The 260,200-nt window shown below is 35.7% G+C and overlaps 1 protein-coding gene and 1 long non-coding RNA gene across 6 annotated transcripts in view; both read right to left on the reverse strand.

Annotated features, from left to right (window-relative positions):
• Nucleotides 1-947: 947 nt before the first annotated feature.
• RAP1GDS1 (Rap1 GTPase-GDP dissociation stimulator 1) lies at nt 948-167,796 on the reverse strand. Of its 5 annotated transcripts, none has more exons than XM_042984150.1 (15): nt 167,620-167,796; nt 138,393-138,500; nt 104,987-105,109; nt 95,627-95,752; nt 59,997-60,143; nt 46,542-46,670; nt 34,209-34,334; nt 26,078-26,221; nt 25,514-25,645; nt 23,899-24,033; nt 22,798-22,923; nt 21,915-22,051; nt 15,780-15,906; nt 5,675-5,803; nt 948-1,629 (listed from the first exon to the last, which is right to left on the reverse strand). In XM_042984150.1, the coding sequence occupies exons 1-15, from the start codon at nt 167,621-167,623 to the stop codon at nt 1,502-1,504; spliced, it is 1,821 nt and encodes a 606-aa protein (XP_042840084.1). In that variant the 5' UTR covers nt 167,624-167,796; the 3' UTR covers nt 948-1,501. The 5 variants fall into 5 exon arrangements, with proteins under 5 accessions (XP_042840084.1, XP_042840083.1, XP_042840085.1 ...); XM_042984149.1 differs by having other exon boundaries at nt 21,915-22,054; XM_042984151.1 differs by lacking the exon at nt 59,997-60,143 and having other exon boundaries at nt 21,915-22,054.
• Nucleotides 167,797-241,710: 73,914 nt separating this feature from the next.
• LOC122237706 overlaps nt 241,711-260,200 on the reverse strand; it is a 30,330-nt gene continuing 11,840 nt past the window's right edge. Inside the window, exon 3 of the long non-coding RNA XR_006216316.1 lies at nt 241,711-241,852. This is a non-coding gene — a long non-coding RNA (uncharacterized LOC122237706). The remainder of the gene's footprint in view (nt 241,853-260,200) is intronic.

A 260,200-nucleotide genomic window follows, 5' to 3' on the forward strand; every position in this document is an offset into this window, starting at 1 on the left:
TATGTGCAGCATCTCCCATTGGACAGGAAAGAGCTTCTGTCACCCCGGGCAGCCCATTCTACTGTCCTGCAGTCCTTCCATATTGGAGCCCATCATCGTACCTTTCAGCCAGTATTTGTCAAACTTGTGCATGGGGACAAGACAGGTATGTCACAAGGATCTTTTGATTTACAAAGATTGTGTTTCAAAGTTCTAAAAACCCATTTGGTGGTAGTAGTGGCAGTGAAGAATACACTATATTTCGCCAAGAGGGTCTTCTCATCTCTTGGGTCTTGGCGTTGTCACCTTTTCTGATAGCTTTAAGATCTATTGCAGTTCTCTGTGGCAAATGGAGGTGGGACACTCTAACAGCTACTTGGTATGAGGCCATCTGCAGAATGAACTGGACTGGCTATTATGGCTTTTATAACCTGCTTCCTTTCTTTAGTATAGACAAACTTCTTTCTTAATCTTTTATTCTATGTACTGCTACTTCTATTTTCTTAATCATGTTTCCTATGTCCTGCTAGTTTTACTAGAAGGTTTAAAAGGATTATAACAGGGGAAATGTCTTACTTTCAAGCTGAATGATGAAAAACAGCCAAGAAAAACCAAAAAACCCCCCAAAAGAACTACCCTCCAATGAACTATACTCAATTTCCTTAGGTGAAAACAAATGCCAAGTGACTTTTAAAGACAAGTGTTGGACGACGCTGATTAATTGATAGAAGAAGTGCTGAGGTCAAACTATATCAGATTCTAAAATATAGAGAAAAAAAAAAGATGTACTTAGTGTAAAATAGATTCTTCAGCCCCTTAGTTTCATGCTGAAAACCACAAATGTTTTCAATATCAGGCTACTGATGATAGCCAATTAAATATGAAATTTAAAAACCTCAGGGAAGTCTTGCCAAGTTTGTGGCAATTTCAAGAGTCTACATAGTTAAGAAGAAGGAGAAACCATAGGGTAAAGAGTGAGAGCATTGGATTTTATTTAACTCTAGGTACCATGGTTTGACATTAGTAAGTAAGACTAATGAATGAGCAGCCATACAGTTTTTTGGTCACTGTGCTTCCCAAGCACCAAAAAATGGAGCTATTTTTACTATTCAATTCCATCTTTAATAAGCTAGACAGATCCTGCTGCATTCTTGTTTGTTTCTAATTTACCAGTACATTATTATGTAGTTTACCAAGTGTGAGGAGCAAGTCATTATGTAGTACCAAGTTTACATCATCATAGGACTACAACATGCACATTCTACTTAATGTAGCTCAAGCAACAGGAATACAAGAGAACAGTTATGGGGTGGAGACTTGTTTTTGACAAATTCATGTTCACACTAACTATGGGTTTAGAAATCTTATTGGGTAGGTACCTACAGCAGTTCTTCAATTGGTACGGGAACATTACACGCATGCACAAGTGATATGGAAGAAAATGAAGCAGAAGAGGCAGCTGGATGGGAGGACAAGGGAAATCAGAGGTGGGATGATGCTGTGTGTCAGGGAAGGGCAGTTCTCAGCTTTCCACAGTAAGTCTCTGCTCTGTGAGAGAGGCCTGTTGGGCAACACTTTTGTTCTCATGACTGCGAAGTTTGGATACAACATCTAGAAAGGCCAAATCCTGGACTTCCTTGTGTAGAGATTCTGGAAGACAAAAAAACAAGATAACAGAGATGCTTCTATTAAACTGTTCTAATCTTACTATACAGTCTATCCAATACATATACCCAAAATGTTTATTTAGATAATATTTTGAAAAAACTGTAGTAGCCTAGAAATGCTAAGACACTTTTAAAGACAAGTGGGCACAGCAGTAGCCTAAAAATGTCTTCTTTATAGATGTGTTATAAAAAAATCAAAGGAACTTTACTTGCCATATTTATACATAGATAAATGTCATGTTCTATAGTCTAAGTTTGATTAGGGTAATGAGTTATAATGAAACACAGCTCATTGTATGATCTCAAGTTTCAGTTATATACCCCTTGACTCTATCATCAGTTCAAATATGAAGTCGATGACTTAAAAAAAATCTCAGATCTGTTTCAAATTAATTTTGTGGCAAATGAATAGGTTGTACTTCACATCCCTTCAACAAATTTCTGTGTCAACAGGCTTCCCTTTTTTATTCCTGATCATCCTCTTTCTGGCTTTCTTGCTCTATTTAACCTCAATTACAGGAAAATACAAGGCTCTTCTTAAGACTTTGAGACTGCAAATGAGAAGACTGAGGTCTAGTAAGTTTAATGTAATCAGCATTCCTTAAATTGATATATTTACATTAAAAAGACTTGAAGTCTTATTGTAAATAATGTTTTTAATAGAAATAGAAAAACACATCCTAAAATACAGATGGAATTTCAAAGGACTCTCAATATCTAAAACAATCTCAAAAAAGAACAAAGTTGGAGGTCTCACACTTTCTAATTTAAAACCTGTTATAAATCTATAATAATCAAATCAGTGTGGTGCTGTCTTTATATCATATAGATAGGTTGCCATATACACACCCACACCCCAACAGAATAAAGCAGAGATCCCAGAAATAAACCCTCATATATGTAGACAAAATATTTTTGACAAAGATGTCAAGACCATTCAATGATGAAAGGACAGTTTTTTCAACAAATGGTGCTGGTAAAATTGGAGAGCTACAAGCCCTTATATACAAAAGTTAAATTTAAGAACTAAAACTGTTAAGACTTAAAATAGAAAGGGAAATGACATTGGACTTAGCAAGGATGACCTTGGATATGCATCAAAAAACATAGGCAACAAAAGGAAAAACAGATATACTGGACTTCATCAAAATTAGGAACTTCTGTGTACCAAAGTATACTACCAATAGAGTGAAAAGGCAACCCACAGAATGGAAGAAAACATTTGCAAATGATATATCCAATAAAAGATTAATATCCTAAACATACAAAGAACCTTTTCAACTCAACACAAAATGACCCTATTAAAAAATGGGCAAAGGACTTGAATAGACATGCCCCAAAGAAGAAAAACAAATGGGTAATGAACACATGAAAAGATCCCCAATGTCACTAATTGTTAAGGAAATGCAAATCAAAAGCACAATTTGATACCACCTCAGACTCCTCAGGATGGCTATTATAGAAAAAACAAAACAATAAATGGTAGAATGTAGAGAAATTGAAACCCATGTGCATTGCTTGTAGGAATGTAATATGGTGCAGCCCCTGTGGGTGATGGTTTCCCCCAAAATTAAACTTGGCATTACTGTATGATTTAGCAATTCCATTTCTGTGTATATACCCAAAATAACTAAAAGCAGGGCCTGAAAAAGATATTAGTGCACCAGCGTTTTCATAGTGGCATTATTTACAATAGCCCAAAGGTGTAAATAACCCAAATGTCCATTGATGGATGAATGAATAAACAAAATGTAATACATGTATACAATGGAAAATTATTCAGCCTTAAGAAGAATGAAATTCTGACACAGGTTACAACATGGGTGAGCTTGGAGACATTATGCTAAGTGAAATAAGCCAGACCAAAAAAAACAAAAACAAAACACTGCATGATTCCACTTATGTAAGGTACCTAGAGTAATAACATTCTCAGAGACAGAAGACAGAATGGTAGATGCCAAAAGCTGGGGGATGGGTGATTGGTGACATATTTTAACGAGTACTGGGTTTTAGTTTGGGAAAAACAATGGTGGTGATGGTTGTATAACAGTGTGAATGTACTACTCTGCCAATACACTGTACATTTAAAAATGGTTATAATGGTAAACTTTATGTATATAATAATCTCAATAACAGAGTCTCTGCAAGGGAACAAGACATAAAGAACTACCAAATGGGAATTATAGGACCCAAAACTATAGTACTTGAAATAAAAACTTACTGGATAATTTTGAATCAGAGTGGAGTAGAATGGAGGGGATAAAAGAAATCAGTGAACTTTAACAACAACAGAAATTACCCAATTTGAACAAGAGAGATAAAAATCTGGGAAAAATTTAATGAAATATTCAGGGGCTTGTGGGATATAACTAAAGATCTCACGTTCCTGCCACTAGAGACCTGGAAGGAAAGGAGAAATAGGGTAGGAATGAAAAAGTACCTGAAGAAATATGGTTAAAAAAACTTTACAAGTTTAGCAAAAGACATAAGCCTACCATGAAGGTGAGAAAACTTGAAACAGAATAAACCCCAAAAAAATCCATGCCAAAACACATCATGGTCAAACTTGAATATTAAAGACCCCTCCCCCCCCCAAAAAAAAACCCAACCCTTGAAATGACACCTTACCAACAAGGGAAAAAAATAACACGAAGGCTGAATTTTTCTTAAACTATGGAGGCCAGAAGAAAGTGGCACATTTTTCAAGTGTTGAGAGAAAAGAACTGTCAACCCAGAATTCTATACCCAGAGAAAATACTTTTCACAAAAAGGGGAAATGAAGACATTCTAAAATAACAGAAAACAAAGAAAATTTGTCACTAGTAGACCTAACCCAAAAGAATGGCTAAAGTAGTTTCTCTAAATAGAAGGAAAATGTTTTTTAAAAAAAGAAAAGGAACCTTGGAACATAAAGAAGGAAAACAACACATATAGCAAAGATGTAAATAAATAGAACAGACTTTCTTTCTCTTGAGTTTTCTGAATTATATTTGAAGGTTGAAAACAAAAGTTGTAACAATGTCTAAATGCTGTTGTAAATATATAAGAGGAATATCTTAGATAATTATAAATGAGAGAGGGTAATGAAACTAAATGTTCAAGCAATCAACAAGAAGCCATGAATGAGAAACAAACAGAAAATAAAAAAAATTAAACTGCAGACATAAGCCATAACATCAGTCATTACATAAATGTAAATGGACTAAATACACAATTAAAAGAGACTGACAGAGTAGATTAAAGCACATAACCTAACAATACACTGTACTTCAAATATAATGATAAAGCAGATGGAAACTAAAAGGGTGGGAAAATATCCCATGAATGTTATTCAAAAGAAAGTAGAAGTAGCTATATTAATATCAGATAAAGTAGACTTCAAAGCCAAAAAATTACCAGAGATGGAGAGGAACATTACATAACGATAGAAATGTCAATCCACCAGGAAGACACAGTAATCCTAAAGGTGTGTGTATCTACCAAAAGAGCTAAATAATATGGGAAGCAAAAATTGACAGAATTAAAAGGAGAAATAGATAAATCCACCATTATTTTTGGAGATTTCAACACCCCTATCTCAACAACAGACAGAACAATTAGAATATCAAAATAATATAGCAAACTCAATTCCACTACCATCAACCAAAAGGATCTGACATTTTAAAGAACACTCCACCCAATAAACAGGATATACATTCTTTTCAGTGTCCATGGAACATATACCAAGATATGCCAATGATTTCTTGACCAAATCCCTTAGCTAATATCATGATACACAAAATCAGAACTTGTTCTTTATATGAAATATTTGAGTTGATGAAACAGGTATTATTTTTTTAACACTGATTTTTGACTATTTGCTATATGATACTTTCCTTATAATCTTTTTGAAATATTTTCAAGTAATCCTATATCCTCCATAAACTAATTTCTAATGTTCTTAAAATCCAAAGCCACCATTTACGACTATTCTATATTTAATGTCAACCATATGTTGATAGATGTAAAATGATAGAAGAAATATTTACCAGATCCCATGAGAGCACAAATCAGGACCATGGAATTGTATTTGATTTCAGGAGCACTTCTCTCATCTGCTAGCAGTCTGTGTAAAATCTGTACAAGTTTAGCACTTTCTAGATCTTTCTCAGCAGTGCCTAGAATATGAAACAAAGTATCAGTTATGACCACTGTTTACGAGCCTGGTGCAATGTGGCTAAACATCGATTCCCTTTCTAGAAACTGACCACATAAAACCCTCCAAAAGGGACTGATTAAATTAAATAACAATGACTGAGAGATAGAATATTAAATTTAGACCTTATTTAAAAAAGAGTTAAGAATTCAGATATTTCAGGAGTTTAAGCTTAAAATTTAGCTTTACAATATTCCTTTTGAGGCAATTAAAAATCTTTATTTTGGAAAATGTTAAACACATACAAAAGTAGAAAAGAATACATAGTGATACATTACTATTATGTCCAAACATGTTCATCTAGCTCTAGATTCATTCACCTACTTTCACCGATCCCAAATTATTTTGGAGAAAATCCTAAAAATGACATGGCTTCTTTCATATGTATTTAGGTATGTATCTTTAAGAAATGAAGTCTCTTAGTGCAACTCCTATCAAAATACCAGCAGATTTTCTGTAGAAAATCGGTAAGTTTATACTAAAATTTATATGGAAAGCCACAGGCCCTAGAATCTTGATAAAGAAGTAATAAAGTGGGGGGAATTTTCTACCTGATATTAAGGCTCACTATATATAGCACAGTTATCAAAGCAATGTGGTCTTGGTGGAGAGACAGAGAATTTAACAGAGAACCCCAGAAATAGACCCAGAGTGATTTTTGACAAAGGTACAATATCAATTCAGGGAAGGCAAGATAGCCTCTGCAAGAAACATTGACCTAAACCACACACCCTGTACAGATATTAACTCAAAATGGATTACAGACGTAAGTAGAAAATGTAAAACTATAAAACTTTTGGAATATAGAAAAAATTTTCAACTCAATAGTTAAAAATTAGAAAATGAGCAAAGAGGGAGGTGTCATAATGGCAGAGGAGCATGGAAATTCTCTGCTTCTTTCATCCCTGAAATGCAGCTCAATCAGCACCAAACCATTTTGCACACCTAGAAAACTGAGCTGAGGACTAACACAACAATCTGCATAACTAGAGCCACAGAACTCAGCAGGTAAGCAGTGCAGAGAGGTGAACTGGGGGAGAGAGAAGTCATGGAGGGTAGGGAGCTGTTTTTGTTTGCAGAGACAGGGTGAAGACAGGGGGGAAAAGTACAGGAAAAGCACTCCCCCCAAAAGCCTCTAGAAAGAAAGAGAAAGAGTGGAAATACCCACAAAGAACTGAACAATAAAGGGAAAAAGGAGAGGGTTTCAATACCATTAAGACTCTATAAATAGGGGAGCACAGAGTTGGAACTCCACAGCTTGATACCTGGTGGGGCTCTGGTGGGAAGGATGAATCCCTAGGAGCAGACAGTGAGGTCTGAAGGGTCCTTGGGCCACACGGGGAGAAGCAGTTCCCCTGCCAGGAGGACATTTGGTAGAGGCTGTGAAACCTCCCCACAGGCAAAAGTCCCAGTGGACCCTAGATTATAGACAAGTTTGCTGGTGTTGGAAAAAGGATGCTAGGGTGCAGTGAAGCCTGGAGCCAGATATGTGTTATGATTTCCCTTAGTCCCTGGATCGCTGCTGTTACACCATCATGCAAAATTTTTCTGGGGTGGGCTGGCACCCGGACACAGTCTCTGAAGTGGTGTGCTTGTGGGAGCATTTCTGGCCTGCCGGCCGGCACCCAGCCATTGCTTGGTGACACCCTCCCCTAGAGGGTCAGAGTGGGTTCAAGCCGCAGGGCCATCAGAAGTAAGGGGTTTGGAAACACAGAAACATCTGAGATAAAATTTGGGAGGGAGGTGCTGCTTGGCAGGCTAATGGCTTGGTGGTGGACAGTGAAGAAGCGGAAGTGGATGGAAGCTGGAGACAAAGGAGGGATGCTTGATAGCCAGTTGGAAAGAGCACAGCTCTGATGCTAGAACCTGGCAAGCTGGGTGATTCCCCTGCACAAGTGTATACACGCATATGCACACCACACCAATCCACCCCAGTAAGCTAAGCAGCGCCACCTAGTGGAGAATGGAGCCGTTACACCAAGCCCCATCCAATTGTGCCAACCAAGCCCTAGAGGACGACCACAAATTTCTCCCCCTACTTAGTGTATGGACTATAAAATGCTTCACAGTTTGACTTCTAGGGGAAACTAGATGTAATTTCATTCTGTTGACTGGTCCATCTATTCATATTTTGTCTTTTCTTATTCATGGATAGAGAAAGAGAAAAAAATTATTTTTATTTTGTTTTATAAAAAAGATTTTTAAAAATGTTTGACGATATTTTTATTATTTTTTGTAGTCTACTTCATTCTGTCCTATGTTATTGTATACATTTTTAAATGTTTTCTTTTTTTCCTTTTCTTTAGTTTCCCTTCTCTATTTTACCAAGCTACTTTCAACAAACCACACCAAATACATCTAGGACCTAGCTTCCTTTACTTGATTTTTCTTCCTCCAAAATGATGAAACAAAGGAATTCACCCCAAAAGAAAGAACACGAAGAAATGACAGCCAGGGACTTAACACAGATACAAGCAAGATGTCTGAACCAGAATTTAGAATCAGGAATACTAGCTGGGGTTGAAAAAAGCATAGAATTGTTTCCTGTGGAGATAAAAGAAGTAAAATCTAGTCAGGACGAGATTAAAAATGCAGTAACTGAGATGCAATCTCGAATGGATGTCACAGTGGCAAGAATGGATGTAGCAGAGCAGCAAGCTAGCAATACAGAAGACAAACTTATGGAGAATAATGAAGCAGAAAAAAGAGGGAAATAAGGCAAAAAAGCACACTATAAGAATTAGAGAACTCAGTGATGGATTAAAAAGGAATAACATCCGAATCATAGGGGCCCTAGAAACTGAAGAGAGATAAAAATGCGTAGAAGGTTTATGTGAGCAAATCATCGCAGAAAACGTTCCTAACCTGGGGGAAAAAAAGACATCAAAATCTAGGAAGCACAGAGAACTCCCATTAGATTCAACAAAAACCAACCATCAACAAGGCAATCAGAGTCAAATTTATAAAATACACAGACAAGAAAAGAATGATGAAAGCAGCAAGGGGAAAAAACTCCTTAACCCTATATGGAGCAGACAGCTCAGGTTTGCAACAGACCTATCAACAGAAACTTGGCAGGTCATAAAGGAATGGCAGGATATATTCAACATGCTGAATCAGAAAATTATGCAGCCAAGAATTCTTTATCCAGCAAGACTGTCATTCAAAATAGAAGGAGAGAGAGTTTCCCAGACAAACAAAAACTAAAGGAGTTTGTGACCACTAAACCAGCCCTGCAAGAAATTTTAAGAGGGACTCTCTGAGGGGAGAAAAGATAAAATAAAACAAAAACGACCAAAAGCAACAAAGACTAGAAAGGACCAGAGAATACCACCAGAAACTCCAACTCTAGAGGCAATACAATGGTAATACGTTCATATCTTTCAGTACTCACCCTAAATGTAAAAGGACTAAACACTCCAATAAAAAGAGATAGGGTAATAGAATGGATAAGAAAATAAGATCCATCTATATGCTGTTTATGAGAGACCCATTTTAGACATAAGAACACCTTCAGATTGAAAGTAAGGGGATGGAGAACCATCTATCATGCTAACAGTCATCAAAAGAAAGCTGGAGTACCCATACTTATATCAGACAAATTAGGTTTTAAAATAGAGTGTAACTAGAGATGAAGAAGGGCATTATATCATAATTAAGGGATCTACTCACCACGAAGATCTAACAATTGTAAACATTTATGCCCCAACATAAATAAATGGCACCAAAATATATAAATCAACTAATCGGAAACATAAAGAAACTCACTGAAATAATACCATAATAGTAGAGGACTACAATACTTCACTTACAACAACGGACAGATCATCTAAGCAGAAAATCAATAAGGAAACAATGACACACTGGACCGGACTTATCCTGAAGCAGCAGAATACACATTCTTCTCTAGAGCACATGGAACATTCTCCAGAATAGATCACATACAGGGACACAAATCAGCCCTCAACAAGTACAAAAAGATCCAGATGATACCATGCATATTTTCAGACCAGAACACTGTGAAACTAGAAATCAATCACAAGAAAAATTTTGGAAAGACCATGAATACTTGGAAACTGAAGAACATCCTACTAAAGAATGAATGAGTTAGCCAAAAAGCTAAAGAGGAAACTAAAAAGTACATGGAAGCCAATGAAAATGATAACACCACAGCCCCAAACTGCAAAGGCAGTCATAAGAGGGAAGTATATGGTAATCCAGGCCTTCCTAAAGAAGGAAGAAAGGTCTCAGATACACAACTTAACCTTGCACCTTGAAGAGCTGGAGAAAGAACAGCAAATAAAACCCCAAGCCAGCAGAAGATGGGAAATAATAAAGATTAGAGCACAAATCAATGGTATCAAAATAAAAAAAAAAAATAGTAGGACAGATCAATGAAACCAAGAGCTGGTTCTTTGAAAGAATTAACAAAATTGATAACCCCCTAGCCAGTATGATCAAAAAGAAAAAGGAAAGAACCCAAATAAATAAAATCAAGAATGAAAGAGGGAAGATCACAACCAGCACTGCAGAAATACGAGTAATAGTAAGAGAGTATTATGAGAAATTATATGCCAATAAATTGGGCAATCTGGAAGAAATGGACAAATTCCTAGAAACATACAAACTACCAAAACTGAAAAAGGAAGAAATAGAAAATATGAACAGACCCATATCCACTACAGAAATTGAATTAGTAATCAAAAACCTCCCAAAAAACAAGAGTCCAGGGCCAGATGGCTATCCAGGGGAATTTTACTGAACACATAAAGAGGTGTTAACACCTATTCTTTTGAAGCTGTTCCAAAAAAACAGAAATAGCAGGAAAACTTCCAAACTCATTCTATGAGGCCAGCATTACTTTGATTCTAAAACCAAGTAAAGACCACTCTAGAAAAGAACTACAGATCAATTTCCTTGATGAACATGAATGCAACAATTCTCAACAAGATACTAGCCAATCAGATCCAACAATACATTAAAGGAATCACTCACCATGATCAAGTGGGATTTATACCTGGGATACAGGGCTGGTTCAATATCCACAAATCACTCAACATCATACATCACATTAATAAAATAAAGGACAAGAACCACCTGATTCTCTCAATAGATTCAGAGAAAGCATTTGACAAAATACAGCATTCTTTCTTGAGAAAAGCCCTCAAGAAAGTAGGGACAGAAGGATCATACCTCAAGACTACATAAGCCATATACAAAAGACCACTGCTAGTATCATCCTCAATGGCAAAAAATTGAACATTTCCCCCTAAGATTAGGAAGAAGGCAGGGATGTCCACGCTCACCACTGTTATTTAACATAGGAATCAGACAACACAAAGGAATAAAAGGCATCCAAATGAACAAGGAGGAAGTCAAACTTTCACTCTTTGTAGACGAAATGATACTCTATATGGAAAACCCAAAAGATTCCACCAAAAACTGCTAGGACTGATCTACGAATCCAGCAAAGTCACAAGATATAAAATCAATGCACAGAAATTCGTTGCTTTACTATACACCAATAATGAAGCAACAGAAAGAGAAATCAAGGAAACGATCCCATTTACAATTGCACCAAAACCCATAAAATACCTAGGAATGAACCTAAGAGGGGAATAATCTATACACTGAAAACTAGAGAAAGCTTATGAAAGAAATTGAAGATGACACACAAAAAAATGGAAAAACAAATATTACTTTTGTTCACGCTCACGGATTGGAAGAACAAATATTGTTTACATGTCGATACTACCCCAAAGCAATCTACATATTCAAGGCAATCCCTATCAAAATAACACCAGCATTCTTTACAGAGCTAGAACAAACAATCCTAAAACTTGTATGGAACCAGAAAAGACCCGAATTGCCAAAGCAATCCTGAAAAAGCAAACCAGAGCTGGAGGCATCACAATCCTGGACATCAAGATATATTACAAAGCTGTAATCATCAAGACAGTATGGTATTGGCGCAAAAACAGACATTTAGATCAATGGAAGAGAACAGAGAGCCCAGAAATGGACCCACAAACATATGGCCAACTAATCTTTGACAAAGCAGGAAAGAATATCCAATGGAATAAAGACAGTCTCTTCAGCAAGTGGTGCTGGGAAAACTGGACAGCAACATGCAGAAGTATGAACCTGGACCACTTTCTTACACCATACACAAAAATAAACTCAAAATGGATGAAAGACCTAAATGTAAGACAGGAAACCATCAAAATCCTAGAGGAGAAAGGAGACAGCAACCTCTCTGACCTCAGCCAAACTTCTTACTCAACATGTCTCCAAAGGCAAGGGAAACAAAAGCAAAAATGAACTATTAGGACCTCATCAAGACAAAAAGCATCAGCACAGTGAAGGAAACAATCAGCAAAACTAAAAACCAACCACAAATGGGAGAAGGTATTTGTAAATGACTTATCAGATAAAGGGTTAGTATCCAAAATCTATAAAGAACTTATCAAACTCAATACCAAAAAACAAATGATTCAGTGAAGAAATGGGCAAAAGACATGAATAGACACTTTTCCAAAGAAGACATCCAGATGGCCAACCGACACATGAAAAAATGCTCAACATCACTCATCACCAGGGAAAATACAAATCAAAATCACAATGAGATACCACCTTACACCTGTCAGAATGGCTAACATTAACAACTTGGGCAACAACAGATGTTGGTGAGGATGCAGAGAAAGAGGATCTCTTTTGCATGTGGGAATACAAACTGGTGCAGCTGCTCTGGAAAACAATATGGAGGTTCCTCAAAAAATTAAAAATAGAACTACCCTACGACCCAGCAATTGTACTAGTAGGTATTTATCCAAAGGATATAGGTGTGCCGTTTTGAAAGAACACATGCACCCCAATGTTTATAGCAGCACTATTGACAATAGTCAAAGTATGGAAAGAGCCCAAATGACCACCGAAAGATGAATGGATAAACAAGATGTGGTATATGTATACACAATGGAGTATTACATGGCAATCAAAAAGAATGAAATCTTGCCATTTGCAACAATGTGGATGGAACTAGAGGGTATTATGCTAAGCGAAATAAGTCAGAGTAAGACAAATATCATATAACTTCACTCATATGAGGAATTTAAGATACAAAACAGATGAACATGGGGAAGGGAAGCAAAAATAATATAAAAACAGGGAGGGGGACAAAACATAAGAGACTCTTAAATATAGAGAACAAAATGAGGGGTTGTGGGTGGGGTGATGGCTAAATGGGCAAGGGTCATTGAGGAAGACACTTGTTGGCATGAACACTAGGTGTTACACACAGGGGATGAATCACTGGATTCTATTCCTGAAATCATTATTGCACTATATGCTAATTAAATTGGATGTAAATTAAAAAATAAATTTAAAAAAAATGAGCAAAAAATATCCATAGGTATTTCACCAAAGAATGTATACAGATGGCAAATAATGAACATCTTTTCATATGCTTTACCATCAGAAAAATGGAAATTAAAACCATAATGAGATACTTTAACTACAGCTATCAGAGTGGTTAAAATAAAAAAGTGTCAACACCAAATATCTGGTGAGGATGTGGAGAGGACTAGATCACCTATATAGTGCTGGCAGGAATGTAGATGGTACAGTCATTCTGGAAAATAGTTTGACAGTTTCATAAAAAATTAAACCTGTAATTACCATATAACCCAGCAATTGCATTCCTAGACATATATACAAAGAAATGGATACAATGCTCACAAAAAAATTTACACATGAATATTTATAGTAGTTATTTATTTTTAAAAGCCCCAAACTGGAATCAGCCCAGATGTTTTTTGACAGGAATGGTTAAACAAATACTGGTATGTACCTACCATCGAACACTATTCAGCAATAAAAAAAATTATTGAGACTCAAACAAATTGGATGACTCTTTAGGAAATTATGGGAGACAATCCCAAATGGTCACATACTACATGATTCTATATATATAACATTTTAGAAATGAAGGGAAGATTAGTGGTTTCTAGGGATTAGAAGCAAGGTGAGGGGTAAGAGTAGGAGGTAGGTGGGTGTGGTTATAAGTGGAGGGATCCTTGTGGCATTAAGCCATTCAGTAGCTTGACTGTGGTGGTCGATACACAACCCTACACATCATAAAACTGTATAGAACTTAACAAGCGCACACAAACGACTGGGGAAATCTGTGTAGGACTGGTAAATTACATGAATAGTTAAAATATTGTTTATAGTTTTGCAAAATGTTACCATTGGGAGAAACTGGGCAAAGTATACAAGGGATCTCTGTAGTATTTTCTTTTAGTTTTACAAAACTGCATGTGAATTTATAATTAAATAAAAAGAAAAAAAAAGACTCTTAAAGGTTGCTTTAATACTATTATCATACAAAAGATTTGCAATTCCTTAATCATATCAAACACTTGTAAGGAAACAAGGCTAGAAAAATATGGTTTTCAAAGTGGGTTGTGTATTAAAAACTATTATCTTAAGCCCAAGGAGCCTAGAAAACATTAGGTAACAATAAAAAAAGTATGTACTGCCTTTTATATAATTCTACGGCAAGGGGACCAGATTCAGGCAAATGCTCTGCTATCAGGAAGCGATGCAATTACAGCTTGTTTGGAAGATACTGGCACAAAACCAGATTCATCCCAGGCTGGGTGGTCAAGCCTATTCTGAAATTGCCCCATCACTTTAAACCATTTAAAATCATGCCATGAACCCAGTTTGGTATTCAATGTCCTCAATGATTCCCACCTTCATTCATCATAGCTCCTCCAACCTAACCCTCCAAGATGGTTGGACTTCTAGGCTGATTCCACCCAAACCCTGTGTTAAGTCATGACTAATCCAGGACTCAAAATGACCTCCAAAGCATCTCTAACTATAGGCCAAGTCACTGAGAATAAGCATATGTTTTCTTGAAGTGTTTTATCTTTAAAATTAAGAAAAATTTTACATCCTATTTATACCTGTGATTTTTTAAAAACTTTTAAAATTCAAAACCCTTTTAGATGAAAAAATCCAAATCTCTCACATCTAAACTCTGAGTAAATGTGACACTAGAGGAAGATATATGATGTTTATGTTTTGGCCTCTCCCTTAGGATAGGGGTTGGTGGGTCCACTTGCTCTTGTGTAGAATTATGGATATAAGTCATCACTGGGAATTAAGAGGTGATCAGTTAACAGTGTTTATCTAAATGGCTTTGACAGGACAAACCTACTAAGTCTATAGTCCTCCTTTGTGGAAGGCAGCCTCAGGCCTTAACCACAGGCATGTGACTGATTGTCCCCAGCTAACTATATCAGAGATTGGTTCCTGGGACAAAGGTTACTATCCATAAGCTAGATGCCTATGAACTAGCTTCTCAAGAAGAATTCTGACCAAGAGGGATGCTGTATACTAGACAGAAATTAACTAATTTAAACTCTGCTTTTACAGTATTCTGAATGTAAAACACACAGAAGACTGACCCAGAAGGTGAAAATTTAGAATGAGGGCAATACTGTAAAGCAATAGAAACCATGGTGATAGAAGGAGATAAGAGAATCAGTAGTAGAGATGGAAGAGAAGGTCTGGGTCACTGGAAGAGTAGCAGACTCTAAACCCGCTGTTGTATTCTAAATAATGTTTCATTTCTCTGGGAGGCCTGCTGAAAATGTTTTCTGTATTCACTAAGTGCCTATAACTTGAAGTAACATTTAAGAGTCAAACTCTAAAAAAGAGTCAATGATTGGCCTAAAAATGTTACCGAAAGCAAAAGCTGTCGTGGCAATCTACAGAACATGATCTCCTATATTCTTAGCTCTAGGTTGCAGACACACACTAGCAAAAGGCTTCTAGTCAAGGTTTTGTCTGACTTCTATTCCACTCCTGTGCTTCATTTCATCCAAGATAAAAATAGGAGAAAATAAGTTTGACACTGGGGTACTTACCCAATTCTAAAGCTGCTATTAATGCCAAAGCAACAAGGGCTTCATTCTGCATTATTACATGTTCACTAGTTGCCATGGTAACTAGATGCTTGATGCCACCACTCTGTACAATGGTTTTAATTACATCCTACAATAAATAAATATCAAAGAATTATAAACTTTACTTTTAAACAGAAAGAAACTGCACTATAGTCAGTCAATTCATTGTTAAATTGAGTGGTTTCCTGACAGTGTCCTGTATGAATCATTACATTTAACCATATTTTTTTTCTTCACAGAAGAAAAGGAAAAAGCTTTTAGCTTTAAATAAATTCATCAAAAGATGACAACTTAAATTACCCAGGTGGAAAAGACCATTGCAGTTCATAGCGAGGAATAGGGAGTCCCAGAAGCTACCAAAGAAATAAAAGTGTGATTGCCCCAAATGTTGCCTTACCACAGGATTAACAAAAGAGAGTAAGACTTGGAATAACAACAACAAAAAAAGTCCTTCCTTTTAAATATTTATTAAAGCACCAGGCAGTTGTTCCCCAGGTGATCCAGGTAAAGTCTCTTGTTTTTTTAAGCTTTTATGTCTTTGTTGGATCTGACAAAACTGGATTACATGCAAAGGGACTTGAGGAGAACTTACATCAAAATTCTGTCTCCCTCGGGCACCTGGGTGGCTCAGTTGGTTGAACGTCCAACGTTGGCTCAGGTCATGATCTCAAGGTTCGTGGATTCAGGCCCTGCATCAGGTTCTATGCTGACAGCTCAGGGCCTGGAGCCTGCTTTGGATTCTGTGTCTCCCTCCCTCTGCTCCTCCCCCCTTCGTGCTCATGTGCATGCGCTCTCTCAAAAATAAACATTAAAAAAAAAAATTGTTTCCCTCATTTCTCATGGTACCTATAGCTCTGTCTTCTCCAATGGCAAAGGAAACCGTGTGCTCCAGATTGAAAAAAGCCCAGTGCCAACATTGACCAAGGAAATTACAGAACCTCTCTGCATCTTGGTGACTTTTTCTATAATGCTGGAATAATGTGTTATCATATGTTTGTGTGATAATTACACGGTTATTACATAAAAAGAACATATAAGAATATATGGCAAAAGTTAGATTCTTAAAAATGGTCACGTTTATTTACTTTTTTGTTTTCATCTCAAAGTTTTGTTGCCTGAAAACTCTTGGCTTAAATATGATTTAGTGCAAAGTCTCAATTAGAGAATTTTTAAAAGTAATTTTCTTGGTTCTTACTACTTTCAGTCATTTGAAGTGCCAGATATTAAATACCCCATCTGCATTACCTTCAAGAGTATAAAACTACTGTAATTAGAAATATTTTTAAAATTAATCTGCTAAAATATTTGAAAAAGGGTTATTTTTATTTTTTTACTGTTTATTTTTGAGAGAGAGTGTGTGAGTAGGCAAGGGGCAGAGAGAGAGGAAGACACAGAATCTGAAACAGGCTCCAGGCTCTGAGCTGTCAGCACAGAGCCTGATGTGGGGCTCGAACTCACAAACCGTGAGATCATGGCCTGAGCCAAAGTCAGACGCTTAACCGATTGAGCCACCCAGGCACCCTGAAAAAGGTTTTTTTTTTTTTTTTAATGGTTCCACCTTATATAAATTCTTAAGAAAACTATCTGTAATGTCTTTGCTTTGAGCCCAAACAACATTTAGAGATCAAACAATCTAAACTGATGGGGTCCTAGTACTGAGATTTTATGGTAGTTGTGTTCTAGCATCCAACAAGCTTTTTCTCATCAACCTCTTTTAGTAAGTGAAAAATGATCTTTTAAAATCTCTTCTAATGAAAAGAAAGCCTCTCAACACACTGCTTACTGGGTGGGCACTTTATTGAAACAGATATAAAATTCTTAAAATTAGTGAAGCATTTTATAAAAATCACAAAGGAATTTATTGAGTAAACACCACAAGAGATTCATAGACACACATGCAGTCACCTAATGAAGGTTCCTGGCCTATTATTTCATCCTTTATTTTGTGATTCACCCTGGAAAGTCTACTATAGTAGAAGGGGCAGGTCATGAATGAAGAAGGAAACTGTATATCAGAAGCAAATAGCTCCCCCATAAGTTCAAGCATAGGTCCTTTTCCATCTCAGTTTTTTGAACAGATACTGAAGTTTTTTTTTTTTTTTAAATTCCTTGCCCTCTCTCCTCCTACTTCAGTAAGTTTTACTGAGTAGGTCCGCTATGGAGTTACTGTGCCTGACAGAATGGGGGATAAAAGACAAATGAAGCATTGTACTTGTGTTATATGACAAAAGAGAATGATATTGATAGCTGCCCTCTATAGAGCAACCACTACACGCTGGACATTATACCGGGTAGCTTACAGATATTAGCATATTTTTATCCTCAAAGAAAATCCCATTAGCTAGTATTTTCTCCCGTTAATAGACGAAGAAACTGAAGCTCAGATTAAGTTATGAAAATTGTCAGTGATTAAGAGGTAAAAAGCCATGATTCAAATCCAGGCAGTTAGACCGTTTGTGGTCTAACCAAAAGTAAGTGTACTGAATTCATCATAGTGCCATGCACAGGCAGTCACTTAATGTGTTCTAAAGAGGCTCTATGGATGTATTTTAAAGTTACATTTTTAAACTTCAAGATATTAAAAAAAAAAAAAAAAGGGATATCAGCACTATTCCACAGAGCAAAGAGGTTCGTCTGGAGAATTACAAATAATTTCAATATCCACATCTAAAAATAATTTTAACTTTTCTAAAATCATTTCACTTATAATAAGTAAACTGTAGAAATAGTAAGATATTTTTCTGGGTAATCCTTCTAAACCCTAGATGTATCTGCAAAATCTCCAAAAATTTTGGACATACTTTAATGCTTTACAAAGTTTTAAATGATGTGTTATTTTGCAATCCTGTTTCTCAAGTTTTCTTATGTAAAGCTAAATTTTGGTACATACATAACCAAGGCAAATTATCTATGTAACAGTCTTGCATATTTAACTTTTACAGTCAATATGCCCTTAATAACTGAGATAAATTCCTGCTAAAAACTTTGTTGAAAACTGTATAATAATACTGATTATTACAATGTAATGTTCTGAAATAGGCCTGAGTTCAAGGTAATTTATAAGATTGCAGATTGGTGTAGGCACTGAATCACCTAACAAAAAATTTTCTTTCTCAACTTTGTAGCATCAAAAACTACTTCTCAGTATAGGATTTAAATGTTTGTCAGATGAATGAGCGAATGACTAAAAACATTTGTTTAGACAAGTTTTTAGCTTGATAATTGACGAAGAATGTTTTACTCTTAAAGGAAAGAAAAAAGTGACTTTGACAGGAGGTAATTTTTATGTTCCTAACGTAGAGGCAAAATATATTTTCTGTTTTTGATATCTAAATCAGAAGGTCCAGCTAGTTGCTCAAGAGTTCTAGTCCAGGGCACTCTTTTGAAGGAAGATGTGAATTTACCTATTGGCACAAGTGCAGAAATATACTGTATATGGCTGAGATGACTAAGCTAGTGTGAAACCCTGTGAGTCAGTGCAAACTTTCAGAGGGTTGGACTCTAAAGACAGAATTCAGGGTGACTTTAAAAGGAGTAGGATCTTCAAAGTTTAAAAATAACACAAGGACAGAGCTATAATTCACAATAGTTGGTTAAGGATCTACAGGAATGTAACAACAAAAAAAAAACAAACAAACAAAAAAACAGAAAAAAACCCTTGAACCTAGTGTTTAAAAGCTTATTCCAGAGCAGCATTTTCCAAAGTATGTTCAGTGGAATGTATTTAATAGATGCAACGTGCAAAAAAGACCCACTGTGCGACAGTAAAGGATGTGTTTTTTTTTGTTTTTTTTTTTAGAGTAGTGCTAATGTGTGCTGTGAATTTCAAAGGCAGGGAAAAGAAATGAACTATTTCTCTAATCTGATCGTACAACCGTTTCTCTTTGTGGAATATTCTTTACGGTTATTATTCAATAGAACATGTTCTGAAACTGCTCAAAAGGAATCCCAGATTCCACTTCAATGCTTGTGAAATTTGAAAATAATTCTAATCTGGAGCTCCACAAGGAACACACCTGTGTTCTGATCATTAAGGTATGTCAATCAAGGTTCCTATTGCTGCTTAGCAGCAATATACACTCAACTGTAGGAAAGATATGCAAAAAAAGCCCCCAAACAAAACCCAGTCTATTTGGTACTGAATTATAAACATAAAGTTATAATGTGCCCATAAAGTTATAATCTTGTATCATGGCTATTGTATGTAAGTGATGAATCACTAAATTCTACACCTAAAACTAATTTTACCATATAGGTTAACTAACTAGAATTTGAAAAAAAAAATTGAAAAGAAAAAAAAATAAGGGAATATTCAAGGGGGGAACTGTTTTCTTTAAAAAAATTTTTTTTTACATTTATTTAATTTTGAGAGAAAGAGTGCACAAGTGAGGGAGAGGCAGAAAGAGGGAGAGAGAGAATCCCAAGCAAGCTGTGCACTGTCAGTGCAGAACCCGATGTGGGGCTTGAACCCACGAACCCTGAGATTATGACCTGAGCTGAAATCAACAGTCAGATGCTTAACCGACTGAGCCACCCAGGCGTCCCTTTTGTTACACTAACTAGAATTTAAATAAAAACTTGAAATAAAAAAAAAAAGATTCTATGGGGGAAATTGTTTTTGTTACACACACACACACACACACACACACACACACCCCTAGAAAGGTACAATGTAATGTTGCTCTTGTCTTTTTAAAGCACCTACATGTGATGGATGCTTAATGGGTACCGGAAAGCTTTTTTGCTGGGGGAGGGGAGAGTAGGGGTTTAGATGAGGGAAAGGGAACCCTGTGATAAATATTAGCAGAAAAGCCTCAAATCTCAATTTAGTCTAACAGTTTAATGAATTTAGTTCCAAGATTAGGTTAAGAAGTTGTGATGCATTTTCCCATGGACATAAGTGAAATGGTCAAAAGGCTCACTCTGGATAACAGGCTTAAAAAAAATAAAAGGTATATAATACAGATACTAAATCAGCTGGCCTAACTTCCCACCATTATGATCTTTAAAATAATTCATTTAGTCATTCACTGAACAAACACAGGTTATCAACCACATGTCAGACACATACTAGACTGGACACTGCTATAAGAATGGATTTCATCCAACTTTGTGAGTTCAGGGCACCATATACTATCTAGATATCATTTAATTTTTAATATCATTAGCTAGCTTGGTCAGTGCTTGGTACACAGAAGATATTTTACACTGAGGATAGTGGTAAAAATAATAACATCAACATTTATGGTGATTCCATTTACTGAGTGCTTACTTTGTCCTACATTCCAGTTGAGTACTTCATATAGGTGATCTCACTGAATCATTCTCACAACACTTTCGGGTGGGTATCACCCCAGGTTTAATACACTGAGATGTGAAAGACACTTGACCAAGTAAATAGTGGGGATACTACGTGAACTTCTCTGATTCCAAAGCCTTACTCTTAACTATCATGGACTAGAACTAATTAAAAGCCTCAATTTTCAGTTCTTTTTTCAGAATTCTGGATCACAGGCATCCCTCATTTCATTGCACTTCATTTTATTATTGTGTTTCACAGATACTGTGTTTTTTTACAAACTGAAGGTTTGTAGCAGCCCTGTGTTAAGCAAGTCTGTCAGCCATTTTTCCAACAGCATTTGCTCACTTTATGCCTGCACCACCTTTTGGTAATTCTCACAAAATTTCAAACCTTTTCATTATTATTATGTTTGTTATGGTGATGTACGATCAGTGATTGACAACTCACTGAAAGCTCAGATGACGGTTAGCATTTTTAGGCATAAAGAGTTTTTTTAATGAAGGCATAAAAATGATTTTTTAAAACATGTTATTGCACACTTAAGAGACTACAATATAGTGTAAACACAACTTTATATACATTGGGAAACCAAAATGTTCATTTGACTTGCTTTGCTGCATTTTCACTTTATTGCAGTGTTCTGGAACTGAACCTATATGATATTTCTGAGGTACACCTGTAATGTATTTATATATAAATAGTGAAATGCAAGCTTATTTATAGGATCTATGATATTGAGTTTCCAAAGGGGCCACTTGCAGGTTTTCCAGCAAATGGTTTCCTCTGGAACTTACTTTTGATTTACTGTGTCGTATGAGGGCAGACAGCAGTCTGTTTGACTCCCCCATCACACCAGCATGATCTTTGGCTTCACACCATTCCACCAAACGCTCCACTAATTTAACATTCTTTCCCAGTTGTTCAGCAGCTTCTGCTATAGGAAAGAAGGCAAACCACAAAAGAAACAATCACTGATAGGCAACCAACTGAAGTACCTGGCACAGACTGTAAGAGTGCAAAAGGAAACTATACATCTAAAACCACAGCACAATGATTTTATTAAGTATCTGATGGACTGTTTAGCTTTTTCTATAAAGTTGTGGACTTTCATACAAAATACAAAAATACAATTTTATACTCTTGTGGTTCAGCCTGGTAGTCTGTTAGTACTCTGGCAAAATACAACAAAGAGTATCAGAAGGACTCTGAGGAATCAATACAGACAAAGGTTTAGAATTTAGAAATAAGTAAATAAACGTAACTCATTCCAAGCAGTGGTTTTCATGGTTGTTTCTGTAAACAGAAAAATGATCTCCCTGTTTGCCAAACAAATTTAAAAAAATTTCGACTGTCAGTATATTGAGACATGATTCTTAAGACAAAGTAAAAATGGGTATGAAATACTAAAACATAAAAACCCTTCAGAACTGCTAATGAATCAGTGATAAACCAGGATTATATGTACAATAAAGAGATGCAATATAATTTCCATTTAAAGTCAATTATAACCAAGCATGGGGATTAATGAATGGAGCTCTAAAACCAATCTCTTTTTGCCTTTTATTTGCCATTTATCTTTATGATTACATAATTCTCAAAGCTAAAAACAAGTCCTTTTCAACTAAGGCACACTGACTGTCATACCAAAAATGTACCTTGGGAAAGCATTTCTTTTACCTTGTGCATCTATTAACATTCTCAACGTTCCCAGAAGTTTGAACTGAACTGGGGGCATTTCGGACTTAAGGAATTTCAAAACTGCCTCGGTGACTCCAGCTGATAACATCTTTGCTTTATTTACAACTAGAGAGAGAGAGAGAGAGAGAGAGGGAGAGGAAAAAGAATATAGTTAAAATGGTGCTAGCATTCTTGATGATAGTCATTCAGTTCAATATACATTTATTGTCTTACTATTTTTAAGGCCCCACGTTACATTTTTCTACTTAAAGGTCATGTTGCTTTTCTGTGTATTTTAAGAATGGGACTGGGGGTGAGGGTAATTATCTTGTTTGTCTATAGGAGCATAACATACAAAATCATACATACTGGCTTTTTAAACCTAATCTCAAAACACTTAAACAATTTGAAAAGGAACTCTGACAATGTTGTCTTCTTATTTACAAAAAGCACAATTCCTCAGGTTTAATGTTTCTTTTTACCTGTGTTCTTGATCCAATTGTGTTACTATAGATGTTATAGACATTAATAAGCAATATTAATCTGTTATATGAAGCAAATTGATATCTTATAGATTGTATCATCATACAGTTATACTATTTTACCTAATCAGAAATTTATTTTTAGAAAGTAGAATAATAGCTTTATCTCCTGTACTATTTACCATGATAATGTGATTTCATGGCTCAAAGTGTCTTTAATCCAAAGACACATTAAGGCTATTTTTAAAAATTATGTCTGCTTATATAGAAGGGGAAAACCCCCCTAAAAGTCATTCTTATAGGGACTCTCTTAAATGATGCTATTATCCTACCTCAACTGAAGATGCTTAAAAAAGCTTAACCATACAATATGATGAAAATCTAGGAGTTTACAAAAGGTAACAGAATATTTGAATGATCTGAACAAATACAACAATTATACCTGTACAATCTTAGAAAACTTATTTGATATATCTCCATTTACTAGTGAGAAAAATATAAATAATTTGAAGATTTTTTTTCTTGGTCAGGGCAGGTCCACAAATCACATGAAATAAACACCTTCCCAAAACAATAGATCTTATTTCTTACATAGTTGTTCACCATTCTTACGTCTTACCTGGAATGGCCAGATTTCTGAGGGCACTTAATGCTGCATGCTGCACAGTTACATTTCCATCTTCTACATGTCTGTCCAGTAAATCCATAAGTTTTTCTACAATTCCATTGTCTACCATATGGATACAATTTCCATCTGAACAAAACAAAAGCATTTTTTCCTTTCCTCTTTACAAATACCTATAAATATTTTATAATAGTGATGCCTATCAATTGTCCATTATACATTAGGGAAAATGGAACTACATGAAAATAAGATGAATTCCAATACTTTCTCCCATCAGATTTATAGATTTTTTTCTTTATTGAGTGAGAAGTCATGACCAGAAAAATCTGTAGCATAGAGCCTGACAATATATTAGATGAGTAAATAGAAACCACATGCTTAAAATGTCTACCAATAATTTTCATTTATAGTCAAGTAGGCCTAAGTCCTGCCAATGTTACAGTGACAGTACTCTATATTTTGTTATCATGGTTGATGTTTATTTTTCAATGATAAAACTTTTGAAATATGTATGTATAAAGCAGAGAGAATATTATAATGAACCACTCACTACTCCACATTTACCTTCAACAATTACCAATATTTTACTATTCCTAATTACATCACTAAGGAGTGAATGATCATCCTCAGAAGGAAGTAAAAATCCATTATGATTTTTATCCATCCATAATCCATCCATTATGATATACAATTCACATTAGAATAAATTCAAGCTAAAAACAAGAAGAACCGATTTTCCTAGACACAGTATAAGTTTCTAGACTGAACAGAAGTTCCAGACTTCAGAAAGGAACATGAAGGTCTGGTGCCTTGGAAATGTTATTAAAGCAAATTAAATATTCTAGTCTAAACGAGAGGATTGATTACTCACACTTAAGTTCAGTAGGCATAAAAGGATAAATAAGGCACAATAACCCTACAAATAATACTCACATTATTAAATTAAAAAATCACCAGGCGGGGCGCCTAGGTGGTTCAGTTGGTTAAGCAACTGACTTCAGTCTGGGTCATGATCTCATGGTTCATGGGTTTGGGCCCCACATCAGGCACTCTGCTGTCAGCACAAAGCCCGCTTTGGATCCTCTGTTCCCCCCTCTCTTTTTGCCCCTCCCCTGTTCGTTCTCTATCTCTCAAAATAAATAAATAAAAACTTAAAAAAACAATCACCAGCCAAGAGAGCATATCCTCCCAGGTAAGAGGATATTAGAATGGGACTCAAATTTACTGATCTCTAAAGTACAGAGTACTCAAAGAAGGACTTTACAATCACTATTCATGATCTTTAAAATACCAGGACTTAGTTAAATTGCACAAAATATGTAATTTGCTAGAAACAGCACTAAGTAGGAGTTCCTGGCTGGCTCAGCTGGTATAACATGTGAATTTTGATCTTGGGGTAGTGAGCTCAAGCCCCATGTTGCTAAGCAGAGCTTACTTTAAAAAAACAAAAACAAAAACAAACACTAAGTATTTCGTATCTCTAAAAAATTAAGGTAGCAGTACACTTCATACTAACTTCTGAACTGTTCGTTTTAGTACATGTAACGGTGAACAAAAACAAAAACAAAATAGAACATCTGATTTAAAAAGGATAATATGAGATGCTTACCATTTCTGGCAAAATTTGCAATGGCCAGTGCTCCAGCAAGCTGTAGCTGGTGGTTATTTGATGGAATCCAGGACAGCACCCTTTGAAACACATTACCTTTTCCTCCTTCAAATAATTTCTGCATGGATTCATCTGGAAGTAAATGAAACAAATAGATAAAAGGAAAAGAATATAGAGCAACAAATCCATATTCCTAAATGAATATCCAACTGGATAACTATATACTTCAGAAATGATATTTCATGAAAGGACAAGTAATGACTCTTTTTATAAAAGAGTTTAGGATTTTTCTAGTCTAAGTCCCAAGTAGCCCTCTAGCTTTTAGTGCCACAGTTGTCCTATGACAGCTCTTTGAATATTGTAAGATAGTGAAAACTCCTCTTTTCCAGGTTCACTATCTCTAGTTCTCTTCATGATGTGTTTAAGGTTTCAAATCATCACACCAGGATTAAATGAGGCAGGAAAATGAGAAAATGCCTAATATATATAGTGTTCACAAAAGAGACAATACATTAAAAAAAATCTAATAATCATGTTCTTAGGTTGACTTAAATTATAACTCACCTCCAAGAAGTAATAAAACCATTAGATCTGAAGCAGTTTTGAGCTCAGCAATATCATCCTCTTTTTCACTATCCACTTTCTCCTGAACAATCTCTAGTAGACATTCTACCAGCCCTGCTTCCACCAGCTGTAGTTTAATAGCATCTAAAAAATAATGTGAACAAAATAACCAAAACTTGAGATGAAACAGAAGTTCTGGTATAAGCAACCTATTATGAAGACTTATAAGAAATCAAGAAAATGCATGATTACATAATACATGTTTGAAGATTTGAGTTTCAAAAGGAACTATCTGACAGTGCAGGTTATATACACAAAAGTTTTATTTCACTTTTCTTTTTTACTTGACATTAGGGCACTTTTTGCAATGTCTGCAGTACCTAAACAAATTGATTCTCAGCTTTGAAGGAAAGTAATAGCACTGCACTGTTATTGTAGATATTATGCTCATGTTTTAAAAAGGTAATACTATTAAATACACTGTTTAAACTAAAACAGATATGCTGTTATATAAAGTAAAAATATACTCACTAATGGCATGTGAATAGAAAGTTATTGAAAAGTAAAGAGCTATTAGTAAATTTCAAACTATACCATACGTATATATTTGGATTCATACTTGTATAGATATTTTTCTAATTTTTAAAATGTTTATTTATTTATTTTTTTTGAGAGAGACAGAGTGTGAGTGGGGGAGGGGAAGAGAGAGAGGGAGACATAGAACCTGAAGCAGGCTCCAGGCTCTGAGCTGTCAGCACAGAGCCCTACATGGAGCTCAAACCCACGAACCATGAGATCATGACCTGAGCTGAAGTCGGACGCTCTACAGACTGAGACACCTAGGTGCCCCTAGATGTTACTTTTCTAAGGCAGTTAATAAATCTGTAACTTTCTGAACTTTAAAAGCCGTGTTTTGAAAAAGGACTTCAGGTTTTCATTAATTTCAAGTTTGCTTGGGTGATGGATCTTTGGTGGTTCATTAGACTATATTCTCACTACATCTGAATAGGTTTTAAAATTTCCATAATAAAAGTTGAAAGAAAAAAATAACTTTTGAGCTTTCTGATAACCAACAGTGTAGTGTGAAGGTATTTTAACAGAAAAATTTACATCCCAATTATATTGTTAACAATTCTCTTCATAGTAAGTTCTACTCTTATCAAATTGTTTGCACCCCTAATAACTTTTTTTTATTATAGAACTTACTTAATTGCAGGTTTTATATTCATATCCATATCTGTCTCCCTCATTAGAGTAGACATACCTCTTTCATCTTTGTATTTTGACCTAAACTGGTCTACCTACATGCTCTGGGTATATTTATACAGCTTACAATAAATGTAGATGAACTGACCTTAGAAACTTGTTACATAGAAATTTTTAAACTTAAATTTTATTTTTTAGTTGGATTTTATTTTAGCCATTGGTTTCCCTAAGCTGTATATGTGCACATATACAGCAATGGCAGCTTCAGGTTATTATTATTTGGGAGAAACAAAGACCTTTTTTATACTTGACATTTTCTTTTGGGCAATTTTAAGATATAAAATTTAGGTTTCATTTCCCCCTAACACCAGGATCACTGATAATCTTTAGAATATTATCTCCAGAATACACAGAATATTCAAACTGGAATATTTTTCTAAAAGGTACACTTGTACTGTGCTATGCTGAAAGTAGGGCGTTTCCTTGGTTACAGAATGCTAGGGCTAGAAATGTGTGGTGACTAGAATCAAAGCCATGTTAAAAAAAAAAAAAAACCTTAAAATTCCTAAAAACCTTGAATTATACAAATCCCAATTTAAATGTCTCCTTTGCACATAAGGAAAACCAAGGGTGATATACTAACGATAGTCCAGAAACAAGTTTTCAAAGGTATCATTCAATTTGCTGCACGATTATAAGATAGAAGTGAAGATAGTAAAGGAGAAAACATATAAGAAAAACTGTTATTTTGACATATTACAAGAAAGGTTACAGGTAATTCTATGGCATAAAATTGACTGAAGGTCACCATAAAAATTTCATTTGGCCAAACCACCAAATGAGATGAAAAACAACTTTCTGCCTAAAGAATAAGATCTAAGGCATTTAGAAAATTTTAAATCTGTCAAGATTAAAATTTATAGATCTCTCCTCTCACAGTTTGACTTTAATCATATACATATATATGTGGGAGGCTTCAATAGCCTTATTAAGGAAGATCAGCAAGGCAGTCTGCCAAAGCAGACAGCCCAGCACCATTTATTAACACCATTCTGCCTAAGGACCATCTATCTTTATAACTACTATTTGCATATGTATGTATGTATATAATATGTATCTATGTGTGTGTGTGTGTATATATATATATACATATATATATATATATATGTATATATATATATATATAAATCTTTTCTAAATGGTGAAAAAAGCCACAAATGCAGAAAAGTGCATAATATACATATTAGCTTAATTATTATTAAGCAAATTACCATGCAGCTACTACCTAGATCAAGAAATTCATTGCCAACATCCCAGGAAGCCCCTCTGTGCATTCCCTTTTCCTATCACATATTCTTCCCTCCAGCCCTCTAAATACTTGATTTTTATGGTAATCATAGTCATACTTTTCCTTATTTTTTATCAAATGGGCATTCCTAAAAACCAGTTTAATTTTACATTTTTTTGAACTTTATATAAGTGGAATCTTACAATACATATTTTTCAGTGTTGGCTTTTCCCTTTCAATGTTTATAAGATTCATCTATACTACTGGTTATAGCTGTCTTCATTCCTTTTTGTAAGTATATATTTTTCCATTATATGAATATACCATTATTTATTCTACTGTTAATGGATAGGAGTTGTTTCTAATTTTTCATTATTATAAATAGTGCTAAGAACATTCCTGTAATGGCTTCTGGTGCACATGTGCATGTTTCTGGGTACACTTTAAGAGCAAAATTGTTGGATCACACAGAATACAATCTCCATCTCAACAGATATGGTTTTCCAAATTGTACCAATGTACACACTCACCAGCATGTAACGAGTTTCCACTACTCCACAACCGCATCAACATTTGATATTATTATACTTTCCAGTAGATACATGGTAGTATTTTATTGTGATTTTATTTTGTATCTCAGTTATTAATGAGTTAAGCATATTTTCATGTTTATTAGCCATTTGGATTGTATCTTTTGTCTAGTGCCTATTTAAATTTTTTATGCATTTTCCCACTGGAATTTCTACATTTTTCTTAATGATTTGTGGGAGTTTTTATATATTTACACACTCTTTTGATTATGTGTGTTATAAATATCTTCTCTCACACACTGTCTTGCTTTTTACTCTTAATGGTGTTTTTTTGGTGTCTTTCATTTTCATTATTAGAAAGTTTTAGCCAAATTTATCAATCTTTTCCTTTATGCTTGAGATTGTTGTGACCTAATAAAACTATACTCCAAGGCCATGATGATATTCTTCTATCTTCTATTTTTTAAGGTATGCTTTCTGGTTTTAACTTTTCCATTTCGCTTAATAATCTATCTGAATACCTTTTTTTAGTACAGTATGAAATGGGAGTTTATATATGTGTCTTCAATTGATTTTTCCCCCCATATTCCCAGCATTGTTTATTGAAAAGACTTCTTTCCACACTGTTTTGCAGTGACAACTTTTCTTCCTCCTAATAAAATAAGCACCTATTAATGCATCCATTTGTTTCTGGGGTATCCTGTTCTACTGGTCTTCTCATTCAGCCTAGCACCAATACCACACTGCCTTTTAATTATTATAGTTTTATCAGAATAAAGTTTTATTATTGTTATGCAGTAAAACCAGTTTTGCTACTTTGTTCTCTTTCAGTGTCTTGGCTATACCTGGTCTTCTGAGATTTGGTTAGAATTCCACTGAGTCTACAGATCAATATGGGGAGATATAATACTTTTACAACATATCATCTCTTGATGTTTTTCTACAGTTTTCTACAAGAGACCCTGCACATCTTTTATTAGTCCATTCTTAAAGTATTTTGTTTTTTATGCTTTATAAATAATATATTCCTTAAAAATGCATTTTGTAACTATTTTTTGGCTGATTTATAGGAATAAAATGTTTTTGAGTTTTTGTTTGCTTATGTTTTGCTTTGGCTAGCAACATAACTCATTCTAAATATTTTTTTTAATGTTTGTTTATTTTTGACAGAGAGAGCATGAGTTGGGGAGGGGCAGAGAGAGAGGGAGACACAGAATCTGAAGCAGGCTCCAGGCTCTGAACTGTCAGCACAGAGCCCCATCCAGGGCTCGAACTCATGGACCACGAGATCATGACCTGAGCCGAAGTTGGCCGCTCAACCAACTTAGCCACCCAGGCACCCCAACATAACTCATTCTAATTAAAAAACTCTTCTTTTAATTCAAAATATTCTTTTGAATTTTTGACATATATAACCATATCATCTATGAATAAGGAGGTATATGTTATTTATTTGTTTGATGTCTTTCCTGTATCTTTTCTCTACTGCACTGGTTAGTTCCCATAAGACAATAATAAACAGAAGCAGGAATGATTTTTCTTATTCATGAACTCAAGGGAAATACTTTTTGTTTCACCATTGAGTATGATACTTTCTGTAGGCTTCTGATATATATCCTTCTCACTCTCTTTTAGTGCTGGCTTGCAAAGAGTTTTTTAAAATCATGAATGGATAGTTAATCTTACCAGATGCTTTCTTTTCTGAAGATCATTTGATTTCTCTTTTAACAAGTTTTAATACAAATTATATTCATTGCATTTTGAATATTAAACTGCTTTGTATTTTCAGAATAAATCCATTTTGCTATAATGATTAATTTTGAATATATTATTAGATTTGGCTTGCTAAAATTTGAAGGGGAATTTTAGATCTATGTTCTTGGTGAGACTGGCCTTTATTCTTATAAATGGTGTCTGTTGGTATTTGATATAAGATCTGTATAGTGAGATCTCCTTTTTCATTCTTGATTTTGGTTATCTATGCCTTTTCTTGCTCTCTCTCCTTTTTCTTTTTTTTTTCCTTGATTAATCCTAGCAGGGATTTACCAGTTTTATTTAGTCTTTCAGACTGAATTTTAGTGATTATACACCGATATCGCATTATGAATTTTCTATTTTATTAATTTCAGCTCTTCAGATTTCTTTCCAAGTATGACTTTACCTACATAAGATTTAAAATATAGCATTGCTTTCATTATTAGAAAATTTTCTAATTTCCAACATGATTCTTCTTTGACCTCTGAGGTATTCGAAGTATATTGTTAAATACGTAAGTATAAATGGATTTCCTAGTTATCTTTTTATTATTAGACAATTCACTTAAGTCAGAGAATATACTCCATAAGGTTGCAATCCTTTGAAATTTGTTAAAACTTTTTCATAACTATGCATGTTTTATATATCTCATGTGTATTTGAAAAGAAAGGGCCCTGCAGCTGGGTGCAGTACTCTAAAATACATCCATTAAATCAATTTTCTTAATCATGTTGTTCACATTTTCTATATCCTTGTTGTTTTTCTTAATCTGCTTGTAGTATAAATTACTCAGAGGCATTAAAAGCTCCCATGATATTTATGAATTTTTCTATTTCTCTTCATAGTTCTGAGTATTTTGCCTTCATATGTTTTGGGGTAATGTATATTTATTATAGCTCACAGTTGAATTAAACTTTCATCACCATAAGTCACCTTATTTCTATTGAGTCTTTTAATCTTAAATTCTATTTAATATTAAATATTACTATCTCAGCCTTCTTTAAGTTTGAATGATTTTTTAAATCCTTTTATTCTAAATCTTTTAAATCTCCTTATATTTAACAAATGGGTTGTTTGTTTTAAAAAGTATAGTTAATTTTTAAAAAAATTTTTTTTAATTAAAAAAAAGTTTTATTTATTTATTTGAGAGAGAGAAAGAGCAAGTAGGGGAGAGGCAGAGAGAGAAGGAAATAAAGAGAATCCCAAACAGGCTCCGTGCTGCCAGCGCAGAACCCGACACAAGCTCGAACCTGCAAACCGTTAGATCATAACTTGAGCTGAAATCAAGAGTTGGATGCTCCACCGACTGAACCACCAAGGCATCCCAAAAGTATAGTTGATTGTTAAAATTCAGCTGACAACTGGTCTTTTCATTAAAGCATTTAGGTCAAGTACATTTAATGTAATTACTGTAATACTGTGTCTTAAATCTAATATATTTTTTATGCTGTATTTGTAACCCCTGTTCTATGTTCCTTTTTCTCTCCTCTTTTCTGTTATTGAAGGTGTATTGATTGAAGGTGTATTTAAAGAAACAATCTTTCCAGGGCGCCTGGGTGATTCAGTCAATTACACATCTGGCTTTGGCTCAGGTCATGATCTCACAGCTCCTGAGTTCAAGCCCCCAGTCAGGCTCTGTGCTGACAGCTCAGAGCATTGAGCCTGCTTCAGGTACTGTGTCTCCCTCTTTCTCTGTCCTTCCCCCACTCGTGCTCTGTCTCTCTCTCAAAAATAAATAAACATAGGGGCGCCTGGGTGGCTTAGTGGTTAGGCGTCTGACTTCGGCTCAGGTCATCATCTCACGGTTCGGGAGTTCAAGCCCTGCGTAGGGCTCTGTGCTGACAGCTCAGAGCCTGGAGCCTGCTTCAGATTCTGTGTCTCCCTCCCCTCAGCTCCTCCCCTGCTCACACTGTCTCTCTCTCAAAAAATAAATAAAGATTAAAAAAAAATTTTTTTTAATAAAGATAAAAAAAATCTTCCCATAAATCCTTCCATTAGTTTGGCAGTTACATGTTGTTTTTAAAAATTATTTTAGTAATCACCTTAAAAGTCAGTGGTGAACTTTCTCAGTTTTTACTCTGAAAATATCTTTATTTTGTCTTTAGTTTTGAAGGATGCTTTCATTGGGTTTAGAATTCTAGGTTGGCATTTATTTATTTATTTTTTCATCACATAGAAGATGTTTCATTGTCATCTGACTTTCATTGTTGTGCTGGAAGATTAACAATCAGTCAAACTATCACCTCTTTTAGGATAATCTATTATTTTCCTGGCTACTTTTAAGATTTTTGTCATTAGTTTCCTGTAGTTTCAGTATAAAAAAAAATGTAGATTTCTTTTTATCAGGTTTTAGATTCATTTGAGTTTTTGAATCTTTGTTATCTTTCACAATTTCTGGTAAATTCTATGCCAAAATTAAAAAAAAAAAAATATTGCCTCTGCTTCCCCCCCTGCACTTTCTGGAACTCCAAACAATGTATATGAGACCTTCTCACTGTATCCTCTGTACTTCTTATTCTCTTTTTTATGTATGCTGATTATTTTCTCTTTATACTTCATTGTGGATTTCCTTCCAGTCTATCTTCCAGTTCACTGGTTCTCTAAAACAACTATATTTAATCTGCTGTTAAACACATCCATTAGGTTCTTATTTGGGGCTGTATTGTTCCAATTCAGGAATTTCTAATTGTTTCTTTTTCAAGTCTGCTATGTTACATTTTATAGTTTTTAGTTTCCTTCTAAATGTTTCAAGCTTGCCTTTAACTCTCTGAACATAATAAGCATACCTGTGAATCACTGTCTAATAATTTCAATATCTGGAGATTTGCTGTGGTTGCCTGTTCTTTGTGCTGGTTCTTGCTTACAATATCTTGTCTCCTCATGTATCTGGTCCTCTCTGATTATGTGCTAGACACTGTATCTGAAAAATTATATGGGATGTTTTGTTTACTCTGGTTCACTCTTATTCCAATGGTGTATCCCTTAAGATTTTTTAATGCAAAGATGGGAATAGTTTACCAGTGTCTACACTGTCCCTTTGCCCTGCAAGGTTACATAAGTGGAGTTCAGCCTCTCTGGTGCCTTTTCCAGATGGGCACAAAAATGTGTAAGCTACAGAACGATGTTTGGCAAGACTTTAAAATCAAAGAAACTTGGTAAGTAGCTTTGGCCAATGTAGATCTAGTAATCGAGTAGATAATGTAGCTAAAGTTATGGACACCCAAAATAAAACTTAACACATCATTAATAAAGCAAAGAAGGGCTTTGAGTTAAATATCTGGCAATTCAATAATATCAGGAAGAATGGAAAGTATACATGATAAATAATCAAGAGGTGCATTTAATTGCTCACCATTTTCTGCCAATGGAGCAAGGACTTCAAAAATCATTTCCCTTTTATCATGTTCTATTTGTTTCTTGAAGAGTTTTACCAGTTCTTCAGCAATGTTTGTACTGGCAAACTGTTCTTTACTTGACTCTGCAAAAAAGGAGAGGGACATACAGAGTAAGCAAATAAAATTTAAACACAGTAACTGTATTCCATTACTTTCAATACATGCTCATTTTGTACCATTACTGATAAATGCAAATACTTTTCAAATACAGGAACTATCAGATACAGTTTAAATGCTCTTGAAAAGGAAAAATGGCATTAAAGAAAACGTTCTAACCCAGTTTTATTCAAGGCTGTAAAAAAAATGTTCACCAGCATAACATATAGGTGTAACCATAGCAACAATTAAATTACTAACTTATAAATTCATAGTTTCAAGGCTTTTAGCCAAAGAAGAAAAATTACTCTTATTAGGCTGCATTTTTACATGGCTGAAGTAAAGGTGACTTATTATTACCCTCAGATCATTAAAGTGGTATGCTCTTGCACTGGCATGATATGCCTACTATTAAAGGTCAATGCTTCACATGTGCTTGGGGTCTCAGTCCCGCTTGCCTCTTTAGCATCTTCAATCTCTCTTCACTCTATAGCCTCATCATCTGCAATTAAATCTGCTCTAATATTTCTTATACAAAAAAAGCAATATTAAAAACAACTTTCTTCTACTTCACTGTTCTTCAACTACCATCCAATCTCTGTTCACTTGCACAAACAAGTTCCTTGATAGCACTGTCTACATACACTGTCTCTACTTTCTCAACTCACATGCATTCTTAAACCCACTTCAAACTAGTTTTGGCCTACATCCACCCTCTGTAGTTTCAAACTTGCTCCTCCTTTTCCACCAGACTCTATAAATTCCATTTCCTTGGGACTTGATCCTTTTCTATCTTACCTTATTTTGGTTGTTACTCTCATCTCAGAAAATCTAATTCCCTTCCATAGCATCAAAACTGCTCCTCTATGTTGATAGTTATACAGTCACATCTCTAGCCCTCTTCTGTGCCTCAAGCTATCTATTTAACTGGTCACTTGACATCTCCATTTGAATACTCCCCCCTGTAGCATCCAAACTCCATGTCTAAAAAGGACTTCTGGTATTACCTGAAATCTGTCTTCTTCTAGACTTCCTTTACTTGGTAAATGAACAGTTTATCTATCCATCTATGCAGGCAGAAATCTAGGAGTCATTGCTCACTTGTTCTCATTTAATTCTACATCCAATGAATTACCAAAGTCTACCAATCTACCCCCAAAATACAACAGTAATCCATTCCATTTCTTTCCAATTATCTTCTTAATTTGCTTTGCTGCTTCAGAGTTCCCAATAATTTATCCAGAATTTTCAGAGAATTCTGACCAAATCCAATATAGATTTGCTTCTGTTTTGGGGGCACAGCTGATATCCTAGAATTTATTTTTTATCATTATCTTGATACTTTCTTCTCCTCTGTTACCTACATCCTTTTGCTTTCACTTGTTTTGATTTGATAGAAGCATCCTCTAGCAGCTTCCTAAGAGAACTATAATATATATAGGAGGTAAATATTTTGAAATCTTGACTGTCTGAAAATGCTTTATCCCACCCAGAGTTTATGCCTCTAATTTAAATTAGTCCCTCACCTTATTCCATTACTTTCTGATACAAGAAATTATGACAATTTATAATTATATGCTTGTTTGTAAATTTGTTTAAAAAACAAATTTCCATGGCTCCTGGGTGACTCAGTTGGTTAAACTTCTGACTTGATTTTGGCTGTCATGATCTCATGGTTCATGACATACTGATAGCATGGAGTCTGCTTGGAATTTTCTCTCTCCCCCTCTCTCTTTGCCACCCCCCGCCAAATAAATAAACTTTAAAAAATAAAAATAAATAAAAAATAAATTTCCATCTCACCCTTGAGTATAAGCTAAAGTATAATAATAAGCTCCTTGAGGGCAGGGACAGTGCAGATTAACAACCACAAACACCGTATACAGTATAATGCCCAGTACCTAAGAACACTTGATTGAATGAATGTGTGACTGAATGAACAGTTAAATAAATACAGGAGTGAGGTTCTACTCTCTAGTTTCAGGTAAATATCCATTGATACCAAATAAAAAAGTTTGCAAATTCAAACTTTAAAAGAAAGGAGAAAAACAAATCTTAATATGGCTTAACAGTTTTGATTTGTTCTCTTGTTACACTGCTTTTGACACCAGATCGATGCCAAAATGATGAAAATCCACTCCAAAACTTGAAAGATTCCTTAATGCCATAAAAAAGAAGTAGGAGTGGAGTATGGATTGTCTTTTCCAATAAGCTACCTAAGCCCTCAGAGATCATATTCCATAAATGTGAGCAGCCTTAGTCTAAAAAGTTACTTTGATATAAGTAGGGATGACTTAAGTCCTGAACACTGTTGGTTGCTCCTTTGCTTCAGACAATACTTCAAAGGAGAAGAATTTCAGAAACATAAAATCAGGGGTGAATCAGAAAGACATTAATATTTATCTGGTTATGTGCTCTCACTCTTTTTAAAAATGATAGTGTTAGTGTTCTTTTTTGCTATCCATATTCTATTCCTCCAAGTATTTCTCATAGTATTTTATTTTCCCTAGAATTACTTTTACTTCCCCTGGGATTATTTTTTTCATTTGCTTAGTTTTCTATGTAGTTATCATTAATTCAACTCCAAACTTTCCATCAGTTGTCTAGTACTTATCATTAATTAAACTCCAAATTCCCCATCAATTATCTGATCTTCTCTTACTAAGCTTATTTAAGTATGTAATCAATTTCATCTCCTCCAAGAATTACCCCAATCTTGAGTCTAGCCTTTTGACTTGTTCCAATCTGGACTGGTTGCTCTTTGAAAACAGGCCATTTAGGGCTCTCGTGTCACCACACTACTAGGAATTTTTGTTTTCTTGTTGGATCCCTTGTTTTCTGATTCCTATGTAGTCTTCTTTGTTAATTTAAATCCCTTCTTTTGGTGGAACACATTTTCAGTGGCTTCTAGAGGAAAAGTATGTAGGATACTGATTTTCTGAGATGTTCATGTTTGATAATGTCTTTATTATAACTTCACACTTGATTGACAGTTTGATTGGGTATAGAATTCTATATTGGAACTAATTTCCCCTCAAAATTTGAAGGCAGTACTCTATTTTCTTCTGACAGCCAGTGTTTTGAGATATCTGATGTCAACTGATTTACAGTCTTTTGTATGTAACTTTTTTCTAAGTTTGTAAGATATTCTTTGTCCCATTTTAAAGTTTATTTATCTTTGAGAGAAAGAGAGGGAGAGAGAGAGAGAGAGAATGAGAATCAATAGGGGAGAGGCAGAGAGGGATAGGATCCTAAGCGTGCTCTGTGTTGTCAGCATGAAGCCCAGCGTGAAGCTTGATCACGAATTGTGAAATCATGACCTGAATCGAAATCAAGAGTTGGCTGCTTAACCGACTGAGTCACCCAGGTGCCCCTGTCCCATTTTAAAATTTCACATTGATGGGCCATGATATGGGTCTATTTTTATCCATTAGGCTAGGCATTTGACAGACCCTTCTAATCATAGAAAATTATGTACATTAGTTCTGTGATATGTGAGTTATTTGGCGATTTCCTCCTGTTTATCTCTTTCTAAAACTCTTGGCCCAATTCTCTCTATATTTTTTTTGTATTTTCCATCTTCTTGTTTTTTGCTTTACTTCTGCAACTATTTCTCCAAACATCTGGCTTCATTTTAGCTATTGTGCTTTTAACATTCAGCCTTTTTCATTCTGTTCCTCTTTCTTAAAAATAGCATCCCATTATAGTTTCATGCTCACAGTATGTTTTTCTAACTTATCTGAAGATACTGGTTTTTTCCTTACCCTGTACAGTTTCTATTTTCTCTACAATGCTTTTTTTCTATTTATTTCATTATCTTTCATGTTAGAAGCTATCCTCACCTGTCTCATTGTCTGCATATTCATTAAAGATTAGGATTTAAGTTGGCTGGGAAGATGGTAGAATAGCAGGGCTCTAAGTTTGCCTTGTTCCATGGATACAACTAGATAACACCCATATCAGCATAAATAACCCAGGAAAATGACCTGAAGACTGGGAGAACAAACTCTACAACTAAAGACAGGGAAGAGGCCACATCAAAGAAGGTAGGAAGGGTGAAGATGCGAAGATGTGGTCTTGGAGGGAAACAAACCTGGGAGGGAAACAAATTGTGGCCATATATGGTGGGGAGGAAGCTGGTAGTACAGAGAAGGGCAGAAAACAAATCTTCCACAACAAACAGGGAGGATGGGTCTCTAATATTTACCTTTGAAAGTGAAAGCGGCCAAATTTCATGAGTTCTTGAAACCAGCATGACTTAAAGACTAGAACTTTAAAAATAAGGAGGCTCCACTCTGGGAGAACCCAGAAGGTATCAGGAAGCAGAGTTCCTGCCCTTAAAGAGACAGCATGACAGCTTGTGCAGATACAGTGTAGAACGAGCAGTTTGGAAAACCCCGGGGGCAAATAGGGGGTGGGAGGATGGGGGCAGGTGAGGAGAGAGTAATTTGCTCATCTCAGAGCACAGCTAGGAGAGACAAGGATTATGGAGAGACCCCTTTCAGGAATAAAGAAGCTGGCAGGTACCATTTCCTCTACAGCAAAAACAATAGCCACCTGTGGGAACCAGTGAGGCTTCCACACTCCTTACCTTACTTGCTTGCATCAAATCTCCCTCCCTAACACGTTGGTCAAGATCCACCCTTCTCAGTCATGCTCACCTCAGTCCCAGCGTTATCCACTCCCTACCCAGAAAACCAGTACAAACCCTCGCAATAACATATCTCCTGACCTGCTCATTTTGCAGGACCTCAGTCCCAGCAGGGGCAGGTGTTTCGTAAGCTGACCACCACACACCTTACTGCATACAATAGAGAGACTCTGTAGATAATTAGAATGAAGGAAAAAGAGGCCAAGACTCAACAGCAGAGCACATGCAACACACATAAGAGATTGTCCTTGAAGTGCAGGCCCTGGGGAACAGGGGACACTGAACTGCAGGGCACTACAGGACCACTTCTTCATAAGACTAATATCATTAAGAGAAAGAGAAGTAGCCGACTTTCCTAACACACAGAAACAGACACACAAAGTCAGACAAAATGAGGAGACAGAGAAACATCTCCCAAATGAAAGAACAGGATCAAGCCACAGCAAGAGACCAAAATGAAACAGATATCAAGTAATATGCCTGATAGAGAATTTAATGATCATAAAGATACTCACTGGACTGGAGAAAAGAGTGGAGAACATCAGTAAGACCATTAACACAGAGATTAAAAAGAACCAATCAGAGATCAAGAACACAGTAAATGAAATAAAAATAGACTTGATGGAATAAATACCAGGTTAGATGAAGCAGAGAAATGAATTAACGACCCAGAAGACAGTAATGGAAAGTAACCAAGCTGAGCAAAGGAAAGGAAATTCTACAAATTGAGAAGAGTCTTAGGGAACTCTGACTACATCAAGTGTGATAACAACCACATTATAGGGATCTCAAAAGAAAAAGAGAGAGATAAGGTGGCAGAAAATTTATCTGAAGAAATAATAGCTGTAAAATTCCCTAATCTGAGGAAGGAAACAGGTATCAGATTAAGAAGGCACAGGGATTCCCTCGAAAAATTCAACCTGAGGAGGTCCATACAAAGACACACAGTAATTAAATGCCAAAAAGTAGTGATCAATAGAAAAAATTTTTAAACAGCAAGAGAAAAGACAGTTACATGCAAGGAAAACCCCATAGAGCCATCGGTGGGTTTTTCAGCAGAAAATTTGCAGGCCAGAAGGGAGTGGCATGATACATTCAAAGTACTGAAAGGGAAAAATCTGCAGCCAAGAATACTCTATTCAGCAAGGGTATAATTCAGAATAGAATGAGATGAAAAGTTTCTCAAGGAGTTCATGAACACTAAACCAGGTCTACAAGAACTATTAAATGAGACTCTTCAAGTGAAAAAGGAAAAACTGTAAATTAGAGTATGATAAATAAAAAAACGCAAAAACAGTAGAAATAAATATTTCTGTAAAAAACAGTCAAGGGCCTCACAAAATAAAAGGATGTAAAGTATGACACCATACATTAAAATTGTGGTGGGGAGAGAAGTGACGACTCAAATGTAAGTAACCACCAACATAATATAGACTGCTATACACAGAAGAGATTATATACAAACCTAATGGCAATCTCAAATCAAAGAGCAGTTAATAGATATGCAAAAAATAAAGACAAAGAAATCCAAGTATATCACTAAAGAAAGATAACAATGAAAGAGAGCACAAGATGAAAGGATAAGAGGGAATCTACAGAAACCACAAAACAAGTAACAAAATAGCAATAATCAATAATTACTTAGAATGTAAATGCACTAAGAGCTCCAATCAAAAGACACAGGGTGACAGAGTGAATTAAAAAACAAGACCCAACTACATGCTGCTTATCATTTCAGACCAAAACACACCTGCAGATTGAAAGTGAGGGGATAGAGAAACATTTATCATACAAATGGCTGTCAAAAGAAAGCCGGCAAAGCAATACTTATATTGGACAAAATAGATTTTAAAACAAAGACTGTAACAAGAGACAAAGAATGACACTATATAATAGTAAAGGGGACAATCAAACAAGAGGATATAACAATTGTAAATATTTATGCACCCAACGTGGAAACACCCAAATATATAAAACAGTTAATAACAAACTTAAAAGAACTAACTGATAGTAATACAGTAATAGTAGAGGACTTTAACACCCCACTTAGATTGATGGACAGATCACCCACACAGAAAATCAACAAGGAAAGAGTGACTTTGAATGACACACTGGACCAGATGGATGTAAAAGACATATTTAGAACATTTCATCCTAAAACAGCAAAACATACATTCTTTTCAAGTGCATATATAACATTTTCCAGAATAGATCACATATTAGTCTACAAAATAAATCTCAACGTTTTAAAAAAAATCAAAGTCATACCATACATCTTTTCTGACCACAATGTTCTGAAATTAGAAATCAACCACAAGAAAAAATCTGGAAAGAACACAAATACATGGCAGTTAAATAACATGCTTCTAAACAATGAATGGGTCTACCAAGAAATCAAAGAAGAAATAAAAAATTACATGAAAACAAATGAAAACAAAAACACAATAGTCCCAAATCTTTGGGATACAGCAAAAGTGGCTCCAAGAGGGAGGTTTATAGCAACACAGGCCTACCTCAAGAAGAGAGAAAAATCTCAAATAAACAACCTAACCTTACACCTTAAGGATCTAGAAAAAGAACAAACAAAAGCCTAACCCAACAAAAGGAAGAAAATAATTGAGATTAGAGCAGAAATAAATGATGTAGAAACCAACTAGCCAACAAAACAAACAACAACAAAAAACAATAGAACAGATCAATGAAACCAGGAGATGGTTCTTTGCAAAGATCAACAAAATTGATAAAAACCTCTAGTAAGACTCATTAAAAAAAAAAAAGAGAGAGAGGGGTCCAAATAAAATTACCAATGAAAGAGGGGAAACAACTACCAACACCACAGAAATACAAATAATTCTAACAGAATATTATGAAAATCTGTATTCTAACAAATTGAAATGGATACATTCCTAGAAATATATAACCTACCAAAACTAAAGCAGGAAGAAATAGAAAATTTGAACAGACCAATTAACAGCAACGAAACTGAAGCAGTCATCAAAACACTCCAAACAAAAAAAGGTCCAGGACCAGATGGCTTTACAGGTGAACCCTACCAAACATTTAAACAAGAGTTAATACCCACTCTTCTCAAACTATTCCAAAAAACAAAAGAGGAAATAATCTTCCAAATTCATTCTAGGAGGCCTGTATCTCCTTGATACCAAAGCAAGATAAAGACACTACAACGAAAGAGAACTCTAGGTCAATATCTCTCATGAATATAGATGCAAAAATCCTCAACAATACATTAGGCAAACTGAATCCAAAAATACATTTAAAAAAATCATACGCCATGATCAAGTGGGATTTATTCTTGGGATGCAAGCATGGTTCAATATTTGCAAAACAATCAGTATGATATGTTACATCAATAAGAGAGCAGATAAAAAAACATATGATCATTTCAATAGATGCAGAAAAAGCATTTGATAAGGTAGAAAATCCATTCATTATAAAAACCTTCCACAAAGTAAGTTTAGAGCTCAACATAATAATGGCCTTATATGAAACACCAAAGTGAACATAATACTCAATGGTGAAAAATTGAGTTTTTCCCCTAAGGTCAGGAATAAGGCAAGGATTCTACTCTACCACTTTTATTCAACATAGTACTAAAGTCCTAGCCACAGCAATTAGACAACATAAAGAAATAAAAGGTATCCAAATAGGTAAGGAAGAAGTAAAACTCTCCCTATTTGCAGATGACATGATACTATATATAGAAAGCCCTAAAGACTCCACCAAAAAAACTACTAGAATTGATAAATGAATTCAGTAAAGTAGCAGGATACAAATCAGTGTACAGGAATCTGTTGCATTACTATACACTAATAGTGAAACAAGAGAAAGTGAAATTAAGAAAATAATCCATGTACATTACATTAAAAACAATGAAATATCTAGGAGAAAACTTAACCAAGAAGGTGAAAGACCTGTATTCTGAAAATTGTAAAACACTGATGAAAGATATTCAAGACCATTCAAAGAAATGGAAAGCCATTCCATGTTCATGGGTTAGAAGAACAAATATGGTTAAAATGTCTATACTACTCAAAGCAATCGATACATTTAATGCAATCCCTATCAAAATACCAATACTATTTTTCACAGAAATAGAATAAACAATCTTTAAATTTGTATGGAACCACAAAAGACCTCGAATAGCTAAAGCTTGAAAAAGAAAAACAAAACTGGAAGTATCTAAATCTCAGACTTCAAGTTATATTACAAAGTAATTACAAAATTAAAACAGTATGGTACTGGCATAAAAATAGACACATAGATCAATGGAAAAGAAGAGAAAACCCCCAAATAAACCCATGATTATATGGTCAATTAATCTTCGACAATGGAGGAAAGAATAACCAATAGGAAAAAGTCTCTTCAACAAATGATGTTGGGAAAACTGGATAACCACATGGAAAAGAGTGAAACTGGACCACTTTCTTTCCCACACACAAAAATAAACATAAAATGGATTACAGACCTAAATGTGAGACCTGAAACCATAAAAATCCTAAAAGAGAGCATGGGCAGTAATCTCTCTAATACTGACTGTAATAACATTTTTCTAGATAAAGTCTCTTGAGGCAAGGGAAATAAAAGCAAAAGTAAACTACTGGGACTATATCAAAATAAAAAGCTTCTGCACAGTGAAAGAAACAATCAACAAAACTAAAAGGCAACCTACAGAATGGGAGAAGATATTTGCAAAGGACAAATCCATTAAAGGGTTAGTATCCAAAACATCCATGCCCAAAAGGAATTTGTTTGTGTTGGCTGCTCTACTGTCCTTTGCCAGTCTATGGGAGGAAAAGCAAGGCTTACAGAAGGGTGTTCCTTCAGATGGAAGCAGCACTAAAAGCACCCTGAATCACGATGAGTAGGAAACTATCCCCATAAACACGTTTGATTTAAACGAATGAATGAATGAATGAATGAGAAAGAGAGAGAAAAAGAAAGGAAGGAAGGAAGGAAGGAAGGAAGGAAGGAAGGAAGGAAGGAAGGAAGGGAGGGAGGAGAGACAGAAAGAAAAAGAAAGAGGGAAAGAGAAAGAGAGAGAGAACAAGAAAGAGGAAAGAGAATAACATTTTCATACCACCAAATTCTGATCCTTTTGAAGATTCCAAAGAGCAAATTGGTTACTTCTTGGCTTTCCAATTCAGGATTAAGATATCAAAGTATTGCTAAAAACACAAGTTATTGCTGGTATTTCTTCCCAGGTCCTAAAATGTTTTTGTTATCCCCTCCCCTCCCTTTTTTCCCCCTTTCCTTGAAAATTTAAGCCTTTTAAAAAGTATCCCTTTACTGAAGTTTTAGTTTCCAGAAGGAAGTGAAATTAAACTCAAGTTTTTATGCTAACATCTCTACCCTCAAAATCCTAGTATTTTAAGCAGAAAATTTTCTTTATAGAAGATTTTGGAACCAAATAAAAAGGGAAAAAATCCCATACTTAATCTATAATATTAGATAAGAATGCAAACTTTAAAACTGTATTCATGCTATAATTGTGAATATAAAAAAATTATGTGTACATAAACTAGGGTTCAACGAGAACAAAAAGGCAGAGCTGCATTTTCCTTTTTTTGTCCCCAATTCCATAATAGATTGTACTTATTGAATTATTTTATATTTTGTCTTTAAGCTATATGTTTTGTGAGGAAAAACCACAAAAATTTCTGCTGTTTAACATTTTTATTTAAAAATTTTGACAAAAAGTAACCCTAGCATATAGTGATATGCCATATTCAGAAGTCTGTAATACAAATATGATAGGAACTTGATATTTACCCTATGCTGATAAAAATAATACTATGTCAATTTTTTAACTCATGGGGAATAAAGCACACACTGAAAAGAAGAAAAGTATTCTGGGGCATAAGGTTCTACTTCAGTATTGACATATAACCTAGATAGTACATGAACATAACAGACATGATATAAACTCTAGACGTCTTAGTATGTAAAGGAATATTTCTCTTTTATCCTTTTGTTCTCCAAATGGGGTAAAGGCAGTAACAGCTGGTTATCCTTTTGTCCTCCAAATGGGGTAAAGGCAGTAACAACTGGAAATAGACTATGAAATCGGACCGAACTAATTGAGTGTATATCCATCTTTTAGTAAAGGCCAGGGAGAGGAGGCTGAATTGAGGTGGTCTATGCAATCTCCCAAATAAATTCTGATACCTTAATACAGGCAACACACATTAAATGATGTTTATGCTTCTGTTACAAAGATTATGACATTATCAGGGATTATAACATGACTTCTGTTTTATTTCTATACAGTATACCAAACACAAACTGACAACCCATTTTAATATCTTGTAAAACAATGAATAAATGTTCTTTCATTCTTGGTCTTACGTGAATGATAGAAATAATGAGACAGTATGAAAAAGAAGAAAAGCAGAAGAAAATAGAAGACAAGAACATTCATAAATACCAGGAGATGACCCACTGAATAAGAATGACTTTTAACACTGTGTGTCATCAATGCTAAAAAAAATCTAGCTGTCTCATGAAAAGAAATTAAATCTAAACATGTTGCTATTTTTAAGAAAAAAAAAAAGACTTTTAAAATTTAGCTCTGATAAATAATCTCTGTTCCTTTCACTTGAAGTCAATGCAAAAGTAAAGTACTGAGATCAAGACTTTAATATGCAGTATGTAAGAACGTGAGCTTTCAGTTAGAAAATCCAAGGTTAGAGTCCTGGTGCTTCTGTTTATTTATGTATAAAATGGGTATGATTAATAGAATTTGCTTTAGCTGTTATATTTAGTTATGACAAAACATCATTTGGCTTCATTGTTCCCAGAATATGAAATTTATTATGAATATGGTTGTGGGGGTAGATTCAGACCAGGAATTGTAACTTTATATCAAGAATCATGGGAAGGGAGGCCAGAAAGAAGAGTATCATTAATGATACAGAGAAAAATAAAACAGAGAAAAGAGATAGGGGTGCTGGAGTCATCAGTCCCCTTCTCTGTTATGACTGGGCTGGTCTGCTTCCATCTGCCTTCTGATTTTCAAGGAGTTCTCAGAATATTTTCTAACGCTGTTATAAACATATTTTTATAAAAAAGTCCTCTCTCATTTTGATGGATTTTGTAAAAAGAGGGGGAAAGCCTTAGTCTGCTAGACTCCTTTTTACCTGATGAACAAATAGTTTATATAAAATGTAATAAATTACCGACTTTATTTTTGTCCTGGAAATACAATACTTGATTTCAAGACTGTCCCTCATATAAGAATACTAAAGTCAAGTGGAAATCATTTTAAATATTTGACTCTAATGAATAATATACAAGTGTAAATTTTAAATTTTGATAAATAAAACAATGAGGGAAGCAAAGCAGCTCCAATTACAAACAATTCAATCATAAAATATAATTGGATCTACTTTTTTAAACACTGAAGCAAGCCAAATGCTGCCAAAAAACAATCTACGTGGATCTTCGGGTGTTCACATCTAAAGGAAAATTTATTGTAAGTACACTGATAAGTGAATTACATTTGTGGTTCATGGCTAGGACTTACCAAGTTCTGCTAAGTTGCCAAATGCAACAAGACACATTTCTGTAAGAGCTGCATTTTGGCAATGGATGCCCAGTAATTTCACTAAGGTAGGTATAACACCCATATTGATAAGCTGAGCTTGAAGGGAATCTGTAAGAAACAAACAAACAAACAGAAGTGTTTATGTATCAAATGGACATTAGTAAGAAGAAAACACCTTATTCTCCCTATTGCAAACTCAATACTATTTCAAGTACAGTAAAACAAGATTAAGTTCATCCATATAATTATCTGAAACATTTTAAAACATTAGTTCACAAGAGCTGAGTTTTGAATCTTTTCAATGATTAAAGGAAATTTAGAAATGAAATAAATAATGTGTCAAATCATTTTTTTAAAACAGGGTCTTATACTTTTGTAGAGCAGGCTTTAAAAGTGCATAAATAATTAAACATTACCGCTGGTTGTTAAGTGAAAATGTTAGTCAAAGTAATATTTGTATTATAGGAAATCAGACTATATGAAAAGCATAGAGAAACCAATTTAATAAAGACCAAGAGAAGACAGAATCTTAGAATCTTTTAAAAATAGTTGCTTCATAATAATGAAAAGTATATATAATACACAAAAATTATTTTGATCATTTGCACCAGAGCGTTCTTCGATGACTGCTAGGAAGGAAAGTAGTTTTAACAAGGAAAAAATGTATTACTTAAAATATTTTTCTTTTCAACGTTTTCTTTAGTAATAGTGACAAGCACCTTAGTAAAGAAAGGAAAATTTGGCTTGAGAGGTGAAGAGAATGAGATCAATAAGCTTTGTCATCATTGTTTGCCTTCATTTTCTAAGAAACTAATTGGTTTTAAAGTATTTAATATGCCTTGGATTTCCACAATGGTCTTCATGAACAATTATGATAGAATACCTGTACCAAAGCTGAAGGTAAATAAACCAAATGAAAACCAAAAGTACTGCCTCTCAGAATAAGCTAAGAAAAACATCAACACATGCTTATGCAAAACACTATTAATAACTGTTTCACCCAAAGATACAAGAATGGTTTCAAATTTTTTAAAAATTATATGCCATTTTTAAGATAATAATTTTCTCCAAATTCTTTTAAGTTCCCTATTGGGAATCTAAAGATAAAAATCCTGTTTATTACAAACACATTTTCCTTTTAGCATGCATCCCTTGACAGTTTGCCTAATAACCCTTCATCACTCTTTATAGTTCTTAACCAATAGATAAGGAGGCAGTTGGGTGATTGTCAGATAAGAACAGGAAGGCCCTTGAGCTGCCTCACGTTCCAGTTGATTGTATGCCTGGCAGTCTCGGTGGTTAATTTTTCCTATTTTCAGCGTAAAGTATGAAGAGACAGCCAACAGAGGCTTATCACCCTGAAAACTGATGAGTGTATGCATAGTATCTGGTTCAGTTGTTGGGGGCCCATCTATCTTAGAAAGGGGCCTATCACCAAAACAAGAAAACAGCCCTGAGAAAAAGGGAAGTTTACATTTAGAGTTCAAAAAATCTGAAACAATTTCAAATTTTGCAATGGAGTTATGAAATCTGTTATAAAAGGAGACAGAAATAAAAGAATATATTCAACTAAATGATGTTTTTATGCTTTTGATGCTAAATATTTTCTTCTTATACAACTCAGCAACTGATGAATGATTCACACTATTAAATTATCTTATAAGGTATAAGGTATTATTAAATTACTTATAAGGTATAGTATTAAGTGTTATACTGGCAGAAAACTTGTATTGTGGCCACAGTATTTGTAATGATCATGCACCAATAAGCCTTCCAAGTTAGAAATTATTTTGATTACTTACCAGTAAGTTCCTTATTATTGGATCACCTTTGCAGATCTTTGTTCCTTAGCAGTATTTTTAACTTTCATTTATTTATTTACTCATTTTGACTACCTCTTCAAATACTGCAGAGCTGTTGAATCATTAAATTTCAGGTATGTAAGCGTGAGCACTAGCGCATGCATTGAGTGTGAGTCAAACTCCACTGTATGTCTGCATATATGTAAGCATCACACACCCCCTCAGTACTGTTGGTACAAACTATACAAATCCAACAGTCCAGGGACATCAGAGGAATAACAAATGCTATGAAGGAGATAACTCAATAGGAGAATGCCACTTAGAAGAGGATGTTCTTCATATTCTCCTAACTTGGCATCTCTACCACTTTCTTGGACTGCTTGTAAGGTATGAATTTTGGTTCCAGGGAAATGAGGGGCAAAAAGTTAAGAAATGTTGCATAGTTTCATAAAATCTTTGGCATACAAATTGAAGCAATAATATTTGAAATTATAGTAGATCAGGAGAAAAAGTATAGCCCAATGGCATTTGATGAAAATCGCCACAAATCATGAAAATCACTTTGTTTTGGGAAAATGTGTTTCAAAGCTACCCAGGAGCCAAATTAATTGTATACTCACATACAACACACATACCACACACAAGTAAAGAGAAAAATTATATAGTCATCCAATGGACATACCCATTTTTGATCACTTGGGTGTTTTCTTTTATATCCACTTCTATGAGGCTAACTAAAACAAAAATTATACTCAAAAAATAACTCTAACGTCTGTTTATACCAACTGCAGGCAAGTCATTCTCCCTGGATAATGAAGGCCCAAATGAGGAAAAAAAAACTTTACTCAAACAGATTGATACAAATTTTCATTTCAAGATAAGCAGGCATCCTAGAACACGGTTCTCAAAATGGAGTCCCTAAAACCCTTTCAGAGGATCACAGAATCAAAACTACTTTCATAAAAATACCAAGATTTTATGTGCCTTTTTCACTGTATTGATATTTACCCAATGGTACAAAAACAATGGTGGGTAAAACCGCTGGGCTTTATTATGACCCAGTCGGTGGCACCAAATTGTGTTGGTAGTCATCATATTCTTCTGCAGCACACATTCACAGTAAAATAAATGCTATTCTTCTCAGCAATATATTTAATTTTGCATTTAATTTTTAAGTAGGCTGCATGCCCAAGGTGGGGCTTGAACTCATGACCCTCAGATCAAGAGTCATATGCTCTACTGACTGAGCCAGTCAGGTGCCCCAGCAATATTTTTAAAATTGAAGTTATTTTGCATAAAAAGATGCGGTAACATGAGCTATTATTTTAATATGCAATATTAAATAATTTTTAAAACTGTTTCCATTTGAATTTCTAATATGGTAGATATTGATAGATATAGTTCATTTTTTTAATAGTCCATATTTATAAACAAAAGTTCTATAGGGTCTTCAGTAATTGTTAAGTGTCTAAAAGAGTTCAGAGACCAAAAGTTTAAGAACCACTGCCAAAGGATTACCTACCTTTTAGAGGAGATTGAAAATAAAACAAAACATGGAATAGAGATTCTGAAATTCAATGATGTGCTTGGCAGATGAGATAACAGGAGAAGAAATAAAAATTAAAAGCATGGTAGGAATACTAGATTTTGGTGTTCAGATATTTTAACCAAAATTACATTAAGCACCTGAACATCCTATTTTGCTTATTTGGGTAGAAATTCTACTTAAGCTTAGGGGACTATTCCATGATTGGGTCTATTTGCCTATTTCAGTTACAACTTAGTATGTTAGCTAGCAACAGTTTTTTGGAGGGTGGGGTGGGGGTTAAGTAGAATAAATTGTGTGGAATAAATTGGTATTAATTCTTATTGCTGGAAGCAAATGATGAAGTTTAATCACTTTTTCTTATTGCCCAAAGAAAGCTTATGAATGGTCTTCAAAGGATAGAAGGTGACACGCTCATGTTATTAAGAATGGTTATCAGGAGTATGACTTTTAAATCAAAGACTAACTGGAAAAAATTCTTAGAACCAGAAATGGTTCGCATTCTCTAGAATTGAAAGAGTGAAACAGTCCAAGACTGAGAAGTTTTGTATCCTTCAATGAATACCAGCAACTCCAGGGGAATGTTTATCAGAGCTCAACAAACACAATTCACAAAATGCAACCCAGGCTCGTACATAGCAAACACTTATGTGTGAAAGACAGTCTTTAGACAGCACGATGTCATAAACGTCTGAAGACTTTTAAAAACTGCTCCTGACACACATCACAGACAAATACTGACCAAAATACAGAATTACAAAATATCAAGATGACACAGGCCCTACATGATCTATGGGGAGGAAGAGGAAGAAAGGCACTGAGGGGGTGCAATACAGATGCATATACAAAGAGATATAAGGCAATCAACGCATGCGCTGGTGTGAACACTTACCTACCTACATTTGAATTTCAATGGTTCCAAGTTCTTCAGGTCACACTCATGGAAACTCCAAAGAATGGAGATCTGGAGAGAAGATCTTAAGTTGAAGAACCTTTTTCCCCCTGAGTTTTAAGTTTAATGTTTAAAACATTGGTATAGATAGATTATAGGTCCAGAAAAGAATCCCAGTAACTCAACTGAAGTTACATTGATCAATTACTATAAAGAATTAGTTTAAGAAGACTGTAACACATGTTTACCTTATTTACAAGAAAAGGCCCTTATAGACAATGTTACAAGATTAAACTTATTGGTAAACAGGATTTAATGATGAAACTGTGTCAAATAAGATATACACAACTCAAAATACATAGTCGCTACATTAGTATGTATAAATAGTATGTATACTATTCATAGTATAAAGAGTACAATATTCCTATTTACAGGCTTGCATAAAAACCCCATCTACAATCAAGTGAATTATATACAGCTGAAACAACAAAAACAAGCAAATATAAATCTTGATGAAGAGTTGTAATACAAATTGGATAAAAGCCATTTAAGAATAAAGACTGAAGAAAGTGCACCTAACTATTGGCATATATATACTTCCAAAAAAGGCTACAAAAATTAAAAATGATGTAAAACAGTGAATAGAAATGATAAGTTTAAACAAGTTGTAGTGAATATAATAGTGAAAAGGAAACTGACTTTACAGCTACCAAGAGGATGATTCATGGTTAAAAACTTTACACATACACATGTGCAGGAATAAGTAGACTTCCTTTTCAGTTACTTATTACTTAGTATTTTTTTGCTGATTGGTCAGGAAAGTGGAGAACTTTTATTCTAAACCTAGTGTTGAGCATATAAAAAAATAAAAATACATGTGTTTAAAATTAACTTCAATTTTAAAAGCTCTTTTTAAACAAAAACATGCATTATGTGTTCTACACCTGGATTATCCCTATAATTTAAGCCCTAGGTTACGCATTTCAAGGACAAACAGTAATTTCAATGAAAAAAAAAAACAGAGAATCAAGATTCATTAGTACTGAGAATCATGGAGGTTTAAAGCAATACCTTTACACAATTCTTGCTTTTTAACAGTTAATAAAAAACAGAAAAGAATTCAAAAGTTTTTTCTGGGTTCTGAAAATCAAGAGTCTCTACAAGAGTAAAATTTCCCTTTTTTTTTGTAAAAGTTTTAGAGAAATGACAAAATTACGAGTGAGTATAATGTAAAACAATAGCAACAGCAAAATCCCCAAAGCAGAATCACAAAAAGGAAAAATGGTTTATTACTCTTAAGACACCTACCCATTTACTTTTCTCAATCCAATGACATCTAGAATGAATATGTCTCAATCTAGTATAGTAGACTAATTTTTTTCTCCTAGGCTCACTCTTGTTATAATGGATACTGCTAAAAAGGAAATTCTACAAAGTATGTCTACTCTGACTGAAGAAAACTGTCTTTCAAAGGTTAAAATTTTTTGTTGTTTTGTTTGTTTTGTTTTAAGAGGACTACTACCAGCTGCTGCTTAAGCAGCTCTTAGTGGAAGAAAAGTATCCTGTCTCTGTTCTCATTGCTGAGAGAAAGGCCACATCCATAGTAGGTGAAAATTTAAGCCTACATTTTTGTATAGCAAATCAAACTAAATGCCAGGTTAATGTACATCACAACATGTATATCTTATGAACATGTATCTTTAAAAACAAAAAGTCTTTTGTTTTACAAAAGGATTTACTAGCTTAAAAAAAACCCAAACAAATATTGCTAGTTACCCTGGAGCATTATACTAAGTTTCCACACTTTAAAATTATACTGAAGTTATTTGCAATGCACAAACTGTGTTAACAAGATATATCTACATAACACAAGATTTCTGATTTCTGGCCAATATCCATCTTTCAAACAGTATTTACTTAAAAATGTTTCAGTTAACAAAATATAGGCAGTTTGATGTTGGCTGGATTTTACTGGTAGTTAGAAAGCAGGATTACTACTTTTTATACAAAAGAATTTACATATGATACCTCTCTGCCTTGAGTTTCTCTCTAGGCAGACATTGTAAGTAGCCCCACATTAAAGATGGCTATGTGGACAAATTCCATCATTTATCCCTGGCTTTAGCCTTAGCTCTTAGAAGGCCAAACACCTGAAAACTTACTCCAATGTCACTTCTGGCACCTACAAACCTGTATGTGGCCAATAATCATGTGCCTGACACCATCATATTTCAACTGGTACAGTAACGTCAAGAATAAAAACAAGGCCTGGTCTTTCAGTTTTACTGTTACTCTAAATACTCATTTTTAAATTTGGGAAGCATTTCACGTGTAGAGAAAATCTCCCTCTGTGCTTCATATGCTGAAATTCTGTCAGTCAGCTGAAATGTAAATGTATATTTACATTGCGCTATTTAAAATGTGGCAATAACTAATGATGGTGACAAATATACAAATATAAAAATTAAATTAAGGCACAATAATAGAGATTAGAGTATCCTCTTTAGAATTTACAATAATAAATATTAGGAACTGCTTTTAATTTTTAGTTACTTAATTTCATTCAGGCCATGAATCTTTCAGAAAGCCCAAATTGGAAATTCTTTATATCTTGTGAGGATGAATTAAAATCAGAAACCCACCTCTGTCACCTCAAACTTTTACTATGAGGAAAATCTTGAAAATGATATTCAATAATATCTACAATTAATCATCTTCAATCCAGACATGAAGCAAATAAAGAAAAACATGCTAGAGAATGAGGAATCACAAACATATTTTGTTACTCTACTGCCCTCAGTTAAAACTGTGTTACCTATTTAGTATCACAATTATAAATGTACTATTATGATATAGGAAAAATCTAGAAGCTGAAAATACTAAGAAAGTATTATTTCTGTACCATAATGCCAAAATTTAAATCATTAACAAAAAAAGTATGAATCATTTCATTTTTTTTTCTGATAAAATTTCAGATTCTTACATTCAGAAGTTCATTCTATAATGGTCAAAGCTAAATAATGCCACTACTTGACCATGTGGAATTAAACCAAATGTGCATTTGGTACACTTCTACTAAAAACCAAGTTCTTACCCTATCTTAAGTAATAGCATTTTAGTAATTTTTCAGAAGGAGTATGATGAAAAGCTAAGCTAGTGTAATAGGTCCAAGTTAATACACAAATTAACAGGAGGCAAAAGAAAAACTAACTGCTCTGCCCTTCAGTGAAATAATTTGTTTAAAATGACATTCGTAGCAGAACTTCATGAGTGCAAACCGGGTGAGTAAATTTGAATGCTCTGTTGGACAAACAGTGGAAATTCAGAAATCTTCTACAAAAGTTTTTAAAGCCTAAAAACTTTTTAGGTGCATAATAAAAGTCTTTAACACAATTTGTTTAACATTAGTAGAATACTTTAATTTGACAAACAGGACTTTAAAGAATGTGAGCTTAAAAGCACATCTTCCAGGTCTTTATAAACAGAGGAAAAAAAATGAACACAAAATACACTGAAAATGGTATACTGAAAAATCAATATAATTAAGGGAATAAAAGACAATAAATTGCAAAGATAAAATTTTACATTTTGATTTTTTTTTTACCTTAAAGTTAGGGAAAAATTTGTTAGTATTTAGAAAATATATGTAATCATTAATTAGCTTGTACCCATGGTAAATAAATTGCAGAAATAGTTCCTCACTCATGCAAAGCAAATCATTTTCTAAACATTTAACATCTAGGAAGTAGTATCCTTTTTTTACCTGTAATGAAGTAATACCAAAATGTAAATATAGATAAGTCGCTCACACCAAAGTGCTTTTTAGTTTTTAATCAGGATTATTCCTTATTAATTTCTTTTCTTCTTATTTTAAATGTGAAGAAAAATCAAGTAAGGCAAATTACTGGACTGATTTCACTAGGAAAATGATTAAAATTGTGAAATTGTTGCTAATGGTTGAAATGAAGGTAGCAGCTAAAATTAATTATGTATAAAGTAATCTTTACTTAGAGGAGAGAAAATGCTTTACAGGCCTATTTTAAAGAACTGAATTTATGCACTAGGCTGAATGCTTAAATTCAATTGTTAGCTCCAACAACATACCCTTGCATTTGAGTTGCATTTCCTAAACTGCACAGCCTCCCTTCAATCATAGTTCAGTTATCGTGAGTCTGTGCTGTAAATTAATGTGAGAATTATCCTAAGAGTATCCCAGAGAGATTTTTAGAAACCACAAAAAAGAGAAATTACTCTTTCAATAACAGGGAGTTATTAAGATTTTAGAGAAAAATCAACTCTATTTGTAAAAATCATATATATATTCACATATATACGATATATATGCATACATATCATATCCTCAAACTGATATCCTATATATCCAATATACATCATATTCCTTAATTGATTATATGTGTGTGTGTGTGTGTGTATATATATATATATATATATATATATATATATACACACACACACACACACACATACACACACATCACATATATAATATAGGTCACATGAAGAAGCCAGTCATAAATTGTGTATATTATGTTAATCATTTTAGAAAGAAACTAATTTTTCCTTTCTTGATGGCAAGTTTATTTCCTTTACTCTTCTCTCTTATGGCACAGATTATGTGAAACAAGTCACTTCAGTCCTTGTTTTATTGCTTACCACCAATAATTTTCCTAAGAATTGTAACAGAGTTTTCACTGTATTTTATGTCTCTAGCATAGGTATATTAAGAAAAAAAAATTACTTTCTCAATTACAGAGTTTTCTAAGAGATATTTACTGATTAATCATGGTTATTACATAGTACATGTAAGATAATAAAAATGGTAACCACAAAAAGATTTGTCAACAAAGTATTAAATTATACTGGTGCTTTGCTTTAGATTACTGGTTTGTTTGTATTCAAATTGCAATCAACTTTCAGATTTATTAAATTTGTGGATCACCTAGAGTAAATTTTTGATGACAGATTTGGCATTATTATCAGGATGTTTTCAATGCCACTTTCTGCTGCTGCCATGTATGTGAACAGAGAATATCAACTAATACAGTAGACAAGAGATTATCATCTTCTGATAGAATAAAGAAAATGCATTCCAAAAACCCATTTTTCTTCCAAGTATTGATTTTTCTAATAAAAAAATTTTAGACAATACTAAATTTCCAGAAAAGTCAATAAATATTTTCCAACTGTATACTATATGCTAAAATGGTGTTATATTTGAAAATAGATCTGAACAAAATATTTAGTCTTCACTGCAATGTTTTGGTATTGGGTAGACAATGCTAGAAAAAAAAGATATCCAAGAAACTAATGAGATACAAAAATATCCATAATAATAGGCTTAGGTTTCTTATTTATAGAATAATAACTAGATGAAGAAAATATAGGAAGCTCAGCACATTTCCTCAAATTGATTATCAAATTGTCAACATGCTTTACTATAACCACAACTGTCGAACACTCAGACTATTTTGGAGGGCAACAGAATTGAAGAGTGCTTTTCTGCCATGTGAAAAACAGGTATGATTTTTCCCAAAAGGATAAATTGTAAATGATTTTTCCTAAACAAAAATTTTGTCTTATTTTATGTAAACATGATTTGATTTATATAATATTATGGATACAACTTTTCTGGCTAAGCAATTATAACTTTTTCTATTCAGATACTCCATACTTACCAGTCTGGGTATAAAAATTTTAATTGCTTCACCAATGGGGAAACAAAAGAATATATCCAGCTCATAGTTTAAAAGTGTATATAGTCTTGAGCTGGTTCAAAAAGTTTAAAATTTCATGAACCTTGAATTTTATACAGCTTTATCAAAGGGTACCAGAATGCCTTTTCCACATAGGTATTTTCACACTATATCTGTCTGGCATGTGGTTAGGAAATTTTTTTTATTCCCTATTTAATGTATTTAAAAATTGGATGTGCTCACAGTTGTCCACCGATGGACAGGAATCAAGATTATCTTAGGTCTCGGTCTTGTGTCAATTCACTTTTAGGCCTAATAAACAATTTGAAAATATTCTCATCAAAGAAACTATATTGGTAGGTCTTTGTGACCATTTTCAGTACTTTCTTATCTTTGTATTTAAAAATTCTTATCTGTGAAGCTAAAGTAACAACTCCCTAACTATGAATAAGGCTTAAGTTACTGGGTCTAAAGACACAGTTAATTTTTCTGGTAGAGTAACAAGGGGGTATTATCAGTCAACTATTCTACTCAAAAACTAGAAGAGGCTTACGTACTGAAATTCAACAGTAAATACTCATAAGAAGAACTCATTTTCGAGGGCTAATAAAAACTGTCTCCTGAATTTCAAAAAGCTCTATTTTTTTCTCAGTGACTCATCTAGGGGTACACAATATCAAAAGACCTGAAGTTAGTCAAAAAGACCTAATATTTAACTAGGAAAGTCTTTAAACAGGCATTTTGAAGAAAAAGTAATCAACAGAACAAAGACACAATAATTACGCAAAATGAAAAGGAATATAAGTTAAAGAGTATTATGGAGAAAAAGAATCACTTCACAAACTATGATCCCATGAGAGACAAATGTAAATACAAGCAAAGGAAAGAAGATAGTTCTACATTTGGCATCTGTTTGTTTAAAATACTAAAGATAACTGTATTTCTATTTTATCTAGTAAGTTTTGAGGCTGCATTCAAGTTGCAGCTTTTAGAATGATGGAACAAAAACACTTCTGCTTCAATAATTTTCTGAGAAAAGTTAATCAAGTTTTCCAAAGTATCTACTTTTGGGGAATACTTGCACACCAGAAAAAAAGCCTATCCTTACAAAACAAATATATTATGCATTTCATCTGTGGACTCTGCATGTTGTTAATCATTTCCTTCTCAGTACATATGTCTACATGCTGTAATATCCTACTGTAGAGACTCAAAGGAAATTGCAGTCTCCTTTGGATTAGAATTAGTGATATTTTTAAAGACCATTTAGCCATTTGATATGTTTTTGCATAGATTTTGAACAACAGCTTCCTCAAAGGACAAACAATGAGTTCAAATTCATAACAAGACTAATTCCTTTATATCCAAAGCAGCTATAATAGCTTCATGACTAGTTTCTTTCATTTACCTTTCTAAACAATTCTCCTATTTAGCACTTGTCCCACTTTCTCAAGGTGTCCAAGAGGAACACCCAGTGAAGATGGGTGTCCAAGATGTCCCAAATGAAGTTGAAGAGAAAGGAACATGAACAACTGGCCAATGAGTTCTTAATGCAATTCAGATACATATCTATTATGGTCAAATTTCAATTATTTAGGAACTAGCTCCTCAATTTGTAGATTACCTAGACTCTATCATTTCTGTTTCCCCTGTTCATTTTCTTTTCAAAAATGATTCCACTACAGGGTTAAAAAAAAAAAAAAATAGTGGTAGTTGACCCTATAAACACTACCATTTGTTACTAGCTTGAGTTTAATAGGCCAGACATTTGACAAATAAAAACTATTTTATTATTGTTGTTGTTGGAAAATTTAATTCAAAGGTTTAAAGCCGGTATCCCCTGCTTAGGATGTGACCTGAGGACACATTCTAAGTTTAGTTTGTACAGTGCTAAAAAGCATATATAGGGGCGCCTGGGTGGCTCAGTCGGTTAAGCGTCCAACTTTGGCTCAGGTCATGATCTCGCGGTCCATCAGTTCGAGCCCCGCGTCGGGCTCTGTGCTGACAGCTCAGAGCCTGGAGCCTGTTTCAGATTCTGTGTCTCCCTCTCTCTCTGACCCTCCCCCGTTCATGCTCTGTCTCTCTCTGTCTCAAAAATAAATAAATATTAAAAAAAAAAAAAGCATATATAATCCAACATTTAAAACTCAGATATCACATGAAAAGACAGATTTTCAGTCCACCCCATCTCCAAATGAAAAGATTTGGCAGTATTTGGCCAAATTGCTATATAGAAACCACCAGCAAGAGGAGAGTAGTGACTCTCTCCACACAATGGGACAAGGGTTACAGTCTCTACCATTTGTGGTTGTCACCAACACCAAGGCCAAATGTCAGAAGCCATTTGTCATCAATGTTTCTCTTTTTTTTTTTTTTTTAATTATTAAGAGTATTTCTTTGGACTTGTAACTAATAAAACTGAAAACTGAAAAATATGCCTGAAGGTCCACATGTTTCTAGAACACATGAAAGTAAAGAATAATGTGTTCAATATGCAAATAAAATCTGTCTCTGCCAAAGACTACAGCTTAAGATGCCATTATAAAACAAACCATAAAGACCTTATGTATATATTACAGTCTAGAAAATGATGAGAATTTGAGTGTTTGATCCATGCCGTAACTCATAGAAGATGAATCATTTTTTGTGACATTCAAAAGTATAGTGAAGCTTTCATATCACTGATTCTATGTTCATTTAATTAATGACTATATAGATTACCTGAAAATTTTGACATGTCACTTGTTGCTAGGTTCTAAGAATGTTTTTACAGAGAAAAGAAACTTCTACAGACAAATATTTATTAAATTTCTAAAATCAGACACTGCAATTGCCCTGAATTTTATTTTTCTAAGTCCAGATTTTTTTATTTTTCTAAGTCTAGTCAGTTGGTTAAGCATCTGATTTTGGCACACATCACGATCTCACACTTCATGAGTTCAAGCCCCACGTTGGGCCCTGTGCTAATGGCACAGAGCCTGCCTAGGATTCTGTCTCCCTCTCTCTCTGTCCCTCCCCACTCGTGTGCTCTCTCTCTCAAAAATAAATAAACATAAAAAAACAATTACAAAAATTTTTTTCTATTCTTACAAGTAAATCTAGTACCTAGATAAAGTAATTTTACTTATATAGACAGTATTTGTGTTTTAAAGCTACTCCTGGCATTAATATAAAGTAATAAATGTGAAGCTATTTTAATATTGTTATTTTTAAAATGTGCACAGTGAGAAATCTTAAACCATTTATGTTGTTTTGTTTTTGGTATTAATTAACATGGGTAACTCTTCAAAAACTCATCCCATTTAATAATTAGACCATTCTGTATTTTTGAAACACTGTGATCTAATGTTGGCTAGTTATTAATTTTATATGCCACTTATGAATTCTTTGTTCATCATTTTTCTAAATATTTTTGGTTTGTACTGTAGTTTGATTTTTAATTTTCCCCCAGAGATAAAGCAAGTTTTCAATTTTGTTTACCATTCTCATTGCTATAGTTCATCAGCATGCCACAAAAGACAGTCAAGAGCTTCTCATTGGCGGGATCTGTTATACTGCACAGTGACCTTAAATGGTCAATTACAATCTGTGCACCACCTGCTTGGTCAACTGCACTTCTGCCCTCATCTGTAAAACAAAGAGTTAAATTAAAAATAAAAGAAAAAAGAAACGTACCTTACAATTTCAAATATAAAACATAACAGTGTTGTTAATCCTTATTTAGTGAGTAAGTAGAAAATAAACTAAGCAGGGCATTAAATATGTCTTTTTGGAAAAACAAAACAAAATAAAACAAGTAAACATGGAAATGGGGGTGGGATGGGGAAAAGAGACAATCACTTTTTCAGAGAAAAAAGATTATTCTCACTGGCATCATATAGGAGCTTAAAGAACTTCTCTGTGTCCTAGGAATGTATGACTATCACATGTGAAAATTTTCACCTCCTCTTTCACAACTGATAATTCTGAATTAGAGGAAAAAACAGGAACTAATATTTTGTAGACATTTTTTTTTCTCAGCTTGGAAACTACTAAATATATCTTCCTATCAGTGTTTTTCAAAGTTAGTTATTATCAAAGAAAACCTTCTGACCTACAGAATAATTCGAGATCACGAAATATAATTCTTAAATATTAGTACTGGAGTCTCTGTAATGGCATTTCTATAGTCTATAAGCATGTTCCCATTCTCAATTCTTGCTACTTTGTGTTTCATCTTATTCCCTCCATTGTAGAACACACCAATACACTTCATCATTACAACCAGTGGTCAAAATGATGGTTAAACATACCTTCTCTTATGTATACACCTATATTACATAGAATAGATGTCACTTAACTGTTGGAACATATAAAGAGCTTTCGAATACTTTCTGACCCCTGAGCGCAGGAATGGAAAGAGATGAAAGAAAGAGTATCTGCATTTCTAAATCTGACTTCCACATACAAACAATGAGACACTCTAGAACAGTGCTGTCCAATAGAAATATGAGAGCCTAAGTATGATCCACATTAATGTATATTTAAATTTAGCAGGAGCCACATTAAAAATGTGAAAAGAAATACGTAAAAAATCAATTGGAATAATCTATTTCATAGAATCCAATAAAACAGCATCTCAACATGCTATCAATATACAAATTATTAGTGAAATGTTTTACATTTTTATGCAACAAATCTCTGAAATCTGAGTACACTTTACACTTACAGTTACATGTTAATTTAGACAAGCCACATTTCACAATTGTTTAATAGCCAAATCTGGCTGGTGGCCACCGTACGGGAGAGTGCAGCTACAGAAGCCTAATATAAAGGATCAGTAAAAGAAATGGCTCACAAAGGAGTTACAGCTATGAAGTTAGTAAGTGAAAGATTTTTTTTTTTCTAGTAAGAGAACTGAAACTAAGGTCATATCTTTATAATCGCTGCTGAATCATATTAGACAATGAAACAATATATATCATTTTTTATGATACACACACACACACACACACACACACCTTACAAAGCAGGGCCTCATAAATTCTAGTTTCATAATTTTGAAAAATTTTCAGGAAATCCATAACTCAAATGAAAAAAAAAATTTGTTCACTTAGTTTTGTGCCATGTCCACTTAGCTTTACTATATTGTTATATACGTGCAGAACAGGAAACTATGCTAATCAGCTAATAAGACCACAGAAAATTCTTAGTTATCCGGGTAACTAGTCATGAACCAGCCAAGAACAATGGTAATATCTCATTTAGAAATCTAATATCCAAGGTTTTACTATCCAATAACATAAATGTAAATTATCTCAGTTGCTGGGCAATTTGTATGGGGATGATGTCCGAGAAAACTGAACAGTATGATTACAAATCTAAATGGTTAGACCTTCAATATTATGAATATACAGTATAGCCCATGCCTAAAATGTAAAGCTTTAATAGTTTTTGATTCAAACTGCTGAGTGAGTATGTGCTTTCAAAATATAAATCACATATGCTTAGACTTAGAAATCTTAGAGAATTGCTAAAGTAAGCCTTAATTTCATGTTCTAGGAAACTAAGAATCTTTATAGAGCCTATTTGCTGTGAATTTTAAAAGCTAAGCTGGCTTTCAAAAGTTAGCTATTCAATATTCAAAATATTCAATAATGTAACAAACTTTAATACAAATTTATTCAACAAACTTGTTCATCAAATTTAATAATGCAGTAAATAAGAACGTAACTACAATTAGAAAGCAAACTACCTATTTGTGTTTCAGAGACACAGTGTTTTTCCTCCTGTCCTTTGCTTCCTTCTTCAGTTTCCTTCCTCCCTTCCTGCCCGGTTTGGATTATTTACAACAAAGATCTTCAGTCATGTATTATCAGGGGTTGGTTACAGAATGTAAACTCAATCTCTATAGTAGAAATTACATTATACCAAATTTGAGAAAAAAAGCAAAGCAGATATACTAATAGAAATCTAAGCTAAAAAAAAAAATTAACCATCACTACAGCAACATTTATACAGTTCCTTCCTTCTTTCTTTCCTTCCTTCATTCCTCCCTCTCTCCCTCCCTCCCCCTCACCACCCCCTATTTTGGTAAGTTAGCCAGGGATGAATCTGAGGAATGTAAAATGCTGAATTCTATTACTTCACCAAAACCAGTGAAAGAGTATGTCTTTAAAGATACCTTACAAATCATTTAAATACATATTAGATCATCTCTCATTGCACAAATCCATATAAATTATTCTCCTACAATAAAGGTAGCTCTATAGCTTTATGTTACAGTATTAAAATGAGTTATTATTGTTCACTTAAAAATAATTTACAAAGGTACCTTATCCTAAACTTTCATATCCCCAGAATGTAGGCTGACTTTTAACTCTTCTCATAGTAAGTATCTTCTAACTTGTGACGCATCCTGCAATGTTACTTCTAGAAATAGAATTTATCTTAATTTTCGATAGTTATAAGGTATCCAACCACTGATGAAAGTGCAGCCCACCAACTCTTTAGGGGCCCTGCTACATTCTTTAATTATGACTTGTCACAGGAAGTAGTTTCCAGCACAAGTATGATCTTTCTTCACACTAGGTAAGAGGAGAGCTATGAATCTAAAGAGATACTGCACTTCCATTACTTTTCAGTAGCCAAAAGCAGGAAACAATAAAACCTGTATGTCATGGTTATTATGTTTCACAAATGAGAAAGAAAAAATGTTACCAAAAAAAGTTACCAAGTTGGTATTCCATCATCAGGTACAAGTTATACCCTAAGGCTGAGGAAAGAACCTAAACACAACCACTGAATACAATCATTGTGATGTGCTAGAGTGTATTCTAATTTCAGATTGACTTGTATATTTCTCTCCCTGTGGACAACAATACTCAGTACATAGTAGACACTTGGTATTTAGTGAATAAGTGGGGCCTTTGCCTACATTTTGGTAATTATCATTCACCTTGAGGATGAATGTGAATGTGTGTATGTGTGGTGTATGGGTACATGTGTCAGAAAGAAAGAGAATGAAAATGAAAATAATATAATTGCTTTTGTTTTAAGCAGCACAATATGGTTATAGAATAGTTTAGCTCTGGTTGTTTTTTGAACTTTATTTGAATGGAATTATGTTGCATTTCTTTTTTTTTTTTTTAATGTTTATTTTTGAGAGAGAGAGAGAGACAGAGCGTGAATAGGGAAGGGATAGAGAGAGAGAGAGACAGAATCCGAAGCAGGCTGCAGGCCCGAGCTATCAGCACAGAGCCTGATGCAGGGCTTGAACTCATGAACCGCGAGATCATGACCTGAGCCGAAGTCAGATGCTTAACAGACTGAGCCACTCCAGGCACCCCTCATTTATCCTTTTGTGCCTGTCTTCTTACACTCAACATTAGGTTTGTGAAACTCATGCTTTGTTATTTGCAATTATTTGCCTCTTCTTTTGATGACTGTTACTTGGGTTGTTCCTAGGTTTGGGCTATCATTAATAATTCACAGATGGTACTGTTGGTTCACACAATTTGCACATCTTCCAGGTTCTCCATAATGACAACATAATGGAAACATAATTTCCAAGGCCAGTGTTCACTCCTCCCAGCAGCGTGTGAGTTCCTATGGCTTCATCCCTCCACTACTACTTGGGTATTGTTTGATTTGGGGTTGTGGGGTTGCTTGACTTTTAAAGATTAGGCAATCTGATAGGTAAGGCTGAACCTATTCCAGAATATACAAAAGCAGGTCTTTGTTGACAGTCCACTTTTCTGTACATTCAATAAGACAAGTTAGTATCAAGTGTATACAGCATGTACATGAAAAAATAAAACCCCACAACAGTTCAAGTTAGGGAGGAAACGAGGGAAACAGATAAATGCAGAGATACATAGATGTTACAACTTGAAAGAAAAAATGGAAAGGCAGCCAAGTAGCTAGTAGAAAGTGCCTTTCATGTAAAATATGATGAGATAGGCATAATTCTGGAACTTTTTTATATTCATGCTTTATAGAAAAGCTGTATAATAACATCAGCAAATACATAGTTATCATTTCTATCATCACCAGATTTCCAAAAGAAAAGACTCAACTCTCTGAAAAGACTAAAGAGAAAGAAATTGGGGAGGTGGCATGTTGCGGGATAAAAAAAAAAAAAAACAAAAAAAACAAAAAAACTAGACTCTGCAATAGCAAATATTATCTGAAATAAATTTTTTACAGTATTAATTTATTTTTACAATTTAAAAGTCTATGATTTCCATGCTCCTTCCACTTTTGTGATTTAAACATCACCTTTTTCATATTTCTTCTCAGAAATTCTCAGTATGAAATACAAATTTAAAATCTATTTTAAAAATTATGCTTACATACATAATTAAAATTAGTTTCCTCCCACCCTCTAATTATTTGTATAACAATAGGATCTTGCTTCCTTATGCATTCATCTGCTCAAATTTACTTCCTACAGAAGTCATAATTCTTTGTGACATCAGGAATGGTTATTGTGGTGACAACTATCATGTACAGCTCAGAAGATGACACGAGAGAAACAAACAGTGGCTGATCATACTAATAAGGTTTCATTTAAATTTTGTTAGAAATTCATACCGAGGAACATGAGAAAGTATATGTTTATAGAGATACTGCTAAATAAACTATCTCTTATCCTTTCAAAGAACTCTTAGCAAATAAAAAGTTTACCTTTAACATTCTAAAGTGCCATGGATTTGGGCACTGTCTCCCTTTTTCTGTTTTCTATAAAAGCATCCTGCACATAATACTCTGCAAGGGTTAATTAATGATGCTGGCTGTTCACAGGCTGCACACACACTGCTGTAAGTGCTAGAGTGTTTGGTGTAGCTTAAAATGGCATAGAGCATAAAGCTATAAAGGCTTTTTAAGGTTACTGATGGCAAAAACAGAAGCTAAGGCACTGAGCTGATAAATACAAATGACTTATATTGTAAATGTACTTCAGAGATAATACTCTGATAAGTGAATTAAAAAGATGAATTACAAACCGTTTTTCTTTTTCCCTTTTTTCTACTTGGACTTTGCTTAAAGAGATTATAATTAAACATCAGTATTCTGAACTACAACTTGGGAAATCTGAATTCTAATTCAATGTTTCCTCATTTAACACACAAAAAAGGCACACTGAAATACTTTTGCCATTCATTTCATTAAGACAATAGCACTGTCTACTATCAATTGAGAATCTATGTTTGGAGATACACTTTTGAAAAGTTCTTGGTATCTTTCCTGCCAAAAATCTTTTTAGACTATCCATGAACTTAATAAATATTAAGACTAATTTATACACTACAACAGCCATCCAAAATGCACACTAAACAGAGAGCAGCTGATAGACAAACTCTATTTCACATATAATTGGTTAAAGATTAAAGAGGCAAAGTACAATAACACAATTTTCACAGCCATGTCAAAACTCATAGCCACTAATCCATTCAATGAGATCCATTTTGAGAGTGAAAAATTTCTAACACTCCTAGAGAATGTGCTTTTAATAACAATATTTAGAAACATTGCAAAGAATGGACAAGTTATATAATCTTTTCTTAAACTTCAAAAATTGTAAGCCTCATAAGCATGGACAAAATCTCAAACTGTGCTGCAATATTTCCTCACATGTCCCTGTCACATCACCCACGATGACCCACCCAGTCACAACTTTCTAAAGCCCCTCCCTTTCTCAATGCCTGCATTCTTAACAGAAACCACACCTGCTGCTCCACAAAGAAAACATCTAACACCATCTTTCCTCACTTTTTCACCCTCTCCACTATTAGCTGTAGGAGTATGTGCATCCTTTCCCAAACACTTTTAGACTCTCCTATTGTAATTTAAGAAAGTAAATTATAATAGGAGGTAAAACTTTTACTCTTCAAGTAAACAAAGTTGTACGCGTCTCATAAGCTCGGGTCTCTGAGGAGCTGAATGCAAAGAACATTTCATAATGAAAACCTAGGACTAGTCCTGATTGTTGGGAGAGGGAGTCAGAATTTCTTTGTTACCTAAAAGTTGAAATGTTAACTTAAGTTCAATTCGGCAAGATATCAGTTTTAATATTAGAAAAACTGTATTATCATTGACGTAATAATGACTTATAAAGTAGCCATAATAAGGTTTCCTGATTATAAGCTTTGTTAAATTTGACCATAAGAAAGCCTCTTAACCTCTGTTGATGTGTTTCCTGCTCTGGAAGAAGGGATGAAGGAACAGAAGACTCTGAGCTTCTATTTAGCTCTGACACTCTAACTCATTTCTATTTCAACCTCTATTTCTACTCTGCCTGTGTCGTGCACACAGGAAGTACTTAGTATATGCTGTGTTTAGTTTTGGTTTTTAACGCATTAAAAACCTTCAAATCTTGTTCTTTTAACTTTCCAATCATTAATCATTATATCAGGTACTTATTCTTGTTTTCCCCAAGTAACTATTACTAGAAACTATAAAAACGTATGGTAAATAAATCAAACATTCTTTTTACAAGCTAAGCTGGAAAGCTGAGACCTGGTTTTTTTCCTGCTGAGTTCTGAAAAATTATACTGTCTAAAAATAATAATTTTTCAAGTGCTCTTTCTTAGTGAACACAGACGTGATTCAGAGTAGATGCTTTAAGTCAAACAATTATAACTGAAGTCCTTACTAGTGTTAGTTTGCAAAAAGCAATCATTACAAAGGTGCCACGATAAAATTTATTTTAATGAAGTCCATCACTGCTTTTCTTCAAACTCCATTGCTAAGCTACTTTTTAACCTCTAAGAACAAATATTTTATTATGATAGAACCTGAACACATGTAAATATATTCTGCGCAGGGATTCAAAACAACAGGCAACGTAAATTAGACTCTTAAATGTAGGGACACAAATACTACTGAGTCTGTTTAGTCGAGCCCAAACTGTCGCTAGAGACTAGATTTTAAACTTCAAAGAGCCCATTACTTCTCAGGGAATGCCAGCCACATGTGTGAGGCAATTCAGATGTTTTAGAAAGCTAAGTGAACAATATTACTGAAAATCCCCAAACTATCCCATTACTGAGTTAAGGAAAGGATTGAATTGCCTGATGTCACCAGAGTTCTATGCAAACAGTGCTCCAAATAAACAGCAAATGGGACAGAGTTTATAAATATTTTCATTAAATGTGATTTTTAAAATGTCAGTTGCTGTTTGCAAATTTACTTGAATTGAAAAGGAATCAGCTATCAAAATCCTTCCTAAAAAGTTACAATAAATCCATGACACAGATTTACTCATGAATGTATTCTTAGCTTGTCTTTCAAATTCAGTAGTTTGATATCTTTACTTGCTTGAGATAATGTTATTGATATAGAAGTATGCTTTTGAGATACAGCCTTTATGCCTGCTTATTATGGGGTCAAACTATGTTCTCCCAAGATATATGTTCAAGTCCTAACATCCAGTACCTCAAAATCTGACTTTATTTGGAATCATGGTCACTGCAGATGTGAGTAGAGAAGATGAGGTCATACTAGAGTAGGGTGGGTCCCTAATGCAATATGGCTGGTATCCTCTTGAAAGGAGACAGATGCAGAGAGGAGAATGCCAATGTGAAATTATAAAAGCACAAAGGGAGAAGACAACCATGTAAAGACAGGAAGAGACTGGAGTTTACTCCCACAAACCAAGGAACTCTGGAGGACACCAGAAATCAGGAGGGGCACAAAAGTCCTTTTCACCTACAGATTTCAGAGGGAACACAACCCTGCTGACACTCTGATTTTGGACTTCTAGCCTCCGCAACTATAAAACAATAAATTTTTGTTCTCTTAAGCCACCCAGTTTGTAGTACTTTGTAATAGCATTCCTAGGAAACTATTATACTCCCCCACATAAACAACGTATAATATTCAAGCTTCATACTAAAAAGCAGAAAAAAAGGATTTGACATTTAAGATTCAAGTAAGCCTTTACTATATATTCAGATTTTATACAGCTCACAGAAATTATGGTTTTCAGATCACTAACAATAATGTATAATTAATATACACTTTTAATTAATCAATAGTGTACATGTAGTAAACTGTGATATGGGCACAACCTATGGAAAATTATTTCCTCATTACTTAATTGACTGTCCTTGAATTTTTTTTTCCCACTTAGCATCCAGATGTTTAGAAATGGGTTTTACTCTGGGCACTAGTAGTAATAGAGATAGAGGTTCTGCCTTGTGCTTGTCAACCACAGTCTACTGTTGGAAGAGGAATAGAAATATGCAGGGAATCCCTTTGTGGCACATGCATACCACATGTGGTACACACATACCACCTTTAGGTATGCACAGATGAATAAAGGCTGAAGAGAAAGCAAGAACAGTAAGCACGCCTCCTCTAAGCACAAGGTAAGAAGAGCCCCACTACTGAGAGAGTTTGAAGACTCCTGCACTGAAGTAAAGTTAGCAACAGTAAAATGTGAACCCAGCCAACTTCTGACTAGATTGGCTGGACCTCCACCCTGTACTGACTGCCTGAAATAAAAAAGGAAGTGTGCTTTTTTTTTTTCCAGGGGATTAAATACTGCTCATTTCAGTCTCTGCTGTTTTTCTATACATAATGCCCAGCACTCAATAAAAAATTAAGAGATGTATTAAAAAAGAGACAAAAGAAATAATCCACTATTAAACGATAAACAATCATCAGAATGAGACTCATTGTGGGGCGCCTGGGTGGCTCAGTTGGTTAAGCATCCAACTTTGGCTCAAGTCACGATCTCACGGTTTCTGAGTTTGAGCCCCACGTGGGGCTCTGCTGACAGCTCGGAGCTCGGAGCTCAGAGCCTGGAGCCTGCTTCAGATTCTGTGTCTCCTTCTCTCTCTGTCCCTCCCCAACTTGTGCTCTGTCTCTCTATGTCTCTCAAAAAATAATTAAATGTAAAAAAAAAAAATTATATTAAAAAGAAGAAGAATGAGACTCATTGTGACCTACATGTTAGAAATACCTGACAGGCTTTAAAATAACTATGATTAACTAGTGGAAAAGGTAAATAATGTCCATGAACAGATGTGGAATTCTGCAGAGAAATGAAAACTATGAACAGTTAAATGGAGATGCTAGAAAAGAAACACACAATATTAAAGATGAAGAATTATTTCAAGAGGCTTAACAGTAGACTCAACAAAACCAAAGAAAGACTCAGTAATTGTAGATCAAGAGAAATTATAAAAACTAAAATATAAGGAGACAAAAAGAGTGAGAAAACCCAGAGCACCTAAGAGCTGCAAGAAAATAGCAAGCAGTCTAACACATACTATAATTAGAATCCCAGAAGAAGAGATAAAGAATAGGGTAGAAAAAATATTTAAAGAGTTAATGGCTGAGAATTTTCCAAAAATAATGAAATATACCTTGCCACAAATCTATGAGGCTTAGGAAACCCCAAAAAAGCACACAATAAAAATACATATCAAAGAGCCAAGCTGATAAAAAAAAAGAGAGAGAGAGAGAGAGAGAGAGAATCTTTGAAGGCAGTTGGGTGGGGGGGAAGAAAAAAAATTAATTTTGGATAAGAAAAAATAAGAAAAGCAACAGACTTCTCATCTAAACTATTCAAGTTAGGAGACAAAGGAATAACATCTATAAAATACTGAAATGGTATTTCAAAATGTTTTTTACAAAACCTGCAACCCAGAATTCCATAGCCATTGAAAATATCTTTCAATAGTTAAGGTGAAGTAACAAACTTTTCAAACAAATAAAAGTGGAGAGAACTCACTGACAGCAAATCTCTTATGCATAAAAATATTCACAAAAGTTTTTTAGGCAAAAGGTGTACAATACTAAACAAAATTTTGGATCTACCCAAGGAAATGAAGAAGACTGAAAATGACAAAAATGAAACTAAATATTAAATTTTCCTCCTATTTTTAAAGATAATTAACTGTCTAGAGTAAAAAGAACAATATATTGTGGGGTTTCTAACCTATGTAAAAACAAAATATATGACAATAGCACAAAGAATGGGAAGAATTAGAAGTACACAGATGTAAGGTTATTAAACTATATATGATATATTTTAAGGTAAACTGTGATAAGTTAAAGATCTATATTGCAAACCAAGGGGAACCACTAAAAAATTTAAAAGGTGTAAGTAATAAGCCAATAATGGGACTACACAGGAAGAATAAAGGTTACCCAATTTTTCCAAAAGAAATCAGAAAAAGATGGAAACAGGAATAAAGAAAAGTTCAAAAAACCAGAAAACAACTAGCAAAATGTCAAGTAAAGCTAACCACAGAAAGTAACTTTAAATACGTATGTTCTAAATCTGCTACTTAAAAAGTAGAGATAGGCTGGATAAAAAAGCAAGACCAACTGTGTTATCTATAAACAACCCACTTTATAAGGGCATTCAAATTAAAAATGAAGGAACAGTGAAAGATATATTATGCAAACACTAATCAAAGGAAATCTGTGTCGATACGGTCAGAGATAGTAGACACAGAACAAGCAGTATCACCAGGGATAAAGTGGGACATAATACAATGTTAAGAAGACATACAATCCTAAACAGACCTTCAATATTTACAAAATAAAAACTATTAACTGATTGGCACATTTCATTATAGAATAGGTGCTTATCAAACGTTAACTTAGCCTTTGTGTCAGGCACAAACAAATATAAGATGTTGCTTTCATGGAGTTTCTATTCCCATGAGGGAGATAAGAATAGAAAAACAATAAATGCTTCAATAAAGTTTTTTACAGGGTGTTATAGAAGCACAGAGAATATACACATCTTCTGGAGGAACCGATGGAGAAAAAAAGGAGAAAGGTGGTTTATATAAAATTTCACAGAAATTAACTGTCCATATTTATGACAAACATAAGTATATTCACCTAAGATCTATACATTATGAATTCATAATGAGTAGATTTATACAGTAAAATTAAAGTGTCTTCTCTAGCTCACCTGTAATCTAAGTTAGCCACTACTGAATAGGAGTAACAGTTTCTTAAAATACTGATTAATGACATATATTGCATAATCATTTTGGTCAAGGGATTTCAAAACCTGTGACTAAATTAGCATTCATTTTCCTGCCTTTATTTATCAAACTTTTGGGGGTGGGTACCTATGATTCTTCATAAACTTGAGCTAGGTTTTAGGAATACAAAAATAACTCACAGTTAAGGAGAGAAAAGTATGAAGGAAAATATTTAAGCAGTAAACACAATAAAGTTTTCAGAATATAATGGAAGGACAAATAAGGAAATTAGTTTACATGGAAGGATCAGAGAAAGACCTATGGTCATGTTTTCCAGAATGTCTTTTAAGACCAGTGGCATTTATTATATGTATAAAAAAAAATGTGGACTTTTTTGTTTAGATTCTGATTCCCTGATTAATTCTATTGAAGGAAACTTATGTAAAATAAACTAAATAGATATAAAATGTATACCTGATGAGTTTTGATGGTTCTGTTTACCCTGGACACCACCAACACAATCAACATAGCAAGTATTTCATCACACTCAAAAGATTCCTCATGTCTCTTTGCAAACCATCTCTCCCTCTCCCTCTGGCACCAGACAATGAATGTTTTCTGTCAGTATAGATTATTTTGCATTGTGTGTGTATGTATATGCATATATATATATATATATATATGTGCATTAGATATAAATATATTATATGTATGTTCATACAGTATGTATTCTTTTATGTCTGACACTCTTTTAGCTCAGCTTAATGATTTGGAGGTTCATCCATGGTGTCAGGTATGTATGTGGTTTACTCTTTACTGCTAAAGAATATTCCACCATATGGATACATGACTATTTTTTTAATCCATTTACCTATATTGGTAGATATTTGGGTTGTTTCTAGTTTGAGGATATTGTGAATACAACCGCATCGAATGCTGATATACAAATACTTGGGTAAATAATTGGGAATGGAATAGCTGAATCATATGGTGGGTATTTATGAGTGTATCATTATTGAGCGCTATTATATTTAAAAGAAGAATGTGAAACACCACTGAAAATTTTTACTTAAGTTTTCAAAATACTGGGGCACATGGGGTGGCTCACTCTTGATTTCAGCTCAGGTCTTATGGTTTATGGGATCGAGCCTCGTGTTGGGCTCTGTGCTGACAGTGCAGATCCTGCTTGGGATTCTCTCTCTCTCTCTCTCTCTCTCTCTCTGCTCCTCCCCCTGCTTGTGCGTGTGTGTACTCTCTCTCAAAATAAATAAATGACAAGAAAAAAAGGTTCAAATACTATAAAAATTGAAAACCTTAAAAAAAAAGTAAGTATTCTTGACATTTAAGAGGTGCTTTAAATACACATCAAATTGAAGGCAAACTTTAGCTGCTTCATAACTTTGTAAGGACAGGGTTTCTCCTTCTCCAAAATCACTTTTGGCCACCACAGAAAAGCATCAGCCCCATTCTACAAGATTGCTTTTAATGTACAACTTTCCTAATTAACTTTATAATATTCATCCAAATCAAAAAATGAGGGGAAAATCAGGGTTAAAAGAAATAAGGGTAGCTAAGAAAAAAATTCTAGAAATGACAGAAATTATGTCATAACAACTCAGAAATGTGAAGAGGAAAAAGGCAACCAGGTCTTTGTGCAAGAATAATAGCACTGATCCTACACTCAGAAATCATTAAATATTTTCACCTGGAGGCTTGGTTCTAAGTCAATCAATTTTAACATTAAATTATTATGTAAAAAATTGCCTGTGATTTTCATTCAGTTATGGCTTCCTGAAATATATACCATTCTGTAAAAAATGACTTGGCATTTCTTCATTTCCATCATTTCTTTATCATAAAGCACTATATATACTGACATGATTTAGTAAAGTTTAGGTGATACAAATGACATATATTAAATAGTTATGAATTGGCCTATACTATATTATGTGGAACAAAGAAAAAAACAACAACAATCACCTGGTATTCACGCAAGTGACAAGCTGTCCAGTTGAAACAACCAGTTTCTGTTCTTTCATCTTCCTATCACTGCTTATTTTAAGAAGGTTTTTCAGGTCACTGAAGAACTTTTTTTGCTGTTTATTTGACACATTACTATGTTTTTGCAGCTTAAAACCTCAATTTAGGTTGGAGGAAAAAAGATGGCGGAGCAGCAATGGAGACCCTCAGCTGGTCTCATCCCTGAAACGCACCAAGATCATCAGGAAACCATTTTGCACACTTGTGAAAATGATCTCAGGATTAACAAACAATCTGCATAACTTGAGCCACAGAACTCGGCAGCTATGCAGTGCGGAGAGGTAAACTGGGGGACAGAAGAGGTAGGGAGTTGTTTTTGCAGAGAGAGGACAGAGAAAGAGGGAGAATGCAGAGCATCAGGAGAGCGCAGGAAAAACACTCCCCTGAAAGTAGCTAGAGAGAGAGAAAGAATAAAAACACTTGCTGGGGACTGAACAAGAAATCTGTTCCCTAAAACCACTGATGGAAAGGAAGGAGAGGGTTTCACTACCAACAGGATTCTATAAACAGTGTAGCACAGAGTCTGAAGTATCAGTGCTCTGTATCTGGTGGTGCTCTGGTAAGGAAGCAGGGCATCGGGTCTCAGGGGTCCTTGTGCAACATGGGGAGAAGTGGTTCTCCTGCTTGGAGAGCATTTGGTAGAGACCATCTGGTCTCCCCACAGGTAAAGGTCCCTTTGGACCCTGGAGAACAGCCACATTTGCTGGTATTGGGACAAAGATGCCAGAGTGTGGTGAAACCTGGTGCCAGCTGTGTGCTGTGATTTGCTACAATCTCTGAACCTCTGCACTGCGTGATCACATGAACATTTTCTGGGGCAAGCTGGCACCTGGCCATTGCTCAGTGAGACCAGCTCCCAGAGAGTTGGCGTGGGTCCAAGCCACAGGGGTTTCTGAAGTGTGTGGTTTTGAAACACATTCCTTCTGAGATAAAACTCTGGAGGGAGGTGCTGCCTGGCAGGCAGAAAACTTGGGACATGGACAAGGTACAGGTAGGAGTGGAAAGAGCCCTGAGACAAAGGAGGGGTGCTTGATTGCAGGTAGGTGAGAATGCAAAGTTCCTGTATCAGACTAGGGAGCTGGGTGAAGCCACTTCAACCTCTCTCATGCATTGGTACCTCAATGATCCACGCCAGTAAGCTAAGAAGCACCACCTAGTGGAGAATGGAGCCATACACCAAATCCTGCCCTACTGTGCCCTCCAAGCACATCCCCTATAAAACCAGCACAAGTCTCTCCACCTGCTTAGTGAACAGAAAACAGAACCTTCATAGTTTCAGTTCTAGGAGAAACTGGATATAACTTTACTCAGGTTTCATTGTGTTTGCTCGTTCATTCATTTTTTTTTTTTGCTTCTGTTTTTATTTAAATTGTTTTTGTAGTTGTTTTCTTTTTCTTGGATACAGAAAGAGAAAAATATATTTTTCTTTGAATCTAAAAAATTTTTTATATTTATTTTTAACTAAAAAATTATTTCATTTTTATTCTTTTTTAGCATATAATTTTTATTCTTATATTTTTTATCTTTTTTTTTCTTTCTTTTCTTTCCTTTCTCTATTCTATCAAGCTACTTTCAACAAGCAGACCAAACACACCTAGGATCTAGCTTCCTTTATTTAATTTTTTGTTTTGTTTTTAATTTTAATTGTTATTTTACTAATTCATTTTCTTCCTCCAAAATGACAAAATGAAGGAATTCACCCCAAAGAAAGAACAGGAAGAAATGACAGCCAGGGGTTTAACAACACAGAGATAAGCAAGATGTCTGAACTAGAATTTAGAACCACAATAAAAAGAATACTGGCTGGGGTTGAAAAAAGAAGTAAAATCTAGTCAGAATGAAATTGAAAATGCTATAACCATGAGGCAATCTCAAATGAATGATACGATGGCAAGGATGGATGAAGCAGTGAATCAGTGATACAGAAGGTAAAATTAAGGAGAATAAGGAAGCAGAAAAAAGAAACAAAGGCAAAAGAGGATGATACAAGACTTAGAGAACTCAGCAACTTATTAAAAAGGAATAACATCTGAACCACAGGAGTCCCAGAAGATGAAGAGAGAGAAAAAGGGGCAGAAGTTTTTATGTGAGCAAATGAGAGCGGAACACTTTCCTAATTTGAGGAAGGATGCAGACATCAAAATCCAAGCAAAAACCAACCATTACCAAGGCATATCATAGTCAAATTAACAAAATACATAACAAGGAAAGAATGATGAAAGCAGCAAAGGAAAAAAGTCCTTTATCTATGAGGGAAGACAAATCAGGTTTGCTGCAGACATATCCACAGAAACTTGGCAGGCCAGAAAGGAGTGGCAGGATATATTCAACAGGCTGAATCAGAAAAATATGCAGACAGAATTCTTTATCCAGCAAGGCTGTCATTCAAAATAGAAGGAGAGAGAGTTTCCCAGACAAATAAAAACTAAAGGAGTTCATGACCACTAAACCAGCCCTGAAAGAAATTTTAAGGGGGACCCTTTGAGTGGAGAAAAGACAAAACAAAAAAGACCAAAAGCAGCAAGACTAGAAAGGACCAGGGAACACCACCAGAAACACCAACTCTAGAGGCAACACAATGACACTAACTTCATATCTTTCAGTAATTACTCTAAATGTCAAAGGACTAAACACTCCAATCAAAAGACACAGGGCATCAGAATTGATAAGAAACAAGACCTGTCTATATGCTGCTTACAACAGACTCATTTTAAACCTAAAGACATCTGCACCCTGAAAGTAGGGGATGGAAAACCATCTATCACGCTAATGGTCATCAAAAGAAAGATGGAGTAGCCATACTTATATCAGACAAACTAGATTTTAAAATAAAGACTGTAACTAGAGATGAAGTAGGAGATTATATCATAATCAAGGGGTCTATCCACAAAGAAGATCTAATTCTTAACATATATATTCAGAACATTTCATCCTAAAGCAGCAGAATACACATTCTTCTCAAGTGCACATGGAACATTCTCCACAGTGGATCACATACTGGGACACAAATCAGCCCTCAACAAGTACAAAAAGATCAAGAAGATATACCTTGCATATCTTCAGACCACAGCGCTATGAAACTCAAAATCAACCACACACAAAATAATTTGGAAAGTCATGACTACTTGGGAGATTAAAGAACGTCCTACTAAAGAATGAATGGCTTAACCAATAAATTAAAGAGGAAATTAAAAATTACATGGAAGCCAATGAAAATGAAAATATGACAGCCCAAATCCTCTTGTGTGCAGCAAAGGCAGTTGTAAGAGGGAAGTATATGGCAATCCAGGCCTTCATAAAGGAGGAATAAAGGTCTCAAATACACAATCTAACCTTACACCTAAAAGAGCTGGGAAAAGAACAACAAATAAAGCCCCAAACCAGCAGAAATGGGAAATAATAAAGATTAGAGTAGAAACCAATGGTATCGAAATCAAAACAACAGTAGAGCTCATCAATGACATGAGGAGGTTCTTTGAAAGAATTAACAAAACTGATAAACCCCTAACCAGCTTGATCAAAAAGGAAGAGGAAAGGAGCCAAATACATAAAATCATAAAAAAAAGAGACACAACTAACACTGCAGAAATACAAGCGATAATAACAGAATATTATATCTGGCCAACAAAGTGGGCCACCTGGAAGAAATGGGCAAATTCCTAGAAACATATAAACTACCAAAACTGAAACAGGAAGAAATAGAAAATTTGAACAGACCCATAACCAGTAAAGAAATTGACTCAGTAATCAAAAAATCTCCCAAACATAAGAGTCTAAGCCGGATGGATTTCCAGGGAAACTCTATCAAACATTTAAAGAAGAGTTAATTTAAAGCCTATTCCTTGGAAGCTATTCCAAAAAATAGAGATGGAAGGAAAACTTCCAAACTCATTTTACGAGGCCTGCATTACCTTGATTCCAAAACCAGACAAAGACCCCACTAAAAAGGAGAACTACAGACCAATTTCCCTGATGAACATGATGCAAAAATTCTCAACAAGAAACCAGCAAACTGGATCCAATAATATAATACTTATCTACCATGATCAACTAGAATTTATTCCTTGGATGCAGGGCTGGTTCAATATCCACAAATCAATCAATGTGATACATCACATTGATAAAAGAAAGAGTAAGAACCACATTATCTTCTCAGCAGATGCAGAGAAAGCATTTGACAAAATGTTTTTTCTTGATAAAAACCCTCAAGAAAGAAAGTAGTGGTAGAAGAATCATATCTCAAGATCATAAAAGCCATATACAAAAGACCCAAAGCTAAAATCATCCTCAATGGGGAAAAACTGAGAGCTTTCCCCCTAAGATCAAGAACACGACAAATATGTCCACTCTCACCATGAATAAAACGCATCCTAATCAGCAAGAAGAGAGTCAAACTTTCACTCTTCACGGACTACATGATACTCTATGTGGAAAACCAAAAGATTCCACCAAAAATCTGGTAGAACTGATCCATGAATTCAGCAAAGTCGCAGGATATAACCCTGCTGCACAGAAATCGGTTGCATTCCTATACATCAATAATGATGCAGCAGAAAGAGAAACGAAGGAATTGATCCCATTTACAATTACCCCAAAATCCATAAAATACCTAGGAATAAACCTAATCAAAGAGGTGAAAAATCTATACACTGAAAACTATAGAAAGCTTATGAAAGAAATGAAGAAGATAGAAATGAAAAACATTCCATGCTCATGGATTAGAAGAATATTGTTAAAATGTCAATACTACCTAAAGCAATCTACATATTCAATGCAATCCCTATCAAAATAACACCAGCATTCTTCACAGAGCTAGAACAAACAATCTTAAAATTTGTATGGAACCAGAAAAGACCCTGAATAGGAAAAGCAATCCTGAAAAAGAAAACCAAAGCTGGAGGCAACACAATTCTGGAGTTCAAGCTAAATTACAAAGCTGTAATCATCAAGACAATATGGTACTGGCACAAAACCAGACACACAAATTAATGGAAGAGAATAGAGAACCAAAAAATTGATCCACAAATGTATGGCCAACTAATCTTTGACAAAGCAGGAAAGAATATCCAATGGAATAAAGACAGTCTCTTCAGCAAGTGGTGCTGGGAAAACTGCACAGCGACATACAGAAGAATGAACCTGGACCATTTTCTTACACCATACACACAAATAAATTCAAAATGGATGAAAGACCTAAATGTAAGATAGGAAGCTAACAAGATTCTAGAGGAGGAAATAGGCAACAACATCTTTGACTTCGGCCACAGCAACTTCCTACTTGACATGTCTCCTGAGGCAAGGGAAACAAAAACAAAAATGAACTACTGGGACCCCATCAAGATAAAAAAATCTTCTGCACAGTGAAGCAATCAGCTAAACTGAGGCAACCGACGGAATGCAAATGTAAATGATATATCAGATAAAGGGTTAGTATCCAAAATCTATAAAGAACTTATCAAACTCAACACCCAAAAAACAAATAATCCAGTGAGGAAATGGGCAAAAAACATGAATAGACACCTTTCCAAAGAAGATGTCCAGATAGCCAAAAGACACATGAAAATATGCTCAACATCACTCATCATCAAGGAAATACAAATCAAAACCACAATGAGATACCACCTTACACCTGTCAGAATGGCTAAAATTAACAACTCAGGCAACAACAGAGGTTGGCAAGGATGCAGAGAAAGAGGAACACTTTTGCACTCCTGGTGGTAATGCAAACTAGTGCAGCCACTGTGGAAAACAGTATAGAGGTTCTTCAAAAAATTAAAAATAGAGGGGCACCTGGGTGGCTCAGTCAGTTGAGCGTCTGACTTCAGCTCAGGTCATGATCTCACGGTTCGTGAGTTCGGGCCCTGCATCGGCTCTGTGCTGACAACTCAGAGCCTGGAGCCTGCTTCAGATTGTGGGTTCCCCTCTCTCTCTGCCCCTCCCCCACTCATGCTCTCTCTCTGCCTCTCAAAACTAAAGAAAACTAATAAAAAAATTTTTTTTTTAATTTAAAATAGAACTACCCTATTATCCAGCAATTGCACTGCTAGGTATTTATCCAAAGGATACAGGAGTGCTGTTTTGAAGGGGTACATGCACCCTAATGTTTAGGGCAGCACTATCAACAATAGCCATAGTGTGGAAAGAGCCCCAAATCCATCGACTGATGAATGGATAAAGAAGATGTGGTGTGTGTGTGTGTGTGTGTGTGTGTGTGTGTGTGTGTCTGCGCGCACGCGTATACAATGGAATATATACAATGGAATATTACTCAGCAATCAAATAGAATGAAATCTTGCCATTTGCAACAACATAGATGGAACCAGACTGTATTTATGTTAAGGGAATTAAGTCAGTCGGAGAAAGACAAATATCATATGACTTCACTCATATGAGGAATTTAAGATACAAAACAGATGAAGATAAGGGAAGGGAAGCAAAAATCACATAAAAACAGAAAGGGAGACAAACCACAAGAGACTTAAATACAGAGAACAAACTGAGGGTTGCTGGTGGGGGTGCTGGGTGGGGGACTGGGCTATATGGATGACACTTGTTGGGATGAGCGCTGGGTGTCATACGTAATGATGAATCACTAAATTCTATTGCTGAAATCATTATCACACTATATGTTAACTTAGACTTATATCAAAAATAAATAAATCCTCAATTTATTTCATCAAAGCACAGTATCCAAAAAAAAATTTTCTGTTAGCTACTAAAAAGAAAAGATCACTTTACAATGCCAATAAATTAGACAAATTTAAAAGCATATCAATCAGTAAAAGTTGATCAAAACTTAATTTTAAAATATTTGTTGGGGCGCCTGGGTGGCTCAGTTGGTTAAGGCTCCGACTTCAGCTCAGGTCATGATCTCATAGCCTGTGAGTTTGAGCTCCGTGTCAGGCTCTAGGCTGACAGCTCAGAGCCTGGAGCCTCCTTCCAGTTGTGTCTCCCTGTCTCTCTGCCCCCTGCCCTGCTCATACTCTGTCTCTGTCTCCTAAAAATAAATAAACATTAGAAAAAATATTTGTTAAAAATATGTAAAATGTGTATAAATTCCTATCATTCTTCATGCCAGGAATGGCAGAATTTTTTCAGACAATTATTAAAGACAGTATAATTTTAATTTTTATCATCTATCACTTTTTATACACAAGAAATAAGACAAAGCAACAGATATTTGTCTGAAAACCTATCTTTGTCTAACTGGTTTGAGAACAATAAAACTCTCAGATTGTTATATGGCTTTCCTTAGTTTTACTAAGAATCCTAATGAAATCACAGTGTCTTTTATTTCCCAGTGAATAAACAGGGAAGTATTTCATAGACTCCTCTACATTTATAGAAAATGACAAAAGTAAAGGATCAAATATGATAATAAAGCGTATTTATGCACATATATATGTTTTACATAACATTTTCAAATTTGGAAAAATGTAAGGAGCTTTTCCCTCCTCACTTGGTTCTGCTCCATCTCTTTCAATTAGGTAAAGTTTATTTTTGTGATTTTTAACAGATTAAACAAAATGTTGGTTTAGGATTAACTTTTAGCAAAATTCTTACAGCATATTCCTATAGCTGCAATTTTCCCCCTATATCTGCAATTCTCAGAGCTGAACCATTAATGTTGAAGCATAAATTGGGGCGCCTGGATGGCTCAGTCGGTTGAGCATCCGACTTCAGCTCAGGTCATGATCTCACGGTCCATGGGTTCAAGCCTCGCATCAGGCTCTGTGTTGACAGCTCAGAGACTGGAGCCTGCTTCAGATTCTGTGTCTCCCTCTCTCTCTGCCCCTCCCCCATTCATGCTCTGTCTCTGTCTCAAAAATAAATAAACATTTAAAAAAACTAAAAAAAATTGAAGCATAAATGTACTTAATGAAGTATGTATTTATGAAAGTGATAACTTCTTCAAATATAGTACTTACAGAGACAATGAACCAAAGAAATGGATTTTAGTTTAACACTAACCTGAAAAATCACTTGAACTCTCAGGACTCAGTTTCCTTTCCTGTAAAATTTGGAAGGGGTGGAATAGATGACTGATTCTAGAAGTTTCTTGTACTTAAAGAAATCATTATTTTATTTTTTTTTAAACTTTTTTTTTCAACGTTTATTTATTTTTGAGACAGAGAGAGACAGAGCATGAACAGGGGAGGGGCAGAGACAGAGGGAGACACAGAATCTGAAACAGGCTGCAGGCTCTGAGCGGTCAGCACAGAGCCCGACGCGGGGGTCGAACTCACGGGCCGTGAGATCATGACCTGAGCCGAAGTCCCAAAGTCGGACGCTTAACCGACCAAGCCACCCAGGCGCCCCAAGAAATCATTATTTTAAAAATGATGAATTCTAGCTTTACTCCCTTAAGCTATTTTTTTTTTTTTCCGAATCTACACCACCTATCCAAGTATAATCTGAATATTATGCTAAATGCAAAAAATTACCTAAACTTTTTGGGTGTTTATCCCCAAAATGTACATGAATATAAAGATATAGAAATTGCCCACCTATCATTCCTCTTGTGTATCTCTATTAAAAACTCAGACTTATTACTGCCCCCAGAAAAACAAGCAGCAGTAAGAGCAAAAGTCAGAAAGATATAAGAAAACAATCTTTGTTCTCTCCTGTATCAGTAAACTGCCCTAACCTCTAGCTGCTGAAGCTCCAAATCTAGACATTACTCTTGATTTCTCTCTTATTCTCACATTCCTGATCCATCCACCACTGCAAATACTTCTCAAATTCTTCTGATGCCTTCCATCATCCTCACTACTATAATCCTAAACCAGGTCACCCTTCCCTCTTGCCTGAACAACGACAACAACAACGACAACTACAAGTCTCACAATTGGGTCTCCATGCTTCCATCTTACTACTCAACTTCCATTCTTTTCAACCCACTTTCCATGCAGCTCCAAGAGTGAGGTTTTTAAAACCCGAATCAGATCCCCTTTGATAAATTCTTATTACTCTAGAATAATCCACAAGGTTCTCTATGATCTAGGTCTTACTTCTTCCATGTTTTTGTACAATACTCTTCCTGTACACCGCAGCTCCTTTATCTTGATCTCTTTTCTGTTCTTTAAACATATTAAGTTCTTTCCTCACTCAGGGCTTTGCAGTTGCTATACTTCTAAAGAAATATTCTTCCCCTTCTCTTTAAATAGTTTATTCTCCTTTCTCAGACCTCAGCTCAAATAACATCCTCAGAGACAACTTTCTTCACCTTCAGATTCTCTCCGTTACATCATCTTGCTTATTCCTTTGATATCAATGACCACAGTCTGTAAATATTTTCTTCTTGTACTATTTACTTCTTTATTTCCTCCTGTGTAAGCCCCACAAGGATGTGAATTTCTTGCTCTTATTTCCTCCTATGATGCCCATCACTGGCATAGTGCCCTGAACACAGTGGGCTCAATCAATATTTGTTGATTAACGTACTTGGTGCATCCATATACACAAAAGAATACAAAGACACAAAGTGAGAATTTCCAGGGATTTACTCATCATCACTACTGGAATAAAAACACTCAAACCATATGACCCATGGTGTAGATGCTGAGACTTTCTAGAGGCAGGAACATAAATACATGTCTTCAATGACATAAAGGCATGTTTCTAAATCTAATCTTCCTAGTAGTGATAAATTTTTTCCTATGTCATATAAAAGACTGACTGAAAGGATGGTTCAACAGGTCAAATCTTTGTTAGTTTATTCAAATATGTCTTAAGCATTTAAACGAAAAATGTGAATCCATCAGTATCTTTTCTGGAACTCAAAAAGCAACTTATTCATGAACCAGGTGCAGGTAAAATGTATGAAAGACTAGATATAAAAGTAAAAGCTATAAATATTACATCAGTGAAATTACAAAAAAGAGTCATGAAGAAAAAACCATGATCATTAAATACTCACATATCAAAAAAGCATCAAACTTGCAATTTTGTGGCACAGTATTATATTCAGGTTTAAATTTTGTCTTTATGCAGGAAAATTTCAAATACATTTACATATTTACATTTATAATGCAGGATCAGGAAGAAAGCACTAGTTCCACAGATGCAGTTTAAAATTAGGTCACAACATGGCATCTGATAGACATAGCTTTGGGGTGCCTGATGATACTTGTGCTAATTTCTGCAGTCAATAGATTTCTTACATTAGCCTAAACTGTTTGATAATCTTTTTTTTCAAAAAGCCTTTAAATAATAGAGCATCCACGAATCACCAAGAAATCACTGAAATTACTCCGCTTATTTTTATATTTCTATACTATCATTTTATTATCAAAAGACTGAGTAACTGCAGATTATAAGAAAATTATACAATAATTAAACTCAATTATTTCCATAAAATTACCTTAAATGATTTCTGAATAGCTTTTGGGTTACAATGTAAATAATTTATTATTCTACTTTATAAGTCTAAACTGCTCAAGATCAAAACTAAATTTTATTCCAATTATTTTACATATGAGAGAGGCTTTTGTATGAAACCATTTCATACTTAAAAGAAATGCTAGGTTATGTATATGTATGTGTGTATGTGTGCCCACATGTATATACAGTTACGACTTAAAATTTAACTTGAACTGACAACAGCACGGTTTTGAGAAAGATACAAACATTTATTCCAGCCAGCAAGAAGAATGTGAATTATTCACTTTCAAATAGCATTTATCTTTTATATTCCCTCCCAGCCAAGGGAAATATCTGCAACATGCAGCAGAGACTACTGATTAAGAACAGAGAGAGTTCTCAGTACTTCAGCTTGGTTACAAAGAACAAAAACTGAAAAATTAAAACAGAACACAATTAAGAGCAGAGGATAACATGTATTAACAAGGTTCTCATAAGCAGACTAAAAATTTTATGTTTAATATATCTAAACGTTGACTTCAACTTTAACGGTGAAATTAAGGTAATAAAGGGGGGAAAGTTTTAAGCAAAAACAAATCTTATTTTTGAAGAACTTGATAAATTAGACTTTCCCCACCCTAAGACTTATTATTCAGGAAAGAAAAATTCCAAAGGCCATTCAGGCTTTGACTCAGAGACTAGGAAGGAGCCTGGTATCCAGGGAGAAAAAAAAAAAAAAATTAATTTGGCAACTATGTATGACTTCTTATTGAACTCAAGAAAAATCATCTAATATTTCTGTCACATGCAACACTTTCTCAAATGCTGTCTTCACCTTCATATCTATAAAATTGGTAACAACTGCTTGAAAATGATTATTCCATCTCTTTTTAACAAGACAGTCACATCTTTATAGTACTTGGAAACTAATGAAGTATTGGAAAAAAGCAGCTCTGTAATGTGTCCTTTGCCCTACAATTATCGAGGTAAAAATTTAAAGAACCTTTGAGCTTTAAATGCCACTTTAATAAACAAGAGGCATCTGAATGTGATAGCAAGTATAAAAACAGAAAAGATCACAGTTCCTCAACATGTAAACTATCTGAAGGGTTATTTAAACCCTTCAGGTTTAACCCTTCATGCACTGTTTAAATCCAGTGCATGTTTTACTTTGCAAAAATAAACCACACTGATAATAAACAATCTAATCTTAATTCATATTATAATTTCATTCCTTCTGTTGTAGTCAGTTTTTACCACATCACACCTGGCCTACTGTAATAGCTTCCTCCTCTTTTTGCCTCACTTTTCTTCCCATTCTGATCCAAATATATGCTTCTATGAAGCTGAAGTATCAATTTAAAGTTATTTTCAGTGTTTTTTCCTCCTGTCCAGACATCAAAGTACAAAATAACTCCTTATAGTCTACATACATTTTAAGTGCACAACACACATTGACACATGGATGCAAAAATCAAGATGTGTAACCACAGTAAACCTCCACTATTATTTAGTTATTTAAAAAATTCTATCTTCATGACAGTTGATATCATGCCCCACAGCCCCAATTCTGAACTTTCCCCCCACACCACAAGTTTCCTACTATTGCCCTGCTGCTGACTTTTACTGACAGATGGACTTGACTTCTATTTTATTGGGAAGATAGGAGGCCATGCCAGAAACACTATTCTGATTGCCCTCTTTACTGCCTTAACATTTCTTTTTTATACTTTCATCTATCTTGTGACAGTTTTCTATAATACCAGATTTACTTGGGTTCACGGTTTCATTTCTCCTCTTTTCATCCATGATCTTTCTCCATCAGTTATTCCCTATAAGAGATTTACTCTGTCCTTGTCTACAGGTTCTAGCCTAACACATATGTTCCTCTCTCCACTGCTCTATATCACTCTCACAGTGCTGCCCTTCCCTCAAACTACTCATCTTTTTTCTCATTAAACTTCCAGAAAGTTAATATTCGCCCTTCATTTCCTCATTACCCACCATAGCCCTTGAAATCTGACTTCTCTCTAAACAAGACTCAACTTAAAGATGTCTTTTAAAATATGAATGTCTCTTTCTCCAGTCACCAAAACTCAGTATTTTTTTTCTCGGCAGTACTTGACACTGTTTAGCACCAACTCTATGAAATCCATGACAAGACATAAATTTATTTCCCTTGAATCTTTCAGTGCTTCTTCACAAGCTCCTCCATGTCTTCTACATCCTAAATATGGCTGTTTTCCTTTAAGCGTTTCTTCTATTCTCATGGGTCAACGATCACTCATAAATGCATGAATCCTAAAGCACATTCACCAGAATGTGACAACAGCACTTCAGGTTCAACACGCCTCCAAACATATTCACCTAGATGGGATCTCACGATTTATGTCTCTTGTTGGTATTATCTTGATTCAAATTCTGGACCCATGGACTCCTTCCTCTTCAATGATACCTTTTTTGATTCTACACACACACACACACACACACACACACACACACACACACACACACTTCCTTCCTGTTCTCTTTCATTTGTTCCTCAATTTGAAAAAGGGGGAAAAAAAAGCTTTTTAAGTGGTTATTCTTCATCTAGTCCACTGCCCAATGATTTTTAAGTAGGAATGTGCATCAGAATCATTTAGGGAGCCTTTGCAGAATATGTATATAATAGGCTGTATTCTAGCCTCAGAGATGCTGATGATTTACTTGTTCTAGCGTATGACTACAAAAACGTATTCTGAAAATGTTCCCTAAGTGTTTTCAGATGCACACTTCTTAAGAATGGCTGCCTATCTTATAATGTACATCTCTTTCAAATTAACTTTGTCTATTGTATCAATTTGAACATTTCATTCTTTTGCTGAAATACCTTCAACGGCTCCCCATTACAGAAGCTCTTCCCTAACCTGGGTTCCTGACACATCACTCCATTATATTATCTATCTTTTAAAAGGCTTTTCTGTGCTCCTGAAAAAATCCTTTAACATTCTCTCCACAGGTTGAAATCCTATGCAGATTAAATGCCTTCTTTTTCATGGATACTATTGAAAGAGCTCAATCACAAATGAGGTCCTTCCTAGACCTATATTATGTAACCTCTTTTAGCATTTGTTACATAGTACCTTGTTTTTTAACATCGATATACATGCTTCAATACAATGAATACACTACAACTTCTTTAAATATGAGACACACTTGGACAGAAACAGAAGTGATTATCAGCAAAATCATTTTCCCCCTCACATTATTTGCATTGGTTTTCTAGAACAAGGGTAAATTATAAACTACTTAAAGGCTGATACTTACCAGAAATCTCACCTGAAGTAGAGGCTTGTGGCCAAACACAGAAATTCTCCTGAGACTAGGAATGCTAATGTGTAACCTATCACCATAGGTTGCATAGAAGGCAGAAGCTAATAAGTTGTAACTTGTTCATTACCTGTTCTAAGACTTGAGAGTATAAATTCCCTCTCCCTAAGAAAGGGGAATCTTCTGGCATTATTAGTGGGAATGCAAACTGGTGCAGCCACTCTGGAAAAGTGTGGAGGTTCCTCAAAAAATTAAAGATTGAATTACCCTAAGACACAGAAATAGCACTACTAGGAATTTATCCAAAGGATATAGGAGTGGCTGACACAGAGGCATGTGCACCCCCAATATTTATAGCAGTGCTATCAACAATAGCCAAATTATGGAAAGAGCCCAAAGGTCCATAAACTGATGAATGGATAAAGAAGATGTAGTTTATATATACAATGGAATACTACTCAGCAATGAGAAAGAATGAAATCTTGTCATTTGCAACAACTTGGATGAAACCGGAGCATATTATCCTAAGTGAAGTAAGTCAGAGAAAGACAGATACCATTATGTTTTCACTCATATGTGGAAGTTGAGAAACTTCACAGAAGACTACGGGGGAAGGGAAAGATAAAGGGTGGAAGGGAGTGGGGAGGTGTGGGGGGAGAATGGATGATGGGCACTGAGGAGGGCATTTGTTGGGATGTTTTATGTAAGTGATGAATCACCGAAATCTACTCCTGAAGCCAAGAGCACACCGTATACACTGTATGCTAGCTAACTTGACAAAAAAATAGAGTAAAATAATAAAAAAAATAAAATAAAATAAATTCCCTAAATCTTATTTTGGGACTAACAATTTTTTGTTGATTTTTTCCTGAAAGTCAAATTTGAAAATTTGAAGGGAGAAAAAAATAGAGGCAACTGTATCCTCCATTTTAATTGTGCAAACCCAGTAAACCAAAACAAACAAAACCTTAAAAACCCCAACAGTTATTGCTGTAGATCATACTTTAAAATTTTATATGCATGTGTATACATGCATAAGTGTGTATGTGTGTGTATATATATATATATAAATATGTGTGTGTATATATATATAAATATATATATAAATATGTGTGTGTATATATATAAATATATATATAAATATGTGTGTGTATATATATATATATAAATATATATATATATTTCCTCCACACTACAAGTAGAGTTGAAAGAAACAAGGTCATTTCACATACAAGAAAGAACATGTATGCCTCTCAGATATAAGGAGCTTTGTAAACTTTTAATTTTGAAATAATTAGATGCTCAAGGAAACTGAAAAAAAAAAAAAAAAAAAGCAGTACAGAAAGGTCCCATGTACCCTCCATCCAGCTCACTCGAAGGGTCACATTTACACAACTTTAATACAATATACCCCAACCAGGAAACTGCCACTGATACAACCCACAGACCTTGTTCAGATTTCATCAGGTTTCATAGGCACTTGTGTATGTGTATGGACATGTATAGTTCCAAGCAATTTTATCACATATATAGATTCATACAGCCACCCTCAATATGTGGTATTTTTAAATATTCACTTTCATGCAAATCAGATTTTTATCAAATTGATAACAGGCTTAAAAATAAAAGATAAGCATTTTTTTTTGGTCTCAGAAAACAGAAACGTGGATACATTATACAACATAGAAATTGAGCATGTACAATGAGTACAAACAAAGTAGAACTGTATTTTGGCTGAAAATAAACTAGAAAATACATTCAAGTCAAAATTTCAAATTTTTAAGTTGTATGCTTTCAGTTCACTAAAAAACAATATATCTGGGCTATGATGTCCAATTAAAACTTAAAAGTATTCAGTATTATTTCTTGGATTCTGTTGAAGATTTGGTATAAGAAACAATCATATGGAGACTATCTAGGCAATTTTTATACAGCCATTATTGAAGATGCTGTCTCCAATGACAGCCAATATCCTCTGCATATTTTAAGAGGGATGTGTACAGATTCATCTAGGGAGCTGATATCCCAGTGATAAATCTCTTCTAGCATTTGTCTCAACAGTTTTTTTTTTTTTTTTGACCAAAGAACTAGACTATTTCTCCTTAGCATAAAATAAAAATTACTCAGCATAACAACTTTTTTTTTTCACCCTGGCTGCCAAGAAGCTCAAATTAAATTAGTGCTTATTATGGTAAGTATATTATCCCTGATTCTTAAATGATTTATCTTTGCCTCTCTTTATATGGCTTCTGGTCCTTGTATCTTTATTTTAGATATCTTATGTATATTAGTATATGTATTACATTATGTCACAGCACACTTTTAGAAATAATAATGTATGGACTGAATGTTTGTGTCCCTCCAAAATTCACATCCCTGATGTGATGGTAGTAGGAAATAATTAGGTTATAGAGGTAGAACTCTCATAATGGGATTTGTGCCTTTATAACAGACAGGAGAGCTTGCTTCCTCTCTTGCTTCTCTCTCTGCCATGTATGCATACAGTTTGCTGTGGGCAAAAACTACTGGCTTCTTGATCTTGGATTCCTCAGCTTCCAGAACTGTGAGAAACAAATGTTTGTTGGTTAAGCTACCCAGTCTATGATATTTTGTTATAGTGGCCCAAACTAAGACAAAGGATCATGCATATATGCTACATATTTCCTTTGTACAGCAGCTCAAAATTTGTATTATACATCTAAATATAAACCTAACTTAATTCATACAAGTCCACTTTACCAATGAGGATATTAAAATTCAGGAAGATTAAATGACAACTTAGTAAATGGCAGAATTGGAAATCTTAACATCTGCAATATTTGCCTTCCAGGGGCATAGTAAAATCTCACTTATTTATAATTACTATTTTAAAATGAACTATATTTTATATAAGCAATGCACTATTTGCTTAATTTCTAAAAATGGCTCCAATTACAACTCCTATCATCTATTTATTTTTATTCTGACCAAAACCCACATAAATTTAGTGTGTACTTTTAACTGTCAACAAGTTGTGTCCCTTTGTGCATTTTATTTTCTCTATCATATTAGAGACAGACATCTTTAATGGCGTGAAATTTTTCAGTTTATAATCGTGTTACAAAACAACATTTTTTCCCAATATATTCAGCATATCTGTGTAATAAAGTATTTTCATGTGATAATAGCCATAATTACTATCTCTAAAAATTGCAGTTGCATGTAGTTTTTTATTCTCCTATACATAATACACTTTGGTGATAAACCCATTCTTATACAACAGATTAACTGATAAAAGAATCTGGTTGTTACTTATTGGATAATAATTCTATTTTATTCTAAAACTGACTACTGACACAAAGTAGGGTAAATGTATGAACCTGCAAAACTCTCTAATACATGATTAAATACTTAACCTAATTTATACCACTGAAATAAGCATTTATTTTAAATGCCAGGCATAAATTTGCAAATACACTTTGCTTACTTAGGCAATTTCAAAGCGTGTCTGTATTATAACACATACTTATCTAACCAACTTATATTACAAAATACTATAGAATTAATGCAAATTATATTTTAGCATTTGCAATCAGAATGATGAATTCTTTTTTTACATAAAAATAGTGTAGCAAAGTTATAATCATTAATATATAAATAGGTCCAGGCATATATTTGGTATCCTTTCCATTTATACTTGAAGTCAATGAAATAAACAATATTTATTTCACTTCATAAATACTGGCTATGGCAAGCCTGATCATCATCTCATTTTGAATATTTATTTATTCTTCAGTGAGCACAAATCCAATTTTCTTCATATCATGTAAGATGGCATATTATATGTTTCTTAAGTGTGTACCTTTCCAATAATAGTATCAATTATATAATAATCATTAATTTTCTATAAAGATGCACATTTAATTTTAATATGTATTAACTTGAATTGTACATTATTCTTTCTCTGGTATATAGAAAGGCAGAAATATTTGTCTAATCATTTTCTTCCAGCTTCTACTAAATAACCTTGGACAAATACATCTAATATCAATTATTTCCTGACCTCAAGCAGTAACATCTTCAAACAGAGAAAACTCAGTCTCCAATCACCAATTTATCCTTAACAAATTATAAATACAGTGTGGAAATTTAAAAAGCAGCTCTTCACTACCATAAGGCTATTTAACCATATCAACAATTTAAAATGTGTACAGCTAGGGGCGCCTGGGTGGCTCAGTCGGTTGAGCGTCCGACTTTGGCTCAGGTCATGATCTCGCGGTCTGTGAGTTCGAGCCCCGCGTCGGGCTCTGTGCTGACAGCTCAGAGCCTGGAGCCTGTTTCGGATTCTGTGTCTCCCTCTCTCTCTCTGACCCTCCCCCATTCATGCTCTGTCTCTATCTCAAAAATAAATAAACGTTTAAAAAAAAAATAAAAAAAAAAATAAAATGTGTACAGCTATATAAACAAAACTAGTCATTGAAAGAAGGGAATACTACAGAGATAGACAAATGAGAAAAAAAAGAACTCATTCTTTTTAATATCTCCTTTGAGAGAAATGTAAATGAAATAGGCTGAAGGCATGCAATTCTGAAATGTAATGCTACTTCTCTTTATTTAAAATCACATTACCCAACATATCCCATCACAATTTTGCTAATTCCTTTCTAAATTGAAATACAAATTTTCCCTAATCTTTTTTTTTTTAATTTTTTTTTAATGTTTATTTATTTTTGAGACAGAGAGAGACAGAGCATGAACGGGGGAGGGTCAGAGAGAGGGAGACACAGAATCTGAAACAGGCTCCAGGCTCTGAGCTGTCAGCACAGAGCCCGACGTGGGGCTCGGACTCATGGACCACGAGATCATGACCCGAGCTGAAGTCGGCCACTTAACCGACTGAGCCACGCAGGCGCCCCCCTAATCTTTGATTTAAAGCATCTCAAATGTCTCATAAAAAGGGTTTTTTGGCAAAGTTCAAGGCAAGACAGCTTTAAAATGTTGCTTATATCAGAAGTCTGTTTGGATACTTGGAAAGAAAAATCCATAACTGAAGTATCTTCGGAGGCTCTTTGGAAGATCAGAAAAAAGACCAGGCATCTTAAATGAAAAATGTTCTTATCCAGTGATTCTTTCATCTCTATATGCAGGAGAAAGACTGGGATTCAAAAAGTTGATCAGTAACAAAGCCTCACTCCGTCCTATTTAGCAGTTCTGTCAGCCTGCTACCTATGTTATGTAAGAGTTTCCTTCCATTCGGAAGAGTTCCTAAAATGTCAAAGCCAGTAAAACTGAAATCTGACCTACTTTTTTCAAAAGATTTCCATGGATTTTATGGCAAGTGTAATTCCTTTTACAGTTGGGAGTTCTCCTCCTTTCAAATAAACTGTGTTAACTGAAATATCTTAGCAACTGCATTACCTTTTAAGGGTTAAAATAAAAATCCATAAAATATACACAAATTTTCTCAAATTTTTATCTCTTATAGTGAATTCCTTCTGGTGCTTTTTGCATATATTGGCTTTATTATCTGTTGTAAGCCTAGTAACATTCTGAATGAACCTGCATTAAAATATTATCCACTTAGGAGTGGCTGGGTGGCTCAGTCATCTCATGTTTTGTGGGTTTGAGCCCCATGTCAGGCTCTGTGCTGACAGATCACAGCCTGAATCAGAGCCTGGAACCTGCTTCAGATTCTGTGTCTCCCTCTCTCTCTCTCTACCCCTCTCCCACTTGAGCTCCCACTCTCTCTCTCTCAAAAATAAACATTAAAAATTTTTTTTAATAAAAAAATTAGCCACTTGGGAGTGCATTTATAAAATGTAAGTAAACTGCTTAGTCTGACAGGTAAGTTTGATAAAACACCAATGTGAATTTTAAAACATGTATTATTTATAAGAAAAAGATTCCCTGTATTTATAAAGCTGTCATGTGTAGTTTTCTATTTTCTTTTTAAGAAGGAAGCATTATATTCTTTTTTTTTTTTTTTATTTTTTTTTATTTTTGAGAAAGACAGTGTGAGCAGGGAAGGGGCAAAGAGAAAGGGAGACACAAAATCCAAAGCAGGCTCCAGGCTCTGAGTGGTCAGCACAGAGCCTGACGTGGGGATCAAACCCATGAGCCATGAGATCGTGACCTGAGCTGAGGACAGATGCTTAGACGACTGAGCCACCCTCAATAATGAAGCATTACATTCTTGAGAGGGAAGAAGGCTAATTAATTAAAAGAGAAGTTACTCACTACTTTTTAAAAAAGAAATCTAATTCCTGGGTTCTTTCAAACTCCTAATTGTCAAAATATATAATGAGAAATGCATTTCAAATAAATTCACAAATCAAGCACACAGCATCATATTTACAGACTAAAATATCATTTTCGTAATTCAAATAAAAGTGCTGTACTTTTCTTACAATTATTCTGACAAAATCACTGAGATGTTCACAGAGATTTAATTTCAAATAAAAGGATAAGAAAGCATACAGGCTTATAGAAATTATATGCATAAGATAGCATGGCACAATGAATACATTTTATCAGATAATTTACAGTAATAAATCACTCTTTATATTTATACATTTTTAAGACTATTAACTTCACTTTCCTTAAACAAGGTTTACAAGTATAAAAAACAGCCTATATTTGCTATGCTTAATTTTCCATTTAACTATAATTTACATTGAATTAAATGAAAATGAAGTGGTTATAAATATTTATAAGTAAATGAAACAAAAAAAATTAAATTCATAGCCTAAAGCACACCACAGACTTTATACCTCATAAGAACAGAGCAAATGGACTTTACTTTCATCAGAATGATAATCTTATTAACTACACATTTACTACCCTAACTTCATGGTTCTTTAGAGTACACAGGAAATAAAATTACTGTGTGCCCATAAAAATAATAGCAGTATGAGATAAGAGATCACTATGAGTGTTTCTTCTATTGTGCCAAAACTAAGGGAAACTCCAGGACAAAAGTACTTAAAATAGAGAATTCCTATATTTAAATAATGCATCATTTAAGAATAACTAAACAGAGCAAGGGTTAAAGAATACTTGTGGCAGCCCTAAATTCTAGTAATATAACACAGAAGGATAAGAATAAACATAGTAATGATCAATGGTCACCAAATACATGCCATCAATCTTTGACTATTACTCTGTAGAGATCTTTTTAACTTTTATTCTTAACATTAATGATATAAAATATATCTTAAATGGTTCACTCAATACTCAAAGCTAATACTGTAAGCTATGATGTTTAATAAAAATCCTAAATATAAAAAGGCAAAGTTACAAACATAAAGCACTAGAATTTTATAAATAAAGCTAATACCCTAGGATAAAAGGCACTAGAAGGAAGGAACAGATAGATAATTTTATAATCAGTATTGGGGACTGGAAATTGTAAGTTAAAATTCATATTAAGACATCCACATCCTCACACATAATATATTATGTTCCAGAAAAAGTAAGGAAAGGAGAATAAGTTAGGCTAGCCTTACCACCAATGCTACAAAGAAATTAAATCTGAAAGTTACAGTTTCAGTCTTTTTTCTACTTTCTTTTATCATAAATAAATATGTTTATGACCTTATTTTCTATCTGGTTTACATGTCCAAATCACTTTGTGAGGCATCGCCTATGATGAAAGGGTTATGTCTTTTGTGCATGAAATCACTGGGGAAAATAAATAGTAAAAGTTATCTTAGTTATATAAATAGAACTAAATTCCTAGGAGACTTTAAAGGTAAATGTTAAAATATGTGTTTCTGGCTCAGAAAATATAAATCTAAGGAAAATCCAGGATAAGGCAAATTTAACTGAATATACTAAGGATTTTTCTGTATTTTGTTTACATATTTGTGGAGAGGAGAAATAGAAAATGTAAAATTTTTGCAATATATCCAAACCCAAGTTCTTGCTTTGTCTTTACCTGGCACGGTAGCGTATTACAGAAAGCGGTGAGGATGATAATGACATTATGACAAATAGGAATGGAGTCAATGCAGATGCAGTAGGCCAGTCTAGCTTTTGAGAAGACAATGGTTTTTATTAATGGTTTTATTGAATTACAAGTAATTAAAAATTTATTTGGACAGACTTAAATACTTTAAAAAACTGTGTTCATAAGCATTCTCATTCAGAGCTATAACTGCAATAAAACCTAACTGAAAAGACAATATACATTTGTTCTAAAACGCTTCAAAAACCCCAATTTCTCAGAAATTGACTTACTTTCCTCTGAAAGTATTATTTGTGATAGCAGAGAAAAAGAATTCACTTCCTTAACTTCTTAGTTAAGAATCCTATGGCTCAAATTTCCACTGGTTCTGCTAAGCAAGCAGAGCTAAATCATCTGGCTCATGTTAGTGTCTTAGCCTAGAAAAGACAGTGCTAACACTAAAAGTGGAATTAGTCTGAAAACCATAATTCTTAAACAAAAGTTTTTAAGTGTATCATTGATATTTCAACACTTACGGCTATCGTAACATATGTTTCCTAGAGCCCTGCCCGTTTGAAGTAGCACTTCCTGGTCTTTGCTATTTAGCAGCTGCACCAGTGGTGAAATCAATCCAGCATCCACACATGGAATACGCATAAATTCTGAAAATAAGAGACATATGTAATTAAAAATCTAAAAATTCACAATTTACATAAATCACGTCCCTTAATAAATACCTACGATTAAAATGTTTAAGATGGCTTACCATTTGAAGAGTACATTCTGTTCAAAAGCACCATTATAACCCTACTAAATACTTCATAGAATAAGTACACAAAATGAGTGGGCTCTTATTTTTATTGACAGTCTCTGCCACAACCAAAAAGACTTTTAATTAACTTTCATTATACCTAATTGATTACTATCTTCTTATAATTACAAATGTGCTTGGGAAGCAATGTGTGATGATGGAAACATTGGCAATGCTCCTTCCATGAACCTGATAATTAACGTACTACAGTTATAAACTAAGTTATCAAATTGTGTGAATTTTCACTATATGGTCTCTAAAAAAGACAAAATATGATTTTTTTCAAAGGTTCAAGTGTCTCATTAAAAATAATAGGTCCTTTTCAATTGCTAAGATCTAGTGGAATCATCTATTCCTTATCTTCATTCCTACTCTTTATTTGTATGGATCATTAGTATCTGCTGTTACACCCACACATTCATAGGTCTTAAGTACCAAATGCTAAGTTTTCTTATGCTTCCAACTCATTTTTCATTAGCTCTATAGTAAACCATTCTCAAATTTATTGTCTCCCAATAACAGCATCACAGTCGTGATGATTAGACATAAGTTTTACGGTGTCTCATGATAGACTACTACATAATTAAAGGATAATAATGACATCTAATTAATAAAAGTTCTCCAAATAATCAGTATTTAGAACCATTATTTTGGACATCATTATTTGCTGTAAGGATGTACTGGTCAATGAAGTTAGTCAACATACATCTAATTCCTCTACCTATAACCCATCCTACATAAATAAATCACTATCTTTTCAGTATTACTTTCAAGGGGGCCCACTCCTTAGCTTGCTCCACAAACACCATCATAAGCAACCCTCCTTCTCATTCTCTTCATTTTCAAATTCCTAGAGCACATCATATAGGGCTGTTATGTGAGCTGTTACCTCTGACACAACTTTTCCTGCTAACATAGCTATGAGTCACAGAAGTATTCCTCTCTAAACAAAGGATTGCATTTCTATTATATCTCTTACTTACTACTGTATTATTGAAAGCTCTCTGTAATTTAAACTTCCAAGATTAAGAATACTTGTTACTTCTAAAGCTAACTTTTAAGTTTACTGTTAATTTTTTTTTAACTCCCTAACAGGAGTTTTGCCTATTGGGAAAACAAATCACGCTATATGTACTTCCAAGAATTCAATGACCATCTTCTATGGAAGATGACACATCAATATACTTGTCTACCTCTTAAGTTAATGGTCACACTTCAGGATCTTTATATATTTCAAATCTTAAAATAGCACGTCACCAACTCAAATTAATCAAATTAAATACACATATTCATTATCTCTTCTACCTTTTCCTATAACTAGCTTCCAACAGTGAGATCATTTTAATAACTACTAAAATAAGAAATTTAGGAACAGTCTGATTTGCACTCTTATGTCATAAATGGAATCTGTTGTTAGATTGTACTGGTTTGTTTGTTGCTATGCTTCACGCAATGGCAACATTGATGAGCTACTATTTTTGCTTTGATACCCTAATTGTCTATATGATACCAACATATCTTTCAAAATTCTGATGGTACAATCAACAGCTTCAGTTATTCTTGAAATGATAGAGAATAAGTAATTACAGGAAAATTGCAGATTCAAATAAAACTAAAGCTGTTCTGAACATTTTTTTTTAAATAGAAAAGCATATAAAGAACACCTTAAACACTCACCATGTTATAGGTCAATTAGGTTTCAATTTTTTTAAAAAGCACATTAAAGGGGCGCCTGGGTGGCTCAGTCGGTTGGGTGTCCGACTTCGGCTCAGGTCACGATCTCACAGTTTGTGAGTTCGAGCCCCGCGTCAGGCTCTGTGCTGACACCTTGGAGCCTGGAGCCTGCTTCAGATTCTGTGTCTTCTTCTCTCTCTCTGCCCCTCCCCAACTTGTGCTTTGTCTATGTCTCTCAAAACATAAATAAATGTAAAAAAAAATTTTTTTAAAAGCACATTAAAAATAAAATAAAACTAGTACATTCCTTAGCTTTCAATATAAAGGCAATACTGCCAGTCCCTGAAAAGAGTAAATTCCCTTCTAAAACCTGCTTTTCAGCCAATTTGTTTTTTAACTGAGGAGTGCAGCCCTCCTTAGCTAGTTTTAAAGACATGAAGTTACATACTTTAGAAGGATGTATGTAAAAATACCAGGAATCAATAAGGAATATGTTTAAGATCTTATATAATTAATATATATAATTATGTTATATATAATATAGTATTATAATATATAATATAGTGTTATATATGAAATATAGTATATAATAGCTATATATATAGTTATATAATATGCATATATATGTGCATTATATATATTATATATATAATATAATATTATATATATAATGTAGTTACATACTTTAGATGGATATATGTAAAAATACTAGGAATTAATAAGGAATATGTTTAAGATCTTATATAATATATGTAATTATGTTATGATATAATATATAATATAGTATTATAATATATAATATAGTGTTATATATGAAATAGAGTATATAATAGTTATATATATATTGCATTATATAATGTAGTTACATACTTCAGATGGATATGTGTAAAAATATACCAAGACTTAAAAAGGAATGTGTTTAAGATATTATATATATATAACATAATTAAGATATTATATATGTAACATAATTATATGTTATGTATAATATTATATATATAATTGAATGAATGGCTGTGACAGTCACCCCTGTTCAAAGGGGTTCCCACTAGACACATCCCTAGTTCACACTGCTTGTGCCTGTTACCTGATCATAGCTGGATGGACTCTGACTCAAGTCCAGACTATACAAGCTGGCCTATCAGATATTCTAGTTCAAAAAATCTTCTAAATGGGGCACCTGGGTGGCTCAGGTGGTATAGCACCCGACTCTTGATCTCAGGGTCGTGAGTTCAAGTCCCATATTGGATATGGAGCCCAGTTAAGAAAAAAACATCTACTAAACAGGATAATAGTGATGAATTAAAAAAAAAAAAAGAAGAAAGAAAAATCAGATCCTCTCTCGACAATTTTTACTCCAGGGGAGTGAGGGAAGGACTATCAGGGGAAAGCTGAAACTAAGATACATTCAGAATGACAGTGAGTGGAAAAACCAAAGTCTGTGGAAGCCATTATGCAATAGAAGGCAGAAACCATTGGGGTGCCTGGGTGGCTCAGTCAGTTAAGTGTCTGACTTCAGCTCAGGTCATGATCTCAGGATTTGTGGGTTCAAGTCTCACATCTGGGTCTGTGCTGACAGCTCAGAGCCTGGAGCCACTTGAGATTCTGCGTCTCCCTCTCTCTTTGCTCCTCCCTTGGTTGCACTCTCTCTCTCTCTCTCGAAAATTATAAACATTTAAAAAATTAAAAAAAAAAAAAAGGAAAACATTAAGTATTTGTACGCATGTATGTGTGTCTATGCAAGATAAAATTCATTTTGCTTTTTGCATAATGTGTGGACTTCAATGCAGAAATTCAATATAGAGCTTTAAGGAATAGGCATTGTTCTATCTCAATACCAACCCAAATTTATTAACATAAAGTTGATTTCTTAAGAGTAGTTTTTTCCTTTGTAGCAAAACACTCAAATGCTTGATAGAATATCTCTATTTCTTTCTAAATCCAGTCTTCCTTTCTTTTTTGCTTTTACTTTCCCAAACCTACTTGAATTACATATCATTTAGCATCATCACAAAGTACAGTACTGTGATAAAACTATAAAATAAAAAATTTCTTTTTATAAAACCTGCTTTTTACGTATCTATTTATCAAATATTAAAAGCCACTTTCAGCTGCCAGACAGACCAAATCTATTTTATTAAAACTAAACTCTTTAAGCCAAATAAAAACAGAGTGCTAGAATCTGCCTTAATGTTTGTTACACTAAACAATAAGTATATTCAGTTTGAATTTTCTCTAATAACCTCATAGCAATTATTAACTCTTAGCTTTTTACAGTTTTCTTTAGAAGAACAAGGAAAACTATGAGGCATAAATATATAAAAAGCTGTGACTTTTATATGCAGGTTGTTGTCACATTTTTCATTTATACTTTGTATTGCCTTTTGTTAAAAAATTGCTACTAATTCTTACAAAATGACAGAGGTTAAACTTCCAAAACTACAATATCAATGAATACTTAAAGCTACCTGACAACCTGGTGCATTATTTTTGGTGGTGGGTATTAATTTTATCCAACAACTTTTCTAGAGCATACATATATTTAATACTAAAATAGACATATACTTGTTATAGAGGGCAAAATTAAAACAAATTTACAAGAGAAAACACGAGACTTCCATGTTTCTGGCAGTGCCCTCTCTAGTCCATCCTAGGCGTACACTTTTATTCTTTTGTGGTTGGGAGCATTCAAGTGGAAAAGTTTGATAGTGACTTTTATAATCTGATAAAGTACAGATGGGGGAAAAAAGCATAATGTTGATCCAAACTACTGATTCCATATTACGTTAGACTGCGATTTAGTTCTCAAGCTATATAGAGGTATGAGAATCACTGGGGGACTTGTTAAACCAAATGGCTGGATCCCAGTCCTAGAGTCCCTGTTTCAATAGGTCTGAACGAGAGGATCAAAGAATCTGCATCCTAATAAGTTCCTGGTGATTCTGATGCTGATGGTCCAAGACAGGGAAGGAGTGTTTTAGAGGACTAAAGGAACAGAAGCCAAGTGGTTGACCTTTTGTCTGCTTTTTTATACCCTTTAACTTCAGTTATCAGCTTAATCTTTCAGGTCATACACTGCTCTCCCTGCATTAAAATCACTAGTACCTCTTCCACTGCTATCATAATATCTCATTACTGAAGAGAAGTAAAGAAGAATAAAACAAGGTGAAGCATAAATTCCAAAGACTATCACATATATTTTTTTAAATTTTTTATTTTAAAGAGAGAGCACATACATGTGGGGGAGAGGGGCAGAGGGAGAGAGAAAATCTTAAGCAGGCTCCATGCTCAGCACAGAGCCCAATGTGAAGCTTAATCCCATGACCCTGGGATCATAACCTGAGCTGAAATCAAGAGTTGGATGTTTAACCGACTGAGCTACCAAGGTGCCCCACATAAGTGTCTGAATCTCAGCTTTACTACCTACTAGCTGTGTAAAGATAGGCAAGATATTTAGCCTGTTACCTCATGTGCAAAATCCTATCTCATATGGGGTTGTTATTAGAATTTGAAATAATGTACATAACTCCTGGCACAATGTAGGCATATTAATGGCAGGCACCTAGTCTTAGGAAATTATTATTATATCTTGACAATGCAATTCTGAAAAGGAGGAAACATTCATAGACACCTCCTATCTTGCTTATTTTTTCTTTGCCTCAAATCAGTCTTAAGTGTACTGCATAGGGGAATATTTTATTTAAAGGTATCAAAATCCTTTACTGTAATTTATGATCATGGCTATGCTCCCACATTAAACTTGCACATGAAACTTCTTGCTAATCCTCTCGAATTTCAACATTAGTATGCTAATTTTTGGGAGATTTTGTATGCACAAATTTAAACATAATTATATTTTAAGGTTAATCTGAATCTATGAAGTATATGCTAATATTTCTCCTCTGTAGTTACATAAAATGCACAGCAGAGTGGAGATGAAAAAATCACCTTCCAATCTCTTTTTAACTCTGGTTCACAAAATCTTGTTTTCACCACCAAGTTTCTAAAAAGAAGAAATATAAGCCCAATTAATGTACTCTGTGGGTCATGTTGCATTTCTGAAGATATTATTTATTTTTAAAAAAGATTCTAATTTACTTTCTCAGCCAGTCACTTACAAAAACAATGTGGTGATTAAGCAAAAAATAACTATTTAAATGTATCCCACTTATTTTAACCAGTAAAGGTAAGTGATATGCCCTTAACAAGCCTCTGATTAAAAGTATAAATGCTACAAATTCTATTATGTCTTTAGAACATAGCTGTCATCTACTAAAGTATTACTAGAAGCAACCTATAGCAGCAGAGTTATCATGAAACTGTGACAAAATATTATAATGACTGATATTAAGTAAGATCACAGAGGAATGGCAATCCACAAAAATTTACTATCCAAAATTTCTGAATCTATGCTAAAATTAGTATGGAAACTCATTCTTAAGAGAAAAGGCTTTTGTGGATGGAGCTGGAGTGTATTATGCTAAGTGAAGTAAGTCAGAAAAAGGTAAGTACCATGTGATTTCACACATTTGTGAAATTTAAGAAACAGAAGAGATGAACACATAAAGGGGCAGGGGGAGGGAACGAGAGCAGGAAACAAACCAAGAGACTCTGAAAGATAGAAAACAAACTGAGGGTTGATGGAGGGAGGTGGGTGTGGGATGGGCTAGATGGGTGATGGGTATTAAAGGAGGGGACTTGTTATGAGCACTGGATGTTGTTAAGTGATGAATCACTGAATTCTACTCTGGAAACCAATATGCACTATACGTCAACTAACTAGAATTTAAATAAAGATTTGAGAAGAAAAAAAGAGAGAAAAGACTTTGAGAAAATAACTGATTTCTGGAAATCTATACTGTAATTCTCACTAAGTTAAAAATAAACCATGTGATCTTAAAAATCAAGCTGTATTGGGGTGGCTAGATGGCTCAGCTGATCAAGCATCTGACTTCAGCTCAGGTCATGATCTCACAGCTCGTGAGTTCGAGCCCCACGTCAGGGTCTGTGCTGAAAGCTCAGACTCTGGAGCCTGCTTCAGATTCTGTGTCTCCATCTCTCTCTGTCCCTCCCCCTCTCACACTGTCTGTCTCAAAAATAAACATAAAAAAAATTTTTTTTCAGTTAAAAAAGAAATCAAGCTGTATTCCATCTAAGAAGATTCACATAGTGGTTGGTCTAGGTTAACAAACAACATCTGGAAGGGTTCCATTCTCAAACTAGATCTGCTTCTGGAGTTCTTTGTTGCCCCAAGGCAATCTATTCAGAGCAGTTCAAATCTGTTTGAAGTACACTAAATACTCCCAAACCACTAGGAATCTGAACATTTATGACCAGCTCAACTACAAAGCACAGCATAGTGATTATATATGTACAGTAGCTGAGACATGACATAAAACAATAGGTGGCCAGTTTTCAGCTAACGGCCAAAAAATGAGTTACCAATACAGAACCCCATTGGAATTTGAAAGACATTTTGAGAACTCCAAACAGATGAAAAAATTTCATGGCAATTTTTTTGGCAACACACATGAACAAGTTGTTTCACTGGGCCCCAAACAACACACACCAGTATTTTACATGCCACCTGCTCTTCTGATTATGTAAATGAAGCCAGAATTTTTAAAACTTCTTAAAAGTATAATATATGCAAATTACTAAAATAAAAGGCCTAAAAATAATATCAAATTTTGAAAATCCAGGCACACTAAAGACATGACATTAACTAAAGCCCTTATACTTAAAAACAGCTTTAAGAAGTCAGTGTTCTGGGGTGTCTGAGTGGCTCAGTCAGTTAAGCGTCTGACTTTGGCTCAGGTCATGATCTCATGGTTCGTGGGTTCAAGCCCTGTGTCAGGCTCTGTGCTGACTTCTAGGAGCCTGGAGCCTGCTTCGGATTCTGTGTCTCCCCCTCTCTCTGCCCCTCCCGCGCTTGCACTCTGTCTCCCTCGTTCTCTCTCAGAAGTAAATAAACATTAAAAAAATATATATTTTTTTACTTATTTTTAATTTTTTTTAACGTTTATTTATTTTTGAGACAGAGAGAGACAGAGCATGAACGGGGGAGGGTCAGAGAGAGAGGGAGACACAGAATCTGAAACAGGCTCCAGGCTCTGAGCAGTCAGCACAGAGCCTGACACGGGGCTCGAACTCACGGACAGTGAGATCGTGACCTGAGCCGGAGTTGGATGCTTAACCGACTGAGCCACCCAGGGGCCTCTAAAAAAAAAAAATTTAAAAAGAAGTCATGTTTTTCTCAAACTGAATTAAAATCATGTGCAAATATTTCTGCTAAAATACAATTCTTCCAAAGAATCTCTCACTGGACATAAACCACATGTAATAGGATGGATTAGATATCATATAATCTAAGTCTTGCTGTCATTGTTGTTTTTTCATAGTATTCTTATGTGGAAACTTAAGAAATAGATGTGTCCTGGGGTGCCTGAGTGGCTCTATTGGTTGAGTGACCAGCTTCTGTTCAAGTCATGATCTCATGGTTCATGAGTTCCAGCCCTGCACTGGGCTCCCTGTTGTCAGCACAGAGCCCACTTCAGATCCTCTGTTCCCCTTTCTCTCATCCCCTTCCCTGCCTGCACTATAAAAAATAAACAAATACTAAAAAAGAAAGAAAGAAAGATGTCCTACATAGGTGAGTGCAGAAAACAGAACATACATTCCAACTGCACTGTTGCAGTTAAGAGCCAAGTGCTAATATTGGTAGGATAGGCTTAGACTATTTAATAAAAAAAAAAAAAAAAAAAAAAAAAAAAAAAAGGAAGTTTATCTGGGTATAATACACACCAACATATAATACACTGAAAAAGGTAAGCTGTCCTGTGACAATTAAGATCAATGACTCAGGGGTGCCTGGGTGGCTCAGTCGGTTAAGCATCCGACTTCGGCTCAGGTCATGATCTCGCGGTCTGTGGGTTCGAGCCCTGCGTCGGGCTCTGTGCTGACAGCTCGGAGCCTAGAGCCTGCTTCAGATTCTGTGTCTCCCTCTCTCTGACCCTCCCCTGTTCATGCTCTGTCTCTGTCTCAAAAATAAATAAACATTAAAAAAAATTAAAAAAAAAAAAAAAAAAAAAGATGAATGACTCCGTGGCAAGCTCAAGAATCCTATTACCAAAGTAATAAATGACACAGGTACAGCAGGGACTAGCAGTACTTCCCTTTAATTCTACCCTGAAGGAACAGAATAGTAAATGGGAAATGTATGAATAGAATGACTATAAGTATAGTCATTTTAAACAATTATATGGGAAAAAAAGTCAAAGAAAAGAGAAATAGAAAGAAATGGACAATGTCTAATCTACAAAATTAAAACATAAATTAATAAAACATACTGACAAGTGAGGTGTAAAACTGAAGATGTTCCCAGCAGAAAAGTTCTTGAGGAAAACCTCACCATTTTTGGCTACTTCTGCTATGATGTTAGCTACTTTGGCTGTGCAGGAAGACTGTGGAATCAAAAGACTTGCAAACAGCTGAAGTATTCCACTTCCTTGGATTTTTTCACTTGTTTCCATATCTGAAAGAGATACAAAGAGCTTTAAGGAAAATCTTCAACACTAATACTGACATTATCTACAATAAAGTCTTCCAAGAATTTCCACCATCCATAATAGAAATTGCTTCAGTATATGTTCAAGTGTATATATATTTATACAAAAGAAATATATTTATAATTTTCAGTTCAAAAAGCTGCTTTTACCTTAAGTTTTTGTTTGCACAAAATACTTTATAATACAATGTTTTGTCTACCTAAAGTCATATTATAAAGGAATCCTTTCTGAATATACACCACTGGCATACCAAATCTGCTTTTCAATGTTAGTTCCAACCTGGTCTATTTGGACTAGCAAGGCCTTTTTTTCTACTTCCCTTCTGAATTCTTAACAGCATATCTTTATCTATATAATTTCTATGGTTTCCTACAATGCTATAGCAATTTTTTAATGACAATTAAATGAGCAAATCATTCACCTTATGTCATTTTATATGGAATCCTATAGAGGAGACCATATAGTTCCAATACTATGTTTTTCATATAACTCATTCAAATAACTGCTCATGAAGAAGAGAATGAGCAGCAATAAGGCCATGGTATTCAGAACTCTATTTGTTGATACAGAAATTCAAGAGTTCCCTTTCTCCCTTCTCTTCTTTGTTAAAATAGAAATAGCCTTTCTATGAAACCAAGCTACTTCACTTTTTCTTAACATGTCACTGAAAGCATGACCTATTAAAAGACAGTAAGAACCTGGAATGAAGGAACTAAAGAAAAACTCAAGGAAACAAAACTTAAAATCATTATTTGATTCTGATCAAGGAAGAGGAATGGCATGTGTTTAAAGACAGAGAATTAAAAAGCTCTTTAACACGTTCAATTTAAATTTAGTCCTCTGTATCCTTTATATCCTTAAAAAAAAAAAAAAAAAAGGTAGACTTCTCATTATCTTTAGCCAGACTACTATTGACATTGTAACTACACTCCTTTTAAATGTTTGTACAAATAAGAGAGAACTCTAAAGATTTCTTGTTAAGTAAATGGCAGCTGATATGATCAGTAGGAAATAGGAAAATCATTTCTTCAAGTTTATTTATTTTGAGAAGAGTCTGTATGCACATGCTCACAAGTAAGCAAGGGGCAGAGAGAAAGAGAGAGGGAGAGAGAGAGAGAGAGAGAGAGAAAGGGAGGGAGAGGGAAAGAGAGAATCCCAAGCAGGTTCTGTGCCATCACCACACAGCCCGATGTGGGGCTCAATCTCAAGAACCATAAGATCGTGACCTGAGCCTAAAGCAAGAGCTGGACACTTAACTGAGCCACCCAAACGCCCCAGAAAATCATTTTTAATAGAATAATTTGAGAGTCTACCAAAAAATAATGTATTTCTTTATGGTAAGTGCTGACTGTTTAGTACAGTGTTTTTCAAATTGTGGATCCCAATGCCCATTAGGAACTCTGGCTTGGTGAACAAGAACCAGTATTTTCTTAAAAAGAGAAACAAAAGGGGAGCCTGGTTGGCTCAGTAGGTTAAGCATCTGACCAGCTAAGGTCATGATCTCATGGTTTGTGGGTTTGAGCCCTGCATCAGGTTCTGTGCTGACAGCTTGGAGCCTGAAGCTTGCTTTAGATTCTGTTAGATTCTGTGTCTCCCTCTCTCTCTGCCCTTTCCCAGCTCGTTCTCTCTCTCTCTCTCTCTCTCTCTCTCTCTCAAAGATAAATACTTGGGGCACCTGGGTGGCTCAGTCAGTTGAGCGTCCAACTTCGGCTCAGGTCATGATCTCACAGTTTGTGGGTTCGAGCCCCGCATCAGGCTCTGTGCTGACTGCTTGCTCAGAGCCTGGAGCCTGCCTCAGATTCTGTGTCTCCTTCTCTCTCTTCCCCTCCCTTGTCTCACTCTGTTTCTCAAAAACAAATGTAAAAAAAAAATTTTTTTTAAACCATACTTTAAAAAAAGAGAGAAACAAAAATAATATCTGCAACAACAAAAGAACAGAAAAAAATTTTGCCCATAGTGAGGTAAAAAAGTGAAACTCTGGTTTGAACCATGTGTATGCAGACACACGTGTAATTGTACGTGTATGACTGCTCTCTGCAAAATGCATTTCTAATTATAGGTTCTGGTCAAAAAAGTTAAAAACCACTATTCTGTGCACTCTTTGACTACAGCGGATTCTGAGCTAAAGAACCTTAACATTCTCTTAACATCATCAGGAGAACTGTGAAATGGTTGAAGAAAAGGAGAACTGTATGGAAAATTGTACTTCCATGGATTTATTATCTTAAAAAAAGTTATGCGCAATTGGTTATATGTGTGTGTGTATTCACCTATGATATCAGTACTACAGATCAAGTAACCAAGGTTATTCAATGTTGAAACTCCACCCATGCATTTCCTGTTGCTACCATAAACCCAGTACATTTTCACACATCTGATACTATTTTAGCTTCTTATATTTTATATACTACAATAAAAAGGATATTGTGGGGATACCTTAAAACAACCTCAGTTCTTAAGTGAAGAAACAGAGCCCTGAAAGATGAAGTAAAACTTGTCTAAAGCCACTAATCATAAAGCATAAACAGCAACTTCAGATGCTGACACTAACAAATCAACATGTGTCTTATCTGGCATCCACTGGTATGTTTTTCTTAAAGAACACTTACTTGAGCATGAATAGGGGAAACCTGTTTTTTTGTGTGCAGTCTCTTACTAAGTTTCTTATAATTCAGATTATTACAAACATAAACTACCCATGATGGGACTTAAACACAGAAGCTGCCCTTTGAGCAAGAATATTTATAAAATACAGTGTGATGTTTTGCTTTTATTTTGTTTCTTGGACTAAAAAATAAGTTTTTAAGGTACTACCTGAAAATTGGACACCAAATTTCCACTAATTGATTTTTTTCCCCAAGAAGCCAAAAAGAACTGAACTCAATTTGCCATATTAAAATCCTCCCTTTTCTGACCATTGTTACCAGAAGATGTACATCCCCAGAATGCTGGGACACGCTGCCCTAGGGGTCTTGTCCCACCATCTGCTGGTGCTGGGATGACAGCAAGAGTCTGGCATAAGGCGTGAATCACAATTAGATGTGACGCTGAGGCATTTGTGTGTGTGGAGGCGAGCAGTTAAGTGCAAATCACTCATACGTGTCTCATTTTAACCTTAACTGAAAGAATGGCTTAGCATCAGAGCTGAACTATCAGGGGCAAAAATAAAACAAAACAATACAAAACTCTTACACTCTGATGAGACTTGCCACAGATTACAATCCAAGGAATTGGGAAAATAGTTTGCACTAAAACGAATGAGGATTTGGGAATAGTATTTTTTTAATGCTATTGTCAGAGAAATAAAAGGGAAAATGTAATCTGTTTTTTTTCACATAAATCTGATTTACAGTTTAGAAAAATCTTACAGGAATTCTATTAACCTGCTAGCATAGGATTTCTATGTAAGTTTCATTTTAAATTAAACAGCTGGGAATTATCTTCTTTCCTTAGGCATAAAAACATAAAGAACCAAATATTGCTTACCACTAAAATGCCACTGTAGAGTAAATAATTACAAAGTTTGAGCCTCATTTCATATATACTTTCTGCACTGGCCATCTACTGTATCTCAAAATGTATATTTATCTGTGAACGAAAAGATGTTCTCAGATATCTGTGAGTACTCTTGAAATAATTTTAAAAGAACATTAAGAAATAGTCGGCAGTTAGTGTTTGCAATCCAAATGATTGGCTGCCTGTAAAGAAATCATGCACTGTGATTGTGAGTCTTAAAAAAAAAAAAAAAAAAAAAAAAAAAAAAAAAAAAAGGTAGACTTTTCATTATCTTTAGCCAGACTATTACTGACATTTTAACTACACTCCTGGTAAATGTTTGTGGGAATCAATTCAACATCTTCCCCCCCCCCCCACCTTCACATTTAGGTGTGGTCATAAAAATGCTTGACTATGCCTACAAATTATAGGCAGCTGGCAGTCCTTGAAGTTTGAAGGACCCATATATGAAGGACAATTGCTACTTTAAGTAATATCTGGGGGGAGCTACTGCAAGAATCACATCCATCACAGTAGCCTTTGCAGTTATGCAAGCACTCATTCTGTTCCTGCAGTCCTATGTCCACACTCCACATGACCTCCTGATGGCAAGGAGGCAACTTAGTTATGAAACTGCCAGTGATAGAAAGAACAAGAAAAGCAGGCAACTGGATTAGAGAAACCTGAAAGAAGAATAAATCAAGGAGCCAGGCTACAATGCCAATAACACACAATGCCTTAGAGGAGAAGTTAAAGAACTACCTGTAGAACTTCTCAAGGCCAATAACCTGGTAGAAGAGTAGGTGGAATGAGAAGGAACTCATAATTCCTTCTACAAAGTCCAAAATTCCCAACAAAGCTGCAAAGTAAATACATTAAAGTAACTGGGTTTACAGTTAAACACCAAGAGGGGGTGTTCAGGTATGTTACTAAGATAAGCTGAATTTATGGTGTTATGTCAGCAGATAGACTACATGAGAATAAATTAACGGCATGCATCTGATAACCAATTTATAGTAAACTCCAAGTTAGAAAAACAAAAATAATGACTGTTATTAGTATGACTCTATAGGATTAAAAATGTACCTAGATTAGATTAAAAGTATTGATTTAGAGTAATAAAAAAAATGTGTGCAATTTTACTTAGAATTATGGGAAGAATAAAGAACTGGTATCTTTATATTACATGTCCAAGGGAGCTTTATGACTATGAAGAAAAGATTCAGATTTGGGATTGACTGCAAGGACCAAGAATAGGACTCATGACCCAAAGGGCCAGGGAACTCAAAGTTCCCTGGGGAACTATGTATTTCTCAAGGGGTAGATTTTTAGAATAAGGTGTAACAAGAGACCTGGCCCTGTGCCTAGGCCATCTGACCCAAATGCAAGGCATCATTGATTATTACCACATAGACAAGTCCCAAATCTTCTCTTCTTTTATTCAACTGAAAACAAAGCATTTGCACTTGGATATGCCATAAATACCTCAAATTTAACATTTCCAAAATTAAATTTACCCTTTTCCCATTAGATTCATACTAGTCTCTATCTCAGTGAATGGCAGGAAACCCATCTAAGCCAGAAGCTCTTGAATGATTATAAATTTGTCTCTTTTACTAAATGCCTTCCTATCACCTACATTTAATCAAAAACACAGGCTCCACAGATTCCATCTCACGAGCATCTTTTGCATCTATCCTTTGTACATCCATGTTACTTCAGGTTCTCAGTTCTGACCTTTATTAAATCCAACAGCCTCCTCAAGAGTCTCCTTAACTCCAGCTCCCATCCTCCCCCATCTGTCATCTACAATGACACCAAAATAAACTTCAGGAAATGTAAATTTCATGTCACTCCTCTACTGAAATCTTTAAATGATCCACCATAACATTTAATGAAATAGTCAAGCACATCTGTCATATTTCCCAACCGGTCTCCCAACTCTTGCATTGACATCCTACACGCTAGTCACACTAAATTACTTGTAGTAAGACAAATTAACCTTATTTTATATGTCCCTACTGCACATGTTTCCTCTCTGAAATGCCACCCCACCATTTTAGGTTATTCCTACTCAGACTCAGTGTTTTCATTTAAAGATGCCTGACTGAAAGTCCATCAATCTTTCTAATCATATCTGACCAGCATAACAGCTACTTTAAATTTGTATTGAGAGCATTTTTTAAATTTCAAAGCAATTTCAAAGATATTCTCTCATCATTTTTAAAACAGTCATGTAGAACTGCATTACAGGTTATGTTTTTCTAATATTACAAGTAAGGCCACATAAGATTATATTGGAAAAGAAAAAAGAAACCAGTTTCTCTGATTCCCAGTCCCCTACTCTTCCTACCACAACTCATTCAGATATGTGGTGATAACAATACTTTGACTAGATTTACCAGTTATTATGTGAGAAATATTTAAAAAATTTTTTAATGTTTGTTTATTTTTGAGAGACAGAGACAGAGTGAGCGGGGGAGGGGCAGAGAGAGAGGGAGAGAGTGAGAGTGAATGAGTACATGAATGGAGGAGGGGCAGAGAGGGAGGCACAGAATCCAAAGCAGGCTGCAGGCTTCACGCTGTCAGCCCAGAGCCCGACACGAGGCTCGAACTCATGAACCATGAGATCATGACCTGAGTTGAAGTTGGACGCTTAACTGACTGAGCCACCTGGGCACCCCAAGAAATATTTTTATTTGACATATTTTGCAGTAGTAAGAACTGAAGTAATAAAAGGATATACAATATTTTGAGATAAACTGAGGCAGTAATTGAAGGAAAGAATGGGAACTAAGTATAGAGAAAGCAAAGCAGGTTTAAAACCAATTTAAAACACGTAAGAGGAATGTATGCTGGCTTCAGAAGATTAAAGTAAGAGCCTGACAAATAAGAAATTAATGTTCCTAAAAGAAAATGGAAATATATGAAGTGGGGAGTGGGGAATGAATAAAACAGTTTCTTTCACTGGTGAGAATCTTTTTTTCTCCAGTAAGGATTTTAAGCAAATAAAAGGACCATGAGATGCGAGAAAATGTATGCAGTCATGAAAAGAAAGAGGGCAGAACAAAGACCCATTTACACAATGACTCACCATCAGAAACAGGTCTTACTAAAAGAGTAAGTTGTGACAGTCATTTTATAAAATTACAACAAATGATTCCGAAAGTCTTGCAGTCATTTCAACTCCAGGGATAATGTAAGCTGTGGGAGTGGGAGAAGTCATGTGTTTGGAAATCTCTGCAAGAAAAAGCCAGGATATCTACTAGTTTGATTACTTTAACATTACCACTAACTAAGTCATAAAACAGTTGCTAAGAAATTAAGAGTTCTGTGGTTAAAAAATAAAAGAAAGATATTTACTGAGAAAGTAAACACCAGGAGAAGTGTTTTCATGATTGCAATAAAAGCAGAGTATATAACTAGAATTGTTCACTTAAAAGCTGAAAGTACTGAAAATATGGTTCCTATAGTAAATATGGATTTCTTCATTGCAAATTAAGAGTATGAGGTTATAGTAAAACACAGTGCAGCAATATTTTCAGTAAATGACACATCTCCACTCTAAGTCAAATACTTTAGGTGAAAACATAAAGAAAGCTAGAGATTTGACATCTGTAGGATTCAGGATTCTTTAAAGTCCTTAATTTGTTAATGTTTACTGTAAGCATATAACAGGAGTATACATTCTTTCTCAAATAAACAAGTCATTTCTTAATGGAGCATCATAAAAAAAAAAAAAAAAAAAGAGTGATCCAAGAAATGCACTTAAGGAAATAATACTTAATGCAAACAAGTCAACTTGAAGCAAACAAGTCAACATGATGTAAAATTTACTCCACCTTTTCAGGAAAACAAACAGCAAAAAAGTATACAGAAAAGGAAAAAAGGAGTCACTTAAAATTGACATTACTGTAACCTTGGACGAAGGAGAGCTGAATGGCTCACATTATCATCTTTAATTAAGATTTAATTAAGAAATATCCAACAATAGATACTACCATTGTGATCTAGCCATCCAAAAGAACATTATGTAATCATTAAAAACATCATTTAAAAATATCTGACATCATAAGCAGATGCTCAAAAATAAGTTTTTAGGGACGCCTTGGTGGCTCAGTCAGTTAAGCATCCGACTTCAGCTCAGGTCATGATCTCGTGTCTCGTGAGTTTGATTGAGCCCCACGTAAGGCTCTGTGCTGACAGCTCAGAGCCTGGAGCTTGCTTCGGATTCTGTGCCTCCCTCTCTCTCTGCCCCTCCCCTGCTCACACTCTGTCTCCCTCTCTCTCTCAAAAATAAATAAACAACAACAACAAAAAAGCATTTTTAAAAAAGTAAGCTATGCTTGATTTCAAATTTTATAAAATAAAAAAATTACAATAAAAACATTTTCTGTATTTTCAAGTTCTATACCATATGCTGGCATTATTTTATAAACAGAAAATCTATTTTAAATCTGTACATATCAGGACATACTGTAAATAACAGAAACTACTACATACTCCAATTTATGCTCCAACAGAGGAATGTACTACCCTACAATTTGCACCATTGTAAAATGTGAAAGTATAGTGAGCTTCATGAATGGTTTCCTGCTCCTGCTGCATTCCTCTGAGCTCTCCTCAACTCTCTTCTTCTGTGTGTTGACATTATCAGACTAGCCCATATCATGGAGGAAAAATGGTTGTACCAGTTTCAGGTCTTATTGAAGAGCAACACAGAAGTCTTCTCTCCCCACACCACTCCTCCCTGCCTCAAAAAACAAAACAAACCCCAAAAGTACCATGGTTCACCCAAACTGAACCGATCTGAATTAGTTATTTTGGCCAGATCCATGCCATGCCATGCCATGCCATGCCATGTATTGATTAGTTTAGGCCTGAACCAATTTCAGCAAATAGCCCCTATAATCTTGGGAGTTAAATTTCATGGCTTCCCCAAAGGAGGAGAGCTGTGTAATGAGAAAAAGAGGGGAAGATGGGGAGAAGAATTTAAGTCACAGTAAAGAAAAAGGGGAAATGAAGAGACACAGGGCATAAATGAAACAAAGAACTGACCAAGATTTGTAGTGATTTACTACTGCTCTATTAGAAAGAAGAAACAAACCCAAATAAAATTATGTTAGCTTAGGTAAAGTTGAAAAGTTTTTAAAGTTTTGTGGGAGGAAATTATAATTTTCTTTCAAGTATAGTCCTAGAGAATAGGAACTAAGTTATCAAGCAAAGCTCAAGATACAGGGCTCCAGTTATGGAATGAGTAAGTCACTGGAATAAGATACAGCATAAGGAATACAGTCAATGATATTATAATAGCCATGTAACAGGACAGACGGTAGCTACACTTTTGGTGAGCACAACATAATGTATAAACCTGTCAAATCACTAGACTGTATACCTGAAACTAATGTAACACTGTGTCAGCTATACTCAAAATAAAAGTGAGGGTGCCTGGGTGGCTCAGTCAGTTAAGCATCTGACTTCAGCTCAGGTCAAGATCTCTCGCTTTGTGAGTTTGAGGCTGGCATCAGGTGAGCTTGAGCCCTGCTGCAGGTGAGCTGGTGCATGCTTTGGGTGAGTCCCTCTTCTCTCTCTCTCTCTCACTCCCTCTTTCTGCCCCTTGCTCACTTGTGCCCTCTCTCTCTCAAAACAAAAACAAAACAAAAAAAAAAAAAATTGAGTGAATGAAGAGTGAGAATAAGAAAGCAAAAGAGAGGGGCGCCTGGGTGGCTCAGTCGGTTGGGAGGCCGACTTCGGCTCAGGTCATGATCTCGCGGTCCGTGAGTTCGAGCCCCACGTCGGGCTCTGTGCTGACAGCTCAGAGCCTGGAGCCTGTTTAGGATTCTGTGTCTCCCTCTCTCTCTGCCCCTCCCCCATTCATGCTCTGTCTCTCTCTATCTCAAAAATAAATAAACGTTAAAAAAAAATTTTTAAGAAAGCAAAAGAGAAGATATTACTAATCAAGAAAAAAATTTGATGTTAATTTCACAAAGATTAAAAACACTTCAGAACAGATGACCTAATGTTGAAATGATAATCAATTTTATGTAAACTTTTGGCAGAAGTTTTTAGTTATTAGGGGGAATGAGTGACTAGGCTATATGCTGTGACACAGGAATAGTTGACTATAATATATTTTAAGTAAATTCTTTATTTTAAAAAGTGTGTGTTAGGGAGACTGGAGAATGAAGTGCTATGAATGGAAGAAATACCAAGCCAAAGCACTTCAAAAAAAATAACAAAAAAGACTGTCAGTTGAAACAATAATTGCTGGGGCACCTGGGTGGCTCAGTCAGTTAAGCATCCGACTTTGGCTCAGGTCATGATCTCGCGGTTCATGGGTTCAAGCCCCATGTCGGGCTCTGTGCTGACAGCTCAGAGCCTGGAGCCTGCTTCAGATTCTGTGTCTCCCTCCCTCTCTGTCCCTCCCCTGCTCATACTCTGTCTTTGTCTCTCTCAAAGATAAATAAATGTTAAAAAAAAAACCAAACAAACAGTAATTGTTACAGAATAAGTCATGAGAGACTTTCAGAGACCATAAATGATTTTATATTTGTTGAGAGACATCAAGAACAAGGGTAAAGAACAATTGGCAAAATACTGATAATCCTATTCAAAATATGTCTAGCACTACAAGTGCATGAATCATTTTGAAAGAGGTGAATCAAGTAAACTTTTCCAAGTAAATGTTTCCAATATACTCTGGCTACAGTAGGAACAAAAAACCCCAATACTAAACTCCGAAAAGAGAAACAGACTTCAGACTACCATAACCCACCAAAATTGGGGGTAAGTTATGCGTTGAAATTACTGCTGATAAAATAGTAACTAAATAGCTCTTAAAATACACACGAGACTGAAAAGCTATCAGTAAACCAACAGACATTACACATCATTAAATGAAAGCTGTGAGGAAACATGTGCCATGTTACTTGAGAAACTTCTTTCCTTTCCTTAAAGAAACCTTATATAAGCTTAATGAAGGAGCAGGATATCACCATTACAAATATGTAAGTTACATTATTAACATTTGTAAGTCTTCCTCACCACTCTAAAGAAAATTACTAGAGTCATGCACTGGCTTAGCTTTAAATACTTAGTAAATACCTACCCTGTGCTAGGCAAATGGCTAACAAGACATATAGTCTATACCTTGCCCTCAAAGAGTATAAAAGAAGTTATATGATTTTGATAAAAATCCCACAGCAGACTTAATGTACAGAGGGACCAAACTCAGTGTAGACTTCCATTTGTCTAATCTTCATAATATTTGATGATTATCCATCATTTTAGAACCTCATTTCCTGCAGAGAATTACCATTTCCTGTACCCTACTCCTTTGTAAGTCCATACTGAAATGGAAGGTATTACAGACCAAGCTAGACTAGGCAGAATATTTACTCAAGGTGGTTAGAATCAGGGTTCAAGAATACAGTAGATTTCACAGTGGAAGTAACAGAACATATCAGGAGGTCAGTTATCATCACTAGGATCTTCACCATCCATTTCCCTCTCCTTAACCCACATACAACTTTTGTAGCCACTTAAGTTTCCATGATAGCTTAGAGCATAAAGACACTAGTTTGGCTTACAGAACCTTGCAGATGTCAGAACACTCTTCCAAGTACAATATTTCAAAATGGTCTTCTACCTCAGCCCTATGCTCAAAAACAGCTCCAACTCTTCATTATCTACCACACTTACTCTCCCAGTCCTATCACCATAGCAACCAATTGCCCTATGACAGTAAAAGCAAGACTGGCAAAGTAACCTTGGCCCCAATTTGGAGATGTTTGTGCTCTAAAAACTTACAATGCACTTTGCAAACTGTGGGAAATGGTAATATGTAGCACCCTAAAATGAGTGCTGAAAGTTTTCCAACTTGGTCCTGGATTTACCAGGTATCATGGCACTGGAATAACTGACTAGGTCTCTGTAACACTGAAGACAAATATCAAACTGTAAAAATCCTACAAACCAACAGGGAAAGGTCTAGGCAAAATGTTCTAAGAGAGAAAGCAGGGCATCACAGGGTAGCTTACCTAAATGGTAAGAGAAAAAAGTGTGATGGAGGTTTGTTAACAGTGCCTAACCCAGAACAAAAGGGGAAACATTAGTCAAAGAAGAATTCACTCTGCTAAGCAGAGACTGACAAAAGATCATAAATGAGAAAATGGATCACAATATCCCAAGCTATATAGACAGAACACGGTAACAGGGAAAAGAATAATTGTGAGATGGCCAGTTAAAGAACTTTCCCATCCCTAACCTTCTTCAGACCTCATCTGAACCTTTCCTTACTGTGTCCTTTGGATCCCTTGACTATTGTGTACAAACACCAGTCCCTCTCCGAACTCTACCTCCCCACCTTCACTGCAGCTGGAATCCCTCTCTAGGAATTTCCTGTGAAGTGCTCTCAAGCAGATCTCAACTCTCTTCTCTTCCCCTTTTACCACAAGACTCAGAGCTTGGAGCTTGAGCTGGTATTTTCTGAGCTCAAAAATATCATTTCTAAACCATTAGTCCTCTGGCTTCACTCAAAAACAATTTCTCTCTTTTCAACCCCTACCATCCAGTAAGATTGTGCAATTCTCATCACTAGTATCCTAACCCTCAAGTACACTGGATCTTTCTCTTAGGTTCTCTCTCCCCTCCAATTCCTGCCATCATTCTGAACAACTGTGAATCTACACAGGGAAGTTAATAACTTGGCCTCACATTCCCTGTCTTTAATAAATGGCCTAATTCTCCACTGCTCTGTACCAATCCATCACACAGTAACACCCAGGGCCCTTGCCCCTTCATCCTGGAGAGTTGTTCCACAGTTGAAAGCTAGTTGAAAGCTTAAGTTTGGAAATTACTTTCTATTACAGTCTGCTATTTTATCATGTATTTTATTTCCTTATTAGGAAGCAAATATTTTTTAATCTCCCTGAAACCTCTATTCATTCAACTCCTCCTTTCTTTTCCCAATCTATCAGTCCTTTCCATGACTGACTTCATCCCTACCTACTCTGAATAAAATGATCAATGATTTCAGCAATTCTAGTATTACCTCAGTTCCCTAAAACTCTACCTAGCTATTTAACCTTGCCATTCAATCCCTGACACTGGATGAATCCAGCCATATACTTCTTCCTGCTCTCCAATTTTAAAATGTTATTAAATATGATAGCTAGTACCACAACAAATTCACATTTTACAATCTTAACGGGACCCTCAACATTTTTCAGCAATCCTTTTATTTATCCCTAGTTATTTCCCTTCCACATTTCCTAAGCCAATAATTCTAAACATCTACTATTCTATACATATGCCATATTCTCCATCATGGTCAACAAATAACTTTTCCTAATAATTCAGAGTGTAAATATTTTGTTCCTTCACAGTTAAACTTACCTATGATATTACCTATCCTTAATTCCTGCCTCTGAGAAAAAATGTCCTCCTCCTCTTTCTTCTCCTTGCCTATCCCCCAACCCTTCTTTCAAACTGTTACCATAATCTTTTCAAAACACAAATCTGATGTTTATTTGCTTGTGCTGGTTCCCTTAGGATGGTGCTATAGATTGAATGTTTGTGTCCCCCTCCTCCACCCCACCATTCAGATGCTGAAACCTAACCCCAGTGATGCCATTAGGAGGTGGGGCCTTTTGGGACATGACTATATCATAAGGGGAGTTCTCATGAATGAAATTTGTGACCTTACAAAAGAGACCCCAGAGAGATGCCTGGCTGCTTCTACTATGTGAGGTTCCAGCAAAAAGCTATCTGAATCAAGAAGCAGGTCTCACCAGACACTGAGTCCACCACTGTCTTGATTTGGACTTCCCAACCTCCAGAACTGTGAGAAATGCAAACTGGTCTTGGGTATTTTGTTATAGCAGCCCAAGCAGACAAAGACACATGTCATAAAAGTCCTTTCATAATTTGAACCCTTTACTCCCTTTTCCATTTATCATCTCTTGCCCGTTCCCTGAATGTACTTTTTTTTTTTTTTTTCTGGCCATACCAAACTTTTCAGTGTCTTATTGAACCATATTTTTTCTTATCATTACTACAACTTTGTGTATATTGTTTCCTCTGCTTGGGATGTTCTTCTCATAATCCTTAAGCCCTCACCAGTACCTGGGTAAGTGCGCTGTATTTTCAAAATACACTATGATCTAAGAAGCACTATGATCCTTCTTATCAAACTCACACCTCTCCTCCAATACTCACACACAATGTTGTAATTGTTTCCAAGTTCTTAACACCTATTTGATAGTTGAAGACTTGGGAGTAGATCTGAGATCATTTAAAAAAAAATTAATTTTTACAGAGTTCCTACTATGTTGGGAATAGGAGACAAACAGGAAATGGCATATCCTCACATAAAGCTGTCTAGTAAGAGAAAGAAAGGGGCTAATAAATTACCATGATTCAATGTGACTAATACCACAATGAGGTTATGTAAAACAGATATAGTGGGAAGCAATCACAGTTCCATAAAGATCATGGAAATTTTCAATAAGAAGGTAACATTTGAGCTGAGTTTTGAAGGATAATAAAGTATTGTAAGCAGAAAAGGAGAAAAATATATTCTACAAAAAAGGAATATGTACAAGCATTACCAGCTGAGGCTAGGGACCCTAAATTTGAAACAGCAACATTCCATACTATTGGGTGATTTTATTTTATTTTATTTGGCCAACAGCTGAAGGGTACCAGAATTGGGAAGTGAAAAAGGTAGACAGTTGGTATTATCCAAGGTATGAAGAAGAGGGAGGTAGAAGAAGTGTACACCTATAAAATACTCATTTATCCATCAAACCCAGGTGAGATGTCAATCCCCATGTGATACTCTGAAAGACTCTTAAAATATGACTTGAATCCAGCTGTTTCCCCAGTACTTTGTAATCAGCTCTATTACATAATGTATTATATTGTATTAAAATTTATCTACCACTTGTCTGTCTAAACTCTCCAGGGCAAAGTACCAATTAATGTGTGGCGGTACCCAACTAACGCTAGTTGAATAGAATTGCCCTGCCCTGAATAAATGAAAAAGGCATACACAATTAATACACACTAAGTTCAAACAGAGGTATGTATAAACTGTTATAGAATATTAAAGATGGAGTAACCACGTTACATTTATTGATGTTGTCATAGGCACAGTTACTTCTAACAGAAAAGAGAATAGAGCTTGTAAGATTGCCTTATATTTTAAGAACTCTCCCATCAAAAATGAAGTTTTCTTGTAGAATTACCTATCACTACCTCATGCAGAGACTAAACTCTTCACTTTGCATTAGGCTAATCAGGCCTTAGATTACATGTTTTCAAAAGCAAACATATGCAAAAATGTTCTTTAAACCTTCAGAAATCATTGCAGAAAATTACCTTGCCTTTATATTATGCCTCCCACATATACACATCAGAAAGAAAAGATGATCAATCCATAACTAAGTTATTATGAGCCAAACGAAAACATTCTGTTTGCTCCTTTAGTACAATGAATAGAAAAGATGTGTAATACTTAACTATGGGAAGAGAAAATTACATGCATCTAAAATGAACTCACCTCACAGAACATTGTGTGCTAAAACCTAGACTTTGAATTTATGTCTTTTTAAAAAGCCCATTACTCTGCCTTTTTGAGCCTTATTTTTGGGTTTATCCCAATGAATATTAAAAAACAGAGGTCATGGAAAACCTCAGTAAAATCAGTTATAGATTCCTCTCTGGAAAGTTCTAATACTAATGGCATCATTCTTCACTAGCAGCTATCCCAAAACATAAGTATTATGCCACACAATCCATTTTGATATTTCAGTAGAATACATATTCCACTTGTGATGGGTACTTTAAAAAAAAAAAATATTTATCTTGAGAGAGGGAGAAAGAGAGCATGTGTGTATGAGTCAGGGAGGGGCAGAGAGGAAGGAGAAAGAGAGAATCCCAAGCAGGCTCCACACTGAGTTTGGAGCCCAAAGTTGGGGCTCAATTCCAGGAACTATGAGACCAGGACCTGGGCCGAAACCAAGAGCTCTGATGCTCAACTGACAAGCCATCCAAGTACCCCTGTAATGGTTACTTTTATGTGTCAACTTGGCTGGGCCACAGTGCCCAAATATTTTTTGGAACATTATTATGGATGTTTCTGTGAGGGTGTTTTTGGATGAAATTAACGTTTAAATGCATAGAGTATGAGTAAAGCTAATTGCCCTCTAAACGTGGCTAGACCTTATCCAATCAGATAAAGGCCTACATAAAACAAAAGACTAACCTCCCTAATCCTTTCTCCCCACTCCTCCACCTACCCTATTCCCCTCATCCTGAGCAAGAGGAAACTTTGCCAGTAGACAACCTTCAGGTTTGAACAGCAACATTAGCTCTTCCCTGGGTTTCCATCCTGCCAACCAACCCTGCAGATTTTGGATTTACCAGGCTCCATAATCAAGTAAGCCAATTTCTTAATATAAATCTCTCTCTCACCTACACACACACACACGCACACATATGTATAGATATACACACATATATCCTATTGTTTCTATTTCCCTTGAGAACCCTAATATACCTCTGCCCCTAGAAAAGAGGATCATCTTATCCTCCTAAACATTTCTAAGGAAGAACACACACATGCCATGCAGATAGTAGGAAAAAATATTCTCAACCTTGGTTCTATCACCTTATATCAATATACTACTGTCTCTTTGTCATACAAAGACCAACTAAGGAAATGAGAAATGTGATAGTTATCTCCAAATAAAGAAGGTCTGTTAGGGAGGAAATATTGTTTGTTTATCTAGGAGCTACAAATAGGACCAAAGAGTGGCAACTGCAAGGATGAACAATCAATATTAAAAAGTATTTTCTAGTCTTAGGTCTATAAGAAAAAAGAAAAGAAAAGAAAAGAAAAGAAAAGAGAAAAGAGAAAGAAAAAAAAAAAGAAAAAGAAAAGAAAAAGAAAAACAAAGGGATTTTCTTAAAAATAATGGAGCTCTTCATAAAGCCTGAGTAACTATTTGAACAACACCTTCCATGAACAAAAACACCTTCCTTGGCCCCGAAAATAGTTAGCCAAACAGGTCTGCAAGTATAACAGAAGACACTACAAGAATTGTTCCCAACCTTAAATATAATCATCTATGTCCTCACTGCTTTCTATTATTATTTACTATTCTCTTCCATCCTCTACTATTGTCCCCTTCCTTCTCTGACTTTTCTCTACCTTATGTTTCTCCCCATTCTAATTTCATCATCCACTGCTTAACTGTTTTTAAGAATACAGAAATGAGAAAATATCTAAGAAAAAAGCAAATACTTTAGATAAAAGATCTCTCTGTGCCAACACAATTGTATCTTTATAACTATATGGATTTTTTTTATGACAATTTTCCTTCTCTCCTTTCTTTAGATATGTAAGTAAATTCTGTTGTCTTAGAGATGATAGGTTGAATCTTACTTTCCCATAGGACAAACAGTTGCTTTTATTTTTCTCTTCATTTTCTTAGTAACACAATGACAAATATATACTCACTTTTTTTTTTTAAGTTAGAGTCTTTGACAAAATTCCACAAATCTTTCTTCAAAGGTCTAGCACAAAGTTCATAATTAAATTCCTCTAAACCTGTCTAAACTTTGACTATCTCAGGCAGAGTTATTAATCTTTTACTCTATTTTGTCTTTAATGTTATGACTATTTTTCCAATTTAACAATTTTGCTGTTGGTCATTAATATTCACATATATTCCTAACTCAAAAAAAATGAAAGTTGCAGTTAATAATAAATGAGTCACAATGAAAAATAAAACTACTTCGCTTTTATTTATTAACTTGGTATAAAACATATTCCCATGGTGTGATATCTCTTTCAGTTTTAACATAATGGAAAAACTATAATTTTATGTGAAGATTTACATGAAATCAAACTTCAAAAAAGGGGAAGAATTTACTTTAATTACCTACTTTTCTGGCTAGTGTTAGAAACTTTTAAAATAGTCTCTAGTGGGGCGCCTGGGTGACTAAGTCGGTTAAGCACCCAACTTCAGCTCAGGTCATGATTTCACGGTTCATGAGTTTGAGCCCTGCATAGGTCTCTGTGCTGACAGTTTGGAGCCTGGAGCCTGCTTCAGCTTCTGTCTCTCTCTCTCTCTCTCTCTCTGCCTCTCCCTTGCTAGCGTGCTCTCTCTCTCTCTTAAAAATGAAAATAAAACATTAAAAAAAATAGTCTTTAAGGCTAAGTACTTAAAACACTTTTAATTTATAAAATAACTTATATGTATACTTCATTATTTCATTAAATCTTAAACTACCAAATTCACATGACATTAAAAACTCACTAAGAGGTATCTATATAAAAGTACATTAAAGTAAGAAAAATCAGAAGCAATCAAGTTCACACTTTCAGTGTTGAATAATATAAACATAAACTGGCAAAAAAATGAGTATCTAAATTTATAGCTATAGCACAATTCAAAAGCTTGTATGATGTAACTTTGTGAACAGTTTTCTTATACTAAAAGTAATGCTTTACCTGATATTATCAATCAACAAGAGAAAGAATAAAAACCGTATGATCATTTCAACAGATGTAGAAAAAAGCATTTGACAAAGTACAATATCCATTCGTGATAAAAATACTCAACAGGATAGGTCTAGAAGGAACACACCTCAACATAATAAGGGCCATATATGAAAAACCGACAGCAAACATCATATTCAACGGGGAAAAATTGAGGGCTTTTCCCCTAAGGTCAGGAACAAGACCAGGATTCCACTCTCACCACTTTTATTCAACATAGTACTGGAACTCCTAGCCACAGCAATCAGACAACATAAATAAATTGGTAAGGAAGAAGTAAAACTTTCGCTATTTGCAGATGACGTGATACTATATATAGAAAACCCTAAAGTCACCACCAAAAACCTACTAGAACTAATAAATGAATTCAGTAAAGTTTCAGGATACAAAAATCAACGTACAGATAGATATCTGTTGCATCCTATACACTAATAATAAATCAGGAGAAAATGAAATTTAGAAAATCCCATTTAGGGATGCCTGGGTGGCTCAGCTGGTTAAGTATCCAACTCTTAATTTCAGCTTAGGTCATGATCTCACAGTTCATGAGTTCGAGCCCCATATCAGGCTCTGCACTGACGTTGCTGAGCCTGCTTGGGATTGTCTCTCTTTTTCTCCCTGTCCTTCTCTCTCTGCCCATCCCCTACTCATTCTCTTTCTCTCTCTCTCAAAAAATAAAAATCAATCCATTTACAATTACACCAAAACAGTAAAATACCTAGGAATAAACTTAACCAAAAGAGATGAAAGACTTTTACTCTGAAAACTGTAAAACACTGATGAAAGACATTCAAGACAATGCAAAAAAAATGGGAAAACATTCCATGCTCATGGACTGGAATAACAAATATTGTTAAAACAAATTTTGTTAAAAACAAAAATTGTTAAAATTTACTGCAATCCCTATCAAAACACCTACAGGCTTTTTCATGAAAAAAGAACAATCTTTAAATTTGTATGGAACCACAAAAGACCTTGATTACCAAAGCAATCTTAAAAAAAAAACAAAAACAAAAACAAAAAACTGGAGGTAGGACAACTCCAGACTTCAAGTTATATTACAAAGCTGTAGTAATTGGGGTGCCTAGGTGGCTCAGTCGGTTAAGCCTCTGACTTTGCCTCAGGTCATGACCTCATGATTTGTGGATGTGAGCTCTGTGCTAACAGCTCAACGCCTGGACACTGCTTCGGATTCTGTGTCTCCCTCTCTCTTTCTGCCCCTCCCCCACTCATGCGTGCTCATGTGTGTGTGCTCTCTCTCTCTCTCAAAAATAAACATTGAAAATAACTTTTTTTAAAAGCTGCAGTAATCAAACCAGTATGGTACTGGCACAAAAACAAGCACACAGCTCAACAGAACTGAATAAAAAACCCGGAAATAAACCCACGGTCATATGGTCAATTAATCTTTGACAAAGCAAGAAAGAATATCAAAGTGAAAAAGAAGTCTCTTCAACAAATGGTGTTGGGAAAACTGGACAGCTACATGCAAAAGAATTAAACTGGACTATTTTCTTTCACCATACACAAAAACCCTCAAAAGACCTAAATGTGAGACCTCAAACCATAAAAATCTTAGAAGACAGCATAGGCAGTATTTTCTCTGACACTGGTTGTAGATACATTTTTCTAGATATGCTTCCTGTGGCAAGGGATGTAAAAGCAAAAATAAACTAATGGAACTACATTAAATAAAAAGCTTCTGCACAATAAAAGAAACAACATTCTAAAAGACAATGTATAGAATGGGAGAAGACACTAACAAATGACATATGTGATAAAGGGTTAGTATCCAAAATATATAAAGAACTTATACAACTTAATATACCCGAAACAAATAATCCAATTAAAAATGGGGAGAACACACCAACAGACATTTCTCCAAAAAAGACATACAAAAGGCCAACAGACACATGAAAAGAGGCTCAACATCACTCATCAGCAAGGAAATGCAAATCAAAAGTGCAATGAGATATTACCTCATCTGTCAGAATGGCTAAAATAAAAAACACAAGAAACAGCAAGTGTTGGCAAAGAAGTGGAGAAAAAGAAACCTTCGTGAGCTGTTGGTGCAAAAGCAAACTGGTGCAGGCACTGTGGAAAACAATATGGGGGATCCTCAAAAAGTTAAAAATAAAACTTCTCTATAATCCAATAATTGCACTACTGGACATTTATCCAAAAAATACAAAAACACTAATTCAAAGGGATACATGCACCCTGATGTTTATAGTAGCATTATTTATAATAGCCAAATTATGGAAGCAGCCCAAGTGTCCATTGAAAGATGAATGGATAAAGAAGATGTGATATATCTATCTATATATATATATATCTATATATATATATCATGTGATATATATATATAGATATATATACCATCAAAAGAATGAAATCTTACTTTTCAGTGACATGGATGGAACTAGAGAATATTTGCTAAGTGAAATAAGTCAGAGAAAGGCAAATACCATATTATTTCATTCATATGTGGAATTTAAGAAACAAAACAAGTGAACAAAGGAAAGAGAGAGAGACAGAGACTGAGATTAAGAAACAGACTATAGAGAACAAACTATATAGAGAACAAACTGATGGTTACCAGAGAGGAGGTGGTTGGGGAAATGGGTGGAATAGGTGATGGGGATTAAAGAATACACTTATCATGATGAGCACTGAGTAATAAATATAAATGCTGAATCACTATACTGTATACCTGAAACTAATATCACACTGTATGTTGATTATATGGAAATTAAAATTTTTAAACTTAATTAAAAAATTGTACGACACCCCTATAAAAAGAAAAAAAAAGTAATGCTTTACTGACTGTACTTCTGAAAACTTTGAGGGCTATGTAGTACTAAATTGAGAAATTTCCTAGAATGTTTATCAGACCATTTAATAATCACTCATTCTACAATACACAATTCATACTGTTAATTTTAATTATTCTTCAGGTACTAATTCTTATTAGGTAAGTATTTGTCCCTGAATATGCAAAGGAAAATATAAATCATACTGAACCTTACTGGTATACTAAATGGCCTTCAATCTGAAATTGTAAAGCTATGTTGTCCATCCCATTCTTAAGAAAAACTTCCTCTAGTAATAATTCTCCCAACAAATAATTTTATCATAAACTTTATAATATTAAAAATAATATTATTTTTAGTATTAATTGATTAGGCTAAAGGTTTACGCTTTAAAGGTAAACTCCTCTTGATTTAAAAAATTCATTAAGACTATTTTTTTAATATGAAAGAAAACTTTTACATTAAATCAAGAGGTATTATACTGAATGATGAGGCATTAAAAGGGCTGCCATTAACAGCAGAAATTAAAGTAAGATACTATCCATATAATTGTTATTTACTGTTTTGCTGGTATTTCAAGCTAACATGGTAAGTCATCTAGAATTACAAGGGAAAGAGGAAGCAAAAATGTGACTGTGCAGATGTTCTGCTTGCAAAATCAAAAAGAACTAGTTGAAGTTTTATTTTAACTACTAGGTGGGTTTAGAAGGTAGCTGAATACAAATAAAAATATAAAAATCAATACAGATTTAAAATTGATCTCCAACAATAACCACTTAGAAGTTATAATGGCAAAAATTCCATTTGCTATAACAACCAAAAAATGTAAAATAATACGAATACTTAAAATGAGGTATGTATGGAAAGCATATGTACCAAACTACATCTCACTGAGACACAAAAAAACTTAAATAAAAGAAGATATAATCTGTGTTCTTAGATTGTTACAGGAATATGACAATGCAAATTTCCAAAATTTCTGTTATATACTAAACCCATGAAAATAAAAATTTTTGACAGATTTATAGAGAAATTTCCTCCATAAAGCTAATATAATTAAAATAGCATGGCTACAACACAATAATAGACAAACAGATTAATGGCATAGAATAAAACTCCAAAATTGGCCCAATTACATTAAATTATGTAGTTATTATATGATAAAAGGAGCATCATCAACCAATAGGGAGACTAAACAACACAGAGTATTGGGGAAAAGTGACTGTCTAGAAAAATATAAAATTAGATCATCACCTTATACCGTATATCAAAATAAGTCATAAACATAATTCTATCAATTAATTATAATATGTATATTTTATTAAAAAGTTTCCATTAGGAAAATGATTAAATGTTTATTATTTCACAAACTCTCTCATTTATAGAATTGAAAGAGTACATAATGGTGAAACTTTAATCTTTGTTTCAAATGGGTACTCAGGAAATCTGAATTACCAGAGGTAAAAGTGAAAACATTTAAACCATGTAAGGAAGGTTGCTAGAGGAAACACAACCACCATGGACTATGGTACTACGGAGGTAAAAGGTATGATACTGCCCATACATTTAATATCAGCTTCAAACATTTATAATCACAGTAAAGACACTGAATACAGATTAGTCAATCTATTACTTTGTGCTATTTTCCTTTAAATATCAACTATACCCTTCTGTTGAGAATTTCCATTAAATATCAACTATACCTTTCTGTTAGGAATGTATTAATTCATTTCTAATTCACTATATCAGTCAAAAGTCCAATCTATATACCTCATATTCTTTAACACATTCAGAACATATTGGGATAGTGCTTAATTGATGAGAGAAGCCAGTTACACAAAACAATGAGCAAAGGTGGGAAAAAGAGAGAGAGGCAAACCAAGACAAACTCTTAAGTCTAGAGAACAAACTGATGGTTCCCAAAGGGAAGGTGGGTGGGGGATGGGTTAAACAAGCCATAGGGATTAAGCAGGGCACTGGTGATGAGCACCGGGTGTTGTATGGAAGTGTTGAATCAGTATATTGTACACCTGAAACTACTATTACACTATGTTAACTAACTGGAATTTAAATAAAAACTTAAAAAAAAAAAAAAAGAAGAAGAAGTCAAGTGTGCCTGGATGGCTCAGTTGGTTAAGCATCTGACTTCGGCTCAGGTCATTCATAATCTCGTGGTCTGTGAGTTTGAGCCCCACATCTGGCTCTGTGCTGATAGCTCGGCGCCTGGAGCCTGCTTCAAATTTTGTGTCTCCTCTCTCTGTGCCCCTCCCTCAGCCTGCACTCCATCTCTCTCTTTTTCTTCCTCTCTCTGTCTCAAAAATAAACATTAAAAAAAAAAAAACTTTTTAAATAAAAAATAAAATAAAAAATAATAAAATAATAAAAAAAATAAATAAAAGAAGCCAGTTACATCAATCAAGCATATAACCACAGAAAACCCACAGTAGCTGTCCAGGCAGAGTTACATGCAACCCTGTTCTGTTGAAAAAGAATGTCAAAAAAACAGAGCAGCACAAACCCCATCACTTTTCCCTCAACAATAACTTAAAAGTGTACTCCTTAGTGATAGTAAGTCAGCACTGGTACTATGAATATTGAGGACAGATCCTTTTAAGTATATATTTGGCATATAGCATCATTTCTCTTACATATTTTACTCTCTGTTAGGAACAGAAGAAGTTTTTCAAATTTAGCAAACTTAAGAAGCAAAATGGTAACATTTATAGCTAATGTTAGAAAACCAGGTCTTCTGCCAATGTTTTAATCACAAAGTACAAATACCAATGGAAGCTTATCTCCTTCTGGAGAATGCACAAAACAAGTGCTTTTATTGCTCCTTATGAAGTACAGCTTAAAAGCACCTCAAAAGGCAAACAGCGTCCAGTATCATAGTTATACTTTGCTTCTGTTGCTAATCTCATGGCCTGTGACAGATTTCAAGACGGTCTTTCTCATTCCTCCAATCAGATTCAAGCCTTTCTGCAAACTCCTGGATACAAATATATTTGGATATACACTGTCCTCTTCTTTCTGCTTTTGACTAAGTGCACAGAACATATCTTGGAACCAATATGCTGCCTCTTCCTTAGAATGTGACCCTTGACTAATGAACTTAAGTTCATTATTTTAAATGTCTTCTTATAAATGTCCTCTCCTACACTGAATAACGCAATTGTATTTTATTGATGATGTTGCATTTTCCATCATATCACACTGGGCAGCCCAACTCTTAAACCCACTTTAATCAGCCACCAGCCACCATTCAAGAAACAATGGCTTATAGAAATCAAGTATTTGTAAATACCTTAAAAATTTTTTTAAATGAGATTCAAGTAGATGGAACTAGAGAGTATTATGCTACATAAGTCAGAGAAAGACAAATATATGATTTCACTCATATGGAATTTAAGAAACAAAACAGATGAACATAGGGGAAGGGAAGGAAAAATAAGATAAAAACAGAGAGGGAGACAAACTATAAGAGACTCTTAAATACAGAGAACAAATTGAGGGTTGCTGCTGGAGGGAATGTGGGGGGTGGGGGGCCCTAAATGGATGAATGGCATTAAAGAGGGCACTTGTTTGAATGAGCCCTGCATGTTTTATGTAAGTGATGAATCACTAGGATCTATTCCTGAAACCAATACTACATTGTACGTTAACTAACCTGAATTTAAATAAACTTTTAAAAAATGAGATTCAATATATAATCAATATTTTAAAAACTGTTAATAAGGTTATTTTATTTTATTTTATTTTATTTTATTTTATTTTATTTTATTTTATTTTATTTTATTTTATTTATTTTTTGGTACTAAGTCTTTGAAATCTACAGTGTGCCTAAATTCAGACTAGCCTCATTTCAAATGTTCAATAGCCATGTCAGTGAAGGAATACTGGACAGCATGAGTTTAGAGGATTCCTGTGGAAGACTAAAGAGTATAGTGTTCCCTGGGTTTTTCCACATTTAACTGTTTTGTTGTTGTTGTTTTTAATAGCCTTGATACTGAGCAGCTTACCTCAATATAAAATACTTATTCCTTGAATTTTTTTTAAAATACTGTTTCATTTTGAATTGCTTTTATATTGCAATATATTGCTGAGAAGTCTGATGCCAATCTGATTTTCTTTCCTTTTTAAATAACTTGACCTTTTTGAATGTAGGTCCTAAGGATTTTTTCTTTGTACTTATTTTTACTTTTAAAGTAAAAGTTTTTGGGGAGCCTGGCTGGTTAAGTCTGTAGAGCATGTAACTCTTAATCTTTGGATTTTAAGTTTGTGCACACATTGGGTGTAGAGATGACATTTTTAAAAAAATCTTTAAAAAATAAAGTAAAAAATTTTACTAGACTAACTCTCTGAGTTGACCATTAGAGGTCAATTTTTGCAAGTACATGGCTGGCTCTTCCACATCATGTAGATTGTGGTCTTTATTTCAGAAAAGTTCATAGTTTTAAATATTAGCTCTGTTTCAGTGTTGTTGTTATTTTTTTTTTTTCCTTTAGGGCTTCAATTGTGTGTATGTTGGATCTTTTTGCCTATCTTACATATCTATCAATTTACCTCTGATCCTTTGTTTTGTCTTCATTCTTTTGCCTGTTTTCTTCAAAGCCCCTTAATTTTCAGTCACCTCTATTCTTTCCTGATACCTTATAATCTAGTTTTAATTACTAAAATGATTCTTTTTCAGGATGCCTGGGTGGCTCAGTCAGTTAAGCTTCTGACCTCGGCTCAGTCATGATCTCAGTTTGTGGGTTTGAGCCCTGTGTTGGGCTCTGTGCTGACAGCTCAGAGCCTGGAGCCTGCAATGGATTCTGTCTCCTTCTCTCTCTGCCCCTCCCCTGCTCACTCTCAAAAATAAATAAACATTAAAAAAAAGTTTTTAAATGATTCTTTTTCTTCAATCAGTCTTCTAGTTAACTCTTATTTCACATCATCCTGGTATTTATCCAATTTTATTCCAAGTATCTGAAATTCTTACTTGAGGATTTGTTTTCATATATGCAAAGACTTAAAGATATTTAATATAGGTCATGGTGTTCTGTTACTGATAACTGCTTTATGGTTGGCTTAGGAAGAAAACTTTTAATAGCTAAAATGTTGGTTCTTATTTTCTGCTTTATTCATTATAGCAATTTGTATGTTTATCACCTACAATTTCAAATTCTGTATATACAAGCAATAAAAATGTATGCAAAAAGGGTAAAGATCTGGGATCAACATCTAGGTTTCTAGTTCAAAAGCTCCCTCTTCTGAACTTAAACCAAAGGGGATTATTAGTGTGTCTTCTAATTTTATGGTTTTCTTACTTATACAGAACACTTAATTTCCCTATTTTGCTTCCTTCTTTCCATCCACCACCAAGTCTGCAAGGCAGAATAAGCTCATCCTCAAAAGTGGCACTCACTTGATCTGTTACCTAGGGTCCTGTTTTTAAGTCTCTTCCTTTTGATATCTCAATAGCAAATATTCTAATCAAATCTAAGACCAGATCTTAGTATTTTCTCAGGCTAGGACTTTTTCCTTCTAAAGGCAATTTTAAATATGTGCTATCACCCTTGGGGTCCTGGTTCAATCAATTTTCCTTTCCTCTTTTCCATGCAGTTTCTGCAGTCTCAATGAACTCTCTCTATCATGGCTCTGATGCTGAGTAGGCTAGATTTTGATATTTATTTCTCTCCCTAATAATTTGAAGGTTTTAGTCTAACTTCTAGTTATGCTTAAGACATAAGTTATGTTAATTGGTTTTACTTGATCTCTTTGTTGGAATGCTTCCTGGAGTGTCCGGCCCTGGACAGTGTATGACTCCTTTTTAATATAGTAGTCCTCTCAAGTGCAGGACACATAACAAGCTTTTAAAACACACACAAGAGAGGCGCCTGGGTGGTTCAGTTGGTTGAGCGTCTGACTTCGGCTCAGGTCATGATCTCGCGGTACGTGAGTTCGAGCCCTGCGTCAGGCTCTGTGCTGACTGCTCAGAGCCTGGAGCCTGTTTCAGATTCTGTGTCTCCCTCTCCCTCTGACCCTCCCCCGTTCATGCTCTGTCTCTCTCTGTCTCAAAAATAAAGAAAGATCAAGGAGAAATCACAGCCAGAAAATTGCTCAGAACAGATATAAACAATATATCTGAACAAGAATTTAGAATAACAGCCATAAGACTAATAGCTGGGCTTGAGAAAAGCATAGAAGACACCAGAGAAACCCTTGCTGCAGAGACCAAAGACCTAAAAACTATTCAGTTTTTGCTATAACTGAGATGTAAAATAAACTAGATACAGTGACAGTGAGGAATGAAGAAGCAGAGGAGAGAATAGGTGAAGTAGAAGATAAAATTATGGAAAATAATGAAGGTAAAAAAAAAAAAAAAAAAAGAGGGAAAGGAAATTACTAGATCACAAGAGGAGAATTAGAGAGCTAAGAGATTCCAAAAAATGAAACAATATCCACATCATAGGGGTCCCAGAAGAAGAGTGAGAAAAAGGGCAGGAGGTTTATTTGAACAAATTATAGCTGAGAACTTCCCTAGACTGGGGAAGGAAATAGGCATCCAAGAGGCACAGAGAACTCCCTTCAAAATCAACTGAAACAGGTCAACACCACAACATATCATAGTGAAACTGGCAAAATACACAGATAAAGAGAGAATTCTGATAGCAGCCAGGGACAAACGGGCCTTAACCTACAAGGGTAGCCACATAAGGGTAGCAGCAGACCTGTCCACTGAAACCTGGCAGGCTAGAAGGGAGTGGCAGGAAATATACAACGTGCTGAATAGGAAAAACATGCAGCCAAGAATCCCTTATCCAGTGAGGCTGTCATCCAGACTAGAAGAGACAAAGACTTTCCCAGACAAACAAAAACTAAAGGAGTTTGTGGCCACTAAACCAGCCACGCAAAAAATTCTAAGGGGGACTCTCTGAGTGGAAAGCAGTAAAGACTACAAAGGACCAGAGAACATCACCAGAAACAGGAAATCTTCAGATAACAGTATGGCACTAAATTCATATATTTACCTGATATCTTTATTGATCTGTATGAGTTTTTAGAGAATGTGTGGAAACTTCTGACTTAGGTCACTTGCTCCCACTATTCTATGGCAATCCAGGAGTCTCAATTCATCCAGTACTGTCAATGTCTTTTTGGTGGACCATTTTCTCTACTTTAGTCTCCTCTATTCCACAATGCTATCTTTATTTAGTAAAAACTGAACTTTGATAATCTATGATTAGCACCACTAATAAGCCCTTATGGACTATGGACACAATAACTACAAGAATCACATAAAAGAAAACTATGTAAATGAGGTAAACAACATAAAAAATTTGGCTCGCAAAAGAAATATATTGCTTCTGTGGTACATCGTACGCTTCTATGGTACATTAAAAAAATTGAAATCCAGATATTACTATGAAACAAGTAAAATAATTTTTTGTTTCTACTAAATTTGCAGTAATCTTTCATGGTCAGTGATTTCAGATTTAACATGGCTATTGAAAACCATCTGATAACAAGTTTCAAAGTCCCTTAGGAAATAATTTTGTTACCCAAAAGTAAGCCAATTCAGAAATATTAAAGGGCGCCTGGATGGCTCAGTCGGTCGGTTAAGCGTCTGCCTTTGGCTTAAGTCATGATCTCACAATTCCTGAGTTCAAGCTCCACACCTGGCTCCCTACTGTCCGCACAGAGGCCGCTTCAGAGCCTCTGTCCCGCTCTCTCTGCTCCTCCCCAACTTGCGCTCCCTCTCAAAAATAAATTCAAAAAAAAATTTTAAAAAGGAAACATTAAAGGTATGAAACAGACTAAAAGCAAATGACAACAGCAAGTTCTGTTAGAAAAGATTCAGAGTAATCTACATTAGCAGTTTGTATACATAATCTGGTATGCTTAGGATTATAGCCTAGAAGGGAGCCAAAAATCAAAATAAAGAATAAAAAAAAGAACAAGGGCTAAGAAATATCCTAAGACAAGTAGAGGAATACGATATAAAGTTAGGAATGTGGAACTATATACTAAATACATTTTTCTTTAAAGACAAGTAAACTGGTGTTCTCTCACAGGGTTGTTCTACAGAAAATCAACGTTTATGTGACTTGTATCAAGTCAGGCAATTAACTAAACAAAGAGTACAAAGATACATGATGCAATGAGACAGAGGAAAACAGCCTAATCCTTTAGAACAAGAATTTAAGGCTGTGTTGGTGATCATGCTGGCATTGTTTTGTGGTTCCCTCAGCAACAGAACATGGTCCCCACGCTCTTACAATGGAATAGAATTTTTTACCATGAATGGACTGTTAATTTTTTTTTGTCTTTGGACCTTTGATTTATGCTAGTAGTTTGTCTGACAAGGTGATTTAGATATCATACTCTCTAAGGACAATTCCTGTCCTAATGTTTAGGGATGAAAATGTGGCCTATTGTTTTAAATTTTCAAATAAGCATGAAATAGAGTAAGCATACTACAATAAGCATTTACAGAGAATCTTCTATTCTCTGAATCAAAAGAGACAAGAGTAAATAAAATCTGATATCTTAGTGGATGGCCTTCAAATATTTACTAAAAACATTTTATGTTTTTATTTTTTTCTAAGTTTATTTATTTATTTATTCTGAGAGAAAGAGTGCACGCACATGCAAGCAGGGGAGGAGCACAGAGAGAGAGGGAGAGAGAGAGAAGTAGGCTCCACACTGTCAGTGCAGAGGCAGACACTGGGCTCGAACTCATGAAAACGTGACTTGAGCTGAAATCAAGATTTGGAGACTCAACTGACTGAGCCACCCAGGCGCCCCTAAAAACATTTTAAAATTGAGATCTGAAGTATTTATGAGTAAATAATTGCTTCTATTATTAATTTAGATCAGAGATTTACACAAAATACTTAAAATGTTTTCCATAAAACCTGGTCAGTATTAAAATGTTCTAACTCATGCCTCTTAAGATTCTGGTGTGTGTGTGTGTGTGTGTGTGTGTGTATGTGTGTATAAAACGTTACTCCAAAAATTTAAGAAAGAAAATCACTCTGAAGTCATACATCAAAGCAAATATTCTAATTTCAGATTACGATTTTTGATGGGCAATTCAAATATACCAAATTCCCACAGTGTAAAAATTTTAAAAAGCATAATTTCTTTCCTTTCAGATTTGTCCTTTCCAATGACAGGTTAGTAGATTGTAAAATAAAAATTTAAGTTCAGATTTTATTAACACACATTACCATCTTGTACAGAATGGAGAAATCATTGTTTCTTGATCAGGTGTAATTCTGGTACAAAGAGGGATATTTTTAGCTAAAACACCTGACACTAAGGAAGAATTATGACACCAGAAGGTCTCTCCAAAAAAAAAAAAAAAAAAAGCCAGTACAGATTCACTTAAGTTAAATGTTTTATAATTTTACCTTGAAGAGGATAAAAATAACAATGGATCAATCACTTCAAGGAAGAACAACCGTAGAAAATAAAGATCTTACCAATTTTTTTTTTTTACTTTTTCTTGTTTAAAAGCTACATGCTAATTTAAAAAAAATACATCAATACCTGTAAAATAATCCATTTGTCTGTAATTCAAGGGAAAAAAAGTTTATATATCATTCCCCTCTTTAGTAATATAATTTGAACCTATTTTAAAGAAAAAGCAAAAATTCAAGACACAATATTAAAACCTAGCTTTTGGAAACAAGTTTGTACTCTATACACTCAGCAAAAAGCCACACTTTACTCAGAATGTAATTTTTTTATTTGGTAGTTCAAAATAAATCCAAACTAAGAGTTCAAATCCAAATGCTAAATTCTGTCAGAGCAAGGGAAATAACCTTATAGTGTCTATTCCTTTTCCTTTACATGGTGATGATAATCTGTCTTCATGGGACTATAGGAAAGATTAAATAACAGATATAGTCCCAAGTCCAGTGTTGAATACACAGGAGGCACTCAATCAATGACAGATATCACTCTTAAGTCATAGACTGAACATTTCCACGAACTCTGTCTTCCTGTGTCAAATTCTTTAGTGTCAATAGTCTTAGAGGTAAGGACACATGAATTTTGTTACAGAGTCTCAAAAAGACATATTCCTTTGCTCCCTTCTTGGGGAGTCAAGAGTTAAACTGGTAGCATTTGTTGGTTTATTAACACCTTGTGGCTATTTGGCCTTAACACTATAATATACAATTTCAAAGCTATTTTCAATCAGTGGGTTCAACGAGTAAGTCTGCAATGGATCTGAAATTTAATCCAACAATTATATACTTGTATTCCTTAAATCTATTCTTCAAAAAGTTATAAACTTTTGCTTCCTTTTTTCATTTCATTTTTCATTTCATTTCATTTCATTTCATTTCATTTCATTTCATTTCATTTCATTTCATTTCAACTTCACTTCTCTGTCATTAGTCTTTCCAGGACAGGACTTAACAATCCTCTACATATAAGCAAGAACACTGCCTCCATATCCTTCAGTTCCTGAACAAATGGTCCATCTAGAAAATTCTTTCATTAAACAGGAAAAAAAAAAAAGGCCACCGAAAACAAGAGTATAATAAAACAACTCTTCCCAAAAAAATGGGCTTGAGATATTCAATTTATTTAGGCTTAATCACATGATTATGTAAATCTGCCTATACAGCCATGTTTAAAAATCAGGTTCTTTCTAGGCCTCTAGACCTATGCTATCCAAAAGAATTTCCTGTAATCGTGGAGATGGCTTATATGTGTGATCTTCAATAAAGTAATCACTAGCCAAATATGGCTATTGAAAAGTAAGACTAAGGAAATTACTTTTAAATTATTAAATTTAAATAGCCACATATATCCAGTACAATGGACAGCACAGCCTTAGACACTCTGCTTTTCTGTTGTTTCTCTTTACCATGGTGAACCTTGCTCTTATTGAACTCCTTGTTTCAAACCCTTTCTCTGTTATCTCTAAGATTAAATAGCTGGACAGAGTTACAATCTCAAAAGCAAAGAGAACTACTAAAAAAGAATTTTCCAAGCTACCTTTAAAATGTGCTTTTCGAGGAGCCCCTGGTTGGCTCAGTCGGTTGAGTGTTTGACTTCAGCTCAGGTTCGTGAGTTCAAGACCCACATCTCGCTCTGTGCAGACAGTGTGGTGCCTGCTTGAGATTCTCTCTTCCCCCCTCTCTCTCTGCCCCTCCCCCCTTTTAAAATAAACAAACATTTTAAAAATGTGCTTTTTGATGGAGAGTACTGCAATCATCTTAGATTTTCTAAGCATAGTACACTAAAAAATAAAGTAAAAAAGAAATAATACAAACATCTCTGAGTATTTGAAATTAAAACTCTAACACTACATACTTTCTCCCGAATTCTTTGACAGCTACATAATTAGTCCTAGAATAAGATAATGGTGTAATTAAAAACTAGTACAGCACAAGCCATAGCAGGACAAAGCAGAATTAAGGGAGCAGATAAAAATCATTCTGTACCTGTTTTCTGTGATACTACAAAAATTAATGAATGGAAATATGATGGATCAAGTGCAACAATACGTTAGCCAATGAAGAGCTGTATAATTTTTATCCTTGTTATTATTTACTACAGCATCAAAGATCAAGTCTTACTTCAGGTTTAAGGGATTTTTGGATGACTTGCGGCTCTTTCCAATTAAATCTAAGCATAAACATTATTTTACATTATTTTAAAATAAAATTATTAAAAAGTTGACTTTTATTAAAAAGGAACCACCTGAGTGGCTCAGTTATCGAGCATCCTACTCTTGATTTCGGCTCAGGTCATAATCTCAACGTTTCGTGAGTTCAAGCCCTGTATCAGCCTTGGCACTGACAGTGTAGAGCCTGCTTGGGATTCTCTCTCCCTCTCTCTCTGCCCCTTCCCTGCTCATACTCTCTCTCTTTCTCTCTCTCTCAAAATAATAAATAATAATAATAACAATAAAATAAAAATAAAAAGGTGACCATAAGATCTCAGAAAAAATTTTTAGGTGTTTTAAGCTCCCCTCTGCTTCTCCTCCCCAGTCTCCCCACAAATGCACAGAAGTCTTGTTCAAAGAACAAAGGTAGGAGTTAAGAAGAAAAAACAACTATGTTGCTTATCTGTTAGGAATGAAATAATGGTCTCTCTCTGGGGCTGATATTAATGTCATCACCACCAATCAATTCCTCCTTTCTTCTGCCTATCAAGTTGGCTTTCAGTACTTTGAGAGTGGCGGGGGGGTGGAGGGGGGGGTGGGGTAGGTGGGGGGAATATGTGAAACAACCCCAGTATTCTGGGATAGGATTCAAAAGAACTCAAGTTATGTGAATGCAAGTTATGTGCTAAACTACATACCAATTTCTGAATGACTGCTGATTTGACTTTTTTGTTTGGCATTCGAAACATAATGAAACTTACTATTTTGGGCCAGGGCTTGAAGCAGACAATCCAAGCATCCTTCTAAACTATCCTCAGTTCTGTCAACAGCTGTTATCTTCAACTTCTTCAAGGTATCACTGAGATTATCTGCATATAGAAAAAAAGAGAAATCAGAAATCTCACTAACATATGATCATCATGTTTCATGGCAGTTATCACTAACAGGCAACAGGCCCTCATTATTGCAAATTAACTCCCACATACATTACAAAATGGCAATCGACTATACTATTACAAATTTTTAAATCAAATGTACCCATTTAACTTGGATATGAAATATTCAATCTGTATCCATTAAGATACCAGGAATATTCAGGAATAATACAGGTTATCACAGAACATTTTTCTCGGGATTCTTATTCCATAGTTAGCTTGTTCAGGAAACCAGCCATGATTAATTGAAAAAAAACTGAACATCCACAAAAAAATTATATAGCTTTGCAAATAATATCTTGTTTCATTTTTGGCTTCCTCTGCTATATTTTAAAGACATAAAATGAAAACGAAGGTTTAGAAAAGTTTCAAATAATGTGACTTAGGAGCACCTGGGTGGCTCAGTCGTTAAGCGTCCAACTTCAACTCAGGCCATGATCTCCCAGTACGCGGGTTTGAGCACTGCATTGGGTTCTTTGCTGACAGCTCAGAGCTTGGAGCCTGCTTCAGATTCTGCGTCTCCCTTACTCTGTACCCCTCTCCCACTCACGTTCTCTTTCTCTCTCAAAAATAAACAAACATTAAAAAAAATGTGACTTAAAATAATACAAAGCTGATGACTATAAAACCTACTTTAACACTGCCATTTGAAAAACACTTCAAACCAAAGCACTGCTTGAAGCCAAAACATGTACATTTTGGATTATAAAGCTGTGCTCTCATGCTAAATTATATGTGGATTCTGCTATACCATAGATTGTCAAAATCTCTTTACACTATTAAAAATTCAGATTCTTAAAGGGCTTTAATTTACATCAATTATTTCTATTGACATTTAACATACTAATAATTAAAACTGGGACTTTTTAGGATTTATTTTAGTAATTTACTTAAACCTAATATTATAAAACTATTACTTGTTAAAATTATTATTTTAATATAAAATATATTACAAAAACAAAAAACTCACTGAAAAGAGTGGTATATTATTCTACATTTTTACAAATCTCTATAAATCTGCCTTAATAGAAGATAACTGGATTCTCATATCTGCTTCTGTACTCAATCTTCTATAATTTGTCGCTTGGGTTGAGTAGATGAAAAAAATTCAGCCTTACATATATACATAGTTGGAAGATCAGAACAGTATTTTAATAGCCTTTTCAGATAATCTTGGATAGTCTTTGATACCATACCAAACCTTGAAAAGTGGTAGTTTTTTAAAGGTTGGTTGCCATGAGAAATCTGAAACAATTTTAATAAATGCTTCCAATTCTTACATTCAAAACCACTGATCTCTTGCAATTTGAATCCTTCATGCAGGTGAGATATTTATCATCAGTGCATTGGTCATTTAAAAAATTAGGTCATGGAGTTATCTTCCAAATATTGACACATTTCATTGTACTATTTCAAAAGATCACATTTGTTAGTATCATCACTAATCTTACTAAAAGACACTTTGTAAATACTGGTGAAATGTCAAGCTGAAGGTATACAAGTTTTTCAAAATCCTTTTTTTTAATGTTTATTTTTGAGAGAGACAGAGCATGAGTGGGGGAGGGACACAGAGAGAGGGAGACACAGAATCCAAAGCAGGCTTCAGGCTCTGAGCTGTCAGCACAGAGCGCGATAGGGGGCTTGAACCCAGGAACCACAAGATCATGACCTGAGCCGAAGTCAGATGCTTAACTGACTGAGCCACCCAGGTGCCCCCAAGTTTTCCAAAATTCTAATCTTCTCTTACAAACTTCAATTTTACTACCAGCAACAAATACTGTCAGTTGTTTTTCTTAAGTGAAAAATGAACTTCATTCATTTGTGAGAAAACGTCTTCCAAATATGAAAAACCAGTTTGTCTTTCAGTTCTTTCAAATAAAAAATGTTTTTCCATGGAAAAAGGTACCTTGGTCAGCTCATAACTCAAACAACTGCACAAGTGCTTCTCTTCAAAACAGCCATCAGACTTTGCAATGCAATGAAAGTGTTTTATGAGCACCTTCCATTACACAGAATATTTTTTAAGTGTGTTAAGGAGACTGAGATTTTTTTTAAACATTTTTTCCTGCTTCATCATGGGTATTCTTACGTGAAACTGGTGTGTGTGTGTGTGTGTGTGTATGTATATGTACATATATTTTACTCTAAGTATGTCATGGTGAAGAATACTACTAGTACTAATACTAGTTTGGTGCTGCTACTACCCTGATTCACATATACTTGAAAGCACCCACAATTTTGTACCCATAATTGCTTTTGTACTGTTAAGGGAAATGTCAACAGAGTGAAAAAGACAAATAATGTCTTGATAGCATTATGCAAATGGTATTGACTTCATAGACACCCTAATGGGATACCAAGGACCTCCAGCATTACTGCTACAGTACTAGAATTTCAGGCATTTTCTTACTTCAAAGTAAGGTATACATTTTAATAGACTTTTGTACATTGCCAGCTGATGACAATTCTAAAAATATGATGAAACACCCTATTATGAAATGAAAGATAATTTATTTTCCCTGCCAACCCAAGAAAAAGTAAACTTAAATTTTATATCTAATAATACTAACACGGTCTAGTGACACCTCGTACAACCTTGACAACCTTGGACTTCACATCCAAGATTAATATTTACTTTAAGAGGGACTAAGCAGTTTTGAGAAATTGATTTTTAGTCTAAAGAAAACCGTATATTTGTATATCATCTCTTCTTTTCTATAAGCTAAAAAGAAAGTTGTAGTGAATCATATCTTAGATATTCTTGTTCAAACTTATTAAGCGCATATTAAGGTGATTTTCCTGAAATAAAGTATGAATAACATATAATATCTAAGTTCATATTATTAAAAGCAATGAAAAGCAATTATCCCAACACTGAGGAAAAAAGTAAGACTTATGTTGGTCAAATTATAGCAATCTATCAAAACTATCAGTAAACAAGTAATAAAAAGCAGTTAAGAGTTATTCATACTCTATATTGGCATCTGGGTCTTTTTTAATTCTTTCCTTCCCTTTATCCCATTCCCAAAGCTCCTTACCTGACATGCTCTCCTCATCGAGTCTCAATCTGGATGTTACCACCCTAGAGACCTTCTTGCCCATTCCACCTAAGTGTCCTCTTCCTTAACCCTACGGGTTCATTCTCAATCGCTATATCCATCCTTCACAGGATTTTTGTTTTAATTTTTTTTAATGTTCATTTACTTTTTTGAGAGAGAGAAAGAGCAAGTGGGGAAGGGTGAGAGATAGAAGGAGACACAGAATCTGAAGCAGGCTCCAGGCTCTGAGCTGTCAGCACAGAGCCTGGCGTGCAGGGCACAAACTCACAGACTGCGAGATCATGACCAGAGCCAAAGTCAGACACTTAACCGACTGATCCACCATGGCGCCCCAGGTTAAATTTTTTTTTTAATTTTTTTTACATTTATTTATTTATTTTTGAGAGACAGAGAGAGGCAGAGCACAAGTGGAGGAGGGGCAGAGAGAGAGAGGGAGACACAGAATCTGAAGCAGGCTCCAGGCTGAGCTGTCAGCACAGAGCCCGATGCGGGGCTTGAACTCACAAACCGTGAGATCATGACCAGAGCTGAAGTCGGACACTCAACCAAGAGGGCCACCCAAGCGCCCCTGATAATTTTTAATTATATTTTTTAATTGTTAACATATGCTCCCCACTATATTGTATGGGGCATCTTGTTAATTATAGTCATTGCACTATACCTATCACTTGATACATAGGAGGTATCCAGTAAATATTTGTTAATTGAGTAAACAAAGGAATGAATTACTTACTTGTACAAAGCTGTCTAGTTACCATCCTTTGTATGACATGCTGAAGAACCAAAGTGTACCAATAGCAAAGGGAAGGTAAATGTGACCTGTTAAGCACCTACTATGTACTCTATATGATTTGAAGTATATAGTGTCTTATATTTTAAGATCAATGAAGTCAACTGAAGCATTAAAGAATATAAAATATATAACTAAAACCTACATAGATCATCCTACTTTTAAAAGATTTCTTATTGACAAAAAATCATTCAGTCTCTCCATGGGAATAATTACATGCCTATTAATGATGTGAGATCTTTTTAGGAAAGTTCATTAAATTCTTCATCCAAAGACAACTAAAGCTGTCAAAGAGAATTACTACACATTATTATGATTTTAAGCATTTTATTTTTTTAACGTTTATTTATTTTTGAGAGAGACAGAGAGACAGAGCACGAGTTGGGGAGAGAGGGAGAGAGAGAGAATCCGAAGCAGGCTCCCCACTGTCAGCACAGAACTGGATGAGGGGCTCCAACTCACAAACCATGAGATCATGACCTGAGCTGAAACCAAGAGTCAGACACTTAACCAACTGAGCCACCCATGCACCCCAAATATACATCAATTTTAAAAGAGCATGTTGGAGGGGAGCCTGGGTGGCTCAGTCGGTTAAGCGTCTGACATCAGTTCAGGTCATGATCTCAGGGTTTGCGGGCTCTAGCCCTGCGACAAGCTCTGTACTGACAGCTCAGAGCCTGAAACCAGCTTCTTCAGATTCTGTCTCCCTCTCTCTCTGCCCCTTCCCTGCTCGCACTCTGTCCCCCTCTCTCTCAAAAATAAATAAAACATTACAAAAATAAAATAAAAGAGCATATTGGAGAATAAAATGATTGGGGTTGCAACCCCTTTCCCACTGGCCTCAAGCTTCCTTATGGAAAAATTTCTACTACACTGACACTTCTGGTCCTTTCTGCGTACTCCCTTGGCAACTGCCCACCATTACCTCTGTTCTCTAGGAAAGAAGTAATGTATATGATTAATAAGTTGAGAAAGAAGAAATGGATATGTATAACTCAGCCCCTTCTGGGTTCCTGATTTTTTTAGAATGGCAAGAACTCTCTGTTCCTCCATACCTTTGGGTGTCCAGCTACACCAGTGACAACATTAGCAAATACATCTAATTCAGCCCTGGAGTATTAGCAGTTCCTTTGTAACTATACAAATAAGCCTTCACCAATTTTAAAGCAGTTATTTTGAATTCCATCAGAGAACTCATTTGCTTATGTCTCCAGTGATTCTGAACTTGGGTAAGGAACAGAGGGTGTTATTTTTGGACTCCCTCAAACCATGACAGTAAATCTCAGCAATGAATCCTTACCATTAAGACACTGAAACTCTTCTAATGAAAAATTTGTCAGCTTTTGGCTAGTGGGAGTGCCGGGGGGGGGGGGGGGGACAGTGAGTCAAGAATGATAATTTTCACGGGAGGTTCTACTACTAAGAAATATTAATAATTTTTCTTAAAAGTAATTTATTTCCTATATGACAGTAGATGGTCTAGCCTGCCTTGTGAAAAGAAACATAACATCTTCAAAGAGGTAAGCAAAGTTGACTTTGGTCATTAATTCTGCATCTCCTACTTCTAACCATTTCATCACTCTTAAAACCACAATCTAACCAAGTCCTCTTAAATTCTATCAAAACTACTCAGGCAAAGGTCTTAAATGATATCATGACAAATCCAGTGGATTTTTCTCAGTCCTCTTATTTGATATCTTTGAAGCAACAGACTTTTTTTCTTTTTTTGGAATAGTTTCTACTGACTTCAAAACACCAGTCTCTGAACATTTGTTCTTGGCCTTCTCCTCTCTCTGCACCTTCAATGTTAGAACCAAGATCACCCTATCTCTTCTGCTTTTTTCATTTTGCTAGTTTTATAGTCCTGGGTTAATAAAACTCTTTTAGCTTATTTACTATACTAGAGGGAAATTTATTTGGCTTATTTATTATAGTAGAGGGAAATTTATTTAGCTTATTTATTATACTAGAGGGAAATTCTTATAGCACAGGAAATTCTTCTAAGATACTCTAAGACACTAAGATACTAATTCTTCTAAGATACTCTAAGATACTAAGATGCTAATTCTTCTGAGATACCCTAAGATACTAAGACACTAAGATATTATACTAGAGGGAAATTTATTTAGCTTATTTATTATACTAAAGGAAAATTCTTGTAGCACAGGAAATTCTTCTAAGATACTCACACTGTTCTCTATAGTAGAAACTTCACAAATCCTGAAAATCTACCTTACTTTCTGAGTTACTTGTGCTTGCATCTTTTATTATAAATTATGGTACAAACCACCATAATTAATATTTTTATTAAGACGAACTATCCTAAAAATAACAACATTTCTAAGTGTTCTTCTCATTCTAATTATTTCAGAAATCAGATAAAAACTTTATGAGCAATCACTTTTCATTCATTCTTAAATGATGTTAAAGTCTATTTTAGTTTAAACCAGAAACAATGTAGTCTAACTTGTCACATTTGATTAGAGGGTCAAGAGTCTGACAGATGATCTTCACAACTATAATATTAAGCCATCATGGATAAAAGCAAGAAATAGTTTGTAAAATTTTATTTCACACTATGCCTAAAACCTTTTCACTTAGAGTTCAAGAATTATTTTCATGTTTTATAACTATCAATTATAGCTTTAGCATATAACATAATTGATAAAAAGTTAATACATTGGCTTTTTAAAATTAGATAGGGATTTACACTGAGATCCAGGCTTAATGCCTTGTCGCAGAAATGACCCAGAAAAATATGAGGGCGATTTCTTTTTCTCAACTATTCCCTAACAGAATGATTTAAAATACTATACCCAATAGTAGTTCAACACCCAAAATATTATAAGCCAACTTAGAAAATCAATGTAGATAAATCAACAAAGTCTGATGGCATTTGTCAAAGAATTTAAAGAAACCCAAGAATTATACCAGAATGATGTTGGTAAAAATGTGCAATCTGTCATTACAAACAGCTTCTGTGTGAAGAACTACCGGGATGCTCTCTGGACACATGAGTTCCAGAAGATGCTGGAAAGTGGAAACTATATACTTTCAAACTTTACTCCTGTACAGGTAAGCTCATTGAGTCCTTAACAGAAGAGAAACTCTGTAAACATACAAATAACCACATGAATTATATATGCTCTGCTCTAACTTCTTATACCTAGCATGCGCCTGCAAACCAGAGTTCTCACAGTATCAATATTCTACCACCAAGATTCTTACAGAACAATGTTCTATCCTGTATTTCCCAGTTTTGTTCAGGCCCCATCTAATTTATCCCTTACACTCCACTTAGCCCCTTAGATTAACACATTGATCTTAGACTTAACTATTTTAGCTGTGACCTTCTACTCCTCCAGGATAATACTTAAGTATCTGCCTACAATGCTTTGGTTCCTGGCACTTAACATTCAAGAGTAAATGATATCATGCCTCCAAGCTCTGTCCTAGACTCTAAGATATGCCTGACAGGGAAGGAAGGTCAGACAAGGGGCAGATAATATAAGAGGAAATTCTGCCTAAGTGTATGGGAATTTCCGAAGGCTATCTACATAACATAGAGAGAAGTGTTTGGGGCTAAACACTCTGACTTACAAGCAGTCTTGAGCAAGATTCTCCATCAGAATATACTTAAAGCTGTCACTAATCAAACAAAGAGAAAGAAGTAAAGACCCTGTTTACAACGCTTTGTAATAATAGAGAATTGGATGGAAGACTGACATAAAAGACCTACAGAAAAGGAACTTTCTTTAGCTGGAGAAACATATAAAGAAGTATATTTCATTAAGATCGGTGCAAAGCAAATAGTTTCACTTAGTAATCTAATAAATAACAAGGAAGAGATAATGTACACTGAAATTTATAAATTTTTAGGCAACACTAGCTTTTCTGAATAAAATGCCAAAAAGAAAAAATGATACCTACACAAGTAATCATAAATGTGACAGGTGAGTTAAACATAGGTATATATTAAAAATCTTTTCTAAAAAATCTTTAGAAAATGATACTGTCTAAACTATTATTTATGAACCCACAAAAGAAATATTTTCCCAGGATACTGCTACAGAAAGCATAATGAAAATTTAGAGTCAAGATAAAACAAAAGACGATTTAGATAAGAACTAAATAAATCAGAAAGTATGACAATGCCCTTACTTAAATGGTGTTAAAGCTATGATGCACCATAAATTTGAAAGAAAATGTAAGCAACAGGATGAAGAGACATTAGGTCAGTTATCAACTTATGTCTCTCAGCTCCAAATTCACCCTCACTGCCTGATCTGTAAAAATGAATCCTGGCCCTTTAAATATTCTCCCTTTGCCAGATGGCAAGATACAAGGTATATCTGTAGAGGACAATGGATAGTACTGAAGAGGAAGTGCTCTCCTTCATGCTCAGTCTTCATAATTTTCTCCAGTGCCACACATCTGCAAGTCATAGCTTTCACCATACTTTTTCTCCAGCTCTCAACTGAGGCAGGAGAACTCTGTACAATAGCCCCAGACAACTCGTTTGCATCCCAGCCCAAGTCACTGCTTCCCACATCATCTCTTCAGCCCTGGAAATGTACACGCTGGAAACCCTGTGGGGCTGGATGCCCAGAGCTGCTCTGGTCCAAACTTCTGGTACACTTCTGGTACAAAGAAGTGTGCTGGGTTCCTGTAGAAAGGGGCTTCTCTAGCCCAGTTCTAGCAGTACCTGCTGGGGCACCCCAACTTCCTCTGCATGCCCTACTGTCTGGGGACCACTCATCAACCTCAGCTTGCATGCTCTCCAAAGAGTTGTTCCTGCAGGCCTAGTGACTGTGGGCTACCTCTGGCCTGGGCAACGCAGTGATCTTAATTATATCTTAATGAGAACTCACCTTCCGAGGAAGTTTGTCCTTCCTTGGATGTACTCTCGTAGCTCAAGGTTACCCATCAGATTTGTTATATACTTTTAAAGTTACTCTCCTATCATTGCTTAATATTTTTTACATTAAATGTCTCCTGTTTACATTTCTGTGTAATGGAAGACCATTCTCCCTGGATTTCTTGACATTCCTTACTACTAGGGCCTTCTGAGCAAGGGAAATTGATAAGCTATAATAAGTCTCCTTCTCTGGAGACATTCTAGGAACATAAAAAAAAAAAAAAAAAATCCCCCTCTTCTTTCCAGAGGTTTGTTTTTAGCTTACATTTAGGGTAATAACACTAGAGATACTTTCCCCCTTCAGTAGGAATGATTTGTTTAATTCCAGATTATAGACTGTGTGTGTGTGTGTCTGTGTGTGTGTGCGTGTGTGTGTGTATCTTGGATGACAAATGTGCCAGCAACCCTACATAAGCTTTTAGTGTTGTAATTTCAGAGTTCCTCTCCTGTGGTGCAACCCTGCTGTATGTACTAAAATGCTCTGTAAATAACAAGCTATGTTGTATGATGTATATACTTCATGTTTCTTGTCAGGATATTTATATATGCATATAAATTTAACATTATGTGGTCTGTCTTCTGATTAGACCTAGACTAGTACAGATACATAAATGGCCTTCTTAGAAAAATGAGAAATTATGTGAGAAAAGACAAAGAATATTAGCTCTTTCAGTGAAAAATATCATAATGTATCAGGTCATGAATGCTGTGGATCAAGTGAATAATACATTAACAAGATAACCTCAAGCTTCTTTTTGTTCAATGATACTAACTAAAGGCTGACCTAGCACCAAACGCTGCACTAAGTGCCAAAGATACAAACATGAATATAGATACCACAGTTATCACAGTTAGAAAAACTTTTTGTTCCCCCTTACTTTCGATTTTATTTTGGGTGGGAATTACCTTCACATATCCCAGTTCACTCCCAGAAGCAATCAATGTTAACATTTTCTTGTGCATTCTTCTAGAAGCACCTTGTGTGTGTGTGTATGTGTATATAGATGTACACATATGTATATACATGTGTATATATATGCAGTTATTTATATTTACAAACACACACACAAACTTTAAAGCACAGCCCATCCAAATGTTACTACAATACTGATTATCTTCTGCATGGTAATAGCCTTAATAAAAAGTACCATTATTATGACAATTATATTTTAGAAAATCATAATAACAGCCCTATAACTGAAATCCCTTGGTAAATGTACAACAAAGTATTATTTTATTATTTGGTGGTAATAAATGTAGAAATCCACAGTCCCCCAAAAAGTGATAGGAAAGACACAAATTCAAAATAATTTTGCCAAATATACTAATATGAGGTTATTATTATAAGATCAACATTAAAATTGGTATTAAGGATAACTACTAAATTTTAATTTGGAAAGATGAATATAGATATTCCTTTGTTCCTATCAGGTTTTATTAGGCTATTGTGCTTTGAGAAAAAAAATACACAAATTTTGGTGTGGCTGGGTGGCTTAGTTGGTTAAGCATCTGACTTTGGCTCAGGTCATGACCTCACAGTCTGTGGGTTCAAGCCCCATGTCAGGCTCTGTGCTGATAGCTCTGAGCCTGGAACCTGCTTCGGATTCTGTGTCTCCCTCTCTCTCTGCCCCTCCCCTGCTCATGCTCTGCCTCTGTCTCTCTCTCTCTCTGTCTCTGTCTCTCTCTCTCAAAAATAAATAAACAAAAAAATTTTTTTAAAAATACATAGGGGCGCCTGGGTGGCTTGGTCGGTTAAGCGTCCAACTTCGGCTCAGGTCATGATCTCACAGTCCGTGAGTTCAAGCCCCGTGTCAGGCTCTGTGCTGACAGCTCAGAGCCTGGAGCCTGTTTCAGATTCTGTGTCTCCCTCTCCCTCTGCTCCTCCCCTGTTCATGCTCTGTCTCTCTCTGTCTCAAAAATAAATAAACATTAAAAAAAAAAATTTAAAAAAAAAATAAAATAAAATAAAAATACACAAATGTTAGTGGTAACTATCCTTACTAAGAGTATTGACAGTTTTTATTAGCCAAACAGGTAAAGTTTACCATAAAGCAATAATAAAACTGTTTAAACTGTTTAAACATGCATATTTCTTTTCTGGCAGCAAATATTTCTTCAAGGGAATCAATGTCAAGTAAAAGACAATTAAATAAACCACAGGGAAATGCTATTTACTAGACAAAATTCTCTGTTAGGCCATCTTTGTTTAAAATGAAAAGAAAAACCCAGTAAACATTTATTCATCAGGTAGTTCCCACTTTGGAAAGTTTTAATAGCAACCCATTTCTTACTGAAACAATGTATCTTTCAGGTTTTATAACTGTTCCAATTATTATTGTTACATTAGCAACCCCCCCACCCCCTCAAACTTCATGGCATAAAACAAAAGCCATTTTATTGAACTCACAGATTCTGTGAACCAGGAATTCATAAAGGGCACACTGAGGATGGTTTGTCTCTGTTCCACAAGGTCTGGGGCCTCAGTGAAGAGTCTCAAAAGATAGGGGTGTGTCTCCGAGAGTGACTAAATAGCAGGGGCTGGCATCATCTGAATCATTTGATGGTTCTGGTGACTGGACTGAAAGGACTTGGGAGGTTATGAATGCCAACCTGAGACCCGAGGCTCCTCCAGATGGCCTGGCTCCCCCACAGAATGGTAGCTACAGGGTCAGACTTTCAGGGCTCCAAGCAGGTCAGCATTTCCACAAACAGTATGGAAGCAACATTTTTTACTATCAGGCCTAGGAAATGATAGAACACTTGTGGTGCATTCTATTGGTTACAAGTGAGTCACAAGCATGCTCATTTTAAACAGGAAGAGAACTCCCCAGCTCTCAATGGGGAATGGCAAGTTCTTGAAAAATATGTGTGGGGAAAGACATATTGTTGTGGCCATCTTTGGAAAGCACAATCTGCTATAATAATTTGATATTCGGTATACTGATTTGGTTAAAATAACACAACCAACAGCATTAGATCCTTTGACTGCTTTTTCATCTGAACACAAGATACAGTTTCCCAAAAAATGTATGTTCACCTTTGGGAATAGAAATTAAAATTTATATAGTTATTATTTCATCAATATTTGTAACTACCTTGTGAAATAGGTGTTATTGTTATTGTCCATATTTTAATGGAGAAAGTTGTATCTGGAAGCTGAATAACTTGCCCGGAAAGATAAGTGCCAAAGGTGGGATAAATCCAGACACATGTGTCTTCAATGTCTAGGCTCTTTCCAGTGAACAGGCAATCTTCACAGTACCAGGTTAAATGAAACTCATTCATATTTCATGCATATCAGAACTGTGCAAAGCAAGGAGTACCTATATTTTGCTTTATGTAGATGTAAATTCTTCAAAAATTAATTTATAACCCAACCGTGTTAGGTAGTTTTATGAGCTAACAACTGTCTATATATGTGAATGTGTGCAAGACAGAAAAGAAAAGAGAGGAAGAGAGGAAGGAAGGAAGAGGGAAGGGAAGAAAAGAGAGAAGGAAGGAAGGAAGGAAGGAAGGAAGGAAGGAAGGAAGGTAGGTAGGAAGGAAGGAAGGAAGGAAATCACAATGAGATGTACCAGGAGCAGTCTCTGCCATAGTATCTCAAGGGCAGTACCAATGCTGGATACATACTCCAGCTTTCATTAACTGTTAAATAGAAAAATAAATTCTAAGAAAAATTTTCCAGATCACTGTAAGTAATGAACGCTTGTATATTCTTGAGAAGTTTTATTAGGTGCTTAAAAGGTAAATATGATCTATTCTCTTATTTAAATTCTTTGGTCTCTGCGTTTTCTCTTTCAAGAATCCAAACTATATCCTTATCTGTTTCTGTTACTCATTTCTTTTATGTTATTATCTTACAGTTAGAGGTTAAGCTTTCCAAAAGCAAAACTGTCACTGCTTGCATTATTTGTCACTTTCTGTATTGCCTAATAGGACAGTCCTGTGTTTCTGATCTGACTGATGATGTTTTATACAAACCACATAAAAGCCAGAAATGTGACACAATACAGTTATTCTTTCTTGGAGCTTCACACTACCCTTCCCAAAAACGCATTCTTGCAACTAAAAGGAAATTAAGTTAATCAGCTCATATAAAAGTCCTGTCATTATTATAATTTTGTTGTTAAAGATAAACTAACACCTATATTTCTGTAAAATAAGTATTTCAGTGTAAGCTTTGCTTCTTTATAAGGATCAGTGTCATCTCTTATAATGGAGCTACTGGAGGAATCTTCAAAATGGAATATTTTTTATAAGAACTAAAGGAAACAGTTTTTCATTCCTGACAAATTTCTTGTTAAAAATAATCTTGGTGTAAGCTTCTCACAGCTTTGAAAGCAATTTTTTGTTAAAGTACAATGATTCCTGTTTTTTTCTTTTCCTGATTACAAAAACAAAATCCCCACACATAAAAAAGGGGAACTTACTAGTTACTTGAAATTATTTTTATAATTTTGTGTAATTCTTTTTTACATAATTTTAAATTTAAACTGTTGCTTTAAATACTTTAAAATTATGTAATTCTATGTAATTCATTTGATATAATTATTTTAAATAATTTTATATAATCCTTATATGTTAGAAAATGCTTTCTAATATGCACAAGAAAATAATTTTTTTAGAAACAATCTAGCAGCCTATTGCACTTTGATGACTTTTTAAAAAATACCATACCATCATTTTCCCTAGTAAGTGTATTTAATGCTCAAGGGCATGCCCCCACACACACAAAAAAGGGAAAAAAATACAATAGATCTGGGTCTGGGGGTTGGTCAGCCTTTATTAAGTAACTGAGTGTGAAGGATTCCTTATTATGAATTGTATTAGTTCTTTATGAAATGAGCTTTTTCCCCCTTCCATTTTTATTTGAAATCTATTATCTGGTTCTTATTCAATAATAATGATAATACTTTAAGGATACAGATAAAATGAGGGCTTAAAGAGCTTAAGTAACTTGCTAAAGGCTATACTACAGAATTAATTTATGAAAGAGGAGAGATTCTATCCTCTATTTCTCTAATTCCTTGTATCATTCTGATCAACTGCAGATTAAACCATGATTGATGGCCAAATGAATACAATTAACTCTTTGGTAATTCAAAAGTTATAACAGAAATCTCAGAGATCACAAATTCAAATACCTGTAAGGGCCATATGCCACAACAACAAAACGAAGATAAAAATCATATGAAAATCTCAACAGATGCAGAAAAACATGACAAAATTTAACATCTGCTCATGATAAAAACTCTAAACAAAGTGGGGTTAGAGAGAACATACTTCAACATAATAAAGGCCATATGAAAAACCTACAGTTAACATCATATCTAATGGTGAAAAATTGAGAGCTTTCCCTCTAAGGTTAAGAACAAGACAAGGATGTACACTCTCATCATTTTTATTCAACATAGTACTGTAAGTCTTGGCCACAGTAATCAGACAAGAAAAACAGAAGAAGCATCCATTTTGGTAAGGGAGAAGTTAAACTGTCAGTATTCACAGACGACATACTATACATAAAAAAACCTTAAAGACCCTACCAAAAAAGTAACAGAAGTAATAAATGAATTCAGTAGAGTAGCAAAACACAAAATTAATAACAAGATATTGGTATCTTTTCTATACACTAATAACCAAACAGAATAAAAAATAAATTAAGAAAACAATTCCATTTACAATTGCACCAAAGACAACAAAATACCCAGGAATAAAACTTAACCAAGGAAGTGAAACATCTGTACTCTGAAAACTATAAAGCACTGATGGAAGACATTGAAGATCACACAAACAAATGGAAAGATAGTCCATGTTCATGGATTGGAAGAATTAATGCTGTTAAAATATCCATACTATCCAAAACAATCTTCAGATCAAATGTATTCCCTATCAAAATACCAATAACATTTTTTACAGAACTAGAACAAAGAATCCTAAAATTAGTATGGAACTAAGACTCTGAAGAGCCAAAGTAATCTTGAGGAAGAACAAAGATGGAAGTATCATAATCCCAGATTTTACGACATACTACAAAGCTGTATTAATCAAAACAGTATGGTGCTGGCATAAAAATGGATCAATGGAAAAGAATAGAAAGCTCAGAAATAAACCCACAATATGGTCAGTTAATATTATACATTTTATATTATATATATTATATACATATATAGCCAATTAATGTATGACAAAAGAGGAAAGAACATAAAATGAGGGAAAAAAACAGTCTTCTCAATAAATAGTGCTGGGAAAACTGGACAGCTACATGCAAAAGAATGAAACTAGAGCACTCTCTAACTCCATACACAAAAATAAACTAAAAATTGATTAAAGACCTAACTATGAAACCTGAAACCACAAAAGTCCTACAAGACAGCATGGGGAGTAATATCTCTGACATTAACCACAGCAATATTTTTCTAGATATGTCTCTTCAAAGAAATGAAGACTACATACATACATGCACATACATACGTGTACATACATACACGTACAAAAAAGCTTTTACACAGCAAAGGAAATCATCAACAAAATAAAAAGACAAGTGGGAGAAAATATTTGCAAAAATAAAAAGACAACCTACTAAGTGGGAGAAAATATTTGCAAATAATATATAGGACAAGGGTTTAATATCCAAAATACATAATACATAAAGAACTTATATAACTCAACACCAAAAAAACAAATAATCCAATGAAAAACTGGGCAGAAGATAAAAACACGCATCTCCAAAGAAGACATACAGATGGCCAACAGACACATGAAAAGATGGATGTCATCTTGGCTAAATGTCAGAATGGCTAAAATCAAAAGACAAGAAATAAAAAGTGTTGGCAAAGATATGGAGAAAAAGGAGCCCTCATGCACTGCAAGGGGGAATGTAAATTGGTACAGCCACTGTGGAAAACAGTATGGAGGTTCCTCAAAAAGTTAAAAATAGAAATACCGTATAATCCAATAACTCTACTACTGGGTATTTACCCAAAGAATACAAAAACATTAATTGAAAAGATATATGCACCCCTATGTTTAATCAGCATTATTTACAGTAGTCGAGATACAGAAGAAACCTGAGTGTTCGTCAGCAGACAAATGGATAAGGAAGACGCAGTGTACACATACCCACCACACACACACACAGGAGTATTACGCAACCATAAAAAAGGACATCTTGCCATTTGTGACAACATGGATGGACCCAGAGGGTATAATGCTAGGTGAGTTAAATCAGACTAAGAAAGACAAATACAATATGATTCCATGTGGAATCTAAAACAAACAAAACAGATAAACAAAAAGCAGAATCAAATCTATAAATACAGAAAATTAAAAGATAGTTGCCAGATGAAAGAGGTATACTCAAATTAAAAAAAAATAATAAACTAAAAAATAAAGTACAAATGAACAGGTTAAAAAATATCTTCCAGATAGAGTACTGAGTGAAATTTGTAGGATTTAAAATAATAGGAAGAAGTACTGAACTGGAGACCCCACACCTTGCCTAAGGACACTATCGTTAACTGTCACCAATAGGAATACAGGCTCAGGGATCTTAAATTTTTAATGTTTCAAGAAAAATTTGCAAAATAGATTTCTATCAGAAATTTCATGTTATTTAAATGTTGACTAATTCCAATTTCTAAAACTTCTCTAACAAAACCCATCTGCAAAGTATATTTGGCCCGTTGGCTGCTGGTTTGCAAGCTCTATTATAAACATGACTATAATCACTATAGGATAATGCTGTTAATTAAGAAGACTGACCTAAGTCTGCAGTGACTCTATGACTTGAACAAACAAGTATTACTGAATGCCAACAAGAAATATGAAACACTGAGTGACTAAAACTGTATTAGTGAATGTGTTATAGGAGTCAAAGAAGTAACAGGTATCCAGAGAAATAAGAGGTCTGAAGTAGCCTTCATGAGCTAGACAATGGAGAATGAATAAGAACAGAGGAAAAAAGTTACTCTAGGAGGAGGAATAACATGAACAAAGGTATACTGGTGTTATCACTGACAAAGAATATTTCAGGGTCAGTGATTATCAAAGGAAGATGTATTTCAGAGAGAGAAATATAAGAAAGGTAACAGATTTCTATGACTTTTGAAAGCTCAGCCGAGTTTAGACGTGATAGGATAGTCAGTTCAAGTAGTAGATCTTGAGAAGAATGATATAATCAATGCAGTACCTTTTTACTAATCTAAAAGGATTAATCTGGTTGTAGCATGTAGAAAAGACTGGAGAGCACAGAGTCTAGTAGTAGGGAGGCCAACTAAGAAATGGTCTCAGTAGTACAGGAATGAAGAGATGAGGACCTAGACTTTAGTAATAAAAATGTTACAAAGGGAAGAGTTTTCCACTAACCTATTTACGTGAGTGAATCCTTGAAGTTAGCTCATTTCTGTGTGCATGTGTGTATAGGTATGTGTGTTTGTGTATGTGTACAGATATGTTTTTTTTCATTAACAAATTGGAGCTGGCCTGGTATAATGAAGAGAACACTTGCAGAGGAGTTAGGAAATCAAGATTCTAGATCTGACACTACCCCTAACTCAATGTGTGAACTTGGGCATGTCTCTTAGCCTCCCTAACCCTCAGTTCTCTGCCCTGGACAGAAAGATACAGAGCCATGATGTCATTGTTGGAGGCCCTGGATCTTACAATTCCAAAAACCATTAACAATCTTAAGTCCAGATGACCCTTGCACAACAGAGGTTTGAATCACACACAGGTCCACTTATATGTGAATGTTTTTTCAATTAATACAGTACAGCACTGTAAGTGTATTTTCTCTTACGGTTTTCTTTTTTAAAATTTATTTGAGAGAGAGAGAGAGAGCATGTGCGCGTGAGCGGGGGAGATGGGGTGAGAGAGAGAGAGAATCTTAAGTAGGCAACCATGCTCAGTGTGGAGCCCAAGGCAGGGCTCCATCCCACAACCCTGGGATCACGAACTGAGCCAAGTGGGGTTAAGCGTGTGACTCTTGGTTTCGGCTCAGGTCATGATCTTACAGTTCATGGGTTCAAGCCCCATGTTGGGCTCTATGCTGATAGCTGCGGAGCCTGCTTAGGATTCTCTGTCTCCCTCTTTCTCTACTTCTCCCCACTCACTCGCGCTCTCTCTCTCAAAATAAAATTTAAAAAATATGTTAATTAACTACTCTTGGTCAGGATTCCAGTCAACAGGTTATTAGTAGTTAAGCTTTACAGAGAATCAAAAGTTATATGTGGATTTTCAATTGTGTGGGAGGTCCATGCCACCATTTTCCATGTTGTTCAAGGGCCAGCTATCTGTAGATAAAAATCTAATTGCTGGATTCTTTTAAAAGTCCCCAAATCTGGCTTCCCTGGGTCCACATTCCTACACGGCAAAAACGGTTGGAGTGCAATAGGGAACTCCTGTTGTAGGTTAGGCACATACCCTCTAGTCTGCCATAGTCTCCTCATTTCGTGTTGTATCTTCACCTTGAGGCCCAGTGTTAGTTGCCATTCATCATGCTTTCATTGCTATTCTTTTTTTTTTTTTTTTTTTTTTTTTTTAATTTTTTTTTTTCAACATTTTTTATTTATTTTTGGGACAGAGAGAGACAGAGCATGAACGGGGGAGGGGCAGAGAGAGAGGGAGACACAGAATCGGAAACAGGCTCCAGGCTCCGAGCCATCAGCCCAGAGCCTGACACGGGGCTCGAACTCACGGACCGCGAGATCGTGACCTGGCTGAAGTCGGACGCTTAACCGACTGCGCCACCCAGGCGCCCCACATTGCTATTCTTATTATAGTAGAGAGATATTTTTCTAACCTTTGTCTTTTATCAAAAGAGAGAAAATGAGGGGCGCCTGGGTGGCACAGTCGGTTAAGCGTCCGACTTCAGCCAGGTCACGATCTCGCGGTCCGTGAGTTCGAGCCCCGTGTCAGGCTCTGGGCTGATGGCTCGGAGCCTGGAGCCTGTTTCCGATTCTGTGTCTCCCTCTCTCTCTGCCCCTCCCCCGTTCATGCTCTGTCTCTCTCTGTCCCAAAAATAAATAAATAAAAAAAAAAAAAAAAAAAAAAAAAAAACGTTGAAAAAAAAAAGAGAGAAAATGAAAAACAGACAATTTTTAAGAAAAGTGAGAGGAAACATACATCTTTATGAAAATAAAAAATATTCCTTGGGTGCCTAGGTGGCTCAGTCAGTTAAGCATCTGACTCTTTATCTTGGTTCAGGTCAACTTCTCATGGTTCGTGAGTTCAAGCCCCACATCGAGCTGTGCATTGACAGTGCAGAGTCTGTTTGTGTTTCTCTCTCTCCCTCTCTCTCTCTCTCTGCCCCTCCTCTGTTTGTTCTCCATCTCTCTCTTCCTCAAAATAAATTAATTTTAAAAAATATTCCTTTCAATTTAGTATGTGAGGAAAAAATTGCACTGGTGTCAAAAGCTTACCACTTTAACCCTCTTTAATCATACAGTTTCTTCATTTGAGTTTGGGAACCCTGCTAGATGTGTTGGAGAGCTACTGAAAAAAATATATCTAAGAAGTGAAATGATCAGATTCACCTTTTAAACAGAGTACTCTAGCAGCATGTAAAAACTGGTTAAGAGGGGAAATGCTGGGGGAAAGAACATCTGTTACAGAAGAGTAAGAAGATTTCAAGGGGTAATAAAACCTTGAACTGGCATGTTTGCAGCAGAGAAAAGAGGAGAGGGCTGATTCAAAGAGGCAGAACTGTTAGAACTTAGGGAATCCAAAGGATGTTATAATGACTAGATTTTAGGAATGGTTGACTGGATAGATAGTGATACCATTTACTGAGCTAGGGAATTCACAGGGAGAAAAAGTCACCGGTAAAGATGAGGTAGTTTAGCATGACTCTATAGTAGGAGCAAGCAAACTACTCCTGTTTTTTGTTTTTTTATTATTTTTAAAAAAAAATTTTTTTTTTAACGTTTATTTATTTTTGAGACAGAGAGAGACAGAGCATGCATGGGGGAGGGTCACAGAGAGAGGAAGACACAGAATCTGAAACAGGCTCCAGGCTCTGGGCTGTCAGCACAGAGCCCGACATGGGGCTCGAACCCACGGACCGTGAGATCATGACCTGAGCCGAAGTCAGACGCTTAACCGACCGAGCCACCCAGGTGCCCCTACTCCTGTTTTTGAATAGCCTATAGGTAAAACAGTTTTACACTTGTAAATGGTTGAATAAAATCAACAGAGAAATATATTTCATGATGTGCAAATTATATGAAATTGAAACTCAGTGTCCATAAACAAAGTTTTAGTGTAACACAACTTACTCCTGTATTTATTGTCTATATCTGTGTTCACATTATGATGACAGAGTTGAGTAGGTGAGACAGAAACCGTGGGTAGCACTTTCATCAGTTTGCCCTGTTGTTTGATGTGCTCCAAATTATGGGCAGCACCGTGGATAGCACAGTTATGGCTGTCCACTGTTTCAAGTACCAGGTCTACTGACATAACACAACATTTCACTTTGATCAAGTCAAAACAGGAAAAGCATACTTCAAATGTCATACTTTTAAGGTATTTAAAGTGGTATATGGATTAGTTTGTTATTGAATAAGATAGCAAACCACTGTATCATGCAGTGACACTATAGCTATGCTAGAAAAATACAGCACTATATTATCAGACTAAGCCTTCATCATATTCACAATTCATAGGAAAGGGTCAGAGAAATTAGAAAACATAAAACATAATGGCTCATCACAGCCGAATTTCTTTTCAAAAATAAAAAATGAAAATGAAGTTGCAAATGAAGTAAGTTTCTGAGTGGTTCACTCATTAACCAAGCACAGAAAGCTTGGTGAGCTCATGGTGAGCTAAAGAAATATTTCGGGGGGGGGGGGGGAGGATGCGGTGATTTGTTTGAGGCAGCCTTTCTGTGATGATAGCTACTTGAAGAGGTGAGGACACTAGGAACAATATAAATATTCAACTAAAAAACAAGGCAAATGATTTTGAAAGGTTTTCCTTGGTTCTTGATGAGCTGACCTGTATTAGTGACACTGCATGTTATCTGTGGAACGACTGATGCTGAGTGTGAAGTAACTAAAGAAGTAGCTTCTATGAAGAGTCTGCATAGAATAGGCAAGAATATTTTCAAAGTTGAGAAAATATTAATTCAGTACAACCTGAAGTGGAATCTGCTAAGATGTGTTACAAATGATGATGGTAAAAATGTGAAGAACAGTAAAAGGCATAGCTGAACAAACTTACAATGTTTGTGGAAATGTAAGGTGGTTAAAGTCTATGCTTATTCATTACATTATTTATTGGCAGGCATTTTATAAGGAAGATATTTTAAATTATCATGCCAGGAGTATCAACTTCATTCACTCTCATTGATTTAACCACTGTCAGTTCTGCGTACTTTGATAAGAATTAGAAGCCAAATATCCTGACTTACCTTGTCACAGAGCAGTTTAATGGCTTACCAATGGTAGAGTTTTATTGTGATTTTATAGCAGAAAGGTGAGAATGCAGGGTGCATGGGTGGCTCAGTAAGTTAAGCATCTGACTCTTTATTTCTGCTCAGATCGAGTCCCACGTTGGACTCTGCGCTGACGGTGCAGAGCCTGCTTTGGATTCTCTTCCCCCCCCCCCCCCCGCCCTTCCCTGCCCCCCCCCCCAAATAAGTAAAACATTAAAAAAAAAAGTGAGAATGAAATTTCTGGGGGAAAAATGCCACTATTATCAAACAATGAATGCCTCTGGAAATTAGATTTTGCTGCAGATTTGGTGTTTCCTAGAATTTGACCTGAAAATCAAGGCAAAATAGTGCTTACATGAGAAACATAACTATGTTAAGTCATTTTGACAACGTTGTTGGAAACACAAGTAACCATCAATCTGCTATATACCCTTCTCATGCTGTCAAATGTTATACAATAAGATCTCCACACATATACAAATCTACAACAGATATATTTTGCAAGCTCAAACTACTGTTGCAGCACTGTTTTTCAGACCTTATTTCAGACGCAAATGAAACTTCCAAACATCAAAATCCATTTAAGTAACAGAGGAGTTTCTACTCTACTATTACAAGTGGTTAATTTACAATGTAGTAGCATGCTAAATGTTAAATGTCAAGAGAAGAATCTAAAAGATTCTATAATTCCTTCCATAGAAATAAATAGTCTCATTAATAAAATCATATGCCCATGGACGGATACACGGATACGAGCATTTGAGAGTACCTGTGTGAAAACATGTTCCAAAGACAAAATCCATAAAATCACATTAAAGATCTGCATTAACAAATGAACATCTGGATCAATTTTGATGGCAGGGTAACTCTGAATCCCAATTAAGTGAAATGCTATCTCAAAAACAGAATTACAATATTTTCATTGGTAGACCTATATTGCAATAACTTTTGTTCAGTTAATGTTCTATTTTGAACATAGTCAACAAAATATTTGTGGATATTTGTTTTCTCTCATCATATATATTTTCTCTCTTGTTTTTGATTTTGCCTCTTGGCCTAAATATTGACCATCTGACCCTTTATGTAAAAAGTCTGCAGACCTATGCTCTATGGTGAGGCTATTAAAAGTGCAGCATCATCTGCCAATGTCTTGACAATGCGAATTCTCAGCCTACCCAACACCTACTTACCAAAATTTCTGAGGGCGGGCCTAGTAATTTTTTTTTTAACAAATGCTACAGGATTCTTAAGCAAGCCAGAATTTGAGAATCACTGCTCTAAAACAAGATTTTAGAGACTGAGCTCTCTCCCCCTGGATAAATTACTTAATTCTCTGAATCGGTAGAATGGGGATAGTATCACCCACTTCATAGAATTGTTGAACAAAAGATTAAAATTAAATTTTAAAAATATGAGAAAGTGTAAAGTTTGACATAACTCATCAATAATTCTTATTAAACAGTAATAAATGATAATTATTAATCCAGTGGTATACCAGAACCCACCTGTACCAGCCCATGAGAAATGATTATTAAATTTTTAAGAATTTTTGAGGCAATTATTAAAACACACATTATTGAAAATTAAATCTTATAAACTTAAGTAAGTTATATTAAAACAAAGATATTACTACTCAAAACTCATTACTACTTAATTATTTTACTACCCTTTACTATTATCTGTGCTCACAGGTTCTTATATCTATATAGCGGATCCACCATATACTAGTGTGCTGTATCTCATCTCTTCCCAACCATGAATTCATAGGATATCAACAACCACCACAAATCAGGGCTTTTGTGGAGAAGGGTTTCTGGTTAAACATTAACCATCACACCTCTAGTTATCATTATTAATAATTACACAATAGTTTGCTTTTGAACTAAATGAGTTTGAATTAACTATGCATGTAGAGATGTCTAATAATCTCTTAGATGAAAAGACAGCCCAGACACACACACACACACACACACACACACACACACACACACACACAGGCACTAACAGCATACACATAGTAATTAAAATCATAAATATGGACAAAATTAAGCAAAACAGCTTTTAGAGAAGAGGCCAGATACATAGCTCATAAAAGACAAAATTAATTTTCTGTACAAAAAGTTAGAAGGACTTTGGAGTTTGTAAGCATAGCCAATCATAGCTAGCAGCTCAATTTACTTCCATTTATCACTATCCTAATTCTCACTTTTAATGCCTGGAATGCTTCTAGCAACAAAAGTTGTATAAATGGATGTACTGAGAGAATGACATTACTCTGCAATTTGAATCCATATCTTAGCCAGTATGAGTAATGGTATTTAAGGCTGTCTGGTGAGACAAAGCTAACAGGTTGGTTCAAACCCTGAAGTGCTACCTCAAGTCGACATTACTCCAAAGAAAAATGAATTATATAAGTATGTTTATGGCATATTTAAGACATCAATGATACTGAGTACATTTTAAAGTTCAGTTTCACAGAATCATAGGATTTTATAACCAAAATAGACTTTATAACCTATTCTGGTATCTTCATTTATTATACCTCCTCTCTCCACAAGAAAGAACTATTTGCCAAGTTAAATGCCTAGGAAAGTATTTTAAATTAAGTATTATCTGAACATGATTATCTAAAATTAACACGAAGTTCCCAAAGGAGTGGATCTTCCTTCTCCACTCTTCCTGATATTTATGAGCAAGGATTAAAAAATTTAAGTCATTCTTATAGCTGTTGTTGGTGCCACCAATAACACCAGAATTGCCAAGTTCAAATTCAGGTGACTTGGAATCTCTGAAGAGGAAAACCATACTCTTCCCCAAAGGCAGCTAGAAGCTCCTGTGAAAGTTAAAATCTACAGTTCACAAAATGAATTAGGGTTATTAAAACCTCCCAAATCATAGTACTAGATAGACTATGACTCTACCAAAGTTAATGATTTCAATTCTCCTATAAGTAAAAAAAAAAAAAAAAAAAAAAAAAAAAAAAAAAAGACATATACAACATAGATATAACGGCAACATAAGAAAAATTATTGAACTAGTCAATCTCTTTTAAAATAATAAATTTTAGTGATTATCAGTTTACAAAGATTTTTATCACTCTACTTTGCAAAGAACAAGTAAAAGTACTATTTTTTACTATTTATTTATGAAACCATTCCTGGACTTAGAAATACAAGAGGAAGAAAAAAAAAAAAAAAAAAGACTTATATCTAAAGCTAACACAAATTTATAGAGAAAAACAAAACTCCAGGAATTAAGAGTATAATTAGAGGCATACATACAACTAGAGAAATCCAAAATTCACAAAGACTAATAGTAAATAAAAAGTGATAAAACCATTCATCAGTGAAGAGTACACTTTATGTAAAATGTCATGTGAAATTATAAAACCATTTCTAAGCTCACTCTGTATGACAGATATTGCAAACATAAAAAGCATACTGTACTAAGACACAATGACATAAAAAATGGAATGTCAAAGAAATTTTGAAGCACTATGGTGAGATAACAAATTATTCTCAGGCAAGAAAATAGCATGTGTCATTCCATGTAAAGTGCAACATTTTAAAAATGTTTTTAAAAACCTATGCTTACTTACAGATCTTTAAATAGGTCAAGGGATATAGCATGAATACATTGGGAATTCTTAGTTCCACTTACTCATTATCCAGTTAGCCTCTACAACTGACCTCCATTTCTAGCATACCTCTTAAAGCTGCTTTTTAGAAAATATACTGAGTAATATCCTAAGCAAACTACATCAACAAAGATCCTTTTCTCAGTCCATATCACTGGTCTGAAGCAAAAGACATTATTGACCATTCTTTCATGAAACCAACCACATGCAGATTCTAGTCTTTCACTCCTACGTCCCTTCCAGTGTCAAATCATTCCATTCCACTTCCCTAACAATGGGTCATTCTTCAAGATTCTTACTTTGGACAAATTTTTTCTTTCCCTCTGTTGTCTCTCAGCCTCCTACCTAACTTGAAATATCATCTCAGGAGATTTATGGGTAACTTCCAGATCTCTAGTTCAAAATCCTCTCTTAAGAGTTAAAATAACTGTTTGTTAAATATATTTTTTTTACCTAGTTTCAGTCAGTCAACAAATGGTTACTGCATGGCTACTATGTGTCAGACACTAGTGTTAGAAATGTATTCAAAACCTATTATAAGAATCCCTGTCATCGATGAACAGAGACTCTAAATGGCAAACTAAACAGTCCAATTCACCAGGTCCAAAACTAACGATTCACATTTCCTCTTCCAGTGGATTAAATATATATTAATAATTTTACATCTCTCTATTGCCCAGGTGACAATGTATGACTCCTTTCTCAATTCCATATTCAATAGGTTAGCAAGGAAATTCTGTTCTTTATTTGCAGTATTCTCTTCCCATTGTCACAGCCAAGTTCAGACCAGTAAATATTTTCACCCACACTGCAACAACCACCCTCTGAAGTGTTCTCTATTTTTTCATCTAATTCATCCTTGACTCAGTTGACAGATTAATTTTCCTAAACCACAGACTTGATCCGTCACTTAACTACAGAAAAACATTTCACAGTCCCTCAATAGACAAGTCAAAGTCCAAAAACTTTTTCAACTTGTCATTTAAGGTCCTCCATTATCTGGTCTTTACCTATTAGTACTGAGGAAGGTGACACACACTCTTACCTTACCTTTTGCTCCAACCAAACATGGTTATTTAACCATATCCTGAAACTCCTTGAGTGTTCCCTCTCTAACTTCACTTATGCCATTTCTCTCCTCCCAACCCCCGGCCTGATTCATTTTTACCTTTCAGAAGCTTAACCAACTTTTTTTGTTTCAAATAACATCATTTTTCTAAAACCTTTTCTCCATGCCCTGAATCTACAATACATGTAAATGTAAAGTTATTTTATATCACTTATACTTTATTTCTGTTATAGCTGTGTATGTACCATCTCATTCCTGTTAATATTATATGCAGCTTGAAATATGAATGTCTTATTCCTCTCTTTCCTCCCACAGTACAGTGTACGTGGTTGATATTCAATAAATATTAAGTACATGTTGAATTTATAATAAAATATATACATTAAATAATAGCCATCACCCATAACATTATATAGGAAGTTTCCTTCACTTTCTTACAGGGAAAAATCACTGCCATGAGATTACTAAAAATCACCTTATTTATGGAGCGCCTTGGATGGCTCAGTCAGTTAAGCATCCAACTTCAGCTAAGGTCATGATCTCGCAGTTTGTGAGTTCAAACCCCACATCGGGCTCTGTGCTGACAGCTCAGAGCCCGGAGCCTGCTTCAGATTCTGTGTCTCCCTTGCCCTCTGCCCCTCCCCCACTCGCACTCTGTTTCTTTCTCAAAAACAAACATTAAAAAATTTTTTTTAAATCACCTTATTTATTTCTTGAGACGGCCTTAAAAAGTGATTTTTTTCCTACCATTAATCAAGATACCTTTTATGTATACACGAATTGTTATAACTTCCTTGGTTCAGAATATGAAATTGCTTTCCACGGTTTCAATTTTACATTATTGTATGTATCTAGTGATCATCCGATAAACCACCTTACCATTGAAAACAGCAGTGCAGAAGGAAATGGCTAGCCTGGAGGCTATTCCAAAACCTTCAACTCTGAGAAGACCCAACTTTCTTTTTCTTTTCTTTTCTTTTTTTTTTTTTTTTTTTTTTAGTGAGAGAAGAGAAGTCATAGTAAAATTATACTTCTCTGTTCCCATTTCCTCCAAGCCTCCATGATAGTCTACCAACTTGAATGTTTGTTCACAGCCCATACTTTCAGGTTCACAAACTGAAAATAATAGGTAGGTTTTAAGTTCAACAATGAATTCACCAAAGATTTATTGAATATCTACTATGTGGAAAGCACGGAGGGGTGGGGGGATACACAAAAATCAATAAGACATAATTTTCATCTTTTGGAACTCATGACTAAATGCTAACCACACACACACATAAACAACTCCATTATAAGGCAGATTATGTAAGTACTAAAAAGCCTCCAACAAGGTACAGAGTGCTATGGGAGACTGATTTAATCAAAGAGTATCTGAGAAGCTCCAAATATGAGGTTTCTATCTGGCCATTCTTTGAAATCAAGCAATAACATTCAAGATTTTGAAGATTAATTATTTTTAAGTAAATAATTTTGTTTTAAGTATTTTTATTCATAAGTATTGCAACATAACTGAATTTTTTCTACTGAAAAGATTCTTACTCAACATGGAAGTTAAAATTTTATTTAAATAGATTTTGTAGCTCACCTTGAAACATGGGCAAATGTATTTTACAGGAGAAACTTGTGACCTACAATTAGGAGTAAATTTTTGAATGTTCAAGGAAAATTCACAATGTGTCCGATAATCTGAATTAATATTTATTTAAATTTCTACTCCTAGAGAAAAGCTAAGTACATATGAGCCACCCATTTCCACATAAATTTGTTCACCATGTCAATAGCACATCAAAAGGGGGAGAAAAACTGAACTGAAAATAAAATTCAGGGACCCAGATTCATTTTTCATTCATATCACCTCCTGCAACACTAGCCTCAAAAGTCTGAAACAGAGCTTGGAGCATTTGCTTTCCCAGTAAGCTCCATCGACACCATTTCTAGATTTAGATACTTCCTTGAAGATTCTGAGTTGCCACGACCTAACTCTAGATGTGTTGAGCACTGTATTGACAGATCAAAGAACCACACTCATTTTAGGCTTAAAATAACCTGCACGGAAGGGGTAGGAGAATCCGAGTTGACAGATGCCAATGGAGCAAATTTTAAAAAGAGGAAACTGTGATAACAGTGGAAGCAAACTGGGAACATGTAGCAGTATGCTATTCCGAAATACTACTATTAAAAAAAATAATTGCAGAATTAATCAGACGTTTTTGTAATTACTGAACTTAGTATTTAAGCAATATGTTATGAAAAAATTTTAAGATAAATTATATGCAGTTTTAGAAAATATATTTGCTTTTAAATACCTCATCCAAAACAATCTCTTGAGATTAACCAGACATACAAAGGAACTAAAATCAGATTATGTAGATGTAGGCAGGCTAAGCTGGGAACGAATAACTAACACGTAAGTTCGGTAACATGTTACAGGGTGCGTTTCCTCCTACAGTAGACAGGCGAAGGAACCAAGAAAATGGGCTGAGCACAGGAATATTGCACACTGTAGTCACCCAACACTAATTCAACAGCTAGCGGCTCTATGCATCCTTCCTCACGTTCCTCGTGGCCTCTGACAAGTCATCCTTTCAACCCATGAGGCCGTCCGCTCTCCCCCATCAAAAATAATTTCCGTGCACGTTGTACAATCGCCCTGACAAACTACTTGCTCGCACTTCCCCGCCTCGGGATGAACAGTCCCCAAGATGGGGAAAGGTCGCCCTGACAGGGAAGTTAGGCGAAGTGGTCTCTCTGGCGGTCCGACCGAGCCTCCAGCCCAGCAGACGCCGGGGAAAGGAAGCGGGCGGCCTCCGGAGAAACGGGGATGGGGCAGGCAGAGGAGGCTAGCCCGCGAGGCAGGCTCCGCGGTGCCCGGGCACCCGCTCGGGCAGGAAGAATGGAGGAGGGGAGGCGAGGCAGCGAGGTACCCGGAGCCGCGGCCCGACCCCACCCCGCGCTCGGGACCCTCCCAGCCCGGGGACCGGCGTGCGTTCCGCGTGCGCCGACTCTCCCCGGAGGAAGAGCCACTGTATTACACCCGTGGATTTGAGAAATCTGGCAACTTTGCGCGAGGAATGCTTCCCACCCTGCAACACGCCGAGAAAGAGAAAAATGTCAGGCGATGACGGGGGAGGAAGGATGACTTACCCATGTTCCTCCCAGAGGGTGAGGAGCCAGCAGGGCGAGGCGAAGGTCTCCGGTGCGGGCGGCGCGGCGCTGTGTCCTCCCTCTACCTCTGCCTCTCCCGCAGCCAGGGAGGGACCCGCGGGGGGCGGCCGCCGGGGAGGAGCAGCTGCTGCTGCTGCTGCTGCTGCAGGCGGCGCGGCCGCGGCGGGGACGAGCGGCGGGGGGCGGGGCGGGGCGGGGCGGGGCGGGCGGGCGCAGCCTGCGGCGGGCGCGGCTCCGAGAGGGCGGGCGGCGGAGACGCCGAGCCGACTTGAGGAGCGCCTGCCCTGACTCGCGGCCCGGGAGCGCCCCGCCCTCCCCGCCGAGCATGCTCAGTACCTCCCTCTTTTTTTTTTTTTTTTCCTCCACTCCAGAGGCAAGTGATTCTGAGCGTGCGGGTGGGCGTGTTTGCGGACCAGCTGCAGCCGCCGCGGAGGAGCTTGATGGCGACCGCCTGCGGTGCGGTGGGTGGGCCGGGAGAAGGCAAGGCAAGGGGATACGGAGTCCCGAGTGCTACCATCTGGCCTGCCCCGGCTTGCTTTCCGACCCCGCCAGTCCACACCCGGAAAACCGACCCATGTTCTTTACGGGACAACCCGGTTGCACAGGCGGGAATTTCCCGGAGACGCTGGGCCGCCTCAGACCCGGGAGGGTGGTCGAGAAGCAGAGCGGGCACATTGAAATGAAGCTGGAATGGACGCATAGGCGATAAGGCCAGCACCTCTGAGAGACAGATACCTGAGGACGCCCGTTTTCAGAGCAGCCTGTGGGCCCGCTGAGCACAGAGCAGGGAGGTGGTCGCTGGGAGGGCGCTTAACGTTAGCGGGCGTAACGGTGGGACAGTTAGGGCTGTCTTGTCTGTGGCTAGTTTAAAAACAGAGAGGTCTGGGCAGTCGAGAACAGTGACCGCCCTGGATTTCCTTCAGGGAGTCAGCTGTTCTTCCGACATTAGCGCGGCCTTCCATTCCCCCGAGACGTCTCAACAGCCTTTTAACTGGGGTGCCCTCGGGCTCCACCCTACCGCGAGGGCACACCCCTCTCCCTGGGACGGTGGCGGGAACATGGTTACCAGGCAGGAAAATAAAAGTCTAGCTGAGTTAGCGGCGGCCCCGCCCAGTCGGCCGGCCGGAGTTTCCCCCGGCCGCCGGGCCGCTGCGGGTTCCCGGCACCGCCGCCCCCTCCCCCCCCAGCCCCCAACAACTGCGGGAAAAGCCTGAGCAGGGGCGCGCTCTTTGGACGGCGCCCTCCCGACTGGGCATGCGCGCAAGGCGCCAGGTTTTTGGTTCTTCTGCCGGGAGGGAGGAGGCTGGAGGAAACGTTCTTTTTTTCCACACTCTGGTCTTGCCCAGACCCCTCGTAATCGTGGTTAAGGAATCAGCTAGCTCTCCCCAGACAGCAGCACCCGCACTCCTGCAGGGGAGAGGGCCACAGCAGTACAACCTGTGGAAGTGAGATGCTGCATAGCTGAATCGGGCTTGCTTTTCCCTTTCAACTTTTATTCTTTCAATTCAATGTTGAGAAAAAGGCGCTTTCTCTCTCTTAATCCGGGCCGCCCCCCCCCGCTCCCCCGCCCACAGCCAGATCAGTTTCCGTTTATTCCATACAAGCACACAAGTCAGAAGCGCCTTGTAATTCGTTGAGAGCAGATTTTATGTGAGTTTTCTAAAACAAAAATGAAACACGATAATGAGAGGTTTGGTAAAACAAGAAAATACAACTGAACTACAGATATCCAAGCTATTGGGCTTTTCTGATGCATAAAGACAATCAGGCACATCACTCTTCTGCACCCTTTCCCTTTCTGTGATAAAAGAGTGCTCTTGGTGTTTGCCTTAAAATAATCTTACACGCCGAATTAGTTTCTTACCGCTGCTGTAACTAAGTGTCACAAACTGTGTGGCTTAGAATAGAAATTGAAGGTCCCACAGTTCTAGAGGCCAGAAGTCTGAAATTAAAGTGTTGGTGGGGCCATGCTCCCTCTGAAGGCACTTAATGAAGGATCTCTTCCAGGCGTCTCTTAGCTTCTATAGGTCGTTGGCTTGGGGTGGCATAGCTCCACAATCTTCATGGCATGTCTGTTCAAATGTTCCTTTTTTATAGGACGCCAGTCATAGTAGATTGGAGACCCAACTACTCTGGTGTGACCTCATCTTTAATTAAATCTGCTATGACCCTATTTCCAAATAAGGTTAAACTTTGAGTTACTAGGTGTCAGTCGTAAACATACAAATTTGCAGGGGACAGGACTCAATCCATAACACACCAATGCAAGCTACACACATACACACACCCCTGCCATATTCTGTATTCATTTTGGAGGCACACACCGTGTTTCACATTCATTTTGAACCTCTCCAGATCACCGTGGGGTCTTTGTATTGCTGCTCTTCATTTTTTGTCTTTCTCTTTCCTTATTCATTAATCTCTCCCAGATTCTCAAATTTACTTGCTTCAGTTTTCCTGCTACTTCCTTTTCTTATACATTACACTAATTTCTAAGAGCATTTTCTATCTTTCATTAGGATATACAAATTGAAACTAGCAAAAGCTGCTTCAGCAGCTTTGTGACCTCCTACCTGACACTACTTTAAGTGCTTTTTTTGGTTCTGCTTGAATCCATAAACCATCCCCTCAGCACTCCTACCAATTAAAATTACAGGGCTGTCTAGGCAGACTGCATACAGTGAGGCCCAAAGCACTGGTATATCGGTAGTGAGACCCAATACTTAATGCTACATGCAGAAGTGGACCAATGTAACACCTACCTTTTCACACTGAACACTAGTTCTCCTCACCTCACCTTTCTTCTCCTATTATAGGAATATGACCTTTTTCTCTTCATCTTTTTATTCAAAAGTTACCTGCATGCGGGATTCCTAGCCATTTTATCTAAAATTTCAACATTCCCACTTTATATCCTGAATTCCATACTAATTTTTTCCTTAGCACTTACCTCTAAAATAATATGGTATTCACCCCCATTTAAATTTAAGCTCCCCAAAGGCAGGGATTTTTGTCTGCCTTATTTGCCCTTGTATCCCCAGGGCCAGTACAATGCTAGTACACAGCAAGTGCTCAATAAAAATTTTTTGTATGAATGAGTCTTCATTCTCTCAGAGTTTTTATCCTGAAAGAGAGAAAGAAGGGTGTTAATATTCATTTGATAAATTCTAGCGCTTTAGCAAGTAAAATTAGTTATTCAATAAATATTTATAATTGATGATGATGATGCTTCCTGCTATCTGTGTTGTTTCTATCCTAAACTATGAGTCTTCTGCTGGGTGGTTACTGGTCTTTGTACTAGTTTCTTCTCTATTGACTAATAGAAATTTACTGAGTGCCTACGATACAGGCACTATGATACTAGGCACTAGGGATAAAAAATAAACAATGGCCCCTGCCCTCAAAAAGCTTACACATTACGGGTGCCTGGGTGCCTCAGTCAGGTAAGCGGCCAACTCTTGGTTTTGGCTTGGGTCATGATCTCACAGTTTCGTGAGTTTCAGCCCTATGTTGAGCTCTGCCCTGACAGTACAGAACTTGCTTAGGATTCTCCCTCTCTGTCTCTCCTCCACTCACAATGTCTCTTGTTCAAAATCAATAAACTTTTTAAAAAACCTTATTTATTAGAAGAATTGCTTTGAGGATACCTCTAGTCACTGATTACATAAACAGCTAGAAAATAGTCACCTGATGTCAAGAGTTTTCCAGAAATAAAGCTACTAGTGTCCATGCTCCGGGTTAGACAATAGTCAAGATTTCATTAGGCCTGCTGCAAAACAAAGGAGGAAATTCTGGCACAAAGCAAAGGTTTTCAAATTCTATCTAAAAAATATATTAAGTATCACATACTTATTTGTCTATCAAGTTATTTTTGAAAATTGGTTTATGATTAGCCAGATAGCTATTGGGAGTGGATGGAGAAAGATCAAAGAAAATGCTTATTAGAAAGGCTCAGAAGCACTACATTTTGGCAAGGTTTATAACATGACTTACCTCATTGATGTGTATATCCTTAAAGAGGTTAAAAGTGATTTAAATTCTTTAAAGGAACTGTACTGGGAAGGGAAGAGCAAGAGGAAGTCGAGAGAAAAGAGAATGTTCTTTAAAAGAATAATAGGGAAATGATTCCCTCTTCTTTACCATGACATTCTGAATATCATTTAAGGGAATCTCACTGGAGTAGTTAACTGAACTTTACAGTGATAAAAAATGAGTTGGCAGTGAACAGTCTTCTACCTAAACTCTTTATTTTTTATAATGTTTATTTTGTAGAGAGAGGGTGAGGGACGGGCAGAGAGAGAGGGAGACACAGAATCTGAAGCAGGCCCCAGGCTCTGAGCTGTCAGCACAGAGCCAGATGCGGGCTCAAACCCATGAACCAAACCATGAGATCGTGACCTGAGCTGAAGTCTGATGCTTAACCCACTGAGCCACCCAGGCACCCCTAAACTATTTTCGAAATATCTCTATGAGTTTAGGCTGGTCTAGGTTGAACAACAGAAATGTCTCAGCCCCTGGCTCATTATAACCCTACCCCCCCCCCCACCCGCAGTCCACACACATCTTTCATTTACTTAATAGGTTAACCGTTTTCTAAATATTATGAAGTTAAAATTTTCTTTTTTCATAGTCTATCACCTCAAACTGACTAATATCTACATATTGCAACTATAGCCTCAGATTGAATACATTTCTTTTATTTCTTTTTTTTATTTTTTAGAGAGAGACAGAGCACAAGTGGGGGAGGGGTAGAGACAGAGAGGGAGACACAGAATCCAAAACAGGCTCCAGGCTCAGAGCTGTCAGCACAGAGCCCGATGCAAGGCTTAAACTCACGGGCTGTGAGATCGTGACCTGAGCCTAAGTCAGATGCTTAACCGACTGAGCCACCCAGATGCCCATTTTTTTTAAATGGGACAAAGCACTTCGAAATCATCTGTTCTGAGCTCAGCACTGTGTTCAGTACTATTAAGAGATAACTATAGGTGCTTATCATGTGGAACAAAAGTAGGGAGTAGCCTGTTAAAGTCTCTCCTATTTAGAAAATCCTCTAAGTCTGTGAGTGGTAACATTAAAAAAAAAATTAGTCAAAGATGGCTTCATAAGAAGAGGATATGGGTGGATAGAATTTTTTTGTGGAGAGATGTTGGGAAGAAAGGCATCTATTCCAAGAGAGAGAAACAGCATGAGCAAAGATATGTCATATATGTAAGATCATAAAAAAGGGTACATATTAGGGCATAGTTAGAAATAAGATTGGAAATTTAGTATGAGGGACATGTTGTGGGGGGTTAAAAATGCCAAGCAAGGAATTTAAACTTGATAAGGTAGGAAATAGAGAGTCACTGAAAGTTTCTTAGAAATAGAATGACATGGGGTGCCTGGGTGGCTCAGTCGGTTAAGCGTCCGACTTCAGCTCAGGTCATGATCTCACGGTCCGTGAGTTCGAGCCCCATGTCGGGCTCTGGGCTGATGGCTCAGAGCCTGAAGCCTGCTTCCGATTCTGTGTCTCCCTCTCTCTCTGCCCCTCCCCCATTCATGCTCTGTCTCTCTCTGTCTCAAAAATAAATAAAAACGTTAAAAAAAAAATTAAAAAAGAAATAGAATGACATGATGAAAACAGTATAGGGGCAGGAAAAGAAGTAATAGATTAAAGAAAGCAGTATTTGTTGAGGGCAAGTGCCAGTCTACCTAGGAACTGGTATACAAGTATGACTAGGACACAGTTTTGGACCTCAAAGAGCACAGAGACAGACAAGTAAATAGTTAAAATACAGTGCTATAACTACCAAGATGGGTAGTGTGGAAGAATATAGGTAGGACATTTAACCCTATCATGGAAAGCCTCCTCGAAAAGATGTCATCTCAGCAGAGACCTGAAAGATGAATAAAAGTCAACAAAACAGAAAGCTATATATGTATGGGCCTGGAGACAAGAGCTTGAATCTTTTTCAAGAATCTGTAAGCCATTAATGGTTAGGGTGAGGTGTACACAGATTTGGGGAAAGGGAGAAGTCATGGAACAAAAGTGGACAAGTAAGAGGGATCAAATCTTGTAAGGCCGTGATGGCTGAGGTAAGGTATTAGATATTATCCTGAGGGTAGCAGGGAGTTATTGAAGGGTTTGAAGGTTTGAAGTTTGAAAATGTCATAGTTAAATTTATATTTTAGTAGTTGCAAAGTGAAAAGTGGCTAAGAATGAGGTCTACACTGGAGGCTGGGAGACCATTATCATATTCTAGGTGTGAGCTGAACTAAAATAGAAGCAGTGGGGATAGTGAGTAATGGATAGTCCTGAGAAATTTACTAAGGGAATGGTATTGGCTTCGTGACTGATAAGGTATCATGTAGTATTGCTTATTTAAAATTTTTTTTAACTTTTTTTTATTTATTTTTGAGACAGAGAGAGACAGAGCATGAACAGGGGAGGGTCAGAGAGAGGAAGACACAGAATCTGAAACATGCTCCAGGCTCTGAGCTGTCAGCACAGAGCCTGACGCGGGGCTCGAACTCACGGACCGCGAGATCATGACCTGAGCCGAAGTCAGCCGCTTAACCGACTGAGCCACCCAGGCGCCCCAGTATTGCTTATTTTAAATAATATAGCAGCACTATGAGTGAGGTATTATTATCTCAGCTTTACAGATAGTGGAACATGTTCAGAGAGGTTAAATGATTTAACTTAGGATCTATAACTAGTAAATAAAGCAGAAATAAGATCTAAGCCTCTCTGGTTCGAATCCACACTGCAATAATATGGAAATAAATGTATTGAGGAAAAATACCTTATATTTTTTGTGACCTCATCAGATTAAAAAATAATACTATATTGTAAAATATCTTTGTCTTTTTATTCATTGTCTTTAAAGTATTTAAAGTATTTTTTGTCCCTGTTTCTCTGAAATTTACAAATATAAAAGACAAAATCCCTGCATTACTATAATATTTTATTTGTGAATTTAACACAACTACTTTTGATTAGGATATAGGCTCAGTTATTTGAAATGATATTTAGTCTATTTTAATCTCAATTGGCTTTGCCATTCTATTGCATTAAAAAGAGAGTTAGAAACTTGCTATGCATCTAGGATTCGAAATCATAATATGCAATGATTTATTATAATTCTATGTTTTTAGAACATTGGATAAGTATGGGTAAATTTTCATTCCTTTTCATCTCTAAACTTTGAATTTAAGTCAGTCCTTAAAGAGTTCATTAGCAAGATGTCAGCTTAGAGAAAGATGAGGTCTCAGTTTACAGGTTCTTTACCAACTCTACTCCTTTGTATGTTCCACATTGCATAATAATGAGAAAATTGTGCCAAAGTAAAAAAAAAAAAAATAGGTGACTTCAGAACACCAAGAGAACTGATGGTTGAGTACAATGCCATAGAAAGAAAGAAAGTTCAGGACACAAGAATGTTGAGGCCCATTCTACCTTTAAAGACTTCTGTCTGTGGCAGTTAATTTTGTCTTGGGTGGGGGCAATTCACTTTGTCTCTGACTCTCAATTCATCTTTGTAAAAACTGTGAATTACGTTTGTCAAGGGAAAAAAGCATGAACTGCCTTTCAAATTTAAGGAATATATTTTTCATGATGCTTGGTTCTGATAGAGGCACTTAGCTCTACTACCTAAAATTATCTGACTCTCTACCCCACCTGCCCACATATACACATCTTCACTGACTTGGTAGAGAAATCCTCTAAGTCTTACAACAGTCCTTTCCTCTGACCCTGAACTGGCCTAAGGCAAAACTGGGAAGTAATTGAAATTAGTTTTGATGCTCTTGGGATTATTTATGTGTCAAGAACTCTCATGTAATACTAACCTCCAGTACTTGCCACATGAGTTAGGTGTTTTACAAATAAGGAAATGGAGAAACAAAATAGTTTGATTAATTTACCTAATGTCACATGACGAAAAAAAAGATAGAGCCAGAATTTGAACCTGGTCTGTTTGATTTCAAAGTCCATATCCCTTTCATTTCATCACACTGCCGAACGTCAACCTGTTTCATTACCCCTAACTTCACTTCCACTATGACACTGCACAAGAAAGAAACACCTATATCTTATCTTACCTACCTCTCTATACTGGCAAAGTTACCTGTCTGATTTAGTTTCTACCTAGGAATAGTTTTCTTCTCAGAGTTAACTGAAGCTAATCTAATAATCTATACCCAAGGCTTGTAATCATCCTTTCCTCTTGTGAAACATCTATAAGCATTTTGAGAGTGGCCTTTCTCCCCCCCAAGTTTATTTATTTATTTTGAGAGAGAGAGAGTGTGTGAGCTAGGAAGGGGCATAGAGGGGGGGAAATCTCAAGTAGGCTCCTCACTGTCAACACAGAGCCTGACGTGGGGCTCGAACTCATGAAACTGTAAGATCGTGACCTGAGCTGAAATCAAGAGTCTGACACTCAATTGAGTGAGCTACCCAGGCCCCCTTTGAGAGTGGCCTTTTAAATAAAAATAAACTAATTCAAAAGAGGAGTTTTGATTACATTATCCTTCCTCCATATACTTCTATGTAGCTCAAGTCACCAGTGACTGCCTATTTCCTCTGGATTTTTCCAGATCTCTCATAATCTCCATCATTTCCTTTTCAGGGGTCCTCTTCTAACACTTTAAAAATCACTTAAAGACTTCCTTAAGGAGACATATCCTAATTTAATCTCATTCAACCCTGATTAAGCAATTCTTAGTACTTATATAAAGCTTCTATAATAAAAACTGGCTCATTCAGACTTTCTAATAGAAAAGCCTCATTAACCAGCATGTCTATTTACCTACAGTTCACTAATAATTGATTCTTATAGTGATGATCCTGAGGGGCTGCAAGATTCTGAAGTATTAAAGACTGAATATAGTTTTTGCTTAATGTATTTGTTTCCTATGGCTGCTATAACAAATTAACACAAATTTATTGACTGAAAACAACACAGATTTACTATGTTATAGTTCTGGAGATCAGAAGTCTAAAATGGAGCTCACTGGGCTAAAATCTGGGTATCAAGGGGGCTGCATTCCTTTCTGAAGGCTTTAGAGAAAGATCTGTTTCTTTGCCTTTTGTAGCTTCTAGAGTCTGCCCACATTCCTTGGCTTGTGTGCTCCTTCCAGCCAGCAATCACATCTTCTCCTCCTCTTCTGACTCTTTCTTTCCCTTGCCAGGACTCTTGTGATTATATTGGGCCCCACTAGGACAATCCAGGGTAATCTTCTTATCTCCTAATCCTTAATTCAGTCACACCTACAAAGTCCCATTTGCCATGTAAAATAACATATCCACAGGCTCTAGGGACTTAGATATGCACATTTTGGAGTTGGGGTGGGGCATTATTCCACTTACCTGACTAGTTAATATTAAACTTACTTTGGTATACCAAATGTATGAAAATTAGTTAAAACCTATGTGTACAGATGACACATATGTGATATTACATATATGAGTATCTTTGATAATTTATTAATAGTTCTCTAATCTGACTTTTTCTATACTTTTTTCTGACTTTTTACTATATATGTATGCTTTCATCATTTCATGGGTTTTTGTCTTTCCCAATCCACTATCCAGATCCACTTTTTAATGTTTTTCTTTCCTTCCTAGAACCTAGTAATTGTTCAATATGTGTAAGCTCTCAGTAAACATCATTGATTGACTCCTGTATTCTTGACATAATCATCTCTCTAAGGCATTTGCACTTTTGAAATCCAATTTCTATGATAAACAAACCTATTCCCAGTTTTCTGGGAATGAAACAATTATAGGAATATGAAAAATTCACATGGAAATCTACTGGAGTTAACACTTTGTAATTATCAGTTCAACAAGTCAGATATTAATTCTAAGTTACTGTTTTCACGTAGTCATTCATTTATTCAACAAACAGTGATTACTAGCCTACTGTGAGCTGAGACTTGGGTATATAGCGGTTCACAATGAAGACTTGTTTCCTCATTGAATCCATTTGAGTGAGAAGGACAAAAAGCAACTAAATAAACAAACAAAACATAAACATATGATAAGTACTGTGAGAGGAGCAGATAAGGAGCTAAAACGGACAAAAATGGCAGTGAGGAAGGAACATTCTGTAACTAACATTGTGTGAGAAGGCCACTCTTTGAACAAGATAATTAATCTGAGACCTGCAGATAAGAAGCAGATCATGCAAAAAACCAGAGGAGGAGCTGGGGGAGCCACAAGTGCAAAGATCCTGAGGCAGGAAAATTGTGACTATGTTTTAGGAAATGAAAAAAGACCAGAATAATTGAAGCATAATAGTACGAGAGGCAAAAAATGAAGTCGCAGAGACAGTGAAAACTCAAATATTGCAGAATCTGATGTGTTAATAGGTACCAATAAATAAAAGCCCTCTGTGTTATCCCAGAATTTAAAACCAAGTGAGATACAGGACTCAGGAGTCAGATTAGCTGGAGGTCAAATTAGCAGCTATATTACAGATACTGCTAATGAGCAAGGAGAGCCAAATGGGCATACTAGCATTCCTCCCCCTGCCATGGCCTTGAACAAACCAACTCTCCTGTCATCCCAAAGAGAGCTGAACTGTGGGTTTTCCCTCCAGTGGCAGGCTATTTACTAAAGGGCAGAGGAGAATTAAGTCATTCTGAAGGAAAGAACCCAAGAAATCTCTGGCCACACATTCTCAGTTCCCTTTCCCCAACTCATCAGTGAGATAATTTAGCTCTATCTTTCAGGGGATGGAAGGCTTAGGAAGGAAGAGAGTGAAGGGGGCAGTTGCTAGAGAAAACAGGAGTATTTTCTTAATTTTCTTCCTTCAGAGGGAAGTTTCTCTCCTTTGTATGGAATGTGTGGAATGGAGGGGAAGGATAAATATTACCATTATAATCCCATCAGATGGGTCTTATAGGTCATGTTTCAGAGTTAAGATTTCATTTTAAGTACAGTTTATAATTCGGAAAGATCACCTTGGCTCCGGTGAAAAAATAAGAGCTGATGGTGAGAGATGATGTGGTTTGCACCAGGCTGGTTGTAGTGGAGAAGAAGAGTAAAAAGATTACAGGTATAGAGGCAAAAAGACTGCACTTATTGATGAATTAGATTTAGGTGAGAGAGTCAAGGAGGAATTAAGTGTAAGTAATTAAGGCTAATTAAGGCTGAGATTTCTGGTTTCAGTGACTGGATGGATGGTGATGCCTTGTATTCAAATGGAGAAAACTGAGAAAGAAACAAGAGGGCAAGAAAATCATATTTATTGGATTTAGCAATGAGAAGATTATGGGTAATTCTGTAAGCATAATTTTTGGGAATACTGGGAAGTGAAGCCAGAGATAATTTTTTTTAATGTTTATTTATTTTTGAAAGAGAGAGTATGAATGGGGGAGGGACAGAGAGAGAGGGAGACACAGAATCCAAAGCAGGCTCCAGGCTCTAAGCTGCCAGCACAGAGCTGGAGGTGGGGCTCAAACCCCTGAACCATGAAATCACAAGCTGAAGTTGGACTGAGCCACCCATGTGCCCCAAAGTGAAGCCAGATTTAGAGTTTGAAGAAGGGCTAGCAGGTGATTGCTTGTGTGCGTTTTTAAAAGAATTTCTGCGGAGGTGAGCAGAAAATTGGCATAATAAGGGAGATATGGGACTTGGGGTGCCTGGGTGGCTCAGTTTTAAGCATCTGACTTTGGCTGGGGTCATGGTATTGCAGTTCATGAGTTCAAGCCCCACAGAGGACTCTCTGTTGTCAGTGTGGAGCCTCTTCAAACCTCTGTCTCCCTTTCTCTGCCCCTCCCCAACTCGCATGCAAATGCATGTGTGCACTCTATCAAAAATAAATAAACATTTAAAAAATGTTTTAAAGGGAGATGTGGTATTTAAAAATATTTTTAATTGGGGTGTCTGGATGACTCAGTTGGTTAAGTCTCTGACTTCAGCTCAAGTTCATGATCTCACGATTCATGAGTTTAAGCCCTGCATTCAGCTCTGTGCTGACAGCTCAGAACCTAGAGCCTGCTTCAGAGTCTGTGTCTCCCTCTCTCTCTGTCCCTACCCCACTTGTGCTCTCTCTCTCAAATAAACATTAATTTTTTTTGAAAAATAAAATAAAAATATCTTTTGTTTTTACACTGAAGTGGATGGTCTCTCAGTGATGCAAAGTAGACAGAATAATTGGAGGTACAAAACCTTTGGAAAAGCAAGAGGGGATGGGACCCAGGGCTCTTAGTGGGCTGATGAGCCTGAGAGACAGACACCTGAAGTGAATCTCTGTAACAGGAGTGAAGATACTAACCCACTTACAGGTGGGTTGGTAGATTTGAGGTCAGGAAGATGTGGAGTCTCCATTGAATGATTTCTATTTTATTTATGAAGCATGAGGAGACATCATTAATGGAGGGTAAGGGGAGGGGCAGGGGAAATAGGAGATTTGAGGTGAGAAGAAATGGCATAAAATAGTTGTGTCCAAAATTATGAATGCAAACCTAATGCAGAAACTAATTAGTATTGTGGACAGTGATGAATGTCTGTATGAAGTTTGTAATTATCAATGAAAAAATATGTTAGTCTGATTGTGTTATTTCCTTCAACATGTCATTGCCTATCAGAGACTCTGATGTGGCCAAATAAGTGTTTCAGTGTGGTTAATAGCACATGTGAGGTAAAAGAATGAGATACTTGAAATTTATATTTCAGAGGTGGTTCCGTTTATAAATTCGAGGGTATGACCGTGGGATCAGGTGGCCAAAGAGGAGAGGAAAACTTAAGAAGTCAAGGAACTAAGAGGAAGGTTATAGGCTGAGTCATTCACATGGATGTTGAAATTATAGAGCACAATGACAAAAGCAGGAATCAGAGTGTGAGCCAGGGGCTAGCTTGTCTTTGAGTAAAAGGAATGGCCAAGAGATCAGCAGATGGCAGCAGCATGATTTAGGAAGGATATAGCCAGATGGCATGAGCTTCAAGAGAGCAGAGGTCTCTGCAGGAGGACAGTGGGGAGCAAGGACAATACCTGCTCAGTTTATTGGCCCTGGCATAGGTGGGGTGTGAGGGGAAAAGCAGCTGTCACTTGAGAGGACTGTAGGGTAAAATGTCCTCACCTGGAAAGTCAGTTTTCAGTCAAAAGATGGAAGGGAAAGTTTCTAGAAGATTAAGAATATAACAGAGGGTTTTGTTATCAATGCTGCTTGATAAACCATACCACAATTCAGTGACTTAAAGTAATAATTTTACTATTTCTTGAGATACTGTAGGTTGACTGGGCCCAGCTGAGTGATTCTTCCAATTCGCATGATGTCAGATGGGGCTGAGGTCACCCGGGATTTGATTTGGCTTGAAAATCCAAGTTGCTTCATTCACATATCTGGTGCCTTAGTGGAGATGACTGGAAAGCTGGGCTCAGCTAGGACAATTCCCTGTCTCTCTCCCTATAGTCTCAGGGTCTCTCCCTCTCCACATGAACTTTCCAGCAGTGTTGCTACACTTCTAACATGGCAGCTCAGAGCTCCCAAATGCACAAAAGTGGAAGCTCACAGAAATTATTGAGGCTTAGACCCAGAACTGGCATAGTACCACTTCTGCCACATTCTATTTATTAAAGTGAGTCACAAGGACAATCCAGATTCCAGGGAGAAACTCACAATATTGTCAATACCAGGAGATGTGATCATTGGGAGCTATCTAAGGAGATTAGCTACCACAAGAAGCTGGTGATCCAGACTCAGGCTTTTTAGAGGGCAGAGTGGAAAGGTTGAGATGGGAGTGGGATTCAGTCAGATTAGAAGATTGAAAAGCAGTATAGAAATGGACCAGCAGGTTGTAATAATAAAGGCACTTGTACCTCCAGAGATGGGTGAAGTAAACGGGAATTTGAGGCATCATGGGATTGGTTCTACTAAAGCAGTGATCTCCAAATTTCTTTTTAGATTTTGCACTCCTGACTAAAAATGTTTAAATGTTGCTCATTCATTACAATTATATAATTATTAATTATATATATTTAATCATGTTCTATAATATGTACTTAGTTTTTTTATGTTTATCTTTGAGAGAGACAGAGAGAAAGAGACAGAGTATGAGTGGGGGAAGGGCAGAGAGAGAGAGGGAAACACAGAATCCAAAACAGGCTCCAGGCTCTGAGCTGTCAGCACAGAGCCTGATACAGGGCTCAAACTCATGAACTGCGAGATCATGACCTGAGCTGAAGTTGGACACTTAACCTACTGAGCCATACAGGCACCCCAGACTATAATACATACTTCATAAAACAAACAAAATAGAAATTAAGAATGATGAGATTAAAAAAAAGATTAAATAATAGTTTTCATTCTATTTATCATTGGTTTCATTCCATTATCTTTTCATTCTATTTATCAATGTTTCATTCTATTTATCAATGGTTCATTCTGTTTATTCTATTCATCATTCTATTTATCATTCTGTTTCATTCTATTTATCAATGGTTCAACAACCTTTTGCCTTTTTTGGTGATGTCAATTTGGTTGACATACATCATTAATTTAGAACATCTTGGTTTAGGGGTGCCTGGGTTGCTCAGTCAGTTTAACGTTTGACTCTTGATTTCAGGTCATGATCTCACTGTTTATGGGCTCAAGCCCTGCATCAGGCTCTGTACTGACATTTCAAAGCCTGCTTGGGATTTTCTCTCTGCCCCTCCCCAACTCGCACTTGCTCTCTCTCTCTCAAAAAACAAACAAAAACAAACAAAACAAAACATTAGCAAAAAAATCTTGGTTTAATATCTAATGATATAGTGGCTGAGAGGTCTGGTTTTAAGTTCAGTTTATTCCCATATTGGTTTTAATGTCTATTTTAGCTGAAAGAGCTATCGCACAAAAATAAGTACAGCCAGATAGAAGTGTACCATTATCTGTGTTTGATAACTCATACTTATTTTTAAATCCCATCCCCAATTATGCAAAGGGTTTTGTTGAAATGTAGCTAGCAAACATGTATCATCCCCAACATCAGTCAGTTGTTCTCAGAAACAAATCAGAACTTATTGCATTTTTCTAATTTTAAGAAAGGGGTTTAAAACCCATTGAAACTACTCACCTGGAAAATTTTTAACAACAGTTTTAAGAACTCTATTTCCATGTTTTTAAGTGTGTAGATATTAGAAGTCTTACATTTAAATTGTTTTCAGCAACAAAACAGTGGGACATTTCCAAGTAACTATTTTAAAAATGATCTCTCTGTAGCACAAATGTCTTTTGAATAGCAGTTTTTCCTTCATTATTGAAAATATCACCTTTACCTTGAAGAAACTGATTAAGAATATTATTTTGGTTTCAAAAATATCTGACAGTCACTTGTATTCATAGCAAAGCTCAGCAAAGTGGACACACTTATCAAAAATTTTTTAAAGATAAATATTACTCAACTTTTAGTTGGATAATCCTTTTTAGGAGATAACCAGTGAACTGCCTACCATGTGGTAAAAATATTTTCATGGTCACACCTTGTCTTAGACAAAGTATATAAAATCTCCATTGTTATTTTAAAGATCTAATCTTATAAAAATTAACCACATTGACAACATTCTGTGTAGCATGTAAATTCCGGTATAACACCTAGAAAAACTATCAACTTATGAGCACCTCAATGCCAACCCTTCCTGGGCCTCCTGTACATGCTACTGTGTTTGACTTGTGGAACATTGAGGTCAACCGTGTTAGTGCATTAAGTATTACAAAAGTATAAATCCCTTCATATTTTTTAGACACAAAATAAATGTGTCAAGTCTAATATTTTATTCTTGCTCCCCATTGTTTTGTACACCGCACTTTGGAAACCATGTCCTTTGAGTAGAACAAAGAGGATGGACACTGGGTTTTTTAGCAATATAGGCCTAAGTAAAACATTGAAACTGTCTTTGGGGTTAGGTTACTGTTCCTTCTGGCAACTCTTGGTGTACTGGAGACTTCATGCCAAAAAGTCTCACTGCAATACAATTCTTAAGCCCCAACTACATGCAGACAATAGTTGTAACAATGACTTTCACACTGAAAGATGAGAATTGGCATAAGAGAGAGGATGAAGAGACTGGTATTACTGGTTTATTTTTTCTTACGCAAAATTCTTAATCACCAAATCATAGAGAATAAAAACTGTTAGTGTTTGTCAAGACCTCTAGATGACAAAGAGATCTGATCTAACTCCTGGTCTTTAGGTACCTATTATATACATTTATTAATTTACTCATTCACTTAATGTTTTTTCCATAACTTTTAGTATATATTTTAGAAGTGAGGAAAATTAGTTTCAAGGATTTACCAAAGATTATACTTCTAGTCAGTGGTGAAGATTAAGCTAATTGGCCAGGCTCTCTGCCTCAAGTACTTCTCTTAAACTCTTCAGTTACTAAGATGAGGTATGAAATGCTTCAACACAGAACACAAAGGTACCTCTGAAACAAAAAGCACAACAGGACTTGTGCCATCAGGGAAAGCATGAACATCTAGATGCCAAAGTCAAAGAACAGAGTATGCTGAGTTTGGAAGTGACGGGGGTGGGGGGAGGGGGGGGCGCGGCGGGGGGGTTGGGGTGTGATTTGCATCAGGAAAATAATCTGGCAAAAGGAGGAAGTCATTGGAAACATTTGTATTCTTAGAACAAATATGAATATTGGACAAGCAGCTCACAGAAAAATCCTAGAATTTCTTCAAGCAGTAACAGAGGAAAAGGATATCTTGTTGGTTGTTTCGGGATGATTATAAAATAGACATTGGATGTAGGAGTCTGGAGCTCAGAAAGAAAGAAGAGCTCACGCTCTGCTTGTCCTCCGAACTCAGAGGCCCTTCTCCTCTGCTGTCACCAAAATATTGGTAGAAATACCCTCTAAACATCTCTTCTCTCTTCCCTTCTTTGCTCTACATGCACTCCCTGATAGTCTCTATTTAGTCCCTGGTCTGTACGTCATCTCTGATCTTGACGCTGAGTTTCTGATTTGTGTGTCTAGCTACCTATAATGGCATTTCCTCTTGCATGTCTTATAAGCATTTCAAATCTGAAATGGCCAGAAAAGAAAGTTCAGTAGTCCTGCCATCTCCAGTCTGCTTCTTTGTTAATATTTACCATCTCATTTTGTTTAAGCCAAAAACATGGAAGTCTTGGCTGATTCTTCTTTTTCTCTCTCTGTTCCTCTCCCATCTCCACACCCAATCCATCTGATTCTTCATTCTTTCAAAACATATTTCACATCTGACCACTTCTGTCTCTGTTACACCACCCTGGCCCAAGCCACTGTCTTCTCATGGCTAGACTTCTTTATGAGCCTCCTACTTTTCCTCTTGCCCCCTCACAATCTCATCTCTGCACAGCAGATAGAGTCTTCATTTTAAAATGTAAATCATATCCATCACTCTCTTGCTTAAAACCTTTCAAAAACTTCCTATCTCACTTAGAAGAAAATCCATACTCCTTACCATGGCTTGCATGGCCTCATGTGATGTATCCCCATGCATGCATCTTTGTCATCATTTTGAACTCTCCATCCCCTTACACTGCCTTTTCTTTCTGTTCCTGAACATGCCAAGTTCATTCCTCCTCAGTGCCACTGAGCTAGCTATTCCCTCAGTCAGGAATGTTCCTTTCTCAGATATTTCTATAATTGCTTTCTTTTGTCATTCTGGTCACAGCTCAAATATCGCAGAGTACCTCAGTTGCCTCACATCTCTAATGTACTGAAGCTAACAAATCTAAAGTAATCAGTCAGTCACTCTATCACATTGCTCTGTTTTATTTTTCCCACAGCCTTATTGTTGTCTGATATAATCTTGTCTTATTTGTTTGTTTTTGCCCTGTACCAGAATGTAGCAACAACGAGAGTTAGGATTTTGTTAATTAGCACTGTTAAAATAATGTTTGGCATGATTTTCTTTTAAACACCAATTGCATGCTCTAATTTAGTGCACTGGAAGAGAGCTTTAAAGATAGACTATCATAAGCCTCATTAAAAGTATCTCACATCTAATGCTGTTTAGTGGGAGAAGGGGTCATATCCAACAACTGTTGTTTGGTAGTGGTAAAGAAGTCAAACGCAACAGCTGTTTTCTAAAGAATTTTAATGGCTTTTGATTTCTGATTCAAGGAAGGAATAAGTAGCCTCAAGGAGCTTTTCTTTTTTTTTTTTTTTAATTTTTTTTTTAACGTTTATTTATTTTTGGGACAGAGAGAGACAGAGCATGAATGGGGGAGGGGCAGAGAGAGAGGGAGACACAGAATCAGAAGCAGGCTCCAGGCTCTGAGCCATCAGCCCAGAGCCCAACGCGGGGCTCGAACTCACAAACCGCGTGACCTGAGCTGAAGTCAGACGCTTAACCGACTGAGCCACCCAGGCGCCCCAACAAGGAGCTTTTCTAAGCATGTGCTATGTTGGTGATAGTTAGAGGATTACGCCCCCACCCCCCACCCCATGAGTCTCCCTGTGATTTGAAAGTAGAGCATTTCTATGAAATCATTTGTGAGCCAAAATGATGTAAAGTGAAGAAGTAATTACCATTTATTTCTATGTAAAATTTTGTGAGCATTTCCAGACCCCTCAAAATAATCTCTCTTGGGCTTTCCTCATACCTTAGGACATATCTTGCTAACAGATGCAGAAAAGGGATTGAGATAAAGCACAGGTACAGACACAGCTCAAAGTTATGCCCCTTCATGCTGAGATGTTGAGTGTAGTTCCAGGGGAAAAAGCTCCGGGGCGCTGCTGGAGGTGCTGCTGCCTCTGTAAGGTCTCACTGCAAAACAAATGCCACCTTCCACCTTTTTTGTAAAAGCTAAAATCCTCTTCATATTTCTTTTGATTACTGAAGACAGGTACTAATGTAGGTCTTTCATAAAACCCAAGTGGAGTAACACAGCAGGGGACACCAATAGAGAGGAGATAAGATTGTGGAAATGAGCCAATTCATTTGTCCAACTGATTATACTAGAAGGATTAGGAGAATAGTACACAGAGATAGTATTAAAATAGAAATTAAAGGAAAAATACAGGTTAGAGACTAATAGAATTCAAATCAATCACATAAGCAGAGATCAGTCCCTATAAACCTGATTCATGCCTTCAAAAACATTTATAAAATAAAGGTGGAAGCAAACAAATATGCAGTTAAATGGAATCCAAGGTCAGCTTGGACTTACCTCATGTACTCCTTCAGGCCAGGCCACTCAGTTTTAGCTCTTAAATAAATCCAACTGTGTAGAGTATTATTTAGAAAAATAGACTTAGTAAAGATTTAATGAGAAAACAGAGGAAGGAGTCATACAGCAAAACAGCTCAAAACCCTGCTCTTTCTGCAAAGTTTCTCTTTCTTATAATTGCCTTATTATTTCCTCAGAATCTCCGTGGTCCTCTTTGTACCCTTCCCTCTTCTTCAGCCAGCTTGCATTAGGTTCTTAGTAAACCAAAATGGAATTGTCAGGCAAACTATGACCACCTATTTTTTTCTCAAGTGCTTAGGAAAGTCTGTGAAGGAGTGTGGGTGGGAAGAATGGCTCAACTCTTATGCCACATATATTTGGAAAATGGAAAATAATCAAATGTTATTATACTTAAATTTAAGAGGGTATTTGAGTGGAAATAAATCTGACAAGACAAGACACTCAGGGCATAATCAACCTTGAATGCCACTCTAAAACTTTTGCTTTGGGGGTTATGGGGGGGGGATCTCGAAGGTTTTTGAACAGAGATGTTTCATGATCAGATTCATATTATAATAAGTCTGAGAATAATATGAGTGATCAATTAGAGAAATAGTCAATTGAAACCAGGAACATAGGTTGCTACTATTTTAAAGTTATTTGATGATGAGAATATAAAATAGGGTAATAAAAATGATATGGGGACATCTGGGTGGCTTAGTTGGTTGTGCATCCAACTCTTGATTTCAGCTGAGGTCATGACCTGGGGGTTGTGGGATTGAGCCCCGCGTTGGGTTCCGTGTAGACTGTGGAGGCTGCTTAAGATTCTCTCTCTCCCTTTGCCCCTCTCCCAGCTTGCACTCTCTCTCTCTCTTTAAAAAATAAAATGTAAAGAATACAATTCCCGAATACATTTTAATTTGAAGACTCTTCAGAATTTTAGGTTTGGTTCGATGTAGGTGGTTGAGAAGGTTCCCTTGTTTCTAGCTTTGGCAACCAGTAAGAGAGTGGTGCATTTAATTGCTTTAGGGAATGTAAACAATGAATAGCTGTGCTATTTTTGTGTGTATTTTATGATTTGTTTTTTTGTGCGTAGAGACAATGATTTAGATGTCAAACCAGACAAGTGTGAGTAGGAAAGCAACACGTCCACATGAAGATGTACATTTGGAAATGCAGGTGTGAGGTTTAAAGGAAAGGTCAAAGCAAGAGGGAATTAAGCCATACAGAATGATGATGAAGTCTATGGAGACAGATAAATGATTCATGAACAAGTGTGGAGCTGGGAGAAAATGTTACTAAGAACATGTACATTAGGAAGTATTACATATAAGATATTTGTGAAAAAATAAGAGCAGAGAAATAGATTGATGAAGGATTGTTAGAAGAAGGAGTATTAGCAAAAAGGGACCATTATTTTTTTGCAAGTAAGAACAATGTGAGAAACTAGGAAAAAGAATTAGGTGAATTAACAAGTGGACATGGAATTCTGATACACCATAGGTTTTTAATCACAAATTTTAATTATGACAAACTGTTGATAGTTGTAAGCCCTAACTATAAGGAAAAGGTGAGATGGAGAGGGGAGGAGATGAGGGAGAAACTTTAGTTCTGACAATAGGATAGAAAGAATTCACATTTTCAAGGCTCCTTGTACAAGTTCAAAAATCTAAATTAGACCTCTCTGCTTTCTTCATATATTCATATATTCTTGATCAGGGATCAACAAACTTCTTCTGTAAAGATCCAGATAGTAAATATTTTAGGCTATTTGTGGGCCACATTATATCTATCTCAACTCAACTTCGCTATTATAGAGCAAATGCAGCCTTGGACAATACATTTACAAATGGGTACAACTATGTTACAATAAAATTTTATTTCCAAAAACAGATGAGAGGCTGGACTTGGTCCACAGACTAAAGTCTTCTGACCCCTATTCCTGGTCGATGAATGTCCATGAGATTGATATCTGGTAGGTTGAGGCAAGTTTGATCTTGGTATAAATATTATTTAACTATAAACCTCCAATGGAGCTGGGTTTGCTTTTGTATAGGTGAAAATTGCTTTCATCTTCAGATTTGATCTAGATGTGGTAATCAGTCTGTGATCTCTGAAGTTCCAAAAAATGAGATGGTATTGTTAAACCAGCAAGGTACTTTTGGTTTTGTTGAGGTAAAGACCTGTATGATTAACTGAATATCCACTGGATTTTGATGTTCTTTGGGATCTTGACAACTGCATACAGTTTTTATATCCTTCATTATCTTTTTACTCCCTAATTTAATTGATAAATCAACATATGTTAACAAATAGACCAATCCCATTGATACGTTTGCATTACTTTACAATTTGCTTACATGCCATTATTAATCACTATAATTACAATGGACTCAAAACAGTCAAAATGAATTACTGTTCTTTTTTCCCTATCAACCAAAATTTCCTGTGTGCTTTATTCGATTAGGCGCTCTCCTTTAGTTGTAGTTAAAAATAAAATATGTATTTATTCATTCATTGAAATCTCATTGAATGCCATTCTGCTTGCAGAATGCAATGTACTGGCAATACAAAGATCATCTGCTCAATCTCTGCCCTCAAAATTCTCTCTGTCAAGAGACTATAGAGCTTCAAGAAGAATGGAATGGTCAACAGTGTCAGATATAGCCAAAATATCAAACTTGAGAAGAAAATGCATTGGATATAACAGTAACAAAATCATAGGTGACCTCAGACAGAAGTTTCAGTAGAGTTTTAGTGGAATTTGGCATACTCTTAGATTCTTCAAACTTTCACCTAATGTCATGAGGCCCAGATTCCCAACAATACAGCCCAAGGGCACAGTCTTTGTTTCTCAACAGAGTTTATATGATGAACTCTTCCCTTACTTTCCAGGTAGATTGGACCTCAGAGCTGTATCAGTTTAGGTTTTCAGCTATAAGCAATAAAAACAGTTCCGCTAGGCATCAACAGAAAAGGATTATGGTAAAGACTACTGGATATTTCTCAGAATCTCTGGGAAGAAAGGGGAATCAATCTTGGAAGCTACACATATAGGAACTAAGTTGGAAGTCTGAAGCCAAGCTAGTCCTATAAAGACACCACTGCCCAAATAGTGCATCTTTTTTATTTTTAGAGACTTAATTTTTTAAGAGATGTTTCAGGTTTAAAACAAAATTGAGAGGAAGGCATAGATATTTCTCATATTCCCTTTTCCCTTCATGTACATAGCCTCCCCCATCATCAAATCACTCACCAGAATACTTTTTTTTTTTTTAACCAAAGATGAACCTTTGCATCACATCAAAATCACCCAAAGTCCCTAGTTTAACTTAAATGTCACTCCTGGTGTTGTAAATGCTGTGGGTTTGGACAAATGTATAATATATAATGTATAATAGACATATATTCATCATTATAAAATCATAGAGTATTTTCATTACCCTAAAATTTTTCTGTGCTCTGCTTCTTCACCTCTGCCTCCTCCGACTTCTGGCACTCACTGACCTTTTTATTGTCTCTATGTTTTTGCCTTTTTGAGAAAGTCATAAAACACTAACCATATAGTATGTAACGTTATTAGATTATTTTCTTTCACTTAGTAACATGCATTTAAGATTCCTCCATGTTTTTTCATAGCTCGATAGCTCATTTCTTTTTAGTGCTGAATAATATTCCATTGTCTGGACATATCACAGTTTATCCATTTACCTACTGGGGAACATCTTTGTTCCAAAATTTGGCAATTATAAATAAATCTGCTATAAGTATCTGTGTGTCAATTTTTGTGCAGTCATAAGTGTTTAACTTCTTTGGATAGATGCTGAAAAGCACAATGGCTGGGGCGTTAGGCAAGAATATGCATAGCCTCCTAAGAAATTGCCAAACTTCCAAAAGTCTTCCAGAGAGCTATACCATTTTGCATTCCCACTAGGGATGTATGAGAATGCCTGTTGCTTCACATCCCCTCCAGCATTTGGTGTTGTCACCATTTTAGATTTTGGCCATTCTAATAGATATGTAATAGTATCTCATTATTGTTTTAATTTGTAATTCCTTAATAACATATGATATGGTACATCTTTATATATGCATATTTGTTATCTGTATATCTTCTTTGGTGAGATGTCTGTTGAAATCTTTTGCCCATTGTTTTAATCAGGCTGTTTTCTTGTTGTTGAGATTTATTTAAAACATTTTTTAAATGTTTATTCATTTTTGAGAGAGAGAGAGAGAGTAAGAGAGAATGAGAATGAGTGGGGGAGGGGTAGAGAGAGAAGGAGACACAATCTGAAGCAGGCTCCAGGCTCCAAGCTGTCAGCACAGAGCCCAACTTGAAACTTGAACTCATGAACCATGAGATCATGACCTGAGCCAAAGTTGGAGGCTTAACTCACTGAGTCACCCAGGTGCCCCTTATTGTTGAGTTTTAAGAGTTCTTTGTAAATTTTGGATAACAAACCTTGATCAGATGTGTCTTTTGCAAACATTTTCTCCTTGTCTATGATTTGTCATCTCATTCTTTTGAGTTAGTCTTTTTTCTTGATCCCATGAACCCTAAGATCATGGCCTAGGCTGAAACCAAGAGTTGGGATGCTCAACCGACTGAGCCACTCGGGAACCCCTTTTTTAATTTGATTTTTTTCAAATATTATATTGCTAAAATAACTTTCTTTGGCTAGTATTTGCATAAGATATATTTTGTTTTTTATTTTCAGCTGTTGTGTGTGGTCTTTAGGTTTAGTGTATTGTTAGTAGCATACAGCAATTTTGTTGTTTTATCCAACCTAATAATCTCAATTATTAATATTTCTGATATGGCTGCACTTATTTTTACTAAGTTATTTTATATTTTATGCCTACATTCTTTTTTTGGTTACTTAAAAATTTTTTTCTGACTTATTACAAAAATTTTCTATTCTCCACTTTATATCTGCTGAGTCATTTATTGTTGATTTTATATTTTGTCTTTTAGTTGTAATCTTTATTTTTTTTGGCATAATATTTAACTATAGATTTTTCTCACAGACTTTAAATTATTTGGTGTTTCCATTCTTCTTCAAACATAAAAATGATCTTAGCATGTTTTAATGATCCATTATTATCCTCTTTAGTCTTAGAATTGCTTGACTTTTTAAAATGTGAAAGCAGTGAATTGTCTAACCCTCAGTACTAATTAAATTTATTTTCGTTGAGTTTTATACACCATTAAAAAAAATTTTCAGGGGCTCCTGGGTGGCGCAGTCGGTTAAGCGACCGACTTCAGCCAGGTCATGATCTCGCGGTCCGTGAGTTCGAGCCCCGCGTCGGGCTCTGGGCTGATGGCTCGGAGCCTGGAGCCTGTTTCCGATTCTGTGTCTCCCTCTCTCTCTGCCCCTCCCCCATTCATGCTCTGTCCCTCTCTGTCCCAAAAATAAAAAAAAAAAAACAAAAAACAAAAAACAAAACGTTGAAAAAAAAAATTTTTTTTCATATGTCCCTACTGGTTTTATTTTAGTTACTGCTGAAAGACATTTTTTATTAGTTCTTTTCGTCAGAATCCATAAGCAGTAACCTCTTTTAGCTTTTATATATCTGAAAATACAATTGCCTCATTCTTTTTTTTTTTTAAGTTTATTGATTTATTTTGAGAGAGAAAGAGAGCATGAGTGAGGTAGGGGCAGAGAGAGAATCCCAAGCAGACTCTGCACTAAGCTGGACACAGGGCTCCACCACAGGACTGTGAGATGGTGACCTGAGCTGAAATCAAGAGTCAGACGCTTAACCAACTGAGTTACCCTGGTGCCCCTGCCTCATTCTTGAATGATAGTTTGACTGGATATAAAAGATCAGGTTTATATATTTTTTTTCCTCGTTGCTTTAAATCTAATAATTTATTGCCTTCTGTTGCCTTTTATTTTTCAAGGAGAAGTCTTAAAATGTGTTCCTTTTCTCTCTCTGATAGCTTTTAATATTTTTCTTCATTCTTTTTTAAAAATTCAGGTTCATTGAGGTGTATTTTACATAAGTGAAATCCACTTTTTTCATGTGTATAGCTCAATATATAGAACATTGCCATCAACCCCCAAATTCTTTCATGTCCCTTGTTATTCAACCCTTCACCTATCTCCAGTCTCTGACAATGATCTTTTTACTATTTCTATGGATTTGCCATTTTCAGAATGCTACATAAATGGGATTATATAAGATTTTGTGTTTAATTTCTATCTTAGCTTTGGAGATTTATTAATATTTTTATATGCATTATACTTTGTGTCTTTTTATTGCTAAGTTGCATTCCACTGTATAGATGTTCCACAATTTTTTTTATCTACTCACTTTTCACCAGTTGATGAATTTTTGAGTTCCAGTTTGGAGGCTATTATAAATAGATCTTCTATAAACCTTCTCCTACAGATATTTTTATAGACATATGCTTTTCTTTCTCTTAGGTCAATATTAGGGATGTGAGTTCTGGTTCATACAGAAGTTTATTTGTTTGTTTGTTTTTATAAGAAATAACAAAGATATTTTTGAAAGTGGTTGTCTGATTTTATAATCCTACCAACAATGTAGGAAAGTTCTAGTTGCTCCTTGTGCTTTAGCTGTTCTAGTAGTGCGTAGATGTATCTCATTGTATTTTTAATCTTTATTCTTAATGTTATATACATTCAGTAGGATACACCTCATATGAATTTAGTTTCATTTTTTTACATGATGTTTAGATTGTTCTTGATCTGAAGATTTATGTCTGTCTTGAGTTTGGAAATTTCTCAGGTACTATTTTTTCAATAATTGTTTCTCTACTATTCCTCCATTATCTCCTGTTAGAATACTTATTGGACACATAGTAAAGCTTTGCAGTCTGTCATCTGCTCTTTTTCAATAAATATCAACCCTTAAATCCTCTATTTATCTTCTTTATAATAAATCTCTTTGTTTCTAAGTTCTACTTTTGGGGTAAATTTCTTGATATTATCTTTAAGTGTACTAATTCTCTTTTTTGTATCTATTATGTCTTATTGTGAATTTTATTCAATTTATTGTGTTTTTAAAAATAACTTCATTTTTAATTTCTGTAAATTCTATGATTCTCATATTTACCTGTTTTTTTTTCTTTTATTTCTGTCTCCTTTTGTTCAGATTTCTTTTTCTTTTCCTTTTTTATCTTTATCTTTTATTTGGCTACAGTGTTTACATATCAGAAGACATTAAAGGAACAGCAATTGTCAGCTTTATGACACAAAATTTAAGTACTGTATTACTGGGACAAATTTTTCTTTCTCTTTTTATGTTTACTACAAGCCCATAGAAAGTACAAACACCCAAAGATGGCAAAACCAGGTAGGTTTGCATAAGTTAATTTATGTATCAGTTAAGATATTTTCAAACAAGTACTTATTCTAGTATTAATGAAACTATACTGCTGAGGATATATGTACTTTAAGAAACTAAAAATGAAATTGATAATGCCCATTGAAAATGGTCAGTCCTATCCACTAGTCTAAATCAATATTTGAAAATTTTCAGCTCTTCTCTTTTTCTTCTTTAAAGAAAACTATGTCTTCATTTATATCAATGAACTTGCTAAACACCTATCTAAATATCTTTGTTAGACTGTTAGCTCTAAGTTAATTTCATCTGGGATGGATTCCTTTAATTGTTGACTTTATTGTTGTTGTTCTTGGATACACACAGGCGCACACACACACACACACACACACGTGTATGTATTTTGAAATTTTACTTTGCATTTCTATCTCACTCTACTTCTGTGCTCACCTCTGCTTAGCTGGTGGTCGTGTGGTTGCCTCTTCCAAATCTCTAGGCTAAAATAGAGTTTTATAATAGAACTTGGAGTCATCAGTACATGTTGATTTGACAGTACTGCAGATCTGTTCCTCAAGCCACCTAATAACTTGCTTTTTTTCCACAGTCAAGGAGCTGTGCCTCTCTGCTTAGGCCTGAAGCTCCATATGTACTGTGACCAAAGCAGCAGATACAACACTGTTTTTTAATTTTCCTTTTAGGAGGTGAGTTCCACCTCAGGTCCTAGCCTTGATCAGTGGATGTCATTTCAGTTCTCCATCTTGCGTGCCATATTGTTGTCTCTGTTAGCCTTCAGAAACAAAATCCTAGCTACTAGTGCTTACTTTTGGATTTAGAGTCTAGCAGAACTTCTGGCATTTCTCTTCTGTTTCTCATCCATGGAGACCTATCTCATGTTTGAGTTTGACTACATCTTTTTGGTTTTCTCTCCTAATGTTTTTACGTATTATTGATTCATTTTTGGTGCTACAGGGGTACACCAAAGCCTAAATTTACAGTGTTACCTTGACTGTAAATCTCTGAACATTCTTTCAAAGCCTAGTGCTTCATGCTTGCTCTACACCAGAAAAATGCATGAGAAAGCACACTTGGAAAGATTCTCTCTGCTTACATGACACTTTCAATTGGTAGGAAAAGTTTTTCTGTCCAACCTTTGTGTGGAAAGGAGATCATACATTGAGTAGAAAGGTAAGGTTGCATAATATTTCAAAGTTTTCCTTGTTCTCAGTAAAAGTTTTATTTTATGGCATCATTATTGTGGCCATTCATTTGTGTAGCTCTGGAAATTCTAAAAATGTCAGGTATGTTCATAGAAAATTATACTCTAAAGTTAAAGGAACTGATTATCTAATCCTCAGGGTAATCTACTATAGGTCTCCATAGTAATGTTGAACTGCGCAGCAGTTACCTCCTATTTTTTTTTTTCAGTTTACTTATAGTTCAACCCTTCAATTATTTGTGCTATATTTTTAAGTTCTATTTTTTTCTCTTTCTTTTACTAATTTTTTATTATTTGTAAATATAAGAAGTTTAGCTTGTGGGCCTAAAAATAAGGATCCCTTTATATTAACCAAAATGTGCCATTAATTAGGAAATTAATGTCACTTTAATTCTCATTTTCTCACGCACAAAATAAGACATACTGGTTTTCTATTACTGCTGTAACAAACTATCACAAACATACTGCCTTAAAACAACACAAATTTATTATTTTTACAGTTCTGGAGGTCTAAGTCCAAAATGGGTCCGACCGGGCTAAGGTGTTAGCATGACCATATTCCTTCTGGAGGCTCTAAAGGACATTTTCTTGCCTTTTCCATCTTCTAGAAGCTGCCTGCATTATTTGGAGTCCCTTCCTCCATTTTCAAAACCAGCAGCATAATATTTTCAAATCTCTCTGTGATTCCGTCTTTTCTATCTCCCTCTTCCACTTACAAGCATTCTCGTGATTACATTGGGCCCACCTAGATCATGCAGGATAATCTCCACACCACAAGTTCATCTGAATAGCAACCTTAATTCCATCTGCAACCTTAATTCCTCTTAGCCACATAACCTAATTTATTCACAGGTTCTGGGGATTAGGATATGGAGTTCTTTGGGGAAGCATTATTTTGTTAATCACAGAAAGTATTATCATTTCAAGTCAGAGGGAAAATAAATTATAGATGATATTGAAATAAGTGGGCTAGCTACTTGAAAAATCAGAAATAGGGCTATTCATTTTACTCTTAAAATCAAAATAGCTAAATCAAAGGCTTAAGTTTTATTAAACAAAATCATAAATGTATAAGAAGAAAACATGAGTGAGTGAGGTAGATATTTTAAAGAATATCATGAAAATTAGAAGTCACTAAATGAGCAAATCAAAGTTACTGTGTAAGCATGTATATAGAAAAATTGTCTTAGATACACTAAATAGTAGTAGGCAATATCTGGAAAAAAATTTGACACATTCTCTAACTGAAGGGCCAGTCTCTGATATAAAAAGAGTCCTTAAATCAATGGGAAAAGGGCAAACAACCCACGAGAAAAACAGAAGTGGACAAATACATAGAAGAATCAATAGAAATATGAATAGATACCAAACATATAATTTTTTCTTTTACTTTGAATATGTTTGATTTTATAATTCAGAAACAAATTTTTAATGTAGGTTTTATACTAATCCTGTTCTATCAAAGATTCTAAATTTTGTAAGTGCTTTGTGAGATTGCTATTCATATCAGTATAAAACAATAGTATGTAAGTACTGAATAATGCATAAGAAGTTTAACTACAAAAATTATTAGAAGTTTTTGTATCTTGCCAAAGTTACAGAACTATTTTTTTTTCCACTGGATACATTAAAATATAAAAACAGCCATCCCAGTGATTACTTTCCACTAGTAATTCAGAAGGTAGCCTCATTATCATATATTAACATTTTAAACTGTAAACCAGGATTAGAGTGAGGATTTTTTTTATACTTTTAGAAAACTACTTAAAATTAAAAATTAAATTTTTTTTTCCTTGTTAGCTAGTCAATGAGAATATTATCACAATGGTTTTGTAGGTACTCAATTGTTAACATTTGGTGAAATACTTTTGATTAAGTTCTCTGTACCTTATTTGCAATTTGCTTTGTTTTTTATGCAGTGAAAAAACGCAAATGTTTCTCATGGGAACTTTCATATTCAAGGTCATAAAAATATTCTCAGATCCTATGGGATTTATTGTGAACATTAAACTTCTCTTAATTTTATCATGTTTGTGTGGTCAAAGTGTGATCTATTTAAATAATTCCATGCTTTTGACAAGGGAGTTTATAGTTTTATTACTTTTACCAAGTCAAATGCTATCATAAAAGTAATAGCTTTTTTTTTTTTAAACCAAGACAGATAAAACAATAATAGCTTTCAGGTTTCATATAAGGAATATATTCTTGAAAGTAATTACTTCAGTTCCAAAACAGAGAGAATGATCTAAAATGATAATGCAAAATAATTTTATTTTCATGATCCTATATTGCTCTTTTAGCATTACCATTTTGGTTTAAATTCTTGAACACAATTCATTTGATATGCTTGTTTTGTAGATGTTTTTCCCTCTGGAGGATTTTTCAGAATATTGCATCAGCTTGTGTTTTGCAGTTCTCACATCTGAATTTGAAAAGAGGTTCCCAAAGAGATTATAGCTAAGGGACACCTCATTATTTATACATACTTGGTTTGAATATATGCCCTAGGATTGAATGTATTTATCATCATCCCTTTTCTGACCCCTAGTTATTAAGATAGGTTGGTATTTTCCACAGTCATCATTTTTAGTTACTGAAAGAGAAATCATACATATATTTTTTAAAGGTACACCTATCATATCAGAAATGCAACTGATTCTATCTTCATTGAAACTGTAATTAAAAGAGAATAGTAGTGTGACTTGTGCTTATATATTTATACAATCACACACACACTATATTATTTCTTTTTTTTTTAATGTTTATCTTTATTTTTTGAGACAGAGAGAGACAGAGCATGAGAAGGGGAGAAGCAGAGACAGAGGGAGACACAGAATCCGAAGCAGGCTCCAGGCTCTGAGCTGTCAGCACAGAGCCTGATGTGGGGCTCGAACTCCTCAACTGTGAGATCATGACCCGAGCTGAAGTCAGACGCTCAACTGACTGAGCCACCCAGGCGCCCCTATATTATTTCTATTTCTTAAAAATAGCTGGAGTATTTTAGTACATAGCTTTTCACAATTTTCTAATTAGACATCAACACAAATGAATTACTCTTCTGTAGATGTTGCATAGATCCTATCTGCTCTACAAACAGATGTCTGTGTCTATAGTCTTCAAATTGTCAATGATAATAGTAAAATAGCATATTACAGATGCAAAACATATTACAGATGTCCTCTTTGCCTCTGGAAACACCTCATTTTTTTTGTTTTCTTATAGTTTTTTTTTGAAACACCTCTATTTTTTTAAAGATTATTTTATTTTGTTTTTGAGAGAGAGAGAAAGAGAGCATGCACATGGGAGGGGGAGAGAGAGAGAAAATCCCAAGTAGGCTCCACACTGTCAGTGCGGAGCCAATGCAGGGCTTGAACTCATGAATCATGAGATCATGACCTGAGCCAAAATCAAGAGTTGGAGGCTTAAGTGACTGAGCCACCCAGACACCCCCTGGAAACACCTCTATTTAATTATTTAATATTCCATAAACCTTCTAATCATCTAGGTTTTCTCAACTGATCTAAATGTGTTTGGAGGATGGTCAGGGCTTTACGAATTAATGATCTTTTAGGTGTTTTAAAAGCTGTTTCTATTTCTATTTAATAGATATTTCTGTTTTCACTGTAGCCTGGCTTATATTTTGTATTTGTTCTATTAAAAAAAAAGGTGTGTGTGTGTGTGTGTGTGTGTGTGTGTGTGTTAACTATGGTTTAGGTCCAGAGGCAAAATTCCGAAGTTCACACAAATATTGATTTTTCAAACTATGAGTTACATTGTAGTAGTCACTTATTCATGAAAATTACATTTAAAAGAGTTTTGCAGTGAAAACTGTTACAAAGTAGAAAATCTTCCACATTTCCCCTGGCCAGTTCAATACTGAGTGATTTGAACACAGATGTTTTAAATATCAGTCGGTCAGATTCTAATAGGGAACTTATTTCATCTACAGTCTTATAACTCACCGAAGTCCACTTTATATAACACTTTCCCCTCTTATTCTGATAATAACTAAAGCTTTCTCTCATTTGAGAAATTGCTGCACCAGTTTTTCTTCACAACGTGTAAGTAAGGAGGGATTCCTGTGGGACCAAGTCTCCTTTGGTATATGGGAAGTGTCAGGTAATTCTGGCTGAGGATCTGCTGATTTTGCTGGAACTGCTCTGCAGTTTTAGATTGGCTTTTTGCCTTACTAGTCTCCTCAAGACTGCTGGTCTAAGACAGTTTTTGAAAGAACCAGCTTTCTTGTAGGCTGCCCATACAAATCAGGAAAGTGGAGGTGGAGTTTTATAGACATAGTGGGAGAAGTGACATTGAAAGACAAGTAGACATTTCCAGGTATACCTGAAAATTCTCTGGCATAGGGTCACCGGTATGAGTATCTAGCTCTATGGATGTATATGAGACTTCAAAAAGGTCAGTTGCTGTCACAACTCTACCAAGAGGTAGAGGCGTTTGGTGAGAAAAAGTCTGGTTAGGGAAAAATGATTTATTTTATTTTTTTCCTAATGAATTCACTTTGTATCCGTGAAAGATTTAACAGCTCTTTTCTCACTTGAAAGCCATGATAGATAATAAAGGTTGCAGGCCTGTCTCAGAGACCACAAAAAGATGACGGCTAAGGAAATTGAACAATAGGTCATCTCAATGATTCTCAACTAATGTGAAATCCTAGCAGTGCAGAGTGCTGTAGAGAAGTACAGCTGAGAAACTGGGGGCCATAAATGTTCCTGGAGCCTCTCAGGCAGGGCACATCTCCTTGCTGCCCAGACTAATTAGGCCAACTTTTCATTGGATGCCAAAGTCTTTATTGCATTTATCATAACTGTGCTAACTACTATTATAATTAAATAAATGCGATGTATTTCTTTCTTATTAGATAGTAAATTCCTCGAGGGCAGAGAATATGATTGTCTTACTGCTACAAACCCAGTGACAGGCAAATAGTTGAGTCAATATATTCTTTTTTAATGAAGTAGTCATAGTAAAATGGATGGAAACAAAACTGTCCTGGAGCTTCTTCAAGTCATTCTTGAAGTGGAATATAACTTATTTTCTACCCTCTTGTTCTCCAAATCTGCTTTTCTTCTTATATTCATTAATACAGTGAATGACATTATCACTTCTCCCAAATTAGAAAATACAGAGCCATCTCACATTCCTCTCTCTTCCTGAATCTATGTATAATGGACTTTCTGATTTTTTCATTTTGTTAAGGCTGTGTCTAGATTATGATTCTCCTCCCTTCATAATGCCATGATCTTGATCTAGGTTTTTATTTTCTATTATCTGAATTATTGCAAAGACCACTTAATGGAACTCTAAGCCACTGATTTCCACCATTTAAATCTATACAATACCATTGGTGGTATCTTCCAAAACACCGGTGTGTGAACACCTTTCTGCTTATAATTTCTCATTGGCTCTATATTAACTAAAAAATGATCTGATGTTACTTAAAGAGAAGTCTTCAATGGGAGTAATACTACTCCCTATATCTGCAAATTTATGAATGCCTTTTTGGTTGTCACATGATTTGGGAGTACTATTAACTTTTATCGGGCCAGGGAAGCTAAATGGCCTATAATGCATGGACACTCTTGCTTAATGAAAAATTATTTCATATCTTGCACAGTGTTTCCAGAGAAATTCATGTAAGTGGAAAGCCTGTTTAGGCATCTAAAAAGTGGTTTTACAGAAATGGAAGTATTGTGCAAATTGAGGGAAGTATGTACTTAGGTTTTGTTCAGAACCTTACAAAAGTTGTTTGCCATTTTGGAGAATCGTGTTATTGATGGCGGATGCTGTTTGGGTATTTGAGTTGCCAAAAATGCATCCACATTTCTGGCTGTCACATTTATGGTGAGTCTATATATAGATGCAAGCATTTGACTACTTCATATTTTCTAGTGTAGTCGTGTCTGAGCACTGACATATTGAAATACATATTATTTTATTATAAATTACTTTCCTTTTATTTCTTTTAGATATGACATTAAAATATTATATTGACTTTTTTGAACTATGTGTAGGTTGGTAAGAATTATTTGGTTTAAAGTTATATATGAAGCAAGATCTCAGATTTATTCCCACCATGCTCAGGTAATCAAAGAAAATGGAATTTCTTTATTTTGTTTAGGGCTGATTTGATAAGCCCTCACTTACTGTGTGGTGGGTAAGAGAAAATCTAAATTTTAATCTAAACCTGTAAATGTAATCCAGCAAAATAATTTTAAACATCCCTTTGGATAAAATGTGTAGTGTTTTGTAGAGTGCTTGGTCTCTGAGATTTCTTCTCCCTCCACCATTACTCTCTAAGAGTATCTAGGCTGGGAAGAAAGGGTGGTGCAGCTCACAGGACTTCTCGGTGGTGAGGGGGGTTCCTTGTTCCCTATCTAGATGACCTCATCCTGCCTGTTGGCTTTTAATATGATCTATATGCGACAGATAATCTGTAGACTAACCTCTCATCTCCAACCCTATATTGTCCTGCTCTGAACTTGTATATCTATCTCCCAACTTTGTATCTCCACTTGGATGTCTAACTGGTATCTCAAACTTAACACTGCCAGGACAAGACTCTTGATTCCACCTCTCCCCAAATTCACTCATCTCCCACCAAATCTTCCCATCAAGTAATGGCCACTGTGCCTTAGTTGATCAATCCAACAGCCTCCATTCCTCTCTTTGCCTCACATCCTAGTCAGATTCATCAGCAAGACTTATTGGCTCTACTTCCAAAATATATGCCAAATCCAACAACGTTTACTGTCTCTGCTGTTATAAGTATGCTTTTGTCATCTCTCACTTGAAATACTAAAATTGCTTCCTGACCCACCTCCCTGTTTTCACTTTTGTCCCTTACAGTCTGCCCTTTATATGGCACCCAGAATGATCTTTTTTTTTTAAGTTTATTTATTTTGAGAGAGACAGGGAGAGAGAGAGAAAGAGAGAGAGAGAGAGATTGATTGAGAGAGAGAGACAGCAGGGGAAGGGCAGAGAGAGAGGGAAAGAGAGAATCCCAAGCAGACTCTGCACTGTCACTGCGGGCTTGAATTCACTAACTGTGAGATCGTGATTTGAGCCGAAATCAAGAGTCGGATGCTTAATTGACTGAGCCACCCAGACACCCACAGAAGGATCTTTCTAATGGGTAAATCTGATCATGTCACTCCCCTTCATGCAACTCTTCATGATTCCCCGTTGTAATCAGAATAAAATCCAAACTGTCTACCATGGCCTGCAAGGCTCTGTATCTTCTGCTTCTGTGTCTTTCTCTGACTCTAGCCTCTGCTATTGTCCTCCTCATTCACAGTGCCCTAGCTCACCTCAGATCTTCCCCCAGATCTGCATGTGCTGCCTTCTTCTCACCAATCAGGGCTCAAGTCAAATATCACTTCTTCACAAAGTTCTGCCTGTCTCCTTCATCTCTGTAACCCCACAGCAAAGAATACAGCTGCTCAAAAAATATATGTTACTTGGCTGATGGGCTAACCTTTACAGTGAAAAGGCTGAATGAGTATTCTCCTTGGACTGGTGAACATCGAGGTGCAGCTTTTGGGAGGATGGGATGGCACTCACTATTGAAGCCTGGTCATTTGCTCTGGGACTTTAAGTTCTCTCACAGAGTGTCCTTTCTATGACCCCAGGCTAGGCTGGTCTACTGGCATTCTCAGCATTTTCAGCTTCCCTCTCAATAGCATTCAGGAACTTCTGAGATTCCTGTAGGACATGCATAAGCCAAGAGCAGCCAGGAGATGTGCTGCAGGTCTGTTTATGTGGCCATCATTTTTCCCCACCTCCACATCATGGTTCCTATGCCGTGTTGAACATTGCACTGAGTGAAGGGTGGGGTTTGTCTAGGCCTATGGCCTCTCCAGCACTACTCCTAAGGAGTGAGTCCTTAGGTCCAAAGCCCTCCATCTTGCTAATTTCACTTTTTGACATTTCTAAATGCTTTTCCCTCTCATGCCCCAACCTCCACCTGCAACCCTACTGCTTTCAAAGCAGGAAGTAGGAGGAGAGAGGAAACATGCCCCTGGTTTCACTCTTCCTGTCTCATCTTTCTGTTTAATGAACAAGACTGAAAGAAGCAGACTCTTCCCACATAACCTTCCTTTCTGGATTGCCTTTCCCTTATACAAACTATTTAGGCTAGCTTTTGAAATATTAGGGGGAGAGATCAAGGAATTTAGTAAATCCTTTTTCCTCCCTTCTAAAACTTGACTCTTTCAATTACTATCTTCCTAAAGAAGTCAAAAAAAAGTCTGCTTTGAGTCTTAAAGCTAATCAAAGGCCGCCTTATCTTATGGTATCTCCCATACTTTGGTATGATAAGCTTCATGGCTTGACTTTGGAAGTGCAAGCATGCAAAGGAATATGCTTTAATGGAGACATTAAAGTGCATTGATGTAGTGTTTGTAAAATATTATACCTACCACATGGACAAAGCACATCATAACCTGATCTTAATCTGCTTTATCATTTTATCCTTGTTTCCTGCCATGTTCCATCTGGCACACAAACCCTATTCTTTAAATACAATAATTGTCTTAACATTTTCTGAACACAATACAATTCACAAATTGGCATAGCTCTTTGTTTTGCCTAGAGCATCCTTCTCCAACTTATTCTCTGCCTGGCAAAGTCTTTCTTATCCTTCCAGATTTAGCTCAAATGCCATCTCCCAGGGAAGCCTTTTTCTGACCAACTTAACTCCTATAATGTCATAGCAATACGTAAATATCACCACTGAAGCATGCATCACATTATAATTATTTCTTTGCCACTAGTTTGTTTAGCACTTCAATAGCAGGGGCACAGTTTCACTTATCTCTTTATCATCAGCCTCTATTATTCTGGCTAACCATATTTCTTCTGTTTTTATTTAATTCAGACAGGAGAACAAATTTAGTCTTATCTAGGAAAAGCTTACTGAATTCCTACAGTGATGTAATTCTTCCTTTCATTTGCTGTATAAGAATGTGAAAGCAACAATAAGAAAGAAGATAGTTTTATAAATCTAATATCTTTTCTCATATTACCTCTTTCTGATTTTTTATGCAAATTATATTCATGTTCAGAAAAAAAATTGTGATGAGTTTTTAAAAAGTCACAGTTTTACACAAACTTCAAAAAGAATTACAAACTAGTATTTTTTAAAAATCGCACACATTCTATTCTACATGACTAAACAATCAGAGTGTTTTAGATAAAATAAAATATTACAATTGGGCTTCACTGGATGAATATGCTAAACTAGAGAATGAAAGGAAAGATGAAGATAGCATTAAATGTACAATTTAAACATCAATTGACAAAATAAAAGGGTTTTGTTTAATGAAAAGAAAGTCCGATAACAAGCCTGCAGAATATGTCCTATCTTCTTTCCTTCATTTCCTTCTTTCATAGTGAAATAAAGGCAGAATGTGTCTATCACAAGTAGGGAAAGGTGTGTGTATAAAAGCCAGCACTCATGGGAAGGCTGTGTTCTCAAGAATTTAAACCTGGAGTTTGGAAACTGTGCTTTTTCTTTAATGCCCTGTGTTGCTGTGTTCAATCAAAACATTTTTGCTTTAACCTACTCCCAGTGTAGCCTTGTGGCTATTTTTTCCTTTGATCTTTAGATTCAGAACTTATTGCTTTTTTACCTTGCATAACTCAGCAACTGTAAAGAGGCAACATTTTTCTTTACAAGATGTGGGAGCATGCCTGGGACATGTTTAGGTTTTTACTTAGGTATCTATAGTGGGTTAAACAGTGTTTCCCCAAAATCTCTGTCCACCCAGAACCTCAGAAATGTAACCTTATTCAGAAATAGAGTCTTCGCAGATGTAATTACTTAAGGCTCTTGAGATAAGGTTATATTGAATTAAAGCAGGCCCTAAATCCAATGACAGGTGTCTCCTTATAAGAAGAGGTGAAGACACACAGATACGTGTAGAAAGCCGTGTGAAGACAGAAGCAGAGATTGGAATGAAGCAGGACTATGAACCAAGGAATACCAAGGATTTCCAGGAGTCACCAGAATCTGGAATAGGCAAACAAGGATTCTTCCTCAGACCCTTCATACTTCAGAGGGAGCATGACCCTATAAACACCATAAACAGTCTTCTGACCCCCAAAATGGTGAAAGATAAGATTTCTGTTATTTTAAGCCAGTAAATTTATGTTGATGTTTTTACAGCAGCCCTAGGAAACTAAGATTGTATGGTAGATAATTCTTAGTTCCCACTTCATCTAAGAAAGCAAGGACACCAGGGATTTGGTGGGGAGAAGAGTCCTTCCTTCTGTGAACTTTCCCATCACTGTTGGTAACAATATAACACTCCTGTTTCTCTTCATCCAGTTGGTAGCCAATCTATGGATGACTGGCCCCTGGGGAATTAAGGAGTTCATGCAAAGAAGCCATTCTGAGCTAGATAGTATCTGAGAACTGAATAAATAGGTTTCCTCAAGTTTTGCTCAACTGCTTCCAAAGATTGTAGATGTTATAGTCACAGCCACTGGTAGGTAGCATTCATCTCAACATCAATGTTCAGAAGAACCCAACAGTGCACAATATGAACACACATATGGCTGTTGTGATTCATAAAATATAGTTTCATCTAAAAGCATTATGTGAGTTAATGGCACTTGTTTGTTAGTATGTGTTTCTCTCTTTGTCACTGGATTTTTATTTTTATTTATTTTTTAAAGACTTTATTTTTTTAAATTTTTTAAATTTTTATTTATTTTTGAGAAAGAGAGGGAAGGAGAGAGAACATGAGAGAGAACATGCAGGGGAGAGTCAGAGAGAGAGAGGGAGAGACAGAGAATCCCCAGCAGAGTTTGCACTGTCAGCACAGAGCCCAACGCGAGGCTCAAAACCATGTACTGTGAGATCATGACCTGAGCCGAAATCAAGAATTGGACACTTAACTGAATGAGCTATCCAAGCACCCCAAAAGATTTTATTTTTTCAGCAATCTCTATACCCAATATGGGGCTCAAACTCACAACCCCAAGATCAAGAGTTGCATGCTTTACTGACTAAGCCAGGTAGGCATGCCTGTCATCAAATTTTTATTTTTATTTATTTTTAACTTTGTTATGTTTATTTATTTACTTTTTGAGAGAGAGAAAGAGAGAGCGAGCGAGCGAGCCAGGAAGGGACAGAGGGAGAGAGAGGGAGAGAGAAATCCCAAGCAGACTCTGTACTGTCAGCGCAGAGCCCAATGAGGGGCTCAAACTCACAAACTGTGAGATCATGACCTGAGCCCAAAACAAGAGCCCGATGCTCAACCAACTGAGCCATCCAGGCGCCCCGGGATTTTTAATTATAGCTGGTATCCTGTTGGTAGCTATGACAGTCTTCAGAAGATGTCCTTAACAAAACAAATAACTTTGCTGCAACATAAACGTATTGCCTGAGAGTTGCTTTCATCTTTCCCTCTCATTTGTTACCTACACCAATTAGTCCCAAAGCTCTACCCATTTTTTCTTCACAATATTTCTTATACACTCTCTGCCTCTGCATAAGAACTACTTTACTCCAGGCAGTCAGGACCTCTGTACTATAACAGATTCCTATATCATTTTGTTTCCCATCTTGTTAATTTGTTGCAGATTAATCTTTGCAAAGATAATTTTTATTATGTCAATACCCTGATCAGGAAATTTTACTGGCTTCTTTTTACTTGTTGAATGAAATCCATTTCTCATCCATTCATCAAATCTGTTTACTTATTCTCTCTGATCTCTTTTCTCACCACTTCCTATCTGTTCTTTTAAAGTTGGTGAATTGACTTTATAATAATATTAAATAACTGCAGTGAAATTTTGATTTCTCTTTATTGTTTCCCTCTTCCATCTTTTGGCCTGTCATCACTTCAAAAGAAGTTCTAGAAGGAGAATATACATGAGTCATATACAGGAAAAAGATCTGGGTCAAAATTATGTTTTTGCTTTTGTTTTGAACTTTAGAAACTCTTTTTCATAAAGGTACTTGAAAAGAAAAAAACTAAATATAATAATTGTAAGTAATTATTCTTTGTGAGAGCTGATAATACAATATAACTATTAAATAAGTAAAAATTGATGAGTTACCTATTTATTAGTAATCATCAGTTATTATATATGGTCACAAAACACACAAGTTTCAAAGCAGGTAATTAAAATTAGATTTCAAGAAACCTTCCATTCATATTGCAAATGCATGTATCTTAAATTTAAGAACCTATTTTTAAAACATCAAAACATTTTAATTTCTCATAAAACATATTTTTGAAAGACTTACACAACATTATTATCACTTCCCAATAATTATTATGATGGCAAGTAAAATTTCAGTTTTTTCCTTTTACATCTCAGATAAAATAGATATTCACATACAAAGTGGTAGCAGTTCTTTTGAGGCTGGTTGAATATAAATTAAAGTTCTATTGATTATATCTCATACTTTCTACATTAGTAGTGAGGTTTACTATGTATATATATATATATATGTATATATATACATATATACATATATATATATGTATATATATATATATAATTCATAGCAGATCTCAACCATTATTCAGTATGTAAAACTTAAAACTTACAAAATTGATACAATAGGGAATTAAACTAATATACCATTTAAAGTTAAAAAATTTTCCCAAGGAATATACCATGTGCTAGTTATGTATCTGTGTAGGTCCATAAGCACATTTTAAAAACATAGGAGGTAGGAGAATTTTATGTAGAATGTGGACACGCCCTGGTAAAAGAGAAATTCCTAAGGTTTTGTAATGGAAGGAAAATGAAAGGTAGATCATGAAGGAGGAAAGTCACTGCTAAGATCTGTCCAAATGTCCAAAACCTGAAGGCAGAAAGAGCTGATCTCTAGATGCAATGATAATCCGGAGTGCTATTATCTGACAGTGCCCAGCAAACCACATTAGTGACCACCGCAGCAATCTTTTCTTTCCTGAAAGCTTTTCACTCGGCGATTGGAGAATTTGTTTTTCATGGTAATAATATCCCCAATACTGTAATTAAAATACCAAATAGGATTTCATCAAATTAGCTTTTCAGACAGTTATATAGAATCTCATCTGTCCTTAAAGAGTAGGGTACCTGAATAATCATTTTAATACTGTCTTAATGTAATTCCTGGAAAAAATAATAACTGTTTTTTGGCTTCAGTAAACCACATTTATTAATTAGGATTGCAAACCACTACTGGCATTGGCAGAGTAGGAAAAAAACATATGCTATTTACTCTGGTTCTGAGCATCTGTGTTTTTTTCCCCTTTAGTGTTTATTCACTTAGAGCTGAAGAAAGTTTAAAGGCCAAATGGGAATCTGACAGTTATTTAGCCAGAAGATGTCAACAAATCAGGAAGTTTTTAACTAGAAAACTCTGCTCAGAAATAGATGTTAGACACTAGGCAAAAAATAAAGGTTAGAAAAAGCATGAAATAAGTTTGGACAACAAAAAAGTGACATGTACACCTATGTACATTGTTTTATTCCTTGTGAAATGTCAGGAATGCCATTATTTATTATTGGCTACATGTTAGCAACTCAGGGTAACCTGTCATAGTAGCAGAGATGAAAAGTACTCAACCTACACGTGAGAAGTAGGAGTAATGGCCAGAAAGTGGTGTTTAAGAATCTTGACAGGAAACTAACCATGGGGTGTGGGGTGGGTAACAGATAAGTTTTCCCTTGCAAACTACATGTGGCCCCAAGGCAATCTGAAACAATATTCCTATAGATTCTGTGGCCTGTGTGGCACCAAAAATGAGCCTGTTGAGTGCCAGTAAGAAAGCAATTACCCAACTTCGTCTACTATTTTGTAATGACTGTGTTTGTATATGGTGTGGGTACCTCTTCTGAGCGAGGCATGCCCACAGCCCTAAACCATATAAGCCATTCATTATAACCTACAACTTTATAATAAAAGCATGGCAACAACGACCAGTTTTTATCTTCAACTTGAATACAATATAGTTAATGAGCACCTTTATGAAGTCAATTTGTATTAAATATCACTATTTCTTTGCCATCACTTTCCCTAAGTGATACTGTTGCTTGTACTTGGAAGTTAATGAAACTCTGGTCTGGCCCGCTTTCATGGAAGACCAGTGGGTGCCAGTTAAGCACACAGATGGATCACACGTGAAATCACATGAGGTGGTTACCTGGAGCACTAGGAGGAATGGAAGCCAGACCAAATGCAAATGGAGTTCAGAGAATTGAGCATAAAAACCAGGAAAACCAAATTTGTCATTATTTCCAAGAAGTAATCCTAGACCAGGAATAAGAGACAGGCCCAGAAGACAGGAGTTCAAAGCCACTGGTATAGAGACTGTTCATGGAATAGCACTAGTATTCCAGAAGATTGTATTCTTTTAATTTGAAGTATTATTGATATTGTAGAAAATATGAACATGCTAAAACCCTTAAATGAGTACTTGGAGGTATAAAATGAAATATAAAATTTCCTACTCCATCCACTTCTGGTTCCATTCTCCAGAGATAATCATTGTTAACATTTCTCTATGTACCTCTCCAAGAATATTCTAACCATATACTAGTTCATCAGATTTTTACTTGTAGAATTATTATATTTATTATGAAATTAAATTAAAATATAAATGTAAAAATGTAATATCTTAAAAAGCAGAGTCCCCCAAAATAAATCTACAAAGTAAACAAAATTCTAAAAATCAAGCGTGCAAACAAAAGGAACTATTCATTAGTAATCATCTTGTATTGTGTTTAATGAAAAACATAGGGAACAAATCAGTTAATTGAAATCAGATATAAAGAAAACGAGTATCCTTAAGGCAAAACACATACATCTTTTTAATCCTTTTAAATAACAATGGAATTATACGATAAACTGCTTTGTATTTAGCTTTATTTTTTTTTGAATGAGCAATATATTTTGAAGATCTTTCCATATCAGCCTATGTAGATTTACCTTAAACTTTTTGATTACTGCACAACTTCTATTATATAGATTTGCTGTAATTTATATAACCAGTCCAATGTTAGTGAACACTGAGCAAAATGCTGAATTCTTAATATTTCAAACAATGCCCCTGAAATAATTTTATGTTTTTGTACATTTGTGGAGTACATCTGTATGTTAAATTCCTTTTAAATGCAGTTACTGCATCAATTTTTAAATTTTAATAGGTGTTGACAAATTGTCCTCCAAAGAAGTTGTACCAGTTTACATCCATTAAAAGCAGAGGAATGTGCTTATTTCCCTAAAGATTTGGTATCACTGAATGTTTCAACTTTGTAATCTTTGCTAATATCCTAGGTGAAAAAAAATTATACATCAATTTTTTAAAGTCCTTTGAATTAATTACAACTGAAGTTGATAATTTTTTCATAGATTCATAGCTATTTTTACTCCTTTTTTTTTCTGTTAAAATAAGATGGATCATATCAATCTTCTCTCAAAACTGTCCTGTGGTTTTCCATTTTATCCAAGGTAAAATTTGAAGTTCTTTCCAAAGCCTGGAATACCCTAAAAGATCTGACTCTTGGAGTCTTCTCTGACCTCATTTATCAATCCCACTCTCACTCCGTTCCAACTAGTGTGGCTTTCTCACTATTCCTCAACCATGCCAGACCTGCTCATGTTTCAGTCTTTGCTCTTGCTGTTTCCTCTGCTTGGAATCCTCTTCCCTCTCTCACACTCAAAGGGAGTTCACTCACTTTAAAATTTTTTTTTTTTTTCAACGTTTTTTAATTTATTTTTGGGACAGAGAGAGACATAGCATGAACGGGGGAGGGGCAGAGAGAGAGGGAGACACAGAATCGGAAACAGGCTCCAGGCTCCGAGCCATCAGCCCAGAGCCTGACGCGGGGCTCGAACTCACGGACCGTGAGATCGTGACCTGGCTGAAGTCGGACGCTCAACCGACTGCGCCACCCAGGCGCCCCTCACTTTAAAGTTGCTGCTCAAATGTCATCTTTTCATAGAGTGTTTACCTGACCGCCCTACTGAAAGTAGCATATGGCCTCCCTCCATTCTGTCACTCCCCACCCACCTTTATTTTCCTTTATAACACTTTATAATGCTCTACCTGGCATATTATATGTATTAGTGGTTCTCAACAGTGGGAGGGGCATTTGACAATGTTTAGAGACCATTTTGATTTTCCTGAGGTGGATGAGCTGCTACTACTGGCATATAGTGAGTTAGAGGCCAGAGATGTTGTTAAACATCCTGCAATGTACAGAACAGCCCCCAACATAAACAACTATTCAGTTCAAAATATCAGTAGTGAAGAGGTTGAGAAACTCTGGTATGTATATTTTTTTGGTTTATTGTCTGTTAATCCTCTACTAGCAGGGATGATATTTAAAATATTTAACAACAGGGAAGGGTATGGGCACTAATCAATCGGATTGGGCATAAGTCATAATAGCAACTAGTGTGGTTGTACAAAACTTACCAGCTGATTATCAGCCCTGCCTACTAGAATTAAGACTCACGAAAGAGACTTTGTTTTGTGCCTGCATCATTTCTTTCTGAAAGAAAATATTTTAAGTGTATTTCCAAGTCTATATCCTAGGTCAATTTTTATCTATTCGGTTGCTTTTTTTCTTATTGATTAACAAATGTTGTTTGTATATTAAAAAAATTAGAACTTAATTGTCATGTGTTACAAATTATTTTTTCTCCAGCTACTTGGTTGGTTGTGTTTTGTCTTTATTTGTAATATTTATTGTTGTCTTGTAGGAGCTCTTAGTTTTTGTTTAGTCATATGTATGACTCTATTTCTTAATGACTTCTGGATTTTCAATCTTCCTATAAAGTCTCCTACTCTAAGATTGTAAAAAAAAAAAAGGTCTCATCTTTTCTTTTAGTTCTTTTATGTTTTTATTTTCACAATTAAATATTTACTTATCTGGAATTTATTGTGAGATTGTTCTTAAATTGCTACCCTGTTGTTCCAGTATCATTTATTGAATAATCCATTCACCCCTCAGAGACTCAAAAAGATATATTTACTATGTGGTAAATTCCTATATATTTGGGGGTTTATTTCTGAATTCTCTTGTTTCACAGATTTGTCTGTTCTTTGCTAGTAATCATATTCCGTAATGTTGAAGATTTACATATAGTAACATCTGGTAGGTATTTTCCCTTCATATTAATATTCTTTTTCAGAAGTATTCTGGCTCTACACTAATACATTTATTTTTATAGGTGAACTCCAGAATTATTTTTGCAAGTCCAAAAAGAAAAAAGGAAGCTTTTTTGGAATTTTTTTTGGGATGACATTGATTTAACCCATTAAGCTTTGGGAAAATTCTCATATTTATATTATTAAGTCATTCTATACAAAGTATATCTCTATTTCCCATTTTTTTCCCAAGTAAATCTTATACTTTTATTTTTAAGATTATTACTAAGTACCTTATTTTTAAAATCTGATTTTCTTTCTTTCATTAAAAAAATTTTTAAATATGTATTTATTTTTGAAGGAGAGAGAGAGACAGAGTGTGAGTGGGGGAGGGGCAGACAGAGAGGGAGACACAGAATCTGAAGCAGGCTCCAGGCTCTGAGCTGTCAGCACAGAGCCCCACGAGGGGCTGGAACTCACAAACCTGATCCGAAGATCATGACCTGACCCAAAGTTGGACACTTAACTGACTGAGCTACCCAGGTGCCTTAACCGACTGAGCCACCCAGGTACCCCTCTTTCATTTTGTTTTCTAACATATTTTTTTCCAAAGTTCTGTTTCTTTATTGGGTGCCAGCTATATAAGGAATGGGAGTGTGAATCGGGTTTTAAAGTACAGAGTTAAGACAAACAATGTAAATTTCTTGGCTATATTTGGTCTTGTTTTTGTCTAGGTCTTCTACTTGCCACCTATTCATTCTAACACAGAATAGTCTTCTCTTATCATTCAATCAATCTGTATCTCAGGATCTTTCTCAGTTAGCCAGCTCCCTACTGTTCACTTAAACACTGAGATTTGTGAAAAAGGGTATTATAAATCTATACACTATTTTCTTGTTCTTAAAATTTTTCTTAACATTTTGACTTATGTTGATATTTAAAAAGTAAATTTATCAACTATGTTTTCCTGCTCAGTTATTACACTCCCATTAAAAAAATAGAACTGTGATCTAAGTTTCACAATATATGTGGCTTATACCCAAAGATATAAAAATAGAGGGAGGCTTCAAAACTCTAAAAGTAAATAAAGCTGGAAACCACAACTGAGTTTATCAGCCTGACATATCTCATTCTCAAATTTGCAGAAACACCAATGTCTGCCTACTGTGATCTTCCCATAACAAATCATTCACAATCGTCAGTTCAGCTTTCAGAAAGAAGCTAGAGGAGAGATCCAAAAAGTCTATCAAGTCTTTTAACACCAGAGGTGTTCCGCTTTTGTACTTGGTATCTCTACTAAGCACCTGTTCTACACAGTCTCAGGAACACTTTCCACTGCTACAAGGATATCCTTTACTTGGCCAGATCCCTTAGCCCTCTACAGTTATAGCATAGTTAATTTTCAAATTTATACTTGCACACATTCAGCCATTGGTCCCCAAAGGATCTATGCTAGGCCATTACCGGAAGCTACTGGAGTATTTTCATGCATCCCATGTGCTTATTTTAGACATCTAGGTCTTGAGTTGGCTGAGTCTTAAAGACAAATCACTGAGGGAGAGTTCTACTTCAGAGTCCTTGGTGCTACTTTCCAATGAAAAATCTTGGACTGAACCACCTCAATCTGTCAGAAAATTTCTAACAATGTTAAATCTCAAAAAGGAAGTTGTTCAGATCTTGATTCATTTTTTTTTCTCAAATGGCATCTTCATCAGTATGCAAATTTCCCCATACCTTCCACTAAAAGCATGCTCTGTATATCAAGAAGTCTTTAGGAAAAACATGAGGTTATGAGACTCGCCCCCATGAGAACAGGTGCCCTGACCATCTTACATAAGTGAGAGCAAAACAGACATCTCCAAGGGGACTTGCTACAGGAAACTAACCCAAGAAATGTTGCCAGTTTGTCATTCAATATTTTTTTTAAGTGTATTTATTTATTTTGGGAGAGAGAGCACACACAGGGGAGTGGCAGAAAGAGAGAATCTCAAGTAGGCTCTGCACTGACAGTGTAGAGTCCTGAAGTGGGGCTCAAACTCACAAACCTTGAAATCATGGCCTGAGCTGAAATCAAGAGTAGGCCACTTAACTAACTGAGCCACCCAGTCACTGTTCTAAATTCAGCCCCACCTGAAACCTTATTACACATACAGGCTATCAAAAGCCAAAGCAGGCCAGAAGGAGGTATAAGTTTTGGGGGAGAGAAATGGGAAAGTGTGGAGGCAATTGCCTAAAACTTTCAGTGCTTTCAGTCTGTCTTTATGGTGTGTGGGTGGCTCAGCCAGGTGTAAAAGACTAGAGACAGAAGGGACACTATATAAATGTAATGATTCTAGTATGCAAGTTGTTAAAACAGTCCACATAAGCTCTGTTATGCTTAGAATACAAATGCCACATCTTTTCAACATTAGCAGAATTCTATTCTATCCCCATACGTTGCTTTAGGCATCTTATTTGCCAACACATTTGGACATCAGATAGGTATAAATTAAAGTATATAATTTATAGTGCATAAAAATCACAGAAATGCTTATTGATTCCTAAATTAGGATAATATATTTTAGCTGGTGCAGTCTTTTATCAATAAATCTTAATTGAATTTTCAAGTTATAGCCTGCAGGGAAAATGTGCTCTAGTTTTCTTTTTAGGTTTCCAGAAACACTGAGCTCAAACATTGTGAATGTTCCCTGACTAAATGTAACTAGATTGCTTTGCAACAAAGATGAATCAATTCTCTTAATTTGTTCAAATGAAAATCATTCACATATTCTAGGTCTAAGGTTTTCAACTATTCTGTGAAAGTAATTAGATTTCTTCTAAAATACATTCCAACCAGTAGAATATTACTGCATGTTAGTCTTCTCCTTTTAAGTACATTCTCAAATTTCAGCACTATTTTCAGTGCAAACACATATGAAACCTTTTACTTCTGGGATAAACACAGAGATAACTTGATATATTAAAAATACTATTCCCTTTAGAGAATTTTGTCAACATTTCTGTGGAAAATAAATAATCTATGCCAGATACCTTAATGGCATAGAAAGTCATGGGAATCATTCCAAAATTTTAAAAATAAAATTCCATGTTCAAGCAATTTGACTTGAAGAAAAGAATGATTGGGACATTCACTTTGGAATTTTAGTTTCAAATGCCTCTTTTTATCTGAAATGTTCAAAGTCAATGTTTACTGTTTTCTTGGGATTGCGCTTCCTTTAACGTGGTCTGTCCTCCTTGGGTTCCCTCAAAAGCCGACCCTGAAACAAGAGCTTGGGCACAGATAGTGTATTTGGGAGATGATCCCAAGTGGCAGGCAAATTAAAGAAGCCCAATTATGTGACAATACTTTATTTTGTTTAATTATACACCAACCCTGAGGTAGATCTATCAGTCATCACTCTTAATTTCAAGCAACTGAAGCTAATTCTCTTTAGCTAATTAAGCAGAGAAGGGAGTTTATTACAAGGATATTCATTGGCTTGCAGAATTGTTAGAAGGCCTAGAGAACTGGACTTTCAACTTATACTCCTAGAAACAATTCTCAACACCATATGGTACAGTTGGACTAAAGAGGAAACCACTGCTTCTCTTGCTGTCCTACAGAGCATTAGGGAAGGTGGTGCCAATTCCCAGCTCCTCCCCAAGCCCCCATGCCACTTATGTGCCAGGAAGTTGACCATCAAACCACTGAGAAACTGCATACACTATTGCTGCTACCATCAAAAGAAGCAGCAAAAATGCATTCAGACTGGAGACTCCTACTTGTTGCTCACTTACTGATGCAAATTCCGGTGCATATAAGTCTGAATAGAGAAGCCGAGTCACGGTCATAGCCTCAGGTCTAGATGCAAGAGAGGCTGGGGATTTAATTTTCTTTTTTCTTTTTTTTCTTGAGAGAGAGAGGGAGAGGGTGCAAGTGAGTGAGGGGCAGAGAGAGAGTGAGAGAGAGAGAGAGTGTGTGTGTGTGAGAGAGAGAGAGAGAGAGAGAAGTGGGGCTCAACTGAAGCAGGGCTCAAGCTCACCCAGTGTGGGACTTGAACTCACAAACCATGAGATCATGACCTGAGCTGAAGTCAGATGCTTAATTGACTGAGCCACCCATGCACCCCAGGGAATTTAGTTTTCTGGATTCTACCCTGTGGAAGCAGCACTCTTAAGACTGAGAATATTCCACTATAAATATCTTTTTAAAAAAATGTTTATTCATTTTTGAGAGACAGAGAATGAGCGGGAAAGGGGCACAGAGACAGAGGGAGACACAGACTCTGCCCGACATGGGGCTCGAACTCACAAACTGTAAGATCATGACCTAAGCTGCAGTCAGATGCTTAACCGACTGAGCCACCCAGGTTCCCCAGGAATATTCCACTATAATAAAGATATTTTCAAATGTACTGGGTTGGAAACATGACAAATATCCATGTGCGATATAGTAAGTGACTTTATTTTACCTGTGAGGAAACTGAAAATCAGGAAATTTCAATAACATGTCAAATGTTATATGCAGCCAAAAAGGGTAGAGTCAAACTATAAATTCAGGTTGGTTTACCTCTAAATCCCATTCCCTTATTCAAGTCTTTTTTGTTGTTGTTGTTGTTCCAGACTGAAAACATACAGACAAGTACACAGTCTCACACATAGAATTTTTAAATAAGAAGAGTTCTACTGTTGTTGCCAAAGAGCATTCAGATATGTACTGGGCATCTGTTGTGGGTTTTTTTGTTTGTTTGTTTTTGTCTAACCACCATCCCTCCTCTCTTCTGGTAATGCAACATTTCTTTTGGGGAGCCTTTCCACTCCAAATTCCTATAAACCTAATTGGACCATGGTTACAACATTTCCATTCCATCCCTCAGGAGTAGGCATGCAAGTTAGGCTGACTAATCCTGACATCCCTTTGGCCATGATGTTTGACTTAGGGATGTACATGTTCCCTAAACTGGGCCAATTAGAGTCTTCCCTAGGATTTCTCTGCTAGAATTGGTGAACACGACATCCTCTCTGGTTGGATGAATAACGGCCCTCCAAAGATGTTGACATTTGAAACTCTAGAACCTGTGCATATGTTACAGGGTAAAAGAGATTTTAAAGATATGATTAAATTAATATTTGACATGAGCAGATTATCCTGGATTATCTGGATATTTCATTTTGGGTGGGCTTGATGTAATCTCAAGAGTCCTTATAAGAGGGAGCAGGAGAACAGAGTGAGGAGAAAACAAAATGACCATAAAGGCAGAGAGTTAGAGTGATGTGGCCACAAACCAGGAATGCTGGCAACTTCCAAAGGCTCGAGGAGGCAAGTACATTAGTTTGGGTTCTCCAGAGAAACAGAAAAAAAAAAAAAAAAACATAAAGAGATTTATTATAAGGTATTGGCTCATGTGGTTATGGAGGCTGAGAAGTCCCAAGATATTTAGTCAGCAAGCTAGAGAGACCTAGGAGAACAATGATGAAGTTCCAGTTTGAGTTTGAGTCTGAAGGCAGATAACTGACGTCCCATATCCAAAACAAGCAGAGAGAGCAAATTCTTCCTTACTCTGCCCTTTTTGTTCTATCCAGATCATCCATGGATTGGATGAGGCCCACGCACAATCTGCTTTACTTAGCCTGCAGATTCAAATGTTTAGTCTCACCCTAAAACACCCTCATAGACACACCCAGAATAATATTTAAAGCAAATATCTGGATACCATGTGGCCCAGTCAAGTTGACACATTAAAATTAACCATCATAGCAAGGGACAGATTCTATCCTGGAACTTCTGGAGAGAATGATTCCTGTCCACACCTTGATTTTAGCCCTACAAGACTTATTTTGGACTTCTTTCAGAACTTGAAGAGACTAAATCTTGCATTGTTTTAAGCCATCAAGTTTGTGATAATTTGTTAAAGCAGCAAAAGAAAACCAATACACATATTTTTCCAGAGAGATAAGAGAGATGAGAGAAATAGAGGAAGAGACATACAGACTTCAGTGAAGACTTCAATAGTAATGAAGGTTGTGATGATGCAGTTTGAAACCCTTGATTTATTTGTGTCTAAGCCAGCGCCATTCCTGTGCATTGCAGTTACTTGCCTATACATTTGTTTTGAGTACCAAATAATTTGTATTGTTTCTGCTACCTAAAGCTGAAAGACTCTTAAGAATACATTGTAGCTGCCTCATTTTTAACATTTCTGACTTGTAAAATATGGAAAATGAGAGAATAGAGTCAACAAGTTTCTTCTTTTCCATGCACCCAGGTAAAGTGGCTTTCTTGAAGAAAGAAGAATGTTTTCTGAATGCATTAGTGCATTTTAACTAAGCACATTCAAGTGGAGACAGTATTAGAGGTAAAAAAAATGTTGAAAAAAGATCTCTGAAGGCAAAAGAAAGTAAAGTCAATACAGTTAGTGCTGAATATAAACTTGCTTATTATCTTTGGATAAATAGCAAGTATTTAGCTTTTCAATCATTAAAATTTGTTGGTTTCAAGAGTGAAGCTATCATCTTGGCCAAATACAAATTTTGTTCTTGGTTTAGGAGAATTAATTCCCCAGGAGAATTCCAATCACATGAAATTTTAACAGGAGCAGTAACTAGATCTTTTGACAGTATGATTGATTGAGGCCCGATACCTGATAAATATAGCATATACCTTTGCATAAGCCAATAACCCTTCCCTCTAGTTTGGAAGGCATATATTACAATTACCTCCATTACATATACAAAGGCAATTAAAGGAAGGAACATGGTCATTCACATGCTTTGACAAAAAGATGGTCATTCTATGTAGGAAGTTCATCTTTATTTTCATTTTAGGGGACAACATAGCAAAAAGGAAATATTCAAAGTTTGATTAGTTTTGGTAATCAAAGGGGTGAAAAACATTGCAATTAAGTTCCCCTGGCATTTGGACATAGGTAAAATGTGTTTTAAGCTTGAATCCAACCGTGGTGTGAATGTTCACCCCAATTTTACCTTTATATAATTTAATTGGTCTGAAGTTATATACCTTCCCATATTTATGTATAGTTTATTATATACCTGACACTGTGCTAAACACTTTACACACATTCTTTCATTTTGCTGTAATAGCAACCCAATGGGATAAGTACTGCTATTATTTTTATTTCATCAATAAGAAAACTGAGGCTTTGAGAAATTAAGCATCTTTCCCAAAGTCACACAACTAGTAAGTGGAAGAGTCAGGATGCAAATTTGGCATTCAGATTTTACAACCTATAGTCTTACTTTAGAAAGTATTCTCTCTCTTTTTTAAGTTTATTTATTTTGATAGAGAGAGAGTGTGTGTGTGCAAGTGGGGGAGGGGCTGAGAGAGAGGGAGAGAGAATCCCAAGTAGGCTTCATGATGTCAGCATAGAGCCCAATATGGGGCTTGATCCCACAAACTGTGAGATCATGACCTGAGCTGGAATCAAGAGGTGGATACTTAACTGACTGAGCCACATAGGTGCCCCAAGAGCCTATTCTCTAAACCTGTAATACCAGATCAACCCCAGCTTGAATTTATTCATGTTACCTTTGTTTCCTTTATCATTCTGGTGTTTGTGTCTTGTTCCAGATTCATAAATCTTTATGGAAATACATGATAACCGTTTTACTATGGGCTTACTAAAATGCTAGCTTTGTTAAGTTAGAACTACACAAAGAAAGAATATAGAACAGTTAACATTGGGAAGAAAAGATTTTTCACAGAATAACTGAAAAAAAGGGATTGATGGTTTTTGTTTGGACTGCTGAACTATTTTTGTATATAATTAATTGATATTGCTTCTAAACATTTATTTGCCTCCTTTATCTTAATTATCCAGGTTTTCCAGGGTTATGTCCTAAGCCTTGTTCACTTATTCTGCATATAGAACTTTACCTGCATAATTGTAGGCCCAACACCTGATAAATATAGCATATCATTTTGCATGCATCATAATTTTAACCACCACTTATATTTCAGGTAACTACACATTTGTATCAATAGTCCAAACCTCTTTTCCCAAATCTAGTTGTTTAGTGGCTATTTCTGTTTAACAGGTCCACACACACCTTGAACATAATCAAAGCAGAATTTATTATCTCTTCTTTTTGACCACATCCCTTTCCATTGTGACCCCCTCAATCCTGTTTTAACTTGTGTGCCCTGTTCAGTTAGTGGCACCACTATCCATCATCTAAGCATGCTTGGTTCTTTTTGTCGCTTCTGAATCTTTTTTTTTTTTTTTTTACATATCTGATCACATCTGATCCCTAAATTCTAGTAATTTTCACTTTTCAATATACTTTTTGTCTCTGTCTTAATCTCAGATTGAAGTTCAATACTTCAGATTGTTATTATCTTCCTACTGGTCTTTCTCCTCCATTTTTTCTTTTTCACAGACATAATCCACAGAGACAGATTTAGAGGATTTTTACTTCTGTATAGATGGACAAGCTTATATCATAATTACTTACTTTCCAACAACAACTTTAACAGAACGGAATAAAGTAAAAAATTGGCTTTGAAGCAACTAGGAAAAGAAACCCTGAACCCAGGATATTGGAAAAAGAGGTATATAAATTGAGATGATCCCAACAATCTGTGCTGCTTATCCCCTCCAGGCATGTACTAACTGTACACTAATTGTGTACAATAGCGGGGGATTAGATATCAGATAGAAAGCAGTGGCCAAGAGGTTGATTAACTGCACAGGGGTTTCATTTCTCATGATGCTGGGGAGATAAAATTTGAGTTCAGAGACCATCAAAGGAAAGAGGATTTGGTAAACACTCTAGACTCTCAGTTGAGGCCCACTAGAAATGGTACAAATAAAAGATATAAAGTTATCACAAAGACCAAAACTTTGAATTGGTATAGCCCCAGAGCGTGTTCAGGTGATTATCCCTATTCTAACGTTTCAAAAATAAGTACATAAATAAAGAAGTAAGTCTTCTCTGGAGAAAGACAGCATCAGAGATTCAAGTTATCACTACAAATTTTTATACATAACTTCCAGTATTTTGTGGAAAGTTATAGATATTCCAGGATGAGACCACAACGTGAGAGAAAAAAACCAAAACAGATAAAATAAATAAATCCATAGAGATCCATATATTGTATTTATTGCACATGAAATTTAGAGTAACTGTCAATACGTTCAAGGAAAAAGATAAAAGAAATTTCAACAGAAATTTTGACAAATTTTTTGAAAATTAAAAAGCTTAAAATTATGGTAACTCAAATAAGAACTTAATGAGCTTAATAGCAGATTAGACATGACTGAAGAAAGGATTGATAAATGAGAAAAAAAAGATTAGAAAAGATTATCCAGATTGAATTAGAATAAGAAAAAGAGATAGGAAATGGAAAAAAAAGCATAAGAGAATTTTGGGGCATGATGACATATTCTAAGTTACATGTAATTTGAGCTCTGGAAGGAGAGGAGAGAATGAGCAGAAGTAATATTTGAAGAGATGATGACCTAGATTTTCTAAAATTTACGAAAGATATCAAGTCATAGAATCTGGAAGCTTTATGAACTCCAAGCAGGATAATTAAAATCATATGTAGGTACATTAATAGCTGAACTGCTAAAAGTGATTACAAAGAGAACATTTTATAAGCAGCTGGAAGGAAAAAACTCTTTAAAGAAGTACGATGAGATTTCTCAACAGCAATGATGGAAATACCAAACAATACAATAATTTCTATAATCAAATGAAAGCAAATGCCTTATAATAACAAACCCGCAAATATATCCTTCAAAAGTTATAATAATTTGGGGTGCCTGGGTGGCTCAGTAGGTTGAGCATCCGACTCTTGATTTCAGCTCATGTCGTGATTCCAGGATTATGGGATTGAGCCCCATATTGGGCTCTGTGCTGAGCATGGAGCCTGGTTAAGATTCTCTCTCTTTCTCTCCTTGTGCCCCACACCCCAACTCATGTTTTTTCTCTCTCTCCAAAAGCATTTATAATAATTTAAGATGGATCATAGAACTAGATGTGAATGTTAAATAATAAAACTTCTAGACTAAATAATAAGAAAGTATCTTCATATTCTTGGAGTAAGCAATTATCCTTAAAATCAATCATAATAACCATAATAGAGAACAAAATTGGACTTCACTAAAACTAAAAATTTATGTCTATTGAAAGACACCATTAAGAGGCGAAAAGGGAAGCCAAAGGTCAGAATACATTCATAAGACTTCTGTATACTCAAAGCCCGATATCCACCAGAAAGGCTAAGAATAAAAAGATGAGCTATACCAAGGGGTTAGTGAGGATGTGAAGAAATGAACTCTCATAATGATAATTGTTGATAGGAAGGATGATTGGTATAGCTACTTTGGGAATTTGTTTGGCAGTCATCTGTTAAACAGTCTACAATTTCATTCCTAGTACAGTGAATACTGTGTTTACCAAATACATGTACAAGAATGGTTATAGCAGCTTTATTCATAATCTCAATCATCTGGAAGCAACTCAAATCTACATCAATATAATAATGGATAAATCAACTATGGTATAGTCATGCAATGGAATATTATTCATAAAACTGCCACATGCAATCAAATAGATAAATCTCATGAACACAATTTTGTGCAAAAGAAACCAGGCCCAAAGCAGCACATATTGTGTAAGTCCAGTTATATGAAGTTCAAGAGCAGGCAAACTAATTTATAGTTGTAAAGATCAGGATAGTATTACCTTTGGGGAAATATTGATTAGGAGAGGCATAATGGAACCTCCTAGACTGGTGGAAATGCTTCTAGAATGCTTGATCTAGGTTGTGGTGACATAAATGTACATACATATAATAATTCATTTACCTGAAATGAAAGACATTTTCAGAAAAACAAAAATTGAAAGAATTAATCAATAGTAGGTGTGCATTAAAAGAAACAAAAAAGGGAGTGCATCAGCCAGAAAGAAATGATTCCAAATGGAAGCATGGAAATGCAGGAAGCAGCAAATAGTAACAGAACGTGTCAAATGTGGGTTAGCATTAACTGTATAAAACAATAATAGTAATGGCAAATGACATTTATAATATCTTGAGTTAAAATACTTGACAGCAATAACACAAAAGGAGAGAAGGAGTAATTAATAGTGTGAAAGTGTTCTAAAGTCACAGGATGGCAGAATAAGAGGATCCTAAACTCATCTTATCCCCTAGATCTTATACAACTAGATAACACTCACATCAGTGAAATAACCCAGAAAATGGCCCAAAGATGGGCAGAACAAACTCCACAACTAAAGATACAGAAGAGGGTAGGAAGGCTGGAGATATGGTGGGGAGGAAGACCATGGCCATCTATAGAGGGGTGGTTAGGAAGCCATGGGCATGAAGGGCAAGAAATAGACTGTCACACCAGGGAGTCTGCATGGGGAAGACAAATCCTCATAACATTTGGTTTTGTACACTAGAGGGGCCGAATTCTTACAACCAAGTCTTAAAAGACTTAAAGGCTGGAATTTTAAAAATCTGAGGGCTCGGCTCTGGGAAAACCTAGAGCAGACAGGAAGCTGAGTCCCTGCCCTTAAAGAGACAGTACAACAAACAGCACAAGGAGTTACAACATAGAATCTGCAGTGTGTAAAATGCCTGGGGTAAATGGGAGGGAGAGTTACCTAGCATTTCAGAGTATATCCCAGAAGGGGCAGGGTTCCCAGAGGGACTTCTCCAGGAACAAAGAAGCTGGCAGGCATCTTGTACCTCCCTTGCTACCCAGCTAAAACAGATGGCAACCAGTGGGAACCAGCACACATTCACTACCAAACTTGCTTACACCAAGCCCTGTCCCCCTGTGCTTTAGGGAATCCACCCTTCCTAGTCACATTTGCCTCAATCTGGGCACTGTGGATCCCTACCCCCAGAAGGCTGGCACAAACCTTCCTAATACTGTGTCTCCCATCTCCTGACCAGCATGCTTTGTGGGGCCTTGGTCCCAGTGGGTGGCAGCAGGTCTCATTTTGCAAGTAGACGGGGCACACGTTGTTACAACTGTGTGCCCCACCGTGGCTGGGGAGCAAACATTGCCCACATGAGCAAAGAAAGCCTCTGCAGATAATGGAACTGAAGGAAAAGGTAGCCAACAGGAAAAGGGCACAACAGCTGGGCACACAGAACACACATAGCGGACATCCCTGAAGTGCCAGATACTGGTGAACCAGGGAAACTTCACTGCAGGGTACTATAGGAACTTTTCTTCATGAGGCCATTTCTTTTAAGCACAGGAGATGTAGCTCACCTCCTTGACACACAGAAATAGAGAGGCAGATAAATTGAGGAAAGAGAGGAATATGTTCTAAATGAAAGAAATGGACAAAATCACAGCAAGATACCAAAGTGAAACATATATAAGTAATATGTCTGATAGAGAATTTAAAGTAATGATAATAAAGGCACTGGCTGGATTTGAGAAAACAGTGGAGGACATCAGTGAGACCCTTACTAAAGAGACAGAAGCCATAGAAAAGAGCCAATCAGAGATGAAGAACACAATAGATGAAATTACAAATAACTAATGAAATAAACAGCAGGCTATAGAAAGAGAAGAATGAAATAGAAACTCAGAGAAGACAGTATTGGAAAGTAATCAAGCTGAGCAGGTGAGAAAAAAAAATGTGCAAAATGATAATAGACTGAAGGAACTCAGTGACTCTATCAAGTGTAATAACATTTCTCATTGTCGGAATCCCAGAAAAAGAGAGATAAAAGGGGGCAGAGATGTATTTGAAGAAATAATAGCTGAAAATTTCCTGAATCTGAGGAAGGAAACAAATATCCAGATAAAGAAGGCAGAGATTCCCCAACAAAATCAACCAAGGAGGTCCACACCAAGTCACATCGTAATTAAAATGGCAAAAAGTTGTGATAAAGAGAGAATTTTATAAGCAGCACAAGAAAAGAAGACAATTACATATGAAGGAAACCCCCATTAGGCTATCACAAGTTTTTCAGCAGAATCATTGCAGGCCAGAAGGGAGTGGCATGATATGTTCAAAGTGCTTAAAGAAAAAAAAAGTCTGTAGCCAACAATACTCTATCGAGCAAAGCTATCACTAAGAATAGAAGGAGAGATAGAATTTCCCAGACCAACAAAAGCTAAAGTAGTTCATGATCGTGAGACCAGCCCTACAAGAAATGTTAAAGGGCACTCTGAGTGGAAAGGAAAAATTATAAGAGTAAGAAAAATACAAAGCACAGAGGCAGTAAAATAAGTATATCTGTAAAAATCAGTGCGAGGACTCGCAAAATAAAAGGGTGTAAAGTATGACAGCATACACCTAAAATGTGGAGACAGTGGAGTACAGAACAGACTCAAACTTAAGTGACCATCAACTCAATATAAGATTGCTATACACAGAAGATGTTAAATACGAACCTAATAGTAACCACAAATCAAAAACTAGTAATAGATATGCAAAAAATAAAGAAAAAGGAATTGAAGTATATCACTAAAGTAAGCCAGCAAACCATGAGAGAAGAGAGCAAGAGAAGAAACAATCATGGAAGAACTACAAAAACAACCACAAAACAAGTAACAAAATGACAATAAATTCATACTTATCAATGATTACTTTAAATGTAAATGGAATAAGGGCTCCAATCAAAAGACATAGGGAGACAGAATGGATTAAAAAACAAACAAAAAAAAGACTCATCTATATGCTGCCTATAAGAGACTCATTGCAGACCTAAAGACACCTGCAGATTGAAAGTGAGGGGATGGAAAAACATTGTCATGCAAATGGATGTCAAAAGAAGGCCAGAGTAACAATACTTACATAGGACAAAATAGACTAACACAAAGACTGTAAAAAAGAGATGAAAAAGGACACTATATAACAATAAAGGGGACAATCCAACAAGAAAGTATAACACTTGTAGATATTTATGCACCCAACATGAAACACCCAAATACATAAAACAGTTAATAACAAAGAAATTAATCAATAGTAATACAGTAACAGTAGGGGCTATAACACCCCACTTACATCATTGGACAGATCATCCAAATAGAAAATCAACAAGGAAACAGTGACTTTCAATGACACACTAGACCAGATAGATCTAACACATAAATTCAGAGCATTCCATCCTAAAAGAAGAGAATATACATTTTGTTTTCCCAGGCACACAGGGAATACTTTCCAGAATAGATCACATATTAGGCCACAAATTCAAAAAGAGTGAAGTCAAACCATGAATCTTTTCTGACCACAACGTTATGAAACTAGAAATAAATCACAAGAAAAAAATCTGGAAAGACCACAAGTACATGGAGGTTAAATAACATGCTACTAAACAATGAATGGGTCAACCAAGAAATCAAAGAAGAAATCAAAAATTATGTGGAGAAAAATGAAAATGAAAATGAAAACACAACAGTGCAGAATCTTTGGGATTCAGCAAAAGCTGTTTTAAGAGGAAATTATAGCAATAGAGGCCTACATCAATGAGTAGGAAAAAATCTCAAATAAACAACCTAACCTTACGCATAAAGGAGATACAAAAAAAAAAAAAACATGAAAAAGAAAAAAGAAAAGAAAAAGAATATTTGGGTTCTTTCTCTCTTTCTCTTTTTTTTTAAATGAGTCTGGCTAGAGGTTCATCAATTTTGTTGATCATTTCACATGCTCACATGTGGCCACTAGCTAACATATTGGACAGTCTGGGTCTAGAGCAGTGGTTCTCGTGAGGAGAGATTTTGCCCCACAGGAGATATTTGACAATGTCTGAAAACAACATTTGATTGTCTTGTTTGTAAGAGGGTCATTGGTATTCTTGGTATGTAGTGGGTAGAAGTTATGTATGCTGCTAAACATCCTACAATAAACACAGAACAGCACATCACCTTCCCCATAAAGAATTATTCAATGCAAATGTTAGTCATAACATGGTTGAGAAACCTTGCTCTAGAGCAACTCCTAAAATAAAAGTTAAAATGTTTGTACTAATAAGCTAATGGTGGAGAAAAGGAGAATGAACAGTAAAAATTATTTGACTAATTCAAAAGAGTGAAAAAAAAAGGAATATAAAACAGATGGGACAATTAGAAAGCAAATAGTTTTATTAGTAAAATTGTATTAAATATAAATGGGTTAATATTCTAAATAGTCTCAATAAAGACTATTGTCAAAGGGGGAGAAGTTCTTTCCTATATGTTCAAAGGAAACATTTTAAATAAAAGGATGCATAAAATTTAAAGAATTAAAAATTCCAGACCATTCAAACTCTAACCAAAGTAAAACGTATAGATATACTAATATCAAAACAGTTTTATTTTAAGTTTATTTATTTTGAGAGAGAGCGAGAGAGAAAGGAGTGGGAGGGGCAGAGAGAGAGGGAGAGAGAATCTCAAGCAAGCCCCACACTGTCAGCACGGAGCCTGATGCAGGGCTCGAACCCACGAACCATGAGATCATGACCTGAGCTGAAACCAAGAGTCAGATCCTCAACTGACTGAGCCACTCAGGCTCCCTTCAATACAGTTTTTAATGCAAGATATGGTTTTAGAAGCAAAGAGAGATGTTTCATGATACAAGAGTCTTCATGCAAGTGATGAAAGTGATTGATTTAAAACTCCAGATAACCATATTACCTCATTGATATAAATCTTTCAATGTCTCCCCAGTGAGCTTGGATAAAGCTCAAACTACAATTAGGGCAGATAAGATCCTCCATTAATCACCTGCTTTATCATTAAATCTCATATTACTTTCCTAAAACTTCATGTTCAGGAGTGTTGAAAAGCATGCAATTACTCAAACTACCCTACTGTTTTATACACTCTGCTTTTGCTCATATTAGTCCTTCTGCCTGGAATGCTTTTCTTCATTGAAATCATCCAAAGAAGTTTTCTATTTATCTTTTAAAGATGCATTCTGTTATATTCTATCTGAAGCTTTTCTGACTGAGCTCCACGTAAAATCCTTTCTTCTTCTGTGAACCTCTGTGCTTCATAAGCACGTTAAAAAATCATTTCTTAGACTCTTCTGCCTTTTCTGGTAATCAGCAAGAAGATATTAGGCACTCATTAACTTTTACTGAACTTAATTTATTTGTGTTGGTAAATGCAGTTAGCCTTGTAGTGGTAATACTAAAAAATTGTCTAAATTTTTTTTACCAATGTATTTTGCTAATTAACATAGTCCTTTTAGATTCAGCTAAGATAATTTGTAAATTGTTTATATAGTGATTTCACTTAGTATTTTTAAATATAATAATCCATTATTCTCTTCTCATTTTATTAATTTCATACTTATGAGTGGACTCTTTTTGGCAGTTAATACAATCAGTTATGTAAGTAAAATATCTGAGAAAGAATATCTATATTTATTACTCTTTGTTACAGATTGCTGATTCTTTTTCACAGTGTTGTTGGTTTTCCAGATTGATGTAGCCAAACTGTAAACCAGTACATGAATTATCTTGAAAATTTTACATTTTGATATATTTAGCTGAGAATTTTCAGAAATTATTCAACACAGCACTTTCAACCAGGGTGATATCATGAGGAAAAATTGCAATGACAAGTTTTACATTTTTGAATATTATTCAAAATGTATTCAGCTGATTCTACAGTTCTTTTTGCTAGATTCAGAAATTAAAATAACGAGTAATATCTCAGAAGAATTGATTTATAACCAGGCTAATGATGTTTTTATAATTTTTAAATTCAGGCATTTTAGATTTGTGTTTTGGTAGACTATTTAAGGATGAACACTTTGGGTCATACCTCCTGGATCAAAATGTTAGTTTTGCCATATCCTAGCTATATAACCCTGGACAATTTCCTTAACTTCTCTAAGCTGCAGGGTTTTTTTTTTTTTTTTTGTCTGTAAAATAAATAATAATCCTACCTACTTCATGAGTCATTTTGAGGTTTAAATGATTTAATATAGGCAAGACACTTAGCATGGTTCCTGTTACCTAGTAAATGGCCGGTAGAAATGAGCTAATGTAAAAGATATAGCTAAGTAAAATACATAAATTATATAGTTAATTAAAAGGGTTATTTTATATTATCTACCATTTATGCAAGCACTAATAAATAAAAGCTGTCATTTGGTGACAACTATGCTATATATTTTGTATACATTAATTATTTTATTAAAGTTTTTTATTACATTTTATTTATTTTTGATAGACATAGAGAGACAGAGGACAAGTCGAGGAGGGGCAGAGAGAAGGAGACACAGAATCTGAAGCAGGCTCCAGGCTCCAAGCTGTCAGCCCAGAGCCCCATGCGGGGCTCAAACTCACAAACTGCGAGATCATGACCTGAGCCGAAGTTGGACGCTCAACCGACTGAGCCACCCAGGTGCCCCTATTTTGTATACATTATTTAATTTAAAATTTACAATAACTTTGAGAGTTGACTGTAGTGTCTTTATTTTATGGATAAGTTAACTAAGATTCAAAGAGTATAACCAAAGTTATATATTCAGTAAAAGTATTTTGTTTTTAAATTAATATTTTATTTTATTTATCATGTAAAGTAAACTTTATTTGTAGCAAATAATGGAGGTCATGAGGAATAACTTCCAAAGCCATGACTCTCCATGAGAGGGGCAAGTAAGACTATTTTGACATGATTATTTGAAACAGACATTTTAATGTCAGGGATATTTTGGTACAGCCTGCAAAAAAAAATCTTCAAACTTTCTGTTTTCTCCTTCAGAATGAATATAGCTTTGTTGTGTTTTCTTTTCCAGTTAAAAGAAAACAACACCATGTTGAAAACAATTCAGGCAATACAAAAGGTATAGGACTCATCTATAATTTCACCACTCAAAGGCAGCCATTGTTAAAATAATTTGTGACCAAAATACGAGACACGAGTAGTTGCCTGCAAAATATTCATTCTCCCCCTTATTTGTTAATAACAGATCCAAATTTTTGTTTGAATCAAGTGCAAATACTTATCTCCCCAGACAGTGGTGGACCTGTGAACCAGTTCTAGCCAAGAAGATAGAGCAAAAATCACTTAGTAGACACTGTTTGAAAGGTGGCCAACTTGCCTGGCAATCATCTTCTGCGTTTTTTCCCTTTTTCTCCCTCTTTTTCCTGCATAGAGTAAAAACATGCTAGGAGAACAACAGACATTTTATGGTCCAAAGAAAGAAAGTTGCATGAGGTCTGGCAGAATAAAGCTTGAGTTTCTGGTGACATCATAAAACCATTTTATCAGTTTTTGAGACTGCCTATTTTGGGAATTCTTGTTACTAAAACAACAACAACAACAACAACAAAAAATGCAGCAAAAACAACAGCAAAAAAACCCTTTTTGGTAATCCATTTTAGTCTTGTTTCTGTTTCATTCAGCTAAAAGCAACATTAAGTGATACACCATCAGTCTGGAATTTTTTTTTCCTATTCAGTTGCATTAAAATTTAAAAGGTAACCTTATTAATTTGCAGATGACATGATAGTGTATATAAAAACCCCTAATGACTCCACCAAAAGCTACTAGAACTGATAAATGAGTTCAATAAAGATATAGAATACAAAATCAATATACAGAAAGTCATAGGATTTCTGTACACTAATAATGAAGCAGCAAAAAGAGAAATTGTGAAAACAATTCCATTTACAACTACACCAAAAATAATAAAATACCTAGGAATAAACTTAACAAAAATTAACAAACTATACTCTGAAAACTGTAAAATTGAGGAAAGAAACTGAAGATGACACAAACAAATGGAAAGACATTCCATGCTCATGAATTGGAAGAACTAATATTGTTAAAATGTCTATACTACCCAAAGCAACCTGCATATTTAATGCAATCACTATCAAAATACCAATAGTATTTTTCACAGAACTAGAACAAACAACCCTAATATTTGTATGAAACCACAAAAAACCCTGAATAGTCAAAGCAATCTTGAAAAAGAAAAGCAGAACTGGAGGTATCAAAATCCCAGACTTTCAAGTTATATTACAAAGCTGTAGTAATCAAAATAGTATGGTACAGGCAAAAAAAAGAAAAAAGAAAAGAAAGAAAAGAAAAGAAAACAAAGAAAGAAAGAAAGAAGGAAAGAAAGAAAGAAAGAAAGAAAGAAAGAAAGAAAGAAGGAAGGAAACATATAGATCAATGGAACATAATAAATAGCCCAGGAGTAAACCCATTAATATGGTCAATTAAACTTTGACAATGAGGCAAGAATATCCAATGGGAAAGATAGTCTCTTCAACATGTGGTGTTGGGAAAACTGGACAGCTACATGCAAAAGAATGAAACTGGACCACTTTCTTTTACCATACACAAAAGTAAACTCAAACTTGAATAAAGATCTAAATGTGAGATCTGAAACCATAAAAATCCTAGAAGAGAGCATAGGTAGTAATTTCTTCGATATCAGCCATAGAACATTTTTTTTTTAGATATGTCTCTTGAGGCATGGGAAACAAAAGCAAAAACAATCTATTGGGACTACATCAAAATAGAAACTTCTACACAGCAAAGGGAACCACCGACAAAACTAAAAGACATTCTACTGAATGGGAGATATGCAAAGGGCATATCTGATTAAGGGTTAGTATCCAAAATATATTAAGAACTTATACAACTCAATACCAAAAAACCCCCAAATAATCCAATTTAAAAATGGGCAGAAGACATGAACAGACATTTCTCCAAAGAAGACATACAGATGTCCAACGGACACATGAAAAGATGCTCAACATTGTTCATCATCCGGGAAATGCAAATCAAAACCACAATGAGATATCATCTCACACCTGTCAGAATGGCTAAAATCTAATACTCAAGTAACAAGTGTTACTAAGGATGTGGAGAAAAAAGAACCTCATTTATTGTTGGTAGGAATGCAAACTGGCATAGCCACTGTGGAAGACAGTATGGAAGTTTCTCAGAAAATTAAAATAGAAAACTACCACATGATCCAGTAATCGCACTATGGGGTATTTACTCAAAGAATATGAAAACAATAATTTGAAGGGATATATGCACCCCTATGTTTATTGCAGCATTATTTACAATAGTCAATATATGAAAGCAGCCCAGGTTTCCACTGATACATAAATGGATTAAGAAGAAGTGATATACATATATAGTGGAATATTACTCAGCCACAAAAAAGAATGAAAATTTGAAATTTTGCCATTTGCAACATGGATGTCAGTGAAATACACAAGTCAGGAAAAGACAAATACCATATGATTTCACTTGTATGTGAAATTTAAGAAACAAAACAAATGAATAAAGAAAAAAAGAGAAATAAAAAAACGAAGTGTTAAAATATAGAGAACAAACAGGTAGTTACCAAAGGGGAGATGGGTGGGGGAATGGGTGTAATAAGTAAAGGGGATTAAGAGTACACTTATCATGATGAGCACTGAGTATTGTATAGAATTGTTGAATCACTGTATTGTACATTTGAAATTAATACAACACTGTAGGCTAATTATACTAGAATTAAAATTTTTAAAAAGGTAACCTTATTATAATGTTTACTATAGAAAGGTAAATTTATTATAATTATAAAAGGTAACCTTATTATTTATCATAAATTTATAATTAAGAATATTTATTGAACTATCAGGTAGAAAGACATGTCTCCTAATTCTTTGTTAAAAAATATCCAATTTTGTTTAGATGGCATTGTGTCCAATCCCTGGCATAAACCTTGATTGGTATATATGCTTATTATGTTACTCATTCCCTTTTGCCAGTAATTTATGTAGAAAGGACAGTGTGAAGCCATTCTGGCCAATGAGACCTCAGAAGAAGTCCACTGTAGACATTTGGGAAACAGTTAGCATCCTGAAAAAAAAAAAAACAAGTAAGAAGATATTCTTCTTCTGTTATAATTTCTTCTGCTTCCTATTGTATAAAGACATAATGTTTGCAGCTACAGCAACCAACTTGCTAAAATAGGGGAAGATATCATTGGCACCTTGATAATGACAATGCAGAGAATCTGTGGCATGAACCAGGTTTTCCTATAATATAAACAATAAATGTATTTAGGCTTTAATCTACTGTTAATTGTTTTATTTGTAAACAAAAGCATTCCTAAATGTCACATTTATTCAACATTTATTGTGACATATTCCATATGTCCGGCACCACTTTATGCACGTGAGAATATATCAGTGAACAGAATAGATTCTTTTGCCTTCATAAGGCTGACTTTCAAAGGGAGAGCCATATTAAGTAAATAAAGTTGTACTCATACATTTATAACAATATATGTGTAATTTTATTTTAAATGAAATTCATTTTATTTCTCTTCTGTATTATAGATAGGGCTTATATAGCCCTTTTTTTGGCCAAAATTATTTGTCGGTTATATCACCAAATAATTACATTTTGGATGGTAAAGTGGTCATTTCAAAGTATTTGCTCTAAAGAGAAAGTGTTGTATCTTATAGCCATAAAACCTACTGGTTTGAAGGAATGTTTTTCTTGTCTCCATCAAGAGTTCTCAATAGTCATAGTGTCAATTTTCAACCTACGATTACCTTATCACAGATGTAAGACATCTTAAGAAATTTCCAAGGTAAAACAAATACATGGAACATTAGAGAATAGTCAGACACTCATGATGAGATACTGACCAATGCTTTCTTTGGTTTCGTTTTAAATACATGGGCAGATAACCATGCAATCTGAACAACAAATGCCTACAACCAAGATTTCAGTACTAAGCATCATAAGCACATAAAATTTGCAAAAGGGTCCAGTCCAAGGTGGTGACACCTCATTTCACAGACATACTGAATCTATAGCTCCACACAAAGCAATTCCTTCCAGTAAAATCCAGAAAGTGTTTGAGTGACTCCTACACATTGGGTGAAGAAGAAAATACCCATGTGGAGATGGGTAGGAAGGGCTGTTAACCTCACCCCAGGCATAGCAACATGCAATCCAGAGGGAACTTACAACTGCCAGCTTCTTCCTGTGGAGTGAAGGGTTTGGACCCAACATTTAGTGCCCCAAATTTTAAAACTTCCATCTGGGTGACAGTCCCCCAGAACACCTCGCTCTGAAAGCCAGTGGAGCTCGCATCCATGTGACCCATAGGGATATAGCCAACAAAGAGATAGTTCTCGGCCTCCTCACAAAGACTCACAGTGGCTATCTACCTAGAGTTCATTGCAGAAGAAACAAACAGAAATCCCTTTCTCCCAGTCTTTCCCTGTCCCTGAAAGAGGCCTTTTTGTATACTTTAAAAGCTGTTGTCTAAAGGTCAGCATTCTAAGTTAGCACACATCTGGGGTGACTATGATTCTTCCCAGGCCAGGAGGCCTGAAGGTGTTATCACTACATCCCTCTTGCTTGTTCCACAGGACCATTCTCCACCTAGAAGAAGCTTATGCACACATCTGACACCTTGGCTTTTGTGGATGCCACCTAGGGGACACATCCCTTAATCACCTGGCTCTGGTGGCCAGTGGGACTTATATTAGTGGGTACCCACAGGATTGTAGCAATCAAAGAAAAAGTTCGTAACTGGCTCTCCTCCCAGGGCCCAGCACAGAGAGCAAACAAAAATACCCATCTCCCAGGTTTTCCCAGAAAGAGGCCTATTTGGATACTTTAAAAAATCACAGATGTAAGATATCTTAAGAAATTTCCAAGGTAATACAAATATATGGAACATTAGAGAACAATTAGGCATTCATGATGAGATACTGATCAATGCTTTCTTTGTTTTTGTTTTTGTTTTTTTTTTTTTATACATGGGCAGATGACCATGCAATATTAACAACAAATGCTGACAACCAAGATTTCAAAACTAAGCATCAGAAACACATAGAATTTGCAAAAGGGTCCAGTCCAAGATGGTGACACCTCATCTTGGGTTTGGCATCCAAACAGCCAGTGTCTAGGTGCTGACTGAGATCCTCCCCTTTGGGATACCAACAGATCTTGGTACATCTTCAGCTACTAGGAGCCGTTAAAAAAAAAAGAAGGTGGATTGTGCAATCATAGCAGTTTGAGAGACAACCAAGAGCTCAGGGTGAGCTGAACGAATATGTTCATCATTTACATAAGAGTATTCCATGAAGACTGGGAGAGGTGGCTGTTTTATGTAATCCACAGATGTCAACACAGAGTCAATGAAGAAAAAGAGGAATGTGTTGCAAACAAAAGAACAAGATAAAACTCCAGAAATAGTTCTTAATGAAATGGACACGAGAATACTATGAACAATGGTATGCCTACAAGTTGGATAGCATGGAAGAAATGGATAAATTCCTAGGAACATGGAACCTGCTAGAACTGAACCATGAAGAAATAGAAAATCTGAATGGGCCAATTACTAGTAGGAAGACTGAATCAGTAATCAAACACCTTCCAAAAAAGACCAGATGGCTTCGCTGATGAGTTCTACCAAACACTGAAAGAAGAATTAATATCAGTCCTTATCAAACTCTTTCAAAAAACAGAGGAAGAGGAAACACTTCTGAGCTCATTTTATGAGGCTAGCATTATGGATACCAGAAAAGGACAAGGACAAAAACCAGACAAAGACACCCCAAGAAAGGAGAATTACAGGCCAATATCCTCCTTGAGGGGTGGGGAAAGTGGATGAAGGTGATCAAAAGGTATAAGCTTCCAGTTATAAGATGAGTAAATCTTGGGGAAGTAATGTACAGCATGGTGATTATAGTTAACAATATTGTGTTGTATATTTGAAAGTTGAAAATTGAAAGTTGCGACGAGAGTAGTAGATCTTAAAAGTTCTCATCACAAGAAAAAAGACTAGTAACTGTGTAAGGTGATGGATGTTAACTAAACTATTGTTGTGATCATTTTGCAATACTGTTGAGCCTTGAACAATGTGGTGCCCCAACCCTTGCATAGTTGAAAATCTGCATATAACTTTTTACTTTCCCAAGCTTAGCTACACATAGCCTATTGTTGACTGGAAGCCTTACTGATAGCATAAACAGTTGATTAACACATATTTTGTATAAGTATTATATACTGTATTCTTGTAATAAAGAAAGCTAGAAAAAAAGAAAATTTCATTAAGAAAATCCTAAGAAAGAGAAAATACATTTACAGTACTGTACTGTCATTTGTCGAAAAGAATCTGTCCATAGTTCAAATTCGTGTTGTTCAAGGGTCAACTGTATATACATATAGTAAATCATTATATTGTACACCTTTAATACAATAGTATATGTCAATTACATCTCAATAAAACTGGAAAAATTTGCAAAGTAAATTTGATACATAATTTTTAAAGTTTATTTATTTATTTATTGAGAGAGAGGGAGAGAGAGAGAGTAGGTGAGGGGCAGAGAGAGAGGGAGACAGAATCCCAAGCAGGCTCCATGCTGTCAGCACAGAGCCCGATGTGAGGCTCAAACTCACAAACTGTGAGTTCATGACCTGTGTTGAAACCAAGAGGCAGATGTTTAACCCACTGAGCCACCCAGGCACTCCAGTAAATTTGATACATAATTAATGATAATGCATAATTGTTATTGTCCTGAATGATAATTAGGAATCTGCTGTAAATAATTCTTTAATGAGTACAGTTATATTACTGTTATGGTGTCAAACTGTTTCCCCTCTTTTTAAAAATTAATTTCCTTGATTTTTCTAAATAAAATTATGAGAAAATTTTTTCTCAATAAATATAATAATGATAAATATTAATATCTATTCTGATCCTATAGCAGTTTAAATTTATCACACTCATGCTGACTGATTTACATGTTTAAAGATCCAAAATCTTGGATATTCCTACTTCACAGACTTACGGGGATTAAATGGTTCAAGTTTATGTCGTTGAAGACAGATTGTATCCCTCAAACCCCTTCCCCTAATATCCAGTTAAGAGTCAGGGCAGATAAGACCACTCTTCTTCCCTATATTCCCTGACCCTGATTACATGAAGGAAAGAAGTAAGGTGAACAAAGTGGGTAGTAGGAAAGGTCTAAGAAATAATGCATTCAGAATTGTTGTTCATTTCTTCATTCACAAATATTTGGGTCCCATTCTTCGGGCTAGTGTTCCAGCATTTGGACAACATGTCTGTTCTCTCTTTCCTTAAGGGCTTGCCTGAGAGTACAAGGCAGTACAGATGGGGCTCTGAAACAGTGGATATATGCCCAGAGTTGGGAAATAAATCTTACTCAACTTTTCACAAAATGCAAGAGGTAGCTACTGTTTATAGCTGCCAAGTACACCAGTCAGATCACTGACTTCTTCTAGTGATAAAGCTTCTATCTCTAGGTGTGTGGTTAAAACCAGGTCAGTCTGAATACTTCTCACTCTGTGAGGTAAGTCATATGATCCGAGTCACATTATCATGATCAGGATTGTTCTAGATAGAGATGGCAAGGAAGGAAGAAGGCCTTGCTTTTAAACAAGAGTTTAAAGTTAGAAGTCTTTGAAAGTCTGTGAAAGTCTGTGAAAACAGATGCCATTGGTCCTATTTCTTGTCTTATGGAGAATGGCTGTTTGCCGCAAGAGATAATGAAACCACTGGAGGGATAGCAGAGTTAGAGATGCAGAGAGAGAGGGGAGAGAGAGAGAGACAGAGAAAGACCAGGAAACATTGAATGCTGTTTCCAGGTCTGAGATTCTAAAAGCTGACATTCCTCGGGGTGTTAGTTGATGAAAGATTCTGGGCAGAGGAGGCTGCCTCCTCAACTCTGTATCACATTTCACCATCTGGAGCTGAAAACTGCTGTTTCTGCCCAGGGCTCACAATGTGTCTTATATAAAGAGTTCCTTCAACCTCTGGCCCCCAGGTCCTTATCTTCTACCAATAATGTCCTCAACTCACATCTTCCCAAGAAAAAGCAACCCTTTTCAGGTATAAAGGAGTCTTAATCTCAGGGGAGACATTCACTCAAGGGAATCAAATCTGGAAATTCAACTCTTCTCTACCAAGTGAACAATCTTTTGCATAATTAAACAAAACCCTTCTTTTCTTTTTTTTTAAACTGTAGTCTTTGCTTTGTATTAACATAACAAAAAAATTCAATAGGTTTAATCAGGACAAAGGGATTGTTTCTCCCAAATATGTCATCATGTTTTTCTGAAACAAAAAACTATTGGCAGCTTTGAAATGGCGATTTTTTTCAGCTCCTAGTCATCTAAACCAAGGTGTCAAGATTCTGCGGAGCTTAGTTGCCCTACACCTTTCTTCCTCCTGGTAATCCGTCCAAGAAGCTTTTCACAGCTTATATCCTACAAATTGGAATTTAACCCACTGGGATGGGTAGTAGTGCAGGTGACTTTATTTTCCATTTTGCTTCAGATATCACTATAATGTTCTTGTGCACATTGTACACATCTGAGTAGGGTTATTCTGTGAGTAGTTAGAAATGTAGGACTGAAATAAAGTGAAATGCCAAGGAAAGAAATAGAAATTTAGGAGAAACTATAGCAAAGGTATTTAGCTGAATTAATCTGCCCTATGGTGAGTTCAGAGTGCTGTGGCATATTCTTGGGGGCAGGGCCAGAAGCCTTCAAAAGAGACCAGGTTAGAGTATAATGCAGTCCTCATAGCTTTATTTGGGTGTAGTGCAAGCCCTCCTGACTTCTTGCCCTGCCTCTTTACCTTGTTACCAAATAACAGCTACAATCTTGATCACTTCCTTTCAGCTTAAATTTTCACACTAGCCCTCTCTTTAGTCTCGATGTTTTTGTCACTTGGCTGGGTTCCTGACCTGGCCCCACTCCTCTTTCTGCTTTTGCTATTCATATTAATAGCATCAAAGGAATTTTGACCTATATATGACATGAGATATGACACAAGACAGATTTGGTATTATTTTCAATCTCATGAAGAAAAAGGATGGCCATTTTAAAAGAAAGCCCACAATAACCACAACTAGGATTGTGTTTGAAAATTGGAGCTACAACAAGGGTCAGATTTCAACTGGAGAGTGAGAATAATTGTATTAGCCTCATTCTTCCTTCAGCATCATTCTGATGTTCAATAAGAGGCTAGAAGTAGACACTGGGGAAGATTCAGGTTTGGGTGAGATACCATACGTCTAGAGTATTAAACTTCCGCTAGAGATGGTTATATTAAATATTGCCATCTTAGAAACTTGCTGTGTCAGTATGGAGGTTTCTCAAAAAATTAAAAATAGAATTACCCTAGAAACTTGGTGTGTCAGATATTATAGATTGATGGGCTCACATAACACCCATTCCACCAACCTCCCGCCCCTTTTTCTTATTTGACTCTATTACAGCAGCTGTAAAACCTAAAAATTCCATTCTCAGACTCTATTGACACTAAAGTGTCCACGTGACTTGGTTCTGGCCAATGAGGTATAAGATGTGATCTGGTGTCACTACCCCCCCCTTTCTTTTCTTCTTGTTCTTCTTGTTCTTCTTGTTCTTCTTCTTTTTTATTTGTCCTGGTTTGTGGTTTTGAGGCCTGGAGGAACTGATGCCATGTGGTACTGTGAGGCAACAATTAAGAAGACAAATGATAGTATGATAAGGATGGTGGACCAAGAAAGTAGAAAGAGCCTGGGTGTCTAATGGCATTGTGGAACCATGGCACCACTCTGGAACTGCCTCTCCCAACATTCATGTCAGGTGAGACAGTAAACCTCTATTCCTTTAAGCCAGTCCTTCCCATCCATTTCCATGTCTTGGCACACAAAGGAATGAACATATTCATATGCTGCTACATGAAGGTAGATGGACAAAGCTGCTTAGGAGATAATCTTTCACATCTTTGCCCACTCCAAAGATTAAATGACCACACTCAGCTTACTTTTAAACATTTGCAACTCTGAAAGAATTCTGATTCCAGCCACTTTTAGTTGTACTTTCTCTTCCCTAAAGCTGAACATATCCCTGAACACATTGAGTTTGAAGAGAGTCTTGGGAAGCAAGGAGGTCCTTTTTAACTTGAGAAAGACAGAATGGTTAGGTAACTGAAAGTCATAATGAAGGTACAAAGTAAGTTAGCCTCTATAACATGCAAATGTAAATGTGACATTCAAAAAAGAAATTCTGTTACAAGAGAGGGATTTCTGATTTAAAGAATCTGAGGGTTCTCAGATTCTCAGATTTCTTGTGATGAGAAGATCAAAGTAAAGTTTCTGTAAATGCCTGGCTGATAGAATGGAGATGAGAGGTCTATAGAGTCAAGGAAAAAAAGAAATATGAACTAAAGGAACTGGAGCTGTTAAATTACCTTAGAATGTCAAGGATATTGGTGTAGAGGAAGGATGGACTGTTCTAGGCTGGAGGCACTGAAGAAGGAAGAGGTCTCTGCTAGATGAGAGCTGTGATGCTATGAAGTAGGGGTAGGGGATTTGGTCTGAGGATACACATTTCAAATGGTGAGATTGTAAGGAAATTGCTCACTCTGTTGTCTAGAAGTAGGATTGGGAATCTAGGAGAATACCACTTCTTTTCTCAGTTTTGATATTTCCCCTGTACCTCCCCTCTTGACATTTTCCTGCTCTTCTTCTGGGAACTTTAGGTCAGATTGCAGCACAGCAATACAATATATAGATGAGATTTTTTCCAGACCCCTTTCCTGATGCCAAAGATTTTTTTCCTTGATCAAACTCTACTTGAGTTCACTTGAACTCTTTTTCAACTAGGCTTGACTTTTGGACTCCAGTGACCCTCTCAGCATTGTTCACTTTTATTAAGAGTCTTGATAAGTTGGTGTAACTAAAATCTCCCATCTTCCATATCTGATCACCCTCAATATCTAATTGGGCTCCTCATCTGCCACCATTCCCCCAGGTGATGTCTGAACATCGTGGCCTGCCTTCAGCGAGAACCCTATTGGGTCGGTTTAGCCAGAATCCCATCCCACCCCCTCTTACCCCTAATGTTTCCTCTTAGTAATGACCCCCATCCCAGTTGCCCATGCTATATTGGGAGTTGAGTCCTATCTCTCTCCCCTACTGTGAGACCCATTGCATTATCCCTATAACACTGCAATGGTCCACTTGGAATTAGGTCTGCCTTACTATCTTAAACAAGTATCATGAATAATTTTTCTTTAACAATTTGAAAAATAGTTTTTTGCTAACATTGATTAGGAATTAACATCAATTAAATAATGATGATAGTAATAGATAATACAGGTATTACAGATAATACATTGTTGAACACATACTAGATTTCTGACATCATTTAAAATGTTACACAAATACTAAATCATTTAATTCTCATAAAAACCCAGTGAAGTTTGTGTTAAGGTAGCACTGAGCATTATGATTTGGTGTGTAAAAGACAAATTTTACTGGACAGTTCAAGAGATGATTGCATATGAATGATTGCATTAGAGAGAAAATTTATTAATGACGAATATCTCAAAGAAAAAGGGGGAGTTCTGGGGGCTTTATAGTGGTAGGTAAACAAATTAGTCATCTGCAATATGGGAGTTATGAGGAAGGATGAAGACATCTTGGAATATGTGAGGCCAAGTTTGTGCTTTGAGGACAGTCATTTCCTGGAACACAAAAGGGTACAAGGATTTCTTAACCATCGCTGCTCAAAACACAGGGCTCAGGTGAAAGTTCAACACTGTCAGGTGAGGGAAGAATGAGAGAAGTATGTGAATGTAGCAAATAATTTAATGACAACTTTCAAATTCTATGCCCCTAATTCAAACTCTTTAACATGAATTAACGGCAATGCCTATTCTACACATGTTATCTAAAGTTATCTACTGTTAAATTTAAGAGGAATAGAAAAGTTAGGATCATCCTCACTGCTATATTTTAAGAAAAGCCAATATATGATAGATAATTGGGAAATTATTATTTATTATATAAAATGATTATTTAAAGTTTTAATAAACTTCCCAATGATCTATTTTTGGGAATAATGACAACAGTGAGAGGCTACCCAAGAACTTAACAATAAGAAAAAGTAAGATTGCTCCCTGGGAAAACTACTTTTATAGCATTTTTCAAAAAACAGAAATAGTGTCTGTCTAGGTCATAGGTTATTTCCAGAACATCAAAAAGTGCTTGGCATAGAATAGGTTCTCAAACATTTGCTTAAATTAGTGACTTTGTAGTAAAAAACCTGGGGACTGTATAGGACTCTAGGACTAAAGGGTTTGGGAATACCTCCAACCCTAATCAAAATAATCTTGAGGAGCAAGTCTGGGAAGTGATTAAACTTTAATAAATAAAACCCTAAGCAGTGGTATTATACCTTTTTTAGAGAGATAATGTAAATGAAGGTTTTCAGAACTTGCCATCCCAACATATGCTGACTTGGTATATTGACTATTTTGAGCTAAAGTTACTTGAAAAACAATAGGTGCAAGAAAGGCGCTATGATCTTTCCTTTTCTCCCTGAAAACAAGAGAGAAAACTCCCATGCAAAAGCAGCCCTTTCCTGCACCTGGAGGGAAAGAAAATTCTCATCTCCAGAGAGGGAGCTCAAGGCTGAGAAGAATCTGTACAAACAAATCTTGTTGAAATAACCCTCATCTTCCTTTGGTTTCCCCATATATTTTAGATAGTTTTCCATAATTACTATACAATAAAACCTTGGATTACAAGTAACTTGTTCTGTGAGTGTTCCATAAGAAAAGCAAACATTTCTAATAAATTTTATCTTGAAAATAAGCAATGCCTTATAATACAAGTAGTACGTGGTGCTGAGCATCACATGACCACAGCTGAGCCAATGGTTCTCGACATTGGCTTTGATCTATAAGTGCTTTGGATTGCAATCAAGCTTCTGGAATGAATTATGCTCACAAACCAAGGTTTTACTGTACTTTGTTCAATCAACCTGGTATGTAAGCACCCAGGCTTAACAGCTTTTTGTGTTTTAATTTTCCAATGAAGACTAAGTACCATGTACATATGAAAATATGCATGAAATTTTGTATGCTTTTCTCTGTTAATCTGTCTTCTGTCAGTTTATGTCAGGCCCAGTTGGAGACCCTAAGAGGGTAGAGAAAAAGTTCTTCCTCCCCTACAAAAATAGAAAGGTAAGTTCTTTTTGGAGTACAAGATATGGAACCCCAAAATGAAAAGTTGCACATATCCCTATGAAGCACTGTCCAGGCAGAGAATCTCCTACTGATGAAAATGGCTAGGGAGGTGAAAGATCCAAGCTTTTTAAACTTGTTTCCTTTAACCATTTGAATTGTACAACTCAGGTCCCTATTCTAATTCCAGGCTTACTACGCAAACATTATAATTCTAATTTGGTTTCCTGTGGGTATCAGAGGAACAAATCTTAGATTTAGTGAGTTTTTCATTGTCTGTACTAACCATGGCAAAATTGAACTGCAACCACACATTTAGCAATTTCTTTACAGATGCTGTACGTCATTAACTATTCCACCCTGGAAACTGAGAGGCTGAGAAACACATGCAATGATATGGTTAGAATTATATTTTAAATAGATTTATCAAGCTGCAGTGTGGAGCCTGGACTTAAGAAATCCAAGACTGGGATCAGGCAGACAATTTAGAAGGGAATTACTGAGATTGTTCCAGCAGGAGATAATGAGGACCTGAATTAGGAGGCCGTAGAGATGTGGAGCCAAAATAGGAAACATTTCTCTGTACTGTTACTGGTACTGAGCATTATTTTCTAAATCTGCTTACTTGATAGGTGAGCAAAATCATTTCATTGTTAATTGGATTTCAATGTCTTTCATTACTAATGAAGATGAAAATTTATCACTGGATTAATTCTTGTGTTTCACTCCTGTTTAATTTTTAAAATGTAATTTTTCTTTCATAAAATGTTTTATACATAAAATGTACAAGAGATTCAAGCTACCTAGAATTAAACAGTGGTAGTAGGGACATTTAACCACACAAAACCAAATAGCGTCAATTGAAATGCAAAGCAATCCTATTTTACTTTAATGTAATGCATTAATTTTGGTCTGACCTTCAGCTTTGATTTACACAAAGTTGCCTGGGAAACAGAATTTACTGATTCAGCATAGACCAAAAGATTTGCATTGTAAAAAGAGTCCAAAAAATTAATTCCAAGTAATGGAGTAAGTTTATTCAGAATTCAATTAGTTCCGAGGCTTAGGAAAATAATTTTTTTAATGAGGCTAGAAGAGCAATTCACAAGCAAATTCCATAGAAGTATTTTTCTCCCTGATGTTTATTTATTAAAAATAACCATGATAATAGCGACAAATTACTTTTATTTATTTACTTATTTATTTTTACATAGTGCTTGGGTTTTATTTGATATCATGTCTGTGACCCAGGACCAGCTTGGAATCCACAGTGGGGACAGAGTCACATGGCCCCCTGCTTACCAGGACTCCTCTTCCAGTCCACCCTGTGCTGACATAAGCCAAGGGGCCCCCATAAAAAAGGTGTAGGACTCAGTTCCCTAACAGGTTTTTAGAGCCCTTGTAAATGAACTCCCCAAATAGCTGCTTCTCCTGGAAACTTGGACATCGGTGGGTGGTTCAGGGTAGGCTTCTAAGTGCTGGTCTTCTTTTGTTTGGTGTAAGCTTGTTCCAAACCCTCTCCAGGGTCACTTTTCCCATGAAGAAGGTGATAGCAAAATTATACTTCTACCAGTCTCTTTTTCCTGTGAACTGGTATTGAGTTTGGAGGTCTCACTAGATTTCACTCCATTTTTTTGGTAAGAATACCTCACAGGTGCTGTACAACTCAGCACCTCCTCCTGCATCTGGCAGAGGCACACAGTGATGGCTGCTCCACTGTTATAATACATGTGCTTCTGAAAATTTTTACTTAAAAATTCCTTGTAAAAGTCAGCCATTTTTTCTGGTCAAATGTTGCATTTTGACCTGATCTGGCTCTCAGTTCCAGGCCTTTAACTTTCAGTCTTGAGCAAATCTTCTGTTTCCTTATGAAATGTCAAATTCTGGTTTTCCCAGAACTCTTGGTTCCATTCTTGTGTTTCTTGTCTTAATTCTCTTAGCTTTTGTTCCAACGGTGATTCATTTTTGAAGACGTAATAGTGAATAGGTTGAAGGTTTGCAATGTTTATCCCAGGGGTCCTGTCCAATCATGGAAGGATTTTCTTGAAGGTCAGAATCCTGAGACCCAGCTTGGTGCCCCATCCCTGCACTCCACCTTGGGCTCGGGGAGGGGGGGGGGTGGGGGGTGGGGGGGAGGGGGGGGGGGGCGGGGGGTGGGGGGGGTGTGGGGGGTGGGGGGGAGGGGCGGGGGGTGGGGGGGTGGGGGGGAGGGGTGGGGGGGTGGGGGGGAGGGGCGGGGGGTGGGGGGGTGGGGGGGGTGGGGGGGGAGGGGTGGGGAGCTGACAGCTGGGGCCAGGGAAGGCTCCCAGAGCTGAGGGAGAAGGGCCCTCCTTCCAGGGCCACAAGGCCACCCTGACTTGCCTGATCGGATGCCTGTGGCCCATGGCAGTGATTTTTATTTGTTAAAAGAAAGTGAAATCATACACAATCCCATTACTGTAGCACGTCTTATTTTAATTTTTGCATTCTTTAGTTTTTATATCTGTGTAGTTGCTCTGAGTTTGATGAATTCCATCCCTGTTAAATGCCTTTACTGTAGAGAAGCTACTGGGTGTTCTACAGCAATAATAACTAGACATAACTATTAGTATTTAATAGCTATTAGTACTATTGCAGTGGTGTATGGAACAATTTCTTTTCATGAACTGAAAGTTCTTACAACCAAAACTCAAATTTGAAAGTTGTACAAAAAGCATTTTAAATTCACTTTATAAATTATTTTGACCTCAGTCATTTCCTTTTCTTGGTTGTTCTCAAACAAATACCTGCTAGTATAAGAGTAATACATAAGCACTGTAGCACTGTGAAAAGGATTCTAGATTCAGAACTGGGCTTTTATCTTAGCCCTGTAACTTATAAATCACTCGATGTTTTTGAAGTTTAGTTTTCTCTTTTGTAAATAAAACCATACATGATTCTTCTAAAGATTATATAGTGCTAACTCATAGATTATGCACTCTATGATTATTAATTCTCATTCTACAAATTGTTTTTAAATATAATACTCCTTTATACTGGATTATGAGTTGACTTTATGGGTTTAGTCAAAAAGATCAATGCAGAAAACTCTTGCTTATTTGAGCTCTCCCGAGCACATGTGAGGGTGTCCTTTGATTGATGGCTCTGAACGATATCTGAAATACTTTACTTTTTTTACTCCCTAGCACTGCCTCCAACTCTTAAGAGTGCTTGACTAATGACAAGGTCTGAAAAACCAAAACAAAACAAAACAAAACAAAACAACCTAAGCCTTTTAATAAGCAATGAAGAATTTATGAAGTTATGAAACTTCTTTAAAACTATGAGTTAATTGCATCAAAAGTTTTAACCAGAGAAATTAGGCAAGAAAAAGTAATACAAGGCGCCCAAATTGAAAAGGAAGAAGTAAAATTATCTCTGTTTGCAGATGATATGATCATATATGTGGAAAACTCTAAAGATTCTACAAAAAAAACCCGTTAGAACTAATAAATTCTACAAAGTAGCAGGATACAATGTCAACACATAAAAATAAGATGCATTTCTATACATTAACAATGAACAATCTGAAAAGGAAATTATGCAAGCAATTTCATTTATAATAACACCAAAAAGAATAAAACACTTAGGAATCAACCAAGAACGTGAAAGATTTGTACAATGACAACTATAAAACATTGCCAAAAGAAATTAAGGAGACATAAATAAATGGAAACACATCCCATGTTCATGGATTAGAGGACTTATTTTGTTAAGATGTAAATACCACCCAAAGAAATCTACAGATTCAATGCAATCCCTATCAATATCCTAGCAATGTTTTTTGCAGAAATAGAAAAACCCATCCTAAAATTCATATCAAATCTCAAGGGATCCCAAGTAGCCAAAACAATCTTGAAAAAGGAGAACAAAGCTAGAGGACTCACATTTCTTGACTTCAACACTTATTATAAAGCAACAGTAATCCAAGCAGCATGGTACTGGCATAAAGACAGACATAATTATCAATGAAATAGAATTGATAGCCCAGAAATAAACCTTCTTATATATGGTTCACTGATTCTTGACAAGGGTACCAAGACCATTCAACGGAAGGACAATCTTTCCAACAAATGGTGTTGCTAAAACTGGATATCCATATGCAAAAGAATGAAGTTGGAACCTTACCCAACCATATACAAAATGTAATTGAAAATGGATCAAAGATCTAAACGTAAAACTGAAAACTAAAAAACTTTCAGAAGAAAACAGGGCAAAAGCTTCACAGTATTAGATTTGGCAATGATTTCTTGGATATGACACCAAGATCACAAAACATAAAAAAAAAAGACAAATTGAACTTTGTAAAATTTAAAAAAAATAATGCATCAAAAGACAATATTAACAGAGTAAAAAGGGAACACACAGAATGGGAGAAAATATTTAGCAATCATATCTGATAAAGGATTAATATCCAGACGACATTGAGAACTCCTGAAACTCAGTAAATAGCAAACCAAACAATGCAATGCAAAAATGAGTGAAGAATTTGAATAGACATCTCTCCAAGAAAGATTACAAATGGACAATAAGCATATGAAAAGATGCTCAACATAATCAATCATTAGGTAAATGCAAATCAAAACTATAATGAAATCCTATCTCATATCCATTATGATGGCTGTTAAGATTTGAAGAAATTAGAACCCTGGTACATTATTGGTAGAAGTCTAAAATGGGACAACTTCTGTGGAAACAGTATGACGGTTTCTCAAAAAGTTAAAAATAGAATTACTATATGATCCAGCAATTCTACTTCTATGTATATATCCAAAAGAATTGGAAGCAGAATCTCAGAGATATTTGTATACCCATGTATGATGCAGCATTATTCACAATAGCTAAAATGTGGAAGCAACCCATGTGTCCATCAACTGATGAATGGATAAGCAAAATGTTGTACACATATACAATGAAATATTATTCAGCCTTAAAAAGTAAGGAGATTTTGACACATGCTACAACATGGATTAACCTTGAGTACATTATACTAAATAAAATAGGCCAGTCACAAAAAGACAGTACTATATGATTTCACTGACATAAAATACTTAGAGTAGTCAAAGCCATTGTACAGAAAGTAGAATGGTGATTTCCAGCGGCTAGGGGAAGGGGCGAATGAAGAGTTTTGTTTTTGTTTGTTTGTTTGGTTTTGTTTGTTTGTTTTTGTTTTTAATGAGTATAGAGTTTCAGGTTTACAAAATAAAAAGAGTTATAGAGATAGATAGTGGTGATGGCTGCACAACAAACATTTTGAATGTATCTAATACCATTGAACTGTACTTAATAATTTATTTTGTACTTAATAATGTATTTAATAATTATCAAGATGGTAAATTTTACATCATATGTATTTTACCACAATAAAAACAAATTGAAAAAAATTGAATATTTATCCCTAAAATTTCTCAAGGTCATCTCATTTGTGTCAATCCTTTATAGTTTTCCAGCATCATGCTTTGCCTAAAATACTGGGTATGACCTGAAGAAGCCTTGTAGGCATGTTCTTTGCTACCCATCTCATGGAGGGAAAGAGTAAAGAACATCGAACTCTATTTGCAAAACTAGGTTCTGGCAGCTTGAGATGGATTCTCTTCCCACTACTGCAGGAACCAGTAGAATTCCTAGTCCCTTATAAATATTGAGGAGTATCCAAATATGCCACCACAAAATACACCTCTTTGGCATATGGATTATTTTGAAGTAAAGGCCATTGAAAACTAGCAGATGCAGGAAAAGCCCTAAAAACAGGACACAAGTTTTATTATTGTAAAGGAAATTACATTTATAAAGGAAATTCTTTTTTTTTAAGTTTTTAATTCCAGTTGGTTAACATACCATGCTATATAAAGGAAATGTTTATTTCTAGAGATGTCCTCAATCTCTCCTACCAATAAGAGGAGGACCTTTAACAACTGGCCATTCGAGAAGGCACCAATTTTAATCTGCATAACAAATCTCATCCAACAATCCCTGTGTACCATACTTTTCTTAGTCACTTTCACATAACTGGTCTCCCCTTCTCAAATGCCCCAAACTCCTTTTTCTTGGGTGGTATTTAAACTCAAGTTCCAACCAGTCATTTGGGGTTTACCCATCACTGAGTACTCCCCTGTGTATATGCACAATGCACATGTTAATAACCTTGTTTTTCTCTTATTAATCTGTTTTTGATCAGTCTAATTTGCAGGACCATAGCTAGAAAAACTAAGATGGGTAGAAGAAAAGATTTTCCCTCACCTACAATATCCTCCTTTTCTTTCTGAGCACAAACCATGGATAAGCCCCTTCTCAATCTGAGTTAAATTCATGCTGATCCTATAACTGTGTCACTTTGTTTTTGATAAAGTTTAAGACAAAAATCATCTTAAGTTAAATGTTTGGTCCTAATATTTCTTTCTGTTTTCTTTGATTTGTCTGAGAAATCCACAAGTCAGGGATATATACGTAAGTTTTCCTTTCAGGTAGAGCTTAACTATTTAATAAATCATTCTAAACTAGTATGCGGGCCTCTTCTCATTAATGGCTGTGATAGCTATAATAGCAGCAGTTCTAATACATTTGACATATCTGCTTCCTTTAAAGTCTCCAACTTAATTCTCATTTTTGGTCTAAAAGGTACCTGAAGTTTTTAGTTCAACTGTCTGTCAGGGGCAGATGATACTATGAGTTTAAGGAGTCTGCCCATTGCCTTTTTGACTATTCCTCTCCAATGGGAAGTAAAAAATCTATTATTAGGTGACAACTGATTCAGGTATGAATCAACAATGGGTACTGAAACTATCCCATTGATAAAGAATAGGATATCTACATGGTCTCAAAGTTTCTAATCACAAATTACTAATTAATTACAGAAAGAAAAGTAATATGTTTATAATGAAGAAACTTGGCAAACGTCACCTTAACTGAGCAATCAAAGTTAACATTACCAGGGTGTCTGGGTGGCTCAGTCAGTTAAGTGTCTGACCTTGGCTCAGTCATGATCTCACAGTTTTTGGGTTCGAGCCCTGCATTGGGCTCTGTGTTGACAGCTCAGAGCCCAGAGCCTGCTTCATATTCTGTGTCTCCCTCTGTCTCTCTCTTCTCCTCTCTAGTTTGTGCTCTATCTCTCAAAAATAAATAAACAAACATTTAAAAAGTTAACATCATAAATAGTGGGAAAAGTCAACATCATGTGCCTTGTGATGTGAAATACTGGTAAGAACACAGGATCACATTCATAGTATTCCTGCCAAAAATGCATACCCTGAATCTAATCATTAGATGAACCGAAAGTGAGGATGTATAACTGGTCTATATACTCTTAAAAAAATATCAGTATCATGAAAAACTAATGACTTATTAAAAAAACTTTAATATTTATGTACTTTTGAGAGAGAGAGAGAGAGAGAGAGAGAGAGAGTAGGAGAGGGGCGGAGAGAGATGGACACATAGAATCTGTAGCTGGCTCCAGGCTCTGAGCTGTCAGCACAAAGCCTGATGCGGGGCTCAGACCCACAACCTGTGAGATCATGACCTGAGCTGAAGTTGGACACTTAACTGACTGAGCCACCCAGGCTCCCTGACTAATGAATTATTTTAGGGTAAAGAAGAGACAAAAGACATAAACACTAAATGTAAAGTGTAATCCAGACTCTGGATTCTGCACCAGATTTTTTTTTTTTTTTTTGCTATAAATGAAATAAGAACATAAGAACAACTGGTAAAATTTCAATTTAAATAATATTGTTCAAGGTTAAATGTCCTGATTTTGATCATTTTATTATGGTTATGTGAGTGAATTCCCTTGTTAGAAAATATAAACTGAAGCATTTAGGGGTTAAGGGGAATGATGTCTGCAACTTATTTCATTAGAAAAACTGTTATATATATATATAGTTTTGAAGGCTATATGGCTTGTTTTTGCAACTATCTAGCTCTGTTGTAGCTGGAAAGCATTCATCAATAATATGAAAATGAATGTGTGACTGTTACAATAAAACTTTATTGTAAAAACAGGCAGTGAATGGAGTATGGAATATGGGCTGTAGTTCACTTATCTCTGCATTAGACTGTTATGTCCTTAACACTAAGGATAATGTGTTCTTATGTCTCTGTTTCTGTAGTGCCTAGATCAAGACCTAGCATTCAGCAGATCCGTAACAAACATTTGGTACATGAAGATTGTCCTGTCCTATCTTTGTGGTGGGTCTTTGATCTCACAGGTTGCATAACTTTGGCTTAATTACTTGCCACTTCTTTTCATGGCCTCAAGATATCAACTGTAAGTAGCTCTATGTACTTTGTAAACCTGCTCTGGAAATCAGAAGTAAGCTGCTGCTTCTTCTTCTTCTTCTTCTTCTTCTTCTTCTTCTTCTTCTTCTTCTTCTTCTACTTTTTTTTTTTCCAGTAAACTTTACATCCAATGTGGGGCTTGAACTCATTAACCTGAGATAAGAGTTACATACTCTACCCACTGAGCCAGCCAGCACCCCAGAAGTAAAAGCTTTGATACTATTCCATATGAGGTGCCAAGTTGACAGAAATTCCCATGAGGTCATTGGAAAGAGTATATTCTACATATTTGCTGGCAAACCTGTAGGAGTTTAGTTGTAATCCTACTCTAGAGCAAGTGGTGTTGAGATTTTGTTTTGTTTTGTTTTTTGTTTTGTGATCTATGAGTCCCTGACCAGAACGAACTTGGTAACTTGGTTGAGAAAATAAAACACAGAAATGAAAAAATTATAGAACAATAGCAAATTCTTCCATATTCCTGACATTTCATTCTTCCTTGCTTCAGTCCTCATATATCACTGATCAATTAGAAGTTATCTCCTTTCCTCTTAATTACCATGGTACTCTATAGGTTGAATTATAATAATTTTTGTGCATATATTTTCTCTATTGGTCTTCCCACCAGGAATAGCCTGGCCAGCAAGACAAAAATATTCATCTCTGTATTGGGGTGGCTTTGCCTGAGTGATTTGCTTTTTATTTCCTTCCATAGCCAATCAATACTTCCTTCCCTTTTTTATGGATACATTCTTTCATTAGCTATGTTAATATATTCAATAAGTTACCTCAAATATTGCAGGCTTGACTTGGCAAGAATTCTGTCTTTCAGGTGACTTTGCCTATAAATGAATTACATGTAAGTACATAGTTTTATTCTTTGAAGACAATTTTTTTTTAATGTTTACTTATTTTTGAGACAGAGAGAGATTCAGAGCATGAACGGGGGAGGGGCAGAGAGAGAGGGAGACACAGAATCGGAAGCATGCTCCAGGCTCTGAGCCATCAGCCCAGAGCCCGACGCGGGGCTCGAACTCACGGACCGTGAGATTGTGACCTGAGCTGAAGTCGGACACTCAACCGACCAAGCCACCCAGGCGCCCCGAAGACAATTTTATTTAACTCATATCCAAATTCTTTAGAGAACACCCCCAGTAGCATTCTGTACTGACAATTGCAGAAAGTAAATTAATGTTTTACTTATAGCTACACTGAGGTTGGTATCATATTCTGGACATCGATAACTATTCTGATTGTGTAAGATGGTGTTTTAGGAAATCTTTTGAGCATTGTTCTCCTTGTAATTACTTCACTTGAGCTTAGGTACCCTGCTGTTGTATTATTTCCATGTGCCTTCATTTGCATATTTCCATTGTGATAAACATCTGCATTGATCCTTATTTCCTTCCCTCCAGTCTCAGGAGATGAAGTGTTCCTCCCACTGCTCAACTCACAGCAATCTGGCTTCTGCTTATCCCCCACCTTCTTCACCCCATGACTGAGATTATCTGTACTGAAATAAATAATGCATTAAAAATGCCAAATTCAGACAATCCACTTCAATCTTTATCTTACTAAATCTCTCTTCTACTTCTGATTGTTGGACAAACAGGTCTCAAAGCTCCATCCTCTATGCTTTTAGCTTTCCTGACATTATTTATTCTGATTCTAATCACATATGCCTAAACAATTTTATTATTTTCATTCACAGGATCCTCCTCTTTTGCCTACAGGTCTTTAATCTTAGTTGTGTCTGAGGGTTCTTCCTATCTTCAGGCACTGTTTGTCTCTTTTTGTCTTATGTTGGGTGACCATTAATCTCTCTTCCCTTTTTTTTTAAAGTTTATTTTGAGGGAGAAAAAGCATGAGTGGGGAAGGGGCAGAGAGAGAGGTAAGAGAGAGAATCTCAAGCAGGCTCTGTGCTACCAGTGCAGAGGCCAACGTGTGGCTTGAACTCATAAACTGTAAGATCATGACCTGAGCCAAAGTCAGCCACTCAACTGACTGAGCCACCCAGGCACCTCTCATATGCTGACTTCCAAATCTCTATCCCAATCTCGATACCTCCTTTCATACTTAGATAACTAACTAGTTACAAATTTCTATGTATTGGCAATGTTTTGGTATTTCACAACATGGAAATAAAGCATCACTTTTGTTGGCCAAACTTGAAATTTCTTAACAAGCTGTATTGATATTAGGTATAAATTTTTCATGTCATCACAGAAATCTCTTCCATATAATCTTCTTTTCAATGTTTTCTATTTCATTAGATATATAAATTAAAAAGGGGAGAAAATTAAATACTTTCATAAATGTATGAGAAATTAAATAAATACATAACTACGGCTGGATATATGTTATCTCAAGTCTCTCATTTCAGTGTTCTTTTACTTAACACTGGGTCTCCAGATGTAACTATACTAGTTTTATATCAATGTCTTATCAGTTAAAATATTTTGTCCCTAACGGAAATCTTCCCTCCAACTGGCTTAAACAACAAAAAGATTACCTCACATATCTGTTATTCCTGAAGTAGGGTCAGCTCCAAGGTTAGTCTCTTCAGTAGCATGAAGACATAGGTTTACTCTATTTTCTAATATGCTTATGTCCCGTACATTATTATCAAGTACATTTATTCTGTGATTTTAAGGATGATTTAGTTTTAGGAATTTCAACAACATAATTCTATATATCCACAAATTAGTTCTGCCCATTAGGTCTAGACATAGTAACATTCAAAAAAAGAAGAGACACCATTTTGTCCTGTGGCTCTCTTGTAGAAATACAATTTCCTCAGAATCACTAGTAGACTATATTTTACAATTCTTTGGCCACTGGATTAATTTGTTATTGCTGTCGTAACAAATGGCCACAGACTTAGTAGCTTATAGCAACATTCATTTGTCATCTTATAGTTCTATAGGATAGAAATCTGGGTGGGCTCTACTGGGTTCTGTGTTTAGAAACTCACAAGGCTAATGTCCAGTTTGTAGAGGATGCTGGGCTTCTTTCTGGAAGAGTTGAGGAAAAACTCACTTCCAAGCCCATTCAGATTGTTCACAAAATCTAGTTCCCTGTGGTAATAAGACCAACATCCTCATTTCCTTGCTGGCTATTAGCTAAGGGGTGGATCTGAGTAATTTGGGGCTGTCTGCATTCCTCGTCAAGTGGTTCTCTTCTATCCTATTGTTTTGAATCTCTTTCTTTTTAAAAATTTTTTAAATGTTTATTCATTTTTGAGAGAGAGAGAGAGAGAGAGAGAGCGAGCAGGGAAGGGGCAGAGAGAGAGGGAGACACAGAATCTAAAAGCAGGCTCCAGGCCCTGAGCTGTCAGCACAGAGCCCGATGTGGGGCTTGAACTTGAGATCATGACCTGAACCAAAGTCGGACGCTCAACCAACTGAGCCACCCAGGTGCCCCATCTCTGACTTTTTTTGCTATCATCTGAAGAAACCCCTCTGCTTTTTAGAGCTGGTGTGATTAGATTTTAAGCTTGCCTAGATAATTTCTCTTTCTTAAGACTGTGCCAAAGAAGAGAACACAAGCATGAAAGTGACATCTCACCATGTTCATAGGCTTCAGGGATTAGGGTGAGAAATCTTTAAGGACTCATTTTAGAATTATGCCTACAATAGCCATAGTTGGGTCACAAACCCTTCCTGAATTAATCATTGTCAAAGGGAATGAATTACCATTGTTTACTCAGATAGTTTTCTGCGGTGGAATTGACATGTTGGGGAATAAACAATAATGTCCACTATGTACTCACATTATAATGTTTCTCTTGAGAAGTGCTAAAAGGGCTCATATATTCTCTCTAGTCTCCCTCTCTCTCTCGCTCTCTCTCTCCCTATATATATACACATACATACACACATTTCTTACGAAGAACAGTATATCCTGTTATTACTCTATTTTCCTCCTTATTTATCACAGTGGGTAGTACACATTGGTTACAATATCAGTTAAACATTATTTTAAGGGAAGAGAAAAAAGACTTTTTGAAGTGAAGCCTAGCATTTAAGAACAAAAAGAACAGAATCTATCTTTCCTATCCTATCATGGTAACCGATCTTAGACAGCTGATTAACTTGTTGGGCTGATGGTTGGCAACAGTGTTATGGTTTCAAATTTGGAATTTCTTTCATGTCTTTATGTAAAACATGTAGTAGAATTTGGCAGATACTGCTGATATTTGTTCAGCGGTTATAGGGTAAGTCATCTTTGATGTCTGGGAACAACTTTCTATAAGAAATCATTGTCCACTTAGCATTACCATTGATGAGCTATTCATGGAATCATTAACTTTCAAGGATCTCCAGTATTGCTTCAAGAGGTCCTCTCTAGTAATTATCCAACTTCTTGTTCTCTTACTCCCTCAGGCCATTCACCACACTGCTTTGCCTGGTTTGTTGAAATATAAGGGCAATTTGGCTATATTTACTCTGTTAATATTTAGAGTAGCCCAGTGTAGCTAACAATGTAGATGTCATTTTCCCTACTCCTCTTTTCATATGTGATCCTCTAGAAGCTGTTTCTTTTGTCCATGATGATGACTTTCCTCTAAACAGGAGAACTTTTTCATTAGGCAAAAGTAGAGACATTTCCCTATTAGTCTCTTAAATAAGGATTTACCACAGTTGATTGTACCATCTGGTGGAAGTATACACTAGGTAATTAGGCAAGACTTCTCCAAGAACCTGAGCCAGGGTTGGGAGATTGTCCAGGTGAGGTGTACATTCTGTTTGTTTGGCTGATGTGCTGTCCTGTATGTCAAGATACAGTTCAAGAACTGATAAACTTTGTGAAATATAAATAATTCCAGAAAATGAAGTGATAGTGAAAACATTAGATAGATCTGGGACTTTTGCTCTAAATATGGTACTTTTAGCAAATAAAAGGTCAAGTGGCTACTAAATTGAATAGACCTTAGTCATTTTCTATTGTTACTGGATGAATTTATTCATTTTTAAGCATGAGGAGACAAGGTTCCTAACTGGATATAATGAGCTTAAGGCAAGCAGTGAAGTAAGAAACATTCACTAGCATCTGATTTTAAGCATTCAAAGTCAGTGGAATTATCAGTCCACTTTACTATATTATAGTGTTTTATTATGTATTAGTAATACTATAAAAATGTACATTTGATAGACATGAATGTTAAACATCCATAGGTTTTTGGTGTATTTCACTATAGAGATGGCTGTTCTCTCTGGGTTAAATTATTCATCCAATGCTAGAATTGTGCTTGCTATGTTCATAAATAAGGCCATAAAACATGGTATATTGGAAATATTATATTGTCAAGAACTTTTCTCTTTATTGTTATACAGGTTTCCTATTAAATTATTTACATGTAACTATTTATAAAAAGAAATTATTTTATTTGTGAATTAATACGAGGATGAATGACTTTATTAGCATAAATTGGTAAAATTGTGCCATCTAGTGCCCTTTTTGAAAAAACTTGTTTTTAAAAAAATTTTGTTTCCAGAATCTTAAATATTACAGATTAAAAAATGAGTCTAGAAATCATTTTCCAACTCCTACATATTACAAATAAAAATATGAGTGCAAAAATGAAAATAAAGTTAGGACACGTTACTGGAAGAGTGTATGTACTCCAGGCACAGGAAAGAATTCTAGCAAATACCTAGGAATTGGTGTGGTCATTCCAAGGATTTCCTAAGATATGTTTACCACACCTATTATAACATTCTCTGTGAAGTGTGTGCATTAGTGGAGAGTAGGAATAAGAAGAATGACTAAAAGACCACTAGATAATGAGATTCTTGGTAGTTGGTGGCGAATGGGATGACCTTCAAGAACGGGGCCCGAAGATTCTTCTCTCCTTTACTTTTCCTATCTGATTATGTTGCCACCTCAGGCTGTATCCCAAGAACTGGGGTAAGCAGAGTTGTGTGTGGGTTTGTGTGCTTGTGTTTTGATAAGAGGGGAAAAGAGGTGTCTGAGGTATATTAGAATAAACAGGGGGAAATGTGAGGGAGAAGGCAGAAAAATGAAAGATTATACTTTAATGTCCTAGTAGCTGAAATTAATTTGACAGAAAGTTTTGGAGTCACATTTATCCAGGTTTGGGTTTGTGTGAGTTTGGAATTACTGGATTACTTTTGGAGACTTAATTTTCATATGCTAAAAAAAAAAAGTAGAGGAGGAAGCAAAGAAAGATAAATTCAGATATCTTATCAAATAGTTGTATAAAATGTGACATAATGAATATCAGTTCCTCTTAACCACAAATATGTTAGGAAAAATGTCTTCAACTATCTACTGTATATGTGGAACATATGCATATCACTTGTGTTAGTTATTCAGCCAGTTCAATTAGGCTAAAGATTTCTTTTATCTAGTAACCTTCCTTTAACTACTGATATGCACCATCTTGTGACTTCTATTATTTTCTTGACATTTTTGTATCTTGAATTGCCACTTACTAACGTTTTTAGGACTTGCACCAACTACTGTATCTATATCTATATCCATATCTATATCATCTATCTATGTATCTACAAAAATGTGTTGTATACCTCTCAATATCTTGTTTATAACAAGGAATTAATAAATACTTGTTACCTTATTTACTGGGCTTTAGTAGAATTTTCCTTCACCCAGGTAAAGACATGTTACCAACAAATCCTTTATATTTCAACCATGAGAAGAAAGTATATTTCATCAAACACATTTGAAATTTCATAAACACTTGTGTATTTTAAGATCATAACCTTATTTTTTATTTTTAATCATGGTAAAAAAACATAAAAGTTACCATCTTAACTATTTTTTAGTGTTAAGTAGTTTAAGTAATGAACTATTGTTCAGTATTAAGTGTATTCATGTTGTTGTGCAAGGTATCTCCAGAGCTTTTTCATCTTTCCAAATGGATCTCTGTATCCATTAAACAACTCCCCATTTCCTCCTTTACCAGTTCCTGGCAGCCACCATTCTTCTTTCTGTTTCTATGAATTTGACTACTTCAGATACCTCATATAAGTGGTATCATATAGTATTTGTCTTTTTGTGACTGTCTTATTTCACTCAGCATAATGTTCTCAAGTTTCATCCATGTCATAAGCATGTGACAGGGTTTCCTTCCTTTTTAAGGCTGATAATATTCAAGGTAATTATTTTTAGAGTATGAGATTTTAGTCAGAAGACTTAATTAATGAGAACTGCAAATCAATTTAATATGTTCTACATAACAGAAGAATATAGATACATATATTTAGTAAAACACTGTACAATGCTGAAACAGAATTCTAATAATGGAGAATCTTCTAAAACTATAATAAGCTCCTTTGGGACTATTATGCAAGACAGTAGGCTTTTTAAAATGCCATGTAAATATATTCTTAAATTTTTTATCAACAATTTATAAGCTGAGCCAGATGAGATTTGTACCTCACTACCATGTAGTTTCCATTTTTAATGTACTGAATTTAAATGATGAGAAGTGTCAAATTTACTGATCTCTAATCTTTAAAAAGCACACATCACAGTTTAAAAGACTTTTCATTTTGTCTTCATTTTACTTTCTTGAAGAAAAAGTTAAATACCTTACCATGTTACTCACACTTTTTTAAACAAAAGTATTGCATTTGTTATTTGTGTGCCTTATTTTCTCACCATTAAAAGCATATGATCAGTAAATTGTTAACTGGAACTATCCATTATAGGAGGACCCAACCCAGAGTAACCCATGATAAGGACAGGGAAAGCAATCTAAGGATCAGGTTGCAGCATCTGTCTGGATCTCAAACCCAATTTCCAGAGTAACAACAGAAGAATGAGCAAGCAGTTGCCACTGCTTTTCAGGCAGGTGATTTATTATGCAGACTGATTTTGGACAAAGTTAGTAATAGAAACATGTTATCTGTCCCTTCCTGAGAAACTCCTCAGTATGCAAACTTCACTTAACCCATTTTTACATAACTTAATTTCCTTCATGACCCAACATTTTTGTGGTAAAACCTCTCCAACTGCCTCTCCACATCTTTCCCCATGATGGACCTCACAAGACCACATATGGCTCTGCCTCCAATTACTGTTTACCTCTTTTGGCATTGGATTTTTCTCATCAAGGTATCATTTGAATCAAGTGGGAAGATACATATTTCCCAAATGAGCCCAAATGGTATATGCATGTGTGTTGCAACCTTTACTGGAAATATGACCTGATTTACCTTTCACCATGTTCTTGCTTTACCTCATTCATGGCATTAAAACAATATAAACATTTCACAGTTCTGCCTGTTCCCCCCACCCCCTGTTTTGTCTCTTTCAACCAAAGTTTCACATATTAAATTTTATTAAATAATCCTGAAGCATTTCTCTTATTTTATAAACAATGAATAAATGTGATAATTATTTATTCCTTCCTTATTCTTCCCCTCCTTGGCCCACATTTTTTCCCCAACTTAGGTAATCTATTAATGCCCAAATATGCATCCTTTCATATTTACTCCATGCTTAATCATATACATAAATATACAAGCACATATACGTTTAACATGTACAGTGGTTTTGGGGGGCGGG

This window comes from Panthera tigris, chromosome B1, assembly GCF_018350195.1.
Source record: "Panthera tigris isolate Pti1 chromosome B1, P.tigris_Pti1_mat1.1, whole genome shotgun sequence".
Lineage (NCBI taxonomy): Eukaryota > Metazoa > Chordata > Mammalia > Carnivora > Felidae > Panthera > Panthera tigris.

Bases quoted from the DNA above. Each gene is read 5' to 3' on its own strand.
- RAP1GDS1 (XM_042984149.1), bottom strand. The intron at 46,671-59,996 runs GTAAACAAAATT...TGTTTCTTACAG, and splicing joins GAACTATAGCAATGAGAATG to ATTCCCTTCAAGCTCAGCTT. The intron at 25,646-26,077 runs GTGAGTTATAAT...ATTTACTTCCAG, and splicing joins GGTTTTATTACTTCTTGGAG to ATGAATCCATGCAGAAATTA.